At 34.9% G+C, this 285,113-nt stretch overlaps 12 protein-coding genes and 1 long non-coding RNA gene across 13 annotated transcripts; 9 read left to right on the top strand and 4 right to left on the bottom strand.

Annotated features, from left to right (window-relative positions):
• Positions 1-131: 131 nt before the first annotated feature.
• On the bottom strand, positions 132-9,027 carry LOC145312851 (Na(+)/citrate cotransporter-like; the record flags this gene model as incomplete). The annotated part of the gene is given in 12 exon segments (XM_080152085.1): positions 132-192; positions 577-719; positions 1,594-1,655; positions 2,032-2,101; positions 2,529-2,609; positions 2,885-3,034; positions 6,388-6,455; positions 7,021-7,140; positions 7,457-7,556; positions 8,158-8,198; positions 8,398-8,498; positions 8,909-9,027. Coding segments are annotated over 12 exon segments (1,092 nt in total), but the record flags the coding sequence as incomplete, so codon positions are not given.
• A 9,535-nt stretch (positions 9,028-18,562) lies between these two features.
• Achl (La ribonucleoprotein translational regulator Achilles) lies at positions 18,563-27,445 on the top strand. The gene is made up of 5 exons (XM_080151224.1): positions 18,563-18,701; positions 19,970-21,021; positions 24,262-24,446; positions 24,783-25,979; positions 26,146-27,445. Exons 2-5 carry the CDS (start codon positions 20,853-20,855, stop codon positions 26,308-26,310), a joined length of 1,716 nt encoding a protein of 571 aa, XP_080007350.1. The 5' UTR covers positions 18,563-18,701; positions 19,970-20,852; the 3' UTR covers positions 26,311-27,445.
• Positions 27,446-51,945: 24,500 nt separating this feature from the next.
• Positions 51,946-64,113, top strand: LOC145312849 (synaptosomal-associated protein 25-like). The gene is made up of 9 exons (XM_080152084.1): positions 51,946-52,003; positions 52,467-52,553; positions 53,752-53,822; positions 54,222-54,268; positions 61,887-61,951; positions 62,157-62,247; positions 62,561-62,653; positions 63,368-63,463; positions 63,896-64,113. The coding sequence occupies exons 1-9, from the start codon at positions 51,972-51,974 to the stop codon at positions 63,956-63,958; spliced, it is 645 nt and encodes a 214-aa protein (XP_080008210.1). The 5' UTR covers positions 51,946-51,971; the 3' UTR covers positions 63,959-64,113.
• A 2,092-nt stretch (positions 64,114-66,205) lies between these two features.
• LOC145312085 (uncharacterized) lies at positions 66,206-71,324 on the top strand. Its single transcript, XM_080151223.1, has 5 exons — positions 66,206-66,403; positions 67,292-67,477; positions 67,781-67,909; positions 69,901-69,992; positions 70,353-71,324. Exons 1-5 carry the CDS (start codon positions 66,242-66,244, stop codon positions 70,441-70,443), a joined length of 660 nt encoding a protein of 219 aa, XP_080007349.1. The 5' UTR covers positions 66,206-66,241; the 3' UTR covers positions 70,444-71,324.
• Positions 71,325-72,127: 803 nt separating this feature from the next.
• On the top strand, positions 72,128-82,314 carry alien (COP9 signalosome complex subunit 2 alien). Its single transcript, XM_080151222.1, has 12 exons — positions 72,128-72,998; positions 73,538-75,055; positions 75,481-75,545; positions 76,171-76,316; positions 76,710-76,922; positions 77,332-77,397; positions 77,586-77,680; positions 77,986-78,232; positions 78,658-78,835; positions 80,769-80,909; positions 81,471-81,661; positions 81,870-82,314. Exons 2-11 carry the CDS (start codon positions 74,992-74,994, stop codon positions 81,588-81,590), a joined length of 1,335 nt encoding a protein of 444 aa, XP_080007348.1. The 5' UTR covers positions 72,128-72,998; positions 73,538-74,991; the 3' UTR covers positions 81,591-81,661; positions 81,870-82,314.
• Positions 82,315-82,893: 579 nt separating this feature from the next.
• Positions 82,894-120,049, top strand: TAF1B (TATA box-binding protein-associated factor RNA polymerase I subunit B). Its single transcript, XM_080151221.1, has 23 exons — positions 82,894-83,038; positions 84,916-84,985; positions 85,266-85,381; positions 86,136-86,233; positions 86,541-86,642; positions 107,510-107,663; positions 107,995-108,049; positions 108,509-108,599; positions 109,603-109,720; positions 110,214-110,282; positions 110,952-111,037; positions 111,693-111,788; positions 112,047-112,148; positions 113,461-113,518; positions 113,858-113,952; positions 114,108-114,164; positions 114,669-114,760; positions 115,270-115,346; positions 115,863-116,005; positions 116,451-116,575; positions 118,189-118,295; positions 118,589-118,661; positions 118,906-120,049. Exons 1-23 carry the CDS (start codon positions 82,934-82,936, stop codon positions 119,178-119,180), a joined length of 2,364 nt encoding a protein of 787 aa, XP_080007347.1. The 5' UTR covers positions 82,894-82,933; the 3' UTR covers positions 119,181-120,049.
• A 622-nt stretch (positions 120,050-120,671) lies between these two features.
• Positions 120,672-134,230, top strand: LOC145312598 (uncharacterized). Its single transcript, XM_080151855.1, has 13 exons — positions 120,672-120,985; positions 121,274-121,395; positions 121,653-121,711; positions 122,103-122,318; positions 122,665-122,804; positions 123,162-123,312; positions 123,805-125,818; positions 126,138-126,293; positions 126,734-126,850; positions 128,002-128,159; positions 128,582-128,706; positions 132,576-132,667; positions 134,003-134,230. Exons 5-13 carry the CDS (start codon positions 122,666-122,668, stop codon positions 134,228-134,230), a joined length of 3,180 nt encoding a protein of 1,059 aa, XP_080007981.1. The 5' UTR covers positions 120,672-120,985; positions 121,274-121,395; positions 121,653-121,711; positions 122,103-122,318; position 122,665.
• A 346-nt stretch (positions 134,231-134,576) lies between these two features.
• LOC145312597 (uncharacterized) lies at positions 134,577-137,467 on the top strand. The gene is made up of 6 exons (XM_080151853.1): positions 134,577-134,661; positions 134,874-134,990; positions 135,292-135,397; positions 135,842-135,950; positions 136,340-136,505; positions 137,360-137,467. The coding sequence occupies exons 1-6, from the start codon at positions 134,650-134,652 to the stop codon at positions 137,465-137,467; spliced, it is 618 nt and encodes a 205-aa protein (XP_080007979.1). The 5' UTR covers positions 134,577-134,649.
• A 4,037-nt stretch (positions 137,468-141,504) lies between these two features.
• Positions 141,505-178,665, top strand: LOC145312596 (uncharacterized). Its single transcript, XM_080151852.1, has 25 exons — positions 141,505-141,663; positions 141,999-142,099; positions 142,470-142,647; positions 144,758-144,845; positions 145,178-145,272; positions 145,823-146,011; positions 146,311-146,517; positions 146,886-147,062; positions 147,656-147,799; positions 148,707-148,815; positions 149,260-149,371; positions 149,927-150,078; positions 150,817-150,893; positions 154,654-154,699; positions 155,009-155,155; positions 155,622-155,780; positions 156,138-156,336; positions 156,947-157,116; positions 168,478-168,592; positions 169,013-169,134; positions 170,307-171,190; positions 171,726-172,906; positions 173,310-173,411; positions 173,704-174,051; positions 178,562-178,665. Exons 3-25 carry the CDS (start codon positions 142,508-142,510, stop codon positions 178,663-178,665), a joined length of 5,067 nt encoding a protein of 1,688 aa, XP_080007978.1. The 5' UTR covers positions 141,505-141,663; positions 141,999-142,099; positions 142,470-142,507.
• On the bottom strand, positions 163,542-167,554 carry LOC145312333 (uncharacterized). The gene is made up of 2 exons (XM_080151576.1): positions 167,485-167,554; positions 163,542-167,408 (listed from the first exon to the last, which is right to left on the bottom strand). Exon 2 carries the CDS (start codon positions 166,587-166,589, stop codon positions 163,542-163,544), a length of 3,048 nt encoding a protein of 1,015 aa, XP_080007702.1. The 5' UTR covers positions 166,590-167,408; positions 167,485-167,554.
• Positions 167,571-168,036, bottom strand: LOC145312081 (uncharacterized). The gene is made up of 3 exons (XR_013876892.1): positions 167,931-168,036; positions 167,793-167,849; positions 167,571-167,698 (listed from the first exon to the last, which is right to left on the bottom strand). It is a non-coding gene; the product is annotated as an uncharacterized LOC145312081 (long non-coding RNA).
• Positions 178,666-179,373: 708 nt separating the features above from the next.
• LOC145312082 (uncharacterized) lies at positions 179,374-202,317 on the top strand. Its single transcript, XM_080151220.1, has 29 exons — positions 179,374-179,457; positions 179,907-180,036; positions 180,529-181,260; positions 181,765-181,884; positions 182,431-182,547; positions 183,299-183,386; positions 183,831-184,000; positions 185,294-185,554; positions 185,768-185,979; positions 186,290-186,387; positions 186,813-186,889; positions 187,067-187,197; positions 187,776-188,251; positions 188,537-188,711; positions 189,171-189,739; positions 190,040-190,309; positions 190,711-190,791; positions 191,062-191,235; positions 191,899-192,030; positions 192,560-192,624; positions 193,174-193,239; positions 196,702-197,638; positions 198,050-198,458; positions 198,931-199,110; positions 199,433-199,767; positions 200,168-200,293; positions 200,587-200,725; positions 200,981-201,102; positions 201,492-202,317. Exons 2-29 carry the CDS (start codon positions 179,915-179,917, stop codon positions 201,618-201,620), a joined length of 6,513 nt encoding a protein of 2,170 aa, XP_080007346.1. The 5' UTR covers positions 179,374-179,457; positions 179,907-179,914; the 3' UTR covers positions 201,621-202,317.
• Positions 202,318-255,901: 53,584 nt separating this feature from the next.
• On the bottom strand, positions 255,902-257,446 carry LOC145312595 (uncharacterized). The gene has a single exon (XM_080151851.1). The coding sequence runs from the start codon at positions 257,444-257,446 to the stop codon at positions 255,902-255,904; it is 1,545 nt and encodes a 514-aa protein (XP_080007977.1).
• Between the last annotated feature and the right edge of the window lie 27,667 nt (positions 257,447-285,113).

Genomic DNA, 285,113 nt, shown 5'->3' with positions numbered 1-285,113 from the left:
TAGACATATTTTAAATATAAAAAAAAAACATTTAAAGTGCCACTAGAGGCCTCTAGGGTCGTAGCCGCTAGTTATAGATATAGTAGCTACGGAAAATAAATAATAATCATAAAGATTTTAAAAAATGAAACCTTAGAACCATCAGCTAAAGCAAATCCACCTCCGAACAAAATCAATACATCCCAAGGGAACCTGAAAAAATATTCATTTTTAAAACACTTAAGAAAGGATGACACCATCCATAAGCAGCGAAGCAAAAAAATCATGCTTGGACAAACAGGACAAAGTGAGCTATAGAGCCGATGTTCACATTCAGTTGCAATAAAAAGAGAATTAAAGAGAGAAAATATGAAATAATTCACAGAAATGTTTAAATGACCTTTTTATAATTCTTGAGTATTACCGACAGGCCAACGGACAAAGTAGACATAATCTGGATGCTTATTGGTACAGGGAATATTCACAAAAATCAACTCTCTTTCTTAAATAGCAGCACGAAAAATCACATTTTGCCCATAGCATTACGGATGGACATACAAAATGAGTTATAGAGTAGTTTATCATCTTTCAATTTACCTGTTATGAATAATCCTCCAGTCAATGAGTGCTGGAGCTGGCTTGGAGTGAGCCACAGATACAAAGGGCCAGAATGTCAGCGTGCTGGGGGTGATGAATAGAAAGAACACAATCAACAGAGAGGCTGAGGCATCGTCAATCAACTAAAAATGTTTTTAAATATTTTTCATATAAGTGCCGAAGCTACTCAATAGGTGTTCATGTCTGTATGTCCTTATAAAAATGAACAAAACACATCTGTCTAAGCAAGTTAAAAAAGTTTTACTTTCTCAGAGGTTTTGTAGGATACAGGTATTTTTCTAGCATGGATTCCCTTAATGATGGGTCATTTTTGACAATGGCATTCAGACAGCTTCTACTAATAGAAATAGAAGAATAGAAGCATATTCTGAACCCTTTTTTCGTCAAATCTAAGAAGGAACATTTCTAGCAGACAAAAGTATTGTTTACTTTCGACTCAAGCTGATGTGGATTCTTAAAAAAATATAGACTCGCTACTCTAGTGAGGCAAAATTATTTTTGTGAAAAATCATCCAAAAGCACATTAAAAATCTACAAAAATTAAACAAAATCATATGTTAATAACCCTTTTAAGATTTTTTTTAATTTTTGTAAATTTTTTATTCGATTTTGGAGGATTTTTCACAAAAATAGTTTTGCCTCACCAGCGAGTAGCCAGCCTAACTTTTTTTTTAAGAATCCACCTTGTTTCGGAGCTTTCAAATTTAAACGAAATTTTTTGGCAATTAATTCTGATTCCACAAAGCTTTCTACTAAGAAAATATACTGTTTACAGCTGACTTTTATCTATGTATGAAATGAAAAAAAAATGCATTCGTAACAAGATGTGTACAAAATTTCAACCAATGAAATTAAATGTATGTACCGATGCGATTCTCCTATTGGCTCAATCAGACATTCCCTCTCTTTCTTAGAACCTTTATTCTTCTACTCTACCTTCTGTCTTCTTCATATTTTGCAATTTAAAAAAATGTTTGTAATGTCATATTAAAATACCTGATGATATTTTGTGCGTCCACACACATCTAGAACAGACTCCAAGAAGTATTCTCCCCATCCTAAAAGTCAAGGCTCGGCAACCGCGCGTCAGCCGGTGTGTGTAAGCCTCGGCGAAATCTTCATAATATAACGCTAAAATTTGTCTAAATCGGTTCCCACACAAAAAATCCATCATAATGGAATATTTTTTTTTTTTGCACACAGACGGTTTAAAGTTAAGGCTTATGCGCGGTTGCCGAGCCCTGCTGAAAGTTGATAAACCATTCTTCAATCTTACTTAGTTTTAAAGTCAATAAAAATGCTTTGCCATAAATATTTACTTAGTATTACAGGTAACAAACTATAGGATGTTTAGTTTTTTAATAATTTTTTGTTTGATCTTTTCAACTGGATAACCATGCCAGGTTTGCTGGCATCCAGTGCCTTCTATTTTACCTGGAATAAATTGAGGATCTCTGAAGAACCAAAGCAAGACGAGGATAGTAAAGTTGACCAACACAGCAGCCTTGGATTGACAACCAAATATAGGCAAATATCGCATAATATCAAATACACCTTTACTTTATTAAATAAATTAAATAAGTTTAATTTTGTAAAAATCCAAATTCTCATGATTGTACTTTTGGCAACTAAAATTTTTATTGGATTATTTGTTTTAATTTGATATTATTTTTAAGAAAAAAGTTTTTTTTTAATATTACAAAGCAAATTTAGACAAAACCCAAACTGTTTTGAGCAAGACGATTCCAGTTACGTCATATACGTTTCGGGAAAGAAAAAGGGAAAGGGGAAAGAAAATCTCTTCAAAAGAGATGGGAGAAAAGGGAAGAGATTTTCATCCCCCCTTCCCTTTTTATATGACGTCACAGGAATCGTCTTGCTCAAAACTGGGACAGTTTGGGGTTTGTCAAAATTTCTCTTTAATTTAATACCTGGTGAAAGGTCATAGGTCCAAGTCCTTCGTACTTTTCTTTTAAAACTCTTCTCAATGTTTCCTTGTTTCCAATGTCCATCTAATACAAATTAGTTAATTCTATAAAGTAGTAAGTGGTGTGTGGGTGTCTTGGAGATTTTGTAAATGACTAAACCAATTGTTCTATGGAAGTTTAATAAAGGTCTAAAGAATTTTCAGATTACATACATACATACAAAAATATGAGGGAAATCCTTTGCCCCCATTGCTTGCCAACCCAATAATGTTCCTCTTCTAATAGATTAACATTTTTTTAAAATTAAACAAAAGTGAAAAATCAGTCAGATTAATAATCATAAAAAATATTAGGCTTACCTTATTTTTTCCCCAGGGAGCTCCCATGAAGTAGTACTGGAGCCAGATCCAGGTTAGCAGCATGTTGACCAGCATGATGGGGCACGCGAATCCCATCCAGGTAGCAAAGTTGACCGGTGTCTCGCCTCCAAACAGTGTGGCCAGCATACCCTGCAATTAAATCATCTTTTTATTTTCAATATAGTATCCTTAAATAGAAGCTACAGGATGTATGATTGTGCTCCTCAACAGGATGTAAGTCTGCCTGTTCCAAAAGCTATCTCTATAATTGATACATAAGACACTGTTGGGAGGCCAGATGAAAAAAGTTTATTTTTGTGTTAGGCAAAAATGGCTTTGCAATTGTATCAGTAAGTAGGTCCAATAACACCTTTTTAAAATCCAACTAAATCTAATTTTTGAAAAATTTAAGTTTAAAAATTTCAAGTTAAAATTTCATCCCCTAAGAGCTTACACTCATCCATGATAAGGAAAACAAATATTCATACTTTTCAATTCTTTACAGCTTTGCGTTTATGAAGTCTTTCATAAAACCACTCTATATATGATTTATTTGAGACTGAATTTCCGTGACCTTGGCAAAGCAACTGATAAAAATAGCTATTGATAAACTCCCTTCAAGAGTGGTTTTATGAAGAACTTTATAAAAGCAAACTTGTTCAAATTTTTAATTTATTAATCTTTGCTTTTCTTGTCATGATTGTTCGGTAACTCCTAGGGGATGATAATTGAACTTAAAATTTTCAAATCTATTATTCTCTAAAATTAGATTTAGTTGGATTTTAAAATTAGCAAAGGGTGTTTTTAGATTTACTTACTCAAAGAGCCCCCCCCCCCTCTATCTCGGCTCCTGGTACAGATAAAGACGTAAAATTTTTTTCTGGTGGTTCATGTGTATTTTTAGAGAAAATTACTTTTTATAGTCATAGCAGTCAGACCGCTCCTTAGCCGCTTTTTAGCGGCCAGCCGCTAAATTTTAAAACAGCTGTAGAGCGGCCAACTTTGCAGCTAGGATGACCAAATTTTAGGACGAACTTTTATTTTTCATAACAAAAAAATTACTTTTTCTGATCATCGCCGAAAAACGGCAAATAACGGAAACCGCCATTTTCGGCGGTTACGGCGGTAAAACGGCGGTTGGCGGCGCAAATTATTATATTTATCTGTTTATTATTGCTCAAGGATTTACCAAAAAAATTATAGGCCTCTAGCTGTAATAGAAGCCACGATATTCATGATATATGTCTGTAGTAAAAGCCGGACAAAAATCGGTCATAAAGTCGGTCAGGGAGCGGTCAAACGGTCATAACACCACTTTTCTCAGATGGTCATTGATATCTAAGTATTCACCAAAAAAATTTTAGGTTTCTACCTTATACACAAAAGTCATAAGGCAGAAATTAAGATTTATTTAGAATTTTTTCTAATTTTTTTTGCTACCCAACCGACTGTGACCGGACACCACGACCGACACAGAGCAGATATCCAAATAAAATCAACTCTTGCCGACGTATAATTACTAAACTTAAAAAGTCATGAAGTTACAGCTCTCCATCTTACCTACAAAAAAAATGAGATTGAAAAAACTAGAGGGGGGGGCTCTTTGAGCCCCCCCCCCCCCCCCCCCGATCTGTAAGGGTTAAAAATTAGTATTAAAAATGCGCGCGAAGCGCGAAAAAATTATTTTTCCAAGAGATTTTTTATTTTGGGGGGGGTATTTACCCCCCCAAATTGTTTGGGGGGGTAAATACCCCCTCCTAAATGGTTGGGGGTGCCTACGGCACCCTCAGGGTAGGGGTAAATTTTAAATGGGGGGGGGGGGGGGGTAAAATGAAAAAAATTTTGGGGGTGCCTACGGCCCCATTACCCCCCCCCCCCCCCCCCTTGGACGTCTATGAGTTTTACATTGATAGTACATTTTAAACGTGTCAAAGTTAACAATAAGAGTAACAATATTGTATATAATGATAATTACATACTTTATACTACGTCAAAATTATTATAAAATCGAATTAAAGTGTATAAATCAAAACAATTGTCACATTTACATACAATAAGTCTACACATTACTTAAAAATAATTAATTATATAAGAGGATAATATTATGTACTAAATAAAGGGTGAGCAAAAAAAATGCGTACCTTTTTAAAATTGAAATTGCGCGGCTTGTGTTAATAGTAGAAAAATGTTATGCATATCGTTAGAACCGCTATGAACTCTATTTTTTGGAAATATAAGAACGATTCCTATGCTATGTATAGTTAGGGAGCTACGTGTTAAAATGTCCCAACTGATGTAAAACTTGACTTGCGAGTAAATTTTAAAATATAACTAAAAATTAGAGAAGATATTTTGCAAAAAGAGATGCCTACATTTTTAAATTTCAAATTGCGCAGCTTGTGTTAATAGTAGAAAAATGTTACGCATACCGTTAGAACCGTTATGAATTGTATTTTTTGGAATTATAAGAACGGTTCCTGTGCTACGCATAGTTTAGGAGCCAGATGGTAAAATGTCCTAAAATTTACTCGCAAGTCAAGTTTTAAGTCAGTTTTTATATTTCCTAAAAATAGACTTCATAGCGGTTCTAACGATATGCATAACATTTTTCTACTATTAACACAAGTCGCGCAATTTCAATTTTAAAAAGGTACGCATTTTTTTTGCTCACCCCCGGCCCTTTAAGTAAAAAAGAACTTGAAGTATTTTGTAATTGAATCAGCCAAATATATAAATTAAATTTAAGCAAATTAGAATTGTCCTATCGATTTAAAGCTTAGCATGATGATTTCAGTAAGGGTGTAGAAAGCTTAATAACTGTAAAATCATTATCAAAAAGTATGAACGTATATTTCATTCAAATTTTACATTACATAATTATGTTTAGAGCCTAAAGAATCATTGAAAACAATATTAAAGCTTATAAATCAAAGCAAATTCACATTTACATATAATAAGTCTACACACTAATTGAAACAATATAAAAGAATATTTACGGTTTTTTCATCAAAGTGCATGTTAAACACTGATTCCCTCCCCCCCCCTCCCCTCAAGTACCAAGTGCCCAAAATAACATTACCTAACCTTACTTAACCTAAATAAAGGACCATAGGAGCCATCCAAAATCCAGGTAAAGCCAACAATAGTTTTACCAACCAGATCACATTCTTTTTGCCTTTTTGGTTGCAAACACAAAGTAACATTGATAATATATCTACTAAAGATTTTAGACCTCAGAAAGGCTGTTGACAGGTATACCTGGCACCTGAAGTACCCCAAAGTTTCTCATTCGTTGGCTTAAAAGCTTTTGGCACATTTATTAAATCTTTATTGGTTGGTTCAAAGTAACAGTATCCAATAATTTAAAACCACTTTATTCATTCTTTGGGATGGACATCAATTTATCCTTCATTATCTTATCCATTTGGATTTCTTAATTAATTGTCAGAATTAAAAAGGCAAACTAAGAAGGAAGGAAGTCTTTTACAAATAAGTGATTTTACCTCAGATCTCTTATGATCATCATTAGCTTCTTCAAGTACAGCATCAAGCCCAGTTTCTGCATTGATTTCTATATAGTTAAAAACATATTTAGCTTCATTGACATGGTTATAAAAAAGTATTATAGATAGTAATAAATACATAGTTCAAATGGTTTTTAAACTCCTCATGCTTTCCTTGAGTTTTACAAATGTTTTGAACAATGTTTTATTTAATGTAAAAAACAAAGACTATCATAGAACTGAATATTAAACAACTTTCAGAAGAAACATTGTAGTTTGGATATTTCACATTGTACTATGAAAACAATAAAAATAGGATATACATAATATATAAGACAGGAAAAAATATGTCGCCAATTAAGCTTTTTAATATAGATCCATTTTTTGTCTGTTTGTTCATCCAGTAGGAGAGGAGTTGTTGGATGGAGTTAAGGTTATTTAAGCCAGCTGCGAGCATCACTTTATCACAAGAGTACAAGAAAATCTGTTGCAGGTAATAATATACCAACAATTAAAACTACGCTCATTCGTTCTCCACTATATCTTAAGGTTATTTAAGCCAGCTGCGAGCATCACTTTATCAGAGTACAAGAAAATCTGTTGCAAGTAATAATATACCCACAATTTAATTACCTGTTAGTACAGCCTCTACAATGGGGATCATCATGGCCGTGGTTGCCGTGTTAGAGATCCACATAGACAAGAACATGGTTGGCAACATGAACCCCATCATCAACAATCTTGGACTTGTACCTAGATGATTTAGTTTTGATATTTTTAATTCTATCTTATAAATTGATTTTATTTTATTTTTTTTAAGGGTAGTAGATATATTACAATAAGCCAAGGCAATGGGTTTGGGATTGACAGTGGAAAATTTGTCCTCAATTTTGCTTGCTAATATGGACCTCATTTATTTGTATTTAGGAGGTAAGGAGGTAAGGGGATGAGTTAGAGGGGGTGGATAAGTTATATTTTATCCAGCTCCGAGTATTACTTTGGCAGAGTGCATGAAAATCTAATGTAACATCCATATGATAATAGATCGATTGCCAAGGAAAAGTTTTACCTATCAAGAGGAGAACTCTGAGAGCAATCCTCTGATGAAGTCTGCAATGTTCCACAGCTATGGCAACTATCAGTCCACCGATAAACATCATGTTAGATTCCTAGAAGTAAATATATTATACTTTATATAATCCTCTGATGAAGTCTGCAATGTTCCACAGCTATGGCAACTATCAGTCCACCAATAAACATCATATTAGATTCCTAGTAGTAAATATATTATACTTTATATAATCCTCTGATGAAGTCTGCAATGTTCCACAGCTATGGCAACTATCAGCCCACCAATAAACATCATGTTAGATTCCTAGTAGTAAACATATTATACTTTATATAATCCTCTGACGGAGTCTGCAATGTTACACAGCTATGGCAACTATCAGCCAACCTATAGTATTAAATACATTATCCTTATAAGAAAGTAACAGGATGTTTGTTTGTTTGTCTGTCTGTTTTTCTGTACCGAAGGATCTTATCGCTGAAGCGATTAACAGGGTAGCTTCTCATAGGTCCCGGTAAACTTTATTACTATTTTGGGGGATGGTACCACCACCCTCCCAAGATAAATCACAAAAAAATCTAAACTTTTAAAAATATTTTTGTTTTTACGTAGACACATACAAATCAAATAAAAAAAGCATTTAAAGTGCCACTATAGGTCTCTAGGGGCGTAGCCGCTAGTATAAATAAAAGCAGATTTACCTTCATATACTTTACACATACGTCACGCGTACTCATAATACCTAAGCAATTATACAACAATTATCACTGAAAGTCCTCCCCCTTTTGTTTTTTAAACAGAAAAAAATAAGGGGGAAGGGGTTACCTATGCCTAACCTAACCAGACCTTAAGAAATAAACAATTAAACTAAAAACTAACCTCAGCCTTCTTTTTTTAAATTCATATTAAAAAGATTTTAAGTTACAAAAAATTATAATTACCTAAAACTGGGAATAGAATGATTGGAATAAGCGCTGTGATGGGTAAAGCTATAGCCTCTGTCACCCAGTATGTTGCCATCAACAGGATTACATACCCACATCTTAAAAATATTCAAAGTATGATATAAAATATTCATAAAAGAGAAGATCAAAAATCAACGGTATCGCAAACTAACATGAACACTTGTAGAGTGTTCAAACTTAAGCAGAAGTTGAAGGAAGTATTGTGGCTGCCTATTTTTCTAAGTTGATAATAGATATAAAGCTATAGAGTATTAATTTAAATTCCAGATTTACCTTGCCTCAGATGTACCAATAGTTAACAATGGAGATAGGACAATTGGAGTAAGCAGCAACACAATAGATATAAGACTATAGAGTATTAATTTAAATAACACATTTACCTTGCCTCAGATGTACCAATAGGTAACAATAGTGCTAGCACAATTGGAGTAAGCAGCACCACAATAGATATAAGACTATAGAGTATTAATTTAAATTCCATATTTACCTTGCCTCAGATGTACCAATAGTTAACAATGGAGATAGGACAATTGGAGTAAGCAGCACCACAATGCTCCTCCAGAATTGAGCAACCTTCTTCATATTGTGCAATAGTGTGCCTAACCGTCTACTAAAAAAGATTTGAAGTTTTAATTAAATTTATGTTAAGTTTTACCTAACCCATGCCAACCAAAGAAGGAAGGAAGGTGACAATGGGTTGTTTATTACATTAGTCCCCAAAGTTTTATGACTTTTTCTAATTGGTTGGTCTAACATCTTTGGGAACTTTAATTGAATTTTAATTGGTTGGATCATTAAGTTGAGTTTCCAAACATTTTAACCCATAATTACAATATACAGAAGGAGTATTTTTGGTATTATCATTCGGGATATATATCAATTTATCTTATCCCTTGCAACCAAAGGCTTGGTCAGATGCATGACATTGGATGCTAACTTGCCTTTTTATCATAACCAGACTTCAAAACAAAGATCCTGCCATCAATTTTGCTTCTTTTCAGTAAAGTAATACTTGTTCATAAATATTAAGCTATAAAAATTGGAAAGAATTTTAATGAATATAATAGATTTGAAATCTGCATAAGATTTTAAGGAATTTTTATAAAATTCGTTTTTTGTGTAATTCTTTATCTATAAGCGCAAATACAAATTAAGTTAAATAACTTTGACATCTGTGATTGGTGGATTGAAAACTATCTGCGCCCTGATTGGAGAAGCTTAAGTGACGTACATCATTCAACCAATTAGAGCGCAGGTAGTTTCCAATCCACCTACCCTATTGGTCAAAATTTTGAAAATCAGACCACATACATCAAAAATATGTATAAACCAGTTGTTAAGACAAAAGCAACTAAACCACCATAGATGTTTTATACTTAAATAAGCTCTTTATTTAAGGGAATAGCGACATGAAATTTCAGCCGTCTATCTTGAATAGGAGCCGCGAAAATCCTGTTTCAGGCAGACATTTGAATTATAGAGTAGCATCTCTACTAAAAACAAACAGGTGTTAACTGATTAAAATACAATCATCGACTGTTTTCAATTTTGTTGAGGCGATGAAAATTACAATGGAAAAAACTGGTCGTTTTCCAGTTCTTTTAATTAGGTTTATAGTAGCGAAGCTACTCTATGATTCCAAATGTCCGTCTGAAACAAATTGTGAATTAGTTGACATTAGTGAGAAAGAGGAAGGAAATAACCTGCTTAAAAAACAGGAATTATGAAAATTTACTGTCAATAAATATACTAAAATACTCGTCTATCTATTGCTACTGCTCTGAAGCATATAGAATATCATTTTCCAAGCTATTTTTAAATATAGACTGCTAAAATTTTGTTTAAAATCCATGAATTAAAAACATACTGCTCTATGTTCGTTTGTAAATATGTCTGTTGTTTATGTAAGAAGTCATCCTTGTTTACCTACTTGGATGTCTGGGTTTATTGAGTGTTATATAAATGTTTTTAAAAGCGAAGCTTCTCTATAATTAGGGTCGGTCCGTTTGTCCGACCGTACGTCCATAACGGATAGCTTTTTTCGTTAATTTAGGAATCTTAGAATTGTTCTAACGATTTCAAACTTTGCATGGTGATTCCTTTCCTTTAGTAGTTAGGTACGATTTAGAAGCCGTACCAAAATGTCCGTACGTTCATTTTAAACATGTTGATTTTTTTTACTTTTTTTAATAACAAATTTTTATGTGATCTAATCATCCGATTTATCTGAATTTTGGTATATTGATTCTAAGGACAACAAAGTATAATGTTATAAGCGAAGCAACTCTATAATCAAGTCCTGATATTGTAAGTATGTCCATAAACATTATCCTGTATCAAGCAGTTTTTCAACAAATGTACTTACAATTTTGCTTTGACTCTTATACATTTATGTTCTGATTATTCAGTTCTGACAAAATACAAGTGGTAATGTCCATTTGTCCTACCGTTTCAGTGCTTCGCTTTTATGGATGTTGTCATCCTTGTTAAATAATACTTGGTAAAAAAATCGTGTAGGCGACTAATCATTCATTTTACATAACACAAAGTAGTAAGAGTTACTTTGTTTGAAGCTTAAGGTTTTGGAAGTTTTCTAGTCATAATGGGCTGTACTTTACAGGAGAAAAAGAAATTTATGGAATGGTTTTAAGCTATTTTTCTTTGACCCTTTTCCAACTGAAATTTAAGTGAATGGTCAAATCACCCATTATTTTAAGTGCCACAAGAGGCCTCCAAAAAAAAGAAAGGTATCTGTCTGTTTTCCTTTGGAACCAATATATAAGTTCTCTGAAAAGCACAGCCCATTCGTATAACTTTGTGTGTTAAACTATGGGATGTGTGCTCGTACCATATATAGGAAACCATGTTTGTTTATGGAAGTGAAAAAGACAGAAAACTTAAACCTTCCTAAGATCTATATGATGCTTCATTAAAATGGAAAACCTATACGGTTCAGTAATTTTCCAGATGTTTTGCTGTCATAAAACATTTCTTATTTTTATTTTATAAATTTAAATGATATTTTACTAATCAGAAATATTAATTCTGATTTTTAACATACTAACAATGGATACTAGCAGCTATTTAGTAAGGTTTTTTTTTGTCTGAAGCTAAAGATCTCAGAAATAACAGTATAATTACCTGAACGCCAACTGATTGAACGTGTCTGATAACTGTCATACTAACTAGAAACTGTATGATGACGACATCTAATTGGCTTGGTGGCGCTTCTGGTTCTAGACCTCTCAACGCACTTTTGAACATACTCCACGGTGTAAAGCGTCATTTTGTCAACAGAAAACCAACCCTTTGATTGCACGACCATTGTCTACGAAATTCTAACTGTGCATGGTAATGTGTTGCGCGTACTTATAGGCAAAGGCATTCCCCCCACGATGCTGTGAGTATTGGTGCAAAAAAATGACGTAACAAAAAAAATTAGCCAATGAGAGACCGTCATTGACCAATGGTAAAATTTATAGTGGACTCTCATTAGCTAATTTTTTTGTTACGTCATATTTTTTGCACCAATACTCACAGCATCTCCCCCCACTATTCCTATTTATGTCATGCGTCTATCACAGCAGCAGTATACAATCTGACGTTTATCTATACCTTTATTCCTGATAACCCAGAAAGTACATGTATTTATTCCTGATATGTATTGTCTATCAGGGACAAAAAAACTATTTTCTAGTATGGCTTCGAAACCGATTAATATCCGCTGGATTAGAACCAGTCCTCACCCATACGGAAAAATCATGTTTAGCATCAAATTACAGACAATTTTTCACAAATATTAAAACAAAAATCATAAAATTAATACCAGTTTGTTAGTCCAGGACTTCGGCCCCTAGAGTCTAACATAACTGGTTTTAATCTTTTACTTTTTCATTTTAATATTCCCGGAAAGCTGTCTGTAATACGATGCAATAAATAACTAATACAGACCAGTTAGATCACGTTGCAAGCCGAACAGACTGGTCAAATCTTAGTGTACATATCAGAAATGCCTATCCCTACATCCCTGTTCATACCACATGATAAATTGATTTCCATCCCCAATGATGATACACAAAAGTACTCCAATTGTGATTACAATTAGTGGTTGAAACGACACCCAACTTCATGAACCAACTAATCAAGATTCAATATAAGTCCACAATGTTGTAGGCCAACGAAAAAGAAAAACGTTATTATAAAACTTTGGGGAACGTGTATTAAACAGCCCAATATCCGCACCCTCCCTGACTTTTGAGAAAGTTGATAATATATATTGAGTGGACATCTAGGGGGGTGTATAACTATAAACGCCCTGACAATAAAATTACACCCCACTAGTTGTCTGAATTACACAATTAGACCCCCATCGTTTTGGGTTGAAGGGGGGTGACGAACACTTTGCGCTCCCCCTTGGTAAAATCCTGTGCACGCCACTGACCATGTTGTATGTTGAATTGAACAAATGATTTGTGTTTCTGAGGTTAAGAATCAATAGAATTCAAATTGAATGGGTTCAATACAAACATACAAGGATAATAATTAAGGTTGGCTACAATGTTGGAATGCATTGGTCATCAAGTAGGCACATTCTATTGTCAACAACAGACTAAAAAACTTTGTCGTCACCTATGATTGCTTTTATTCTGTTTTTTTTTATACTTTACAAAAGAACCAGGGAGGGAGGGGATATTGGGCTGTTTATTACACTTGTCTCCAAAATCTTAAGTTTCCTTATTCGTTAACTTAACAACTTTGTTTTTTTTTATTGAATTTTGATTGGTTGGTTCATTAAGTCCAGACGTTTCAACGACTAATTGTAATTTACAGAAGTGGTAATATTGGTTATCATCATTGGGGATGTACATCAATTTTTCTGCCAATGTCTTATCCCTTTAGATCCCTGAAATAATGTGCAAATAGTATGCTGACATAGCAGCAGTAGGAAATGAGTGTGTATTTAATATTTATTTAAAAATATTTTTGATCAACCCTCATGTAAAACCTTGTAATAAAAGCTTAATATAATGCGTATAGAACAATTATAACAATTAACAGTCATTTAGATCGTCATGGTACCACAGCCGATAAAAAATATTAGCCGCAAACCATGTTATACACTTAAGCTGGCAATAAAAACTGCAAATTTTTCAGAAGAAAAAATCCGCAACATTTCAGCAAAAGATTTGCAATAGTCGCGGCTGTCATACCATGGCTAAACACGGTTAACGTATAATTTTTACATTCTCTACGGGTAAACAATAAATTATTGTTCTTTTACAGGGATCTAAAGTGATAAGACAATGATCGATTAATTGATTTGCATTCCCTTCAATAAATTACAATAAGTAGTTGACACTTTTGGACACCCAACTCAATGAACCAATCAGCCAAAAATTATTTAAGTCCCCAAAGTTGTTGGGTCAAACAATAAAAAAATCGTTATTATAAAACTTTGGGGACCAGTGTAATAAACAGCCCAATGTCCCCTCCCTACCTGGTTCTTTTGTAAAATATAAAAAAAAATCATAATTAAAGCAATCATAGTTGACGACAAAATTTTGATTATACTTAACTGTTTTAATTTTATTTTCTCACATCAAAAATGAACAACCTCAAAATTAAGTTTGAAAATGTTTTACTCAACAAATGTTTTATGTAATACATTAATTCGCACTTGAAATATTATGATAATAATTATAGAAAAAGAATATTCTTTTTTAAAATTTCACAAAACCTATTGATGTTAGGGCACACGAAAAGGTCTTATTTTGTTGGAAGGAAGAGGACATTAGGTTGTTTAAGGAAGATGATTAAAGTCCCTCCACAGATTATGACGTCATACGATAGAATAGCCAATGAGAGGCCGTATACATTGTAATTGACCAATGGTAAAATTTATGCTTTCTTAATCATTGGCTTAACAACTTTGGAGACTTTTATTAAATTTTTATTGGTAGATTGTCCAAACGTTTCAACCACCAACCAGTGTATCATCATTAGGGATGTACACTAATTTATCGGCCATTGTCTTATCCCTTTATATCCCTGCTTATTTTATCGAACCTGGATAACCTTCAAAGGACTGGCACAAATGAAGTTGTTATGTTGATCCTACATGAACCAGTACAGCAAAAGTTAACATTAGTTGCACCTGTTAATGCGCCATGGAATATCCACTGCCTATAGTATTTATGTCATTTGCTTGACACAGTCGCAATAAGAATAACATCAAAATACCATCTCATTTCAATGTACTAAAATATTATATTTAAAACTCAATTTTTTGGAATAATTATATGATAACCATTGTTTTTTTTAGAAACATACGGATTTTAACAATAAAATAATAAACCATTTTTTGCTGGATTTTATATGACAAAAAATGGGCCAAATCTAGTAGCGCAACTAATTCAAATATCGTATGCACCCAATAGTTATAAATAAATTGACATTTGACAGGGGAAAATTTTTCGTCAATTTAGCTTGCTAATTTGGACCTAATTTATGGATCAGTTCGTTCATCAATGGGGGGATGGGGAAGGGAGGAGGATTGAAGGTAACGTTATTTTAGCATCAATTTATCAGAGTGCATGAAAATCTAGTGCAACATCCAAATAATAATATATCGATTGCTATTAAACGTTTCTTCTGACTTTAAACTACGTCTTATTTGCTATCATGTATTATTTACGTGAACAAAGACATTTCTTCCTGCCCTTTCAAATGAAGAGGGTAAGGTATTCTGAAAATAATTGTCATAACATCATGATACACTGTAAATGCAGATTAATGAAAGTAAAAAGGATTGGTTGGTTAATTTAGTTGAGTGTTCAAACGTATCAACCTCTAGGTTTAATCTACACAAGGGATAATTTGGTGAATCATTAAAGGAAATGTACATCAATTTATTGGCCATTGTCTTATCTGACAAAAGAACATTTCTAAACCAATCAAATTTGTAGTATGACTGTTATTTCTGTCAATACAGTTTAATTTAGTAAATTGTCTTGTATACATAGATGAGCTTTGTTACTTAAGGATGCTGTCACCCTTGTTTTTGTAAACTTTTCATCTTTTACAAAGTGTTGCGAAGGTGATGAATTCCAGAATTAATAGTTATTTATCCCATCGTATTATAGACAGATTTCCGCGGATATTAAAATGAAAAAAAATAAGATTAAAATCATTTAATAATTTTGTGGTTTTTTATTTCAAAATTCGTGTAAAATTGTCGGAAATACGATGCTATACATGATTTTATGTATGACTGAGAACTGGTTCTAATTTAGGATATTAAACCATACTTTAAAATCTAGATTTCTTTTTCTGCCATGCTAATGGCATCACATTAATAATAGGCAAAACTTATTGCTTCCAAACAATAATTGCATGCAAATGGTTAGTTGTCTGTCGGGCGTTTAATTAAATTTAGCTTACTTAAGTTTATTTATTCTTCAATCTTTTTAACAGTTATCCCTCTCCCTGAATTGAACCCGGAAACTAAAGTTGATTGTTTAGGGATTTTAGATTGTTTCATTTATATATGATGATAAATAATATATTTATGTGCTTTAATATCCCTTAAATCTTTCAATTTTAATCTTAGATTAATTGTTAAAGTAAATAGTAATAATCAGGAAGTTGATTTTGTATATCTTCATTTAGAATTTCAAAGAGTAATTAAATGTAAACTAGTTTTCATTGCCAGTTTTACTTGGTGGTTTAAAGGGGGGGAGGGGGGTGAGTATTTTCTGTGCTTGAAATATATATTGTCTGTTGGGTTGATGTGTTTTTGTATGTGTACATGGTTGGTTCATATATACATGGTCCTATCACAGAATTAAGAGATGCATAATCAGGATAAAAAAGAAGCCTCCAAAAAATATCTTTTTTAAATGGCATTTTTTTGTAAAATCAATCATTAAACCTAAAATCAATTTATGCCCCAACACTCCTATTACATTAATATTATCAAAAACTACTTTTAAGCCCCTACGAGTTAAACCAGTGGGGGTATCATAATGAACCTTACTTAGCCAGAACCTAAACAAAATATTTCTTTTATTGAAAATAGTCTAGAATGGTATTTGTTTAAAAATGAGTGCTTTCACACAATTAAAGTGCTGTTTAAGCACTGATCCCCCCATAATTTTTTTTATATATGAGAGGTTAGTTACTTTGTTTTCTATGCCTGCAGGGGGAGGGGGCATACTTATATATTTCAAAATAAGGGGGGAGGGGACAGTGATCAGTGGTTTATTATTTTTAAATGTTTATTTGATTCATAGAGAAAAAAATCCTTTTTCCTTATGATTTGATTTCAAATTCCTTCATCCTTTGGTTCCTAACTCCCTGAAACTAAATTTACCTTTTTTTCAATGTCATACCATGAAAGCGCTCTCACTTTTCAACACACACACACACATGTCATACAAACACTAAATAATTTAGTGTACCAAAATCAAAGAGAATTTATTATGGAATAAAATTAAGCCACATAAAATGCTTGTTTACATTATAATTCTAAACTTATTAAAAGATAAAGTATTTTAATACTTTCAAATCAAAAACATACACACACGAACACACACACATGCACATTTAAGTGTATGTGCACACAACACTTAGGTGTTGTCTCGGTGTGCTCGCGAGCACGGCAGAGAGAGCGCAGCTGAATCCCTAGCGTGCACAAGGTCACTGTTGCTTGCCATATATACCACATACGCGCACAGAATGAGATAGTTACGTGCATAGATAGATAGTTAGGAAATAGATTGATAGAATTATATAGAGATTGAATAGAGAAGAGAAGGGGATTAACTTAGGTCTATTTATCTCTAATGTTTATGTTTTTAAAAACAGAAAATGTTTAATAGCTTCAATTTAAAAAAATAACACTTCTTTTTAGTAACATTTAATTTTCTTGAAATCAGAACGTCGGTCTCTAGTAATTTCTATAAAAGTACTGCAGTCGACTTTTTTATTCTTATATACTTTCAGTTCGTTTATTTACGTTGTTTATGGACAAAATTGCAAAATTGAAATATTCGCAAAAATGAAATTAACTAAGTGGAAATTAAACTTTGCTATACAATAATTTTTGTTGTTGTTGGAATGTAGAAGAACTTGCATATACAGGTTATTTTTCAAGGGTGAGGGGAAATAAAGCTGATAAAGGCCCGGCAGGGGTAAACAGTGAATGTGGGTTAGTGTGTGTGTGTGTGTGTGTGTGTGTGTGTGTGTGTATGTGTGTATTTATGTGTGTGTGTGTGTGTGTGTGTGTAGAGGGTACAAAGAAAATGGGAAGGGAAAGGGTAAACACATAAAATTGACGTCTCTGCATTTTGTTCAATTTTAAAAAAAAGTTATTTTGAAAAAATATAGAATAATTATGAACTATATGATTGCTTATATTCCTTTTGTATTTGTACCATTACTAAACTTCACTTATAATTGGTCGTGATAAACACACATACTTACTTACAACATGTTACTTTAACGCATAAAAAAAAACATATTTTGAAGAAAAATGTCACAAATAGAAGTTTCATTTCAATGTTCGTTTGTTATTCCAGATTTAAAAATGCACTTTTAAAGGTCAACTGTATATGTAGAATATTAGAATGCTACAATGTATAAACATACATTCTCCCTTCACTTGGTTATTTTTATATACAGCACAAGAAATATGTTCCTTTTGCAATGTTTTATTAAACAAAATATCTAGTTTTAATTTTGTGTGATAACATCTTTATGTATATTTTTCAGAACTTTTTTAATGTTAAACATGTACTAATTGGAAAAGAATAAAGATTTGCAACTTTTTACGGACACTTCATCGCTGTAATGATTCGTCCGTCGTATCTTTCTACATGTTATATGCGGTGAAGGGAAGCTGTGGTGTGCACATCACAACTGCTGTTGGGGGAAAGGGAGTGGGGGCAGGAACAACTGCTGTTGGACCATGGGGCTGTTGGGAGGTGAAAGGGGTGTGCAGCAGTGATCATGACTTATATGATTGTGGTGGTTTATCTCGCGCGCGGCAGCTATTCTCAACGTCAAGGTGTCCTAGTCCCTTCACTTAATAGAAAGAGAGATAGGAGGGGGGGGGGGGGTGCAGCTGATAGGGCAGACTAGCAGCACAGCCAGCAGTCAGTAGTGAGAGGTCTCTCGTGGAGTGAAGGGGCTTCAGTGTGTACCTGTTGTACAAGCAGATTACAGAGAGCTCAAGTAGCACGAGATTGCAAGGAAGCACACCAGCATCAGAGCATCATAAGGTCAACAAATTTTCTTATTTCCTTTTAAAAATTAAGTTTCTTATTTTCAAAATTTTTCTTTTTTTTATTTGTTTACTTTTGGTTTAAATGTGGTGAGAGATGGTTACCCTTTGTCTTCTTTGTTAACTTTTGTCAAATTTAATTTTCAAAGAAGACTTTGTGTTGGAATTCTTATAATTTTCAGTTTAAATTATAACGGTAATAGTTCAATTTTATCATTTGTTTATTTACAAATTAAACATAATGTGAGAGTTTATATGTAGCATAGATACATATGTTTGGGTAAGATTAAAGCTTATGTATGTTATATGTTGTTGTTATATGAATGCATTGAAAAATAACTGTTTCATTCAAGCATCTTATAACACAGAGTACCAGGGAGGTTTAGTCTTATAAACAAAAATAATAGCCTAAAACAGTAAATAAACTTTGGATCTAAAAACAAATTATCAAAAAAATAAATGAGTAGAATTTTTCATTGTCAATTGTCTTCTGCTTTTTAATTGACAACTCTGTTTATTGTTTGTTTATTTATTCTTGAAGCATAATTGTTTCTGTCCTTGAAATTAAGATTATCTAATAATGCACAAACATGTTAAATATTTAATATGATAGTTTAAAAGTGAAAGGAAGAGCAATTATAAAGTGAAACATTCAAACAATAATAACAGAAAGTAATTAGTACAAATTCAAATTTAAAAAAACAAAATGAAAGGTTTAAAATTATGCAATTAAAAAAAGCATCATTGAATAAATTTTTTTAAATACTAAAAAACTCAATATGTTATGTATATTAGTTTTTTTTCAAGATATTTTTTCTCAGATGATAAAAAGTAAACATTAGTGCTTTCACTTACAGTACCTGTGGAGCACTAATCCCCCCCATTTTTATTTGTCATAAATTGAAAAAAATCTTTACCCAAAGCGATAAACAAAAAATGAAAAACTGCACTCAACCTTTCTTATTTTAAATTTATTTCAATAACATCGCCAGTGGACTTTTCATATAATACAACTCCCCCCCCCCCCCATTTCAAGGATTTTTCTATCATCTGAGGAATGCAAGCACTAATGGGCTTTCTTGAACTTTGCTTAACCTAATCTAAGTTTTATGTCAAAAAGGGATTTTTGGGTGGATTAAAGGTAGAGGTGAAAGGGGGGGGGGAGACCCACTAGTTTAATGGAGATTTTGCTAGATTTCTCTTCAACATATATATAGTGACAACACTTTTTAAAATTGACCTTAACATTTATTTTTTTCTGTGTAGGTTGAGGTGACCGGAACCCGGAACCGTTGATAAGCTCGCTCCGTGTGTGGACAGAGTGTCGTGGACTAGATCAAACAACCCTGTATCCATCCATCCATCTCTGCCTGTGTGTGTTGAGGAAACAAGAACAAGCATATTCATACAACCATTGTGTGTCTAGCAAAGTTAATTTCCCCCATCCCAGGAAAGGAGAGCAAAGAATTCCCTGTGCAAGCAAGCGACAGGCTACATAGCTACGTGGCATTAATACAAGAAAACCAGCATTATTATATCTTGCTAAACCCAGCATATATATATACAACTGCACTACTATTTCTACTACCATTTGCATTCTACAAAAAAAATCTACAAAATTTCCCCTGACAGATCTGCAGTCATAAATCTAAGCTTCGCCTAACCTAACCCCTGTAGGAAGCTGTAATTGTATTTACTAGTCCTGCAGACAGTCTGTGAGTACGAAAAAAAATCCCCCAAAAAAGTTTTGCTGTACCAATTCCGCGCCTGCCCTAAACTATTCCCTGAGAAAGAATAAAAATCAGTCTCTACACAAGTGTAAAGAGGAAAATACAGCCTTCTCCCCCCAAAAAACTGCAATCAATTTTCGAAAGTATTCCTTTCCCCTTCTGCATCCTGATACATTACTGCTGTGCGTGTGTATCTGTGTTGACTCCTATTGTACCCAAGTACCTGTGATAATAATTTGTTATCATCTTTGTTATTGTTGATTCTATAGTTGTATAAAGAAAAAAAAAGTTGTTGCTGCAGCCTCGAGCAAATAATATCGAGAGGACACTGTGATATAAATATATATTGTTAATTATACCCCTAAACGTACAAGAACCCCCCACAACAAACAACCCCACCAACAGTCAACGGCCGCAAGATGACGTTCTACGGACCCCCGGCCCCGTTTCAGCTGTACGCGTACGCTCCAATGCCAATTGCCAACCATGAGATCTACGCAGTGTATCCGTCAGGTACGGGTGTCCCCGCCCCCCTGGATGGAACACAATTCTACTATGAACAAACTACTCCAAAACAGTCTTACTCAGGTAAAATTAAAATTTTATTTACAGGTAGAAATATTTTTACTTGGTATAAATCAGGAAATATTGCTAGAATTGACTATATAAATCTAATTAGTGTAGAAAGCTTTAATGAAAGATTCCATAAATTGTGAGTACTTTTTTTTCACAAATATCATAAAATGTGTTTCTTCAGTAACTTAATTTGAAATTTTAGCATTGGAATAAATTTATTGATACTCAGGTATGTCCATTCCAAGCTATTTAATTTGAGTGGGGTAAAATTAGGGATTTTAAAGTTTTCATTCTAATTCTAAAGGTTTTTAACTTGGATACAAAGAAAGGAAAAATTATGCTTAAAAAAAACAAAATATTTTTATATATGTATTCATCAATATTTTATAAACAACCCAATCCTTTTTTAAATCCATGACTTTTGCTTTTACATTTTTTACCGATGACCTAATATTTTATCTCTTTCTAAACGCTTTTTGGTTTCATTTTCTTATTCGTTGGCTTACTTAACTTTGGGGACCTAATTGAATTTTTATTGGTCGTTTCATTAAATTGAGTGTTTAAAAGTTTCAAACATTTGTTGTAATCTTTAGAAGTGGTAATTTTGTGTATCATCATTGGGGATGTACATCAATTTATCAGCCATTGTCTTATCCCTTTAGATTTCTGGTTTCATTTACTAATTGTCTTTCCCAAGTGTTATTCTATGAAAGTTTGAGAAATTTCTACACTTGAACAATTGCAGACAAGACGTGTGTAAGGGTGAAAGAAATGTTTCAGCTCATAAGGGGGGGGGGGGGTGGTATGAAGGTGAAAATTTTAAGGAATGCGATGTCAGTTTATAAATGAAAGTTGGGGAAAATTTTGCCTGATGATGAAATCCACATGGTTGGTTAAAACAAGGTTAATTTATACCAGGTTACGAAACATAAAGTTAAAAATTCAAAAAGAAACATTCAAAGAAAAAAATTCTTTTTTACTTAATCTTTTTTCAAAGTTTTTTTGAATATAAGTTGGTAGATTACCCCCCCCCCCCCCCTGTATATACTAGAGTAAACACTCCTTGCAAGGGTTGAGAGTGTGAAACGGATTCCTATTTGAATATCATTCTTTCGGCTGCAATGATTTCCTTGTAAAATCCAAATAGGGGGTCATGAAGAATGATCCTTAATTTGCAGAGATTCAAATAAATTGGGACAAGAATTTTTAATCTTTGAGTAAAACAGGGCATGTAAATATATAACTCTCATAATTCATAAAATTCAACTTTTCTACTCTCTTTTATACATCCGCAATGACTCTATAGTATGACAGGGCTGGCTTAGAAACAATTTGGGTCAGACAAAGAAATATTCGACCTTGAATGGCATTTGGCTGGTTTTTAGGGATTTATTTATCAAGGTTTCACAGTAGAGTTAATGCATATACAAGCCTGCTTCCGGGGTGTGCTACATATGTTTAAAAGTCTAAGTAAAAGTAAGTGTAATGTATAGAGGACCACCTTATTTCTTTTATGGTTATACCTTTCCTATCTTTATCTAAATATATATGCACTGACTATTTACACACACACACACACACACACACACACACACACAAGCACATACACAAGTACATAGATAGCGAAGAATATAGTCCACATATTTCAAGCATTTCATGCCTTATACCACATGTTTCAAATACCATTCACAGTACAATGGCCCGAAAATGGTCAAAAATAGATTTAGAAGATGGTATAACTCAGATAAAAAATCACCTTTAAGTTTACCAATACCTCTAAACATTTTTTTTAGCTTTAGCTTGTTTGTTAAAATCCATATTCATTGAAGTTTTAAAATTTAAGGAATGTATGCCTTGAATGAAGATATGCTGGCCTTTAAATCTGGACAATAATATTAAGAAAGTTTCTAAATCTTCAGATAAGAATCAGAGCCTGAATGTTTTTGCAATAAAAAGTAAAAGTAGATTGCACAATTTGTCAGAGTATTTAGTGCTCCCCTTTTCATTCACCCTTCACATGAAAGTACAGATTTCCCTTATCATGGTTCTATTCTGTTTTTATGTGCTTGTAAGTTGTGTGTGTGTGTGTGTGTGGGGTCCTGTGTGTAGATTGGTTTTGAATGGTTGCATGAATTTGAATGATTCCTATAATTATTTTGTTTTTGTTATCACAATAAAATATCATTCTTGTTAAGTCTGAATTTTTGTGTGATGCTGTATTCTAAAAGTCCTAAAACCACAGGGGCTATGTTAAAGTGGTGGCGCGAAGCGCAACACACACACACGCGCACATATACACAATACAGGTAGATAAACCATACATCTACTTTCATTTCTGATCTTCCTACCTGAGCTAAATACTTTATAGGACTCATCTCTGCTTGCACCATACATACAAATCTTCCCCAAGTGCCCCCCCCCCCCCCCACATGACTTACTTTATAATTTTGTAGAAAATACTCACATATGTTTTACACGTCTTATTTCTTTCCCGGCTTGGCTAGTCTAGGCGAGGCTTAAGTAGCGCAAAAAAGAAACAGTTGAATATTGGACTTGTTGATCCTAATACATATATACATACATAATTGTATTAATGAAGATTATTACATTTATGATATTAAAAGACTTTCTAAATATTAAACTGATAAGCTTTAAGGCGTGAAATTTAATAGAATTATAAGATTGAAATAAAGTGAAAGTTTGAGAACCAAATTAAATGTTGGCCATGGAGGAAGTTGACACGTTTTCATATGATTATTATCATATGAAAATTGATAATGCTCTTATTCTGGACATTTATGAAAGTTTATTCAGAGATACTTCGCCTGTAAGAGGTAGATTTTTGAAATCACATTATAAAAACAGATTAAAATGATTTTTCGTAAAAATTGTGAATAAAAAGGCATCAAATTTAGTTTTTATTTAATTTTTGCTTTGGTACTTTGAACTTTAGCTTTCTTGTAACTGTTTTTATAATATGCTATAATCAAATTACAGTTACTATTGCATATGTAAAATACATATAAAAAATAATCTTTTTTTAGAATTTAATACAGCAAAAAAATATTTGCATCTACTCTGTTATTGGGGTTTGTCCGATCGACAGTCTGTTCATTATACATACAATTAATATTCTTATCTCATCCAAAATGCAGTGGCCCTTTCATTGGAACTGTTGAAAATTATTGTTTTTTTATATGCATTTTTATGAAATTAGGAATCACTAAATTTTCATGGTTTCTTATTTTACAGGAAAGCATTCCTTCAGCAGAAAGGAGTCGACTGACTCCGGTATCTCCGGAGTGTCCAGGAAGACCTCGACCAACTCCAACATATCCATCTCGAGCATCATAGAGGAGCCCAGCGAGGAGACAATCAAGGAGGAGCCAGCCTATGTCGAGCCAGATGAGGATTTGTGCGAGAAGATTACACAACAGGTATTGTCAATAAATCGATGCGCATTAGAAGATAAATAGTGTTTCAGTATATGTACATCTTTAAGATCTTAAAATTTTCTAAAAGTAAAAAGTATTTTTTTTAGAGGGGAATTTTTTTTTTTTTTGGGGGGGGGTTGATTTCTTTTTGAGGGCGATTCTTTTTGGTCGGGTGGTGGTACTCTCCCCCAGAATAGTTATAAACCTTCCCAGGGCTTAGGACCATATCGTTTCAGTGGTTAGCGTGATCCTTCGGTACAAACAGACAAAAAGACAGATAGATAAACATCCTGTTACTTTATTTAAAAAATGATCTTTATTTAACCATTTTTTTATCAGGTTGAGTTTTACTTCTCCGATGCTAACATCACAAAGGACAAGTTCCTTCTGAAGCACGTCAAGAGGAACAAGGAGGGCTTTGTCAGCCTCAAGCTCATCTCCAGCTTCAAGCGCGTCAAGCACTTGACCAAGGACTGGAGACAGGTGGCCACCGCCATCAAGACCTGCTCCAAGAAGCTGGAGGTGAATGATCTGGAGACCAAGGTGCGCCGCCTTGAGGAGCTCCCCCCGTATGATGAGACCACTCCTTCAAGGACTGTAGTGGTCCTCAACCTGCCCATGGACAGACCCACCATTGAGGGCGTTGCTGAGATATTTAAGGTGTGCGGCGAGATTGTCTTGGTGCGTATCCTGCGCCCCGGCAATCCTATCCCCGCCGACATCAAGCAGTATGTGGCCAAGCACCCAGAGATGACTACAAAAGTCTGCGCACTTGTTGAATTTGAACGCACAGAATTTGCTCAAAAGGCGGTGAAGGAGCTGTATGAAGATAACGAGGAGGGTATGAAGGTCATGGAGTTGACCGCTACCCCACTCAAGAACGGCAACAAGAAGATTGAGGCGAAGAAGCTGGCCGAGAAGGCAGCCGCCATGGCCAAGGCCACGCCTCAGCGCAAGTACAGCCTGCAGTCCACATACAACGCGCCCACAATGTCCCAGGTCATGGGCCACAGAGCTCGCAGGATCTCGCTCATGCCCAACATGAAGTTCGGACCCATTGTGGAGGATGTTAAGGAGAATGTGCCCCGCAAGGAGTACACTCTCAACCCCAACGCTCCATCCTTCCAGATGAACTCTGACGGCACATTCCAGATGATTCCCATGATGTCGCAGCGACGCAGGACCGGCAACACTGTCCTCTACATGGACGACGGCACTCAGTACATGAGCATGCCCACCCGCCGTATTTCTGGACAGTTTGCCGCCTATAACTCCTCTGAATCAACTGCATCATCTGGAATTAAGGTTCCCGCTAATGTGGTGAGAATGCCCAAGGGCCCCGAGGGCAAGGGATTCACTAACTGGTGCAAGACAAGGATGGAGAAGCGTCCCAACAGGGCTATTCCCATTGTGGCGCCTCCCAAGTCTCCAGTCATCACCCTGTCTGAGTCCCCCGAGGAGAAGGTCCCTGTGCCTGCCCCCGTAGCCGAAGAGGAGGTTGCCCCCGCCCCAAGCACTTCTCAGGATACTTTGAAGGTATGTTTTAAAAGAAATTTTAACCAGCTTTTAATGTAAATTTAAAAATTACACCCCCAAAAAATGGTTTATAAAATCAAAAAGGAATGTTTTCCTGTTTTAATATATGTTATTACTACTACTGTTAAATATTGATTTCTTAATTTCATAACAGCATATTTTGTAGGTCCCAACCATCAACATTGAGGCCGCCTCTACCGCCTCCGAGGGCAGCGAGGACGAAGCTGTTGTCCCTGACAAGAGCGAGTCCGGCGACTCCGGCCACGAGGACAGCTGTTCAGAGCCCGACGCACATGATTTTTCAGCCATGGCTGCTGCTAGGGCTCGCTAAGAAAAAAAGATGAACGGGTTCGAATCCCGTAAATTTTGTTTTTCTTGTATGATCATTCAGTATTAAAAACGGAAGGAGTTAAAACTACTAGAGTATACCTGTACATAATATTCATTCATGCTATCTGAGTCATATGTTTATATGTAGAAAAAAAAAGATCGAAAAAAACCTTAAAGTTATTCTTATTTATATATTTATCTAGCCCAATTTATTATTATCCATTACTTTCACCAGTTTTAGTGTATAAATATGTATAAATAAAAGCTTACGGGTGTGTGGACTGGTCTGTAGGTCAGCTGATAGTAATCGGTCAACCTCCAGCTGGTGACACATCCTGCAGCGGCCTAAAAACGCACATTATACCAGCTCATTCCTGCCAAGCTTATTCATAAGCTAGAGATAATTTTTGTTCAGCGCATTTACTGTATATTTATTTCTATGTTATTATTATAATAATGATATTTATATATTATTATTATAACTATATTCTTATTAAGAAATAAACAGAGTGTCAAATTCTAGTCATATTTATTTTTTATCTATTTATTTATCTATTTTTGCTTTGGATAGACAAATTTTCTTTAGATTCTATTTTTGCTTCAATCTTTTTTCTGGCCTATATTTTCTCTAACTAATTTTCTTTTTATTTTATGCTATTTGTAAAAATTAAAGGCAATTAGCTCTGAACAATTAACAGTTTAAAAACTTTTTGTTGTAAATAGTTACGAAGTATTATACATTATTATATTGGCTAGTCAATCCTTAGTTTTTTTTAACCATGTAATTTCAGTGTTTTTTTTATGAAAATCATTTATCCTTTAATAACTGTATTAAAATTGTGTTATATCATGTTTATATATAAAAAACATCCCCCTGGTGTCCTAAATTTTATCATTTTTTTCTCCTTGGTTGGAAATTGACATTTTTGAGTGTACGAGTTCATTTTTATTTTTATTTATCATAAATTAATTTACAAAACAATATCCTAAACTGCCAAAATTTTTGTTAAAGTATTAAAGTATTTATTATAATCTATCTATCTTTCATATTCCTGTTCAAACTGTGGAAATTGTATCTCGTATATTCTTATTTTTATTGTTGTCACTGTTTTATAAAATATATCTATTTTATTATTTTTGACTTTTTTTTCATTAATATTAGAGAAGGTTCCTATAACTATAACTATATAGTCGATCTACATGAAAACAGGAATTATATGCATTTTTGCAATATCATCTCGGTTATTTTCATCCTTGTTTACAAAGAATAGTAGATATATTGGAGATAAGAAGCATATAGATTGCTTTAGATGATATTTTTCCTTGTCTAATATTTTCATTCCAAATTCCAAATATTTCTTGTCCAAAATACCTAGAAAGTTAATACATGATTCAATCAGGAATTTATAAAAAAAATTAGGACAATTAAATTATCTGATATTTATATAAAAAAAATCCGACTATATGCGACTAAATTAAATAATAGTCTACATGAAAATAACGTTCTTAGATCAATCTAATTGATATTTTTTATATCCACTCAATTTGTGTATTGATACAAAATTACTATTTATTTTTTTATTTCATGGCAATTATAAACATATTAAATACAACATCCTAATTGTTTTACCTTATATAAATCTCCCATTATTAAACACCAATTACACACACACACACACACACACACACACACATACATATTACACATAAAAATCCCACATATATATTGGTAAAGGCAATGTGGTTTAGGTTCAGTTTTAAATGTCAAAGTCCATACACATTACACATAGATGTACCATAGCAGCTAAAGGTTGCTTACACACATACACACACACACGCACACACAAACACACACATAAACACACGCACACAAAATCGCCGAGGGTGCCTTTCTATTGCTTGCATTGGCTTAGGATATGGAGTAGTCTTCTAAAAAAAAAAGAACAGTTACAAAAGTATAGAGTTACAATGTAGATTTAGGTGTTTAGTAGTAATATTCATGGCGATGATGACGATGCTAGTTTAAGAAAATAACTCCTATAACAGCATCTCAAATATTACTTCTTAATAATGCTTTTAGATTGTTTTTTAGAATATTTTCTCTTTCCTAGGCATGGCACTAGTGTGTATGTGTGTGTGTGTGTGTGTGTGTTTGTGTGAGTGTGTGTGATTGGCATGACATATTCCTAGCTGGTTTAGTTTGGCTAGGCGCACCCTAAGCGCACGTCTTTGGTTCTATTACATAAAGGATGAAAATTTTAAGTTCTATTTGGTCAAATCGTCAAAAAGCGAGGGGTTAATTACTTTAGAAAACGAATTTTTGTTATTTCAGCTATTGTCAGCAATTATAGAGGGATGTTTATGCTTGATATACTTGTCCTATTTTATTCAAATCTACAAAGAACTTGAATGAACGTCTATAGAACTATAACAACTGCCAATTTACAACATGTTTTTTAGAAATCTTTAATAATTTGTTTGTCATAATGTCATAAGCCCAACAACTATTAGATGTAATCATATATCCATTTCAATCAAACATCCTTTTTTAATGCAGGGATCTAAAGGGATAAGAAATAGACAGCAAAATTGATGAACATTTCCAATGCAATGGTGATACACAAAATAACCTTTCTTTGGTTTACAATATTGGTTGAAACGTTTTGCCACTCAACTGAATGAACCAACCAATTAAATTTATAAAAGTTCCCAAAGTTGTTCAGCCAACGAATAAAAAATCATCATAAAACTTTGGAGACTATTGTAATAAACAGCCCAATGTCCCCTCTCTTCCCGCTATTATGGTACACAAAGACCTTATTTTGAACCTTTAGTATACAATCCTTGGGCACACACAATATATGGTTTACACATAAGACATTGCCAAACAACAATTACTATAAAATATACTCACCACACACACACACACACACACACACACACACACACACACACACACAAACACACACACACACACACATGCTAAATTGTTTTTATAAGGAAGCTAATTAGTAAGGATATTAAAGCTTTAATTTACGGGGTGGGAAATATATTTAATCAAATGATTTAATTTTAGGTAATTTAAATTTTAAATTAAACAAGTAAACCTTTGTATTCAGATAAAACTAATTTAAACAATTTAGTTTTGACCAAATTATCATTTTAAGAAATTCAAAAGAAGCGCTGTAAGGACAACCTTCCAAAACTATTATTTAGTAAAATATGACAAACGTCTGGACAAGCCCAACTTGTTTTACATATTAGCTGCGCTGTATAATTTGATGAAATTAATTAAGACTTTAAGTAAACGTTTATAGCCTCCAGTCTCTAGTTTTATGTTGTATTTAATTAATAAATAAATTATAACATTTCAATCGAGGAAGAAATATTGAAGAAGTATCAAAATCAGGAAAATCAGTTGTTTCAATATGTAACGCTCGGCAGTCGCGCATCAGCTGCCTGTAAGCCTCTGGAAAATCATCCTTTTTGTATTTTTAAAAATCCGCTAAAAGTCTAAACCTGACCCAAACATGGTAATCCCTCTTTTTTTTTAAAATCAAAGCATCTAAGCGAGTTTTAATTTGAGGCTTAGTCGTGGCTGAAGCACGGCTGCCGCACAGCTGTCGAGCCCTAATGTAAAGTAACTATTATTAGATCATAGGTGGGTAATGCATGCTTTCCGAGCCAAAATTAAAATCTGTTTAATGAGGCTTCAATAAATATAAATACACATTTATTAACTCATTATCATGCATTGTAAAATTAATTTCTTAGCTAAATATAAAAAATATCATGGTTACCTATAATTTTATGTTTAATGAAAAAAACATTTTTGGTACAAAGAAGTCATCTTTTGGCTGAAACTGTCATAAAAGATGACAAAGTCACTTTTTATTCATATTTAAAGTTGGACTGAGGAGCACGACAAAAATTGTATGTAGCAAAACTTACCTTTCAAGTTACCAGTACGTCAGTCTGTCTAACTTCAAACTTAAATTTTTTAACATAAATGTACAGGATAACACCCTCTAATTTAGCTGGAATTTGTTCACCTAATGTTTTAATGTTTTATGATAGGAGTTGAAGGATTACTGCATTGCTGCGCCACTTATAAACTTTTTCTAGTATGGCTTCGAAACCGATTAGTATCCACTGGATTAGAAACGGTTCTCAACCATTCTGAAAAATCATGTATAGCATCTTTTTGACAACTTTCCAGAAATATTAAGATATAAATCATAAAATTATTTATTAGTCAGTGCCACCGGCCCCTCGGGGATAACAAAACTGGTTTTAATCATAATTTTTCATTTAATTATCCGCGAAAACCTGTCTGTAATACGATCCGATAAATAGCCATTATATGAATGACTTCTTTCTTTAAAAAGCTTCTTACTATTGTACCTAATCTTTCTAGTCCTAACAACGAGTGTGTTTTGTCCTATAACAAAGTTAAAATAGATGAGTTATTTTAAAAAAAAACATGACACTGTGAGCAGATTTTTTTTGCACATGCCATTTTTTATGTTGAGAGATGGCACTTTGTTAAATTATGCTAAAGTATATTTTTGTATTTTAGAATATTACAAGAAGTGCTGCTCCAATGGATGTATAATATACGTGGATATTATGACAATGGAAATATTGTAGTCAACTTAGGTTGCTAACAAGGACAACATTTATTGCTCAGTCCGTTCATCCAGTAGGAGAAAGTAAATGGGGTCGATTGGAGGATCTCACTTACCGCTTAACCTAAATGGTTATCATTTACAATGTAGCTTCTCATAGGTCCTGCGAATGTTTATAACTATTGTTTATGGGGGGTGGGAGTCGACTTCTCCCACCACGACCTAATGTGTAGCTACACTGCGATTATAAAATTATCATTATTTCCATTTCTCCTAAGCGTTACTGATGGATGGATGGACAGACAAAGTAAGGTAAAGTATATCTTTGCTAATCATAAGAGCGTTAAAATACACCGGAAACAAGGATGACAATATCCATAAAAGAGAAGATCTAAAACGGAAACAAGGATGACAATATCCATAAGAGCGAAGATCTAAAACGGTCGGACAAACGACGATTAACACTTGTATAGTGTCAGAACTTAATAAGAAAACATTAATTTTTATTATAAACAAAATTGTACATAAATTTGTTGCAGAGCTACTTTCATTTTTGGATTTGATTATAGAGATGCCTGGCTTTTTAAATTGTACTATATTGTCCTAGGAAATGTAAACCCAAAAATCAGATGAATAGGATAATTCAATTATTAAGTTAAAAATCAGCATGTTTTAAATGGACGTACTGCCTTTCTGGTAACGATTATAGAGTTACGGAGGGAGGGATGGACAGACCCTAATTATGGAAAAGCTTTACTTTTTAAATATAGCAATTGTGAAAGGAAGAGAAATGGAAATTAGAAAGTAATAAAAAAACATCAAATTAAAGGATACAGAGAGAGAAAATAAGAATTAAATATCAAAAGGGATGACAATTCATCCTATATGCGAAAATAAACATTGAACAAACATAAATGAATTTAGATAGACAACAATTTTAAGAAACAGAATATTACAAATAGAAGTCTGAATGGAAAATCAATTAAACATTAATGAAAAATTAAAGGACAAACGTAGAATATACGTGGATATTATGTCAGGGGGAAAATTGTCGCCAATTTAGGTTGCTAACATGGAACTCATTTATTGCTCAGTTCGTTCATCCAGTAGGGGAGGAGATGGGGTTGATTGGGTATCATTATTTTAGCCTACTGCCTATACTGTTGGCTTTCAATTCGCTTTGAACACAAATCTAATTCTTAAATTACAATAAGAGCATACGGACATGATAAATTTAAAGTGCTACTGTGGTATGCGGCAGCTCTGGACCATGCAGAAACCAAGACATTATAGTGATGCTACGCACCTAGCTAAATCCTGTTATTCTACAATTGTAAAGCCACCTGGAAATATGTCAGATAACGGTACTGATTTCATCTCTCAGTTGTCCTGCAAATGGAGGGAGGGGTGTTACCCCTCCCTCTCCCATCTTAAGCACCGGAACCTTCCCCTTCAACCACCAAGTTATCAGCACCACCTCAACCCTGAGGATAAAGGATCTAAACCTGCCCTCACCTGATAGAATCACCCCCACACAGACTGTTGTTGTCACAAGTAATCATCAAACCTTCCCTCTTTAGTACCCAGACCTACCACTCAACCCCTCGATGCTTATCTACCTATTGTGCTGCTTCATGGGCTATCCTGCCTGCCCCAGACAGGGATAGCCATCTACCTAACCATTGCAACTATCTATGTTTTACTGTATGATTTATCTTTAACTATCTTTATTCCTAATCCATATGTATTTATATTATGTTGTACAAGTTTAGTTATCCTTAGACCAGCAATAAAGAAACAACTGAATAGACTATGTTTATTATTTAGTGATTGCTAGAGAAGCGTAGCTTCTCTATAGTATAGGTGTCCACGTCTGTTCACACTGCCGTAGTCTTTATTCGAACTCTGGTGTCTGCCATTTACCCTAGACGGATACCACAACTTTTGGTGACAGCTGTGTGAGATTACGGCGAACCACAAGTGTAGAGCAGACGCGCAGCTGAGGCTAAGGTACTCCCAGCAGTGAAACTGGCAAAACTGACACAAGCAACCTGAATTACCCACCCTGGATAGCAAGGTCTAACTCTGTATCCGGCAGTTGTGGAAGCGAAACTGGCAAAACTGACACAAGCAACCTGAATTACCCACCCTGGATAGCAAGGTCTAACTCTGCATCCGGCAGTTGTGGAAGTGAAACAGCGAAACTTGACGGAGAACCGCGAGAAGCGCCGACGTCTAACGGAGAATTGAGCGCTCAAAGGGCTGAAACAGGCCTGCGGACTGGCTGAAACAAGCCAAATAAGTGCAAACGGCTGAAAATAGGCCAACATTTACTGCAAGAGATAGCAGGATCCGAACCAGCGGCGCTAGCAGGACGGGACATTCCCTGCCGCCATCAGCCGGATTTGGATAAGCGGCGCTAGCAGGACGGGACATTCCCTGCCGCCGATAGGCTGAAACACGCCACATAGCTGCAAGCGGCGCTAGCAGGACGGGACATTCCCTGCCGCCGATAGGCTGAAACACGCCACATAGCTGCGAGCTGCGAGCCAACATACGAGTGTAGTGCACCAAAGCAGAGAAAACTACGTCAACTCCAAGTATCCTGAGAGGCTACAACGCAGCCACCCATCTAGAAAAACAGATATTATATCACATTGCAGGGATTACCACCCTGGTGTGATGGTTAAACAATAGATTTATGAGCAAAGATTGGCAAACAATTTGTTGTGTTGTGATAAAACTAAAAATAGAACAGGCTTGGATTTACTGTGTATTGTGATAACAACTAAAAATAGAACAGGGTTGGTAAACAAATCTGTTATGTAATTGTGATAAGGACAAAAATAGAAGCTAGATGTAATATAACAAATGCCCTGATACACAATCTAATTACCTCAAGCCTACAGCACAACAACAATACACCCCTTATTTCAGAGGAAAGGGAGGGGCTCACTCTCCATTGAAGAGAATACAATCAAGGTGATATAAAAATAAACCTAGGATTAAGGAGAGAGGGCAGCATTACCTCATTACACAGTTACCTCAACCCACGGCATTCCCCCCCTTCCTCACAGGGGGAACGGACGGATTTACCCCGTCCCCTCACGCGCTTCCCCCCTCCTACCCACACTTGACTAAGTCCGCCCATGGTGTGGAGCTAGTGACCGGGATCACAGAGCGCCATTTACGGGTAGCGCAACGGAGTGCGGAATATCATAAAATTCAACGGACAAAGCGGACCAACGAGAGAGCGAGTTGAGGGATAAGTGCGCGTTTTACCTGTGTGCGCGGATTGACGGTGCGTAAGCGCGCTGCACGGAAAGGAGATTTCACGCGCACACACACACACACACACACACACACACAGGAGAGGGGCCACTCTATAGCATACAACAGAGATATTTTTTTAGGAGAAAACTTGCAAGCTCCTCCCTCCCTATCTACAGTGTGATAAGGAAAATTAAACCAGTTCCTTAAACCCGCTCAGACCCTCAACATCTTCCTAGCCCTGGCCAACCCTACTTCAAAGCTGAGTGGTTAGTGAAACAAATATATGTATATATATATAAATACCCAAGTGACAAATAGTGTTGTTTTTTTGTATCATGGGTGCAAGTAAGTGAATACTAACCTCACCATACAACACTGGAAACTGATATGGTAACTGAACGAAAGTACGCCCACCCTGTGGACAAAGCCTGACTTGATGCCCCACACTGGGCAGTGGTGGTGTGTACCTGGACCATCGACCTCATAGTTGTGAACTATATACAGAGGAAGCGTGATTTTTTTGGAGCAAGGAGGAAAGCTAGCTAGCTCTGGGGATATTCTTATACACGTATATATATATATGGGAGTGTAGCCATATATATATATAGTTAGCCTGCCTGTCCATATATCTACTAGCGGATACGCTCCTAGAGACATCTGTGGATACATAACATATTCCTTTTACCTTTAAGCTAAGATCCGCTGGTTATCACAGAAATCAAGAGCTATACTGGAAAGGAGAACAACTCAGGCTCAACAGTTAAACAAGACGCTGGCACCAACAGACCAACCCCCTGCTACTTATCATGGGGACGCGCCAGCCACAGAAACTCTTGAGCCAGGAGGACCGAGCCTACGGCTACGTGGACTATCACCCTAATTACACAGCTATAGTATTTATACTAGGGGTGAGCCGGCTCGAACCTCCTTGCGGCGCGGCTACTCTACTCTGCTCCTACATCTACAAGATAAGAACTTGGCAGCCCCTAGCCCGACGTGCAGAAATAGAAGACATTCATGATTGGGCATTAACTGTGTGCCTAGGCCTGCTGCTGGCACTGTGGTGGACAGAAGTCTTCATTTGGACCAGAACCACCAACATCTGTACCCCACCACTCTCTGCTTCTTCATACACGATACTGCTTCTGTTATTACTTTGGCCTACTGTGTTGAGTACAGTGAACATCAAACACATGCCAGGTCACAGACCCCTGGTCCCTGAGATGCCCTTGTCTGGAAGGGTGACTGAATGTCCGCTGCACAGCTCCTGTTCAGTTGGTGCTCAACGCACGAGAAATAGCAATACTGGACTGGGGATTGCTGAACCTGTAGGTGTCCTTCTGGGGGTGTTGAACGATGCAACTGAGCCTAATGAGGAGGTGACAAGCTTCAGAGACTTAGTGGCCAGCCCCAAGATGGACACTACTACCAGAACTGAGACTCCAAAGGGGCCCAGCCCTAGGGCCAGTACCACCTGTTTCTGGGGTGGAAAGGTCCTCCCTGGCGCTGGCCTCACCAATCTGGAGGATGGGGAGCTGTCCCAGGGGAATAGGCTCTTCCCCCAGATGCCCGACGCGTACCTGGGGGTGGGGGAGCCGCCACCCAAGCCTCCCTGGGAGCCCCCAGGCATGGAACGACTGGGGACCGGCCTAAGGATGGGGACTGGTGACCTGCTGCAGTGGAAGACTTTACCCAGCACGGAGGGAGCAGGGTTGACCAGCAGCAGTGAGGCTGTTCCCCCACACTCCAAGACCAGATGCCTCTACTCTGTTGAACCACTGCACATGTCCCAGCCAAGTTCCCCCATGCTGCTGAAGATGGAGGCCCACCAGGATGCAGAGCTCCAACTAGGGAAGTCAATAAGAAGGCCACCCCCTGCCAAAACCAGAACCACCGCAGGGGATCCCCACCAGCAGCTGACGGAGCCTGGCAGGGACGCAATACCAGCTGGCAACTCTGGCCCAACTCAGGTGGCTACCAACAGTCTGCTGACAGTCCAGAATACAGTTCAGGCTACCATCAGTATGGCATCTTCTGGGCCTTGCTGGTCCACCTGTGGGTACCTGTCCACACACTGGCCACAGGTACCCCCCAGAGATCATAGCCCCCTTTCCGACTGGCACCATCAACGGCCTTTGCTACCAACTACCTGGCATACCCAGAGGCAGGATCCCTCATGTGGAGAAGCACCTGCAGAAGCTAAGGCCGAGGCTGGCCTCGCCACCCAGGGGAGGAGAGCCGCTGTTGGATGGAAGGAACCTGTGTGTATGGGGAGGAGGCTGAATGTAACCAAGGAGCCACCACAAGCAGCCCAGCACCGCCTGACCCCTAGTAGGGGAGACCCTGTTTGTCAGCTGGTGCCCCAACTGGAGGAGGAGAGACCTGGCAGGTTGATACACCCTGGGGAAGCCGGCCTGATGGGACCCAGCTGGACGAAGGGGCGCTGCCGCTTCAACGGCCACACAGCCGCCAAGTGTAGAACCGGTTGGGACCAGGAAATGAAGAAACACCAGGCCGCCCAACAACCTGCATGCAACCAGTCTGCCACCCAGGTCCACCTGGAGGGAGATGCCCAGCCGTCACCCCAACTAGCTGCCGCCGCTGGGGCCGCGGCTACCCAGGAGTCTGTGTCTCAGATTGGGACCATAGTGGCCAGGATCAACGTGCTGGGAGGAGCGGCTGAACCCAACCGGGTTGGCCTGGACCTCAGCCTCAACCACAGGGGACCGGTGTCCGTAACCCCTGTCACCCCCAGCAAGAGCCGAGGGGCGCTACCCAGCGCCACCGTGACGGCGTACGGGGAGGCCCTGGCGGCCGCCGAGTGGGAGAGGCAAGAGGCGCTAGCCAGCGAGTCTGAGTCGATGTATGGGACGCCAACCGGCGTCGCCACCTGGAAGGAACGAGAGGTGCTTCCCTGCACCACCAAGCTGATGTCTGGGGCGACAACCGTCGCCGCCACCTGTGAAGACTGGGGGGTGCTATCCAGCGCCCCACGCTGGTGCCTGGGGCGACAACCGTCGCCGCCACCGAGAGACCTGGACCCCTGTGAAGACTGGGGGGTGCTATCCAGCGCCCCCACACTGGTGCCTGGGGCGACAACCGTCGCCGCCACCGAGATACCTGGACCCCGGAATGAGCCCGCAGCCCCAGAGGAAGGGGTGACACCCGTCACCCCCAGCCAGCCAGAGCCCCCAGCCAGCAGGGAGAGTCCAGCGGTCCCTCACCCTCAACTGCATCCAGCTGTCTACCTCCCTCAACCAAGCCAGGGTAATTGTATTGCACTGGTGTACCAGGAAGTTTGGGCTGGGCCAAACTTGCCTGCGCCCCCTGCATCTGCCCCAGGAACCAGGATATCAGCCATTACCAGCCAAACTGAAGAAGCTTTGACCGCTGCCTGGGGAGTAACTCAACCGGATGCGCCAAGTGCCGAGCCTAACCATAGAAGTAGAGGATCCCCAACAATTATGTCTACCCAAGATGGAGACGATGTGCCTGGACCCCTTCAGGCTAGGGGAGGAAATCCGGAGCCTTGTGCCTCCAGTCCACCAGCAGCAGTGGCCGTGGATGGGCCTGTCTCCCAGCCAACTAGAGCGGAGCCACCCTTGCAGATCCAAGACAGCCTCCGGCATAAGGGATGGACTGTTACCTTCCCCTACCCCGCAGGTCTGACTGCCATGCACCACCCTGCCAATGTCCAGGATGAGCCTGAGGAAGGCAACGCTCCTACAGTATGGCAACCACCACCTGCCCGCGTTGACAGAGACCCTGGAAGCCGAATGAACCTGACCAGCCCCGAGGGCGAAGAAGCTGCGCCTGCATCCAGTAGCCAGCCGGCCAGCAGCAAGGTGACCAACACGATGGAGACCACCAGCCCAGTGGAGAGACCTGAAGAGGTGTATACCAGGCGGCTGTTGGTCCAAGCCCCCTCATGTGCTGTGCCACCCCTGGAGGTTGCCAGGGTGGCCTCAGAGGTACACATCCAACGGCCAGAACATCCAACAGGACCAGCTACTCCAGCAGATATAGCAGATTCCGTTCGACCTGGGGAGGGCTGGAGTCCACCACCAGTCAGCAGCTGGTATCCTGGCGGACCCATTCCACAAGGACAACAAACTGAAGGCCGCAACCACTGTCGGAAGTCTGGCGGTGCAGACAACCCCTCCAGCCTTCCGAGGGGAGAGTTGTGGTATGCGGCAGCTCTGGACCATGCAGAAACCAAGACATTATAGTGATGCTACGCACCTAGCTAAATCCTGTTATTCTACAATTGTAAAGCCACCTGGAAATATGTCAGATAACGGTACTGATTTCATCTCTCAGTTGTCCTGCAAATGGAGGGAGGGGTGTTACCCCTCCCTCTCCCATCTTAAGCACCGGAACCTTCCCCTTCAACCACCAAGTTATCAGCACCACCTCAACCCTGAGGATAAAGGATCTAAACCTGCCCTCACCTGATAGAATCACCCCCACACAGACTGTTGTTGTCACAAGTAATCATCAAACCTTCCCTCTTTAGTACCCAGACCTACCACTCAACCCCTCGATGCTTATCTACCTATTGTGCTGCTTCATGGGCTATCCTGCCTGCCCCAGACAGGGATAGCCATCTACCTAACCATTGCAACTATCTATGTTTTACTGTATGATTTATCTTTAACTATCTTTATTCCTAATCCATATGTATTTATATTATGTTGTACAAGTTTAGTTATCCTTAGACCAGCAATAAAGAAACAACTGAATAGACTATGTTTATTATTTAGTGATTGCTAGAGAAGCGTAGCTTCTCTATAGTATAGGTGTCCACGTCTGTTCACACTGCCGTAGTCTTTATTCGAACTCTGGTGTCTGCCATTTACCCTAGGCGGATACCACACTACGCTTCCAAATAAATCATATGATAAATTATTACATATGTATGTCATAAGCTATTTTGTATTTTCTATAAAAACAATGGGGTATAGTTCCTTCCGTTGCAACGCACCTTATTTTCTTCGTATTTTTCACAGTAGCTTTTCTCCTATTTCTAGCCCCTGGTGGGGGCTCTAACCCTGTGGGGCCAATTGCCTAACCCTTTGGGGCAATCACCTAACTCAATATAACCTAACCTAACCTAAAATAACCTATAAAAAGCCATTTTAAAAATACGATGAATCGCCCCTAAAGGGGCGTTGCCACGAAAGAGACTATTCCCAAACAATGTAAAAAATGAAAGGATTATTTAAAACATTAATTAAAAATAAAGTATACTAAAATAATTAGGTCATGTATAAAATGTTTCTTAAAACAGGGATGACAACGTCCATAAAAGTGAAGCTCAGAAACAGTAGGACAAACGAACATTAACACTTGTAGAGTGTCAGAACTAAATAAACAGAATAAAAATCTATAAGTCTAAAATCTATATTGCAAAAATGCTTAAATACAGAATACTGTTTAAGGAGATAACATTTTTAGGACTTCATTATAGACATGCTTTGTTTATAAAATTATACCTTGTTGTAATAAGAATAAGTATTCTAAAATTAAGATAAATAGGATAATTATAACATACAAAAATTTGTTGCCAGAAAAGTAAAAAATCAGTATGTTTTAAATAGACGAATAGACTTTCTGGACTTTCTGATAAGAGTTTTTACGCTTCCTAAATCAAACCTAATTGTTATATGAATTACTATGCAAAGTTTTAAATCGATAGGACAATTCTTACCCGTTTAAATCAATGAAAAGAGCCAACTGTCCAGTACATTTACAGTAGCAACATTTTCCACTTAGAATTCCTGTATTTGCTTTAAAGCAGCAGCAAAACTTTAACTTTTTGTTTCCAAAAAATAAACAAATTAGTAGTACTAATAAAATCATAATATAAATCAAAATATTTAAAAACCTGTGTTTAGCAACCTTCAGTCGCTCGGCAGCGGCTATGGCCTAGGGTAAAAATTTGTAAAATAGGCAAATATTATTGTTATTAGTCAAAACCTGTATCTATATGACAGTTTTAAGTAACTTAAAAATAGAAAAAAAAAATTAAAAAAAAACAAATTTTTTTTTCTCTTTTTTTGAAAATACAGGGTGTCCAAAAAATATGAAAATATTGATCTGGTCAGAAAACACTATGGCCAAACATACTAAGACACATATTAGAGTAATTTGAAAAAAATAGCCAATTTGGACCAAGTTTTAGCTCTACAGACGCAAAAATCACATTTACAGGGTGTCCCAAAGTGAAATTTGACAACCTTATAGTCCAGGGTGGTCCGAACCGTTATATACCACATATGCACACAGATAAAACACAGGATTTAAGCAAAAAAAAAAGATTTTTTTCGGACAGGTATTTTGGGCATTACACTAGATATCCAAAATACACTTTTTGTTGGACACCCTGTAAAATTAGAGTTTTAGCCAAAATAGCATTATGTGCGCTTTTTACATGAATAAACGATCATTTTGGTGTATAAAATGTATAGGTTGGATGTAAGATTGATGAAAAAATTAATTTTTAAAATTGTGAAAAAATGGGTGTTTTATAAATTTTTGTTACCTACCTTCATAGATAGCTAGATATCTAGACATCCAGGGACTCTGAAACTTTTTTTTGGCCATCCAGCATCCTTGAATGACCCAACGGACCAAAATATAGAGTATTAACAAAATCGGAGAGGTAGTGCAGAAAAGTGGTACATTTGGCAAATAATGCACCATATTTATTTTGTTTTATTCAGACTTTAAAAACTTCTGGAAGATAGGTTTTTTTTGTGTAACTTTGTTCATCCTAAAATTCTACTTTTCAGTACGGCTTCAAAACCGATTAAACTCCGCTGGTTTAGAACCATTTCTAAGCTATACTGAAAAATCATGGATCGTATTGTATCCAGTTTTCTACAAATATAAAAATGTACAATTATACTATTAAAACCAGTTTTATTACCCCGTATCATCAGAATCTCGGGGCTAAAAAAAAAACTGGTTTTGATACTAAAATTGAACATATTTATATCCACGGAAAGCTGTTTATGATACAATGCGATAAATAACTATTAAAAACCTTTTTTACACTCTTTTGTAAACTTCGTGCACCACGACCTTTAAAGGGATAAATATTTTAAGATTTTCAGAATCCAAAAAATCTAAATTCTAAATTTCATGATAAAAATGTAATTAAATAACAGTAAATGTTCCAAAATAAAATTGTGAATAAATATAACATGAAATAAAAGAATAATAAATATATTTACTGCAATAAATGTCACTTTTGTAACGGAATGTGAAATTTTTAAAACAATGACAATAATGTCCAAAGAAGCGTAGCAACGAACACTGTTTATAAAAAGGATGTAGCATATACGTGGATAATATGACAGGGAAAAATTGTCGTAAATATAGATTGCTAACATGGACATCACGTATTGGTGAGCTTGTTCATCCAGTAGGAGGGGAGGGGATGTGGTAAAGGAGGTGGATAGATATTTTAGCAAGATACAAGTTTCACTTTCATACATGATAATCTGGTGTAAGGTCCAAGAGTAATAAATAAATTTTTATGAGTATTTTAAAGAGATGTGCTTATTCATATTCATTATATTCTTCACCCCATCATCTCCCCTACTACTGAATAAACGAATTGACCAATAAACGACAAGGGAAATGGGATACCTAAATTGACGACAATATTTCCCCTGTTATTATAACCACGTAAATTCTACATCAATTCACCCAACCTGAAGAAAAAAACTGAAAAAAGTATCACAACTTAAGTTCTAATCTATTGATGGGAGTGATGTAATTATAGCGATTAGAATGATAATCTTTATAATTACAAGCAACATATTTCATTATGCAGCGTATTTTTGAGTATGAGTAAATTGTAGAGTAGCGGTACTCCTAAAAAAAGAGTTGCACGAAAATGTCCTAGGCCTTGTAAAGAATAGGACTTTATATAACAAGGTTATGGTACTAAAATATGTGGAAATTATTTGTAAGGAAGCAATACTTCAAAAACTTATAAGTTTTTTTTTAATTGGCCGTTTTGATTACACCAATTGATTTACCACTGAACCAATTGAGTTCAATATTAATGGGAAGCTTTACACATTTTCTTGCAGTGTTTTAGATAATTTAATTTTTAAATAGAGATTTTGGGCTGGTCTTTGTCTATTTTAAATTCTTCTCTCTCCGTCTCTATTAAAATTACGAGTCCCTAATTAAATTGAAAGTAAGATCCTCTTAAAAATGTTGTGCTGTTTGACAGAAGTTTAAATCAATGTTTCTTATTGGCTAAATAAATATTTACGGGTAAACCCTATTTAATTTGTAACCAAGTTGTAATTTTATTCTCTCTCTTATCTAAGTAGGCCTTGGCATTTACAGGACAATTATTCTGAAAAATATTTTATACACAGAATTCTTATTTTAATGAAGTTCAATAATATTATAAATAGAAGAAATGGGGAGAAAGATAAATACAAATTAGGATTTACTGGTTTGTCAATTAAGTTATCGCGAACCTCTTGAATTTTCAATTTTGTAGAAACTTCACATACGACCCAGGATGGTTTATGGCTATTTTCTTAGAGTTCTTAGTTGCTAGGAGTCTAGACACTATTTTCAAATAAAGTCTTAAAACCAATCCCTGAAATACTTGAATGCAATACTTTATATTTGAAGGAGACTTGAATCAGCTTATACCAATAACAAAATTAAGTCCGAAAAAAATCACAAAACCTATACATTTCTTCAGCTGTTGTTGGGGGGCAACACAACGTAAAATTGACGACCTCTCCATTTGCCCCCAAAATATTATTTAAGATTTATTTCGCTTGTTGATTATACCTTATTCCTGGACTTGAATAAATGAAAGTGGTCAACTGAGACATGATTAAGTAAGGCCACCGAAGGAAATAGGACAAATATACTATTTTATGAAGTAGTTAGGTTTTTGTTTTTTGTTTGTGTGTTAAGATCTCGCTAACCACTTAGGAAATTAAGTTCTCCATTTAGGGAAGCTTCGCATAGGTACTTGGTGGGTTTCAGAATATTTGAACTTTTTTACAGGCATGGATTGGTTTCAGGCCAATTTTCTGCTCCTTCTCTCCTAATTTGTATGCAGGGTCCAAAAATGCTAGGGGTGCAGCCGATAGTTCTCAAAAAAGCATCTGACCAGGGTTATCCAAGCTTTGTATTTTGAAGGGGGTAAAATTTGAGGTTTCAAAGGTCAGAGGGGGGTAATATAAAGTATTTTTTTTTAATAAATAAGAAAACAGAGGTTACAATGTTTGAGGGAGGTAACTAAACACCCCCTTACCCCACATCTTGGAATTCTATGCATTTTTAAATACAAGTGTTAAAAGTTCAAATTATAATATTCTTAGTCATAAGCTTTATTTGAATTAAAAATTCTGTAACCTTGTCTTTTATCTAATATCATGTGTATTATCTCAATGGATAAATCATTACTTGGATCTTACACCAGATTTTCATGTTTACTAATAAAGTGAAATACGCAGCGGGCTAAACTAAAAATGCCCCCATCCATCCCCTTTACCTCATCCCATTCCTTCACACTGGATGCACGAATTTCCCAATAAGGGAGTTCATGTTAGCAACCTATAAAAACAATAATTTTCCCCCTGTTATAATATCCACTTATATTCTACATCCATTGTTATCTACAACTTAATTTTCTAAAGAGAGTGGGCAGTATCTTAAAATTTTCCAAGTCAAGATAATTTTTCTGGAAGCTTAAACTACACAGGCGGAATTAACTAAAAGGTCATCTATGCAATAGGAACTAAAACAAGTATCACATAATCCATGAAAGCGTGCTAAAAATGGAGGATGGGGTCCCAAATTAGGATTATAAGTCTCTCCATCCCCCTAATGTGTTTGATTTTTTGAGTTTTTTTTTAAATACATGATACATAATTACAAGTATAAAAGTCTGAAAACAAAACCCTTATAAAGAAGCTTTGCTTCTTGAAAACAATATTCTTTAAACGAGATTTCATAAATTGAAAGAAGGAAAATGAAATTTAAATTTTGAATAGAAGCCACAAGGCATAAACGTTAGAAAAGCTATAAAAATGAAGTTTAAATACTAAAGGATTACAGACACACAGACAGAAAGACAGTGTTAGGGATCCTAAGCTTATAGTGCACACTTTAGGTGTTAGAAATGACTTATACCAAACTACTGATTTTTTACATACATAAAGATATACCAATACATTTTTTATAAGTATTTGTATATTCTTATTAGATGTTTTAAGTATTATATAGTACTAACTAGCAACTGCACCCTTAGCATCTGAGAGCTCTGTATTCAAATGGATGCAAAAAATAGACTTAAACCACTCCAAATCTTGAATCTAAACAAAAAACAGCCTACCATCATCCAAGAACCTATGTAAAGCTTCCCTAAAAAGGAGTACTTATTCATTTTAACAGTTATTGAAATTTTAAGCTTCAAACAAAAACTATCTTACTACTTTATATAGTACTAGCGGTTACACCCCCTAGAAGCCTCTAGGGGCATTTAAGGTAGGAGTATAGTAGTATAGAAGTTTTAAGTAATGTAAACATAGTAGTAATTGCATTTGAAACCAGAAATAACTATCAACTTTGCATCTAGGGGAAGTAAAGAGTCGAGCTGAGAATGTTGAATTTTAACTTTACAGATTGCCTGATCTTTCATAAAGAAGTGAGGCGAGCAAATTTTAAGGGATCTATATGTAAAGGGGGGTTGTGGAAGGGTGGGAAAAGGGAGGTTTAACAACAACAACCGCATCAACAACACGGAAAGGATTGCTGCTGTGGCACAACAACTACTTCAAGGGTGAGAAAGAGTGAAAGGTGGTTGGGAAAGAATACAAAAAGGGGGTGGGGATATAACGTGAGTGAGAGGGTTGGGGTTGGGGTTGAATAGGGGATGCAACAGTATAATCAAAAAGGACTGCTCTTACCAAATTTTAAAAGAATTTTTGAAATCCTACATTTTTTTTATGTTGAACTTCCTAACCGATTATTACCTAAAAGATTGTTGATAGCAGTGTAGAGTCTTTGTAGGTCATTGGCATTAACCCTAACTATTGCAGACTACTAATCTTTGGAAGCATAAACTTTGTCTTAAAGTCCTAACTGTAAAAATTAACCAATTGCAGATGAGTTCTAGTATAAAAACAAAATATAAAACTGGCATATAGGCATGTTGATAAAAAAAATGAAATCTACGGTCCTTTCAGGGGAAGAATAGTTAAAGCATGAACATACATACATATATACATATACCAGTGGTAGCAACATTACTTCCTGGTCCAACTATCTATCTATCTATCTATACCAGGGATATAGAGATATATAAATATATAGAGTTGTAGCATAGTAACCAAGTATTTACTTCCTGGTATATCTATCTATCTATACCAGGGATATAGAGATATATAAATATATAGAGTTGTAGCATAGTAACCAAGTATTTACTTCCTAGTATATCTATCTATCTATACCAGGGATATAGAGATATATAAATATATAGAGTTGTAGCATAGTAACCAAGTATTTACTTCATAGTATATTTATCTATCTATCAGGAATATAGAGATATATAAATATATAGAGTTGTAGCATAGTAACCAAGTATTTACTTCCTAGTATATCTATCTATCTATACCAGGGATATAAAGATATATAAATATATAGAGTTGTAGCATAGTAACCAAGTATTTACTTCCTAGTATATCTATCTATCTATACCAGGGATATAGAGATATATAGATATATAGAGTTGTAGCATAGTAACCAAGTATTTATTTCCTAGTATATCTATCTATCTATACCAGGAATATAGAGATATATAAATATATAGAGTTGTAGCATAGTAACCAAGTATTTACTTCCTATTATATATATCTGTCTATACCAGGGATATAGAGATATATAAATATAGAGATGTAGCATAGTAACCAAGTATTTACTTCCTAGTATATCTATCTATCTATACCAAGGATATAGAGATATATAAATATATAGAGTTGTAGTATAGTAACCAAGTATTTACTTCATAGTATATCTATCTATCTATACCAGGGATATAGAGATATATAAATATATAGAGTTGTATAACCAAGTATTTACTTCATAGTATATCTACCAGGGATATAGAGATATATAAATATATAGAGGTGTTGCATAGTAACTAAGTATTTACTTCCTAGTATATCTATCTATCTATAGAGTCATATAAATATACATGGAAAATGTATTTTTTTCTTTGCCTAACCCCTGCGGTGCCATAAACCTGCCCTTCTGGGCTACCAAGTACTTAATTAACCTAAACAAACCTGCCCTAAAATAGTAAAAGAGCAAAAGCAACATGATGACTAACTGTGTGTGTGTCTATATGTGTGTACCCAAGTATCTTGCTAACTTCTGAACCGATATTGTTCTCTTTTACATAAACCTTCTTATAGTTCCTAGAAAGGATTACAAATATTTTTGGGGAGGGTACAACCATTAAGAATGACCCCTCCCCCCCTCAAAAAAACACAGATATTTGGGGCGTAGCCTTTCAGTGCTCAACATGCTCTTTGAGGGAATAATTCGGATTTTTAGGTGAGGATTTTTATATCTTATTTGAGACATCAAGAGATTATTTCATTTGGTGAATTTAATGATTATCCAAAAGGCTTAATCTATTCCATATCCTTTAATTCTTTACATGTATGTATGTATGTATTTTGTATATAATTTATTCAATTTACTTCTCACTTTATATGGTTTTAATCATTTTTTTATTTAATACATAATTACAATAACATTACAGCTATAAAAAATATGTTTTTGTTGTGTTACAGAATTGTTTTGGAATATCCTTAGCTTTGGTTGGAAAGAAGCATGATATACAGCTTTTCTATGCACACACACACACACACAGACACTCACACACAATTACACACACACACACACAAGCTCACACAGACACACATAAATCTCACACTGCAGTAGCAACAAACCATAATTATTTCCTAAATTTATCCTGGGTACATTTTAAATGCCAAGCCAATGGATATAAAATACGTGGATATTGTGACATGAACGTTAATTTATAGGGGGGGGGGGGTATCGTTAAATTAACCAGCTGGGAGAAACATTTGATCATGGTATGCAAAAATCTCTTACAGTATCCATTACTACGTTGAAAAAGACAACATTGTTTTTTTTAATAATTACAAAACTTTAAATAAGAAAACTTTTTTTATATGAGTAGAATTTAGAAATATACTTGAAACAAATTTTAAAATTCAAGAATAAACAAGGATATTCAGCATAAATTAAGAAATGTGGATAAACAATTTTACCCCTACCTCTAAAAAAAAGTTAATTAACTCCCCCCCCTCCCCCATAATCAAAATCCCCATAAAAATTAAAAACTTGGACGTGCTTGCCACAAATGTGTGTATGTTTATTATTAAAATTTTTTAAATCTATTAAAACTGTCTAATTCATTAAATTAGGTTAATCCTTTCGAATATATACAAAATTGAACAATTGCTAAAACTGTCATGAATTTAGAATTAATTGCAATAAATAAAATCATACATGTAGATTGTAGGTTAATTAAAATATTAGACTTGAATAATAAACATTTAATATAAAGTTTTGATTATACTCAAGGACGCCCAAGCTTTTTTTTTGGGGGGGGGGATAACACCCCTTAACCCCCCCCCCTGAATAGATTGTATATTGAGTTGTGCTAAATTTGTACGTTTTATCTTAAGGAAGGGCAGGAAGACATAGAAATACCCTTACATCATTGGATTAAGATAAGGAATATGACGATCATTGATGCATAGACATATGTATGTTCCTCTAGATTTCTCTTGTTGAGCTCGTATAGATATTGTTGTCCTTGCTTTTATTGCATTATTAGTCGCGAATTCACTTCATAACTTGTTATGTCCATTTTAAGGTAATAATTCCATGCTTCAATGAGCATCTAGTACAAAAATGTCCAATCTTTTTATTTTGAGGGGGATAGCATGATGGGCTTAAAATGTTTGAGGCGGTTAATCTAATGTATTTTTTTAAATTTTGTGTGGGGTAAAATGAGGGTTTCAAAGTTTCAGTGGGGTAATAACCCCATTTATCCCAGACCTTGAACGTCTAGTTTATGTGGTCCGTATGCCTGTCAGTCATGCCTAAAAGAGATATTTGTATGTTAATTTATCATGTTTTTATACATATTTCTCTCTTTTTCTCCCTTTTTTTAAGAACATCGGTTCTATATAATACTATCCGTTTATTAATCAAAAAATTTTCTATGCTACGCTACTTGCTGTTATCCTTATTATTGAAAACATGTAAGTTATATAAAATTATATAATGCAAGTAATGTTTTGGTTGGAAGATTTATGTTAAAGAAGTTTATTGTATATTGACCTTCATACAATTTAGAATTATATTTACTAGTGTTTTAATTAGAGCTCGGCATTCTTAGCCGCTTTTTTTTCATTTGCACTACTCGGTGGTCCAAACGTAAATAAATGCAAAGATGTCAAACCATAGGTTGATTGCAAAAGCAAATAAATGTAAGATTTATAACCCAGAAAACTTCCTGGCCTATGTGGTGGAAGGCTAGCAAATTGTTTTCTGCTCTTGGATGTGTTTATATTTTCTTCGCTATTGCCTTATATTAAAGACCCAATTGAAAGTCTGCACAATGTCCCCACCCCGTGAGTAGAGTTTGTAAAGCTTGTGAGTAGAGCTTTTGTCACCTCTATCTTTTACTTTAATATTGAGCATAATCAAAATATTCACTTATTTAGGGTCAAGCATTTTCTTTACACATTAAATGTTGAGCAATAACACTTCATTTTCCGTGAGCGTCACGTCACAAATCCTCGTATTATGATGTTGTGGTAAATATTACAGCAGAGAAGCTGAATATTTTTAGCTGGAACTTTTTTGTTATTCCATACAATCAAACAACTCTTGAAATATTATTTGACTGCAGTGATTTTTTTCTCAAGGGAGGATAGAAAAAAAGCATCATTTATAATTGTTTATTCTACACTGTCATAATAATATGACAATAGAAAAAATAAATGTACCTTATGAAAACACAAATTGCCGAGTCGAGCACAGGACTCCCCCCGCCCACTTATGCAAATTAATTGAAAATAAGAGGGGTAATTTCTTGTAAGTTTGTTTATTAATCTAGGGCAGGTTTGGTTAGGTTAAATTGGGTACTAGGTAGCACCGTAGGGTACAGCAGATATAGACCCTATAGGAATAGGCACATGACCCCCCCCCCCCACCATCTTATTTTCAATCAGTCTAAAAAATGAGGGAGGGTGGTTTTTAGTGCCTGATGTAAAGGTGGTGGAGATTAAGACTACTTTTGACGAACGGACATACACTTCTTATAAAGAGGTTTATTTTTTGCCAATTATGATTCTATTTTTAAGATATTTTTGCAGTAGAGAAGTCAATTTAGATACAATTAAGTTGCAGTATAAATATGTTAATATAATCCTTTTTTTTTGCATTGCAATCCAAGAAATTATAGGGAGTATGGATTTGTAATAAATTGTAATAAGCTATAAGCTACGCCCCTAGATGCCTCCTAGTGGCACTTAAAGTTTGGGAGGTGGGGTGGGGGAAGTCGACCTTTGACCATTTTAAATTTTTTCAAGATTTTTTTGGAAGGGGAATAATTTTTGTAGCAGCAGATTCGAACCCGACAGCAAGCAGGCGCGCTATCATATACACCAATGCTGATGGTTATTATAATTGCTGAAACTTTATATCATTTTCTTAACAATTGCTTTGTATCTACTGCTTTGCTAAAGTCCTAACTACAATTGAAACAATTTTATTATTGTTTTCTTAGTTTCTCGGTGATTTGACGATATTTTCCCTATTCAATTTAGAAATTTATCTAACCCCTTGGGCGTTCAACCCCCCCTCTCCTTCTCCCTTTAAGAATTCAAATTTAAGTAGAGATAACTGCGAATATAACAACTTTTAACTTCCTTTATACACTTGAATTAGCCACATTCGTACATACAAATTTACCCATTATACACAGTGCAGTAACTTAGGGGTGTATATTAGAATAAAGGCATAAGAATGTTAGCTTAAAAATACATTTTAAGTTATTGGACAAATTTTAAATTAATTTCCTAAATATTAAACATATTTTAGATGTTAGAATGGTTTCTCTTAAGTTAATTCTTTAAGATTCTGTGTAAATTTGAGAAAAAAAAACTCTTGGCATTTTAAAGAGAAATTTGCAAACTAAAAGTATATATTAAATTTCTCATATTATATTAAATATTATTGTTTTTTTTATTTTCTAAATAAAAATCAGAGGCCACCCTTTTTGTATGCTCATATCATAGAATATTGTAGAATGCAAAGGACAGCTGAACATGCAGGGCATTGCTGCTGCAGCCATAAGCTCAGTTTTTGATAGTTTGCATCGTAAGCTGCATCTGCCCGTGAGATAACAGCTACAGCCGAGATATGCTATTATTTGACAGCCGCAACTTAAATCAACAGTAGCGGTTTGGTATTTCAATATTAACTAGAAGCTTCTAGGGGTACTTGGGGGTGTAATTTTTATTGGAATGTCGGGAACACCCTCCCCAAAGATAGTTTAAATCCTTCCCTGGCCCTTTGAAAAGCTTTACTGCGGTTTAGCGGTTAGCGAAATCCTCCGCTAAAGATTACTTTAAAAAAACAGGAAAGTCTTCTATGAAACTTCCTTACACTTAATATATTTTGATCTTTAGGCATATTTACAGTTCAGTAACCTTTCTATAGTTTTTCTAAAACTAAAAAGTAAAAAATATTAAAGTTAATGGTTGAGGGAAAAAGTGTTGCTTATCTACCATTGAACTTAAATGTTCTTGTTAAAACTATTAGCTACCTGTTTCTCCATCTAAATGAATCTATGATGTATACATATTTATATACATGTAAGTGACAATACAAGCTTAAGAATTAAATTATTGCAGATGGTTTGTCATAGTCGCACTACAGATATTAACACAGTAACATCTAGCTAGATACAGTTATATTTAAAACAGTACCAAGAACGACTGTGTCCAAAAATGTTAATTTGTTAATATTTATTCTACAAGGATGGCAACATCCATAAAATCGAAGCTCTGAAATGGTATAAAAAACGAACATTAACACATGTAGAGTATCAGAAGTGAATAAGCAAAATATAAATGTACAAGTCTGAACAAAATTATAAGTAAATTTGTTGCAAAACTGCTTAAATATTACTGTTAAATTACAGAATTGCCTTTTTAGGACTTGATGATAAAGAAGCCATGCTTATGACATTGTACTATGTTTTCCTGGGAATTAGTATATGCACTATAAAAAGGTCCTAGGACAAACGCAGGAGTCCCAAACTCCGGAGTGGACAAACTGCAGGATTAGACACTTAACCTAACCTAACCTATTTTAAACCATATTTTGTTTATTTTTTAATGCCTTACTTCTGCGGGGGGCTTTTTTTGTAAATTCATATCTTAACCTAACCTAGAAATACTTACTTAAATTAATGTTTTAACAATCCTGCGTTTGTCCACTCGAACGTTTGGGACTCCTGCATTTGTCATGGAACCTATAAAAAGCTTCCAAAAGACCAAATATAAGTTTTTGCATAAATAAAATATATGTTCTTAAATAAATCAAATCAAACAAACATACTTTATTTAAGATATAAGAATAGAAGAATTTTAAAATGAATTGGGGAAAAGCACCAGAAAAGAAAAAGTAAATATGACTTTTGTTGTTAGAAGCGAAGCTATTCTATTATATGGGTGTAGTTTGTCCGTACATCCAGCTAGTAAAGGTGACTTTTTATGGATGGAATGCATAAACTCGCAGGGAGGAAGGGAACATTCGACTTGTCCCCAAAGTTATATAGTAACGTTTTCTTATTTGTTGGCTTAACAACTTTGGTGACTTTTATCGAATCTTTATTAGTTGGGTCATTAAGTTGAGTGTTTAAACGTTTCAATCACTAATTGTAATCAACAGAAGGAAGAGGGATTTTTGTGTATCATCACTAGGGATATATATTGATTTAAATGCCAATGTCTTATCCCTTTCGATCCCTGATAAACTCAGTTTGCTTTGTATTACTCAATTTCTGCATAAACAGACAGAAGGACAGCCATGGTCATGTAGAGCATCATATCATCGGTTTCGAAGCCACACTGAAAAAATATTTTAGAGCCCCAGTCGAGCCTAATTGCTCAGAGCGAGATGTCTTGGCCTATAATATCAATGAGGTCTCAAATGAAACTTTGGAATCAACCAGGTAAAGCTGAACAGTGAGGCTACTCTACATAACCTATAGGTTAATTGTTCATGAACTTATGAGGTGGTTCTTCTCGTTCAGTATATAAATTTTTACGTATTAAAATTGTTCTTAAAATGAAAATAGTTTGAATACTATTTTAGTCTATCATGAAAGTGTGTTCTTGTTTAATTCATTTATAAAGGTAATAGGATGTATTGAAAGATCACGCTAACCTCTGATGTGGTTCTCCTTCTTATAAGTTCAGTAAAGAAATATAACTTCTTTTTAAAAGCGAAGCTTTTCTATAATTAGGGTCGGTCCGTCCGTCCGTACGTCCGTCCGTCCGTCCGAGATAGATAGCTTTTATTCGTTAATTTAGGCATGTTAGAATTGTCCTATCGATTTCAAACTTTGCATGATGATTCCTGTTGTAGTTAGGTACGATTTAGAAAGCGTAGCAACTCTATAATCATAACCAGAATGTCCGTATGTCCATTTTAAACATGTTGATTTTTCTACTTTTTTAACAAAAAATTTTTATGTGATCTAATTATTCGTTTGATCTGATTTTTGGTATATTGATTCCTGGGACAACAAAGATCAATATTATAAGCGAAGCATTTCTATAATCAAGCCCTTAAAACGTAAGTATGTCCATAAACATTATCCTGTATCAAGCAGTTTTTCAACAAATTTACTTACAATTTTGCTTCGACTCTTATACTTTTATATTCTGATGATTCAGTTTAGACACTATACAAGTGTTAATGTTCGTTTGTCCTACCGTTTCAGTGCTTCGCTTTTATGGATGTTGCCATCCTTGTTTAATATCAGATATCGTATCAAAAAGAAAGACACACCCACCCAAATTTTTTACTTTTTCTTTTAGAATCAAAATTTCCGCCCCTAGCACTTCTCTCAAGTGCTCCTTAATCCCTGTAGGGGCGTGGACACTAGTATTCAGGGATATAGAGATGGCACATAGTTTCAAAATACTTGGCTGTCTTGGACTTTGGGTACTGTAACCACTGCAACTTTTCTTATCTTGATTAATTTTAAAGACTTTGGGGACATGTGCAATGTGCACACAATGCCGCTGAATTTGTTATGTTCCTAGCAGACTAAACCCAAAGAAAATAATCAATACCCTTCTAGCAGGCAACAAAATTCATATCCCAGGCTAGAATCACCATACAGTCAACCTTATATTGCACAGGAGAATGAGAAAGATGTGTGAGGAATCTAAAGACACGGGGATGGCAACCATGTCTGCTTTACAGAATCAAGGTTAGGTTATAAGAGGAATTTTGAAAGTTTTATGTGGTTAATGGATATATTGATAGGGGAAAATTTGTTGTCAATTTAGCTTTCTAATCATTTATTGGTCAGTTCGTTCATCCAGTGGGAGTGGAGGGGGAGGGGAGTGGTAAAGGGGGGTATTGTTTTGTTAGACAGCTGCGAGCACCACTTTATCAGATAACATGAAAATGTTGTTCAGAAGGTTCTAAACTTTAAGATAAGGCTTGAAAAACTTTATAAAAAGTATATATGTCAAAACATCTAAATGATATATAAAATCTAATTGATGCTAATTTATCAATATTTTATTGCATAAAAGACATTTTTTAATTGCTGTTATGAATAATCTCCATTTTCAAGCGAATGATTTTGAATATTTGAATTAAGGAGAAAGTATAGAGAGGTGGGAAGAGGTTGTTGATGGCATCAATGAGGTAGAATTTTTAAAGAAAGCTCTTTATAGCAACTATAATAAAATGACGTAATACAATACAATGGCCAATGATAGGTCAATACACAGACTAAATTTCCAATGGCAGGCCAGTATACATTTTAATTGACCAATGGTAGGACTACCATTTATAAGTTCTAAAAAAGCTTCTTATTAAAGTGAAGCTGTACTTTAAAAATAATTAAACAAGTTCCTTTTTTGTGCTTGTGTGGTATCCGCCGAGGATAAATGGCAGACACCGGAGTTCAATTAGATTACGGCAGTGTAACAGACGTGGACACCTTACTATAGAGAAGCTACGCTTCTCTAGCATTCACTAGATAATGATCAACATCTATTTCAGTTGTCACTTTATTGAAGGTTTAAAAGATACTGAAGCTATATACAACAAACAATAATTACATGGATAGGAATAAATAATCATAACATAAAAGCATCATAATACATATACAATGGTCAGTTTGGGCAATAATGATCCCCCATCCCTGAAAAGGGTGGGGGAGAATTAAGAATACAGTTAACCATAATAAACATGACAGATTCAATCATTAATTTTAAGCATAGGGAGGGGGTCGCTAGACCCCTTCCCCAGGACTCGGGGGAGGGCCATTGACCCTCCACCGAACCCTAGATCAGGGGTGCCATAGGCATGGCTCACGGTTGCCGAATACCACAACTCTCCCCTCGGAAGGCTGGGAGATGATTTCCCTACCAGACTTCCGACAGTGGTTGAGGCCTTCGGTCCGCTCCTTAGGGCTAAGATATATATACAACGATAATGATCCAATGGAATCCTAGTGGTGAGTGTCTTCTTAGGGTTGATGGGCTCCCAATGTGGGGTAGAAGGCAGAGGCTGGCTTGGGTTGGACACGTTGGTCAGCGCCGGCAGGTATCAGGTTTGCTGGTGGCACAGTTGTTGCTGGAACGGTCAGCAGTGGGACCTGCTGGTTGTTGTTGGCAGCGGCTGGGGCGCTGGCTGTCAGGTTAATCGTCTGAGCAGCGGCCTGTCCTCCGGAGGGGCCGCGGGGTCGGCCAGAGGGCGGTCCTGGCCTACCTGGGCGGTCATGCCCGCTGTCAGTTGATTTCATAGACACCATTTCCTCGGCTGCTTCCCTGCCGATGGGAATGGCATCCCAGTCCACTGAAAAGTCCCGGGACTTGGCATGGTTGAGCCTGGCTCTAGCCAGCGCTTTCCTATACAAAGCTGGATGGTACAGGAACACTTGTGATATCGCATTCAGGGCTGCCCGGACTCCTCCTTGTGCTGCTGCCAGGGAAATGATGGTTAGGTCCCCCAGCAGTTTGAGGATCAACAACAGCAAACACAGTATGGCTGCGCCATCTCCCCACTCGTGGATGGCTTGTCTAAATCCAGCCCAGACATCCAGGGCTGCCTCTCCTTCCTCCGCCAGTCGGTCAATGTTGTAGGACACTATCCCATGGTCTCCTGTGGCCGAACAGCTGCCTTGCTGAACGCAGGAGCCATAGGATAGGCCGGTCAGCATGGCACTCTTGTATGCTGGGAACGCCAGCAGTTGTTGCCAGTCGTTCAACTCAGCCTGCGAATACAAGCCACCTGAACTGAAGTCATCTAAGGGTTCTGTCAACAATTGCTTAGGCGTATCCAGCGGGGGTGGCCTTTTCTTGGGAGCGGGGGTCAACTCTATCCAGCCTTCCTCCGCGTGCACAGTCAGGGGGTAGGTGGAGGAGCAGGGAATCTTGGTGGCGTGTTCACTATATACCCGTGTCACAGCGTCTACAAAACCTGTGGGCTCTACTGGCACTTTGTCCCAACACTCCTTGTGTTCGCGGACAACGTATTTATGACGTTGGCAGGTCAGCTGCAGCAGGATGTCTCCCCTCAGTACCGAGAACGTGCTCCCCTGGACACGCACCGGGTGGGCCGGGTCTAGTTGCTGGAGCTTCCAGCAGTTGGCCGCTACTTCTTCTGCTGCGGTGCTTTTCATGCGCGTTTCCAGGGTAAACCCAATATAACCTGCATGTATTTGTGCTTGAAGGGGAACGTCAACATCCCTGGCCGACACTCTGGGCAGCGCAGCCACGGCTGGGTCAGCTGCCACGAACAACGCTGGATGGTTTGTGGCATGGGCCTCGAAGTCGCAGTTCACAATCAAGGTGGGGTTGGTCATGTTGATGAAAAACTGGGCCTGATGGTCAACCAGATATGCATCCATCACCAGGCTGGGCTGGAGGCTGCGGATCAGCCTCAAGGGGCAATCTCTTCCCAGGTGGTCCCACACGTAGGTTGCTTCCCCAGTGATGCAGGACAGCTCAGAATGGGGACACTCTAGGGTCAGGTGGTCAGACTGGGACTCCACCCGTCCATCCTCCACCACATAGGTCTCCTCCTTGACCAGCAGCCGTCGCTCCTGGAGCACTAATTCGTTGCGGTATAGCTGGCCCTCGAAGTGGACGTCCTCCCCTTCACAACCCACCCCCTCGGGGCTGTTGACGAGGGCGCCCACCATATCGATGGTGAAGAACAGGGGATGGTTCAGCTGGAACGTCAGTGGCTGGGTCTTGCCTGGCAACGTGTAGACTCGGTTCCTGGCCAGGTCTCGGCACGCTTCTGGGTCTATCTTGGTTGGCCTCATGAGGGTGGGGACCGAGGTCACCTTGAGGTGACCCCATACTCCACACCTGAATGTCCACTGGGACACGGTGAGCTGACAACTGTACCCGGTGGTTTCCCTCACCTTGACTTGCTGCAGGACGTGTACTTCATGGCCCAGGGGCACCTCCTGGTGTAGGGGCTCCGTGTTACACATCTTTTCTTTATTGTAGGATGTGACATGGGTGGGGTTGGCACAGTCCCATCCCACCAGGACGTAGCTGGTTGTAGGCCACACGGCTGCCAGCAGGAGGCCCCACAGGACCATCCACCAATGGGAGAGGCTTCCAGGCAACCATCTTCCTCGTACACGCGGCTGGGGATCTTCAGCTCTGGTCACGGCTGCTTCTTGGGACTGGACACGGCTGGGCTGCTCCTGGCTAGATACAAGTTTCCATTGAGCGTTATCTGTCTGCGGCCGAGACACCCCGATACCCTCCCCAATGACAGACTGGCAAGCGACTGGCACTTGCCTGGGTGTCGGCTCCCCTAGCCCCAAGTGCTCCCTTCCCTTGTCCAAAGCATGCCCAGTGGCATGGGGCTGAAGTGCATGTGGCACAGGCTCGCCCTTACTCACTTCCCTCCCCTGCCCTAGGAACTCAGGTGCATGTGGCACAGGCAAGTCCTTATTTTCCCGAATTTCAATCTCCCCAGCCTCTGGTGCAGGGGGCACAGGCAAGGCTGGGTTTTTACAATATCTTGGATACAACACATTTAACAAATTCAACTTATCCTGATGTTGAGCAGCTGGGTTCCCCTGGCTGGCAGGGGGCTCTGGATGGCATGTAGCTGGGCTCTCCCTGCAGGCTGGTGGCGCTGGCTGACTGGGGGTGACGGGTGTCACCCCTTCCTCTGGGACCGCTGGCTCGTTCCAGGACTCAGGTCTCTCGGTGGCCGCGACGGTTGTCGCCCCAGACATCAGGTTGGAGGCTGGCTCGTTCCAGGATCCAGGTATCTCGGTGGCGGCGACGGTTGTCGCCCCAGGCACCAGGTGGGAGGCGCTGGATAGCACCCCCCCATCATCCCAGGTGGCCACGCCGGGTGGCGTCCCATACATCGATGCAGAGGCGCTGGCTAGCACCTCCTGCCTCTCTCGTTCGGCGGCTGCCAGGGCCTCCCCATACACCGTCTCAGGGACGCTGGGCAGCGCCCCTCCACTCTTGCTGGGTAGGCTCAGTCGGGCAGGTTCCATCATGTTGAGACTAAAAGGCTGGGGCCTCAGCACCTCTGGCTCGGCTATGTTGTTGGATTGTATCAGCTCTGGCCCCAGACGGTTAAGACTGAAGCCTAGGCCAACCCGGTTGGGTTCAGCCGCGCCGCCCAGTACGTTGATCCTAGCTGGGACAGTCCCAAACTGCGGCATCCCATCGGCTCGGTCCGCAGCTCTGGGGGCGGCTGCTTGCTGTTGTGGTGCTGGGGGCGCGCTCCCTTCCATGTGGGCCACTCTGCTGGGCTTCCCTGGAGGGGCACCCTTATCGGCGGTGCGCCTGCGGCTGGCTACCTGGGCCCAGTCAGCTCTACAATCGGCCGCCGTGTGACCGTCATAGTGGCAACGCTCACACTTGGCAGAACGGTCACGGCGTGGCTGGGTGCGTCTCTCCTCTAGGCTAACTTCCACAGGCGTTGGGCAGTCTCGAGCTCGGTGGCCTCTCCCCTGGCAGCGGAAGCAGCGACCTGGGACCTTGTCATCTGGAGCAACCTTCCCCATCTGGTGGAGACCCGGAGCCAAGGAGCCAATCTCCATTGGCTCCGACTCGTCATATTGGGGCAACTGGATGCAAGCAGATCCAGTCAGCCCTTCGGTCGAGTCCACTAAGCACACACCTTCCTTCAGTTGCTTAGTAACCATGGTGACGGTAAACATGGCCTTACGAGTGTACTCAGGTACACTCGTAATTTCATGGTTCATCATGAGGCGTTTTACATTGGCGTTACGAATTCCACGATTTAATTCGTCCACCAACAACTCAAGATCCTCATGGTTGTAGGCGTCCCTATACAAGGCGCACTTAGTTGATATGTACGCTTGTATAGGTTCTGTCGAGTGTTGCTTGTAATCCCTAAACGCTTGTTTAAGCGTTTGGGATTCAAAAGCAGGGCGAAATAGCAATTCACACTCGGCCTTGACCTGTTCGTAGGTCAAGGCTTGGCCTGCCTCGCCAAACAGATGGGACGCCATTTCCGCCGCTTGCCCTACCAGTGACAGTAGGAGGGCGTTGCGGCGGTTGAGGGAATCATGAGGTGGCACGCGGTAAGCCGCCCATGACATCTCGAGTCTGCGGATATGTGCCGACCAGGATTGCTTGGGCGGCCCTCTATACTCCGGCAGATTGCTCAGCATCAGCTTGCGGTACTCGGCTGGGGCCGGCTGAGGGTCATCCTGGAGCCATCCTGGGGCTTGGTCACCTCCTGGGGCTTGCTGCTGGTCCATTGGGTCAACGGTTCAACGGCGGGCACAAAGTTATACAGTACTAAAATGAATGGTTTGTCACTTGAGGCTTTCTAGCCTAACAGCCAACACTGTTTGTATCACTAGGTTGGTAGTTTAGTTGCAAAGATATAACTTAGCTGTACTTATCACTAGTTAGGTGCTGAGGTTGTAGGGTAGGCTGGTAGGGGTAGATAGATGTTGAGGGTCTGAACTGCTGTCAGGAACTGATTGGGTTTTCCTTTATCACACTAGAGCTAGAAGGAGAGAAGCTTGTAATTCTTTATTTGCTAAAAATACCCCTGTTAAATGCTATGGAGTAGCTCCGCTCCGGTGTGTGTGTGTGTGTGTGCGTGTGTGTGCGTGAAATCTCCTGTCCTTGCAACGCGCGTCCGCACCGTCAAATCCGCGCACACGGGGAAAACGCGCTCTCACCCCTCAACTCGCTCTCTCATTGGTCCGCTTCGTCCGTTGAATTTATGATATTTTCCGCACTCTGTTGCGCTACCCGTGAATGGCGCTCTGTGTGTCCGATCGCTAGCCCCACACTACAGACGGACTTAGTCTAGTGTGGGTAGGAAGGGGGAAGCGCGTGAGGGGACGGGGGTAACTCCGTCCGTTTCCCCTGTGAGGGAGGGAGGTAACTGTGTGCTGGTGTAATAGTGCCTTTTCTTCTTAATCCTAGGCTTATCTATTATATCACCCTGATTGTATTTGCCTTCAATGGAGAGGGGCTCCTCCCTTTCCCTTGGAATAAGGGGTGTATTGTTGTTGTGCTGTGGGCTTGAGATGTTTTGATTGTATATCAGGGTCTTTATTATATTACATCTAGCTTCTATTTTTGTCCTTATCACAATTGCCTAACAGATTTGTTTACCAACTCTGTTCTATTTTTAGCTGTTATCACAATACACAATAAATCCAAGCCTGTTCTATTCTTAGATTTATCACAACACAACAATTTGTTTGCCAAGCTTTGCTCATAAATCTATTGTTTAGCCATCACACCAGGGTGGTAATCCCTGCAATGTAACATAATATCTGTTTTTCTAGATGGGTGGCTGCGTTGTAGCCTCTCAGGATACTTGGAGTTGACGTAGTTTTTCTCTGTTCTGGTGCACTACACTCGTATGTTAGCTCGCAGCTTGCAGCTATGTGGCATGTTTCAGCCTATCGGCGGCAGGGAATGTCCCGTCCTGCTAGCGCCGCTGATCCAAATCCGGCTGATGGCGGCAGGGAATGTCCCGTCCTGCTAGCGCCACTGGTTCGGATCCTGCTATTTCTTGCAGTAAAGTTGGCCTATTTCCAGCCGTCTACACTTATTTGGCTTGTTTCAGCCGGTCCGCAGGCCTGTTTCAGCCCTTTGAGCGCTCAATTCTCCGTTAGATATCAGCGCTGCTCGCGGTTATTCGTCAAATTTCGCTGTCTCGCTTCCACAACTGCCGGATGCAGAGTTAAACTTTGCTGTCCAGGGTGGGTAATTCAGGTTGCTTGCGTCAGTTTTGCCAGATTCACTGCTGGGAGTACTTTAGCCTCAGATGCGCGTCTGCTCTACACTTGTGGTTCGCCGTAATCTCACACAGCTGTCACCAAAGTTGTGGTATCCGCCGAGGATAAATGGCAGACACCGGAGTTCAATTAGATTACGGCAGTGTAACAGACGTGGACACCTTACTATAGAGAAGCTACGCTTCTCTAGCATTCACTAGATAATGATCAACATCTATTTCAGTTGTCACTTTATTGAAGGTTTAAAAGATACTGAAGCTATATACAACAAACAATAATTACATGGATAGGAATAAATAATCATAACATAAAAGCATCATAATACATATACAATGGTCAGTTTGGGCAATAATGATCCCCCATCCCTGAAAAGGGTGGGGGAGAATTAAGAATACAGTTAACCATAATAAACATGACAGATTCAATCATTAATTTTAAGCATAGGGAGGGGGTCGCTAGACCCCTTCCCCAGGACTCGGGGGAGGGCCATTGACCCTCCACCGAACCCTAGATCAGGGGTGCCATAGGCATGGCTCACGGTTGCCGAATACCACACTTGCCCTGAAAATGCCCCTGTTGGGCTACCCTGTAGTGTACCCAAAAAAGAACTAAACTTATCTGTCCTAAAAGGCATAACAGACAAACACGAAATTATTTTTCATTATTTTGAATAAGGGATGGGGGCCGTGATCGACTATGTATTTGATGGAACCGCTGGGCCTGGATGCAATATGCTTTTCAGTATAGCTTCGAAACTGTTTCTCTGCCATCCTAAATAATCACAGCATCGTATTACAGATAATTTTCCACAGGGCTAACAAAACAGGATTTAAGCTTAAAAATTTTTTATTTTAATATCCACGAAAAGCTGTCTATAACACTATGCAATAAATAACTAATTTGACACCAGCAATTTAATCATATATGTATTATGTATATGACTTTCTTTACCTTTGACTTGGTATTAACATTTATACTTTTAATAGATATTAAAAAGTAACCGAACTTTTTATAGATCCATTTATAATTAAGGATATGGCTTTAGCAGAAAAAGCACTGAAAGCTATGGACGCAGCCTGCTTTGGTATGATTCCCAGGTTAACAGAAAATCCAAGTTTTGAGAACTTAACCTATCCTATAATATAAAGTAGTAAGGTTTTTTGTCTAAAGTTTAAGATTTCGATGACTACTTACCCAATTGAGTTCACCAATCCAGAGAAGCTTGAATCCTAAAATACAGAGCCCCTAGATTCTAGGGGCAAAACCTCTAGTAAGCAACAAAATATTAAATTATGTATTTAGATTTTGGAAACGAGACAAAGGATTTAAGTTGGATGACGCTGTCTGGGCTGAACCAGAAATACCCAAAGCTGATTGTCTGCCAGAGGCAAAGGTGAGAAAAAATTCAGGGACCAGATCTGACGCTGATTTGTAATTTGGTGGTTGGGTGGCTTTTGAAGCCGCTCGGCTAAGAGTCATTTTTATTGGGTTTCTTATGTAGCCGCATTGCTGATAGTTGTGCAGCTGACGAGTCCTAAAAATACGGACATAATCCTGACATATTTTGATGCTTAAATTTCAAATATATCATCAGGGTCTTTGCGAAAATTTAAATTGAAAAATTATACACCATTTTTAAAGTTTTAAAAGGTTAACTTTTATATTTTCTGCTTTTTTATGACACTGAAAAAAAAGTATAATCCTAGGCTTTGAACCCGGACCATTGTTTCGTAGCTGCCCTTGGAATCCAAGGAGAGCAGGATGTCAGGGAAAAGGAAATGGAGGAGAATATGGAAGAGGTAAACTTTCTATATAGCCACAGGCGTGCAAGGCACTTTCTCTATTGAGGGGAAGTTTTGGTAAATTTCACCCACCGGGAAAGCAAAGTGCCCTTAGCGGTTTAATGTCCAAGTGCCCCGTTAAACTCTATAATAAGCGTAGCTACTCTTTGACTAGATTATGTTCATATGTCTGTTTAAAGATCTCTGTCTTAATTGCTGCTTTTGAAATCCAGAAAGGAAAATATGTTAGGTGAGAAAAAATATGAAGAAAAAAATGTAATAGATTTGTAACTATTATAAACAATGACATGTTCGTCTGTCTGTCAAAAGTCTCCGATGAATACCTACAGAATGTTAGAGAAAGGGAAATTTAAGAAAATAAAATAGAGGTAAATTTTATGAGTAACACTGCAACTCTGTAAGTTGTACGTCCGTCTTTCCGTCCATTGGCTCTATTATCCTCTTTTTCTTGGAATCAAGAGAAAATAGGATGCCAGAAAAAAAGAAAATTAAAGAACATATAAAATTGATAGATCATTATTCATTCTATGTTAAATCAAATAAATTGTACATACATCTACGCATCTATGACCGTTTTCGGTCTTATTTTATCTTAAACAGTACATTGTCAGCTTGATATCACTCCGCTTCTTATAGACAGATTTTCCTTGTTCTATTTTATTTAACACGCCTTTGTCTCTAAAATACATTTATATTTATATATTCATTAAGGTGAGTGCTATAATTGGAAACCTCAGAAATGTAGCAAATGATATCAACAATACGGTCAAGGCTCAAAATGAGTCTCTGGATAGAATTCATAAAAAGGTAAAGAATTGAGTTTTAATAATCAGGCAATTTTCTTTAAACTCCTCTTTTATATAAAAAAGTTGAAAATAAAGGCAGGTTAGGACCCACCGCAGGGGTTAAGCATAGAAAAAAAATATCCCTATCCATTTTTCTTAATTTATATTAAAAACATAAGAAGAGATAGGTTGATTTCAGTGTTCGATTGGTACTTTGACAGAAAGTACCAATTGAAAATACATTTTATCTTTTATAGTTGCAAAACCAATTTGCTTCGTAAATTTTATTAAAACAAAATGTTGGGTTTTTATGCACATCTCATATTGTACTACAGCAGTTAAGAAATGCTCTAAAAAACAAATACTTATAAAAAAGTATGATTTTTTTCTTTTAATTATTTTATTCTTTGAGTCTGGGATTTTACAGACTAAATTGACATTGTTTCTTTTTTAGGCTGATTCTGATATTCAGAGGGTGAAGTTAGCCAATGAGAAGGCTGCAGCTTTAATGAAATAAACAATCTATATCTTGAATTGGTAAAAAGGATGACAGCATCCATAAAAGCTAAGCTAAACATCTAGATAATCAAACAAACGAATATCAACACTAATAAAGTGGAAGCACTTTTTTGAAGAAGCCATTTTTTGTTGATGTAAATCTTGGGTAAATTTAATATTAATTATAGGTTTTTATTATGGGAATTTAAAGGCTTATTTATGAGGATTCTTTACTGCTTGGTAGATTAAAACTACATATCGTCCTAAAAGTAATTATTCCAAAATCAACTAAATTGGCTAATCATATAAAATTAAAAGTTGATGTCAAAAATATAAATTTAACATGTTTAATATAGATAGACATATAAGTTTTCTGGTAATGATTATAGAGTTTTTACTAAATTTTACCTATCTGTGACAGAAGTCATAACATTATATTGTCAGGTTTAAAAACCAATAAAACAATTTTAACATGCTTAAATAACGATTATTGCTCTTTGTTATGGGTGAATGAATATAAATGGTAGGAAGGATGGACTCTTAAATATAGAAAAGATTTGTTTTTAAATAAATCTTGTTCAAAGGTGTAAATATAAAAAATATTTAGGACGAAGATATACTCATCAAAATCATAAAATGAAAATTTAACCAAAAATGTATGAAAAATCTATATATTTAATGAAAAATGATACCTAATATGTATTTTTCTGTTTAGTTAAATTGAAATGTTATTTAGCAATAAATATTAAAAAATAATGTTCTTTAATTGAAATCTCGAGTTTTCTTTTGATATATGATAAATTAGTACAGAAAGATTCTTATTGTTAACACGCACAACGAGTTCATAATAGCTTTATTTCCCTGATTTATCTGTCAAATATACATTTATTTAGAAAATCTTAAATAAAGTTGTTAAATGGTACTTGCAAAGGCTTCTTAATTACAACAACTTAAAATTTAACTTTTTTTTATTTTCAACCCTCGGCCATTTTTGGTAGTGAGTAATCCAGTTTGTAATTTACTAGGTCTGTCGGTGTGTATGTGATGCTACAAAAATAAAAATATTAAAACATGTAAAAGAGTAAAAGGTTTCGTGATTTTTACAATATTTTTCTTCTTTTCTTGGTTAATGAACATTTGCTCTTTGACCATATTTACATTCATGATTTTTTTGTGTTTTTATGGGTGTTGTCATCCTTTTTTACAAATTTAATGCTTCGTTATTCTCTCATATAATTGTCGAAAGCAAATTAACCTTACATTTTGACGAAAGGTACCAGTATTATTTGTGGATATTATGAGTACAGCTACTATGAAAAAAAAATTATTTTATAATCATGAGATCCTTTATAAATAATCAATTATTTCACATTTGAGTGGATTTCATTAATGTCTTCTTTGCGCGTTATGGCCGTCTATGCTTTTATTCATATAAAAATAGAAGTTTTGTCATACATGAAGAAACATATCTAATAAATGAGGTCAAAAATAAATATTTCCTTTCCCCTTTATTTAGTTGAATTGATAAAGTTGATTAAATAACATGGAAAATATAAATGTTCCATTATTTCCTAAAATCCTTATTCCAAAAATGCCGACATCTCGATAAAAGTTGCTAACCCTGTTGCAGACAGTTAATGTTATACGCGGCATTCAAGTAAAGGGATGCGCATCCGGACAAAATTTGGAAAACATTGTGCAAAAACTTGAAAAATAACTTAATCTAAGTTACTAATGTAAAAGTATAAATTTTAACTATCTTAATATGAAAATATCTTGTACTTTAAAAGTTCAGGATGCGCATTTTAGGGGTGCCAAGTATGATTTTTACTTAAACAATTCATGATTTTAAAAATTCACAGTAATTTTGTTCCGTAATTGTTTTTAATTGTTTCGAAATGTCTACTTATCTTTTTTTAATCGTCGATTGTTTAGTCTTTATATTTTATGCTGTACATCGTTATAACCGGCTTCTATGATGCCTAGTTTTAAATATTAGTATTAAATAGGCAAATTTCCTTCTGACGATTTTACGGAACGCCTTGCCTGCTAATGAAAACATGCATGCAATTAGGACACTTCGCTAATATATGAGCGCTGGTGGATAACTTTGTGCTTTTTATTAGCTTTTATTAATTATTTGTAGGTATGTATGTTTAATATTGCGGGGTAAAGATTCGATAATTTTATATTGTCTGATTAGTAAATATTTTTTTACTTCTATCTGGTCACATACCATTTAATAATCTATACTTGTGGTTTTGCATCATAATTGTTGACTTTTCAGACTAGACTTTCTAAAATGGCCCACCCAATAGTTTTCTTCGACCTGGAAACCACCGGCCTTATCAGAGATAATGGTGAGGATATACCCAATATTATTCAAATAGGAGCTGTGGACAGTTATGGTGAAAAGGAAGCATTTATGATTCACATTGTGCCCGGTAGGGCTATCGAAGAAAAGGCATGGATATAGAGAGACATAAATTGGTTGCTCAAATAATAGTAAAGTGTGAAACCGACAATGTTTTGTTATTATGTTGGATGTTCAAAAAGGGGGAGGGGGGTAGGTTGTGCTAAAATTCCGTAAGGTATGAGTTTTAAGGCTTAAAAACAGTAGTAGAACTATAATATTCAATAAATATGCGATTCCTTATTGAAAAGAACTATGGAGAAATGTTTTTTTAAGTTAACATAAATTTTATCGTTCTGCTAATGTTTTTAAGACTTAAAACTCACACCTTTACGAAATTTCAGCACAACCTTCCTCCCCATTTTTTAAGCAGAAAAAATGAGAAGTTTTAGGCCCTTTTAAATCGTACTCGGACAGACACTATGTTTGTGACTTTATGAAATTGCATGTGTTTTAAGGAGGACTTTATCTGTTTTAGTGATCTTTAGTTGTATACAGGGAGTATAGGGAAGATTAAATATTTGTAAACATTTAATTTTTAAGTTCGATTTTATTATTATTCCCAGGGTTTCGGATCCGGATCTGGATCCGGATCCGCAAGGATCCGCATATTTTTGAGTCCAAGGATCCGGATCCGGATCCTTAGACTCCAAAAAATGCGGAAAAAATGGAAAAATCTACCTAAATTTATATAAAATCTCAGACATTCTCTTGATGAGAGCCAATCTTTAAGGTTTAGGTTTAGATTTGAAAATTAAAAGTATTTTTGACTTCGAATTAAAGAATAAATTTTTTTGAAAAATTTGGTGATTTTATTTTTATTGTCAAAGATCCGGATCCGGATCCGCACTGACCAAATTTTGAGGATCCGGATCCGGATCCGCATAAAATCAATGCGGATCCGAAACCCTGATTATTCCTATATCCATGAAATTGAAGGCTACAGAAGTGACAGGCTACTCCACTGATTCCGCATTCAGGGAGTTATATCATAAGGATCCAAAAAGAGAAATCATGCCTCTTGACCGAAAGACCGCTTTTCAGACCTTCATTGATTGGCTTGATGAAACTTTTGGAGAGTCTGTTTTACTGGTTGCTCATAATTGTTTCAACTTCGATGCTAAGGTTTGTAAATATTATTTAGTTGAAAATATTTTCCTTTATTTTTTATTGTGCTTCTACTTTATATCATGAACGACATCTTTGGTAGATATTGGTGGATTTTATTCAAAAATAGATTTTTAGCCTATTATCCTGTAGGTATAATATTTATATTTTATACAACTAACTTTATTGAAATAATATAAATGTAACATTTAATTGAGAAATTGTTCCTGGAATTAAGAATATTAAGAATAAGTTAGAGAAAAAAGACCTTACTACTTCATATAATAGGATATATAAAAAAAAAAACACCTTTATATTTAGATATTGTTGCACAACTTGAATCAATGTGACGTTGATTTTAAGAAGACAATATTTGGATTCAGTGACAGCCTTCTAGCTTGTCGTGCTATGTATGGACCTCCTAGTCACCTTGCATACATGCTTAAGATGGTAAGATATCACACAATTTTTCCTGTTTGCGTATGGTTAAACCCTTTTTTAAGAAGACGGGACCAGATAAACCCTACAATGAAATTGACATTTTTTTATACAGATTTTAAGTGATATGTTTTGTCATTAGTAATCTACCTAAATGAAAAAAAGAATTTAAGGCACCTAGGAAAAAATAGGGTAGTGCGGGGTTAATGCGGTAGGGGGGTCTAATTCCGGTCACTCGACCAACTTTTTTAAAACCGTTTTTAACGGTGTTCTAAACGTTTGCGAGAGATCTTCAGAAAAGCAAAGTTGTAGTTTTTTGCCTATACTTTCATTTCTTACTTCAGCAAATTTTTGTCAGATCACTCCTTCTATGATTTTTTTGCCCTCAAAAAGTTGCAAAAAATTTGCAAAAAAAAAATTTCAAAATAGGCCATGTTCAATCTAAAATTGTGAAAAAATGGTAAGTCCTATTGACCCCCGGGTTTTTGTAAAATGAAAGATATGGCATTTATTTATCGTTTGCAATTGGAGGCATTGTTCTAACTTGATTTTTTCATAATTTTTTTTTCGTCTCAAAAAAAGGGTCTATTCCGGTCACTTTTTTTACTTTTTTTTTATTACTGTATTTATAAATTTATAATACCCTAATTTTTTTTTCAGGTGATCTGGAAGCATAAACAACCTCAATGCATGACCTAAGCTTTAATCATTGCCTTGCCTGTTGTTAGATGTACATTATTAGTCATTTTACTGCTTGTATTACGTCATGTTTTGTTGCCTAAGCTTTTCAATTTGTAAAGACATTTAAAATTTTCAGACACATTTTTATAGTAATGGGAAGAGTATATCACCCAAAGGAACGCCTTAAATATTTGCCTGAAGATGTATCAGCTGCATTGGCTCATGTAAGAAGGGGTATGTCTATTAGAAAGACCGCTAGAAGATTTAAAATTCCATATGAAACCCTTGCATCTTTTTCGTATAAGAGGGTGTTCGCGATTTTTGCGCGGTTTGGATTTTTTATGTCAAATCGGCTAGGATTAAGCTAGAAAGGTGTTTAAGGTGTCTATAGAAAGCTCTTTGCATGTCCTAACAAAAACTCCCCAGGATATGGGTTCTATCTCCAAGATTTAGAGTACATATTCAAAATTTTGCATTTTCAAAATTCCTGTTGCATAAAATGTGTTGAAATATTAGAGTTAGACCCCATATCATTTCGAGTTAATTGTCAGGCATGTAATTTTGCATCTTTAGACACCTTAACCACCCTTGTAGGTCAATCCTAGCCAATTTGAGACAAGAAAAATTGTATAAAAAACTGCTGTCAAAACTGGCAGGATTTTTAAAATTAAAAATTTTTGGGGAAAAAATCACTTTTTTCAAGAAATTCCAAGACCTGCGAATCAGAAATTGACTCTAATTTATGTATAAAGCTTAAAAAAACCTAATCATATAATAAAAAGTATGATTTTTTAAAAAAAGTTTGCATGAAAAAAATCGATGTTTTTTTTGCGATTTTACCGACTTTTTTAAAATGGGCAAAATGTGGTCAAAAAATTTTCTGATCTGCATGCGACTAGTACCGTTAGAAAGCTAATGACCTCAGCTTTCTACTCATGGTTTAAAATGTTAAAAAAAAATATTTTAAGGGGGTGTTCCACCCCCCCAAAGTCAACTGACCGAAATAGCCCCACCGGTGGGGTTATTCCGGTATAGGCCAACCGCCGCCCTCTAAACCGATTTTTGACCGACTTCTAGTTGCGAGATCTTAATGGGACCAAGACAGGCTTCTTCGTTATTGCCATATCGTTCATTTGCACTCTTAAAAACCGGATAAAGTTTTTGGGAAGTATGTTTTTTTTTTAAGTTGAAGCAAAAAAATGACCGGAATTACCCCGCACTACCCTAGCTATTTTATTGTTAGATTTATTTATCTAAATTCAAACTATTATTTAGCTAGTGTCCTAATAAAGAAAAGGCATTCAACGTTGTTACCATTCTAGGTTGGCATCCACAAGCAGCAGGCTCATGACGCCCAAGAGGACGCAGAGGATTTACGTCGTATGGTCAAGAGAGTCGCCGCAATGAACAACAGGCAAAGAAATTAGAATCATTTTTAAAATTATGAACTGGATAATATATTATTTTTATCGACATTATTTACTATGTAAAGCGTTTTAAATCGACTTATGTGTATTGCAATTTGTATTACCAGAGCGGCCACGCCTCATTGGGCTTCTTAGTTTAAAAAAGAAAAGGAAAAAGTAATTCGGAGGGGAGGGGGGCTGGAGGGAGATAATTTCTTTTGGAGGAGATTTCTCTTTGGAGGTGGAGTAGCCTCTCCTAAAATAGACCTTACCTGGGCCTATTTAAAAGAAGCTTCACTGTAATAGAGAATTATACTTATTTTTTTCAAAAGAGTCCGTAAAAATATTTATAATTTCTTTGGTAACAGGCCGTTCAGAAGATTTGTGAGTAATCCCAGATGGTGCAAGGAGCTAGAGGATATGATCACTTATCATACCTCCCGACAACAGAGGCAGTAAACACAAACAAACCCAATTGGGAAAACAACTTATCATATGTACCTACCAAAAATATTTAAAATGTTGGGTTTAACTGCTGCTTACTTTTACAGTCTTTTAAATAGTGCCTACAGCTGTAATGTCAGGCGCGTGAAATGAAGAAGTAAGAGTTGGGAATTAAATTGGTCTTTAAACTTAGACGGATATTCAGACAACGTTCGTGCAATCAATGAATTATTTTTCGTTGTCTGTATGAAGAGTTATATCCATTTATGATAAAAGCACCTTAAGTATTTCTACTTTATTACTCAGTTCGACAAAATTCGCTATTTATGGGATTTACTTTAACCAGGAACACAATGAAACAAAATATTATTGGTACATATGAACAGTAACACAGTTTTTCCCTCTGCAGGGGTGTATATTCTGGACAAGATTTATTTTCGCCCTTCTGCAAATGTTTTTTTATTCCCTCCTGGTTTTTTCCAGCAAGGAAGGGGAAAAATGGAAAAATATTTACAGAACTCTTAAATTTATTCATATTTCCCCCCCACTTCCATATTCTTTTAGTTTTTTTTCACCAAGGAGGGGAGAAAAATATGTTTTCAGTTCTCTTAATTTTTACATATTTTCCCCCTAACCACATATTTTTTTACCCCCCCCCCCCCCCCCCTTTAGCAGGGTCAATTTTGCAGAATATATACACCCCTGTCTCTGTTTATTGTATTTGCTATTATTTATTTGCACAACCTGTTTCATATGTTTCATCTTGTTATTTATTATTATTTCATATTTGTATTATCCACAACCATTGTAAAATTACTGGCCAGTGTGAAACTTGCCAATTATTTACATTTATTTTTTTAAAAACCAGTGACGAACCTGTTGTAATGAAAGGCAAACATCCAGTGAGGTATCATTAATGTAGTATTTATTTGATAGTAAACCAAAGTTATTTTTGCATGTTTGTATGTTTTATTTTATAAACAAGTAGTTCTATCAATTTATGTTGTCAATATAAAAAGGAATAACATTCAAACCATTTTTCTAAACTTACTAGGTACCTATTGCAAAACAACTAATTTTATAAGATTGTTATTTATTTATTGGAATTTGACCTAAGCAGTTTTATTTTTACACCACGTTTTATAACTTTTATATGAGAAATTGAATGAATTTGAGTACCAACGTGCCTTCTGGTGAATGAAAGTAACTACCTATATATTTATAACCATCACAGTAATGTTTAGTCTTAATATTCTATATTTATACCAGTAAAATATTATGGTGTTAGTCCTTATTTTTATTTATCATATTTTGATAGCTAATAATACAAGAAAAAAAGCATTGTATAATATATTTTGGGGCGAATTCTTTTTATCAGGGGTGTATCACTGTATATTCTGCACAAGATTTATTTTTTTCCCCGGCTACAAAACTTTTTATTTTTTCCCCTTAGTTTTTTCTTACCAAGTAGGGGGGAAAATAGAAAAATATTTAAAGAACTCTATATTTTATTTATTTTATCCCTCCTACCACACATTTTTTTTGTTTTTTTCACTAAGGAGGAGGGGGGGGGGGGGGGGAATGGAAAAAATGTTTTCAGTTTTCATAACTTTTACATTTTTTTCCCTATAAGTATAACCACTTATTTTTTATTCCCCATCCCCCCCCCCCCCTGAGCAGGGGATCCCATGTAGTTTTTTTTATCTCTAATTTACTGTAACTTTTGTATTTATTTACTTTTATAAATTTATATAAAGCATTTTTTATACTAATTTTTTATCATTACAAAGCAAATGACATGACAGTTGTTACGCTTAAACACTGTACAAACTGCCTTATTAACCATGTTTGGTTAGATACATGAAAGGATTACTATGTATTTGATTGTTTAGTCAATGTAATTTTGTCTATTTTTAACACATAAAAATCAAGAATGTAAATGTCGTAGATAAGTAATTTTTATTTCTAAAAACATCAGATAAAAAATTAAATATCTCTAATAATAGTACACAGTAATCCATTATGCATCTTGCTAATTTTAAATATTAAAATATTGTCCATTTTATACTTTTTTACCATTAAATTGAGCAAATCCAGTGCCTTTGAAAATAAGTAAATATTATCGTTATTTAATCTTGCCGTGACAGTTCTCTCTATTTTATTATTATACAATGAATTGTCTTTATGATAGTGCCTTTAATTTATTTGTTAATATTATCTTGTATTTAATTTCAGAATTAATGTGTTTTTAAGAAGAAATGCATCCAATAGTGTATTTTGACATTGAAACCTCTCAACTTGAGAAAGGAGGAGTTGCAGATATTATTCAGTTAGGAGCGTATGTTAATGAAGATATTAACTTTGAAGCATATTGTTTACCCTCTAGAAATATTGGAAATGCTGCCCAAATTAATGGATTTCAAATGATAAATGGAAATTTATATCAAAATGGAGAATGGGTAGAGACCAATTCTATTTTCAATGGTCTGTGCAGATTTGTGAAATGGCTTGAAAAATTTGGTGAACCAGTAATTCTAGTTGCCCACAACTGTTTTCAGTTTGATGCAAAGGTAATATTTATCTCTTAATTCGCTATATCCAACCGAATCTGATTGCAGTTGTATAATATTTTTTTTTATGTCGTGCTACATATAGGCTTCTAGTACCTACCTATTAATCCAATACCTAATATAAATTTGTAATCTAATTTTGTCAGAAGCTTAAGATTTTATGAACTACAGAATTGATTGAGTTCACCTTTTTATGGAAGCTTCCCATGTTCATGGGTGGATTTAAGCTATTTTATTGTTAGCTTTAAGCCATGGGGTGGTTTTAGGCTATTTTTCTGCGCCAATCTTACACAGTTCCGCTAGGGGCGCAGCCGCTAGTTAAAATATGATTTCTTTGTCGTACCTACTGGTGGATTATGATTTACTATCTGGCGCCCATTATAGAAAATACTTAAGGGAGTTTCATAATGAGTGAGCATTTTGGGAGCTAAATTTTATCATATTAAGTGTCTTAATATTGTGAGTATAATTCTGAACATATACTTAAATGTTTATTTCTGCAATTGGAAAATATTTAATACTTTTTTTTACATTTTTAGATTTTGATACAAAGCTTTCATGAGCAAGAAATTCCTTACCAACATGTTATACATGGATTTTCTGACAGCTTATCAGCCTGCAGACATTACTACAACCCTCCGTGTGATTTAGATAGTATGATGGAACATTTCAATATAAATGAAGAAGTTAAGCATGATGCCTTTTGTGATGCTCGCATTTTGAGGATTTTAGTCTTAGAACTGGCGCAGGTCTTTAAAGAAGATGTTCTTACCTTTTTAACAAACATAAAATGGTTTAAAAGCCTAGGCGAAATAGAAAAATCCTGTGTTTTGCCAGCTGTTACTCTGGATACTAAGTTTAAACAAATTGATGTTAAAAATGTAGAAAGATATAAAAATGTCAAAGGAACTAAACAAAAATGCAATGAAGAAAAGTCTGTCAGTAAAACAGAATCATCAAAATCAACCAAAAAAGACTCCATAAAAAATAATGAATATACTTCTAAGGTTCAAACATATTCTAAACGTTCATCTCCAAGTTTACAGAAATATAAAACTATTCTATCTTTGGTTGGTGGTGTAGGACCTTTCATGTATTTTCTTTTTAGTGATTACTCATTTATTATGTTTTTTGTGCATACCTTAGCTTTCTTTGGATTTATAGAAGCTTGGGATAAAGTTGAATCTTATAAAATTTTCAATTACTGCTGTTCATATTTAGATAAAATTAAAATTCTTCTAGCTATAAATGGTATCATTGTGTTAATTCATTTCATTAGTTATACTTTATACAATAGAATAGCGGAAATATTTGATTATACAAATGTTGGTTTTGTTCTTACTTTCATTCTAGGAGCCGTTTATGCAACAGATTTAATCAAAAGAATGCTTAATTTTTTAAAAAATACTGTAATGTAACTCAAGTGATTCTGAAAATTTTTAGAATGCATTTATACATAGCTAGGTACCTCTTTTGGTAATTTTTTAGAAGTACAAAGCAATGTTATCATTTAAACAAAGTATTTTTGAATCCTTACATTTTTTTCTTGAAAGATCTGACTGTATTGAACAGTATTTTGTGTCATTTTTTATTAAATCAAATAATCATTTAAAATAAAACTTTATTTTGAACATTTAAATTTGAAATTTACACTAGTTAAAAGATATTGATTTATAACCTGGTATACCTATATGAGCTTGGATGTTAAAGTTTTGCTAAAATATTTTTTTAAAATTTTAATTTTGTTATACTAAGAATCTCTAGGTAATATATTCAAAACACCTATCTCAAATTTTCAGTGTACAAAGCATTTAATTTCATGATAACCTACCTACAAAGAAATGTACTTCCATTTTTATACAATTTTTTTATTTACATTATTAGAATTGTTACCTAACATATTTTTTTACTGAGGTAAAAATTCCTACCAAAAGTTCTGTATTTGGTAGGTATAAGATTGGGATGAAAATTAAAAATTATATTTTCAGACAAAATGTCAGATTACGATGATGATTTTATGGGAGGAGATGATGAAGATTATGATCTTGAATATTCAGGGATGGATATAACACCCTTTATTAACCCCCCCCCCCCAAAAAAAAAAAATGCCTCAATCATTTTTGCAACAATTCTGACTTATACCTATTGTTTCTCTCCTTGTCAATGCTATTATTGTCGCTATTAAAGTATAGGACATAAAATTATGTAAAGCATCTGATAAGGTATAGGATATAAAATTCTGTAAGGCATCTAAATGTGTTTTATTATGATCTGGTAAAGTTATGAACCGATTGGTCAAGTATTTTTATAGAAGCTTAGTTTAGGCCTTAAGGTTACTGAATACATAAACAAAAATTTAAATAAAGGGGAACGAACGCCTTACTCATTTTACTTATTGCATTTTGTAAGAATTTTAGTCCGTCAGAAAAGTAAGTTGGAGGAAAATGTTTATTTCGGGTGCTATATCCCTTTTGATATTCAGAGGAATCCAACTCTGAACCTGATGTTGATCTGGAAAATCAATATTACAACAGCAAAGCTTTAAAGGTAAATACTCTACGAAGACTTTTATGAAAATTGTGTTAACTTATTCGCGTATAGTAGAGTTGGTTATTTTCAGCTCAGTTACAGGAGCAATCCACGTCATACATAAAGACACTTGCATTTAAATACAATCTCTTTTCACTTGGTTTGTCCGCAGGTCTGTCAGTCTAACTCTTCAGCGTTAGTGCTATTTTCTTGGCTTCTATTTAAAATAAACCGCTGGTTTTTTTTTGTGAAGATACGTTAAAAATCCATTAAACAACATGCTACATAGTGCAAAACTATTTCTATCTAAAAGTTTTTTTTATCTCTGTCTTTTGTTATTATTATACCCACTGAACAGATGCTTTATTGCTTACTTTGTCTGTTTGTCCATTTTGTGCCTTGTTTATTATGGATTAGGATATTGTCATCCTTCTTTAAAAAGCAAATAGAACCTCATGACAAAGGTTGTGCAATCAAACTGTTCGTTGTCATGCTCTTCATTAAACCTCAGTTGTAACAAAACAATAGTATCCCAATATACTCAAAATACTTTAATGCTGAATTAAATGGTCAATTTCAATTTTAAACTATTGTGGACATGTAATTTTGATTAAACTTTCTACAGGAAAACTAATCCTTTCAGGAACAAGGTGCTCAGCTGGCTTTGGACAGTTTCCAGAAAGTTCTAGACCTGGAGAATGGAGAGAAGGGGGAGTGGGGCTTCAAAGCTCTTAAACAAATGATTAAGATAAATTTCAAATTGGAAAATTATGAAGAAATGATGATAAGGTAGGCAGAATACAGATTTTATTATTTTAATCCACATTTTCATTAATTTTAGTTAATTTTTTTTCTTTTTTACTTGCTTTCTCTTTTTTGTCGTATCCTATTTTAGACCTGTTTACTTAATGGGTAGATCATTTTGTAGCACAGCCACTATGTATTATGTAATATCAGTATTTTTCACTTGCTTAAGTCAAATGTTATTAGTTAGGTATATACATACTTTTTAGTGCGTATATATTCCACCTAACAATGGGGCATGTTAGGGCTTAAAACAACTTTCGACAGTGAACTTTTCCTTAGCTAGATTATATCTACTTATTTAATAAGGGTACTGATTTTCAAAAATTTCTCAGCTGCTGTTAAGGATACCTAGTCAAATTTTCGTTTATTTTTCAGATACAAGCAACTTTTAACCTACATAAAGTCTGCCGTGACAAAAAATCACGCGGAGAAATCCATCAACTCAATCCTAGATTATATTTCAACCAGCAAACAGATGGAGCTTTTGCAGAACTTTTACGAGACAACCCTGGAGGCCCTGCGGGACGCCAAGAACGAGCGGCTGTGGTTCAAGACAATGACAAAGTTGGGCAAACTTTACTATGACAGGAACTTTACATGCATTAGACTTATCCGACTATTTAATTTTTTTAATCCTGTCATATAATTTTTTTCTGGAGCGGACGATAATGGAAACTTCTGATTTGAATTGATTATTCGTTTTAGGGAAATTCTTTGGGATGTTTAGGCTTTTTTCGTTTTTCGTTACATTTTGAACACAGGTCTCACTTGTGACATGCTAAGTGACAGGTAGCTAAATGGCACCAGAATATCGTGCACTCTAATAAAGTGAAACTTGATCTGGCTAAAATAACGACCTCCCTTCCACAAACCCTTTACCCCATCCCCATCTAAATGATGTCCATATTAGCAAGCTAAATTGACGACAATTTTTCCCTTGTCGTGATATCCACGTGTATTCTTTATCCAATAGCTTAATGCATGTTTTGTTTTTCAGAGAGGAATTTAACAGACTGTCTCGGGTGCTAAAACAACTTAGACAGAGTTGTCAAACCGATGAAGGAAAGAGTCTTGTATTTTTGAGCATATAAAATAATTGAAAATAAAACTCGTTTTAAATGAAATATTCGAACTTCTAAGCTAAAACGTAATGCGATAATTGACGATACTTTTTATAAGTAGATTTTTTTTAGGACACTACTTTTTTATTTCATAAATATTCTTTAATAAAAGACTTTTAAATTGAATAGGGGAGGACGATTTAAAGAAAGGTACTCAGTTGCTCGAGGTTTATGCTTTGGAGATTCAAATGTATACAGCACAGAAAAACAATAAGAAACTCAAGGGACATTGTTCATCATTTAATTTCAGATGTAGCCGCAGGGAGGAAGGGGACATTGGGCTGTTATTACACCAGTCCCCAAAGGTTTATAACAACGTTTTCTTATTATCTCAATAACTTTGGGGACTTTTGTTTAAATTGGATTGGATGGTGTTTTAAGTTAAGTATCTTAACGTTTTAACCACTATACTAGTAACATACAGAAGGGTAATATTGTGTATCACCATTGGGGACATTAATGCATACGCCTTTATCTTATCACTTTAGATCCCTGGGTAGTCGCCATTAAAATGAACATGTCTTCTCAGGCGTTGTACGACCAGTCACTGCACATCAAGTCTGCCATACCTCATCCCCTTATTCTCGGGGTCATCCGCGAGTGCGGGGGCAAGATGCACCTGCGCGAGGGAGAGTTCGAGAAGGCGCACACAGACTTCTTCGAGGCCTTTAAGAATTACGATGAGAGCGGGTCCCCGCGTCGCACTACCTGTCTCAAATACCTGGTGTTGGCTAACATGCTCATGAAGTCGGGCATTAATCCTTTTGATTCACAGGAACGGAAAATAAACGCGGATGAATTAAAACTAAAAGATTACCTATTAGACTATTTTTCTTCATATTTTTCTTGAACAAATCTTACTTAAATTCTGAGTTATATTAGATATTATTATTTCTTTATTTTGCATACCTAGGTATATAATCAATAATCATTCACTGCATATATTCACCATTGAAAAAATTATACTAGTAATCAACATTATTATTTATATCAATAAACTTAAAAAACAAAACCTAATAAAATCTTAGGTATTAATTTAAATATGGTATAATTAGGTATAATTGAGGTGTTAATGTAACTGTTGCTAATTAAATATTATACAATTTTTAACTTTATTTTCATAACCACGATTTATAAGATAAAAAAGCTGATCATACTAGCACAGCAACTCTATTATAATCATATTTTCTTGGACCGTAGGAGGCGAAGCCGTACAAGAACGACCCTGAGATATTGGCCATGACCAACCTTGTGAACGCATACCAGAATAATGACATCAATGATTTTGAGAAGATTTTGAAGCAGCACAGACAAACTATCATGGAGGACACATTTATTCGGGAACACATTGAGGATCTTTTAAAGAATATTAGAACACAGGTGAAGATTTAAAGTAACGTAGCTGACAAACATTTGGATATATAAATTTTAATGTTAGGTGTATTTATGTCAGTCAATTTAAGAATCAACAGGGTTGTCATTTTGGGCGGGCGCTTTTGGGCGGGCAGTTTTGTGCGGGCGGTTTTGGGCCGCCCAATATAAAGTCCTTTTGGGCAGTTAGGGGGGGGGGGGTGAAACATGAGGGGGGGGGGCCTATTTTTTGGGTGATATTAACTATTATATAAATTAGTAAGCTTTTTTTTGTATCTAGAGAAGGATTTCGCTAACCGTTGAACCGATGGTTTTAGGCTATTTTATTTCTAATAATAAGTCCAAGTATGGTTTTAGGCTATTTTATATCCTTTTTATATGCTTTTTACGACATTTGCCCAAATAGGGTGCCCAAAACAAATTTTGGGCTCAAAACCCTTTTGGGCAATTGGGCCGCCCAATATAAAAAAAAGGGCCCAATATTACAACCCTAATCAAGTATGTCTGTTTTTTAATTTTTGGCACGGATTTTTTTTACATTTTGATAAAAAAACATCCAGCTTTAATTTTGCACTTTGTAGGTATAAACTATAAATTCCTTTTACCCCCAAAAAAGTCCTAGTTCACTAAATAGACATTCCATTGCAAAAAACGCGATATTCAGTTTGTTTAAATATTCAATTAATTAGGTTTTTTCAAGAATGTCAAGCGTGGGAAAATTTTTAGAATGTGGGAACCATTTAATTTTCATTTAAATGGTACATATGTTTTTCATTTAATTTCATTTTTAGGACCCGTGAGAAAATTTTTTTAACGTGAGAACCATTTAATTTTCATTGAATTTCATTTTTTGCAAGTGTGGGAAAAAACGGGAGAAAAAATATGTTTTAGTATAAAGAAATGTTCTATCAGTTTCAAACCTTTTTCATTCGATAGATCATACTGACTTTGGAAAAACTGTCAGACCGATTTTTGAAATTCAATCTGTGAAAAAAGATATTCAAGTTTTAATTTTTTGTTTTGAAAATATTATTTTCATGTATTGACGCCATCTTGGATTATGATAATTTTTTTTTGTTAGAAGATTTTTTTTCTAAAATATTTTACAAAAATTAACTTTTTACAATAAAAAAAAATCTTTGAACTTAAATTGACCAATAATTCAAAGATTTTTTCTCTTTGATTTGGAAGATTTTTTATGATTTTTATTTTTAATGTCAAATGAAAACACAACAGTGAAAAAAATGAAAATTAAATGAAAAAACGTTTTATGATTTTATTCAAGAAATTATTTGCTAACATCACCTTTTTCTTGCAATAGAATGTTATTTAAGCAAACAAAATTTAGCATAAATGTATATTTAATTCCCTCGGTATTAAATGATGAGCTAACGCTCGATCATTTAATACCTTGGGATTTAAATATACATTTATGCTAAATTTTGTTTGCTTAAATAACTCATTGTCTTTCGTGTTTATTAACTAAACCTTTTCAGGGTTGTATATTCTACATGGGATCCCCTGCTCAGGAGGGGGGGAAAAAATAAAAAATGAGTGGTTGGAGGGAAAAAAAATGTAAAAATTAAGAAAACTGAAAACATTTTTTCCATTTCCCCCCCCCCTCCTTGGTGAAAAAAAATTTTAAAAATGTGTGGTAGGAGGGATAAAATAAATAAAATGTTCTTTAAATATTTTTCCATTTTCCCCCTACTTGGTGAGAAAAAACTAGGGGGGGGGGGGGAAGAAAAATAAAAAAAATTTGTAGCAGGGGAAAAAAAATAAATCTTGTGCAGAATATACACCCCTGAACCTTTCTCTAACAAAGGTAAATGAAACTGTAAAAAAGAGATATTAATAGGTATTGAATTGAAGCTTCTTAATCTCATTATTGCTCGAAGGATGGACATAAAATTGTCACTTAACAACAATTCTAAATATCTAGGTATTGATTAAACTAATCCGGCCCTACACTCGTATTCAGCTGTCCTTCATCTCCGGCGAGTTGAACATCGAGTTGGCCGACGTGGAGAGCTTGCTGGTCTCATGCATCCTGGATGATACCATCTGTGGACGGATAGATCAGGTTCATTTATAAAGTTCTTATGTGTTTCGTGATAAAAGGTGGGGGAAGGGGGGTAATTCCTAAGTATCCGTAAAGTTATGTGTTCTAAAATAAGGATTAGGACGCTAAAATTAGGCTTTTCAGTTGGTTTATCGATATACTATGTGGATCTGTGAAGAAACGGTGGTAGAATTCCTGCTCCAGCCAAAAGCAACAGAATATTTTCTTTTACAAATAATCATCAATCTTTTATTATAAGAACAAAATTGGTTATTTCAATAGATTTCTTATTACTTTGATCTTACACCACATTATCATGACTAAATTAAAACTTGTAGCTGGCTAAAATAAGATTTCCTCATCCAACTCCTTTACCAAAACCCCTCCCCTCCAACTGGATGAACGAACCGAACAGTAGCTGATGTCCATGTTAGTAACCTAACTATACGACAATTTTTCCCCTGTCGTAATATCCACTTATATTCTGTATTCATTGTTATTTCTTCCTGTCTGAAATTAGCCTAAATCAACCTAGTCTCCTGTCTTAGCTTTAATTATGATAGTAAAAATATGTTCTTTCAGGTCGGAGGAGTTTTAGAATTAAGCCAGACCTCGAAGGGGACCGACCGATTTACAGCCCTTGACAAATGGAGCAACCAACTGAATAATTTACAGAGGCTGGTTATCAACAAAATGATGTGATCAAACTATTACCTACCAGTTCAGAAACAAGATTTAACGCAGTTAGATACTCGAATTGATTTCTCTATTTTGTAAGAATTAATGAAACTTGATTGTTTTAGATCAAAGTTTTGTATAGAATACAACTTTTTATGCCTTATTGAAATAAGAATATTTACAACTCTTCTTTTTTACAAATAAGATTTGATCTCCTTGGTACTTATTGATGAAAAAAGAATCTTGTTTTACGAAACTGAGATCTATAAAAGTTAATGTTACATTTTCTCTTCCAAATCATAGAGATTCATTTGTTTATCTACCTGTATAAATAACAATAGAATTCATATTTATGTAATGGTTAATTATCAGTTTTAGTTGTCTTGTAAAAAGATATATTAATATTCTTTTTTTGTTGTTTTGAGATTATTTGAATTATTATCACTGTTCTTTTAAAATATACTTAGGATTTATCAATAATTAATAAGAAAAAAGTTAAATTGTAATTTTCTTGGATTTTAACTAAAATGCTATTTTTTGTAATATTTTAAAATGCCTAAACCAACTACATTACACCTGGTTTTATAAACTTTACACTATAAAAAATTCATATTTAAAACCTTTAGATTTTTTTTACAGTGTAGATGTTATATGATATAAAAGATGTGATTTACTAAGTCAAATCAGTAATTTTTATGTTTTCCAGTTTTTCACATGATGAAAATTGAAATAAAACTATGAATACCTACCTATCTACCTATTTACTATTTTAATATCATGTTTTTAATCTTATAATATTGGTGAAAATGGTGTCTAATTATTAAAACTCCCATAGGAATTTTCTAAATTGATTTTTCTGCTATAAAAGCTTGAAAAAGGTTACTGCTATTTATTTTTGTTGTATAATACAGTTCAAAGCCAGGATTTAAGATATAATCTGAAGGAAAACTTTTGCCTTTATATTAATGGAACCGGGGTGTATATTCTGCAAATTTGACCCTGCTAAGGGGGGGGGGGGTGGGAGGGAGGATAATATGGATAAAATAAAGAGTTTTGAAAATAATTTTCTATTTTATCCCCTTCCTTGCTGGAAAAAACTAGGAAGGGGAAAAAATAAATCTTTGCAGAATATACATTATACACTCCTTTATTATCATTAGGCCAAAATGATTTTTATTTTGAAAATATTTTTTATTTTCAATGATTCCAAATATAAGAATGTATCAAATATATTTTCTTCAGATAAATATCCCACCCTGACTTGTAGCAATTTTTAATCTGGAAAAGGGTGTTAAAAACAAAGCTACTAAGATTATATAAAGATTAATTTGCTTATGGTTACAGATTAGTATTGACCCCCAATCAAAATGGATACTGGGGGTACCAACCCGCCATGTGAGCTGTGTGAGGGCACAGATTTTGTGCAAAGAGATGGATTTTTCTATTGCATCTGGTGCGAGACACAATCTCAGGTTTGTTGAAGGATCTAAAGGGATAAGTCAATGGCTGATTAATTAATGTACATTCTCAATATTGAAACACAAAATTAGTTTTTTGTAGTGGTTGAAACGTTTGGACACTCAACTTTATAAAACAAACAATAAAAAGTCTCCAAAGTTTTATAGCCAACGAATAAGAAAACAGTCCATTGTCCCCTCTCTCTCTGGGTTTGTTAAAGGATCTCATGGAATAAGATGTAAATGGTAGTTTCAAACAAAGCGCCTGTCGAGTACTACCTACCCCTCCCCCCTTTTACAAAAGATCTAATTTACTAAAGGCCTATTGCTACATAAGGTCTAATGTTACATAAGGTCTAATGTTACAAAAGATCTAATACTGCGAAAGGTCGAAATTACTAAAGACCTAACTTAAAAAATAATATACATTATACGAACATATACAGTTGGGTTAGGTTATATGGCTAGGGGGCCGAGCGCTGCGGCTAGGCATAAATTATCCTTTTATATCTGCGAAGCCGAAGCGCTCGGAACCCTGGGATTAGGTCTTTTGTAGGATTAGGTATTTTGTATAGTTAGATCTTTTGTAGCAATGCCGATTCCTACTACCTTTGTGAAATGAATCTTATACATTTTCTGAGATTCCGTTAGGTTGTAGTGAGACAAAAAACTATTCAGTTATAAATCTTTCTCAACCCAATTTAAAAGGAAAAAAGTCTACTTCATCATTCCGAAATATATTTCAAGTAAAAAATACTCATTATCAATCGCATCTGGAAAAAAAAACAACAAAATAAGTATATGATAAAACATTCTTTAAGGGTAAAACATTTAAACTTAACTTTAATAACAAAAAAATATGATAAAAATCATTATTTAGGTACTAACAATTCACTAAGAAAAAATATGTATGACTTTACTATAAGATGGTTGTACAAAAAATGAAGGGGAAGCGGTCAAAATAATGTGAATTGAGAGGGGAAGGGGGAAGGTTGAGTTTTGTGGGGTGTCTATAGTAGCACAGCTGCTCTATAACTGGTGATTTTTTAAAAAAAAATTGCAACTGCATTTTTAATAACAAATTTACATTCTGCGATTTAACAAAGGTTCAAGTTTTCTAATATAAAATTTTTCTCTGGCTAATCTTACCCAAGGATTATTGCTTTTAATTTGTTCAAAAGGAATAAATTGTAAATGACTGAAATTATGGCCACTTTCTGAAAAATGTTGGCCAACTGCTGTGATTGCATTAGGTGAAATTGAATTTTTATGCTCAGAAAATCTTTTGACTGCTTTGCGGCCAGTCTGTCCAATATATTGTGGGTGTGTTTTACAGTTTCCATTGTCTTTGGTACATGTTATACAGTAAATTACATTCTCTGAGTCACAAGTCAAATAAGATAAAATTGGAATAGTTTCATGTGTTAACAGATGATACAATATTATTAACAAATTTAGGCGAAAATTTACATAACATACAATTAAAACCACATTGTTTAAACCCTAGTTTATTTCTGGAAGGTCTATTGTCTTTAGGCAATTGTGCTCGAATCAAAAATTCTCTTAAATTTTTTGGCCTAGACCAGCACACCATCGGCGGTTCTGGGAAAACTTTTTTCATTTGGGGATTTTGTATCATAACCTTCCAGAATCGAAATAAAATATTTGAAATATGGGGAAGGCGGGGATCATATTGTAAACTTAAAATTGGCCTGTTTACAACTTTTATTGGGAAGTATGGGACACCTGTTGTTTAGTTGTTCATGGTGACCATTTTGGATGTGGCACATGTGGATGGGGTCGGGGCTGGAGGAGGATGAATATGATATCTTGTGCTAAAATAATTTACAACAAAACTAGTTATCTAATAAATAATTATCATTATTGACTAGGAAATGGGACAAGTCAAAGAGGTGGCTGAAGAAATCTTTGAATCAAATGTTTGTTCGACCATAAAAGCAGGTAGTTTGCCCTTATTTATTATGTAAAGGTAATAAGTATTGCTTAAAAGTGGAATGGGTACCCAGTAATCACTGAAAGTGAAGCCAACAAATCTTAGAGGACAATAAAAAATAAGTGTCTACGTCTTTAATTTAGTCAAGTATAACAGCGAAGGTATCTAATTGTTATTCCAATTATTAAATCAAATAAACTTACAAAATTTTCCATTTTAATTGTAAGCTTTGCTTCTTATTAACATAGGTAGTTGCTACATCTTACTAATATAACGTTAATATTACAGAAGAAGAAAAAAAACAAGCCACGCTTACAGACGAGGAAAAGTTCAAGCTTACTCCTCCAGTGCGGTGGCATATGGCAGATGGGTACGCTCTTATTCTCAATGACTGGTGCAAACAGGAAAATATTATTGCCTTTTTTATATTAGCTGCGACAACCTTCTAATAAATTCCCTTACACTCAACCCGAATATACTCTATAATTGACGTTGATTGTCCGCCTGTCCGTGACGCAATGCAGGAAACGGGAATTACTCAACTGGTATGAAAGCTGAAAATCTCTGATTTTTCATGTCAACATTCCAATCAATATGGATCGCATTGCAGCATAAAACATCCATGGTGGTCCTTCAAAAGTATTGAAAATTACAGTTTAATTAAGATTCAAATTATCACACATTTGAAATGCAGCTGTTTGAAAACTCGATCTGTCGACTCCAGCACATTAACTAATTCCCCGTTTAACTGTCAAAAGTAAAAAGAATCTCCATGCCTTTTTTACTTTAAGGCCTTCTAGATAATGCTCGAGCAATCCCAAGTTGAATTGTTAGGTTACAACAATGGTTATATTATTACTTGGATGATACACAAGATTTTCATGTTCTAAATGAAACTCGTAGCGGGCTAAAATAACGATACTTCTCCCCCATCTAACACCTTTACTCCATCCCCATAAGGAAATAATTTCTTCAAGTAACAAGTAACCCTTACTACTGGATAAACGAACTGATCAGTACCATGTTAGCAGCCTAAATTGACGACAATTTTTTCCCTGTCATAATATCCACGTAAAAATAGCTGTAAGTATCCATTGTTACAATTTACTAATTAATGTGGATGCTACTAAATTTTTATTAAAGGCAATTATAATTCAGTTGGAAAAACTTGGAGTAACTGGTATAAGAGAAAACGTCCTTGAAATTTATGCATTGTATTTACAAAAACTTCAAGTCTGCTTTACAAAGACTGTAGAGTAAGTTTTTTATTCACATAATGATTTATCTTTATATTTAAAAAGTATATGATATTACTAATAAGACAATAGCTGATAAATTGATGTACATCCCCAATTAAGATACATCAAATTACCCCTCTCATGATAACAATTAGTGAATGAAACGTTCGGACGCTCAACTAAATGAACCAACCAATTATACTTCAATAAAAGTCCCCAAAGTTGTTAAAACAACGAATAAGTTATTGAATTAAGAAAACTTTTGAGACTAGTGTACTGTATAATCTCGACGTTGAGCATCTTTAAAGAATTTTTTTTGATTCAGTGATGACCCTGATTTGCCGGAGGACCAGAGAGAATTACCGACCATGCACTACAGAGACAGATGGTATGCCAAAGGAGGACCTGACAAGGTTTCTAGTAACGCGTAAGTTTTTTAATGCACGACCTTTGTCTTATAGTCCTACCGGCATCAAAGAAGATAAAGTATAGAATAGAATCCAGGTAGAAGATTCTGCCTGGCTAGCCTGAAGTAAAATTGGAACATTTGAAAGACCAAAACGGCTATAAGGCTGTTAGTAAATAATATGATTTCAGTAAATATTATGAAAAAATATTCAAATTAAATTCCTTTTGCAATAATTTACAAAAAGCCATGTAGCCAAGCTTCCAGCTTTCTCTTCCCTATTCACAATGGATTAAAAATGAATTTGATGTGCATTTTAAGCCTTAAAAAAATTAATTATGTAAAAAATTTACAAAAAATATTGGTCTCAGTATTTATATTATAAAACTAAGTTGTGCTCTTATGTATGTTTTTTAACAGCTGATTTATACATGATATCAACTACATCCATTAGGGTGGGTTCATATTGGAATTAGACAAAGCGGGGATATGCAACAGATAAAATTAACCTTAAAAACATTTCTGACCGAAAAAGAATTTTCAAAAATTGAGTTTTAGAACACGACCACTTAAAAATATAATTCATTACTTATTAGTATGCAAAGACGACATTCAAAAATTTTTTTGAATCAGAACTATGGCTTCATGGTGCTCCCTGGAAAGGCCTTGAGGAGCTGAATCAGGAACTTTTGTCCGTTTCAAAATATCTCGTTCCTAGCCTTAGAAATCACTAAAAAACCAAAATTTTTGGGTATAGTCCTTTCCATGACATCGCTCCATATGGGGCGATGATTTTCTATAGCTCCTTCAAGGAGCTATAGCATAGCCTCTTATCATATGGAGCGATGTGATAGCCCCTTTTAAGGAGCGTTCATATCGCCCCTTATGATAAGAGGCTATGCTATAGCTCCTTCATGGCCTCTTAATAGCTCCTTTAAAGGGGCGTTCATATCGCCTCTTATGATAAGAGGCTATGCTATAGCCCCATGATGGCTCCTTTATAGCCTCTCCATCGCCCCTCCGTAGTCCCTTACCTTAATTTATATAACAACCCACTTGATGGCCCCTACATCGCTCCTCCATCGCCCCTTCTCCAAATTTATATTACATTGTACTTTGATGGCCCCTACATCGCTCCTACATCGCCCCTTCATCGCTCCTACATCGCTCCTTCATCGCTCCTTCTCCAAATTTATATTAAATTGTACTGTGATGGCCCCTACATCGCTCCTACATCGCTCCTTCTCCAAATTTATATTAAATTGTACTGTGATGGCCCCTACATCGCTCCTACATCGCTCCTTCATCGCTCCTACATCGCCCCTTCATCGCTCCTTCTCCAAATTTATATTACATTGCAACTTGATGGCCCCTACATCGCTGCTACATCGCTCCTTCATCGCTCCTACATCGCCCCTCCATCGCTCCTCCATCGCTCCTTCTCCAAATTTATATTAAATTGTACTGTGATGGCCCCTACATCGCTCCTACATCGCTCCTTCATCGCTCCTACATCGCCCCTTCATCGCTCCTTCTCCAAATTTATATTACATTGTACTTTGATGGCCCCTACATCGCCCCTCCATTGCCCCTCCATCGCTCCTACATCGCCCCTCCATTGCTCCTTCATAGCTCCTTCTCCAAATTTATATTACATTGTACTTTGATGGCTCCTACATCGCCCCTCCATCGCTCCTACATCGCCCCTCCATCGCTCCTACATCGCTCCTTCTCCAAATTTATATTAAATTGTACTGTGATGGCCCCTACATCGCTCCTACATCACTCCTACATCGCTCCTACATCGCTCCTTCATCGCTCCTACATCGCCCCTTCATCGCTCCTTCTCCAAATTTATATTACATTGTACTTTGATGGCCCCTACATCGCCCCTCCATCGCTCCTACATCGCTCCTTCATCGCTCCTTCTCCAAATTTATATTAAATTGTACTGTGATGGCCCCTACATCGCTCCTACATCGCTCCTTCATTGCTCCTACATCGCCCCTTCATCGCTCCTTCTCCAAATTTATATTACATTGCAACTTGATGGCCCCTACATCGCTCCTACATAGCTCCTCCATCGCTCCTCCATCGCTCCTTCATCGCTCCTACATCGCCCCTTCATCGCTCCTTCTCCAAATTTATATTACATTGCAACTTGATGGCCCCTACATCGCTCCTCCATCGCCCCTTAATAGCCCCTTACCTTAATTTATATAACAAAGCTCCTATATGGCCTCTCTATCGCCCCTTAATAGCCACTTAATTTAATTATATAACATTGCCCCTACATAGCCTCTCCATCGCCCCTTAATAGCCCCTTACCTAAATTTATATAACAAAGCTCCTATATAGCCTCTCCATCGCCCCTTAATAGCCCCTTACCTTAATTATGTAACATAGCCCCTACATAGCCTCTCAATCGCCCCTTAATAGCCTCTTACCTTAATTTATATAACATAGCCCCTACATAGCCTCTCCATCGCCCCTTAATAGCCCCTTACCTTAATTTATATAACATAGCCCTACATAGCCTCTCCATCGCCCCTTAATAGCCCCTTACCTTAATTTATATAGCATAGCCCCTACATAGCCTCTCCATCGCCCCTTAATAGCCTCTTACCTTAATTTATATAATCCTTACCTTAATATATATAACATAGCCCCTACATAGCCTCTCCATCGCCCCTAAATAGCCCCTTACCCTAATTTATATAACATAGCCCCTACATAGCCTCTCCATCGCCCCTTAATAGCCCCTTACCTTAATTTATATAACATAGCCTCTACATAGCCTCTCCATCGCCCCTTAATAGCCCCTTACCTTAATTTATATAACATAGCCCTACATAGCCTCTCCATCGCCCCTTAATAGCCCCTTACCTTAATTTATATAGCATAGCCCCTACATAGCCTCTCCATCGCCCCTTAATAGCCTCTTACCTTAATTTATATAATCCTTACCTTAATATATATAACATAGCCCCTACATAGCCTCTCCATCGCCCCTTAATAGCTCCTTACCTTAATTTATATAACATTGCCCCTACATAGCCTCTCCATCGCCCCTTAATAGCCCCTTACCTAAATTTATATAACAAAGCTCCTATATAGCCTCTCCATCGCCCCTTAATAGCCCCTTACCTTAATTATGTAACATAGCCCCTACATAGCCTCTCAATCGCCCCTTAATAGCCTCTTACCTTAATTTATATAACATAGCCCCTACATAGCCTCTCCATCGCCCCTTAATAGCCCCTTACCTTAATTTATATAACATAGCCCTACATAGCCTCTCCATCGCCCCTTAATAGCCCCTTACCTTAATTTATATAGCATAGCCCCTACATAGCCTCTCCATCGCCCCTTAATAGCCTCTTACCTTAATTTATATAATCCTTACCTTAATATATATAACATAGCCCCTACATAGCCTCTCCATCGCCCCTAAATAGCCCCTTACCCTAATTTATATAACATAGCCCCTACATAGCCTCTCCATCGCCCCTTAATAGCCCCTTACCTTAATTTATATAACATAGCCTCTACATAGCCTCTCCATCGCCCCTTAATAGCCCCTTACCTTAATTTATATAACATAGCCCTACATAGCCTCTCCATCGCCCCTTAATAGCCCCTTACCTTAATTTATATAGCATAGCCCCTACATAGCCTCTCCATCGCCCCTTAATAGCCTCTTACCTTAATTTATATAATCCTTACCTTAATATATATAACATAGCCCCTACATAGCCTCTCCATCGCCCCTAAATAGCCCCTTACCCTAATTTATATAACATAGCCCCTACATAGCCTCTCCATCGCCCCTTAATAGCCCCTTACCTTAATTTATATAACATAGCCTCTACATAGCCTCTCCATCGCCCCTTAATAGCCCCTTACCTTAATTTATATAACATAGCCTCTACATAGCCTCTCCATCGCCCCTTAATAGCCCCTTACCTTAATTTATATAACATAGCCCTACATAGCCTCTCCATCGCCCCTTAATAGCCCCTTACCTTAATTTATATAGCATAGCCCCTACATAGCCTCTCCATCGCCCCTTAATAGCCTCTTACCTTAATTTATATAATCCTTACCTTAATATATATAACATAGCCCCTACATAGCCTCTCCATCGCCCCTTAATAGCTCCTTACCTTAATTTATATAACATTGCCCCTACATAGCCTCTCCATCGCCCCTTAATAGCCCCTTACCTAAATTTATATAACAAAGCTCCTATATAGCCTCTCCATCGCCCCTTAATAGCCCCTTACCTTAATTATGTAACATAGCCCCTACATAGCCTCTCAATCGCCCCTTAATAGCCTCTTACCTTAATTTATATAACATAGCCCCTACATAGCCTCTCCATCGCCCCTTAATAGCCCCTTACCTTAATTTATATAACATAGCCTCTACATAGCCTCTCCATCGCCCCTTAATAGCCCCTTACCTTAATTTATATAACATAGCCCTACATAGCCTCTCCATCGCCCCTTAATAGCCCCTTACCTTAATTTATATAGCATAGCCCCTACATAGCCTCTCCATCGCCCCTTAATAGCCTCTTACCTTAATTTATATAATCCTTACCTTAATATATATAACATAGCCCCTACATAGCCTCTCCATCGCCCCTAAATAGCCCCTTACCCTAATTTATATAACATAGCCCCTACATAGCCTCTCCATCGCCCCTTAATAGCTCCTTACCTTAATTTATATAACATAGCCCCTACATAGCCTCTCCATCGCCCCTTAATAGCCCCTTACCTTAATTTATATAACATAGCCCTACATAGCCTCTCCATCGCCCCTTAATAGCCCCTTACCTTAATTTATATAGCATAGCCCCTACATAGCCTCTCCATCGCCCCTTAATAGCCTCTTACCTTAATTTATATAATCCTTACCTTAATATATATAACATAGCCCCTACATAGCCTCTCCATCGCCCCTAAATAGCCCCTTACCCTAATTTATATAACAAAGCTCCTATATGGCCTCTCTATCGCCCCTTAATAGCCACTTAATTTAATTATATAACATTGCCCCTACATAGCCTCTCCATCGCCCCTTAATAGCCCCTTACCTAAATTTATATAACAAAGCTCCTATATAGCCTCTCCATCGCCCCTTAATAGCCCCTTACCTTAATTATGTAACATAGCCCCTACATAGCCTCTCAATCGCCCCTTAATAGCCTCTTACCTTAATTTATATAACATAGCCCCTACATAGCCTCTCCATCGCCCCTTAATAGCCCCTTACCTTAATTTATATAACATAGCCCTACATAGCCTCTCCATCGCCCCTTAATAGCCCCTTACCTTAATTTATATAGCATAGCCCCTACATAGCCTCTCCATCGCCCCTTAATAGCCTCTTACCTTAATTTATATAATCCTTACCTTAATATATATAACATAGCCCCTACATAGCCTCTCCATCGCCCCTAAATAGCCCCTTACCCTAATTTATATAACATAGCCCCTACATAGCCTCTCCATCGCCCCTTAATAGCCCCTTACCTTAATTTATATAGCATAGCCCCTACATAGCCTCTCCATCGCCCCTTAATAGCCTCTTACCTTAATTTATATAATCCTTACCTTAATATATATAACATAGCCCCTACATAGCCTCTCCATCGCCCCTAAATAGCCCCTTACCCTAATTTATATAACAAAGCTCCTATATGGCCTCTCTATCGCCCCTTAATAGCCACTTAATTTAATTATATAACATTGCCCCTACATAGCCTCTCCATCGCCCCTTAATAGCCCCTTACCTAAATTTATATAACAAAGCTCCTATATAGCCTCTCCATCGCCCCTTAATAGCCCCTTACCTTAATTATGTAACATAGCCCCTACATAGCCTCTCAATCGCCCCTTAATAGCCTCTTACCTTAATTTATATAACATAGCCGCTACATAGCCTCTCCATCGCCCCTTAATAGCTCCTTACCTTAATTTATATAACATAGCCTCTCCATCGCCCCTTAATAGCCCTCCATCGCCACTTAAAAGCCCCTTACCTTAATTTATATAACATAGCCTCTACATAGCCTCTCCATCGCCCCTTAATAGCCCCTTATATCCTCCTTCAAAACAGTTATACACCTTCCCAGGATCTATTGGAAGCTACCCTATAAAGGAGAACCATATTGGTTCTGCAGTTAGCGATCTTCTTTGATACATACAGACAATGATCCTGTTACTTTTTATAAGGATTAAAAATAAAATGGCCTAAAGCCATCTCATTACCCATAGGAAGCTTCACTGTAAAGGAGAACCATGTCGGTTTAGTGGTTAGCAAGGTACAGACAGACATACATACAGACAAAGATCCTGTTACTTTATTATAAGGATTAAAATAAAATAGTTATTAACCTCCCCAGGACCTATGAGAAGCTACCCTATTAAGGAGAACGATCTCAGGACCTATAGGAATCTTCACTGTAAAGGAGAACCATATTGGTTCAGCGGTTAGCAAGATCCTTCGGTACAGACAGACATTCATACATACAGACAAAGATTCTGTTAATTTATTTTAAGAAATACAGATAAAATTGTTATAAACCTTTCCAGGCCTAAAACCATCTCAGGACCTAATTTCTGCCGTTGACAACTCGAGTTAAGTTACTATATTATTTTTACAATGTTTAACTTATCTGTTATTATTGGCTGACGAAAAGTTTGGGCAAAAAAAAAATTTATTCTTCAATGAAATATCTCTCCAGTATAATTTTGCCAAGTGCTAATTTATTAAGAATAAAGTTTGCCACAAATTTACCAAAAAATCTCATTGTCATTTCGCCAGGGAGGATTAGGATAGTTCCCAAAGTGTTATAAGTTGGCTTATCCAAGAGTGCTGTCTAGTCTCCAAAGTTTTATAATACCGTTTTCTTATTCGTTAGATTAACAACCTTGGGGACTTTTTATTGTTTTGTGATTGTTTAGTTCATTAAGTTGAGTGTCTAAATGTTTCAACCACTAATTCTAAACTAAAGAAGGGGTAATTTTGTGAATCATCAATGGGAATAATTAATATATAAACATACATATATATACAGTGTTTTTTTTTATGAGAGCATTTTTGAAAGCAATTTTATCAGAATTTAATGATTAATGGCTTATTCTCTTCGTTTTTTATAACCATTAACAGAAAAGCAAAAAAATATTTCAGTTTTTATTTAAAAAGTACAGTAAATTCAAAATTTCAAAACATGGGTGTCAACATCTAAAATAGTTATTTCTCGCATCGTATTATAAACGGCTTTCCGCGGATATAGAAAGTACAATTATGAGATTAAAACTAGTTTTTTTAGCCCCGAGGTGCAGAAGGCACCGGCTAAAAAAACTGGGTTTAATCTTATGATTGTACATATCTATATTCGTAGAAAGCTGGATATAATACGATGCTAGACATAGTTTTTTCGTATGGACGAGAACCGGTTCCTATCCACCGGATTCAAATGAATACGAGAAATGGTTTTAGCGCATTTTTCTTATGCTCAAATCTTCTACCCTTTCCAAGAATGGAGGGAGTACATTGGGGGGCCAGTATTCCCTCCCTGGTTGAGATATGGCCTTCAAATTTCAAAATGTTCTAGTACATGTCACAAGTAGTATCTATATAAATTTTTAGCTCAATATCTCAACTTTGAAGCGTTTTGCAGCCATTCTTGCAAAGGTAGATTATAAGAAAAATGCACTAAAACCATTTTTAGATGTTGACACCTAAGTTTTAAATTTTTTAATTTACTGTACTTTTTGAATAAAAACTGAAATATTTTTTGCTTTTCTATTAAAGGTTATAAAAAAGAAGAGAATAAGCCATTAATCATTAAATTCTAATAACTATAAGTAAGGTAAAATTGCTTTCAAAAAAGTTCTCATAAAAAAACACACTGTATATATGTATATATATCATTTTATCGACAATCGTCTTATCCCTGTAGATCTCTGATTATCAGAGCATTTTTGAAATATTTGCTGCTTATTTTTTGGCTGCCTTTGGCAAAATAATTTTTTTTCATAAAAAATGTATACAAAATTATCGTATTAATTTGGTAAATATATCATTGCACTTGAATTATTTTTAAGTCACTAACGGCTAATCCCATAGATGACCCTAGGAGTACTTTAATGAATAGATGTGGTGGAGAGGGGGGGGGAGGGGGAAGGTTAAGAATTTAAGGGAAGTGATACCTTCCGGGGGCTGAAAGTGTTAGTCCCCTCCCCAAAATGAAAACTTTTCCTGCGAGTAAAATAAGCTTCAATGTAAAGGAGAAGCATATCGGTTCAGTTGATACTGATAAACATCCTGTTACTTTAATGTAAATATTAGTTTAAGGATAGTCTGTATAATCTCAGGGATAAAGGAAACATTAGGCAATTTTTACAATAGTCTCCAAAGTTTTATAATGAAGTTTTCTTATTCGTTGGCTCAAAACTTTGGGGACTTTTGTCATATTTTGGTTGTAGTGTTGCAATTTTGTGTATCGTTATTAGGGATGGATAAAAATTTATCGGCCATTGTCTTATTCCTTTAGATCCTTGGTATAATCAACTGAATAACAGTTCCAACAACAAAAATTAAGATATTGCTTCGCTTTTTATGGACAAATATCCTGTTATTTTATTATAAGGAAAAAAAATAAACTATCTTAAATCATCTCAGTACTCAGCGGTTAGCAAGATCCTACGGTATAGACAGACAGACATACATCATATCATATCAAATGGGGGGGGATTTTTTTGTTTTTGGGGGGGTTGGGGGTATCCCACCCCCCAAGACAATAGCCTAAAACCACCACAGGACCAGTAGGTATATTCCCTGAATAGTAGAATATAATCGGTCCAGTGGTTACCGAGATCTTAAGGGACTGACAGACGGACAGACAGACGGACAGACAGACGGACAGACAGACAGACGGATGGACAGACATCATTCTACTTTGTATTATAGATTTACGCTAATTTTAACAAAATTTATGTTTGACCTCCTGATTTTAGAGCTTTGCTTTTGTGAATGTTGTTATCCTTGTTATCTTGCTTTTTTTTCCTTTTTCATAACCTATTATATAAAGTAGTAATCTTTTTTTTGTCTGTAGAAAAGCTAACCGCTGAACCTATATGGTTCTCCTTTACAGTGAAGCTTCTTTTAAGTTCATAGAGGGTTTATAATTATTTCGAGGGAGGGTATCTCCACCCTCCCAGAAAATTCACCCCAAGAAAAATATTACCCCATCCCCACAAAAAATCTTTTTAACTTTTTAAAAGCAAAGCTTTTCTATATTAAGGATCAGTCCGTACGTCCGTAACGGTTAGCTATTTTCGTTAATTTAGGCATGTGATTCCTGTAGTAGAAAGGTACGATTTAGAAAGTCTATAATCATTATCAGAATATCCATACGTCCATTTTAAGCATACTAATTATTAACTTACAACAAATTTTTATGTATCAAAATTATCCGATTAATCTGATTTCTGGGATACTGATTCCTAGGACAACAAAATAGAATGTTATAAGCGAATCATATCTATAATCAAGTCCAAAAAATGTGAGTACGTCCTTAAGCATTTTCCTGCATGTAAGCAATTTCTCAATAAATTTACTTACAATTTTGTTTCGAATTTTAAATTTATGTTCTGACTATTCAGTTCTGACACTCTACATTATTAATGTTCATTAAAGGACGCCTGCAAGAAATAACACGCTTTAACTGCTAAAAGACTGCCACAAGAAGACCCAATACCCCAAATTATAAGCCTTCAGCTTCAATAACAAAAAAGTTCTAGGCATTTCAAAATAGCATTTTATGTACAATGGAATTTTTGAAAGATTTCCAATGCTCATAAAAGAAAAAACAATATTAAATTACTTGCCTAGACATAAAATTATAACCTTATCTTTGTCAGAAACTTAGATTGCCTGTAACTGATTACATTTTTACAATAAAAACACCACATTTCATAGTCAAAATCTATGAAAAAAAATCGATTTAAATTGCATTTTTAAACAAAAATCATAGCGGAAACAAAGGGGTAAACTAATACAAGCTTAGCTGTGATTGGTTGTTAAGCTGATTCAGCCTTCTGATTGGCTACAGTACATTCGGTACAACGCAAGTAAAACTTATTTTTTTTTTAATGATTTTGACTATAAAAATGGGTACTTTTATTGTAAAAATATAATTAGTTACTGGAAACCTAAATTTATGACAAAAAAATAAGCTTATAATTTTGTTTCTAGGCCACGTAGTTTAATTTTAAAGTTTTCAACATGAGCATTGCAATTCTTTCAAAATTTCCATTGTACATAAAATGTCATTTTAAAATGCCTAGAACTTTTTTGTTATAGAAGCTGAAGGCTTCAAATTTGGGGTATTTGGTCTACTTGTGGCAGTCTTTCAGCAGTTAAAGCGTGGTATTTCTTGCAGGCTTCCTTTAAACTTTTTTCTACCGTTTCAGAGCTTTGCTTTTATAAATGTTGTCATCCTTGTCATCCTTTTAAAACTTAAATTTAAAACTGTAGAGGGTCACATTCCTTCCTTACCTTAATGCCCTACCTTCTATAATGAAGGGGCAATACAATTACAGAGGCTGTACAGGAGCCATAAAGGGCCTATGTTATATAAATTAAGGTAAGGGGCGATGAAGAGGCTATGAAGGGGCTATGTTATATAAATTAAGGTAAGAGGCTATTAAGGGGCGATGGAGAGGCTATGTAGGGGCTATGTTATATAATTAAGGTAAGGGGCTATTAAGGGGCGATGGAGATGCTTTGTAGGGCCTATGTTATATAAATTAAGGTAAGAGGCTATTAAGGGGCGATGGAGAGGCTATGTAGGGGCTATGTTATATAAATTAGGGTAAGGGGCTATTTAGGGGCGATGGAGAGGCTATGTAGGGGCTATGTTATATATATTAAGGTAAGGATTATATAAATTAAGGTAAGAGGCTATTAAGGGGCGATGGAGAGGCTATGTAGGGGCTATGCTATATAAATTAAGGTAAGGGGCTATTAAGGGGCGATGGAGAGGCTATGTAGGGCTATGTTATATAAATTAAGGTAAGGGGCTATTAAGGGGCGATGGAGAGGCTATGTAGAGGCTATGTTATATAAATTAAGGTAAGGGGCTATTAAGGGGCGATGGAGAGGCTATGTAGGGGCTATGTTATATAAATTAAGGTAAGGAGCTATTAAGGGGCGATGGAGAGGCTATGTAGGGGCTATGTTATATAAATTAGGGTAAGGGGCTATTCAGGGGCGATGGAGAGGCTATGTAGGGGCTATGTTATATATATTAAGGTAAGGATTATATAAATTAAGGTAAGAGGCTATTAAGGGGCGATGGAGAGGCTATGTAGGGGCTATGCTATATAAATTAAGGTAAGGGGCTATTAAGGGGCGATGGAGAGGCTATGTAGGGCTATGTTATATAAATTAAGGTAAGGGGCTATTAAGGGGCGATGGAGAGGCTATGTAGAGGCTATGTTATATAAATTAAGGTAAGGGGCTATTAAGGGGCGATGGAGAGGCTATGTAGGGGCTATGTTATATAAATTAGGGTAAGGGGCTATTTAGGGGCGATGGAGAGGCTATGTAGGGGCTATGTTATATATATTAAGGTAAGGATTATATAAATTAAGGTAAGAGGCTATTAAGGGGCGATGGAGAGGCTATGTAGGGGCTATGCTATATAAATTAAGGTAAGGGGCTATTAAGGGGCGATGGAGAGGCTATGTAGGGCTATGTTATATAAATTAAGGTAAGGGGCTATTAAGGGGCGATGGAGAGGCTATGTAGGGGCTATGTTATATAAATTTAGGTAAGGAGCTATTAAGGGGCGATGGAGAGGCTATGTAGGGGCTATGTTATATAAATTAGGGTAAGGGGCTATTTAGGGGCGATGGAGAGGCTATGTAGGGGCTATGTTATATATATTAAGGTAAGGATTATATAAATTAAGGTAAGAGGCTATTAAGGGGCGATGGAGAGGCTATGTAGGGGCTATGCTATATAAATTAAGGTAAGGGGCTATTAAGGGGCGATGGAGAGGCTATGTAGGGCTATGTTATATAAATTAAGGTAAGGGGCTATTAAGGGGCGATGGAGAGGCTATGTAGAGGCTATGTTATATAAATTAAGGTAAGGGGCTATTAATGGGGCGATGGAGAGGCTATGTAGGGGCTATGTTATATAAATTAAGGTAAGGAGCTATTAAGGGGCGATGGAGAGGCTATGTAGGGGCTATGTTATATAAATTAGGGTAAGGGGCTATTCAGGGGCGATGGAGAGGCTATGTAGGGGCTATGTTATATATATTAAGGTAAGGATTATATAAATTAAGGTAAGAGGCTATTAAGGGGCGATGGAGAGGCTATGTAGGGGCTATGCTATATAAATTAAGGTAAGGGGCTATTAAGGGGCGATGGAGAGGCTATGTAGGGCTATGTTATATAAATTAAGGTAAGGGGCTATTAAGGGGCGATGGAGAGGCTATGTAGAGGCTATGTTATATAAATTAAGGTAAGGGGCTATTAAGGGGCGATGGAGAGGCTATGTAGGGGCTATGTTATATAAATTAGGGTAAGGGGCTATTTAGGGGCGATGGAGAGGCTATGTAGGGGCTATGTTATATATATTAAGGTAAGGATTATATAAATTAAGGTAAGAGGCTATTAAGGGGCGATGGAGAGGCTATGTAGGGGCTATGCTATATAAATTAAGGTAAGGGGCTATTAAGGGGCGATGGAGAGGCTATGTAGGGCTATGTTATATAAATTAAGGTAAGGGGCTATTAAGGGGCGATGGAGAGGCTATGTAGGGGCTATGTTATATAAATTAGGGTAAGGGGCTATTCAGGGGCGATGGAGAGGCTATGTAGGGGCTATGTTATATATATTAAGGTAAGGATTATATAAATTAAGGTAAGAGGCTATTAAGGGGCGATGGAGAGGCTATGTAGGGGCTATGCTATATAAATTAAGGTAAGGGGCTATTAAGGGGCGATGGAGAGGCTATGTAGGGCTATGTTATATAAATTAAGGTAAGGGGCTATTAAGGGGCGATGGAGAGGCTATGTAGGGGCTATGTTATATAAATTAAGGTAAGGAGCTATTAAGGGGCGATGGAGAGGCTATGTAGGGGCTATGTTATATAAATTAGGGTAAGGGGCTATTCAGGGGCGATGGAGAGGCTATGTAGGGGCTATGTTATATATATTAAGGTAAGGATTATATAAATTAAGGTAAGAGGCTATTAAGGGGCGATGGAGAGGCTATGTAGGGGCTATGCTATATAAATTAAGGTAAGGGGCTATTAAGGGGCGATGGAGAGGCTATGTAGGGCTATGTTATATAAATTAAGGTAAGGGGCTATTAAGGGGCGATGGAGAGGCTATGTAGAGGCTATGTTATATAAATTAAGGTAAGGGGCTATTAAGGGGCGATGGAGAGGCTATGTAGGGGCTATGTTATATAAATTAGGGTAAGGGGCTATTTAGGGGCGATGGAGAGGCTATGTAGGGGCTATGTTATATATATTAAGGTAAGGATTATATAAATTAAGGTAAGAGGCTATTAAGGGGCGATGGAGAGGCTATGTAGGGGCTATGCTATATAAATTAAGGTAAGGGGCTATTAAGGGGCGATGGAGAGGCTATGTAGGGCTATGTTATATAAATTAAGGTAAGGGGCTATTAAGGGGCGATGGAGAGGCTATGTAGGGGCTATGTTATATAAATTAAGGTAAGGAGCTATTAAGGGGCGATGGAGAGGCTATGTAGGGGCTATGTTATATAAATTAGGGTAAGGGGCTATTTAGGGGCGATGGAGAGGCTATGTAGGGGCTATGTTATATATATTAAGGTAAGGATTATATAAATTAAGGTAAGAGGCTATTAAGGGGCGATGGAGAGGCTATGTAGGGGCTATGCTATATAAATTAAGGTAAGGGGCTATTAAGGGGCGATGGAGAGGCTATGTAGGGCTATGTTATATAAATTAAGGTAAGGGGCTATTAAGGGGCGATGGAGAGGCTATGTAGAGGCTATGTTATATAAATTAAGGTAAGGGGCTATTAAGGGGCGATGGAGAGGCTATGTAGGGGCTATGTTATATAAATTAAGGTAAGGAGCTATTAAGGGGCGATGGAGAGGCTATGTAGGGGCTATGTTATATAAATTAGGGTAAGGGGCTATTCAGGGGCGATGGAGAGGCTATGTAGGGGCTATGTTATATATATTAAGGTAAGGATTATATAAATTAAGGTAAGAGGCTATTAAGGGGCGATGGAGAGGCTATGTAGGGGCTATGCTATATAAATTAAGGTAAGGGGCTATTAAGGGGCGATGGAGAGGCTATGTAGGGCTATGTTATATAAATTAAGGTAAGGGGCTATTAAGGGGCGATGGAGAGGCTATGTAGAGGCTATGTTATATAAATTAAGGTAAGGGGCTATTAAGGGGCGATGGAGAGGCTATGTAGGGGCTATGTTATATAAATTAGGGTAAGGGGCTATTTAGGGGCGATGGAGAGGCTATGTAGGGGCTATGTTATATATATTAAGGTAAGGATTATATAAATTAAGGTAAGAGGCTATTAAGGGGCGATGGAGAGGCTATGTAGGGGCTATGCTATATAAATTAAGGTAAGGGGCTATTAAGGGGCGATGGAGAGGCTATGTAGGGCTATGTTATATAAATTAAGGTAAGGGGCTATTAAGGGGCGATGGAGAGGCTATGTAGGGGCTATGTTATATAAATTAAGGTAAGGAGCTATTAAGGGGCGATGGAGAGGCTATGTAGGGGCTATGTTATATAAATTAGGGTAAGGGGCTATTTAGGGGCGATGGAGAGGCTATGTAGGGGCTATGTTATATATATTAAGGTAAGGATTATATAAATTAAGGTAAGAGGCTATTAAGGGGCGATGGAGAGGCTATGTAGGGGCTATGCTATATAAATTAAGGTAAGGGGCTATTAAGGGGCGATGGAGAGGCTATGTAGGGCTATGTTATATAAATTAAGGTAAGGGGCTATTAAGGGGCGATGGAGAGGCTATGTTATATAAATTAAGGTAAGGGGCTATTAAGGGGCGATGGAGAGGCTATGTAGGGGCTATGTTATATAAATTAAGGTAAGGAGCTATTAAGGGGCGATGGAGAGGCTATGTAGGGGCTATGTTATATAAATTAGGGTAAGGGGCTATTCAGGGGCGATTGAGAGGCTATATAGGGGCTATGTTATATATATTAAGGTAAGGATTATATAAATTAAGGTAAGAGGCTATTAAGGGGCGATGGAGAGGCTATGTAGGGGCTATGCTATATAAATTAAGGTAAGGGGCTATTAAGGGGCGATGGAGAGGCTATGTAGGGCTATGTTATATAAATTAAGGTAAGGGGCTATTAAGGGGCGATGGAGAGGCTATGTAGAGGCTATGTTATATAAATTAAGGTAAGGGGCTATTAAGGGGCGATGGAGAGGCTATGTAGGGGCTATGTTATATAAATTAGGGTAAGGGGCTATTTAGGGGCGATGGAGAGGCTATGTAGGGGCTATGTTATATATATTAAGGTAAGGATTATATAAATTAAGGTAAGAGGCTATTAAGGGGCGATGGAGAGGCTATGTAGGGGCTATGCTATATAAATTAAGGTAAGGGGCTATTAAGGGGCGATGGAGAGGCTATGTAGGGCTATGTTATATAAATTAAGGTAAGGGGCTATTAAGGGGCGATGGAGAGGCTATGTAGGGGCTATGTTATATAAATTAAGGTAAGGAGCTATTAAGGGGCGATGGAGAGGCTATGTAGGGGCTATGTTATATAAATTAGGGTAAGGGGCTATTTAGGGGCGATGGAGAGGCTATGTAGGGGCTATGTTATATATATTAAGGTAAGGATTATATAAATTAAGGTAAGAGGCTATTAAGGGGCGATGGAGAGGCTATGTAGGGGCTATGCTATATAAATTAAGGTAAGGGGCTATTAAGGGGCGATGGAGAGGCTATGTAGGGCTATGTTATATAAATTAAGGTAAGGGGCTATTAAGGGGCGATGGAGAGGCTATGTAGAGGCTATGTTATATAAATTAAGGTAAGGGGCTATTAAGGGGCGATGGAGAGGCTATGTAGGGGCTATGTTATATAAATTAAGGTAAGGAGCTATTAAGGGGCGATGGAGAGGCTATGTAGGGGCTATGTTATATAAATTAGGGTAAGGGGCTATTCAGGGGCGATGGAGAGGCTATGTAGGGGCTATGTTATATATATTAAGGTAAGGATTATATAAATTAAGGTAAGTGGCTATTAAGGGGCGATGGAGAGGCTATGTAGGGGCTATGCTATATAAATTAAGGTAAGGGGCTATTAAGGGGCGATGGAGAGGCTATGTAGGGCTATGTTATATAAATTAAGGTAAGGGGCTATTAAGGGGCGATGGAGAGGCTATGTAGAGGCTATGTTATATAAATTAAGGTAAGGGGCTATTAAGGGGCGATGGAGAGGCTATGTAGGGGCTATGTTATATAAATTAGGGTAAGGGGCTATTTAGGGGCGATGGAGAGGCTATGTAGGGGCTATGTTATATATATTAAGGTAAGGATTATATAAATTAAGGTAAGAGGCTATTAAGGGGCGATGGAGAGGCTATGTAGGGGCTATGCTATATAAATTAAGGTAAGGGGCTATTAAGGGGCGATGGAGAGGCTATGTAGGGCTATGTTATATAAATTAAGGTAAGGGGCTATTAAGGGGCGATGGAGAGGCTATGTAGGGGCTATGTTATATAAATTAAGGTAAGGAGCTATTAAGGGGCGATGGAGAGGCTATGTAGGGGCTATGTTATATAAATTAGGGTAAGGGGCTATTTAGGGGCGATGGAGAGGCTATGTAGGGGCTATGTTATATATATTAAGGTAAGGATTATATAAATTAAGGTAAGAGGCTATTAAGGGGCGATGGAGAGGCTATGTAGGGGCTATGCTATATAAATTAAGGTAAGGGGCTATTAAGGGGCGATGGAGAGGCTATGTAGGGCTATGTTATATAAATTAAGGTAAGGGGCTATTAAGGGGCGATGGAGAGGCTATGTAGAGGCTATGTTATATAAATTAAGGTAAGGGGCTATTAAGGGGCGATGGAGAGGCTATGTAGGGGCTATGTTATATAAATTAAGGTAAGGAGCTATTAAGGGGCGATGGAGAGGCTATGTAGGGGCTATGTTATATAAATTAAGGTAAGGGGCGATGGAGAGGCTATGTAGGGGCTATGTTATATAAATTAAGGTAATGGGCTTTTAAGGGGCGATGGAGAGGCTATGTAGGAGCTATGTTATATAAATTAAGGTAAGGGACTATTAAGGGGCAATGGAGAGGCTATGTAGGAGCTTTGTTATATAAATAAAGGTAAGGGGCTATTAGGGGCGATGGAGAGGCTATGTAGGGGCTTTGTTATATAAATTAAGATAAGGGGCTATTAAGGGGCGATGGAGAGGCTATGTAGGGGCTATGTTATAAAAATTAAGGTAAGGAGCTATTAAGGGGCGATGGAGAGGCTATGTAGGGGCTTTTTTATATAAATTAAGGTAAGGGGCTATTAAGGGGCGATGGGGCGATGGAGGAGCGATGGAGGAGAGATGTAGGGGCCATCAAAGTACAATGTAATATAAATTTGTGGAAGGAGCGATGAAGGGGCGATGTAGGAGCGATGGAGGAGCGATGGAGGAGCGATGTAGCAGCGATGTAGGGGCCATCAAGTTGCAATGTTATATAAATTTGGAGAAGGAGCGATGAAGGGGCGATGGAGGAGCGATGTAGGAGCGATGTAGGGGCCATCAAGTTGCAATGTAATATAAATTTGGAGAAGGAGCGATGAAGGGGCGATGTAGGAGCGATGAAGGAGCGATGTAGGAGCGATGTAGGGGCCATCACAGTACAATGTAATATAAATTTGAAGAAGGAGCGATGAAGGGGCGATGTAGGAGCGATGGAGGGGCGATGTAGGGGCCATCAAAGTACAATGTAATATAAATTTGAAGAAGGAGCGATGAAGGGGTGATGTAGGAGCGATGGAGGGGCGATGTAGGGGCCATCAAAGTACAATGTAATATAAATTTGGAGAAGGAGCGATGGAGGAGCGATGAAGGGGCGATGTAGGAGCGATGTAGGGGCCATCAAGGGACTAAGATATATATAATAGTGAAGGGGCCATGAAGAGGCGATATTTAATTAAATAGCCCCTTGGGATAAGAGGACATATCATCTCCTCTTTAGAAGGGGCGATAAAGGAGCGATAAAGGATCATTTAATCGCCTCTTAGGGCAAGGGGCTATGAAATCGCTCCTTTCAAGGAGTCATAACATCGCCTCTTGTTATAAGGGGCTATTAAATCGCTCCTTTCAAGGAGCCAATACATCGCCCCTTGTCATAAGAGGCGATCAATTAAAATCATCGCCCCATATGGAGCGATGTCATGGAAAGGACTATACCCAAATTTTTTTAGGTTTATTGAGAATTGTCCAATTTGTAGAGGCTTTTAAAATTTTCTCAGGCTAGGAACGAGATTTTTTGAAACGGACAAAAGTTCCTGACTCAGCTCCTCAAGGCATTTCCAGGGAGCACCATGAAGCCATAGTTCTGATTCAATAAATTTTTGACTCCCATTTACAAATAGCTATACAATTGAATGTCTGGTCGTCAGCGGTTTTAAGACTTAGGATAAATTTTAAATCATCTAGAGGTGTATTATATCTATATAAATTGAGTGCAGATCCCCGCTTTGGCCTCAGAAAAAAAATGTCCAAAATCGACCCACCCTAACATCCATACATTAAGTGGTAGGGAGGGAGGGGGGGAGGAAGGGGCTGTACCCATTTAACTGACCCTTGAAAATTACAAATGTGGTCTATTGTACTTACAACAATTAAAACAACATCATGTTAAGTGACTTTTCATCTTTGTCTAAAACGACCAAGCAGCTAATGCTGTCTTCACTTCATTAAGAGGTGTGTGTTAGAGATGTAAGTCTCAATCAGATACTTATGTTTATGGGTAAATATTTACCTTCTGATTACAGAGAATTATTCTAAATTGTTCTAAAGTCAAGCGTGTTACACTGCAATACTTAATTTTAAATCATGAAGATCAAAAAAAGGGGGGGGGGGGGGAATGTGGTGACTCGTGCCACGACATACCAGCAATTTTATTTTGGATGCTACTCCCTTAGTTTTAGAGATAATTGGATGAAATCTTTTGGGCTGGGTCAGATTTACCCCAACTATTGGTATCTTTCAAAAAAAAACGGCGGCGGGACCGCCGCTCCCGCCGCCCGCCGCCGTTTTCCGCCGCCACCAAAAAAAAATTTTTTTTGCATTTCTCGCCGAATTAGGCAATTTGAAATCATTTGATACCATGTTATTTTTTTCAAAAATTTTTCCCCTTACAAGCAACCCTGCAAATTCTCGTATATCAAGGTATATCTTAAATACAGTACTTCTCCTTTGATTTTGAAGATATTGAAACAAAATCTTTTTAGGTTGGTAAGTAAAAAATATTTGAATTAAGAAAACGGCGGCGGGAATTTAGGCAATTTGGAATCATTTGAGACCATGTTATTTTTTTCAAAAATTTTTCCCTCTACAAGCAGCCCTGCAGTCATTTTTTTCAAATTCTCATATATCAAGCGGTGGTACCGCCGCCGTTTTTTATTCAAATATTTTTTACTTACCAACCTAAAAAGATTTTGTTTCAATATCTTCAAAATCACAGGAGAAGTACTGTATTTAAGATATACCTTGATATACGAGAATTTGAAAAAAAAGTCCCCCCGCAGGGTTGCTTGTAAGGGGAAAATTTTTTGAAAAAAATAACATGGTCTCAAATGATTCCAAATTGCCTAATTCGGCGAGAAATGCAAAAAAAAAAAAAATTTTTGGTGGCGGCAAAAACGGCGGCGGGCGGCGGGAGCGGCGGTCCCGCCGCCGTTTTTTTTAAAAGATACCAATAGTTGGGGTAATTACTGACCCAGCCCAAAAGATTTCATCCAATTATCTCTAAAACTAAGGGAGTAGCACCCAAAATAAAATTGCTGGTATGTCGTGGCACGAGTCACCACATCCCCCCCCCCCCCCCCTTTAAACAGTATATATAAGATTTTAATACAAATTAAATTTTTCTAATTTTGTCCTACTAGTCATTGTGATTTGTACTTTAGCATTATTGTCTTTACTGCGCAAGTCAAAGATTCCTTCTAATTTCCCAGAATTTTTTAGGGTTTTCACTTCTATTCCTCCTTATTCTATGACCGGCATCATTATGTAGTATTACATCAAATTGAACCGGAAACCCCTAGTTTTTTTCCCCCAGGAGGAGGAAAAATTGTAAAGTTTTCAGTACTCTATTTAATTTTTTACCTCTACCACTTATTGTTCTATCCCCCCCCCCCCCCCCCCCGTCAAGGAAAGGAAAATGGCATAAATGTTTTCGTTACTCTTTTTTTTCTCCCCCTACCACATATTCCCCCCCACCCCCTTTAGAAACGCAATCCATGCAGTAACTATAAAACTTGTGAAAAATCTACACAAAATCGGAATTTGGATTTTTCTGTGCTTCTTGAAACTGTACAACATACTTGCTCAATTAATTTTGCTATGTAAACTTATGAGATATTATTTTTTATAATTAGTTTAGTTTATACCTAACCTAAAATACCTAGGTATAAAAGCGTATCTTTTCATTGTTGTATAAATAACAAAAATATTCCGCAATATACAAATACACATAAACTTCTTTAAAGTGACAAAATATACAATGGTGGCCCTTTTGCCAGTTGTAGAATTGGCAGTGACCCACTTATTTTTTAGATTCCTGGGTTCTTGGATTGCAGGCAGAGTAACTCAATTAAAGAAACTGGAGGAAAAGGCTCGACAAGCTGAAAGAATGATGACCTATGACGGTTTGGAAGCGGAATTAGAAAATCAGAAAAAAATGAAAAAATCGAAAAGAAAATATTTAAAGGTAGGTATAAACTTACGACTATTTTTTTTATTAATATAGGTTATTTATAAGCCATACTTGTCTGTCAGGATTTAATTCCTAACAACGTGATTTTATGTATTTTCTTCTTTTTCTTCTCTATATATAATATATATCCTAGGTTTTTTTTCCAAATCAATATTTTCATTTAATCGAACTCAAAAGAAAAAAAACTTTTCTTTTATTCACCTTTTAAAGTCAAACAAGAACGTCAATATTTTTAGAATTTAGAATATGCTTTTATTTAAACTTAGTATTTTGTAAAAAAATTACCTACTATTTTTACCTTGTCATTTTTTATTGTTTATTTCAGACGTTATCCCAATCATTAAATAAAAAAGAAATCGACGAAACTGAATCGAAAGAAGGTGACTAATTTGCCTTTATAAATTGTTAAAGGCGAAGCTTTTTTATAATTACGGTCGGTCTGTACGTCCGTAACGGTTAGATTCTTTCGTTAATTTAGACATGTTAGAATTGTCCTATCAAACTTTGCATGATGATTCCGGCAGTAGTTAGGTACGATTTAGAAAACGTAGCAACTCTATTATCGTTATCAGAATGTCCTTACGTATATTTTAAACATTTTAATTTTTAACTTATGTTTTTACGTACAATTTTGACAAAACTTAAGTACATATTTATAATTTGCATATTCAGTTCTGACATTCTACTAGAGTTAAAGTTCGTCTGTCATACCGTTTCAGAGCTTCGCTTTTTTGGATGTTGTCATCCTTATTTATATTTATTCTATAAAAGTTTGCTACCTAAGTATTTAGCCTTGTTGTTAAATTCATCATAAAATCTAATCTTGTTGTTTTATGTAGACAAGTTTGGAAATGCTGCAGAGACTCTACAAGAATTTGCAAATACATTAAAAAGAACAGGAAAGGAGGAAAGACATAAATTCTATCTGAGGTGAAGTTTCTACTAATGTAATCCTATTATATAAACGAATTAAAGTTTTTTACCTTTAGCTTAATATATTAATAACTACAGAAACGATTGGAATACATATTTAAGGTAAGCTTCACATAGGTCCTGTGATGGTATTGGGCTATTGTATTGTTAGATTTAGGTATTTGGATGGTTTTAAGATATTTTTCTAGCCCCTCTTCCCCTTTGAATACAGAGCCCCCTGATAGTAGGGGCATAGCCCCGAGTTTGTATAAGAAAGTAGGATGACATTATCGATGATAGCGAAGCTCAAAATAGTAAAAAGTGAGACAAACAAACATCAACCAATGTTCCATACCATAATTGCTGAAATTCAGGATGCTAACATGGACATACTTACATTTAGAACTTGATCATTCTAACTTCGTGCATGACATTATTATTTATTGATTTAGAAATCCATATTTATTACAAAAAATCAAGAGAATTGGACAATTTTTATTTTAAAGTGTTCGCCCCAGAAATGAACCAAATAAAAAGATTTACAGCAAGAGTGTCGTAGCTCATTGGTAACGCACTGAGTTACTGTGATGAGAGTTCGAGTTCTAGTCCCCATGTGGCAACTGCAATTTCTCAGTTGAATTCATTTACACTACTTCCCCTAATTGTGTAAGAAGGGGATTATTGAGTAAGTTTGGATACACAATAGTCACGTACATAATATCAGTACTACCCTTATCCCAAGCCCCTCTGTGGTTAGCGTCATTCATTACGGTGACTTAATTTGGGACACCTGCCATACTCAGGGAGGGTGAGGTAATAATTAGTAGCTCTCATGAGAATGAGATAGCGGGTCAAGTCATAATTTGCTTGAACGTGGAGCTTGATAGCCCTAGTGGCTATACAAAAGATCTCAGCCTACTCCATGACTACTTAGGTCTAAACCCTAAGAGACTATGGCTAATAGTAATCAATCAATCAATTTACAGCACAGGGAGGGTATCATACTTCTTTTTCCATCTAGGAATATTCGAGGAGTATTTGTGTTGGCTGTGACGGGGATGCCAAACTCAATTGTTACAACCAGCGATTTGGCACACCTGTTTTCTTCAGAGTATCTCCCGTGGGCAACCTCTATCAAGGAATAATCATTTTCTATTGCTAATGGAAATATTCAAATTAAACCTTTAAGATGAACCAGCAAAGTTTTTTTCCAGTATGGCTTTGAAACCGATTAATATCTTACAGACAATTTTCCATGAATAATATAATTAATACCAGTATTGGTAGCCCGGGCCTTCACTTTAATATCCACGAAAATCTGTCTATAATACGATGCGTTAAATAACTAATAAAGTATCGATTGAAAATTTTTTTGCCGATAAATTAATGTACATCCCCAATGATGATGCATAAAAATACCCCTCCTGTAGATTACAATTAGTGGTTAAAATGTTTGGAAAATTCAATAAAAGTTCTAAGGTTTAACAACGATTGAGATAACGTTTTTAGAAAACTTTGGGTACGGGTGTTATAAACTCCCCCATGTCCCCTCCCTCCCTGCGTTCATCTATTCTTTTAAAACTAAATAACTACATTGGATTAAGATTAGTTTGAAATGATTATCTTTTATAGATAATACCGAAGAGTTTCAAACCATGTAAAGAAGATATATTTGCTTTAACCGGCAACTTCCATATAGAGGTAAGATTTTTTAAAAAGAATATAAAGGGATATCGAGTTTGGGTTCTACTAGGAGTAGTGAACCTTTAAATGTATTTGTAGAATATGATAAATGTAGGTTAGCCATGAAGATAATCGTAAGGAGATAAATTTTTACTTGGTCTTTTCTGTTTTACATCTAAAAATGTCTAATTTGTGATGATACAAGTCACTTTTTCAGAAAAGAGATTGCAAGCATAAGTTACACGAATACTGTAAAAGATATAAAATATTGTATTACAAGAAATAAGATTAGACACCACTAAAATAGTCGTTAAGTTGTTTGTATCAAAACATAACAGACATTTAAGTTGCATATATCACAAGAATATGATTTTCTAGGTAGTCTTGATATTTTAAAACTACATGGCAAAAAATTAAAATTCTTTCAAATATATGCACTATAAAAAAATACTGATTAGGGAAAAATTCAAGTTTAAATGCATTTCATGCAACTATTTCTTTTGAAGCATTGAATTATAAAAAAATCTTGCATTAACCCTATAGAGCCCTTACAATAATCTTAACCATTAATCAGAGTAACATTTGTAAGACAATTAACTCCTTAATTACATTACCTTTGTCTGGAAGTCCTTCCTGTGCAATAAAATGAGCTGGACCTATTCTGCAGTCTTCAAATATATTGTTCAGGGTTTGCAAATAGTGAAAGAATTTACATTACGCGAGGAAGCTATGGAGATTGCTCAACTTATACAAATACAGGATCCTCCTATAAGGTATTCTATGTACATCCCTACCTCCCCTCAAAATTATCATTATTGCTACATTGTTTTTTATTTTGCATACAATGTGTATACGTAATTTAATAATATAATTTAATTGTTGTAAAAAAATATATAAACTTTTTTTTTTTAAATTACTTTTTGGAACAAAATAGCTTAAAGATTTAAGACTCTAGGGGGCTAGGTGTCGCTTCGGGTACTAGACCTCTCTCCACGCACCTTGCAACATACATACAATACTGTGCATGGTAGCGAGTTGCGCCTGTTTTGGGCCAAGGCATTCCCCCCATTCTAACTATTTACGTCGCGCATCTGACATAGTAGCAGTGGGAACCATTTTAACGTCTTTAGTTATGACGCGGTGTCGGACTGAGATTCAAACCTATCACCTTCCCAACGACGAGCGGATGCGCTACGTGTTGAGCCACGGTCGCGGGTAAAAAGAATAGCTTAAAACACTGCAGGACCTGTATCTATATTCCCTGAATAGTTAAACCCAATCGGTTTAGTGGTTACTAAGATGATGATCTTAAGCTTCAGACAGACGGACGAACGGACAGACATTATTGTACTTTGTATTATAGATGACTTCAATTTCTTTCTGGTTTGCTAATTTAGTTATGGACCTAATTGAACTTGTTTGTTTAAGGTTAACAGTGTGCACGCCTGTATCATTTAATGTTATCCTTGAACGATACATCAAGGATCTATGCCTGCCCCGTTGCTTGGTTAAAGATATTATGAGGTAATTTAAATATTTTTATTTACCTAGTCATGATTCCCTTATAATTCATCATATTTTTGAATTATTTTTGAAGAAATAATAATGTAAATACGCCATCCAAAAATCTGTTTAATGTTCTTTTTGCTTTTTTAATTCTAAGGCTTCACATTTACTCGGGATGGTTTAAGCTATTTTTATGTTCCTTCCTCCCTTTTGAATACACAGCATCTAGATGCCAGAGGCGCAGTTCTTTGTCATTAAAGATAATTTAATATTTAGAACTTTTTCTGGAATTAATTTGATGACTTTGGTAGCCAAACAATCAATGAAGTGTTCATTGAGGGACTCCTGGGTTTTAGATTATCCAATTGTTTCTGTCAGGTAAAAGTGTTTTGTCAATTAAGATCTTAGAAAAAGCTAATCTATAGATTTGAGCAACTTAATTAAATTAAAAGTAAAATTGATAAAGGGAGAAGTAGGTTGCGCTAAAAATCTGTAAAGGTTGTGAGTTTTAAGTTAAAAACAGTTACTAGAACGATTGTGAGTCTCAAGTTAAAAACAGTTAGTAGAACGATAAAAAATTATGTTAACTTAAAAAAAATTGTCTATGTATAGTTGGTAATACGTCAAACAGTAGATGCGACAAACGCTAGACAGACAAACAGTAGAGAGACAATCCTAGACACGACATACGCTAGATACGACGAACGCTAGAATGCGTCAAACGCCCAAACCCCCCCAAAAATGAAAAATACCCCCCCCCAAAAAAAAAAAAAAAAACTTTTGGTACTTAAATGAATTTTGATTGACTGGTTTAAATGTTTCAAACGTTTAAACCATTAATTTCACGCTATAGGGGATGTACATAGATTTTTCGGCCATCATCTTATCCCTTTAGATCCCTGCATCGATCGATAGTAATATAAATTTAGTATTTAAGAACGAAAAAATCTATGAATATTTTTTTAGTTTAAATTCTAGCGTATGTCGCTTCTAGTGTTCGTCGCACTTTAAAAATTCTACTGTTTGTCGCGAAATTGAAAATTCTACTGTTTGTCGTAGTCTAGTGTTTGACGCATCTATTGTTTGTCTGTCTAGCGTTTGACGCATCTACTGTTTGTCTGTCTAGCGTTTGTCGCATCTACTGCTTGACGTAGTACCGTATAGTTCTTTTCAACAAGAAATACACATATTTAGTGAATATTATTGTTCTACTACTATTTTAAGCCTTAAAACTTACACTTATGGATTTTTAGCGCAACCTACTCCTCCTTTATTTTTTAGTAGCTATGTCATTTTCATGAAACTTTCTTCAACGCCCCCCCCCCCCCCTCCCAACTTTTAATCTTTATCTTTTTTTTTCTTCTTTAAATAGGTAATTTGCTCTTCTTAAACATCTCTTTTTTATTTTGTGCATTATTGAAAGTTTAAAAGGGGGGGGGGGATGTGACACTTTTTAAAACCAAAACTGAAAGTTAAAGAAACCGTTTCTTCGCAGTTCACATTGTACATGTTTAAAGCTACCGCCATACCAAATTTCAGTGCTGTAAATATTTTAGTAGAGGTCCCTTGACTTGTAATTTTGGTTTCAACAAGTGTCACCTCCTTCCTTTTTATTATTTGTTTTTACCTTTACAATTTTCCACTTTGATCTTTTTTAATTCCAAACGTAATTGCCCTTTTTTGCTTTCAGAGTTCTAGGATTATTACTAGTTGCCATGAAATATCACTTTGGTCTTGATGATATGCAGGTATCATTTTTTATCTAGGAGCTTTGTTTTTAAAGTGAACAGAAAAATAGCATAAAACCATCTCACAACTTTATTTTATTTTAAATGGTCTGAAACCATTCCGGGACTTAGGTGAAGAAGATTCTCTATATATAATGAAGAACCCATTCGATTAATTGGCTATTGAGATCTTAACGGGCAGATTGAAAACCTTACTACTTTAAATAATAGGATGACAAATATAACATAGTTTGTACAATGAAGAACAAAACAATTTGTTTCAATAATCACGATTTTGTTTTGCGGAAAAGTTGAAGTCAAAATAGTTTGTCTGTCGGTGATGTATATATTTATTTTCAGGAGTATAAACTGAGAAATTCTCTTAACCTTGTCAAAGACGAAGATAATAGTTTTCAGTTTGATTTTATTGAGTGGATCAGACTTTCAAAACTACGGTAAACATTTTTTAAAGTTTAAAAATATAGGTAATTTAGATAATATTGTGGAGATACACAGAGACAGATAGACATCATGTTACTATAGTATATTGGATATACATAATTGTAACTGTAAACATTGGTTATGAAATAATTTCTGACTATTTTTTCAGGCTTGATTATCTGATCTCAAGTGACTACACTATTCGGCAACAATTCAACAGATTTAGGTCAGTAAATACACTCTGGGATGAGTCAATGGCTGATAAATTGATGTACAACACTAATGAGGATACACAAAATTACGTAGATTAATATTAGTGGTTTACTTTATGAAACAACTAATCAAAATTTGATAAAAGTCCTCACAGTTGTTAAGTAGCGAATAAGAAAACGTTATTATATAACTTTGGGAACGAGTGTTATAAACAGCCCAATCTTCGCTCCCTCCCTGATAAACAATGCATTTATTAATTCTATTGTGATATTTATAAATAGCGCTGACACTTCAAACAGTGCTCATCCAAACCACTGTACGTCATAAATTTAGGAAGGGATTATGAAATTAAATGGGGAGGAGAGAGGAACGAATATGAGAATTTTTAATACTAAGAATCTAATTCAAGCAATAAGAAAAATTAATATTTACTTTGAATAAAAGGCATTTTAAATTAAATTTTGAATGTAATTGTCTGGGTTTTACATCTATCTATACTTATACATTTATTATTCAGACATGTCGGAACACCTCCTGTTACTTTGGAATCAATTAATGAAGTTAGACAAATTGCAGAACAGAAAAGATTTATACCTTATCACTCAACAGGTATGCAACATCTAAACAAAAAAATTATGCTCTCCTTGAATCTTTGGGCCTGACGAGCATGATCCAAAATTAAAACTGATGCCATAACCCGCGACTGTGGCGTAACACGCAGCGCATCCACTCCTTTTCGGGAAGGTTATAGGTTCGAATCTCGGCCCAACACCACGTCATAACCATAAAAAATTTAAAGTGGTTCTTACTGCTGCTACATCAGGTGCGCGACTTAGGGATTTGCCTTGGCCCAAAACAGGCGTAACTCTTTACCATGCACGATTAGGACTTCCAGACAAAGGGTGTACCATCAGAGGGTTGGTTGTGGGGGCCATACACCGCATTTAAGCAATGTTTGGTTCAGAGATCTCTGGGTGAATCCCGTCCTCTGGCTAAGGTGATGTCATATATTATATAGGTAGATGCTATTTGCTTCAAAATAACTATATCCTATGTATAACCCGCGCAGTTTTTCTCATTTTCTTTGTAAGAAATGTTAAAAGTTTCATTTATTTAAGAATACTTGGATCAGTTGGGAAAGAACATGAAGTCTTTGGCGGAAGAAAAATTTACCTCCCAGCGAACTAGTATTCAGGTATAACTAGGGAGGCTTCTGTCCCCCACCCTCATTAGATCTTGCATGTATGAAATGAAATTTTTTATGAAGAATTATATATGTTAGGTACAAAAAAATCTCCTAAAACTTTTTGAAATAATCATCCAATTTGTTTTGTAAAAATCATTAGTATCTTTCTGAAAATTGCGAAAGCATGAAACTTCACGTAAAAACCTGTTTTTTTACTATATAGAGTTATACCTACTTTATATATGTTTGATTTCTAAATATAAATGTATGTTATAAGGGCAGAAATACTACAAAACGGTATTAATCCTATAATTTTGTCATTTTACTATTTGTGGAATGTTGTCTATAATACGATTATATACCTGATTTTTCAGTACACCTCAGAACCGGACCTAATCTAGCGGGTATTAATTGGTTTTGAAGCCATGCTGGAATCTTTTTATTGATAAAACTTACCTGCATATTATACAAAAAATGACACGTTTTACTAGGCTTAACCCTCAAATCAACCTAATCTAATTTCAGTCATTGAGAATTCTTGAGGAAAAAACGTGCATGTTTCTGGACGAGAACAAGAAAAAGCCAGGAGCAGATGTAGTTAGCAAGAAGTTGAAAAAGCTTATGGACATGAAATATCATAAAATGAATTCTTACAAAGAAATTTACAGGTTACTATTTGTATTAAAAATATTACCTAAGGACAGTTAAAGGTAGCACAGCAACAATGAACTACCTTTTAAATGAAAGAAATTGAACAACAAATTGTTATACACAAACAAAGCCCTTCTTTGAAAGTGACAGAAAATCCATTTAAACAAAATATACTTTGACATCAGATTTAGATTAATATGGGCCATGTGGAATAAAACACATAAATCGTATTCAAAACGGTAATGAAAATATTACTGTATTTAAAAATCAATAACCAAATAAAAGATTCAATATTTTTAATTTTGAATAAATTTCATGGGAACACTCCTGTTGAAATAAAAAAAAATCTTAACTAAACCAATATGAAAATTCCTTGACTGAAAATTAATCAACTTCGTTCCATCCTTTTGCGATACCTTTTAAGGCCGTTAAATGTCAACCAGTACAAGAAAAATTGTTCAGGGGGTTTGAAAACGAAGATGACATGTGTGGCAACCTTGTGAAAGTGACGGAACCGATCAAGGCCAACAAAATGCGCGGATGTCCAACTGTTCCCAGCCACGGTGTCCCTCAAGTTGACATTACAGGTACAATGCTATTTTTTGGGAAGCTGATCTCTCCATCTCTCTCTTGATATTTCTTTCTTTCTCCCACTCTCTCTTAATCTTTCTTTCTCTCATTAACTCGCGCTTTCTCTCTCTTTCTCTCTCTCTCTCAATGTCTCTATCTCTCTCTTTCTTTCTCTCCCTTTCTCTTTATCTCTTACTTTGTCTCCATTTCCAGCGTGGCCATATTCTTCAGTATACTGAAAATCTTCAGTATTCTTCAGTATTTGGAAATTGGGGCTTCAGTATTTTCAGTAAATACTGAATATTCAGTATTTGAAAATTTTATTCAGTATTTTTCAGTTTTTGGAAATTTTCATGATTCAGTATTTTCATTATTTCTTAAATTCCAAAAAAATTTGCTTAAATAAGATGTTGATTTAAGTAGTTGATGTCAGATTTTTTTCGGCGCTTCGCGCCTCACTTTACTTTCCTTTGAATTACCCTATAACTTTGTACATTAATTTTTTTTTTTTATGGTAATAAACATTTTTTTTTCAATTTCATCTCAAATATAAATTTTTTAGATATTTGAGATGCTTTTATACAGTATTTTTTTTGTCTATTAATAGAATGAATAATTTAAGGTGAGTACTTTGCATGATTATTAAAGGTAAAGTTTTTTAGCATGCTCTTAATCATAGACGTCCAAGGGGGGGGGGGGTAAAGTGGCGATTACCCCCCCCCCCCATTCATAATTTACCCCTACCCTGAGGGGTGCCTACGGCACCCCAAACCATTTAGGAGGGGGTATTTACATCCCCCTAAACAATTTTGAGGGGGTAAATACCCCCCCCCCAAAAAAAATCTCTTAACAAAGAAAATTTTTGCGCACTTCGCGCGCATTTTTAATACTAAATATTTAATAAAATTTAAATTACCCCTCCAAAAATTTTACCCCGGGGGTAAATTTTAGGGGGGGGGGGTAAACAAAATTTACCACTGCCAACAGATTTCATGGGGGGTAATTACCCCCCCCCCCTTCCCAAACAAATTTTACCCCCGGGGTAAAAATTTTGTGGAGGGTAAAAAAAAATTTGCGGTGCGCTTCGCGCGCCATTTTACCCCCTCCAAAAGCGAATTATCCCCCCGTTAAAAAAATTCCCCCCCCCCAAAAAAAAAGGTTGGACGTCTATGCTCTTAACTCAACTAAAAAGTATTTAAGTTTTGTAATCATTTAAAATATTTATCAGTCATTTTCTGCTTAATTGGTGCAAGAAAATCTAAGAGGCAAAATTAAAAGATCTTTAAAATATCCCACTAATAACAAAGCTATGATGATATGAAATTTTGAAATGAGGAATCATATAAAAAAAATACTTATTCAGTATTTGTATTTTTTTGTTCAGTATTTCAGTATTTTTTCTTATTTTAGGATTCAGTATTTTCAGTATTTCCTTTTTTTTCTTCAGTATCAGTATTTTTTTGGTTGTGGCCACACTGCATTTCTCTTCCTCCCTCTTTCTCTTTTTTTCTCTCCCTCTCTCTATTTTCTCTTTTTAAAATGAATACTGAAGTCTTCACCATAATTAAAGGTTGTTGCAACACAGGAAAAACTGAACCATACTGACAGTACTGTCACATTTTTGTTTCAGAAACTAGTGTAGCCAACTTTAAGAAAGTTGTAAAGAAGTACTGGTTTTCTCCCCTTTCTATCAACTTAGGGAAGGATTGCGAGGAAGATTATTGGGGGTTTCTTCAGGTATTAATAGTTTGGAAACATTCCCATAAACAACCCATTTGTTTGATTAATGATTAGTTTTACCCCAGTGCAGTGAGGGAGGGGAATTTGGGCTGTTTATTACACCAGTACCCAAAGTTTAACGTTTTCTCATTCGTAGGTTTCACAATTTTGGTGGCATTTTTTGAAATTTGATTGGTTGGTTCATTAGGTTGAGCGTCCAAACGATTCATCCACGAATTTTAATCTACAGTATTCTATTGGCTTATCACTTAAGATCCATTGTAAAATACCTAATGTTTTATTTTATCTAGATCTTACCAGACAACTACTTATGGGTGCTGAATTATTTTTCCTGCTATGCCATGGTTCCTTTACATAAACTAGGAAAATAGGAATTTATACTCTTTTTTTTTTTTTTTTTTTAACCTCACCACCAGCCTTTAAGGGAGTGAGTGGGGGGTCGGGATAAAAAGCCTTAGATCATGCCAAAGATTTATAAAACAAAAGAAAATTTTATTATTTGTTAATTGACAATGTCAGACAAAGTATAAACACATCTAGTAATCTAGAAGCAGTGCTTGTAATAAAAATTTTCGTAAAAAATATAAATTCTATTTAAAAATATCAGAAACTGAAGTAGAGCAGCTAGAACTTTACATAAGAAGATTGGACAAATCATTCTTTGGCGATGGTAAAGCAGGTGTTGTTGATGCAGGTTTGCCCGGGGACTTCTCCATCTCCCCGGATAGGACCACTAAGGAAAAGCTTGCATCTTCGGTCCCAGTCGATGGACAAAAGTTAAGCAAGACCAAATATAAATCAAAACCTACTTTTCAATATTGTGACTGTGAAAAATGTGAGGAGGTAAATGTGAAATATCCCAAGCAGAATTGTAATTTATAAAACAATTGTTTGTTTATATATTCCTGCAATTTTTGTATCATAGATTTAGACCTATTATTTCATACATAAATCAAGTATATATGTATAACCCAGACAACCACCTGGCCCAAGTAGTGGATACCTTTTTTTGTTTGCAAGCAAATTGCTTTCTGCTCTTTAGTAGCGACTTGGCTGTGTTTATATTTCTGACGCTATTGAATGATATTCAATTAAAAGTCTGCACAGGATCCCCACCCCGTGGGTACTAGCGTATATTTACATACAGCCAGTGCCTCCTCTATTCTTTTATTTAAAATTTTTATATGAAAATGTAAGTTGGAATCTTGTAACTAATATATTGTTAACTAGACTTTTGGATTAATGAATTCAAAGAAAAATTATTTTCCCTTAAACTTTTGTATCAAACAGAATAAGTTTATTTTGAATATTAATTGAAAATTTAGCATGCTATTGTACAATATTGTAAAATGCATTAACAAAAATTTGTCTTTGGACCAGGGGTGTATATTCTGCATGGGATCCCCTGCCAAAAGGGGGGGGGGTGAATCAAAGATATGTGGGAGGGAAAAAAATGAAAAATAAAAAGTTCTGCAAACATTTTTTCCACTTTTTTCCTTCGTTGGGGGAAAAACTCGAAAAACATGTGGGAGTGGTAAAAACATTTTAGAAATACAGAGTAATATATTTTTTCTCCATTTTTCCTTCCTTAGGGTTAAAACTAGGGGGGGGGGAGGGAAGGGGGGAATAAATGAAATATTTTGCAGCCGGGGAAAAAAGGAATTTTGTGCAGAATATACACCTCTGACTGAAACGGCTGTGATGAAACCCAAGTACCTTCTATTTTTTCCCCTATATAACATTTTTTCAGATATCAATGATGTTTAGGAAAAGAAAATCTTTATCATGATATGATTTGCCTAAAAATTGTGTAAAAATGTCGGATAGTGATATAGACGAACTACTTGACTCTGATGCCGAGAATGAAAAGGCTGCTGCTTCTGATAACACTAATCTTGACACTGGACAACCAGCCAATAAAAACTTTAAAGGAATAAAAATGATTTTTTAAAGTTTTTAAAATTGTATTTTGTTGTTGTTTCACGTTAGTTTTCTTTTGATTGAATTTTTTTTAACGATATTAGCTCTACCTTCTGAAATCTAATCACTTTTGTAAGGTTCAACATCAATTTAAGACTTAACCCTTGTATGGGTACGTCAGGTATCCTACTAACCGTACTATTGTAATTAACAGTCCCTTCCTCTCTGTCTTTCTGTGAGATGTAGAATGGTGTGTCAAAAAATGTTTTTTTTTTCTTCAACTTTTTTGTGGTTAGAGTTACATATAGCTCGTGCCCCCTCTATTCTTTTACTTTAATATTTCGATATGAATTTACTTGATTTTCATTTCAATAGCATTTTTATAAACTGGTCGATATTCATCTTGCCTCTAAAATAATGAAAGCTTGTTAGTACTACATAGGTATAAAATAGTCCATATTTATTTCTAATCGTGAATGTCTCTAAAGCATTATCGATATTTAAAAATCATTTTCAATGAACTATAGATGAGGTCGTTTATTTTGAAGTAGACGGAAAGCGAGAGGTGTTCAGCGTGGCAACAGGGGAGTTATTAGAAGACTTTACAACAGAAAATGAGCCAGAAAGCATCGGAATTGATTCAGCAGATGATGTTTTTAGTGCTGAACAGCCCGACGGGTCTAATGATGACCAACCTACGAGTAGCTCAGCTAAGGTTACTCCTAAGCGAAGGTCGAGTAGAAGAAAAAGTAAAGATTCAGTAGGAGGTATTCTTTTTACAGATAATTACATTCGGTACTTATTCTGTGTATCCGTTTCTTGTTTGTTTGTCTGTACCCAAAGATCTCGTTGACTAATATTTATGTTTATATATTGTATTGTATTCATTTTTATTTTCTTATTTTTCCCCTAAAACTCTCAATGGTTTAATGTTATCGGCCTTGTTTAAACAGATGAAGTATTACATAGTTGTAAATAATACAATATGAATTTTTTTAATGATCGCATTTTACAAAAACCTACACCTATTAGGTATATATTTTATTTTTATTTAGAATCACCAGTAAAAGGTTCTCAAAATACTCCTAAGAAAGAAACCAAGAACGAAAAATGTTCAAAAGAAAGGATAAAACAATCATACAAACCTCGTCCAATATCGAGAAGAAATAGGAGCAAGGTAGTAGATTTACTTGTCAATATAATAGATTTAGGATTATAGACATATACATCAGACAACTACCTTTTTGATTCTTCATTGGCCCCTAATTTTGCAACAACAAAAAAAATTGTATCAAGATATTTCTGCTGTCTTTTTAAGCGTTACAAGCATAGGTACAATTTTCGTAAAATTGTTATAAAGCTGTTGTATGTTAACTATTTACGTAGTTTGGACTTAAACAAAGCGTTTGATACCATCTGTTATTTTAATTTTAGAGCGACGATTCTGAAATAGAGGTGCTTCAAGTCATTGAAACTCACCATGATTTTGCAAGGTAGTATCAATTTGCTCATGCATTTGACAGATTATTTTTTTCCACGGCTGATAAAAATATTTCCTCCCCCCCTAGTTTTTTATTTATAAAAGTTTAAACATCAAAATACTTGATTTTATATCCTTACTTGGATGTTATTACTTCGATGTCCTCTAATAAAGTGAAACTCGCAGCGGACTAAAATAACACACACATCCTCCCCTCCTTCTGGCTGAATGAACTGACCAATAAATGAGTTTCATGTTAGCAACCTCAATTTACGACATTTTTTCTTTCTTTCATAATATCTACATATATTTTATATCTATTTATAGAACTTATGATTTTAATTGACTAAACCTAGGTAAAAATATGTGTAATATTTAATTTGGATGAAATGATTTTATTTTAGGCGAGATTCAACTAATTCAAGCAGAAGAAGAAGTAGTGTGGATAAACCTGCCTCTAATTATGATACCGACGATGACAGCATCAAATTTGAATATGAAAATATTGTGACCAGTTATGACCAAGTGGACAAGGATACCTACTGTTTGTTTTGTAACAAAAGTTTAAACTCTGTGGATGAGTTTAACCGGCATGTTGTGGATAATCATATTTGGAGAAGGTTAGTTTATTTTAACTATTGTTTCTACTTAAATGTTCCTTTTTGACTAAAAGATTTAGTTGTGACGGACCGGACGTAGACCCTTATTATAGAAAACCTTTACTTTTAGTTTTAAAAACAATATGTACTAAAATCCTTTTTTTAAAAAAAGCTTCATTAGGTAGGTATTTTTTTTATTGGCAAAATCTCCATTAACCATCTTAAAACAAACAGTCACATCGCGTAATTTTTAAATGTACAAAAAAAATAGGTCAAAACTGTTAAAGGTAACTGAAAAGCTGCGCCATATAAGTAAAATTAGAAAGAAAAGTAAAAGAAAGATATTTTATTGAAATAAAATATCTAGAATGGAGGATGACTTGGAACGGACAGGCTGGCAGGCCGGCCAGGAGAACTGTCCTGTTTGCGGTCAAACTGACATGCAGATGCCCCTACATTGGGGAGTTCATCATGGAGGCATTCAGAGGTCACTGGCTAAAATTACAGGTTAGGATTAGCTTACATTTGAAACACAGTTAATCTATTTTAATTGTATTTTGACTTTTAGGTGATCTTACTATTAAACTTACAGAGACCCTTTTTACAATCTCAGAAAAAACATTGATTCGCAACGAAGCTACTCTATATCTTGCTTTAAATGTACTGTTCATCCTGTGGACAAACTTTAATTCTGATAGTCCTAACTACAGTAACAATATTTCGTTTTGTAAATGTCCTAATGAAAGATTCGTAATTTTATAGGTATCTTACTTATTAAGAATAAGAATCGATACAAAAAAGTAGATCAACGCTATTTCGTAAAACTAAAACATGGTAGGCATTATTTTAATTTTGATATTTTAGGAGACGGTACCCATTATGTGGCAATGAAATCAGCTGAGCAAGGGGTGACCAGATATTTGCGGCGCAGTATTGCCGCACCCTTTGTTCACATCATCAATTCTGCACAGGCTATAGAAATGTCTAAGCCTATTAAGGAGGAAAGCATACGAGGGTAAGTTAACAATTGTTTTAAGTCACATAGTTTTTACATATTTAGTCGTAGATTACCTACAATATTCCAATTGAATAAACTAAATTATTGTTCAAGTTTCATGTAAACTATAAATTGTTATGTTGATAATCTCCTTTTACCCTTTTTTATTGTTACACATTTGAAGAATTATATTTTTTTCTTAAAATGCATAGAAAGCTGATTTTTAGCTACGAAGCTTCTTTACTAGTGGCCGTGTCTGTACTATTGTCGGTAATGCTATTCTGTATTCGGTCCTCTTTCTTGTAAGTTGTTTAAATACTGTGTCAAATCCGTTCACTCACAGGGAGGTAGGTAGGGGACATTGGACTGTTTTTTACTCTATTACACAATTTAAAGTTTTTTTATAAATTATTTTTCTTATTTTTTTGGCTTTCTAACTTTTGGTACTATATTGGTAATTTTGGTTCTGTTAAATGTTTAATAGTTTTAACCAAATGCATATAATTTTAGAAGTATAGAAGCATTGGATTTGGACATGGAAGTTACTGAAGACCGTGACTATGACTACTTATCTCAGTACAATCAATCTAATCAAGAGGATAAAGTTTTATTTGGTGCCAAAACAATTGAGAAAAGCCAAGAAATTTTATCAGTTGATGATGATACAACTGAAGAAGTTGATTCTATATCTGATAGTGCTATAATTAATGATGAACCACAGGATGAAAATATTATTGATTCTGAAAAAGAAAAGAATGAAGATGGAACTGGTTCTAATTCAGATTCAAGTGATAGTGAAGCTGACAGCGAGAAAGCTACACAGGAAAATAAAGTCGAGGATAAAAGAGTTATTACCCAAAGTCTTGCAGGGGGAATTCTCATGTCTTTTATTCCACACCAGGAGACATCAAATGATGAAAATGACTCCATTTCTGACAAAGAAAAACCTAAATTTTCTCCCAGAAAAGTTGATGTTAATGAAAAACCTATAGAACCTCTAAACAGAGTTGAGACTGAAACAAAGAAAAGTGCTGATAATACAAATACTGATTGTGTAATAGATACACAAGAATTTAGTGAAGTTCTTACCAAAAATGAAGTACTAACAAAATTGGATATTAACAGTGAAAATTTACTAAAAGAGCCGACAGAAAATACCAGTGATATTAAAACACCACTTGATGAAAACACCTCAAAAGTTCATATTTCAAATTCAGAACTTATGCAAGATGTTGCTAAAATAAAAGATCCTAAAGCAAAACATTCATCTCAAGCTGCTAAAAGTGATTTTGACACTTGTTCAACTAAAAATGATGGAGTTGTTATTAAAACAAGTGAACTAAAAACTACAGTCAAAGAAGTAAGTAGCTTAGATCAGCAAATAGACGACATTGAAAAAGCATGCAATGCTTTCAAAGTGGATAATGTTGATAGAAATACTGAATATAGTTCAGCTGATCCAGAAAATGAATCTGATAATTATAAACTCTCATCAAATACAGAAACAATAGTTGCAGAACCTAGTGAAGAAAACATTGAGGCAAAAGCAAGCATGGAACAACAATCGCAAATTTCAGAATTTAAAGAAAAAGAACCTAACAATGAAAAACTTGAGAAACAGGATACTTTTGAATCACAGAGGATTGAAGAAGCATCTGAACACCAAGAAATGTCTTCAAATATACAAAACGAAGACAATGAAAACAGTAATAACATTTGCAGTTCACCTGAGAAGGAGAATATTGAAGAAAGTATTGCTGAAATTTCCAATTTTATCAATGCAAACCCATCAACAATAACTTCAAAAGAACCTGATTACCAAGTTAAAGCCGAGCCAATAGAAGAATCCCCAATAAAACTTCCTAAAACAGTACCATCGAGAAATAACACTCTAAATGAACAAAAACCAATTGAAATGAAAAGTGAGCCAGGTACAGAAAATCTTACTGCTAATACATTAATAAAACAAAAATCAATATTTGACTTAAGCACCAGCAATGAATCACTGCCAGAACATCTAGTCACTCCCCAGGCAACAGCTAAACCATCACAGCTGTCAGTGGCAGTTGAACATCAACAGCCGCCGACTGTGGCAGCCACTTCCCGGACAGTCCAATCTGTCGTTGAGCTTTCATCAAGCAAAGATGATACTGATGACGAAATTGAAGTTCTTTTTGAGCAAAAACCTACCACTGTCAATGATAAAAGTAAATCTATATCACCAACAGACAATAAGGGGTCAGGCAGCACTTTTAAATCCCGTATGGGAAAGTATCATATACCTAAAAAGCGTCCAGGTTCAAGTTCTAGCCAGGAAAGTGATATTCAGGTGGAACAGCCAAGAAGATCAGTGATTTTAAAGAAGGAGCCGGCTTTGGGAGATGTCAAGCTGTTATCTAGAACATCTTCTGATGCTAAACCTTTGTCCACAAGTCCTGCGAAGAAAGAGAAGTGTGCTTTGTGTTCTCAAGAGTTTGTTTCAGTTGAACAGCTGTATTTACATCTGGGTAGAGAACATTTTAAGGTAATTATATTATTTTATTTTAAGCAAAAAGATTACCTAAAGTTTAAACAGTTTTTGATTCTATCTTATTTTAATATTACATGGTACAAGATAGGTGAAATAGTTACTGACTGAAGTAAAACTATTTTGCCTAAGAATTTTCAAAATTAAAATAATTTTTTAAAATAAACATAGGTATTATATAATGTTAAAAAGAAAATGGAATTTGACTTACAGAAAGGTTAGAAGAAAAAAAGATTAACTTTACATCAAATATACCCCTTTATTCAATTTTTACTCTATCTGAATAATATAAATAACTTTATTTTATTACTTACAGGATGCTTTATGGAAGCGATATAGACAGCAGCGGTCTGACAGCCAGCCCCCAGATGGGGGTGAGTGGCGCTGCCCCAACTGTAAATGTTTCTGTGTTAGTGATGACATTGCCTTTATTGATCATTATGGAACCATATGTGCTCCACATCCGGTTAAGGTATAGTTTTTTTAGTAGCGTAGCTAATCTATAATTAATGCCTACTTAAATAATATTTTACAAAATCAAATGGTTTTCTGTTTGCTTAAAACTTTAAGAATAACATTAAATTGATTCAAAAGTTGTGAGAATCTTCACCTGTTTTCAATCTAATAAAATAATAAGTTTGTCTTAAATGATTCAAAATTATATAATTTAGCGAGAAAAAAAAACACACAAAAATCGGCGGGTTCAGTGGTTTTCGGCGACGGCGGTTTCGTCGCTGTTTTTTATTGTAACGTATTAGAGCAACTGCCATGCCAAATTTCAGCGTTTTACTCCTATTCTAAAGTCATGGAACACATACGTTTATGGCAACCAGCAAGAAAAATGTAACCTTTTCTCGTTCTTTATCTTATCCTTAAAGAACCATGATTTAATTTATTCTTTCTTGAATTTAGAGTTTATACCAAGAGCATATGATGAAAAGAAAGCCAGATAACTCTTGTGTATTTTGTGATCAAACTATTCAACCACACTTACTCCTGCAACACTTGAAAGAAAAACACATTGAACAGGCAACATATTTTTAGATCTAGCAAGGATGACAACATCCATAAGGAGCGAAGTATAAATGAAAAATCATGAATAAGCAATTATGAACATACAAAGTGATTTAAAAAAGAGATGTTTATTTGTATTAAACCAAGAATATATTTTTATTTTTTTAGACACGAAACCTTAATTATTTTTGCATAAATATATTATTTACTGGACGTAATTAGTAGGTATTGGGAATTTTCATAAAAAATAGCAGTATATCGTAATTACCAGCCGCGAAAATCACACTTCCTTCACAGCGTTACAGATTGACGGACGAACTTACAAAGTGAACTAATAATGTTTTAAAATTGAACGCGACCAAACTTGTCTTTTGGACAATTTTTCTATGATCATAAAATAAACTCAAGCCGTATAACGCCATGTTAGCGCTTCTTGTAAATTAATATTAAGACATTGGGGACACTAATATGTGCAATAGAGTAATGGATATAGAAATTATACGTGGATATATTGACAGGGAAAATTCGTCGTCAATTCAGGTTGCTAACATAGACCTTATTTATTGGTAAGTTCGTTCATACAGTAGGAAGGGAAGGGATGGGGTAATTGGGGTGGATGGAGGGTATTGTTATTTTAGCCAGCTGTAAGATACTTTATTAGAAGTACATGAAAATCTGTTGCAACATCCAAGTAATAATATATCTTTAATACCATAATAGAATCACAATATACAAAAAAAATAATTTTATCATCTATAATACAAAGTAGCTTGATGTCTGTCCGTCTGTCCCTTAAGATCTCGGTAACCACTGAACCGATCGGATTCTACTCTTCAGGGAATATACCTACTGGTCCTGTGGTGGTTTTAGGCTATTTTTTGGGGCGTGGGACACCCCCAACCCCCCCAAAAAAAATTCCTAATCATTTTTTTGATGATGCAGATGATGAAGATCCTCATTTTTTTTTTTTTGATGAAGCAGATGATGAAGATCCACCACATGTACTACATTTTTTAAATTACCTCTTGGGGCAAAGCGCCTAGAGGCTAGGGGCGAATCCGCTAGTAATCTTATATTTATATAAATAATCTTGACTTGAACTTAAATCTCAATAAAAATGTTATGCCTCTGTTTACCCAATGGTAATAACCATCCTTGTTGTTTAGGTGCAATACGACCTCGGCCTGGTATGGTGTCTGCGTGTGGCTGGCCGCACAGAGCGCACCTGCCCGCTATGCAACCAAATATTTGACTATGCTAGTACCAGCGCTATGCACCACATCATGTTTCAGCATAAACGAGAATTTCTTAATTCTTTGGACAGGTAAAGCATTAAAGGGATTGTATAGCATTATTGATTTTGTAAAGAATAACCATCATTAGATTTGAAAGGAAAAATTATATTTTGATATGAAAGCATAATATGTTAGCCTTGACTGGCATACAAGTTTGATGAAGATTTTATTCCCTCTCTGAAATAATTAAAAAATATAGGTATTGGTATGTTATTTGAAAAGTTTAAATTCTGCAATATTAGCAGGGGTGTAAACATGTATAATTTTTCCCCATACCTCTCTCTATTTACTACCCTTAATTGATATAGTAAAAATATGTGAATATCGTTAATTTCGGGGGTTGGTGGGGATTATGAAAAATCTCTTAAATGTTTACTTTGTACATACATATTGTATTCATTAGTTATAAATGTATTGAAAAAAATCTGACTATGAATATTTAACTGTCAAGGTATAAGCTGGCTCAGAGAGAGAGTAGCCTAGTAGAATGTATAATCTGTCAGATTAGCTTCAACTCAGCACTGGAATGTATAGATCATTTGACACTGGGACATTTCAAAGATGACATACTATCAGGTATTATTCTTGTTTCATTGTATAACAAAAAATCAACTCACTCTGTCATTATAAAAATTGTTCTGAAAGTATCATTATATGTATTTGAGATATTCATAATACATCAGTTTATACATGCAATAGACAAATAAAAGAAATAAGCGCCATCCGTATAAGTTGGTTTTGTGTGTCTCTTATTTTTAGATAGGCTTTGTGATTCTTTGTAAAGGTTTCGTGGCATTATATTATCAATTTATTGTTACTTTGACTTTCTCGGGGCCTTTGATATCCAATTGATGGCTCATGTTGGTTATCTAAACAAGAGTTTTACTAATTAGCGCAGTAATGCAGTACATTTATAAACATTAGATCTTTTCATGAAAATACCCTTTCTCGAATTTCATTCTTCTGCTAACCTTAAAAGTTACTTTAGGGGCATAGAAATACATGTACAAAATTTCAGCTCTCTATCTCTACTGGCGACCTAGCGCCAGGCATGTAAAATATCAACATATAACGGCAGCACGGCGGTTTTAATAATATCTCAGTAATGTGCAGGTTTTAAGCTCTTCTGCATATTTCAATTTAAACACATAGGGCCAAAGATATTATATCCAAAAAAATCTTTTGTCAAAGTCTACTCTACACCTAGCGCCAGTCAGTTTTCTAAAATCATGCATTTTATACCTGTGAAAAATGAAATCGCCAGCGCTAGGTGTAGAGTAGACTTTGACAAAAGATTTTTGGGATATCATATCTTAGGCCTTATGTGTTTAAGTTGAAATATGCAGAACACCTAAATTCACCTTACAAGCCATTCTCTAAGCATTTTAATTTTTTTTATGAAATAACGGGATTTCAAAACTGCCTTTTGAAAAGGCCTAAAAAATATCTACTCTGTTATTTTTATTCTCTTTACTTTCATATTAATTTTGTTTTATTTTTCTCTAAATTCCTTCATATATTTTTTTTTTCATTTTTCTTATTATTTACTGATTTCTCTAACATAATATAAATGTTTATTTGTGTTTTTTTTTTTACTTTTTTTACCATCCTCACAACTCAATTTAACTAAATTAAAGTTTCAATTTTCCCTTTCACATTTAATTTGTTTTATATTCTTTTTTTTCTTTTCGTCTTCTTTAAAAAGGGGCTTCAGGAATCAAATACACTATCCCCATTTTGGTCAAGATAGTACTCCTGTAGCTCCTGGTGCATATCCTGAAAATTTTACTTCTTTTCCACCAATTTATATTTAGTTAATAATTAATCTCTTAGTATATATTATTTTATTTTGTATGAGACTAAACATCATAATGTAAACTCTAAATTGTCGATAGATAGCAGCAATTTAGAGTATTGTATGTGCTATCTCCTAAGCTAGGGGGTACCTGGCAGCACCAAATAAACATTATTATTATTATTATCTTTTTTGTCCCTTTTTTCACTGTTTATAGTTACAACTTATTAAGATATTATTCTCAGTTAAAAAAAAATAAAAGACTTCATACAAAAATTGGCTGATTAAGGTCTGGAAAGGGGCAACACAGTTAATTGTTGAAACTAATGTAATAGATTTTTATTTTAGTCAGATGCCAGACGCAGACAATTAAAAAAATTAACATTTAGAAATATTATCAATTTGTCTACAAAGGGTTAAAAACAAAATCAAAATATACAAATCTAATTATTAAAAACATCAAGATGATCTTTTCCATCCTATTACATATTATCTTTCTTTTTTTCCTTTTCAAATGCAAGATGTATTTTAAAAATTTAGCTGTTGATAGAAAGATTCTGGATCATGGAAAGAAAACGAAGTTGCCGGTGATTCTTATGTGCTAGTATGCATAAAATGACTTTAGAAATGTCTTCTGATTTTTGTTGAAAGGTGGATACAATAAGTGAAGGACCTATTTTTTTAGTATTTAACAAAAAAAAGTGTATAATCAGTGATAGTGAGAAAATTGTGTCTATGGTTGTCTTTATATAAACTTTTGTAAAATATTTAATATTGATATTATATAGTGTAAAAAAAAATTATTATTACCATTCTCCCCTTCAATGTGTTTATTAGGTGGGGGGAGGATATTTTCATTTAGGGGGGGATAACAGGATGTCTGTTTTTATGTCTCTCTGTTTGTACTGAAGGATCTCACTAACTGCTGAACTGATATGGTTCCCCATAACAGGGTAGCTTCTCTTAGCGCCACCAACCGTTTTACCGCCGAAATTGGCAGTTTCCGTTATTTGTCGTTTTTGACGATGGTCAGAAAAAGTATTTTTTTTGTTATGAAAAATAATAGCTCGTCATAAAATTTGGTTTTCCTTAGCTTTAGAATTGGCCGCTCTACAGCTTTTTTAATATTTAGCGGCTGGCTGCTAAAAAGCGGATAAGGAGCAGTCTGACCAGCTATGACTAGAAAAAGTAATTTTCTCTAAAAATACACATGAACCAACAGAAAAAAGTTTTACGTCTCTATCTGTAACAGGAGCCGAGATAGAGGGGGGGTCTGTTAGGGGGTTAAGTAGGGGTACAGAAGTTTAACTGCCTGTTTTTGCTGGTTTCGGTGCTGGAGGCGCCAATTTTTTTTTAACTGAGAATAATATCTTAATAAGTTGTAACTATTAACAGTGAAAAAAGGGACAAAAAAGATATTTTTTAGGCCTTTTCAAAAGGCAGTTTTGAAATCCCGTTATTTGTCGTTTTTTGGCGATGGTCAGAAAAGGTATTTTATTTGTTTTAAAAAATAATAGTTCGTCTTAAAATTTGGTTTTCTTAGCTTTAAAATTGGCCGCTCTACAGCTGTTTAAATATTTAGCGGCTGGCCACTAAAAAGCGGATAAGGAGCGGTCTGACTGCTATGACTAGAAAAAGTAATTTTCTCTAAAAATACACATGAACCACCAGAAATAAGTTTTACGTCTCTATCTGTAACAGGAGTCGAGATAGAGGGGGGGTCTGTTAGGGGGTTAAGTAGGGGTACAGAAGTTTAACTGCCTGTTTTTGCCGGTTTTGGTGCTTGAAGCGCCAATTTTTTTTTTAACTGAGAATAATATCTTAATAAGTTGTAACTATAAACAGATAATAATATTATTCAGCGCCGCCAACCTCTGTTTTACCGCCAAAATTGGCGGTTTCTGTTATTTTTTGTTTTTCGGCGATGGTCAGAAAAGGTATTTTTTTGTTATAAAAAATAATAGTTAGTCATAAAATTTGGTTTTCTTATCTTTAAAATTGGCTGCTCTACAGCAGTTTTAATATTTAGCGGCTGGCTGAAAAAAAAAGCAGATAAGGAGCAGTCTGACTGCTATGACTAGAAAAAGTAATTTTCTCTAATTACATGAACCACCAGAAAAAAGTTTTACGTCTCTATCTGTAACAGGAGCCAAGATAGAGGGGGGGTCTGTTAGGGGGTTAAGTAGGGGTACAGAAGTTCAACTGCCTGTTTTTGCCGGTTTTGGTGCTGGAAGCGCCAATTTTTTTTTAACTGAGAATAATATCTTTATAAGTTGTAACTATAAACTGAAAACTGACTGGCGCTAGGTGTAGAGTAGACTTTGACAAAAGATTTTTAGGATATATAATATCTTTGGCCTTATGTGTTTAAATTGAAATATGCAGAAGAGCTTAAAACCTGCACATTACTGAGATATTATTAAAACCGCCGTGCTACCGTTATCTGTTGATATTTTACATGCCTGGCACTAGGTCGCCAGTAGAGATAAAGAGCTGAAATTTTGTACATGTATTTCTATGCCCCTAAAGTAACTTTTTAGGTTAGCAGAAGAATGAAATTTGAGAAAGGGTATTTTCATGAAAAGATCTAATAAACATCCTAGATTGCTCAAATATATTTTACATCCATTTTCACATAAATTTTGTTTAGAATGTTTGAAGAACGACTCCCTGTACGCTTGCAGTAACTGTAATTATAAACACAGCAATGAACATGAGATGATCAAACATGTTGCTATACAGGTATAAATATATTCAATGGTAGCGCAACGTTAAAGGTTTGTCCGTCCGAATACTTACAAAATTATTAACACAGCAATTAACAAGAATTGATGAAACATGTGGCTGTACAGGAAATATTCGTATTTTCTGTACTGCAATAGAATGTGTCCGTTTATTCTATTGAGATCAAACTGAATAATAGTAACTGGAAAGAATGTATGTAGTATTGTTTCATAAGCAATAAGCATACATAGCTTAAAGCCCTATTTATTTAACATAAAATGCAATATTTTTCGATTTAGGTAGAGATATCATGCCTTTAAAAAGAGGTACATTTTTTCGCGTAATTTAAGTTGTCTGTTGGAGTCTGTAAAATGCGCTTAATATGTCAAACTGTTCTTATTTATGAATGTTTCCTTTATATACATTAGGTCAAAATTAAGAACAGTTTGACCTAATAAGCGCGTTTGACTAAACGCTAAAACACAGCTTTATCGAAAATATGCAAAAATAATTTCACTCTTTGTTTTTTATAAGTCACTAGCGGTTTCGCCCTTAGCCTCTTGGGGCTTTGCCCTAAGAGGTGATAAAAAAAATGGGGGGGGATTTTGTTTTTTTTTTGGGGGGGGTTGGCCGTTGGGGGTGTCCCATCCCCCAAGAAAATAGCCTAAAACCACCACAGGACCAGTAGGTATATTCCCTGAAGAGTAGAATCCGATCGGTTCAGGGGTTACCGAGATCTTAAGGGACGGAGGGGCAACGTAGCTCAGTGTTAACGCACTGAGTTACGGTGATGAGAGTTCGAATTTTAGTCCCCATGTGGCAACTCGAATTTCTCAGTTGAATACATTCACACAACTTAGAGTTCGAATTTTAGTCCCCATGTGGCAACTCGAATTTCTCAGTTGAATACATTCACACAACTTCCCCTGGTTGTGTAAGAAGGGGATTATTGAGTAAGTTTGGATACTTAATAGTCAAGTACATAATATCAGTACTACCCTTATCCCAAGCTCCTCTGAGGAGAGCGTCATTCATTACGGTGACTTAATTTGAGACACCTGCCATACTCGGCGAGGGTTAGGTAATAATGAGTAGCTCTCATAAGATAGCGGGTCAAGTCATAATGTGCTTGAACGTGGAGCTTGATAGCCCTAGTGGCTATACAAAAGTGTCTCAGCCTACTCCATGACTACTTAGGTCCAAACCCTAAGAGACTATGGCTAATCAATCAAAAAATCTTAAGGGACGGACAGACAGACGGACAGACATACATCATTCTACTTTGTATTATAAATAAAATTTTCAGCTCTTAATTGCACTGTTTTTATTAATAAAAGATTTTTTTTATTTTAGCACCAGCGTCTGAACTTTTACCTGACAGACCGTGTGCTGAGCCTGCAGGCCAAGAAGGAGGTCACTCTGAATAAGATGGACATGAGGAAGGTCAAGATTATGGAGAAAGACATGACGAGATTTGTCCTCTATTCCTCCAATAAATCTGGGGTGGAAAGAGAAGTGGCGACAAAAGATTTTCTGCTGAAGAATAATAGCTACAATCCAGGAATGTTTGTGTTGTGGTGATCCAAAAAAAGAAAATAAAAAGTTAAGGTTAATAATTCCTAACATTAATTAGGATAAAGCTTTGCATGTGGAAATTTTAATGTCCAAATTAAATAATCCTATTATATAAAATAGTACGGTTTACGAAGAAATTTGCTAACCACTGGACCGATATGGTTTTTCTTTATGATGCAAGGTTTACCTATAATTATTAATAATGAAGATTTTTTTTATTTGAAATTTTTATTCATAATGCAGTAGTAGTTACTAATTTACATGTTTTTTTTAGATGGATTTTAATTTATAGCATTTAAAATTGCAGTTCTTTTTAATTTTTTTCAACACAACATAAAAAATTTTTAGTTTATAAAAAATGTTCCAAAAAAATAAAGAAGAATTTTACAAATGGAGAATTTTCTTGTCCATTCCAATTTTGTGACATGAAATTTCAGGTAATATTTATTATATTGTAAAATATGTCTACTTCAGAACAGGGGAGTTATTTTCATAGAGAAATTACAGATAAGAATGACATATTTTTAAGTATATGGAGAGGGGGGGGGGGGTAGGGGTTGAATGAAATTAAACTACTGGAGGCTGGCAATTGATATAAGAAATTTATTTACTTTGACATTATTTAATTTATCGTGGTTTTTTTTGTTAGAATGAGAACATGATGTTTTGTCATGTTGCGATGCGGCCACACTTTCTGGCCATTGACTTTGCAAAGCTGGAGATTGTGGACAGAAATAGAAGACTCCACTGCAAACTATGTTCAAAGGTATTAAATTTTAAATGGATATGGAACCTGAATAAAAAGTTCAAAGGCTGCAAAATGTATAACCAAGACAAATACCTGGCCTAAGTGGTGGGGACCCTTTTCGTCTGCTAACAAATTACTTTTTGATTTTGTAGCGCTATTGGCTGATATTCAAAGACCAAATTAAAAGACGGAACAGGGTCTCCACCCCTTGGGTAGAGTTACATATTTTTTTCAGAAATTAAAGAAAATTTAGATAAAAACTCATGCCTACACAAACTATTAAATTATTAATTCAACATTTTTATTTCTTTTTTTCCAGCAATGCATGACCACAAAAGATTTTGAAAGTCACTTGGCCGATGTTCATTTTATGGATGATATTCTTCTGGAAACACAACCTGAAAACAACCATAATGACACTCCAGGTAGTGGTTATAATTATTTCATGGATGATATTCTTCTGGAAACACAACCTGAGAACAACCATAATGACACTCCAGGTAGTGGTCATAATTATCTTGAGCCATTAAGATTTAAGAAGGAATCTAAGTAGTATTTGTATGTGTCTTTATGTATCAAGGTAAGAAAGAAACCCCTGCCTTTGAATTTATTATACTAATATTTTCAATTGGCTAAACTATGGTACAGCAGTTTGATTCTGCTAAAAACTTAAATATTCAGCCAGAGCAACCTTAATTTTGAGACCCAACCTTTCAATCAAATGAAACAGCTGTAATTTTTCCATTGTCCCTGATTAAATTTGGTAGATTGTGGAAAAATATCTCAATATTTGGGTTTGTGGGTGGTAAAAGAAATTGGTAGTTTTTCTGTCAAATTTTTTGTGATAAGAAATATTACATGTTTTTTAGGAGGTGGCAAATTTCTGTGTGTTGAATGTCCTAGCATAGGCTATTTGACAAATGTTGAAATGGTTGTCCACAGAAACAAAGAGCACAATGCCGCACAAAAGTTTTATGAGTAAGTTATATTATTTCATTTTATGCCTTTTCACTTTTTAGAGGCAATATAATTTCTATATGTTTACGTTTTGTATGTATTTACACGAAAGAACAGTACCTAATCTTTTTTTTCATTTCAAGAAGACATCAGTTTTAATGAAAGACTTTAAAAAAAATAACAGTGTTAGGCATTGCCGTTTTTTATTTCCCTATAATAATTCGTTTGTGACACCTTTTGTACGATTTTCCTTGGAGAAGGTTGAATTCTATTTATTTACCTAGTTATCCATTTACTCAAAAATAAGTTAATTTACCTGAAAACCAAAAAATATATGATAAACATTTACACTACAATATTAACAATAAGAAAAAATCAGAGGTCTCTACTAAAATCAATTTAAAAACTAGGCGGACACAGTTAACCCTGCGGGACCTGAAGTGTAAACTCTGCAACGAAACCATGGCCAACCTAGCTCAATTCAAGCACCACTTGGGGGAGAAACACTTTAAAGGCGAGATCAATCTGGCCACCAGGATTGTTGGACAGAACAGGATCTGCAGGATTTGTCATCAGGTTGGTTGCTTTTAAAAATTATTTAAAAGGGGGAGGCGGATGTGCCACTTTTTGAAACCAAAACCAAAAGTCAACAAAGGAACTCATCTAAAAACAGAGTTACAGGTCTGAGATTTTGCATGGCCGTTGCTTTATAGGGGTACAATATGGAACTGTGAAGAAACGGCGGCGCAACCGCCGAAAACCGGCGTTTCCCGCCGAATTTTTTTTGCCTTCTCTCGGCGGTTTTCGGCGGTTGCGCCGCCGTTTCTTCACAGTTCCATATTGTACCCCTAATAAGCAACTGCCATGCAAAATCTCCGACCTGTAACTCTTTTTTTAGTTGAGTTCCTTTGACTTTTAGTTTTGGTTTCAAAAAGTGGCACATCCGCCTCCCCCCTTTAGTATAGAGATTTTCCGGTATGGCTTCGAAACCGACTAATATTTACTGGATTAGAACCGGTTCACAGTCATAATGAAAAATTATGTATAGCATTGCAGTGCAAGCAATTTCCACGAATACCTACTAAAATAAAAAAACATGAAATTAATACCTACCAGTTTTGTTGGCCCCTAGGGTTTTAATCTTATTATTTTTCTTTTTAATATCCACGGAAAGCTGTCTATAATACGATGCGATAAACAACTTATTTATAGAACTCTAAGCTAGATCCCTAACTCTAAACTCGTGTGGAATATTACTTTTGGACCGTAGTATTAATATCTCCTAAACCATTCATTTTGCCTTAATAATGATTTTCTATTGTGAATAAGTTTTAGTGATATAGTTTTTATTCATATGAAATATCCCCCCCCCCCCCCTATAAAAAATCAACTGTTATCTTTTGTAATGTTCAAAATATTCATTTCCTTAGACAATTTGTAATGTTGGTGGTCAGCAGCATCGCCCAGGTGAACATGTTCAAGTGGAATATGATCTTGCTCGTCATGTAGCTGTCAGGGAAATATATATTACTTTATAATTTTATAAATTGTGTCTTTTTGTCTTAAATTTTAACTCATTAAACATTTTACCTATAGGCTATCTAAACTACTGACTAAAACGTTTGTTTTTTTATGTGTTAAAACCAGGGTTGCGGAGCCGTGGAGCCGGAGCCGTAATTTTCGTTAAAAACGGCTCCGGACTAGATAAATAAAGAGTTTTTTTATAAGTTATAATTTGGTAACTCTGTTTTGTCATGTGCAAATGCCCTTTTTAAGTTTTTCATGGCCATTTTTATCAAAAATTTAACTTTTAAAACCTTCAAAAGTCAAAAATAAAAAAAAATATTTTTTTTTATGGGGGAAAAAATATGTCGAGTTTTTCTTGATTTAGGTCGGAGCCGGAGCCGTATTTCCAGATACGGCTCCGCCACGCTGGTTAAAACCAGAAGGATTAAAAATACTTCAAATTTATTTTAGATATTTTATAATCTTAAAATTTGGCCGCGTGGTTGGATCAGAACACTGTGGACTACAATTGAATCAAGACAAAAGTAAGTGCCGAGCCCTGGGACCTATGTAGGGTGAAAATAGACATAAATCCTTGATGATTCCAGGGGGAGACAAAATATTTTAGCGGGGTCTTTTGGTTTTTTTTTAAATTTAAAGTTCTGAAAAAAAATTGAAAAAAATATGAAAATCTTTCATAAAAAACAAACAAAAAATAATTTTCAATATTTTTTTTTACTAAAAGATACAAACAACTTATATAAATACTATAAGCTTTAAAAAAATCACAATTTTCAAATTTAGACTTTCAATATAAAGATTTGTAGAAAATACCTAACAACAAATTCTAACATATTTCTGATCAACATAGCAATAAAACGTCTTTTGCAAAATCTTTATAATCAAAAATAAATAGCACTTACTAAAGACTTTTATTCATTTAAACTTATACTTTTCACATTATTTAACTTTAAAGATTGATTTTTTCTAAAAGAAAGGTTGCGTGATTTTTTTATGCATAATTAATTGCCTAATTTTGAGATTCAGATAAAAAACTACTTTATATCACTGGATAATCTTCTAGCAGCGGCTACGCCTCTAGAGGCATATGAGGCCCTTGGGTTGGGGGGGAAGTCGAACCCCCCTTACAATTACAGTTTTTTTTTAATGAATAACTCAAAAACATTTATTTTGGAGAGTTAATTCTCTTGGGATAGTGGTGGTACCCTTTCCTAAAATAGTTATAAAACTTACCAGGACATATGAAAAGCTACCATGTAAAGGAGAACCATAGTTCACAAAGACTCACATAGAACCTGTTACTTTATTATAAAGATACATATATTCACAGAAACTCTACAATCAGATTATGTCTGTTTGTTCATCCGTCTGTATAAAAACAATACAGAACATATTTATTTTGCTATAGCGGCTACGCCCTTAGAGGCCTTTAGGGGCACTTAAGAGGTGAAGAAGGGGTTGAATTTAACAACTATATTTTTATTTTAGGCTTAAAAAGAAAAAGGTTTTTTTGTGTGTTGTGGTCCTTTTTTAAGGGGCGATTTCTTTTCTCTTTCGCAAAAGAAGTTATAAACCTTCCAAGGACCAATGAGAAGCTACATAGTAAAGTAAAAAAAGAACCATATCAGTTCTTAAGCATCAGAAAGATGGACAAACAGACATCAATCTATTTTGTATCATAAATAGTGCTTTAAAGCAGGGAGAGAAATATCATCTGGAAAAAAAATTTTTTCCTATGGTTTAAAAGTTATATCCCTGTATAAAAAGATAGGATGTCCGTGTGTTTTTTCTGTCTGTGCCTAAAGTTCTTGCTAACCGCTGGACCAATTTGGTTCTTCTTTATTGACCTATCTTTTAGACTGATAATAGGATCAACATATTAAGGAGTAGTTTAGTGTCTATTAATCCTTTTATAAAAGTAACTGTTTCTGTGTCTGTCTGTTTGTGTGTGTGTGTGTGTGTGTGAGGGTGTCTGTCGGTACCGAAGATTCTTTGTAACCGCTTAACTGATATAGTTCTTCTTGGTTCAAGTTTTTCATGGTCCTGAGAAGTTTTGAGTTTAGAAAAAATTAGTTCCTATCCAACATTTTAAAAAAACTTTTTCTTTTACATACTAAAACTGAAAGTAGCGAAGGGGTCAACTTCCCCCCCACTTGTCAAGGGCCCCTAGATGCCTCTAGGGGCAAAACCGCTAATGATAAAATAATTTTTATCTTGAATTATAATTAAATTGTTCTTTTTCCATTTAATAAAATATAATTGTAATTATCAACCTCAAAGAATATCCAGAATTAGGTAATTGGATTTAACAAGGGAAAAAGACAACATCCATAATTAGTGAAGCTCTTAAGTTTAAAAGAATACAAATAAAGAAAATAGCAAGTGTAACATACAGATACAAAAATATATTAATCAGAGCGAGGTGGGACAATGGGCTGTTTATTAGACTAGTCCCCATAGTTTAATATAGGAATTTGTTATTCATTGGCTTAACTACTTAGGGGACCTGTTGCGATTTTTGTTTGGTTGGATTATTAAATTAATTGCCCAACATTTCAACCATTAACTGAAACATACAGAAGGGTTATCCATGTATCATATTTGGGAATGTGAATCAATTTAGCGGTCATTGTCTTATCCCTTTAGATCCCTGAATAGTAATTAAAAATGATCAATGGTTCTTTTTTTCTATGTAGCTTCTCATTGGTTCTTGGGAGGTTTATAACTTATTTTGGGAGGGTACCTACACCATCCTAGGAGAAATCAACCCCTAAAAAAGGACCCCATTTCACACACAAAAAATAACTTTTTCTTTTTAAGTCTAAAATAAAAATCTAGTTGTAGAATTCAACCACTTCTTCCCCTCTCAAGTGCCCCTAAAGGCCTCTAGGGGGCGTAGCCGCTAGTACCAAATAAATATATTCTGTAATGTTTTCATACAGACAGATGAACAAACAGACATACTCTGATTGTAGAGTTTCTGTGTATATATGCATCTTTATAATAAAGTAACACGTTCTATGTGAGTCTTTGTGCACCAAGGGATCTCACTAACCACTGAACCAATATGGTTCTCCTTTACATGGTAGCTTCTTATATGTCCTGGTAAGGTTTATAACTATTTTGGGGAAGGGTACCATCACTATCCCAAGAGAATTAACTCTCCAAAATAAATGTTTTTAACTTTTTCATTAAAAAAAACTGTAATTGTAAGGGGGGGTTCGTCTTCCCCCCCAACCTAAGGGTCCCTATATGCCTCTAGAGGCGTAGCCGCTGTAGTAGAGTATTCAATGATATAAAGCAGTAAGGTTTTTTATCTGAATCTCAAAATTAGGCAATTAATTATGAATAAAAAAATCACGCAACCTTTCTTTAAGAAAAAATCAATCTTTAAAGTTAATTAATGTGAAAAGTATAAGTTAAAATGAAAAAAAAGTCTTTAGTAAGTGCTGTTTATTTTTGATTATAAAGATTTTGCAAAAGACGTTTTATTGCTATGTTGATCAGAAATATGTTAGAATTTGTTGTTAGGTTTTTTCTACAAATCTTTATATTGAAAGTCTAAATTTGAAAATTGTGATTTTTTTAAAGCTTATAGTATTTATATAAATTGTTTGTATCTTTTAGTAAAAAAAAATATTGAAAATTATTTTTTGTTTGTTTTTTATTAAAGATTTTCATATTTTTTTCAATTTTTTTTCAGAACTTTAAATTGAAAAAAAAAACAAAAGACCCCGCTAAAATATTTTGTCTCCACCTGGAATCATCAAGGATTTATGTATATTTTCACCCTACATAGGTCCCAGGGCTCGGCACTTACTTTTGTCTTGATTCAATTGTAGCCCACAGTGAGAAATAACTTGTATATGACCAAAAATCTGATTTCTAGCAATCTGCATTTTCGGAATAAAAAAAACACTAAATAGATTTGATGCATCTTTGATAGGTAGGTATAGAAAAAGGACCTGTTATTTTTTTTTTGAATATCTTTTATAAAAACCTAAAAATTATATTAAACTTTAAAGTAATGCATTAATTATAACAGACATAACTACATTGAAAAAGTGTATGAAGAGGAGCTACTAAATCGTCAAGAAGGGGGATTCACAGCTGCTGCATCATATTCTAGCAGCGGCTCACAGACAACATTCTATTGTGAGCTGTGTCCACCCCTACCTGGCAGCAATCTATCTGGACAATTTCAGGAAAATACTTTAAAAGAAAAACTTAAATTGAAAATGGGGTTGTCGAATTCAATTTAGCATTTTACAATCGACTATTAAAGACACCTTGAACTCAACAAAATGTTTGATATGATTTCAACTAAAATGCTGGATAGTTTTAACTTTTTTTCAACTTAAGGTGGTGACATATTTTTTGTTTGTTAAAAAAGCAATGAACTAGTAAATTCTGAAAGAAAATAATTAGGTTCATGACTGGAAGGTACTAAAAATCACTTGCTCTCGTTCAGGCATAGTTCCTTTTGCCTTTTAATTACCTACTTTGTACACTATTATTAAAATTTAAGTATTGGTCTCAGGATATTGACAAGTTTTTGATTCATTTAACTGAGAAGCATTACGGCAATGCTGTTTATGAACAAATCAAAAATATAACCGGAATCAGCTGTCAAACTTGCAGGAATTTGTTAAGCATTTTATTATCATAAGTTTGTTGAAGGCTGTGTAAAAATGCACACTTTTTTAAAACAGTAATTGTACGGCTTGTGTTAATCAAGAAAGCGTAATAACTCCATGTTAATTATCATTGCTGAAAATATAACTGTTCTGTAATTATCTAGTTTACATTTAGGCTCAGTACTATATCAATGCGAATCGTCAAGTAAATATTCAGCAATTCTTTAATATTTCGGCCACTGTAGGTATATTTCTTAATGTTCGCTTGTCCTACTGTCTGATTTTTAGAGCTTTGCTAATAAGGATATTAATATCCGTGTTTATTTTTCTGTTTTCTCAATATTTAATTTAAATCATGCTTAAACTTCAACCAGGAGACTATTCAGCCCGACAGAGCTGATTAATCACACAGGAATGACAATGTACAAGGGCATGCATACTTTCAACTGCAACCAGTCAATGTATTGGTATCTCTGTCAGCTGCATCAGTTGAATAAAATATCTGCCTTAGCTCCTCCCAGCCAGTCGGCTAAGTACTACTATGATGCTTTGATGTAAGTATACCATTATTTTTTACAAGCAAAACTGCTCTAGATTTAAGTTTTGTTGTTTAGTCGGTATGTGAAGTTAAATGATAAATACTTTGACTTGCAGAACCCTTTTAATCTGCTGAAATATATTACTTTTAAGTAGGGTTGGGCCGGATATCCGGTGTGGCCGGATATCCGGCAATTTCAATATCCGGCCGGATACCGGATAATGAAACTATCCGGCCGGATATCCGGCTCCATAATTTTTTATACTTTACACCAAAAATCTCTGCTTTTTAAAATCTTAAATGGCTATAATTTTCTTATTATTGAAGCCAGAAGAACACTTTTTTGAATAAGTTTAACTTTATGTAAATTTATATAAGATTTCTGAAGAAATTTTTTTTACTACTTTAATATCTGGTAATTTGGCCGGTTATCCGGCCGGATATCCGGTAATTTGGCCGGATAACCGGATATTTGCCGGATATCCGGCGTTGGCCGGATATTCGACCGGTTACTGGATATCCGGCATTTGAAATCAGCCGGATATCCGGTATCCGGTATCCGGCCAAAAAAGTATCCGGCCCAACCCTACTTTTAAGTTTTAATTCACTTATTTAAAAATAATAACTTACTTTCCTCCTTCAGTGGTAATTTCTTCGCATTATTTCGTAAAATTGTGTGCAAGCTTCTGGTCAAATACGCTTTTTAGGTCAAACTACTTTTAATTATGCGTTTAATCAAAATTAAGTACAGTTTGACCAAGTAAGCGCATTTGACTGAAAGCTTGCACCCACTTGTATGGAATATGCTAAAGAAAATGACGCTCTTTACTCTTAATATATAAACCACTGCTCTGAACCGATTTTGTTTTTCATTTTTGGAAGGTTAAACAGGGTCAAGCGGGGCATTAACGGGTAAGGGGCTAAACCGGTATTTTTTTACCAACCTTCATAAAATAACCTTCATCTCCATGTTCCTTTCAAATTACAGAAAAAAAAACATAAAAGCAAATTTGTTCCTTATTAAATTGCCTACAAAAAAAGTTTAAATGAAAATTTTGTGAGATGAATTTTAAGGGTACTTTTTGGGTCTCAAAGTCGGACGAAAAATTTTTTTTTCCAAAAATTTTTTCACCTAGGTGTGTAAAGATTGACCTACACAAAAATTGGTAAGACCTAGAACTGATCCGTAAAAACCTTTTGAACTAAGAATTGCCCGCTAGTTCCAAATCCGTTGAGAGCTTAAATGTAGAGTTAATATTTTTTTTCTAAAATGACCAAAGTTCGCGCGGGGCTTTTTTCGGTAATGTCGATAAAAATTCAAATTCGATTTTTAAGATCAATTTTCAGGTTTTTTTGAAAAATCTAAAATTCAATATGGGCTTTTTGAGAATTAGGCCAAAAAGTGAAAAGAACAAGTTTTTTTTATAAAAAAATTTGAATTTTATTTTTAAAGAAAATTTTTGTGAGAAAAAAATCAAAATTTACCGTCCTTAAAAAAATGATTTTTGACATAGAAAGAATAGTCCGATCCTTATAAAAAAATTTGTGGATATTCCCTATAACCTATACTTTTTATGATTATTTATGTTTGACTGGCCGTTTGGCCGTTTTTTTTATCGATTTTTGGGTTGAAAAGACGTTACCGGATTAGCCCCACCGTGGGGTAAAAGTCGGTAATTTCTTTGGGTCCAATTATGACAAACTTATAAAAGTCCTAGGATAACGTCCTTTTAGGACCTGATAGTCTTTTCCGTAAGCTTTCTAATGGTCTTGGTTTCATTTGAAAATATTAATATTTACCCCATTTTTTTCTCAAAAAACCGAAAAAAATACCGGTTTAGCCCCGCCTCACCCCATACTTTCCGGGATTATTTTAGACTATTTTGTTTTTAAAATTAACTTTGGGTGGTTTTAAACTTTTTAACTGCACACCTTTCAATAGATACTAGTTGTACACTGTGTACAGTATATTATCTTAAATAAGAACCTGCAAAGGAGATTTCTTTAAACTTGCTAAAGCACCTATACTGTTACAGGGCATAATATTAGCTGCATTATAAAGCAAACAATTTAAATTATTTTTATAAAAAGTAGTATTAGCTGTAGTGGAAATATTTTTTGTTTAGAAAAAGAGCACGAGAATTGAGCATGGCTGCTGCACCAAAACGCAGAGAAGTTTCGCTGAAATACTATCCTTCAACTTGTCTCAAACAGGTCAATTTATGTATATATAACAGATAGTTCTCATCGTGAAACAACATCATATAATCATAACCGAAAACTTCCATTTGTCCATTTTAATCATAGCGCTTTTTACCTATTTTGGCAACAATGTTTGATTTTGTTGTACTGATTTCTAGGTCGATTAGACACATTGTCATAAAGCGAAGCATATCTATAAAAAAAGTTTTAAAATGCAAGTATGTCCATAACAATCATTCTATTTATAAGAACATTTAGGATAAATTCGGAAGATTTGGTAAACCATCGGAACCATTCCCAAAATTTTTAGTTCATTGAAAGATGATGTAATATTTATTTTACAGGTGAATGCTGATTTCATAGAAGATCCCATGTCCTGTCCATTGATTTTTGATATTGATTTACATGACAATTATGTCACTGTACAATTTAAGAACAGGTAAATATATACCTAATTCAAATAATATATTTTCCTTTTTGACTATGATACAGAAGTCTAATCTGCCTTATATTTTTTTTCATTTAAATTTTTTCTCAAAATTTTTATACTTTGTTAGAAAAGCGTTTCTTGCATATAATACCTAAAATACTAGTGGCTAGTATGTGTGTGTGTTTGGGGGGGGGGGGGGGGTGAAGGCTTCAAGGAGGCAGGGTAAGGCCGTTTATGAGACTTGACATACAGATAGAATGTTACTTCGTGGTAAAGAATACAAGAAGGAATGATAATTTATTTTTAAAATTTAGACAATAAATGTAAAAGTATAGATGTATAACCCAGACAACTACCCGACCCAAGTGGTAGGGATCTGTACTGTTGCTATCAAATTGAATTCTGTTTTTTTTTAGCGATTTTGCTGTGTTAATATTTCTGTCGCCTTTGGCTGATATCTGATATTCAAAGACCCAAAGTCGGCACAGGGTCCCCACCCCGTGGGTAGAGTTACAGATAGCTCATGCCCCCTCTATTCTTTACTTTAATATAAATTTAGACTGCCACTGAAAAGTTTCAAAGCTCCGTGGAACTTTGACAACTTTACCGGGCCGCTCAGCTGTTCCCTATGCCCGCTTTACCGTGACCGCTGGGAACCACCTCCTGGTAATGACCGTGAGATGAAGGACGCCTTCCTAATCCACTTGGCCAACAAACATTTCAAACTTGAGCTTGAAAAGATGTTCAGGAACACATTTTTCGTCAGATTGATATTTTTATGTTTTTGGTTTAATAATATCAAATTAAATATTTGTTCACTTTAATAGAATTAGAAAAAAGAAACTTTATGAAAGGGGGGGGGGGGGTAGTATTTGTTAAATGGGAAACTAGATATTTATTTTTGTGCTTCTCCCTAACTAAGTTTTAATAATGTTTAAGAAAAATCTTTTTAATGAGTTAGTTATTAGTATCACCCAAAGTATGCTTACAAGATCCAAAACTGGAGGGAAAATTAAATGCATGGGGAAGAAAATGTGTATTATATAGTTCACCTGGCTCTAGAGAGGATTATACTTGCTGCAGTAACAGCTTCAACTACCAGAACCTTATCTCTCACTTGAAAGAGAATCACACCCTTATCCAAAACATGTACAGGGCCGTCTGCGCCAAAGAGATTGTACTCCCCCGGGATGAGGGAGCCCCAGGGCCGACAGAGAGGCAGTATGTGGGCTATCTGATGCCTTGGCTACCTGGGTAAGTTTAGTTTATGTACAGCAGCTAATACGTTCAAGATTTATGCCTGTTTTTTTTGTTAGCTTAATTTCTATTAATATATATTATATATAGTATAATAAATAAAGTATAGGCAGACTGTAGTATTTTAAGTATTTTTATTGTAAAAAATAGGTAGTAATAACTATATTTTTGATTCTGTTAGTCTTATCTTAAAATTTAAATTGTGTGTTTTTTTAGATAAAAATAAATATTTTTTAATGCAGAACACTTTTATGCTGAAATTGGAACTGATTTTATCTAGCGAAATAATTTTTCTTTCATTTTAATTTATCTTGACTGAATTCAGCATTGAATAAATAAAACTTTATTTCTATTTTTGTTTCTAGTGACCCAATTGAGATCAAACGAACCGGTTCCAAGACAGGCACAGCTTTCCAGTGCAAAGTGTGCAACCAGCGAATACCTGGAGCCAGCAGGGAGCTGTACACCCACTATGTGTCCGCGCATTTCCTTCAGGATATGGAGAGAAAGTTTTGTCACTTGTTACAAACTGCACCATATAGGTAAGTTTCTTAAATGATTAAGCCTTTGCAATAAGATATATTTTTAACCTTTTCCAAAATTCAAAAAATTATCATGGTCTATTAGGTATTATTCTTTAATTTATGTACCTAATCATAAATGTAGAATGTAGATATGCCATAGGTTGAAATATCAAAAACCTCATTTTTAAAATGTTTTGTCTGTTTGTATGTAATGACTTGCTTGTCTTGTCCAAATGTATAGTTAACCCAAAGCTCATCCTTACTTATATAAATGGCTAATTGGAAGAATACCTATTTTATTAGGTCAACCAATCTTAGTAGATTGGCTTACCTAATAAACTTCTTTTCACTTCCCTTAATGTCCTATTTATTTCCATTATTTCTAATAATAAATGGATGTTGAATATACGTGGATATAATGAGAGGGGAAAATTGTCAAGTTAGGATGCTATTTCCCTACTAATTCATTGGTCAGTTTATTCATCCATTAGGAGTGGATGAGATGGAGGAGATCGTTATTTTAGCCAGCTACAATTTTCACTGTATTAGAGAACATGAAAGATCCAAGTAATATATAATCCTTTTAATTATAATACCAAATTCTACACAAGGTGTGACAATCATGGATGCAGGTTTGAGACCCAGTTTCGTGAGGAGTTGTTGAAGCACATAGGGGCAGACCATCCAGCTGTGGTGGATAGAATCCTGGCAACCTGGACCAGCTCAAGGCATGAGGCTCCAGGCCTAGTTAGTAGGTAGGTTATTTCGCTTAGATTTTTTAGTTCTCTATTTGATAAATGTTTTTAAAACATATCATGGAAAAAGAGGAAAGTTTATTTCACTAGTACCCAAAGTTTTATAATAAAGTTTTCTTATTTGTTGGCTTAACAACTTTGGGAACTTAAATGATTTTTTTTTTGGTTGCTGAATTAAGTTGAGTGTTCAAACGTTTCTACCACTAATTGTAATCTACAGAAGGGGTAATTTTCTGTATCATTATTGGGGATTCAATTTGTTCGGCAATTGTCTTACCCCTTTAGAACCCTGAAAACATATACTATTTGTGTACAGGGCCAGGTTATAAGGATAGGACAATAGATCTATAATTCATTCTCTTGGTTGTCTTGAATTTTGAGTACCATAACTAAAACAACTTTGCTTATTTTGGCTCATTTTGAAGATTTTGTCACCGCTGAATTTGTTATGCGCCTTGCAGGCCAAACGCAATAAAGATAATCAACATAAATACAAGCAGACAATAAAGCTTATAACCAACAACATTATTTTTTGTCGTTCCAAAATCAATTTTTCCGACCACAAAATTGTATTTATAAAATGTGGGAAATTTTGGGTCAACTTCCTGTTCTTCAGATGGAACACCCGTTAATGTGATTCTGAACAGGGAGGGAGGGGACTTGGGGCTGTTTAATACACTAGTCCCCAACAATTTTTATTGATGTTTTCACATTCGTTTGCTTAACAACTTTGGTGACTTTTATTGAATTGGTTGTATGTCCAAACCACTAATTGTAATCTAAAGAAGGGGTAATTTTGTGTATCATCATTGGAAATGTACATTAATTTATCGGCCATTGTCTTATCCCTTTAGGTCCCTGGATTCGGAATGAATATAAAATTAAAAATGATTGACTTCTCTTGCAGGTATACACCAACAGTTACAGTTAAGGAAGAAAAGTCTGCAGTTATCTTGAAACTTTCCAGTAATACTTTTGTTAGTCCTTCTCCCTTCCAGTGCCTTCAATGTCACGAGGTAATTCTTAGCAGTTTTTAATAAACATATTGTAATAGTTTATATATATGTGAGTTATATTATTGACTTTTTGAGATTTTAAATACCTAAGATTTTTCAACAAAATAAAATGTTTTATGTAAACTTAAAATCAATATATGTATACATATATACTGTATATGATTGTATAGGTCAAATAAAGTTTTTCTTGTAAAAAAATAGTTTTCTTAACTAAATAATAAATCTGCCCTCCCCCTTTTTTCATAGGATTTTCAAATTTTTGTAGTGTTTTATTTTTCAGTCATATTGTATTCATGTTAGTATTGAAGAGACAGGTTATCCTACTATATAAAACAGTAAGGTTTTTTTTGTCTGTAGCGAGGATCTCGATAAAACGATATATGGTTCTCCCTTACTATAAAGCTTTTCATAGATAAAATAATCATATTTTTACTTTGTTTTTAGGTTTGTAACAACATAATGAGTCTTTGCTATCACATGTCTCAGACTAAACACGTCAACTTGAGCTGGGCATTTCAGACAAATCATCTCAAGAAAGAGGACAAACAGAAAAAAGGTATAGCTAAAAATCTTTGGCTCAATGATGACGCTAGTAAAGGGGGAGTGGAGGAGAGTAATGGTAATGCAACCATCTCGTAATCAGTGCACAAATCGCACTTAGAATATAAATTATGTTTGTCCAAAACTGTGAAAACAAATAACCTACTTTGTATATTTTATTTTGATTTCTTTTACATGATATTAGTATATCTTCTTTCTTTCTAGATAGTTTAAGTGACTTTCACAAATCATTAAATATTTGCATTTTGCATAAATGAATAAATACCACCACCCTCCCAAGAAATAACCTGAATAAGAAACAACTGATCGTAACATAGACAAATTAGATATTTTGAAAGAAACATTTAAAACATAGGTGCTAGTTACTGCGTCATGGAATGCAATCCGAATCTGAATTAATCCGCTAATTATTGGCCAAATAATCAGAGAAAAAATTATTTTTTTTGGATTCAGGACTCATACTGATTACAACTTTTTACCTCCACTCGTTAAAACGACATCTAAGCGCGGAGTTTAACAAATATATGAAAATTAAAGTTTATTTCATCAGGATATCTTGGACGCTGGTTCATGCAGTTGGATTTACAGCTGAGATGTGGTCAATGTGTCAAGACTGCCAAATACGGACAATCTGTTCCGACATTCTTCAACCTTCCAGAACTGTTTCAACATATTTGCTATATTCACAAAGATTATTTTAAGGTAAAGCAACTTATATTTTAATACAGATGTTTTTATGGATTTTTTTTTATCTGAACAATATCTATTCTGCTTTTAATTTTAAGGAGGCAAATTTGATTTTTTTAAAAAATGTATATAATTTACTAACTTTCTTTTCTACCTAGTCTTATCAGACATTTAAGAAGGAATCAGAGTTTCGCATCCGGATCCGCAAGGATCCTTGGACTCAAAAAAATGCGGAAAAAATGGAAAAATCTACCTAAATATATATAAAATCTCAGACATTCTCTTGATGAGAGCCAATCTTTAAGGTTTAGGTTCAGACTTGAAAATTAAAAGTATTTTTGACTTCGAATTAAAGAATAAAATTTTTTTGAAAAATTTGGAGATTTTATTTTTATTGTCAAGGATCCGGATCCGCACTGACCAAATTTTGAGGATCCGGATCCGCATACAATCAATGCGGATCCGAAACTCTGAAGGAATAATAGGAAGGATAAAATTTTCGTCCAGAGTTCTATCCCAAAATCCATACTTACATAATACATATATTATATTTCCCTCTTATAATTTGTGCACTTTTAACTTTGACAAAGTGTTTGACATTTTGAGTAAAATTGTCATTATATTCATCTCCTACACTTGTTTGTACTCTTCAATAATTTGTTTTACCTCCCCCCCCCCTGTCCCCTTCCCCCTTAAAGGCCTATGGGAGTCCCTGGTATACATATGAAGAAATAAAACATTTTTTTTATTTAGGAGGAGTATGGAAGAACAATAACGAGCTTTTGTATTTGTAGAATCTGTAATTCTTTTCTCAACCTACATCCACAGGAAAGGACTTTAAAATTAAATAACATTGAAAATATTTGTTAAAGCTGAACTACTTTTCCTGTGTGATTGATTGATTGTCTTGTAGTTGTTATTTACAACTGTAGCATAATACGTATCTATCGCATCTTTTCATATATATACAGGGTGACCACTGTGTACTATATGTACTTTATGTACTATATAGTCAAAATTTTGTACTATATGGTACTATATGACAAACTAGGTACTATATGTACTATATGAGTTAAAATTTTGGTACTATATGAAATTTTTTAAATATTATTTAAAACTTATTACCAACCAAAGTATTATAATATTGTTTGTAATATTACAATGTACTTTCTGATAAACACGTATATCTAGGCCTTTGGTCAGGTCAATATGAGTTGTAAGGATTAAGTCTATGACGTAACAAACGTTCCTAAATATAGGCTTATTATTGGAAGTATCAAGCCTATAACACCACGACCGTACCTATGTAAAGGTTATGTCAAGCACAAGTCTTTTACCCATTCTTTGCATACTGAAATAATCGTAAGAATAAATCAAAACCTTAATATCTAAGAAACATCTGTAATAATCATAATTGAAATACACATTTAAAACAAGTCTTTTATTAAGACATAAACATTTAATAACACATATATATTAAAATAAGTACTAACATATTATTTTCATATATAAAACGATTGTAGGTGGTTCGTAGCGTTCTGTAGAGGATCCGGGTTTGCTTTCCTGTAATATAAACATAAATTGTGACACTTTCAGCTCTAATACATACTAATATAGAGAGTAGTGATTTGGGTATGTAAAGTAAAATTATAAGCTTTGAAATATGCAATGACTCTTAAAATCACCTTGATCATATATTTTTTTGCTTCAATCATTTTTATTATTTCTTATAAGATATAAAACTCTTTTTGTTCTTCACATTTTTATGATTGCTGAAGCGGCTAAATACATAGGCAAAATTTTTAATTAGTGCTTTTCCTGTATATTGCTAGATGACCAAGTTAGTTTAAGTAAAGAATGCCCTGCTGGGTTAGGGTAGGACCTTGGAGATGTATGTATAGTAGACCGACTCAAAATGCAAAAAAAATTGGCGCACTATTTTAACCCATTTTATGATATAATGACAATTGACACCAAAACAAGTGTTCTGGTAGCTTTTTTCAGCAATATGTCAATTTGATTTTCATAAAAAAAAAGAATTTTTGTTATGGCTTTATACACCTTCCTGAATTTGCTTTGAAGAGTAGGATCTACTGCAGTTCACGGTAAAATATTGCTGGTAAGCAATATTTCCAAAAATCTATGAATTTAAAAAGCTGCTAGCTGCCAAACGGCTGAATGTTCAGATCATATCCTCACACCATTTTAAGCGGCCTACGAAGGCCTACAAATAATCTGGAATAGCTAAGATCCAATTATGCACAGGGAAAGCTTCACTGAAGAAAAAAAGCGTAAAATAGGTCTTTTTCGCGCATTTCTCAGCACTGCGAGATAATTATGCATTATTGATTTATGGCTATTCCAGATTATTTGTAGGCCTTCTTATGCCGCTTAAAACAGTGTGCGGGCATAATCTGTACGTTCAGCCGTTTGGCAGCTAGCAGCCTTTAAAATTTATAGATTTTTGGAAATATTGCTTACCAGCAATATTTTACCGTGAACTGCAGTAGATCCGAAGAGTATATTAAAGAATTAAATTTAAAGATTTTGATCATAGAAAGGGCTATCCTCAAAAGACTGACAATTTTGGATGTTTTATCAAAATCAGCAGATTTTGAGTTATTTAAGGATAACTTTTCAAGGGTCAATATTTTTATAAACCATTTTTTGATTCTTAATCTGCTCTTCAGGAAGGTAAATAAAGCCATACTTTGAAAGAAGAAAAAAATTTTCTCCACCAGAGGGAACCCTTCCCTTTTTTATAAAAATCAAAACTGACATATTGCTGAACAAAAGCAACCAGAACACTTTTTTGAGTATCAATAGTCATTATATCATGAAAGGAACTGGTTGGAACAGCACGCCCATTGAATTATAAAAAAAATTGGTAATTCTGAGTCGGTGAAATGTATAGGTTTAGATCCTCACTGTAAATTTTAATTAATACCTTTATGTGCAACATCTTTAAAGGGAGTGTGGACATAAAAATTTCCCATCTGATTATCAAATCTTAACATTTTCTAAGCACATTTCACTACACTGATCAACCAAAAACGTCCTATTAACACTCACTGTCTTCAAAGGGTTGAATCTCAGAGGTTATTTAAAATAATAATATCCTTTTTTATTGTGTTGGACAATAAATAACCCACTTTGGAGAATTAGTTTACACTTTTATCAGACTGTTTATAAATAAATATTGCACCTTTATTATTTACAAATTTTTTAATAAAGGTGAGCCATCTAAAGTTACTTGGATATTAATAAAAAAAACCTGTTTCTAGCTATGTTATTGTATTTGGTATTCAATAAAAAATATTGCTTATTTTATCAATTTCTAAGTAACCATACATTGGTTTAAAGCAAGGATTGTGTTAAAAGTCAGCTTAACTGTTGTGAAAAATAGAGAACTATGTCAAAAGTTTAGTGTTAGCTATAGAAGGAAAAAAAGACAAGTAACCGCACATTTATATAGTCCGGAAATTTTTCCCCAATCTTGGACATAATTTGATAATCTGATGAGAAATTTTCTCGTTCACAGTCCCTTTAATTACGCAATAAATGTCCATTTTTAGGACTTATTTGAAAAAAAGTCTTCTAGTGTTCGGTTCTTCCACCAATTAAAAAAATTGTTTAATGCTCCCTCATCATTTCACAAAAACCTTATTATTTCATTTTAAAAAGTCCTCAGTTTTAAGGAAAACTATTTTTGTTTAAAATTACTAGGAATATCCCATTTTTTAGGTGAAATTTCTTTTTTTTTTCCTATCCCTTTTATTTGTTTTTTTTTCTCTGCGGCTTCGCCCCACACTGTGCTTAAAACCACCACATGAACAGTACAAATATTCTCTGAAGAGTAGAGCCCAATTGGTTCAGCAATTACTTTTTACTTACAAGAAAAAAATTTAGTGGGGGATATCATTTTCTTTTTTTTTGAGGGGGTTAGGATTTACCAACCCCACAAAAATTGCTTAAATCCACTATATGACCAGTATGTATATTCCCTGGAGAGTAGTGCCCATTCAGTTCAGCAGTTACCAAATTCTTAATCTTCAGACGGACAGACATCAAGCTTCTTTGTATTATAGACTAGCAGCTAAGTACCTAGATTCTAGGACATCCCAGGACATAATTCTGAAAATTAAATAGCCCAAAACCTACATACGACCTCAGTAAAGCTTACCTAAAATTGCTAACCCAATTGTTTAGTAGTCAATGAGATCTTAAGCTTCAGACATAAAACCCTTACTACTTTATTTAATAAGATATATAGGTACTATTTTTTAATATTTGATACTATATGGTATTACTACATAATTAGTTAAAATTTTGGTACTATATGGTACTATATTAGTTTAAATTTTGTGTACTATATGGCACTATATGAAAAATTTTATGTACTATAAATGTACTATATATTTGTAAATTTTGAGTGGTCACTCTGTATATATATACCTACATTTTGTCAAAAAAAAAATAAAAAAAATTGACTTAATAAACGCATTTGACTAATCGCTAACACACAGCATTATGGAAGTAGCGAAAATAAGTAATTATAAGTTTGATTTAAATGTCTCTGTCTGTGAAGGATAATGATGAGGATCTCATAGAAACAAACAGAAGAATTGAACTAGGAATGATTCCATTTGATATTATATCCAATAATTTATATAGATAAATTAGTCTTATTTATTACAGAAAGAGAGAGATAAATAAAAGCTAAATTATCTCACTGTTAATATAGCGAGTTTCAGCGGGTTCCCTCAAAAAGGCAAGTCGAGCACTTTCTCCTCTCCCACGCGTACCTTTATTTTGAAACAAATCAAAATTAAGGGTAATATTTTTGTTAGTTTGTTTATTCTATAAATACCTTATGGGGAGGGGGCGATTATTTCATAACTGAAATACTTTAAATAGCAGTACAAATTATATCATTACAACAGGACACTACCTCACGCACGGGCACATATTCTTGTTGAACATGGGGATAATGCAGCGCAATGTTGACGCCTTTATCTGCACCCTGTGCCACAGCAGCTTCAAGAGTGAGGACACATACAATAATCATCTATATGCCTCTCATATAGTTCAGGTCACATATTTTTTTTATAAAAGCTACTCTATAATTCCAAATTTGCGTTTGTATGTCCGTCTGGAACGTTTAGGGGGTAAAGTGATTTTCTTGGCTCCTTTTCAAGTAAAACGGATGAATTTTCATGTCAATATTTGCTTTATTATGGAGCATCTTTAAATATGAAACATTCTTGGCGGTCGGACTGCTTTTAAACAGCTTTTTAGCAGCTTTTGTCTTCAAAACTCACATATATTTGGTATTTGTATACTGATTTTCAAAATGTTTGTGGGTAATATTATTTCATTAAATTGCCAGTAGTTTTTAGGGATTTTTGTTTAACTTAACGTTTTAAAACTTATTCTTTTTATAAATAAAATTTAAAGTTGAGGGTAGACGTCTACACGTCCTTTCTCCAGTGGCCCTAGAGGTCTATAGGGGCGTATCTGCCAATACTTAAAAAAGAATTATAAAAAACTTGTTTTAGGTCATAAATAGTTTCCGAGATTTTGATTTGGAAAGTAACCTGAGAAAATCCGCAAATCAAGAAACTGGGAGGTGTTGTCTTTGCAAGGAGAAAGACCCTAGTCCAAACCATCTGGCTTCCCATAGCAAGAAGCTTCTACAAAGCATGGGCCTGTTACAGGTGACAAATATTCAAAAAGTTCGATTTCTGAGTGATTTTGTCAATTAAAACTTATAATAAACCTAGTCCTAGTATGTTGCTTCTTATTGCACAAAAATTCTTTAAAAGAATTGAATAAATTGAAAAATTAATATGATAATAAGGAGGGGGGGGGGGGCGGGTGGTTTTTGTTAATTTGTATAGGACAGGTTTAGGCCCAGTATGGTTAGAGCCTCCCCCCCTCCCGCAGGAGTAAGGCATAAGCAACCCCCCCCCTCTCCCCCCAGTCCTAATATTTTCAATTTATTTCAAAAATTAATCCCTAAAGTGTGTTAGCTAGTGTATAAACATTTGTATTAGACTTGATATTATTTTCAGGAAAGTTACAAGGACGACAAGTTCTCACGGACCACGTGCACCGCCTGCGGATACGTCGACAAGGATAGCTTCAAGGTCATCAACCACTTCGCCCAATGCCATGATCAGCTGTTTAAGTTTGTTGTTATGAAAGTGGAAGAATTGGACTACTACTCAGAGAACGAAGTGTGGCGAGAGAGGAATGTTGGAGCCAAGACAGGTGAACAAAAGTATTGGGTAATTTCCCTCAACGTGCCTAGTCGAGCACAGAAACCACCACCCCCTTATTTTGAAATAATCTGAAAATAAGTGGTTTTTAGTTACCTTATGTTAGTAGGTTAGTATATTGGTAGTGGGTTACGTAAGAGGTATGAATAGGAAACAAATACAAGCCCGCCCCCCTTCCCACCATCCCTAATTTAATATAAATAAGACAAAAACTCAACTCACCCGGTCATTATAAAAAGCTTGTTCTGAAATCAGCAACATATTTGAGATCTCCATAGTACATCCATTATACATCCAAGAGTCAAATAAGAGAAATAAGCGCCATCCTGATATGTAGGTATTGTGTGCTTCTTATTTAGAGATAGGCTTTGTGAGTCTTTGCAAAGGTTCTGTGTCTTATTATTTTATTATCCATTTATTGTTTGATTGACTTTCTCGAGGCCCTTGATAGTTAGTTGATGGTTCTTCTTGGTTATTTAAAATAAGAGAGCATTACTGATTAGCGTAATTTTTTTTTTATCATTTTTGTAACTGTTGTAAAAATTAGTGGAAAACATATTTTTCTTTGTATGAAATATCACCTACTCCATTTTACATTTTAGGTGGCAAAGTATCTACCTATGGTGGCCAGCATACCGCAGTGGGCTCCAAAACCCTGCTCAAGTCATCCTCAAGTTCCATGAAGCACTATGCCTGTCCTCCCTGTAATAAGTCATTTGAAGATAATCTGTCAAACCTGAAGAAACATTTGATCAAGAAACATCATTATGGGGTAAGTTTATTTTTTTTCTTTTAAACCTGGGAAAATACTTTTGAATGATGTTATATATAATGGTAAATGCTTGAAGGCACAAAACAGAAAGAAATATGGATGAAATGTACAACCTGTGATTTCTGGAGGGTTGTATCAGCCTTACTGCCGGTTGGTGGTCAGCAAGCAGCTCCAGGTGTAGGACGTCACCAGGCAGATTTCCCCATATTTAGTGGACAGCTTGACATTTTTCAACTTTGAAATAAAAATGTTCTTCGTGAACTTTCACAAAACTAAAATAAAAGGGGAATATTTTAGGTTTAGAAATATAAATTAAAAAAATGTATAAAACAAGCATGACTGGATTCATTACATAAATTTCTCGGAGCTTATAAATAACATTATTACAATAAACATGATTTACCTCTGGGGTATATTATAGAGCCTGGGGTGGTAATTTGGACTCAAACTCTCACTGCGCTCGATTTATGACTAAAATGAAATCACTTTTGCATTTTGATTTTTTGGAAAAAATAAAATTTCTTTTTCTTTTAAAAAAAATCATTACCAGAAAAGGTATTAAAGGCTGCTAGGCCAACAATATTCAGGATAAAATCAGAATAACAGCACAATCTAAAATTTAAATAATTTTTTACTTTGTTATAATGCTTATTAATATAATATTTCAAAAACATATTGAATTTTGGTTTCTTTTTACCTTGTTAACAACACAAAGTTCTTAGTGTTCCAACAATCTATCACAGCAACAGTAGGTACAATTTCTAAATATAATACTTTATTGCTGAGGGCTTATTTTTTCTTCACTATTTTTTAACAATTCCTTTTTTAATAAATGTCTGCTTTACAAAAGTATACCTATTAATTATTAGGGCTTTGATCACTTTGAGCAGCTTAACAGTTTATACAATCATTCTAAAAAAATAAATATTTTTTACATGTGAAGGATTGAATTAAAAATTAAGTTTTAAATGGATTTTTGTAACAAAATCTTACTTTGCTTTGAATTCTCCTTGTTTAGCCAGCTGTTTAGAAACGAGGTGGCTCGGAGCTTAAAAAGTCTTGATGTTTTGTTAAATCTTTCTGAAATGGATTTAATCTTTTTTTATAAAAATTTAAAAAAAATCTTTTCAAAATTAAAATAATTTTACATGAGTGATGATTGGCTTCTTGATATTACAGAACATTTAACCAGGGGGAATGAACGTTTTCTTTCTTGTTGAATTCTAAAATAGGGAACATGAATGCTTGTGGCGAAGCCAGCACACTGCCCGGGCGAAAAATAGAAAACGGATCATTTCCCCATCGATAGCTCCAAGAATATACTACTACATATATAAATATAAAATCTTTATTTATAAATAAAATCTTTAAAAGAGGTAGTAAAATATTTGGCTTTAGCTTTAAAGGTTTTGAGTTGCATTATAAAATTTGCACTTTAGTTTCACTTTTTAAAAAAAAGTTTTGAAGTGGGTATAATCCCATTATAAATTTGTACTTTGATTCGACTATTAAAACATTAAATTGAATAGTTTTAAAAAGCATTGGATAAAATTATCACACAAAAAAAGTTGTTTAAGATCATTGTTTTATTTAATCTACTAGCGTGGCGAATAAAATACGATGTATTACGTAATAAAAAAAACGCAAATAATTGTTGTATCACTATTAAAATATAGAGCTCTTTCCTTCACTGATGACAATAGCAGACAGAAAGAAAATCTTTGTTTTTGTTGTCGGCGCGGCATTCTCGCGCGAACCGTAGACGAATTATCACATAGATTTTTGACTATTTTCCATAGACGAATTATCACATATTTTTATCTTTCCTTATAGAAAATTTACGTAGATTTATTTATGCCGTAGACGAAATATCACTTATTTTTGTATGGACGAAAATATTTTAGTTATTTTAACTTTTTCATTTTTTTTTTTTTTTTTTTTTTTTTTGGATACTTTCCATTTAACTTTGAAAAGTATTATTTTTGTTATTTTCACTTTATTTTTGATTTATTTATTGTTTTTATAAGGTTCGCTTCGCAATTTCTAGTTGAAATACAGGGAAATTTGAGAGACGACATATTTAAAGTGTTTAGGAACCCTTTATAGGTTAAAGTGTTTAGGAATCCTTTACAGGTTTGTCACTTTTTTGAGAATATTTTAAAAATCATATCTGCTGTTTGTTTCTGCACGGAATTTTTAATTTTCAATGGCGGAAAACTTTAAGCATTCCAAGGTTAACCTACAGGGGGCGGATTTTTGATTAAAGACAGTATTTAACTTGTCACTGAATGTTTTAATTATTCAAATCATTAACCCATGAGTGTTTATTTTTGTACAGAATTTTTTAAGTTTTCTTAGACAAATATACTTACCCAGGTAAGATAAGAGGGGCAGATAGATGATTTTTGGACAATTTTTTAAAATTTTGTCACAGATTCTCAGGGCTTTTTATTTCCCTTTTGAACGCTTAACATAACAGATTAAAGTTTATTTATTAACAAACAAATACTATGTTACTGACAAACCTTGGATTTTTAGTGTCCTGGCCATGCAGATTTTTTGTTTCACTGGTTTCCGCATGTGTCCACCACTTCTTGATAATGTAGGTCTGAAACTAGCTTGCTGGGCTGTGCTCTGTTGGACTTGTATATGAACATGGCATCAGCCTTGGCAGCTGCTGCCTCCATTATCTCTGTCAACATCAATTCATCCTCCGGATATATTACTGCTATGTGTTTGGAGGCTCTCCTGGTTGTCCTGGTTACTTCCTCTGTAGAATTTCTGTAGGTGACCTCTACAGCTCTTACATGTCCGTCCTTAGACGGAAACACCTCAGATATGATACCCAGCTTGAAAGTACGGTTGTTGGCAAACTTTTCACCTTCAGTCTTGGTGAAAATGATGACGTCACCTTTTACTGGTTGTCTTACCGTTTTTCCGTGGTTTCGGCCTCTGGGCACATAGTCTGCAAGCCGTTGGCTGTACCAGATTTTCCACCAGCCGTTGTACACTGCTTCAAGCTGTTGCAGAACGCGAGTTGGCTTGGCAATAGTACAAGGCATCAAAAGTGTTCTGTTACTGGCTCTACCGTGCATCAATCGGGCCGGCGTTATCAGGTCCACGCCGTCCAAAGATTCTGCCCTTCCAGCTAGTGACAGCGGCATATTGTTCAGCTCACTGCACACATATGAAAAGGCGGTTTCATAGTTGAGTATGTCAAGCTTCAAGCCATCAAATGCATGATGGAACAGCCGTTTAATTTCACCTATGCTTCGCTCCACACATCCCTGGTAGTGATGGGCGCCAACAGGTGCTATTTCATGCTTAATGCCAATTTGATATTTGCCATTAAGGGTCTTGGTTATGTCTGCTATACTTAGCTCCATCTCTTTGCAGCCCTTTTTCAGTTGGCTACCTGCATCAATAAAAACTTTGTCAGGAACACAGTGCAGGTAACAGAATCTCATGAAGGCTGTGATAAATGCATCAGTGTCATATTTTGTCATCACATGGGCGGCTACGGCTGAAGTGGCAGGATCTTTAAACACAAGACACCAGACTTTTACTGTTGCCCGGTGGTTGTGCTCACATTGGGCATTGAAAGGCCCACAAATGTCAACTTGGACATTGTAAAAAGCAGGGGCAACTGTGACACGGTTCTCATGAATCCGTCCCAACTCTACCTGAACTTTTTTAGCTGCTTTACGCCGGCAAGTCATACACTTTTCTCGTATCTCCTTGGACAAGTCGCGCCCCTTTAGGATGTACGCTACAGTCCTGCTGTGCAGCAGTGTCTGGTTCACATTCCGGTGGTGTACTTCCCGTTGGTGAACATGTGTCATGATGGCGTAGGAAACGGGTGAATACCTGTCCAAGATAGGTTTACAGAATGACACAGGGCTTAAATCCGCAAACACATTTCCAGGATCATGAATGTCTTCACTGTCTATTAGCCTGCCAACATAGTGGAGGATCCCATTAACTTCTTGCGCACCTTCATAATCCTTGGCTTTAGCAAACTGCTTTACTTCAGCTGTGCCTAGCCTAAAGTAGTAGTTTTCAGCAGCAGCTATTTCATCTCTGGTCAGGTGGTCCTTGATTGAATCAATAACAGGCAGGTAATGTGACACAGGTTTGCCGGATTTTTTCAAGGCTAACCATACTCCAAACCTGTATAAATTAGCCAAAATCCTAACAGATTTCCGCCAGCCGTATTTAGCTGGATCAAGTACATACTTTGACAGACTGTACCTGGCTGCCAAGCTGTCTTCAAGGGCCAACACCGTTGCAACAGCTTTTATCTCAGCCTTGGCTACAGCTTTCTCATCACCAGAAAGTTTTACTTCAGCAATACTTTTGGCAGGCCATTCAGATTTAGGGAGGTACATCCATTTCATACCTGTTTGCCAGCTTGACTGGCCATCTATGTCCTGTAGAGTTGTGCCAGGTCTTGTCCCAATATCCGCAAGGTTATTTGCTGACTCAACATGTCTCCATTGGTGTTTCTCAGAAAATCTCAGAATTTCAATTACATTGTTTCTGACACCTATGCTCATTGGCCGTGTATCTGTGTTCAACCAGAACAGAACAATAGTTGAATCTGAGAAAAAATAAACATTTTCCACCTTGTCCTTGAAGTTGTTGAGAACTGCTCTGCTAAGTGTTACTCCAAGAACAGCTGCACGGAGCTCAGCTCGGGGGATTGTTAGTCCGGTCACAATCTTGGATTTGGCTGCCACCAACCTTACCTGGGTTGATCCATCAGGCGCAGTGTAACGTGTGTGTACGCATGCTATGGCAAGGTCTTTGCTGGCATCTGTACAGACAAGTAGGTCAACTTTGCCTGCACCAGCAGCCGCACGCTGGAACTTGACATTTGGCAGCTCTTGCATAATTTCCAGGTGACTTACCCAGGTGTCCAGGTGTGTCGCGGGCAGACCATCATCCCAATCGGTTCCTAGCGATACAACTGTGCCGTAATCCCGCTTAAACTGGGCCGTGATGGGCGTAGCTAGCCCCAGTGGGTCCCAGTTGCTGGCGACTTTGCTCAAGAGGGTTCGTTTGGTGAAGTTTATAGACAGAGCCTCCTTGATGTCACCTGTCACAGGTTCAGGTCGCTTACCTCGGCGGGTCTTGCCAAAGTACAGTGGTTTTGGCTCCAGGGTCAACTTGTCCTCTTCTGGCAGCCATCTGTATCCAAGCAGCCCAACAGACTGACCGTCCGCAGATACTGCTTCATCAGGCTTTTTACCAGATAGAACAAATGCCTTGACCTCCATTTTTGCAAGGCCTAAGGCAAAGTTAAGGCCACTGATCTGAGTGGTCCTCTCTTCTGTAGAGTCTGATGATTCACTTGTGTCGTCGACATAGGTATGAGTCCGCAGGACATCAGCTCCATCCTTGTGTTCTGGATACTTTTCTATACAGTGTTCAGCAACTTGTTGGATAGCTTCAGTAGTCTGGTTTCCGCTGCTTATTACACCATATATCAAGGTCAACATAATCCTCTCCTCCACTTCCAGGTTTGGATCACAGTTTGGGTACCACAGGTAACGATGCCATTTGTAGTTCTGTGGTGTTAGTGACACATTGTTGTATGCCATTTTAATGTCAGTGGCAAAAGCATGAGGTCCTGCTCTAAAGTTAATCAGTAGGTGGAGCAATTTCTCAAGCCTGTTGCTGCCCTTGGCCAATGTGTCATTGAGAGACTTACCCGTCCTGGTGCCGCTGCTGGCATCAAAGACACACCTAGTGGGCGTGCTCAGAGAACCTTCTTTAGTAACAGTCCTCCATGGCAGATAGTAATAGGTCTGGCTGGATTCTATCTCCATTCTGATATCCAGGGGCAGGTCAGTAAGTCTGCAGCTGTAACCATTGTCTGCTAGCTTGTTGTGACTCTTCAGGACTTCAGCTAGCTGGTCAGGTTGTTGCTGGAGCTTCCTCATCTGACTGTGCAGGATTGCCATAGCTATGTGTCGGTTCTGGCCCAGTGATTCTTCAGGGTCAATGACAAAGGGTAGATCAGCCTCTACTCGTTGTTGGTCAGGTAAGAAACGGACAGATTGCTGTATAACCTGATCCTACCGTTCCTCCTTCAAGCTCTGGTGCTCCAGGATGGCTCCTTTTTTGCAGGTAGGACACCCACGGCAGTTTATACATCTATATGGAGCCTCTGAGCCAATATTTTCAAGTTCAAAGTATCTCCTTTTATCAGCTTTGGCTTGCAGGGCAGTGTGTTTGTCTCCTTGGAATGGGCAGGTGTCTATTCTGTCATCCTCCAGGAGACCTCTATCAACTGTCCAACCCTCAAACCTCCTAATATCAGTGAAGGCCTGATACACCTTAGCCTCAGCACATAAATAGGCAAAGGCTCCCAGCTGCTGAATGGCAGTATTTGCATGTTGCCAAGCTTCATGGGGGCCGCCTCACACACCCCTGTGGCCGCCAACACCAGCAAACATACTTTTGTACAGGCTCAAGCCACTGGGCAGGGTTGCAATCAGCTTTGGGTACAGCCAGGAATACTTAGAGCCTAACAGGATGTCCACTGTTTTACCACCAATACGTTTAGGTACAGTTGGCAGCTTTTCTCGTCCAGTGTAACTGTTGGCAACATCCATGTATGGTTCCTCTAGATCCCAGGTAGGAAACTCTGTTGTGACCTGGGACATCATCATACCTGTTACAGCAGCTCTGTTGTACTGCTTACTGTGTTGCTCAGCAAGTTTCAGGTACACCATAACATCTCCATGATCAAGCTTAACAGTCTGGCCGCCGGCAACATTCAGGTAAGTTGGGCCGGCACGGACTTCTGTCCCATCCAGCTCCAGCGCAGCTCTGGTGCTGATACAAGCACTAGAACATCCTGAATCATAAAATAGCAGTAGTGGCTCTCCACCCTTTGGTGCTTCCAACTCTTGCATCATAAATATGGCAGGTGGGTTAACATCAGGGTGTACATCAGCTGGGATATCTGCAGCATCACCTACCAGTGTTGAGTCTATGGTAGCATGTGCCATGTTGTAGAGCAGGTTCCCAGCAGGCAGCATCTCTCCCACAGCCTTTCTGAAGCTGTCCAAACGCTTCTTATTGTCATCAATGTGTAGAGGACAGCACAGGATGTGTCTTTGGGACCTGTGGCGCCCCCTAGTGCACTTTTCAACATTACAGAAGTGCTCTGTCCTGCAGTTGTTGGAGTGACGTGTCCACCAAGCGTCCATATCAGAGCTGTCAAAGTCTGCATCCAGTCTTAGGCACCTCATACAGCCCTTTGTTACAGTCGCAGCTTTCATCCGTTCCTTGACAGTGGATTTAATAAACTTTGGACACATGTAAAGATGGGTGTGTCTGCCAGAACAAAGTACACAGTCACGTGTTGCAGGTGTTGTACCTGAGCCAGTCTGTTCCAGTGGCTTGGTGACCGGTCTTGTGTCATTGCGTTTGGCTGAAGTCTTGTCTCTACTTCCACCTCTGTCAGCAGCTAACACAACCTCCTTCTCCTTACTCTTATCCTTGTCTTGGTCCTTTCCTCCACGTCGTTGTTGGCGGTCCGGCTTCGCAGCTCCGCTGGGTTTATCACGGTTGTCGTTGTTAGATGCATTATATTTACTAACTTCAAATGCCTTGAGGCTGATTTCTTCCTCCAAGAAATCAAGTAGGAGGCCAAAACATTTTTTACCATCTTGGATTCCTACAGAATTAGCATTGATGATATATCTTTTCAACAATTCATCAGCCTTGGACTTCAAACATAGGCTCTTGACAGTCCTATGTATATTCAATCTGTAAAGTTCACTCTCTGCTCCCCAGTCTGGGTCCATTTCCAGGGCAAACTTTTGCATTTTAAGCAGTACAGCCTGCATCTTGTACAGCCAATCAAGATGGAGAGAAGGTGCTGCTGTTAACCAGGGTTGTCTCCCAATTTCATTCAGCTCCTTCAGAAACTTGTTGTAAATATCTGGAACACTACCATAACGGGTCAAGAGTTTTTTCCAGCAGCTGTCAACAGATGCTTCTTGACAGCATATTGTTTGTGGGGTGCCACTGAGACATTGTTTCAGCAATATGTTCAGCCGTTCAGTATCAGTGAGCCCAGGTATGCTGCCCACATAAGCCATAAATTCACGTTTGAATGTGAACATGTCCAGGCCATTCACACCATCAAACACTGGCTTTGAAACACTCTTGGCTCTATGCTCGCTTGTACTACACATAGCCTTGAATCCGTAGCGCAGCTGTTGCAATTCTACCTGGTTCTTGGCAGCCTCAAGCTCTTTCTCCAGGTTAGTCTGGGCTTCGTGCAGTCTTGTGGCCTCATCATCTTTATCAAGGTCTGTAGCATCCTTGATAGCATTGTCCAGCTTCTTTAGTAGTTCACTGGCGCGGGTTGTGGACTCCTTCAGTTGGTTCATAAAGTCAGCCAGCTGTGAATCTGACCTGAGCTCTGTGTCTGTAATCCTAAACAGCTCTGACTCAAGCTCAACTGCCCTGGGAATAAGTGTTGCAATGGCATTGTCTACACATCTTGTTTTAGCATTGATTTGTGCATTATTCAGCCTAGGCACATTAACATTTCCACCAGCTGCGGCTGGCTGTAATGCGCGGATTCCAGGTAACTGTTCATTTCTGCGGGTAGCAAGATGTGCACTTAAACCTGTTATCATTGTGCGGACAGTCTGATGGGCTTCCCTTGCCTCCTCTTTCTTGATGTTGATGGATGGATCATTCCCTTCATATACATCAAAAACAGATCTTGCGGTTCGGAGTGTGGCGGCGGCGGCATCTAGCTGCTTCAATATTACCTCTAGATGATCAACAGAGCTTGCACCAGGTGCACTAACTGCCTGTTCAAAGTCCTCAATCATGTACCTCACCTCAATGGTGTTCTTTTTGGCATCTTGTATGTCCTGTGCCATGTTGTCTGTGTTGTTGTTGTGGCCAAGTACTGAAACTGTGTGTGTCTGTGCTGTGGTTGAGTTAGGTTGGTAGAAGTGTGCTAACTCTTCATGAATCTCTTCACAAGTTCTTGTAAATGGCGTTGTTGAAATGTCTAATCGCCGTATTGATGGCGACTTTGGTGTCTGCGGCCCGGCTTCACTGCTGGTTGACGGCTGCCTGTCCTTGGGGACAGACTCTATGTTAGCCTGCGACGGTGATGCTTCGTTTAAGTTTGCAAAGCTTACTCTACGGGTCGGTGTAGATTCAGTGTCAGACGGGTCGGGCTGCAAGTGTAATGCAGGCGCAGATCGCGGCCCAGATGGCGGCTGGGCTTCTGTAGAATATCCCCTTGTTCTAGAGAGGGGAGGGGTTCTAGGTATACGGCTCCCCCCTGGAAAATTTTGAGTCGGTGGGGGGTCGTCGATATTGGCCGCCGGAAAACGTCTTGGAATCGTGTACGGAAGATTAGGACGGCGGCGGGGCGGCAAGTCTTCAACAGGACCAAGATCTTGCAGCTCCTTTGTAGTAATTTTCATTGGCTGTTTTTCAAACGCTTACTCAACTGGGCTGTAGGCAATTTATTTCGAAGCACCAGTAGCGGGAAAAATGTGTTGGTCTTACGACAGCCTGTTTTAATTAAGTGGCATGACGTTAGCACTGCCAAAAAACACAGCCAGCACCTCTTTTGGGTGGTGGCGACGCATACGGGGTGGCGCTTTTACGGCCCTGTCTGTCTAGCCTCCCGCCAAGGCTGCGTCTATCCTTATCTGTCAATAAAAACGAGCATGTATTAAATACAATTATAAGCAGTGATAATTACAATGAATTAATGAGTTTGAGTCGGGGCCAGCCGCGAAGCTGAATCCCCTCTGCGGCAGAGTTCCTCGCGGATGCTCCACCAGCTAGGGCTTACCAAACCCTTTTAAGCAGCTTGTTGTCCTGCTGCTTGACGTCCAGTAGTTGTCTTGGGACGTTCTCAGTTTTGTGAATGTACAACCTGTGATTTCTGGAGGGTTGTATCAGCCTTACTGCCGGTTGGTGGTCAGCAAGCAGCTCCAGGTGTAGGACGTCACCAGGCAGATTTCCCCATATTTAGTGGACAGCTTGACATTTTTCAACTTTGAAATAAAAATGTTCTTCGTGAACTTTCACAAAACTAAAATAAAAGGGGAATATTTTAGGTTTAGAAATATAAATTAAAAAAATGTATAAAACAAGCATGACTGGATTCATTACATAAATTTCTCGGAGCTTATAAATAACATTATTACAATAAACATGATTTACCTCTGGGGTATATTATAGAGCCTGGGGTGGTAATTTGGACTCAAACTCTCACTGCGCTCGATTTATGACTAAAATGAAATCACTTTTGCATTTTGATTTTTTGGAAAAAATAAAATTTCTTTTTCTTTTAAAAAAAATCATTACCAGAAAAGGTATTAAAGGCTGCTAGGCCAACAATATTCAGGATAAAATCAGAATAACAGCACAATCTAAAATTTAAATAATTTTTTACTTTGTTATAAAGCTTATTAATATAATATTTCAAAAACATATTGAATTTTGGTTTCTTTTTACCTTGTTAACAACACAAAGTTCTTAGTGTTCCAACAATCTATCACAGCAACAGTAGGTACAATTTCTAAATATAATACTTTATTGCTGAGGGCTTATTTTTTCTTCACTATTTTTTAACAATTCCTTTTTTAATAAATGTCTGCTTTACAAAAGTATACCTATTAATTATTAGGGCTTTGATCACTTTGAGCAGCTTAACAGTTTATACAATCATTCTAAAAAAATAAATATTTTTTACATGTGAAGGATTGAATTAAAAATTAAGTTTTAAATGGATTTTTGTAACAAAATCTTACTTTGCTTTGAATTCTCCTTGTTTAGCCAGCTGTTTAGAAACGAGGTGGCTCGGAGCTTAAAAAGTCTTGATGTTTTGTTAAATCTTTCTGAAATGGATTTAATCTTTTTTTATAAAAATTTTAAAAAATCTTTTCAAAATTAAAATAATTTTACATGAGTGATGATTGGCTTCTTGATATTACAGAACATTTAACCAGGGGGAATGAACGTTTTCTTTCTTGTTGAATTCTAAAATAGGGAACATGAATGCTTGTGGCGAAGCCAGCACATGAAATAAGAAGAGGTCGCTGAAATTTTAATACCATTTATGATTAAATGTAAAGAAATATAGGATCTCGCAAACGACTGAACTGATATGGTTCTTCTTTCCACCGTAGCTTCTCATCGGACCTTGGAAGGTTTTGAACATTTTAAGGAAGGGTAACACACCAAAAGTATTTTTTTATATTTTACCTATATTGTAAAACTAAAATTAAAAATAGGGAGGCCCGATTTAAGCCCTTCCCCTCAAAAATTGACCCCCTTCATTTTTATTGTATAATTTAGGAGATCCTTGACCACGTGTACGACGTAGTGAGGCACCGGAACTTGTGTCCAGAGTGCGGGGCCGTGGATAAAACACCGGAAGTACATTACTGGATCAAACATATTGTAGAAACAGGTAGGCTTTTTAACGGGGGGAGAGGGGGGGGGGGGTAGGGCAGAAAAGTCATCGTTTATAAACAGCTTGTAAACAGGTTTGAAATTCAATGTAAGAATGGATGTAGATTACACGTGGTTTTTATGACAGAGAATAGTCGTCATTTTAATTAGATTGCTAACATGGACATTATTTATTGGTCAGTTCGTTCATCCAGTAGTTAAGAGGGTTTGGATAAAGGGGGTGGATTGGAGGATCGCTATTTTAGCCAGCTACAAGTTTTACTCTATTAGAGTACATGATAATCTGGTTTAAGATCCAAGTAATAATAAGTATATTAATGTAACTAAGCTTTAAAAAAAAGGTTACGCTGGCTATATTAGAGTGATTATTTATACTTTCTATTGCATTGCATCTATTTTTAATTATTGTTATGTTTAGGTAAAGAAACAGTAATGAAACCTGGTTATGATGAAAAGTTAAGAAGGTTTATCTGTGAGCTCTGCGGTCAACCTTCTAAAGATAACTACAGCTACTACACTCATGTCTTCTGGAATCATAAGGTTAGTGTAGTTGTAATTAGGAATGGTAATCCGTCTAACTTTTGGACCGGATTCGGATTTTTACAAGAATCCGTCCAAAAAAGGCGGATTTCGGATTCTAGCAATATTTTAAAGGCTTTTTTTAAATTAAAAAAATTAAGTGCTAGCCTACATATGTCCTAAAAATTAATGTTCTTGGTGTTCTCTATAATTCACTTCCGAGAATCGAACCAGATGATTTTAAAAGAAATTATATATAATGATGATAATCTTTGCCTTCAAAAAGGCGTAGTTGAAGGAAAAACTCAAGACGCTAATTTTAGCCTACCTATTAAGAATCCGAATCTGCTATTTAAAACGGATTCCGGATTCGGATTCTAAAATTGGCTAAAAATTTGGCGGATTCCAGATTCGACCCTATACTAGTTGTAACACACAGTTCATGTTGTATAAAGCTTTGCTTCCTTCACTCTGTTTATAAGTAATGACAACTTTTTGGAACACCTCTACTGTTTTTGGATTAAATATAAATTTTATCTGTTGGCTCTGCTGCCAACTTTATGAACAGAATTTGTATTTTTAAAGTTGATGTTGCGTTGCTTTAGTTTTTATTTATATTTATAAAAGTAAGACACTGCACGTGCGCTGTGATGATACAAAATGTAAAGATTGCTTACCTATTGATTTTTTTTTAAATAAAATCTTTTAAGATTACATGAACTTTTCTTTTTAAATCTTTTGATTTGACTACTCTACAAAACATACTTATTTTCCCTTTACATCATCAATTTTGCTAAAATCAAATTATTAATATTGTTTCCTATTATATAAAGTTCTAAGCTATTTTTGTCTGTAGAAAAGTAACTTGCTAACTGCTGAACAGGTATGGTTCTCCTGTACAGGGTAGCATCTTAAAGGTTCTAAGAAAAAAGGTTTATAACTATTTTGGGGGAGGGAACCACAACCTCCCAAGAGAAATCGCCTCTAATAAAAAATAACCCCCCCCCCCCCCTCTAACTTTTGTTTACTTTTTTTTCAAATCTATATTTAAGAATTGGGTTATTTAATCCAACTCCCCCATCCTCAAGTGCCCTAGAGGCCTTTCTAGGGGCGTAGCCGACTGTATTTTATAAAACAAGAATAAAATCAGAATTTTTTCACTGTTCATTAATTTTATTCCTGTTTAATTTTAGGATCAAGCCACAATTGACACACTAAAGCAGACTCTCCAGCTTGAGAAACAAAAACACCTGTATGCCTTTTGTCCATTTAAAAACTGCAAGACTCGGAACAGCTCAGAACAGGACCTGATTATGCACTATGCCATCGACCATGACTACCTGGAAACTCTTCTGCACTCACAGAGTAAGATAAATCTTCTGGAGATGACCGGCAAGTTTGCTCAACTGTCAGCGCCAATAATCAAATCTGAACCAAAAGAGCAGCAGCCTCAAGCGAAGAATGACTTGAGACTCCCCGACAAAGATCAGGAGTTTGCTGGCACTAACTCAATGACTTGTTCCAGCTGTCCTGTTTGTAATGAGTCATTTGGCAACAAGGGTAAATTTGATCGAAGCTGCCATTATCTGAAACATTTTAGAAGTGAAATAGCGAATTATGTCAATTACAAGTTTAAAAGAGGACTGGATAACTGTTGTGGAATAAAGTTTTTTGATGAAAACACACTGTACAATCATTTTGGCACCCAACATAACATGTTTGATAGAAACATTGCCAAATTCCAACAGCGACAGAATGCTAGCAGCGAAGGTCCAAGTGGCCACCAGAATGTACCTGGAACAGTTAAATCTGCATCGAGTTATTCCAATGAGTTTGAGAAATATCTGCTTGATAAGAGACCTACACTGGTTGCAAGTCCACCAAAGGCTGCTGAAGACAAGTCAATCAAAAGATTCCAGCACTACCTTCAAGAGTTCAGTAAAGTTTTGTATCTAAAATATCCGTATTCCTTCAATGGAAAAGTGCCTCTGGTATGCCAGAAATGCCAACATACCACAGCAGGTGTCAGAGGAAGGTTGCAAGAACATCAAAAGTCTATGCTTGAGCATATTGCAAGGTATTTTTTTTTTAATTTTAAAGTGCGAAGCTTTTCTATAATTAGGGTCGGTCCGTCCACTAACAGTTAGCACTTTTCGTTCCAATTTATTCATATAACAGTTAGGTACGATTTAGGAAGCATACCAACTCTATAATCGTTATCAGAAAGTCCTTAACCATCTCCATAATCAAGTTCTAAAAATGTGAATATGCCCTTAAACACTATACTTTATTCAAGCAGTTATGCAACAAATTTACTTAGTTTGTTTTTCATTTCTGTCACTCAACTAGTGTTAATTGGTGTTTGTCCTACGATTTAAGAGCTTCGTTTTTATGGATGTTGTTATCCTTGTTTTGTTAAAAAGACGGACTAAACTATGCAATTGACAGTGTATTTCTTTAATCTGGTGGTCTTGACGTTTTAGAGATCTTTAATAACACACAAATTGATTTATTTTGACACAAAATTATACCCAGCTTCTATACCTAGTATGAATTAGAAGAAGGTTTCTGCGATAACATATGATATTCAATACTAATATTTTATTTTACAGGTGCAAAGGAGAACTTGAAGAGCTAATACAGAATTCCAAATCATCATCAAAACATACAACTGCACCAGAAATAATAAATATTGACACAGAGAACCATGACAAGGAATCTACGTCTCCCAAAGTTATTGATATTATAGATAGTGACGGCAAATGCTTTGTTTGTGGTCATTCATCCAGTGATTTAAGAACTCATTACGTGAATCATTTCATGTCAGATCTGGAGATTATCTGTAAGCCTATCCTGGACGAGAGCAACCTGGAGGAACAAATAACTTGTCCTTTCAACACCTGTAGAGTTCAAATTCAACGTGACTGCGATTTGGAAGATTTTCTGTTTAAATTTTTCCGCCATATTGGATTTAGTTCACATGACATGATACTCAAGCTCTTCATAAATCAACCAGAATTGGATCTAAAACCAATAACCGAGCAGCAATTTTTGAAAAGTTTGAGTTTATGTCTCTGGGCCTTGAAGGCTGGAAATTGCTTAGTCTGTCAGAAGGATCTTACTCCAAGTGTCCCAAATAAGCGTGTGGAACATTATCGAGACCATGTCAAAGATTTTTTCAAGTCTCATAATCTACAATCAGCAAATTGTTTAATCAGCGGATGCAATGTTCAAATTAAGGATAGAAAAGCATATCTAAATCATTTGCTGTACAAACATTTCAATGTGAATGTAAAGAAACACCTGAAATTGAACAGCAAAGGAAATTTCTGCTGCCTCCATTGTCCAACAAACCATGCTAATCTCGACTATATGACAACACATATTATTAATGATGAAAAAGTTTTGATGGTTGAATTAATGGCGTCCGTTTTTAATAGTTTGAAACAGGAAGCTGAAAAAGAAATCATTGAAAATGACTTCCGCGAATGTGCAATTTGTTCCAAAATTTTCCAAAATTCAAAATTTGAAACTCATTTGTACAATGCACATTTTAAGGAACTTTTTCAAGAACATGGGAAAGTATTTTTTGGTGATTTTTCACCAGAAGACAAGGAAGTGCCGGTCTGTTATGTCTGCAATGTTTCTGTTGAGGTTACCAAAAAAGATTTTCACCTGCGCACAGTGCATGATACCACTATGAAGTTGTACAAGGAGCTTCTGAAAAGAGATTCCAAGTCGAGATTTGAGGATGAAGATAATAATGAGCTTACAACACTCAGTGGTAAGACAGGTAATGAAATCTTTATATTTGTTATTAATTTGAAAAAAACTTTAAAATTAAACAGAATGGCTAAATTAAGAAAGGGAAAAAACGCTAAATGGAAGGGGGGAGGATTTAAAGTTTCGGAATATGAAATAACTATTAAAGGTTACCTACTTGAAGTCTAAAATGAAATCTTTCACCGCATGTTCCAAGGTTACTAATTAAATATTTTTGACTATCTAATTCTATCTTGCACTCTATGTTGGCGCTAGATCCTGCCTCTAGCAACATATTTCTTGTGTTAATTAGTTATTATCAATGCTTTAATTAAAACTTTGTTTAATGTAAATAATCATAATCTGTCATTATCACTGTATTTTAATATGTTGACAGAAATGAATATTTGATGTTAAGCTAGAATGTTTATTAGGTGATTATGCTGCTATTGAAAGAAACCTGACTACATCCCTTCTCGAGATGAAGCAAACTAACGAAGTATTCGTCCAGAGTGCACCTTGTTACATGTTTTCAGGTTTGTTTTCATATTTAGCGCATATGCCAATGAATGTATGAGTTTAGATGTATAACTCAGACAACAATCTGGCCCAAGTGTTGGTTAATGTCGTCTGCTAGCAAATTGCTTTTCGCCTGTCTCTTATGGTCTGGTTCAGATGGTATAACCCCATTTTTCAGCTCTTAATAAAGATTGGTGTCTGTCTAATTTCTTGTGAAGATTTTGATTACAAACAAGCTTTTTATTTTGTAATTTCATAGCTATTTTTTATTTAAATCATTTCCATAAAAATCTTGATTTTGTGTTTTAGGTCAAATAGCCCCATGTCATGAGTGTAAAAAAATTCAAATGGGGGCGAACTACGCTGCAAGTGGAACCTGCTGCTGCTTCGAGGGTTTCAGAAAACTAAGATTTATACACAGTGACAAGATCATTGTTGCTGGCTATCTCGATACCAAGTTTGATCCAAGATGTTCAGATATCCTGCTGTGGACTCCCAGTTCTGATATACCTGACGAGAGCCCTACTATAGAGGAAGCTTTTCTTATTCTTGATAAAGTTGCGGATCTCCTGTGTGAAATATTAGTGGATGAACAGAGGGTGAAGAAGGTGTATCAGGAGATGGGATGGAGTGTGGTTTGGAAACGGACACATCAGGAATAGCACATTTTAATAACATTATATTATGACAAAACTCACTCACCTTTTCATTATAAAAAGCCTATTTTCTGAAAGCAATGATTTAAATTAAGATCTCTGATACATCCATTGGAACATTTGACATAGACAAATAGACATTATAGTGTGCATTATGAAGTCCTTTATTATGTAGATTATCTGTAATCTTCGATGATGTTCAGTTTCACCTAAACATTGACATTTTTAATGATTAACGATAGAAAGCCATTAATAGTTATTTATCATATTTTCGTAATATTGTGAATGCTAGAAAGGATATTAAAATTATTTCAACAATTTTGGTCATGTGATCAAAATTTGAATTTTCCTTCTACTATTGCCCCCTCTGGGGGCGAAGTAGGTGGAAATTTAAATTTTTGTCACTTGACCTTAATATTGGTGAAATAATTTTGAATGACCTTTCTTGTATAAGCAATATTAATAAAATATGATACTTGGTTTTGTCTCATTCTCTATCTTTTTCTTATATTCAAAAAAGTCTATCAAAAAATTTACATCATCTAAGGGTGAACAATAAATATCTCTGTCTATTTTTCTCTATATTTCTTCCCCCTCCCCCCTCCCTCACTTTTCTGTCTATTTCCTTCTCTCTCTCCTCCTCTTTTGTACGTTCATTTATACAATAGAGATAACCTAGAGACAGCACAAGGGAATTTTGTTTACATTATGTATCAGCTATAAATTGTTGAATATTTTAGGTTAAAGCTTTCCTTGGGTGAAATATTTGAAGAAAATATTTCTTCCATCATATAATGTGAAGCGTATGACACAACCTATAATAAGTTAGTTATAAATAATTTAATTTCTTATAATAAAGTTATCTTTCTAAAAATTATATCATTGCAAAATTTAGTTGCAAATAATGTTGCCTATAGGGCTTTATTTCATATACAACAAAAAGTGAACAAAGGTTTCTTTTTAAGAAAAAAATGGGGTCAGATTGACCATCTATGTCTAATGTTTATACCCACATCAAATATTAAATTATAACAATGTACAGTAGAGTGGATCAATTTTGGACATTGAATTTGTAATCAACATCTACAGTTTAAACGTCATATAAGAAACCTAAATATAAAAAATTGATTTTGTCCTTGAGGGGAAATGGGGGGAAGGTGTTTCCATGCATTAAAAATTTTAGAAGTTTATTCTGGAGGTGCAACTTTTTTTCTTTCAAAGTATTGCTTCATGCATCTTTTTGAATTTGTCTTGTTGATTAATATAAGAATATCAAATTGGTTTTAAAAAATATTCATCCAAGCATGAAAAATCTTAAATTAAATGTAAAATCTCTTGGTTTTTAAATTTATTTATGGATTTTTCTTGCTAGGATCAATAGTTTTAAAAACAGATTTTTTATTCTTATTCTACTCTTCAAGACAAAATTGGGAAGGTGCATAAAGCTATACTTTGAAAGAAAAATAATTGCCCCCCCCCAAAAAAAAAAAAAAAAAATTCTCCCCACAAGTGTCTTTCTAAAAGTTTACATGCATCAGCGAGCCTCCCCATTATTCAAAATATTTTCTTTTCATTTTTTGGTCTCTTATATTGTGGTATGCGGCAACTCTGGGCCATGCAGAAACCAAGACATTATAGTGATGCTACGCACCCAGCTAAATCCTGTTATTCTACAATTGTAAAGCCACCTGAAAATATGTCAGATAACGGTATTGATTTCATCTCTCAGTTGTCCTGCAAATGGAGGGAGGGGTGTTACCCCTCCCTCTCCCTTCTTAAGCACCGGAACCTTCCCCTTCAACCACCAAGTTATCAGCACCACCTCAGCCCTGAGGATAAAGGATCTAAGCCTTCCCTCACCTGATAGAATCACCCCCACACAGACTGTTGTTGTCACAGTAATCATCAAACCTTCCCTTTTAGTACCCAGACCTACCACTCAACCCCTCTATGCTTATCTACCTATTGTGCTGTTCCATGGGCTATCCTGCCTCCCCCGGACAGGGATAGCCATCTACCTAACCATTGCAACTATCTATGTTTTACTTGTATGGTTTACCTTTAACTATCTTTATTCCTAATCCATATGTATTTATATTATGTTGTACAACTTTAGTAATCCTTAGACCTTCAATAAAGGAACAACTGAATAGACTCTGTTTATTATTTAGTGATTGCTAGAGAAGCGTAGCTTCTCTATAGTATAGGTGTCCACGTCTGTTCACACTGCCGTAGTCATTTGAACTCTGGTGTCTGCCATTTATCCTAGGCGGATACCACAATATGATGTTCAGACAGAAAGTTTATGTAGCACATTTAAAATTAGAAAATCATTGAAAATCAAGCCACTCTAATGTACAGCATTTATTTCTTTAATTCCACAGTACAAAATTATTCCTGTATTTAAATTTAACATATCATTTAGGAAAAAATATTCTTGTATTTAAAATTAAAAATCATGTTGGAATTTTTTTTACAATTTTTTAATTTTTTAATAATGTACAGCAAATTATTTCCTTTTTATCTCATGTTTTAAAATTTATAAGATAGTTAGAATAAATTACAGAAATAATGAAAGATTTAAAGAAGAGAGCGTCAGGGGGGGGGGTCGAGGGGGGTTTCCCCCCTCAGGAGAGGGGGGTTTGAGGGGGGTCTCCCCCCTCAGAAAAAGCTTGGGCTTAAATCTTCAACAAATAAAGAAAACAAAATTATTTTAAAAATTTCTTTTTTATGTTAAATATTATTATTTTTGTGACACTTGATTTTGAATGACAAAAAATGTTGAAATAAATATTACCCACTGTATGAAATGTTAAATTAGAAATCAATAATGATGTTGGAAAATTTATTCTCATTTTATACTCTGAAAAAAGGAATTGACAAAAAATAATAATTTTTATTCCAAACTTTTAAAACAGCATGCCTATTTCTTATTGGTTGACACTCGAATTAAAATAAAATAATGAATATTATTTCAAGACCAGAAATAAATTTGAAATAAATAATTTTCTTTCCCCTATATTTTTTATTCCAAAATGCCAAGAATTAATTTTGAAATAAAATAATTTTCTTTCCAATATTTTTATTCCTTTTTCTTATTGGACGTCATTTTGTGTCCAATGAGAGACTAGTGTTTAAATATTTTAAAGCTTATTACAGCATTTATTTTGAATATGATAATAGCAACATTCTCACATTAAATGTGATAAATAGAATTATATCCTATTAGTCGTTGGGCTTCGTTTTATGTCTGAATATCACCTCTGCTTCCCTTTACAAGAAAGGAAATTATTTCGTATTTTACTTTCATTTTTGGCATTTGGATTGAAACTACCTACCTAACGACAGAGATAAGGGATAGGAAACGTAGGAAAATATTATTTCAGGCCTATTTCAAGCCTAGGCCTAAAAAACTAGTTTTGGGATGGCGCAGTAGTTTGTTATAAACGTTAATGAAGCTTATTACAGCATTTATTTTGAATATGATAATAGCAACATTCTCACATTAAATGTGATAAATAGAATTATATCCTATTAGTCGTTGGGCTTCGTTTTATGTCTGAATATCACCTCTGCTTCCCTTTACAAGAAAGGAAATTATTTCGTATTTTACTTTCATTTTTGGCATTTGGATTGAAACTACCTACCTAACGACAGAGATAAGGGATAGGAAACGTAGGAAAATATTATTTCAGGCCTATTTCAAGCCTAGGCCTAAAAAACTAGTTTTGGGATGGCGCAGTAGTTTGTTATAAACGTTAATGAAATAGCTGTGTGTGTGTGTGTAGATAAAGTATAGAATAAAATTCAGGTAGCTAGTCTATATATTAATGGCTTTTGTTAAAATCACGATATGATGTTTTTTTGTCTCTTGCATTTTTATTAAAGAGTAAAAATTTTATTTAAAAATATTATTTTATCATTTCTTATTAAAATTCCAAATAAAAAAATAAATTTAGTACAATAAGTAAATAAGTACTTGGGTAACCTTCTATCAATAATCTTGTTCTATGTTAGTAGAATAATATTTTTGTACTTTTTAGCATTTAATAGTACATTAGTTGTTTCATTCAATTCTGTATAAAGTTTTAAAATTTAAAGTACAACATTTCATTTATAAACTATTTATAGCTACTTGGGAGCGTCCGCCAGTTTGGTAGGAATTTGTAAAAGTTGCAATATCCCTTTAGAATCTAGGCCGGGACCTAATTAATGGCCAGGTTTCCTATCCCTTATCCCTGCCTAACGATTTTTTAGCTTAAATGAAATATTTATAAAGTTATTGTAACTTTTAAAATTAAAATCCTTCAATTTTGTATAAACTTTATCTACGGATGGCATTATTCCAGTAGAAAAAAATAACTAGTATTTTGTAACATCTTGTAAAGAAAAGAAAATAGAGTTATAATAAAAAATCTAAAATAATCACCCAAAAATGAATTTGTTTTAATTTCTGCAAATTCAAAACCTTTTACTTTACACTTGTTGTAATTCTAAATGTGTTGTATAGGGAGTTAGAGAGATGTGTGATGTATGCAGCACCTCGATATTTAATCTTCACTTCACCTGTTCTACCTGTGGAATACTTGTGTGTGTGGATTGTCTCAGGGACTAGTTCTTATTCATCAGTGGATACGTCCTCTAGGCCTCTAGAGACATTTGAGTGAGGGGGGGGGGGGTAGTATACCCTCCACTTAACCCGCGACCGTGGCTCAAAACGTAGCGCATCCGCTCGTCGTCGGGAAGGTGATAGGTTCGAATCTCGGGCCGACACCGCGTCATAACTAAAGACGTTAAAAATGGCTCCTACTGCTGCTATGTCAGATGGGCGACATAAATAGTTAGAGTAGGGGGAATGCCTTGGCCCAAAACAGGCGCAATTTGTTACCATGCACAGTTGGGACTTCTCAGACAAAGGTCGTGCATCACAGAGAGTTGGTTGTCTGTTGGATGTTACTTAACCTAATATCCTTGGGTGTTTGGACAGAGATGGGTGCGTACCAGTCATCCTTAGTTCTCCTGGATTGCTGGACCAGGACCTAGACAGTACACCAAGTCGAAAAGGTCCTGGATTGTAATCCCGCCCGTACGAGGTAATCTAGGTAATACCCTCCACTTAAAATCTCTTGGTTGGATTTTAAGGGTTGAGGGACAATCCCAAAAAAAGTTTATAATCTTCCCATGGCTCATAGAAGCTTCACTGTAAAGGAGACCCATATCGGTTTAGTTGTTAGCGAGATCCTTCTGTACATGAAGACCGACACAGTGGTAGTTTCTCAGAACATTGATTTATAGGCATTCAATATTATAAGAACTAATTTTGTCAGGGCAAGAAAACAAGGAACCAAATACAAAAGTATCACAGCTCTCACTAGACAAACACAGACAAAGAGAAGATTTAAACAGGAATAATATCTTTAAGTGGTGCCTTGGTCTCCCTCTCACATTCTCCCCACCACCCCTTCAAAAAAAATATATATCTCTTTTTTTATCTTTTCAATAAGTAAGGATCTAGCAATAAATCTAGAATTAAAAAAAAATAATGAAATATTAAATGGTAATGGAGATTGAATTATTGGCAAAATTATTAATCTTTCTTTTTTATTAACCCACCCACATTTATTTCATTTTGTAAATATTTTTTTTGGGAGGGGGAGATGACACATTCCCCTTGCCCATTAGTCCAAAATGTATCCTGGACCAAAGTCCATTTTCCCTTGAAAATTGTGATCTGTCCAGCCGTTACCTGATCTATTTGATAGATAGACACCCTGTAACTTTCGTATATATAGATAGAAGTTATGTGCAGGAATTATTGTTCCACCCATCGTTTAAGAGATATTAAACCTTCTCAGGGCCTGGACATGAACCTGTGGCCGCTGTGCATGAACAGCCAGATCCATGACCTGGACAAGCTCATCATGACTCAGATGTCACCTGGAAACGTCACAGATGTTCTCCTGCAAGAAATTCATGACATAAGGAAAATTAACATAATTTTATTTTAATGTTCAGTTATTGTTTTGTTTGAATGACATACAAAATTATTAAAATCATGTATTTTTTTATCCCGAATTTCCACTGAGCTACATGATATGCTAACTTTTGAATAAATAGCAATTTTGATGAATCATGATGAAAAATCATATTAGGTTAGATAAGGGTAAAATCTTAAGTTGTGGCCTCGCCAAGGATTACTTTCTTCAGGGGCTAAAAAACGTTTCCATTATGGCCTCAATAGCTATTAATATCCGCTGGATTAGAACCGGTTCTCAGACATACTGAAATAATAATGTATCGTATTAAAAACATTTTTCTACGAATAATGAAATGAATTTTATAAAACTAATTAAGTTTTAATCGTATTATTTTTCATTTTAATATCAGCGGAAGGCTGTCTAATAGTCTATAATACGACGCAATAAACAAATATTTTTTCTTTAAACAATAGTGTTAATTTGTTGCGAAAAACTAGGAAGTATTATCAGCTGGAGGCAAAATGTATCTGTTGTCACAGTGACCAACAACAGGACTCAATTGTCCACCGAGGCAACCTCGAAATTCTACAACAATTTGATGTTTCCGTCCTCCACCCTTGTCCTGAATGCGGAGCATGTTTGGAACAATTTTCCCTTGAATTGAGAAAAATTCATCTGATTAGTCATATCAAACCAGCCAATGTGTTGTCAAGCAACGGCAATACATGTCCTGACTGTAAGGTTGATGTTTGTAACGCCAGAAATATGCTCATACACAGAGCACTATGCCATGATGATATTAACAAATATTACAAACCTACATTTGACAAACTTGAACAGGACATACAAGCAAAAACGACACTTCAAGTTGATTCTCATAAAAGTTGTAAGATTTGCCAGGTATCCTTTAAGGAAATGAGTGTTACCAGCCTACGACAACATTACCTTAATCACGTGTCGGCATTAGTGTATGCCAACACACGCGCGGCTCCGCCCTTTCAATGTGACGAGTGTAAGTATGTGGAGTATACCCGCAACCGGCTTATGCTCCACCGTAGTATAGTTCACGGACACCTGGACGCTGCTCTGAACAGCTACATAACTAACACCAATGTAGAGGCTAACAAAGCTGTCAAGAGTTGGCTTGATATTGCTCTATGTGTGTATTGTAACGAGAAGCTGTCTGACAAAGCAGAGACGGGAAAGCGTAGCCATTACTGTAGTCATCTAAGGCACAGCACATTTAAAATTATATTTATTTTAACATTAACTTTACAAAAACAACTCCACACTATTAATGAGAGAAATTACACTATTTGAGATCGCGTTTGTTTCTTCGTTGGGTCTTCTGTTCTGTAATCCAATTATAATTATCTCTAATCGTTCTTTAATTCCCTCTAGCTCTCCTTCTAACCTCCCTTATTCTTTCTATCTCTATAGGCCCTTATGTTCAGATTAACATTTTACAAAAAAAAACTTCCCCCTTACGTAATAGTATATGTTTCTTGTTATTTAATCAACATTTTTGCCTTTACATACTAGTTTTGCTGAAAATGACTTGAAACATGTTTTATTATTACTAATAATAATCACATTTAGAGTAAAGTTTAATAAAAATGTAAAAATGCATCAAATTCATTACCTAAATGATTACTTTGACAATGAACTCATGTGAAATATTTTTAAAAAATCGTCTAAAACTAAATTTAATGGGGAAAATGTGTTGCTTTACTTAGGCCCCAGCTTGAGAAGAATATAAATGCAAAGTATGATAAGATCCTGAATAAGAATCCTCCCTATAGATGTAGAGAGGTGGGGTGTAACTTCATTGTGGAAGGAAACACTGCTACCAACAAGTAAGTGTTTGTAACTAAGAGAAGTGCAGCTATTCTTTAGTTAGAAACTCAACTGTCCGTTTGTCCTGGTTAGGAATATTAATATTAATGAAAAGCTTGTTATGTTTTTGAATAAAAATAAAAATAAAATCTCTGTGAAATTGTACAAGGTATATTATGTAGCCTAGTGTTTTCTAGCTATCCATGCAGAAAATAGTACTTTTCAATTGAGAAAATATTTTATGTCGTGTCATTGGATAAATAGTGTAAAGAAGTGAATGAAAAGGCGTTATCTTATTATTTTGAGATATTACTGAAATTATCTAACTTTTTCACCAATTCAAAAAAGATTGTAATGCTTTCTCGTTATGACCTGACCATGAGGACCTTAAGAACAATGTTCTAAAATAGTGTGTTTCAGTGTCACACTTTTTAAAAACATGAATATCTTTATTGATGTCCATAGAATGTACCTACGTTTTATGGAATTTGTATTCACAAAAAAAAATATTTTAAAAGACTTCAGTTTTCATAAAAACTAACCTTGTTAAAGAAATTATTGTTTAGGTTTATTCGCCATTTTGCTGTGACCCACAAGCTGGTTGACCCCTTGATTCAGGAGATTACTAGGAGTATGGTTAGCACTGAGAACAAGGAGGACATGTTGGATCTTTTCTCCACAAGGTTAGGATGTATTTTCATATTAACGGTAAAAAAAATATTTCTCTAAACATGTAAACATGTTGTTTTTTGCTAAAAAATATAGGAATTTAGCTTTGTTTGAATAAAATATAGATATATGAAGAAACCACCAAAAATCACCATTTCATGCTGAATTATTTTGTCATTAGATTTAGAGCTCGTCATGTAATAAGCTGTTTAAACAAACGCTGCTCAACTACTTAGCTCAAATACTAATTAACTATGCATTATTCTATAAGATGTAGGGTTGGCAATCCGTATCCGGAATCCCCCCAATTATTGGCCAATTTTGGAATCCGAATCCGAATCCGGAATCCGTTTTTTAATAGCGGATTCCGGATTCTTATTTGGTAGGCTAAAGTTATCGTCTTGAGTTTTTTCTTTCAACTCCTCCTCTTTGAAGGCAAAGATTTTCATCATTATATATAATATCTTTTAAAATCTGGTTCGATTCTCAGAAGTGAATTATAGATAACACCAAGAACATTGATTTTTAGGACATACTTAGCACTCAATTTTTTTTAAAAATTTAAAAATCCTTTTAAAATATTGCTAGAATCCGGAATCCGAATTTGGAATCAGCTAAAAATAAGAATCCGGAATCCGCATGGAATCCGCCACTTTTTTTGACGGATTCTTCAAGAATCCGGAATCCGAATCCGGCCAAAAATACACTAATAAGATGTATATCCAACCCCTACTCAACAATAACCTAACCTGTTGTTCTGTTCAGATGTCATATTTGTGACCATGAGTTTGACCAGCTCGAGTCCCAGGATGGTTTCAAGGCGGCAAAACTACACTACAATATTCATTTTAAGGTCAGTCAAGTAAATTTTGAGTTCATGGTTTGTGTTCAACAAAAACAATATTTCAATATTAAATTTCTATTATGCAAATTAGTAAGTTTTTTTGTCTGAAGTTTAAGATCTCAATAACTACTGAACTGATTTGGTTGACACACATAGGTCCCCTGGGTGTTTTAGGCTATTTCATTTTCAGACCTAAATCTTGGGTTGGGATTAAGCTATTTTCTTAGCCTTTCTTTTTGCCTCTAGAGCAGCCACTAGTCCCAACACAAAAGTTATTGGAACTCTACCTACCGGGTGGGGAGTGAACAGTGTGCAGACTTTTGATTGAGTCTTTGAATATCAGCCAATTTAAACACAGCCAAGTCGGTTCCAATGTACAGTTGTCTGGATTATGCATCTATACCTTTACATTTATTTGTTAATCTAACTAAATTTATTTAAATGTTATTGTAGAATTCCATAGAGGAGAAGTACAAGGACTTAATGGACGAACATAAAATGCCCCTGTACTGTCCCTTCGAGGGGTGCCAGTTCAACACTGAAGAAATACAGACTGAACAATTTGGACATCATAAACGGAAGCTCATCAGTCATCTGGGAACTTTCCATGATCTGTTCAGGAATATTATAGCATTAATATTTAGATTCGATTTTTTATATTTGCTACTGTTGGGTTCTGTTTAATTTGATTTACAGGAAGAAATTCACTGAAAAAATACAGAAATAGTTTTTGTTAATGTTTGAATCTTTTTCATTACAAAGTAGAAATATATAATTTGGTATGACTTAGTGCTGAATCTGCAGTCAAAAAACTATTTGACAAAATTGAAAATGGGGGTTGGACCCAGGGAGTAAGGGAGGGGACAATGGGCAATTAATTCAATTTAAGAGTTTTTGAAGATAGGCCATGAAAACCAGAATAATCCCGAAAATATGGTGGAAATTGTAAAGTGATTGTTGATTAAATCTAGAAAACCATAAACTATGAAAAAAGTTCCAAGAAAAAAAGCAAACATTTGAAAATAAGATTACCAGTATTACAGACTGACATAACCATTCTGTAATTAATTACTAGAAATATCTCCCTGGATCTCTTCAGATGACAGGGAAAGAGAAAAGAGATTTGGGGGCAAGTGATGTGAACACGGAAAGAAGGGGCAGGCAGGCGTGTAGCTGGATGGGCAAGTATATGACCCGCACGCCTTCCTGCCCCTTTTTATCCTGTTTATTTCCCCCACCTCCCTTCTCCATTTCCCTTTCTCGTCTACTTTTAAAAAGGAGGTGGGGATGAAGGGAGTGAAATATGTATGGGAGGGGGGCCGTGTATTTATATTTGAACTACTCTTTGTCTGCAAAACTATATATATTCAAAACTAACATAGCGAGTAACGGCATTTCTTGCGCAAGTCCCCAAACTCAGTCAGAAACTGCTAAATTCTTGCACATTCCCTTTAAGCCAGTCCCCAAAGTCTGAGACTCCTAAAGATTGAATATTCGATCCATTGTCCCCTCCCTTACTCCCTGGGTTGGACCTCCATTCCTCTATTCCTTTCGATTAAATACCTCTTGTTGTATACCTTAGCTGCTAGTGTAGTATTATTAAAAATAAAATCCGTCTTAATATCTATTGTTCATAAACTTTTTTCCCGAATGGCTTGGAAACCTATTATTATCTGCTGGATTAAACCGGTTCTCAGCTATACTGAAAAATCATAAGATTAGCACAAGATTTGTTCACATGGACCTTCGACTGTTTTTTTTTATCATCTGTCATTTTAATATCCCCAGAAAGCTGTCTATAATACGATGCGATAAATATCTAAATTACTAATCCTTTGAAGTATTGTATCATTAAAAGGACCTTTTTTTGTAAAGTAAGTATTGTTTCTCTATTTTAATGCAAAAATATGAAGGAAATTTATCACTGATACAACGACTTTATCCAGCCGCAAGTATGAAGCTTCGGAAAAGTTCCTGGCAGATTCCAACTGTGCCGTGTGTCTGTCGGAATTATCCACTCACAGAGACGCCAAGATGAACCACTATTACAATCACTTCAACACGGAGCTGAGGAAAGAATTTGAGAAGGAGATTGCCAATGCATCGGCTGATGATCAGTTGTCATGTCCGTTCTGTGATACCAAGTCAAAGAGGGCTAATGTTGATGAAGGCTTTAAGTGAGATATTTATTTTATTTTTGTAAGCCCTGGGGCTATTTAAAAATTTCGGCAAAAACTTTTATGATTAAAAAAATTGCCATTAAAAAAAATCATGATATAAATCCCTGATAGCGACGCTACCTTTGTATAATCCGTTAATATCTGTATTTATTAACTTAACAAACATTTTGCTCAAGTTATATTTGCATCAAATAAATCATAATTATTTAGGCGAATCCTTCTTCACATGGGTGTAGAACACGGACTGTTTGACCGGAAGATACGCGAGTACACCAGAAATCTAAACTACGACAAAGAAACCAGATGTCGTGTTTGCAATGCAGATTTCAAAACTGGTTTGGCAAAGGCTACAGCTATCAAGAAGCACTATGCATCCCACTTCTCTAAAGTTATGCATCAAGATATCCAGGGCTGGAATCAAGGTAACAATTTATCCTTACGCTTATCTAAAGAAACATACTTAAACCCTGCCGAGAGCTTATTTATACCACATTATTGTTTTTATTTTTTGATCTAGATACTAAATGGATATTAGATCTTACACTAGATTTTCATGTTCTCTAAAAAGTGGACCACTCAGTAGGTTAAAAAAAGATATCCTTCTTCCAACCCCATTACCCTACCCTTCAATCGGGTGAACGAACTAACTAATAAATAAGTTCTATGTTAGCAAGATGAATTGAGGACAATTTTTCTCCTTTTATCATTCATTTTGATACTATTAAACATTAGGAGAGTGCCCCTTCTGTAAGCAGAGACTTCAGTCCGACGAGGCCATGGTCATACACATGGGAACTATACATGGATACTTCTGTAGATATATCGAACAGGTATATTTTGAATAAATAGTCTAAAACCATAACTATGTGAGATTAGTTAATTTTTAGACCTTAAGCTTTCAAACTTTGTATTACCTATAGACTTTTCTCTCCTTTTTCTAACCAAAAGTGTTATCTTGTAGTTACTGCCAGGGATCTAAAGTGATAAGACAGTGGCTGATAAATTTATGTCATACCCAATGATAAATATAATACACAAAATATCTCCTAATGATTACAATTGGTTGTTAAACTTTTAGACACTCTACTTAACGAACCAATCAATCAAAATTCAAAGTTCCCAAGGTTGTTAAGTCAACGAATAAGAAAACTTTATTATTAAAACTTTGGGACTAGTCACGTGTCATAAACAACCCAATATTCCACCCCTCCTTGAGTTACTGCGCTACTTAAAAGTTAAATTACTTGCTTTCCAGACGCACTGGGAACACCAGGTGGATGAAGAAGGGGATGTAGATTTGGATGAGAGACAAACACGTCAACATGTTAAAAGGTAAAGTACCTTTTCAATATCTATTATAACCGGTTCTTAGCCATACTGAAAAATCGTGTATTGTTTCGTATTATATCCAGTTTTCAACGAATATAAAAATAAACAATCATAAGATTAAAACCAGCTGTATATCCGAGGAAAGCTGTTTATAATACGATACGATAAATAACTTTTCAGATGTTATTGTCTGTTGTGTGGTATATCTCTGGAGGCACCAGTACCTGAAGGACGTCCTGGTGGGGAACAGAACATCCTTCAGAATTTTATTTCAACTCATCTGATCTCACATGTTAAAGAAGCTTGCCCAGGTACATTTTCTCATATTAGATTGCATCAACGCCATTTGATTAAGTTTCTTTTGAGTTTGGTTACAAAAAGTACCAAATCCCTGGCATCTACAGGGTTTGGACAATGGCCGATAAATTGATGTACATCACCAATGATAATACACAAAATTACTCTTTTGTAGATTACAATTAGTAGTTGAAACGTTTGGAAACTAAACTTAATGAACCGACCAATTAAAGGGGTAGTTTCACGAAATGCATTTGAACTTAATTTTGCGAACCGCATATTTTTTGCTAGTTAAAGGGTTAAACCATTTTTATGTGACATGTATTTGAAAGAATTTCAATTTTCTACCACGTAGTTTTGAAAATATCAAGACTTGAAATTCGGTTTTTTTGTGATATACCTATGCAATTTAAAAAGACGATTTTCAAGTCTTGATATTTCTAAAACTACGTGGCAGAAAATTAAATTCTTTCAAATGTATGCCATATAAATGTAGTTTAACCAATTAACCAGGAAAAAAAATATGCGTTTCACTAAATTAAGTTCAAATGCATTTCGTGAAACTACCCCTTTATATAAGGACATATTACAGGTTTTTCCAAACTTGAATGTACCGAATGCAGTCAGATATTTAGCAACGAACAAGAATGGATTAATCATATAGCTCAGCATCCATCTTATACAAACAAACTCCTTCAACTATTTCCCCAATCTGCTCACAAGGATGTATACAGTAATGAAGATGCTGAAACTAATGATGGCATTTATGGAAAACTAAATCATCTAGTCCACCCGCATGATGAAGATTTTACACAATGTTACTCTGGATTATTACAAGATGAGGAAAGTTACAGGTTCCTACACACCAAAGTGAGCAAGTGTCCCAAATGCGATGCCGTTTTTAACAACGTGGACAATTTGACAGTTTCGCTGCATCTGTTTCGCCACTATGCCGGTCAGCTCATCAATATGGTTAAGTTTGGAGAGGATAATTTTTGTGAGGAGTGTGGGATGACTTTGGCGAGTAGACAGTCATTCTTCTTACACTCTGCCATCGCTCATAATCAGGTACAAATTTCAAGGTTATGGATGAGTTTTTAAAAAGTAATAGGGGGGTAAGGAAAGGACTTTTTTGTGATAAAAACCAATGTTTGGTGCATGAAATGTTAAAAATTTCTTCTGGTTGCCTCACTAAATCGGGGGGAGGTCAGCAATATAGACTAAAACCACCCTAAGACATGTATAAAGCTTCTCTGAAATGTACAACTAATTATAGCAAATATTTTCCAAGATATTTAGCTACAGACAACAAACCTTACTACATTACATTATAGTATTAAATATTTCTTTCAGGTAAACAAGTTCATACCTGCAGAGAGCATCCAGCCCGTGGAAGCTGCCAGGACCCTGAAGTGTGACATCACTAGGTGGACACTTCCAAAGAATGGGAAGAGGTACAAGACAATGTGTTTGATTTGTGGGTCTGATGATGTACGCCTTGCTTCCAGAGATAAAGTTCTACTTCAGGAATATAATTTGTGTCTTTTCTGTCTATTCAAGATTAAAATTTTTGGCAGTGTTAAAACCCGCCAAATTTAGTAGTATATTTTCTTTTCAAGATTTTAAGGTACCCTTTCTTTAATTTTATTTTATGGTTGTTTATACCTACAGAAATGTATCTTTTTTTTAAAAATTGGTGGGTGGGTGGTACCCTTCAGCAAAATAGTTACAGTAGATTGTTTTTTCCTCAATACGTTATTATTTCTTTGATAACTAAAATACAAGAGGTAATGTTGATTTTAGTAAGTATGATATAAAATAGAATATTTTCAGAGATCCTTCAATTTTACTAACAGCTTGAACTACTATTATAGTTTTCAATTTTCCATAATTTAGTACAGGCCAGCTAGCCCATATCTTCTAACCGTATTTCTATCTTGTCTTTGTTGTCTTTGATATAAATAAAACATGAATTATTATAAACAGGCTGACCAAACCAAATGCTTGGAAGAGGGTATGGGACTACATTTGATAAAACATCATCTTTTCCATGAGTCTAATCTTGACAACACTTCAACTTGCACATTCTGTCATCACGCGCCTGACAATGCAGACGCTTTGGTAGAGCACATCATCCAAGAACATGCTGCGAATGTTACCAAATGGTTGATTAACATATTTGGCCTGGCAAATGAGAGCATCAAAGTGAGATTTTCAGATTTCTTCATCGGACTGGATACACCTGGCTATATTGATTTTAAAACAATCAATATTGACAAACTTGTTAATCCAACAACCAAACCAGAAACCAAAGAACCCCCCAAAGTTCATAAGTCTGTTATTGAAGCCAATACCAAACGCACCTCAGAACAAGCTGACCTTCCGAACTTGACACCAAAGAAGATAAAGAAAGAGAATGTGGCAAAGTCTGTAAAATGTGACGTCTGCCTGTTTCATTTCTCTAAAGAAACCATTTACAGCCATTATGTGCAGCATACCTTTACTGAGCTCAGAGATTATCTGGGATCCAGGGATGCCTGCCCAGAATGCCATAAGGTAATTTTAAAATCATTTAGGTAATATTTTGACTGTTTATACTTCAATATTCTTGACTTTGTCTAGCGAAAAAATTTCCCTTTCATAAAATCTAAAACAAAATGTTTTTATATGTAGGTAGATGATTTTAAATAAAAAGAAAACGCGAAATCAAAAATTTAATTCCTTTTTTTAAATAAAAGCTTATTTTATCATTTACTTATGTACCTTAATCATATTTCTTATAAAATAATTAAATTTTGGCCATTTATATGAATTGAAGTACCAAGGGTAGTTTGATTTGCATCATACTTTTTTAAGGTATTCAACAACCATAACCATCTGATAGAACACTACGGAGTAGCCCACAAAATGTCGTATGAAATATTCAAAACTTTTGACCAAAGCAAGATCAACGAGCGCGACAAAGAGTTTAAGGAAAATTTGAACGCGGCAACTCCCACCGAATGCGAGTTTTGTGGTGTTACATTTGTGCACAATGGCAGGACGTTATTCAACAACATGTGGATGCACTACATAGAGTCACACAAGGATATATTTACCTTTGTAGCCGAGGAGATATGTTCTAGGGTATACAATCAATTCTGCTCATGTTTCTATCTTTTATGGAAGCCAAAAACGCCCCCAAAGTGTTAAGTGTTTTAAATAGGTTTTCTAACATTGTGGCCAACAAACTTTGAGACTAATTAATTCGTGATTGGGTTGTTCAAACATGTAAAGTTTGGAGACTTTTATTATATCTGGTCAAAACATCAGTATCCAAAATTTTCTACTAGGTAATTATTTTAATCTACACAAGGAGTAATTTTATATTTAGTAATTTAGGGGGTTCACAATGTATATCAAAATACCCCGAAGATTCCTAGATCCAGATAATTAACGATCGATTAGTTTGGTGTGATTTAATAATTCGTCTGTTGATTTGAAGAATAAGTCATTTAGTTGAATTGATTGTATACAATGATTACTAGTGTAATATTCGTGTGAAGAGTCACTCACCTGCCATGGCGCAAATGGCTCATCATATGCTGGATCATAAACAATATCTTCAGGTAGGAATGCTGAATAGTATCGTGATCTGGAAGTGATTGAAGGATAAATATTGTACTTGAATAAGAATTAAAGTAAAAGAAGAGAGGGCACAAGATAAATGTAACTTTACCCACGGGGTGGGGACTCTGTACCTTCTTTCAATTGGGTCTTTGAATATCAATAATAGCGTGGAAAATATTACCACAGCCGAGTCGCTTCAAAAGAACTAAAATCAATTTGCTGCAGACGAAAAAGGTATCCACCACTTGCTTTAAAAATGTTATTTTTAGGATCTAATATCCAAGTATCATGCGACAGAATGGCTGAGTCTTGGCTCCAGCCTCTGCGAACTCTGTGAACTGACCTGTCCGGGATCCACGAAATTCACAACAGCCATACAGAAACGGGATCATCTGCTGGAACATTTTAAGGATGCACTTCTCAAGAAGTTGAATGTCAATCAGGTCAGCATTTTAATAGTATTTCACGGTTTGCAACAAAAGAAAACTCTTATTAAGAACTATGATAACGTTTTCTGATATTTGTAATAAAAGTCTTGCTTTGTTTATGTCATTTATTGGTCAGTTTTTTTTATCCAGTAGGAGGGGAGTGGATGAGGAAAAGGAGTGGGGGGGGGATAGAAACGTTATTTTAGCTTGCTACATGTTTCACTGTATTAGAGAACACGAAAAACTGGTGTAAGATCCAAGTAATAATAAATCATTGTCTACTATAACATATATCGGTAATAGTCCCTTTCGTAACATCGCACCTTATGGGGCGATTCTTCGTATATTTTACAGTAGCTTTTCTCCTATTTCTAGCCACTGCGGGGGGCTCTAACCCTGCGGGGCCAATCACATAACCAAAATTACCTAACCTAATCTAAAATAACCAATAAAAAGCCATTTTAAAAACACGACGAATCGCCCCATATGGTGCGATGTTACGAAAAGGAATATTCCCCATATATATTTTAGATAAGTGGGGATTCACACTCCCCCCCCCCCCCCAAATACGGTATGGAGTTCACAGAAATAAGTCCAAATTCCAAATATTCCACGTAAAATAACTAATATTTGTTCCTATTTTAAAATGTAAAACAAAGTAACCCCACACTCATTAAGGATGGTGTGTACCTGTGCCCCTTGCGCAAGCAGTGCAACTTCTCCTCTAAAGATGAATCTCTGGTAGTACGACACCTTGCTATTGACCACAAAGCTGTCGATCATTATCTTCCAAAACAGCTTCTTCTTAAGGTAAGTTAAGTCACTGAACATTTTTAGCGCATTATTTTTTTTATTATTATGAAAGGGGTAGTTGCACGAAATGTATTTAAACTTGAATTTAGTGAACTGCATATTTTTTCCTGGTCAAGTTTAAACCACATTTATAGGGCCTATACTTGAAAGAATTTTCTACCATGTAGTTTTAAAATATAAAGACTTGAAAATTGTGTATTCTTATGACATATGCAACTTATATAGCTGGCTTATTGTCACAAAAACAGCATGACGACTAATTTAGTGATGTCTAATTGTTCGTTATTTATTGTAAATCAATATTAATATATTGATGGTAGACTTGTAACTTATGCTTAAAATTATTCTTCTAAAATGCACTTCATGCAACTATCCCAATTTTTGATTTTATAGCAACTTTATTTGGTGAAATTATAAGGAATAGAATAAAAATACACACAGATATAACATGATAAAAATAGCTTGAATATTGTTCTTAGGAACTAAAACTGACCATTTCTGAAAATGAAACTATTTTTATTTTTAGACAAGAAAGAGCCTTGAGCCTGGATTATTTTGCAGTATTTGTAAACAACCTGAATGTATTAAGGAATAGTCAATGTTTATTTATACAAATTATACCTACAGTTTATCCAATTATTACTTAAAAGTAACAGGATGTCTGTCTGTCTCTTGCAGGACCGATATGGTTCTCTTTTACAGTGAAGCTTCTCATAGGTGCAGAGAAAGTTTTTATCTATTATTGGGTAGGGTACCACTACCCTTCCAAGAGAAATTGCCCCTAGCAAACAATTCATCTACCCCTACAAAATAAATACGGCGTTTCGTCGTAGATTTTCTCCTATTTCTAGCCCCTGCGGGCTGGCGGCTCTAACCCTGTAGGGCAATCACCTAACATAAGCTATTGTGAAAATACGACGAAACGTCCCTTAAAAGGCGTTGTTACGAAAGTGACTGTACCTACCCAATCTTCTTTTTAAAACTAAAAGTTTTGGGTCGCCTCCCAAGTAGCCGCTAGTACTTAACAAAGATCTTAGTTTTCTAGATATTACATCTGATAGGTACAGCTTGACCTTTATCTTTGATAAATATCTGAAACTACAGGAATTCTATAATTCAACATTGACTACAATTAAAGGATATTGTGAACCACCTTCTGAATCATTTCTATACAAGCTACATGTTTGACAAGATATCATTCACAAGGCACCATTCCTTAACTAGCTAGAAATTCTCTGGATGTGAATAGTTATTTATCGTATTATAGACAGCTTTCTGCGGATATCAAATGATTTCTATTTAAATATTTGTGGGAAATGGCCTGCTTTACATGATTTTTCAGTTTGGCTGAGAACCAGATCTAATCTGTGATCGGTTCCATACTGAAAATATATTACTATTTAGGAAAATCTTATATTCTTACATTTCTTAATATCTATGGTATTCACGACCTATTAAAAAAATAGTCGATCAAAAGGTATATTCATTAGGCACAATCATTTTAATTTGATGAGTTTTGTATCCTTTAAAGATTAGACCTTCTAGAGGAGAAAGGAAATAATGTCAGTTAGTGGATGCTTTATTCTTATAGAAAACTTAAGTTGTTTGGATTTTAGTTGCAGGGTGACCACTGTGTACTATATGTACTTTATGTACTATATAGTCAAAAATTTTTACTATATGGTACTATATGACAAACTAGGTACTATATGTACTATATGAGTTAAAATTTTGGTACTATATGAAATTTTTTTTAATATTATTTTAAAACTTATTACCAACCAAAGTATTATAATATTGTTTGTAATATTACAATGTACTTTCAGTTCTAATAATACTAATATAGAGAGTAGTGATTTGGGTATGTAAAGTAAAATTATAAGCTTTGAAATATGCAATGACTCTTAAAAATCACCTTGATCATATATTTTTTGCTTCAATGATTTTTATTATTTCTTATAAGATATAAAACTCTTTTTGTTCTTCATATTTTTATGATTGCTGAAGCGGCTGAATACATAGACTAAATTTTTAATTAGTGCTTTTCCTGTATATTGCTAGATGACCAAGTTAGGTTAAATAAAGAATGCCCTGCTGGGTTAGGGTAGGGCCTTGGAGGTGTATGTATAGTAGACCGACTCAAAATGCCAAAAAAATTGGCGCACTATTTTAACCCATTTCTTTTATGATATAATGACAATTTACACCAAAACAAGTGTTCTGGTAGCTTTTTTCAGCAATATGTCAATTTGATTTTCATAAAAAAAAAAAATTTTGTTATGGCTTTATACACCTTTCTGAATTTGCTTTGAAGAGTAGGATCTACTGCAGTTCAAGGTAAAATATTGCTGGTAAGCAATATTTCCAAAAATCTATGAATTTAAAAGCTGCAAGCTGCCAAACGGCTGAATGTTCAGATCATATCCGCACACCATTTTAAGCGGCCTACGAAGGCCTACAAATAATCTGGAATAGCCAAGATCCAGTTATGCACAGGGAAAGCTTCACTGAAGAAAAAACGCTTAAAATAGGTCTTTTTCGCGCATTTCTCAGCACTGCGAGATAATTATGCATTATTGATTTATGGCTATTCCAGATTATTTGTAGGCCTTCTTATGCCGCTTAAAACAGTGTGCGGGCATGATCTGTACGTTCAGCCGTTTGGCAGCTAGCAGCCTTTAAAATTTATAGATTTTTGGAAATATTGCTTACCAGCAATATTTTACTGTGAACTGCAGTAGATCCGAAGAGTATATTGAAGAATTTAAAAAAATGATTTTTAAAGATTTTTATCATAGAAAGGGCTATCCTCAAAAGACTGACAATTTTGGATGTTTTAGCAAAATCAGCAGATTTTAGTTATTTAAGGATAACTTTTCAAGGGTCAATATTTTTATAAACCATTTTTTGATTCTTAATCTTCTCTTCAAGAAGGTAAATAAAGCCATACTTTGAAAGAAGAAAAAATTTTCTCCTCCAGAGGGAACCCTTCCCTTTTTTATGAAAATCAAAACTGACATATTGCTGAACAAAAGCAACCAGAACACTTTTTTGAGTATCAATAGTCATTATATCATGAAAGGAACTGGTTGGAACAGCACGCCCATTGAATTATAAAAAAAATGGTAATTCTGAGTCGGTGAAATGTATACTGTATAGGTTTAGATCCTCACTGTAAATTTTAAGTAATACCTTTATGTGCGACATCTTTAAAGGGAGTGTGGACATAAAAATTTCTCATCTGATTATCAAATCTTAACATTTTCTAAGCACATTTCACTACACTGATCAACCAAAAACGTCCTATTAACACTCACTGTCTACAAAGGGTTGAAACTCAGAGGTTATTTAAAATAATAATATCCTTTATTATTGTGTTGGACAATAAATAACCCACTTTGGAGAATTAGTTTACACTCTTATCAGACTGTTTATAAATAAATATTGCACCTTTATTTTTTACAAATTTTTAATTAAAGGTGGGCCATCTAAAGTTACTTGGATACTAATAAAAGAACCTGTTTCTAGCTTTGTTATTGTATTTGGCATTCCATAAAAATTATTGCTTATTTTATCAATTTCTAAGTAACTATACATTTGGTTTAAAGCAAGGATTGTATTAAAAGTCAGCTTAACTGTTGTGAAAAATAGAGAACTATGTCAAAAGTTTAGTGTTAGCTATAGAAGGAAAAAAGACAAGTAACCGCACATTTATATAGTCCGGAAATTTTTCCCCAATCTTGGACATACTTTGATAATCTGATGAGAAATTTTCTCAATCACAGTCCCTTAAATTACGCAATAAATGCCCATTTTTAGGACTTTTTGAAAAAAAGGTCTTCTAGTGTTCGGTTCTTCCACCAATTAAAAAAATTGTTTAATGCTCCCTCATCATTTCACAAAAACCTTATTATTTCATTGATTTTAAAAAGTTGTTAAGGGGGATTTCCTATCCCCTTTATTTGTTTTTTTTTCTCTGCGGCTTTGCCCCACACTGTGCTTAAAACCACCACATGAACAGTACAAATATTCTCTGAAGAGTAGAGCCCAATTGGTTCAGCAATTACTTTTTACTTACAAGAAAAAATTTAGTGGGGGATATCATTTTTTTTTTTTTTGAGGGGGTTAGGATTTACTAACCCCACAAAAATTGCTTAAAACCACTATATGACCAGTATGTATATTCCCTGGAGAGTAGTGCCCCTTCAGTTCAGCAGTTACCAAATTCTTAATCTTTAGACGGACAGACATCAAGCTTCTTTGTATTATAGACTAGCAGCTAAGTACCTAGATTCTAGGACATCCCAGGACATAATTCTGAAAATTAAATAGCCCAAAACCTACATACGACCTCAGTGAAGCTTACCTAAAATTGCTAACCCAATTGTTCAGTAGTTAATGAGATCTTAAGCTTCAGACATAAAACCCTTACTACTTTATTTAATAAGATATATAGGTACTATTTTTTAATATTTGGTACTATATGGTATTACTACATAATTAGTTAAAATTTTGGTACTTTATGGTACTATATTAGTTTAAATTTTGTGTACTATATGGTACTATATGAAAATTTTTATGTACTATAAATGTACTATATATTTGTAAATTTTGAGTGGTCACTCTGTAGTTGTAAAAGAGTTCAAGCTTATTTAAGGAATTCCCTAGATGTGACGAATGCAACGAGGAGTGTGAGCTAGTCCCCAACAACCCCTACGGGGCCTGTCTACACCACGAGGGCTTAAAACATCCTGAACAAGCCATAGAAAACTTTTTCGAAAAGAATCTCATCTCAGAAATGTTGGGTGGTAGCCCTATAATTTTGTACGAGCTCAAATACAAAATGGCTGCCTTGCTGTTGGGCCACTATTGTATTTTTTGCCTGGATACCATACCTGAAGGCGAAACTCCAGCAAATCATTTGAAGCAGCACGTAGCAACAGATCTTAATACAGCACTTGCAGCAACTGATGATTATTATTGTGATACATGCGACGGATTCCCTGAATTCAATTCTTTGGATGAATGTGTTACACACTTCATGGGAGATATTCATTATCCAAAATCTTTGGCTTCTCTGTTTTCCCAACCAGACAAGCCAGTGCTTATTCAACAAAAAGAAAAACAAACCCAAAAAGATTCGTTGTTAGGTAAACGCAAACATAGCACTGAAGATCTGGAGTTGTGTGTCAAAGAATCCTGTAACATTTCATTTGGTCCTTCAGAATATTATTCTCATTACAGTAATCATTTCGCTCCTCAAATCATTTCTGCCCTATCCAAACAAAGTAAAGGTTTGAATACAATCTTAAACTGTCCAATATGTGATGTTAAATGCGCTAAGTTCGAATCTTTACTCGAACATTATGGACACACTCACGGCATTGTAGATGACCTTATAAATCTTGTTGATAAAGAAGAAGACTCCAGCCATGTACCATCATTCTTAATTCAGCAGGATCAATGTTTTGTTTGTTGTGTCAGTCTTGTCGGCAATGATCTTGCTGGTGTGCTTGCACCGCCAGGTACACAAGATGGAGCCTGTGCATTGTGTACCTTCATGTATGCAAGCCAGCTTAAGTTTATGAAGAAGCTTTATTTGAAGGTAACTTAACTATATTGTTTATATTTGATTTTTAAGATTATGACATTGGTTAAATATCTTGAACAAAAGAATGGGATGCAGGCCAATGTTTCTTTATAAATGTCATGTTTCAATTTTCTATTGGGAAATTAACAATGGAGTGGCACTAAAGATTTGTTAGGAGAAGCATACTTTTTTTAGTGATATCAACAAGGCATTCCAAATTTATGGCATCAAATACAATAAACCTTATAAATGCACGACCTTTTGTACAGAGATTTAACATTTAATTTATGCGGCCGCTTGGTTAATTGTCAATGTATTCCACCTATAACATAATTTTTATCATTTTAGCACTTTTTTAGCGGAAACTTATAAAAGTAGAAACTTAATTAAACTGTTCCAAGTTAATTGATGATTTCTTTTTTTCAGTCAACCTACAGAAAATTTGAGCATCAAGCCCAAACTAGTCAACTATTACCAGTAAAGCAATCAAGCAACACATCATTGCTTAAAGACATCCTCGAACCTGATAACCAAAGCTCAGAATCTGAATCTGAACACATCATACCAAGTTTCAAATCAATGTTGGCCAGTCATAAAAAGGAGGCGGACAAAGTATCCCAACCTGTGGCGAAATTGGAATGTATAAATGAACCGGGCCTTAAGTCACTGTCCAGCAGGCGTATCTTGACCCAGGAGACAACTAGTCTGCTGGAGGTGCGGCCAGCTCATTCCTGGCTGTGTGACGGCCGGCTGCTGCATCTGCATGATGCCATTTGTCCGGATAACCTGGAGTTGTTCAAGCAACAATGGTCAAGGGGTCAACCTGTGATCATTGGTAAGTATTTAAAATCTTTTTTAAAAGCAAAGATTACCTATTTATTTAAAATTTTGAACAACTTTGCTTTTATAAAGTTCTTCATAAAACCACTCCTGAAATGAGTTAATTAATGGCCATTTTTATCAATTGCTTTGCTAAGGTCACGGAAATTCAGCCTTAAATAAATCATATATAGAGAGGTTTTATGACTGACTTTATAAAAGCAAACTTGTTCAAAATTTTAAATAAATAATCTTTGCTTTTCTTGTCATGATTATGCGGTAACTCCTAGTGGGTGAAAATTGAACTTGAAATTTTTAAATCTAATTTTCTCAAAAACCGCTGCATTTTAGATTTTATTGAAAAGTGAAATGAAGTTACCTAACCTAGGGTAATGAAATGCACTATGTCCCAATTTAGGTTCTGACACTAAAGTCAAAGCACCTTCGAAGGCACTGTGATCCAAGTTCAACAAATTTTATTTTGTCAGGCAAAAGCGATCAGTACCTAAACAAGCGTCTCTGGACCCCGAAAGCCTTCATGAAAGACTTTAAGAACAGCAGTGCCGACCTAGTGAACACATTGACCGGCAGGACTGTACCTAACCAGCCGTTGGAATGGTTCTGGAGAGGTTTCTCAAGTGTGACCCAGCGTCTAGTCGACTCTCAGGAATTAATCCTCAATAAAATAAACATTCCTCTCATCATTAGATGTAGAATATATCCAAGAAATAATATATCCACTCTCTCATCACATTTTCTAATTAACATCTTATTATATTTCATTGTAGATTTTTCCTTTCATGGAATGATGTCGACTAAAGCAATATACTAACATTTGTTTCAATTTGTCATTTTTTTCAATAATAATACATGCGTAGCAACTTGAACTTTAGAATCGGTCTATCCCAAAAGTGACCTTTCTATCATAAGAAACTAAAATACACCAATTTAAAAATCGAAGAATTTATAGTTAAGGATTAATCTGTTAGGGAACCCCTATGTTGTTAAAGCTAAAGGATTGGCCTCCAGATGGAGATATCGCCGAACATCTTCCCAAACGTTACAACGATCTAATCAACGATTTCCCTATAAAAAGTTACACCCTGCGCGAGGGAAATCTGAATCTAGCCTCCTACATGCCCAACTACTTTCTCAAACCAGAGTTGGGACCTAAAATGTATATAGCATATGGTAATGCTCTGTACAATGAGCGGGCGAGTACAAATTTACATCTGGATATGAGTGATGCAGTCAATTTGTTGGTTTATGTCGGGCTGCCGGATGATTGTGATCCTCAGGAGAATATTAGATGCGTTCTGGACCAGGTAATTTCAGGAAGAAGGGAGGGGACATTGAATTGTAAATTACACTTATAAGTTGTACCCAAAGTTTTAGAACCACATTTTCTTATTTGTTGGCTCCATAGCTTTGGTTACTGTTATTTAATTTTAATTAGTTCGGTATCAAACTTTAGAACCCAAAAGAAGGGGTAATTTTGGTTGCTATTTTAAAGTATTTTTAGTCTTTAATAGCGAAGATACTCTATAATTCAAAATGCTTCGCCAATATTTGATGTTATCATCCTTTTTTTACTGAAGGTAACAGAAACTAATTTTAAGAAATAGTAGGGTATCTATTTGTTTCTGACTTTGATGCATGAAAGGACACGTATCTCTTTTTTTATTTTAAAAAGCAAAAGTTTTAATTGAAACTTATCTTATTAAGATTGACGAAGCCGGTTGTGATATAATAATGAGGCGAAGAGTGAGAGAGGAAGGTCTTCTACCTGGAGCTATCTGGCATGTATTCCATCCTGCGGATACTAATAAGATCAGAGATTTTCTACTCAAGGTAAACAGTTACTTCTGGCTTCCCCATCAAATGTTTTATACAACTTAATGTTTGGGTATATCTTATTACCTATATACCTACATAAAGTTAAAGCAGCAATGATTTTTTTTCTGATAACTATTGAACCCAAAAGTAGTTACAAATCTTCCCAGACCTATGAGAAGCTACATTGTAAAGGAGAACCATATCGGTTCAACGAGCGAGATCTTTCGGTACAGACAGAAAGATAGACGCAACAGATCCTGTAACTTTTATATAAGAATAAAAGATGAACATAATTTTCCTTGTTTAAGGTTGCTGTGGAGAATGGTAAAAAGTTGGATCCGCACGATGATCCTATCCATGACCAGAGCACCTACCTGGATTCCAGGCTCAGGCAGAGGCTATACACAGAGTATGGGGTCCATGGATATACCATCATTCAATGTGCAGGTTAGGTTACAGACCTTCCATGCTTACTAACTCGTTCTGCCATTTGTTGGCTTTAAAGCTTTGGTAGATTAGTTTGATTTATGATTTCTCTGTACAAATTAATTGTGTCCTAACTTTTTTACCAACTATTTTGATCTATAAATGGGATAATTTTGTAATCATAATTGGGGGTTGTATTGTGTTATTGAAAACATTTATATAAAAAATAATTTTGCAATAGAAACAGATTATTGATAAAGCTTTCTTTGTTTTTAGGAGACACTGTTTTCATCCCCGCTGGTGCTTGTCATCAGGTTCGAAACCTTCATAATTGCATTAAGATTGCTGAAGATTTTGTATCACCAGAATTGGCATCCAACTGTTTGCATTTAACACAGGTATAAACTACCCTGTTTCCTTATAATAAAGTAACAGGATGTCATGTCTATCTGTCTGTCTGTTTGTACTGAAGGATCTCGCTAACTCCTGAACCGATATGGTTCACCTTTACAGGGTAGCTTCACATTGGTCCTGGGAAGGTTTATAACTATTTTGAGGGAAAGCTACCACCACCCTCCAAGAGAAAGCAACCCTAGAACCCTCCCCCCCCCCCAATTTTTTTTTTAACCTAAGTTGAAAATGGAGGGGAAATGTTCGACGACCCCCCCCCCCCCACCCCTCAAAAAAAATCATCCACTGGATGAACGAACTGAGCAAGCTAATTTTCAACATTTTTTTTCTGTCAATTTATCCACTTATATCCTTTGACGCTGCCTTTAACTTTCAGGAATTCCGTCATTTAACGGAGCACCATACTAACCACGAGGACAAGCTCCAGATCAAGAATATTATCTACCACAGCGTCAAGACCGCTGTCGCAAGGCTTAAGAAGGAGATCAAGGGAGCCAACGAATAATTTGTTTTTTGCCTGAATTATTTCTCAGTTGTAGGTCACTCTAGTTTTAAGAAATAGATAACGTTTTTTTGTTGCTTAAATTATATAGTCAATTATGCATAATACCCATCAGCAACATAATGTAAAAGTTAAATATTCGTAGTTATTAACAATAATGCATAGTATGTGATCATTCCTGCTATCCAAAACGTTATTTGTAAGTTATTTCCATTATACTTTTTTGCGCTTAAATTGAGTCATTATTCAGTCATTACATAACAAAAAGAATCGAAAATTTCAAGGTGTCTCATATATTTTATTCTGATTTAAAAGCTTGTATTTTTAAAACTAAAATATGTTTTTTTTTAATTTCGTCTAAAAAATTTTATTTATAAGAACAATATTGGTAATATTGATTGATTATAAAAAGTAAAACTAAATCTTCCATGAAAAACTATGTAAATTAAACACCTCAAGTAATAGTTGTGCTTTCGCTTCCGTATGTTTTAACACCCGCAAATTTACATTTCGAATGTGATACAATAGCTAAATATCTTGAAGCAAATTTAACTTTCTTTTTTATGTAAAATATATTTTTTTGACAAAGTGACACATTTGCGGAAGTGATTTCACACCCAGTATAATATTGTAATGTGATAAATATAAAAAATACGTTTATTTTTTTTTTAATATGTAATAAAAATATACCAAAAAGTTATCCTTTTTTTTGTTAGAATATAGAACTAACTACGTATACAGAATGTTTTAACAGACAGGAAAGTGTAAAGGTAAATTTGAATGAGTTGGAAACGTCAGTGATATGGAATATACGTGGCAAAGCTTAGATACTAGGAAGGAGAAAAAATTCGTCAATTAAGGTTGTTATTTCCCCTGTCATTTATTGGCAAGTTATTTCATCCAATAGAAAGGGATGAGGTAAAGGGATTATTTTAGCCTGCTGCGTCAAATAGTGTTAGAGTTTATTTCGAAGTTAAAGAATCCACATGCACCTGCATGAGAAATACTAAGAATCGGTTTAAATTCTTTCACAAAATGCCTATCTAATGAAAATTCTTTGTTTTTCCATACTCTTCGGTGTAAATCTAAAAATCACTTATTCTTCACATAAACATAACAGAAATGAAACTACTCAAAATATTTAAAAATCCATCTTTCTGTGAATTTTAATTGGTGAGCTTGTTACATGTTAATTGTATCTTTCTTACATATGCACATGTCAGAGAAAATGAGACAAATAAATAAATTAAAAAACATGGCATTAACACGAACAATTACGTCTAAAGTAGTGAAACTTTACAAATTAAAAGGCATACCCGTCCGAAATTTTAGGAATCTTCACTCCAAGAGAACCGAGCAATTAGCGAGCTCTTTCGGCACAGACATACTGTCACCTTTTTGTAAGTATATACTTTCGGGCTAAAGTTCTCAACAAAAAGAATAACAGAGTATACAGGCTACTAACAAAAACCTTTATTTGGGAAATAAATTTGAATTACCGCGCATCCATGGAAATGATTTCTCCTTGTTATTGACCTGATGAAAATTTGCGGAGAAAATGTTCTTGTAAAAAAATTAATTTTTCTGCATGACACACAAATTTTTTCTGCCTGTCATCAATCATCTAGGTGATGATTAAAAACACATAATCAAGAGTTGAATATCAAGTGATTTTTTAAGAGATTAATTCTTGGATTTAAGTTAAAAGTTGAAAAGTAAATCTTTATAGGTGAAAGAAATCTTTAAAAGTAATTTTAGACATTTATCTTTGATATTAGTCAATAATCCTATTATTTTGTACTGACGAAGATCCAGAACTATATAGAATCTTTCTTCTCAATCCCTTAACTGAGTTTAAATTTCTCACTTTAACTTTTAGGTTAATTACTATGCAATCAAAATTAAAAATAATTGGTTATTCCGTAAAATGTGATGGTTAAAAAAAATGCAAAGCATTATTTCACGAATATTAAAATAAAAATGATAAAATTTATACTCCTTTTGACTTTGTTTTAATCTTAGAATTTTGCATTTTAATATTCGCAGAAAGCTGTCTATACGATGAGATAAATAACTATTACTATAGCAGTTTTATAGGTGATATAATACCTATTCTTTTTGATTGGGTACTCCTTGTTATGGGTCACAGTGCGTTCGAAAGTGCTTTGACTTTTGTGTCAGAACCTAAATTGGGACATAGTGCATTTCATACCCTAGGTTAGGTAACTTCATTTCACTTTTCAATTAAATCATATATAGAGAGGTTTTATGAAAGACTCCATTAAAGCAAAGTTGTTCAAAATTTTAAATAAATAATCTTTGCTTTTCTTGTCATGATTAGGCGGTAACTCCTAGGGGATGAAAATTGAACTTGAAATTTTCAAATCTAATTTTCTCAAAAACGGCTGCATTTTAGATTCTATTGAAAAGTGAAATGAATTTGCATAAACTAGGGTAATGAAATGCACTATGCCCCAATTTAGGTTCTGACACAAAGCACCTTCAAACGCACTGTGGGGTAGGAAACGATTCTTACCCTCTAAAAAAATAGTCATAGGTTAGACTAAAATGTTGGTGGGTGGATTGAAAGGAAAAGTAAAATTTTCGAATTTTTGCCTCAAATAATTTTGATTTATGAAAGAAGTATTTTTGAAGGTTAGAATGGAGTAGTGGGTGATGATTTATGATCATTTTCCTATCCCTGGTTCTGTGACATTCTTAATTTGTCAGGAAATGCTTAATAACCTGAATGCAGGGCTCGGCAGCTTCTTGCAAGCCTCAGGGAAATCAACCTTAAAGAATTTAAATCACATCTCTAAGTCTAATATGGGTTTTCCTCAAAATCAAAGCTTCCAAATGGGTTGAAATTTAAGGCGTGGTCGCGGTTGCCGAGCCCTGCTCGTACGCTTTATAAATTCAATTAATTCGTTAAAAATACATACGAAAATGAAAGTCTAAATTCAATTGATGTCATTTAGACTTCAAAAAAATGGGATGACCCCATATTAGTATTTTTAAACGTATTGAATATAAAAGGAATGCTAGATTTAATTTATTGGCAGAACGCACAAAAATTATTGCTGGAACAAGGGATTATTAATGACACTTAATTGTTAATAGGTATTTATCGCATCTTATTATAGACAGCTTTCCGCGGATATTAAAATGGAAATTATAAGATTAAAAATGGCATTTTTAGGAATTTCTGTTTGTAATACATTCTTGGTAAAAAAGATAGTAACATCAAATTGGTTCATAGATATTTGACAACAAAACAGGTCGTAGAAAAAGAATTTTTTCTAGTTAAAATATAGTTAAATATTTCAATCACAAACATTCAAAAATGAAATATGCACACAAAAAAGTGGTTATAGATTTTTTCTGAACATCTTTGCTATTAATAACCTTAACATTGCCATAAATTTCAAAGTTTAAAAATATTTCATATTTTGGCGAAGCATTTTTACTACTAAATATTAATACTCTAGGGGCGTAGCCGCTAGTATTTCATAAATTATCCTTAATCCCTGAATCATATAGCGCACTTCGAATTTAAATAAGTTGAATTCAATACAGCGCGCATATATGTATGTATTCAAAATCAGGGAGGAAGGGGACGCTAGACATTAAATAACTAGTGACTGTGCTCCTAAAATATAGGGGCTCTATATTCGAAGGGATCTTGAAGGGCAGAAAAATAGCCTAAAACCATACCAAGACTTATCTATAAAAAAAACAGCCTAGAACCATCTCAGGACCTATTAAAAGCATTATTGTAAAGGAGAACCATATTAGTTCAGCGGTTATCGAAATCCTTCGCTACAGACAAAAAACCTTACTACTTTAAATAATAGGGTAACAGTCGTCACTAAAGATTTATATACAGACAACCCCTCATTCGTTTGGCCTAAAAACTTTGCGAACTTTATAGAATTGGAATGTAACTTTAAACTTTCAGAGTCCAAACTTTTTTACCAATAATTTCATTTAATAATCTGTGCTCGCAACAGAACAAAAAAAGATTATTATTTATAAAAGATTTTTAATATTTGATCCTTAAATGAAATGTATGATTTGTGTTTCATATTTGATTTGATAAAAAATGGCACGTATATCAGATTGCAATTTTTTTTGCAAATTTTATCATTATTGGTGTAATTTACTGCAGAATTTATATTGAATACTAATTTACTTATCATTTTATTATTTTTAATTGAATAACCAATAAATGAGTGTACGAATGTTTTAAATATGCTTAATTAAAGATTTTTTTAAAAATATTTTATATTGAAACAATTTGTTTCAACAAAAAACACACTGTATTTATAAAATTGAAACTACTCTCTTTTTAGTCGAAAAAATTGCAATATTTAACAGAATATTTGCAGCAAAAAGTTTTGTTTAAAAATTTCAAAATAAAATTTTAGTAGGTATTATATTTGAGTTTATAGTAAAAATTGTGTTTTTGAGGCTAGAAATTAAAACTGCACAAGAATCAAAACTAAGTCTAGGTGACCGATTAAAGTTAAACATAAGGTGCTTTCCCACAAATTGCATGTCGAGCACTGAAACCCGATCCCCCTTATTTATGAAATAAATGGAAAATTGTGTTGGAGGGACTTTTCAGTTTTTTTCTTCTCCGATGCCTATCCCCTTGGAGTGGCCTAACAACCCTGCGGGGCTAATCAGTGACCAATATAACCTAACCTAAAGTAGTAAACAAACAAACGAAAAACTACCTCTCCATACATACTTTTATTTTATCTCAAAAATAAGGGGTTAAGGATTTGTGTTTAACTAGGTGTTTGAGGGAAAACGCCTGACATACATATGACAATTATAACCATCACGTTTCTCCAATTCATTTCTTTATCTAATTTCTGGTAATCTGTTTTGCAAGCAGAATTATGTGCAAAAACTTGTGCAAAATTATCTATTTCTTTTAAATAATAGGATTTGGATTCAGGGTAGAGGGATTTATAGTGGCCCTTTTTTGTCGCTTTGATGCCATATTATATTTTCTAGGTGTGATTTAACCATAATAGTTATAATCTTCTATTGACCTTCACTGTAAAGGAGAACCTTAACGGGTCAGCGGTTAGCAAGATCCTATTTTATAAAGCCCATTTTATAAAGAAGTAAGCTTTTTGTCGGTAGCGAAGGATCTTGCTAACCGCTGAACCGATATGAGTCTCCTTTACAGTGAAGCTTCTAATAGGTTTAGAACTATTTTGGTGTAAGGTATAAGTGATAATATCTGAGTTTGGGATAAATTTATTAGAGGGGGGGGGGGGGGATAATGTAATTTTTAATGAGGTTTTCCCCAATTCCACCTTTCCCTCCTTGAGACAAAAGATTCAGAAATGCCTTTGTTGGACTTAATGTTCAAATAGGCATAAGAAAAATTAACTCTTATTGTAGTATTTCGTTATTATGTCAGTTATGGCCTCACGTGTTAAAAGATATTAAAATTGACATAAACAATTAAAATTACATGAAAAACAAGAATAAATATTTAATATGTATAGAATAGATTTATAACTGTTACAAATATTACTCGTCATTTGTCCATTACTCCTGATTTTAAACAGATCATGATTCACATATCCTACAGATTAAAATTATATAGCTAGCAAGATATATCCTTATATAAAAGTAATAGGATGTCTGTCTATGTATCAGATCTATAGTATAGATGTATATACAGACAACTACCTCCCTTCATTTATCAAAGACTTCTTTCGTCTGCTTCTAAATTATTTTCTGCTGTGTTAATATAAGCGACACCATTGGTTTATTTTCAATGACCCAATAGGAAGGTTGCACCACAAGACGGTTGGGGAGATACAGTAATTTAACCCTTTCTCCTTCTAGTGTTTTACTCTAATATCTATGTATACCAAAGGATCTTGCTAACTGCTAGGCTATGTGCTTCTTATAGGTACAGGGAAGGTTTATGACTTTTTGGGAGAAATAACCCCAGAAAAATTGTTTTTATAAATTTTTCTTTTAAAACTAGCATTAAATATGGATTTACAATGTTTTCCTCTACCGCCTCAAGTGCCCCTTGAGGCCTGTAGGGATACCTTTTTTTAATCCAATTCGTAGAATAGTGCAATCCTTAAATACCACAATTACGAATATTAACAACCCTTGATATGAATTGAGGCGCAGCTGCCGACCCCTGGATAAAATATTTATCTAAATTAAGCGTAATGGCAAATTATAGATAACAAAAATCATAAATGCAAAATTATCGATATTAAACAAGAACAATTACGTCCATGGGAAGCGAAGAACAAAAAGATCATGAATGGACAAACGGACAAAGTAAGTTATAGAGCACTTATTCAGTGGTGATAAATAATAAATAAAATTAAGATATTCACGAAACCTATATAGATATAAATAGATCAACAAACAAACGGCAAATGAAAAATTATATATAATAGATATCATTATTACAGAAATTCTTATTTTAAAATAGCCGTCCATGTATCTTAAATAGCAATAGAGAAATGCATGTGTTTGTGGGGGATTATCAAACTGCCATAATCCTATTATGTAAAGTAGTAACGTTTTTTGTCTGTGATGTAAGATTTTGATATCTACTGGACTGGTTGAGTTCTTCTATACAGTGAAGCTTATTATATGTTCTGAAGTGATTTTAGTCTATTTTATCTTTAAGTCTGGGTATAGTTTTAGGCTATTTTCTACCCTTCCATATCCCTTCGAATAAAGAGCCCCTAGATGTATAAGTATGAAGTGGCTACACTGATAATAATATTTTTATGCATTTAATTAATCAATCTCTGATTATCGTTAATTAGCGTATAAATATGCAACTATTTGTATCTAAATATTATTCGCTATTAATGATACTTTGCGGATTATTGATGGTAATGCAGCAAAAAAACTCAGCGTTCCCAAAAAATTGCTGACAAAACTAACAACCTTTTTAGCTATGATTTTTAACTGTATTTTGTGTTGAACATTTAGTCATTTTGCTTTTACTTTTTACATATTTACGATCTTTCTCTTAATCTTTTAAAGGTAAACATCTATCTAAAGGGATAAGGCAATGTTCATCCCAAACGATGATACACAAAATTACCCCTTCTGTAGATTAAAATTAGTCGTTGAAACGTTTAGACACTCAACTCAGAGAACCAACCAATAAAAATTTATTAAAGTCTTAAAGGTTAATAAGCCGACGAATAAGAAAACGTTATTATAAGACTTTGGGGACTAGTGTAATAATCAGCCTTATGTCCCCTCCCTCCCAGTAACGTTTCCCTTTGGGAATCCATGCAATTGCCTATAATGTACCAATAAATTGATTGTTGCTGTTTCCAAGAAACACCAACTTCTTAGTTGATGAAGCCACCTATTTTGCATACTAAATAACAACTATTAGTCTTTTTAGAAAAGCAAAGCTTCTCTGTATTTTTTTCACTTGCGAATACGCCTTTAGGAGCACTTGGGGTGTGTGTGTGGGGTGGGGGGGGGGGGGGGGGGAGTCGATCACTGTTCATTTTCAATTTAGGCTTACAAATTTTTTTTTTGGAAGGGTTCATGTTTTTTATACAGACACACAGAGAGAAACCCTGTCACTTTTATATAAGGATATGTGTTAATTTACTAGTCAAAATCGTAGCAACTCAATAATCATTACCAAAATGTTTCTCTTATTTTAAAGCTTTGCCTTTATGGATGTTGTCATCCTTGTTGTAGTTGCAAATGCATAAATAGACCTTTTTAAACCCATATTTTAGTGGCTTTATGTTCTTAATTAGTTATAAAATGCAAGGATCTTTTATAATTAACCTTTTGATAGATTATTTGTAGCGAAGGTGTTCAACAAATCTTATGTTTCGGTTTGTTTGTCATTCCAATGGAATTCCTATTTCTTTGTTTGTTATTATTAATTGGAGGTTTTGTTGGGAGTCAACATTGGTAAAAAAAAGCACGACTTTTGTCTATCTACTAAGTGAGTAAGGTTTCTTGTTTGTTTTTTCATTAAGATCTTGCAAATATTTGCAAATGGATTTATTACTGTTTGGATCTTACACAAGATTATCATGAGCTCTAATAAAGTGAAACTCTTAACTTCTTAATCCTTATAATAAAGTAACAGGATTTGTGTTTGTCTGTGTGTCTGCCTGTCTGTTAGTTGGTACCGAAGGATCTTGCTAACCGATGAACGGATCGTTTTCTCCTTAACAGGGTAGCTTCTCATAGGTCCCGGGAAGGTTTATAACTTTTTTGGGAAGGGTAACACCACTTTCCCCAGAGAAATCGATAAAATTGCGATTAGCTAAAAACATAAGAAACACCATCTATCGGCGAAAAAAATATGTTTGGTAAATAGATTAAAAAGAAACAATTTTACGTGTCCCTAAAGGCCTCTAGGGGCGTAGCCGCTAGTAAATTAATAAAAAGACAAAGAAAATAATGTAATACTGTAAAATCAATTTTGTTAAAGCTGTTTAAATGAATATTAATGAGAAGTCATTTGTAAAAATAATATTCACACTGCTTTATTACCCAGAGATCTAAAGGGATAAGAAAATGACCTATAAATTGATGTACATCCCCAATGATGAAACACCAAATTACCCCTTCTGTATAAATTACTTAATGAACCAACCAATCAAATTTCATTAAACTTCGCTAAAAAAAATTAAGCCAACGAATATGATTATAACATTATTATAAAACTTTGGGGACTAGTGTAATAAACAGACAATTTTCCCCTTCATTCCTGACAAAATATAGATATAAATACGTGTTACCACGTTTTGGCTAGTTTTGAGTACAGCAAACACTAAAAACAAGTTTTTAGATTAAATGATAATCTGTCTTTGGAAACTTGTTTATTATTAATAGTGGGAGGGAAAGGATTTATTCAAATATACATTACATGTATTGTATTAATTGTCCTCTCACCCATAAAATAATCTCCTTATACGAAAGATATATATCCAGGGATCTAAAAGGATAAGACAAAGGCTGTTAATTGATTTACATCCCCAATTATGTAACTAAAAATTATCCCTTCTGTGGATTACAATTAGCGGTAAACGTTTAGAAACTTAATGAACTTAACCAATTAAAATTAGTATTGACCCCCAAAGTTGTTAAGCCAACTAATAAGAAAACGTTATTATAAAACTTTGGGGACTAGTGCAATAAACAGCCAATGTCCCCTCTCTCCTCGGATATATCCCTCTTGAGCAATAATGATTAATTAATTATATCTCTCATTATTAGCACAAATGTATGAACACTAACTTTAGATATTAAAGTGTCTGAAGTCTAATCCTATATATGTATGCTTAGACAAAGTTACAAAATCAGAGCCTTTTGGGTAATTTGAGTGCATTTTGGGCCTGTTTCTTGTTCAAGGCATAACCCTTCCTAAATTTATTCACGTTTGTTGTGACAATAAAATCATATGAAAGTGTCGATGCTGTGAGTATTGGTGCAAAAAATATGACGTAACAAAAAAAATTAGCCAATGAGAGGCCGTTATTGACCAATGGTAAAATTTATAGTGGTCTCTCATTGGCTAATTTTTTTTGTTACGTCATATTTTTTGCACCAATACTCACAGCATCGAAAGTGTCTTATAAATAAAGCTTTCTATAGTGCCTATAAAAATGACGTCTTTTTTATAGGCATTATAAAGAGCTTCCTTAGATATGCAAACTTCAAAAAAAAGCCTACTTTGCCCCAACCCAGCAGCAATAGGAACAATTTTTGCAATAGAAAAAAAGCTTATTAACAGGGGTAACAGGCTAAATTATTAGTTTTGTGGCTTAAGCTGATACAACTGGCAGATAAAAGGCCTATTAGTCAGGTTGTAGTTTGACTGATGATATCAAATATATTTTGATTGCAGCTTACCAAACTTAGCATTGATATCATTGTCTATAATGAGGCTTGGCTAGAGTAGGATACAAGACTCAGTATGTCCATATTTACAAAGCTTTCACATACAAAAACAGTTATTTACCGTTCGTATTATAGACAGCTTTCCGCGGACAATGAAATGAAAAATTAGAAGATTAAAGCCAGTTTTGTTTTCCCGGTCCAGTCTAACAAAATTTGTATTCCATTCTATTTGATTTAACATAACTTAAGTTAGATTAAAATGTCCGATTTCCAATAATACTATTAGATATATATTCAGAAAAATAGAAAACGTATGATAGAATATAGTGTTAGAGTAGCTTCGATCCTAAAATGAAAGAGAGACAAAATTTGCACATTGAATAATAGACTTATAAATTATTCTTCAAATTCTTATTAGATTGTAATATTCTCTAGTAGACTTATTAATAGTAGATTATAATATTCTGTTAAGTATACCTGTTATTATATTATCGACGCTAATCTATAACTCGAAATGTCCGCCCGTCTGTTAGAAACTCTTAGGGGGAAACGGGAAGTTCTTAGCTGCAGTTTAAGATAGGTGACTGAATTTTTTTTAAAAGAGGCTCAATACAGTTGAGCATCCAGTATATAATTTACTTGATTCGTAGGTCTATCGGTAATGCTCTGACGTTCAATTGACTTATTATGATATATATTTGTATATTATAGGATGAGTACTAGCAGAGAACAAGTACTTATCATTTGCATTGAGTTTTCTAATATTAAAGTTTCTAGTAATAATAACTCTAATAATGAATAATTGCAGCATCATACCAGTAATCTAGGAACTCTAGCATTAATAACTCTAATAATGAATAATTGCAGCATCATACCAGTAATCTCGGAATTCTAGTATTAATAACTCTATTAATGAATAATTGCAGCATCATACCAGTAATCTAGGAACTCTAGTATTCATAACTCTATTAATGAATAATTGCAGCATCATACCAGTAATCTAGGAACTCTAGTATTAATAACTCTATTAATGAATAATTGCAGCATCATACCAGTAATCTAGGAACGGTACTTCAATGTAACACTTTTCAGTCAGGGAGGGCGGGCACATTGTGGGCTGTTTATTAAAAAGTCCCCAAAGTTTTATAATTACGTTTTCTTATTCGGTAGCCTAACAAAGTTTGGATCTTTTATTGATTTTTGATTGGTTGTTTCCTTGAGTTGAGTGTCCAAACGTTTCAACCATTAATTGTAATATATAGAATTTTGTGTATCATCATTGGGGAATTACTTTAATTTATCGCCCACTGTCTTATCCCTTCAGATCCCTGCTTTTCAATAGTGTAGCTACTCAATAACTTATATATCAATCCGTCTGTTCATTATTACGACAGAGTAATTTACAAATGAACTTGTAATTCCAAATATTGTCAACCAAGAGATATTTAAATATTTATTAACATTAACCAATATCTACCTCTACATCACCTCATAACCGTATAAACGTTTCCCGGCAGACCAGAATTGAATCAAGACAAAAGTAAGTGCCGAGCTCTGGGACCTATGTATGGTGAAATTAGACATAAAACCATAATGATTCCAGGTAAAACCAAAATATTTCAGCGGGATCTTTTTGAGAAAATTAGATTTGAAATTTTCACCCTCTAGGAGTTGCCGCATAATCATGACAAGAAAAGCAAAGATTATTTATTTAAAATTTTAAACAACTTTGCTTTTATAAAGTTCTTCATAAAACCTCTCCTGAAGGGAGTTAATAAATGGCCATTTTTATCACTTGCTTTGCAAAGGTCACGAAAATTCAGCCTAAAATAAATCATACATAGAGAGGTTTTAAGAAGGACTTCATAAGAGCAAAGTTGTTCAAAATTTTAAATAAATAATCTTTGCTTTTCTTGTCATGATTATACGACAACTCCTAGGGGGTGAAAATTGCACCTGAAATTTTGAAATCTAATTTTCTCAAAAAGATCCCGCTGAAATATTTTGATTTTACCTGGAATCATCATGGTTTTATGTATAATTTCACCATACATAGGTCCCTGAGCTCGGCACTTACTTTTGTCTTGATTCAATTGTAGCCTGGCGTGGTTTATAATAAATCGTACAGCTGCAATGTCGCAAGTAAAACGATGTATAGCAGGGAAATGCCTTGGCCCATAACATGCTCAATCCAATATCTAGCACATTTAGGGGTTCCAGGCAAAGGTGACGCAATCAAAGAATTGGTTGTCTTTATGATGTTTGGCCTTGTAATTACTTTATTACAGGTATAAAGTAAAACAACAATTGAAATAAATCTAAGAAGTAGAGGTCGTCAATTTAACGATGTGTTGCCCCCCAACGACAGCTGAAAACCACGTATAGGTTTCGTGATTTTAATGGTGTATCCCGTCGTCATTAAGAGTCTATCCAGGTCAAGTATACATGTAATTATTTAGGTTAAAATTTACAATTCAATTAAAGAAGTTTTGCACATTTTCTATCTTGCAAAGATGATTTGGTATTTTGGTTCTTGTAATTTGAATAAGATTTTTACTTTCAATTCATTAAAATCATGGAGGGGTTCAAGTATTCAGCGATTTGGGAATAGTCCCTTTCGTGACAACACCCCTTATGGAGCGATTCCTTGTATCTTTAAATGGCTTTTGATTGCCCCACAGGGTTAGTCAATTGGCCCCGAAGGGTTAGAGCCCCCTGCAGGGGCTAGAAATAGGAGAAAAGCTACTGTGAAAAATAACGAAGAAACGCCCCTTAAGGAGCGTTGCCATGAAAGGGACTATACCCAGTATTTTTTTCAACATTGAACAGGAAAATAATCTGGCACCCAAAGTTTTAAAACATTTGTTAGCAAAATAATTTTGGTTTTTCCTATCAAATCTCAAACTAGCAGTGAACAAACCTTTTAACAAATATTTTTATAATCTACAGAAGTTGTTCATCATCATTCGCGATGTGCAATTATTTATCGTTAATTGTGATTAATGGTGTTTAAATGTAAGAAAATATGTCCCTGTCCTTCATTGATAAGATATCAAGTACCGATACATTTTGTCTTTAAACAAATATATGTATGCATTTTAAATATTCCTAAAGTGCCCCGTTTAAAAATAAACAAGGATGATATATACATGGGAAGTAGGGAAACCATAGACGTCTAAGGTGAGAGGGGAAGGGGTATTTACCCCTCTGAAACTTTGAAAACCCTCCTTTTATATATCTCTAAAGAAGTTGTATCAACTTTTTTGCTTTTTATTTAAGATAGCTAGCCGGTTCTTTCAGTAAGTAGTAGATGTAAAATTTTTCATAGAATTCAGATATGCAATCGGTTTTTTTGTAGACCTCTTATTTTTTAAGTAATTTAAGTTTTTTAAAAAAATAATTAAGTCGGTTTTAAGGTACTAAAACGCAACAAAATAAAAGAAGAAAATAGCCAGTATGAACAAAAATAGTAAGATCTTTAATTTGACACCTTACTTTTAAAATTCTGTTGAGTAATTGTTGAAAAAATCTATTTTTTTAACCTCGGTTTAATCAAAACATTAAACCTAAATATTTTCTCATACAGACATAAAAATATGGGTTCATATATACCATTAGAATGAGAAAAATAATATGAATTCATTCTAAGCAAAATTGAAAAAGTTTAAAAAAATTGTAATAAAAAATAGAAAAAATAAAAAGTTTCTTTTAAGAATTGTAACTACTAAACTAGCCAATCACAAATCGCAAAAATTGACGAATCGGGAAGCTTAACCAATAAAATTAACCTATAGAATTGCCAGAAAAAAAGGAGAACGTTCATACAATATATACAATAGATACTACAATGAATATAGTGATATTAAAGAACATGTAAAGAATGAAAAATTATGAACAAATATGCATCAGTCTGTTTATAAACTTCAAAACAATGTAGTTAAAAATACATTATTGTTTCTTGTGTTTAAAAAATATCTGCTACATTGCATTGTCTTTTGTTTAGGTTTTGTTCAGGTTTGGTTCAAGCTAACCCCTTAAAGCCGAAAATTATGATTCTTAAAATAAACTTATTTTTTTTATTATAGTTTTATAAAACTTTTTCAATTTTGCTTAGAATAGATTCGTTATATTTTTCTGATTCTAAAGGTATATATGAACCCATGTTTTTATGTCTGTTTGAGAAAATATTTAGGTCTAAAGTTTTTATTAAACCGGGGTTAAAAAAATAGATTTTTTCAATAATTACTCAACAGAATTTTAAAAGTAAGGTGTCAAATTAAAGATCTTACTATTTTTGTTCATACTGGCCATTTTCTTTTTTTATTTTGTTGCGTTTTATAACATTAAAACCGACTTAATTATTTTTTTAAAAAACTTAAATTACTTAAAAAATAAGAGGTCTACAAAAAAAACGATTGCATATCTGAATTCCATGAAAAATTTTACATCTACTACTTACTGAAAGAACCGGCTAGCTATCTTAAATAAAAAGCAAAAAAGTTGATACAACTTCTTTTTAAAAAGAATACATTAGGTTATCCTATTAATTTCCACTGGTTTAAACCTGTTATTAGCTTTACTGAAAAATCATGTATAGCATCGTAGTACAGAAATTTTACACGAATATCAAAAATCATGAAATAGTTAAATCCATCTTGTGTTGTGGATGGAAAGATAAGCTAAGTTAGTATCAAAATTTAAAGGAATATTCATACAAAATTCAGAAAATGCTGAAGATCCTGGAAAAAAATTAGACGCTTATTTAGAAATAGCAGACGAGAAAATCAAGTTTTTACCAAATCGTAAAATTTTTCTTTTTTAAAGAAGTTGTATCAACTTTTTTGCTTTTTATTTAAGATAGCTAGCCGGTTCTTTCAGTAACTAGTAGATGTAAAATTTTTCATAGAATTCAGATATGCAATCAGTTTTTTTGTAGACCTCTTATTTTTTAAGTAATTTAAGTTTTTTTAAAAAATAATTAAGTCGGTTTTAAGGTACTAAAACGCAACAAAATAAAAGAAGGAAATAGCTAGTATGAACAAAAATAGTAAGATCTTTAATTTGACACCTTACTTTTAAAATTCTGTTGAGTAATTGTTGAAAAAATCTATTTTTTTAACGTCGGTTTAATCAAAACATTAAACCTAAATATTTTCTCATACAGATATAAAAATATGGGTTCATATATACCATTAGAATGAGAAAAATAATATGAATTCATTCTAAGCAAAATTGAAAAAGTTTAAAAAAATTGTAATAAAAAATAGAAAAAATAAAAAGTTTATTTTAAGAATTGTAACTACTAAACTAGCCAATCACAAATCGCAAAAATTGACGAATCGGGAAACTTAACCTATAAAATCAACCTATAGAATTGCCAGAAAAAAAGGAGAACGTTCATACAATATATACAATAGATACTACTGTGGTATTCACCATCCAAGTTTATGCATCTCCATCCCTGTCCACATTCCTATACTTCTCTGGCTGAGTCAGACCTCCACTTGTAACCGCCACTATACTCCATCCTGCTGTGTTGAGGGGCTAGTTGATTTTATGCAGGCCTTGTGAGAACATCTCTCCATCAGCTTGCACTTGGTAGACTGTATACCTATATGCTAGGTTGTCGACAGTCTTAGTCCCATATTCCTGTGCACGTGGTTTTCTGTTCTGTACAGAAAACGAGACGTCCAAGCCTTTAATTGATATCATATTAAATATATCCTATAATAATAATCCCATTAATCTGCCTATTCTAACCAGTTTAATTGCTTAATAAATATTGTATTTTTTAAAAATACCTTTGTTATATTATTGATATTTAATTGTATCGAAGCTACTCTATACTCGTATTCCGGTCTGTCTGTACATCCCCTCATACGTCATTTTGGCGCAGTCTTGTCTACCACTCAATTTTTGAGGGGGGAAGGTATAGATAATTATTAACGTACAGACAAAATTAAACTGTAAAGTAGCTTCGATTGCAAAGTGAAATTAATATTTTCCTGATAACTAAGTTTATTCACGGAAACAGTTTATAGTAACAATTTGTTACAGAATATTTCTAATAATTATTTCGTGGCAAACTGCCAAATAAAGATAAAAAGGAACCCGCCTTTTATTTTCACACTAGTATTTAATTTCACACATTTCCATATTTTCTCCCTAAAACAGGAAGAAAGGGATACTCCCAAGTTCTTAAAAAAGTTCGTGGTAGACAAAGCAGTGTTAACGAACACTACACTCCAGCACCATGACCGATAATGCCAAGAAGGGGGATGATAAAACCAAAACTCCGCCGGCTCCGCCGACTCCGGCAGTCCCTGGTACCTCGCAGCCGCAGTCAGACCCGCTTTCCCCTGAAAAAATCAAAGAACTCATAACGGAAGCGTTAAATGTTAAGTTAAACGAATACTCGTCACATTATAGAGATATAATAAAACAAGAATCCGAGATTATGAAGCTCGAAATAGAAACAAAATGGGCAGGGTTTAAGGACACGGAATCACATCGCAGATTATTAGCCGATACCGACATCTTAGACCTAAAACGTAGAGTATCAAAATCCCAGCGGACGGAAATCTTGGCCCATTGTTTGCGGAAAAAACGTTAAACGAAAGTCTTAACACGACTCATTTTAACACCATAGGTGATGATTCAATTAATGCCACTTTTTATGACCGGCTATCGGTCCAACAAAGGATAAACGTGACCGAATGGGTCGCCAAGGATAGAATTACAGCCCCAGGTTGTATGGCCTATTCAATTGTAGGCTTTGTAGGTCCGGCGGATAATGACAATTGGATGAATGTAAGAGAAACTTCTCTAACGGAATACGAAAAAACCTTATTAGAAAGGTTTCCCTTTATCCCTGATAGGATTAAGTCGTTAGAGCCCCTCCGTAGACCTACACGGTCTGCACCCAATGTAGCAACAAGACCCTCTACAAGAAACACACCAGGCACAGGCACATCCGCGACGGCAACAACTAGCGCCGCCGACGATGATTTTATTAAAGAATGCTTTATTAAGGGACAAAAATGGGATTCCGATTTTGCGAGGGATGCCCCTAGGTGGGACGGCAGGGCCGACTTTGATAATTTCTTTTCTAATTTGTGGAGGGTTGCAAAGACATACAGAATCTGTGACCCAATCCTCTTTAAGGATATTTTATACCAGCGAATTTATGACTCTAGAGGGGAACGATTAGGAGACCTAATTACGCCTGAAAGAAATCAGGCCTTATCTGCCTTAAGTTATTACCTGATGATTAGGAGGCTGGTTACTCCTTTCTCGGATCCAGAAGTAGCCTCGCAGTACTTCTACAACCTAAAACAGGAGACTAATCAACCCCTTGACACCTATTTTGAAAACAAACTTAGGGTGTTCAAACTCATGAATCCTGGCCTCATACCTAAAAAGAAGTGGAAAGAATTCTATCTTAACGTTAGCAAAAATCTGCTGTATACCAACCTTGCCATGGACATGGCCAATTACGTTGAGAGTATGCAATTTTTGGACGATTACAACGCTTACTTAAATAAACTTATTAACCTCGGACAAAGATACGTTAATTGGGATGGGTCTGGCCATATTAGCAAGGAAAACCTTTCGGCTTGCTATTCCCAAGCCATGGAAATGTTCCTACCTAAAAATTCTGCGGAAACGAAAAAACAACCCATAATCAGCATTATTGAAGATAATACCCCCACTAACACGGCAGTGTATAAGGAAAACTTAACCGAAGAACCTGACGAGGTTCCCTCTTGGGTAGATCATGAGGATGATCCTATTGCTTGGGATCAAATCGAGGGCGTGATAGGAGCCTTTAATGGGAGGAGTAAAAATATTAAATGCTGGCATTGTAATATCCCTGGCCATGTAGTGCAGAATTGCAACAAAAAGAAAGCTGGGGAGCCCCCACATCCTGAGTCCCGCTTTGGTAAAACACGGAGTAAATTCACCCCACCTAGAAAAGCTCCAGGTAATAGTAATAAAATACCTGAGCAGTATGCGCGTAAAACTATCAACCAAATGGATCAGGAAGCCAGCGATGAATCTGAAATAGATAAACATGTACAAGCGATTGTTAAAAATCACGTCCATTATATGTAAAAAATAAGTGGATATATGCGATATTAATTGTCCCTATCCCAGAAAATAAAAATTTGCTGAATGAATTTCATATTTTGATATGAAAGATAAACAAAATATCCCATGTCAAGCTAAACTTGCAAATTCCTTAATATCAAATATCCCTTGCCAGGCAATGCTTTGGCGCGAAAAAATAAAACAAATTGTTATTATTAAGTCTGACTAAGCAACACAAAATAAACTCCTTCCCCTCCTTTCCCTATCCAAATGTAGCTGATACAGGAAATTGGGGGAAATAGGGAGGTAACCTGAGGAGCATTTCACATGCACTTAATATTTCCATTTTTTTAAATCTAATAGTCTTTATAAAGAAGCCAACAAGTGAATACCTATTTTCTATTTAGTAGTATTTATTTTTAATATCGCATGATCTATCTAAAATGTAAATATCGTATATTTTGAGTGTATATATATAAGAATCTAAAACATTCTAGTTCAATTTTTAACCGCTAGGGGACCTTAAGCGAATTATCTGTATATAAACAATGATTTTTGAGTTAAATCCTCAGTATCAATTTTATCTGAGAGTTGCACACTTTTAGTCTCTGATTTTTGTAGCTGAAATACTTCAGCAATTATGTATAATAACTTATTCATATGGGTAAATATTATTGCATTTTGTACAGTGACAATAATAGAACTATATTTAATTTATTATGTATCCGAAAGATGTCGCCTAGAATGCTATCGCGGTCCATATAAGTAAATAATAAGAAGGGGGGGGGTCTACTGGAAAATCTGTATAAATACGAGCGAATATCCAAATCTAATTCAGTTGTTCAGGAAGATTTTTAATTATCTTTTCCTCTCTGATTTTTTGAGCTGCAATCAAGCAGCAGTTAAAAATTAAAAACTTAAATCACTTAAAACGTGATTAATAAAATCTTAAACATTTTGATTAAATTATTTTCCGCTAGGATTACTAGCAGAATAAAATTAACTTAGTTCTATTAGCTTCCGCTAGGATTACCAGCGGAATAAAAGGCCACTATATAAAAGTAAATGTATATTATTAATCAAGGCCAGTTACTATCAAAGCAGTTACTACAAACCACTTCTTATTTTTGAAGCTGACTTCAGCATTAATTATATTTTAGTAAATACATAAACTCGTTCTACCCCATAGGTGGAAAAATTAAGTATAAATACTAACAATATCAGAATAATAAATCAGTCATGGTTGATCCTCTTTATTATATTAGTCATATCTAATATTTTTTGAGCTGTAATTCAGCGCTAACTTTATATTATTTAATATTGTGAATCAAATACTAACTAGTAAAACTATATGTTGTATAAATACAGACAGAAGTCAAAAAATAAGTCAGTCTGTTTTTAATGTCTTGTTAGTTACAAGCTGAACACTTATTTTTAAGCTACTTTGTAGCCTTTCAATCTTTCGAAAACTTTTTAGTTCAATTTTACTCCGATAGGTTTTTATCATATATCCAAATATATAAATAAAGACCCGTATTAAAGTTTAGTAGTTTCTTTAGAACTATCAACATTCTCATGCTTATTAAGAAATTTCTGGAGCTGAAAAGCGCTTAATAAAAACTTAATGAAACCCAGAAAGTTACATAAAATTATTTTAACAATTAACCATATTGTTAAAACATTTCATTATTTAAAAAGATTCGACAGACAACTATACCTGGAACACAGGAAATCTCTGTGTGAGGATTACCATCGTCTAACCGCTGAGGTGGGAATCTTGGAAAATATGCATCTTAGGCTTCGACTAAAAATATAATTTATTTTATAATGCCTATCTGTGCAATACTAAAAGTTCTTAATCCCGTGGGGGGGGAATTCCTGCAACACGCTTTAGTGGATACAGGAAACAACTTTAGGTCCCTTATTTCTAAAGAAATCTTAGATGATAATAAAATCACATTCACCCCTGCCAATCTTAGCGCTCTGTCTGTAGATTTAAAACCAGTAAATATCATAGGACACGTAAGTTTAAAATTCAGCTTTAATGGGTCAGATAAAATATTCGAAGAAACATTTTACATCCCTGAAACGACGTCTAAAATTATAAATCTAGGATATGAATTTCTCAAAGTTAATCGAATTAATTTGTTACTAGATAAGTTTTCATTCGAGCTCCCCACTGGCGAGCAAATTCCAATAGAAAATTCAACAATTAACATAGTTGAAGAGAGTAAAAACATACCCTTAATTCCTACAAACAATGTTCATACGGAACAAAACTCCCTTATCCCAGGTATAAATTGGAGTAACCAGGGGGGGACTGGGACATTAAAACAAAATAAAACATGCGTAAAATTAGCAAAGAAAACAACATTCTTGCCGGGGGGGAATACAACGGTAATAACAATACCTATCCAAAAAAATAGGAAGCTGTATATATCCCCAAACAATTCTAAAATGACCAGCCATAACGGTTTGATGCTTATGGAGGGTATTTATAATGTAAATGAGAAGGGAGAATGTTGGGTAAATTTTGTTAATTTAGCAGGAAAAAATATTACCTTATTGAATAATGTTAAAGTTGGATATTGCTTTGAATTCGAATCGGATTCCCCAAATTCCTGCAATAAAAATATTAATCAAATAAATGAATTGTCAGGAACTACACTTCTTAAAAGAATTAAATTCATTAAAGAAAAATTAAACTTAGAAAATAGCGATCTTATCAAAAATAACCCAGGGATGAAGGAAAAGGTAGTAAAATTATGCCTTGATCATTTCGATATATTTTCGGTTGACGATGCCGATATCGGTAACTGCGATCTCTTACAGTATAAAATAGACTTGATCCCCGGGGCTAAACCTACTAAGGCTAGGAACATTCAATTAAACCCATTGTACGAAGCCAAATTAAAAGAACAAATTGAAAACTGGTTAAGGGGGGGCGTCATTGAGGAGGGCTACAGCGAGTGGTCCTCCCCGATCTTTGCGGTAAAGAAAAAACCAACGGCTGGGGGGGAAGGTAAACTTAGGTTCGTAATCGACTTTCGTGCGCTTAATAGTGTAACACGAAAAATTAACTGGCCCCTTCCCTTGATTTCTAGTAATTTAGAAAAATTAGGCACTGGCAACGTATTTACCACCCTCGACTTGACTAGCGCCTTCCATGCGCTAGCCATTTCGGAGGAAAGTAAACACTTGACAGCGTTCACAGCCCTTAACCGGCAGTATCTTTTCAAGAAACTGCCGTTCGGACTGTGTAACGCGCCAAGTGTTTTCTGCCATTTGATGGACAGAGTCCTAACCCTTATCCCTGGCTTGTACGAATTTATAATTTCTTACCTTGATGATCTTATTATATTCTCAAAGAATGTTGAGGAACATCTGAAGCATCTCAGAAAACTCTTCGGAGTCCTAAAAATAGCAAAACTTAAGTTAAATCTAGCCAAATGTAAATTTTTTACATCCGAATGTACATATTTAGGTCATATAGTCAGTTCCCAAGGACTTAAAATGAACCCCGCATATTTAGAACAAATTAAAAATTGGAGCAGGCCCAGGACAGGCAAGGAACTCCAGCGTTTCCTGGGCTTCTCCAATTATTATAGGGCCTATTTCCCATCCTATGCAAAAAACTCTTGTACCCTAGATGAACACAGAAACGATAAAATTATCGAATGGACCGATTCCCTATCAAAAGATTGGGAAAATTTCATAAATATGTTCTCAAATTCTATAAGTAAAGGCTATCCCCAGTGGGATAACCCAAACCCCTTTATAGTAGATGTAGATTTTTCTACAAATTATTTCGCTGGAATTCTCAGCCAAAAACAGGGGGGGGAAGAAAGAATTATTGGAATATGTTCCAAAAAATGTAACGGGGCAGAGAAAAATTATCCAAGTTATAAAGGCGAATTAGCATGCCTAGTATTTGTTCTTAAAACCTTTCTTCATTATTTAAGATTTAGAAACTTTATTGTACGTACAGATTCGATTTCCTTAGTTTATTACAAAAAATGGCAAAAAGGAACAATAAATGGTGTAACTCTGAGATGGATTTTCTTTATCCAAAGTTTTGACTTTACAGTAATTCATAGGAAGGGTAGGGACCATTGCAATGCCGACAATCTATCTAGAGGGCAATTTTTATGCAAAGAACATAAGGAAACAGATTGTGAAAAATGTACTAGCTCATTTACCTTGGATCCTTATGAACAGGATTGCCCCTACCAAGACCAGATTTTTGAGTTACATGCGGCTTCGGAAGTCGGTGTGCACAATGCCTGGCAATCTGAAACACAAAAAGATCAAGTATTATCTGACATTCGTAGGTGGATATTCGAAAAAAAGAAGTTGTCGAGTTTTGAAAGAGCTGAACTAACCGGCCGGAAAGAGGTCCTTTTTAAATTAATAGAACATTTATACGTTATGGAAGGACTTCTAATATTTAGACAACCTCTTAGCAATGGAACATTCATTGAAAGACCCGTCGTACCCATTGGATTATATAATAAAGTTTTTGAATTAGCACATAATAATATTATAGGTCACAAGGGGGTTAACGAAACAATACGCAAGATAAATGAAAGATTCTTCCTTATAGGAATTAATAAGTTTGTTGAATCACGCATTAAAAATTGTATCACCTGCCTAAGAAAAATAGGACAGGTACCTAAACATAAACAACCCATCACCCATTCAGCCATTAGTCACGAGATTTTTGGCCAGGTATCAGTAGACCTTATCGGTCCTTTAACCCCTAACTACTTCCAAGGACAACATGTCCGCTACATATTTATCCTAGTCGACCTATTCTCTAGGTACATAATCGCCCACCCCATCAAGGACGCCACCGTGGAAAGCACGGTGAAAGTTATCCTTGAACAGGTGGTACCCACCTACGGCTTATTTCGGTCATTGAGGAGTGACAGGGGAACAAATTTTACTGGGGAAGTTTTCAAAAAAGTTATGGATGAATTAGGTATCGAAACTAAACTTATTCCCCCAAGAAACCCTAATAGTAACCCATGTGAAAGGCATAATCAAAGCATTTATGCAGGTCTAAGATCTGATGACCGATTCGAAAGTAAAGACTGGGCAAGAAAATTAGCTTTGACCACTTTTGTAATTAACTCTAGTACGTCTAGAAGAACGGGGTATACGCCATATTACCTTATGTTCGGCAGACAACCAACTCTCAATCTCGATTTCTTTTCTCCAATCCTGCAGAAAAGGCAAGACATTGATTGCAGGTCTTACTTAAACTACCTAAAAAATTTGGAAGAAATTATTGCACAGGTTTCCAAAAAATCTAAAATCTATTTAGAGTTTCAAAATAAATCTAGAAAGGCTTCATCTCCCCTTTTCGTTAACGACGTATGCTTTGCTTTTTTTAACCTAGTCAAGATAGGGGTCAGTAAAAAATTGCAATCTTTCTATGGGGGTCCTTTTATTGTAACAAAAAAATTCTCAGAGGCCCTTTTTGAACTCAGTCCCTTTGTATCAAATCCAATAAAAACTAACCAAGTTGTTAGTAGAGATAAAATACGAAAAATAGATTCTAAAGTAGAATTATTGGGGGAAACACTTTCCTTTAACGTCTTTCCAATTGAGGAAATTGTCCCGTCTGAGGAAATAACATTGACCATAGATAATACCGGACAAACCGAAATAAACGATAATAAAGGTATGGAAAACGACGATTTTACCTACCTAGATAACGATAGTGACGATTTTGTAGAAGAAAACCCTGAAATTAGTCAGGACTTACCCCAGGGGGAGGTGGATTGTGATGGGGGAGGGGATATAATGGAAAAAAACTCACCATTTGAGCCACAGCCCAAAGACCAAGAACCCCCTGGCGCAGATCGGTCATCCGGTCCTAACATCCACGTCGAAAATAGTTTCTTGGAAGAAACCGTCCCGTCCGAGGCTTCTTTCTTCGCACAACGACCCAAACAATCCAGCCCTGAAAAGGTTATTAATGTTAACAAACAAAGCATAGTACCTAAATATATATTAGAAGAAGAAAGAAAAACTAGGTCACAAGGGGGGGATAACCGCATACATGTCCAAATCGGACTGCATAACCCAATTAAAAGGAAGAAATAAAATGTATATAAAATGTATAATTATATAAAACCAAGGTGGCAAATGTATATAGCTTAATCTACGTATGTATAATAACGAAAATAAACAAAAAAAAAATATATATGTTAAAACTAACTAATTAACATATTTCAGAGAAAAACAAGAAGCATAAAAATAAAATGCAGCATCATTTGGCAAAGGCACCAGGAGCTCGAGGTAAATTTATTTTGGGATTCTTGGGGCTTTTTATTATTTTGGCAAAATCAAATGCGTCCGAAATAATACAAATAGATGCGACTCAATGTGCAGCAAACGAAAACCCGCGTTTGAAAATCTCTGAATGCGCTGCGTTTCTTAATATTACCAATATTGAACAAAAACAATTTCACCTACTTCAAAAGGTTGAAAGAAAAATTATACCTGGAATTCGTTGCCATCTCCGAACCAGTACTCATTACTGGTATTGTGGCAGATATAGTCACATCCACCTCGCTGCTCCAGCACGTGTGGAGATACCGAGCCTCGTAACTTATGAAGACTGTTACACCATGTCCAAAACTAAAATATTTAACTTTGAAGGAAAATCAGTCTCAGTGTATGAACACCAGATGTCATACACGCGTTTCCTGGTAAACGGGACGCTTACTTACCCTAACGACCTCCTTAACGGCATCGACCCCGCCTGCGAGGGACACGGCGTAACCATTAACGGCATTTTTATCCCTGGGACATTTGAGGAAAAACAAATAGGGGTCCAGGCTGAGCCTGTTGAATTATTACAAACAAAAGCGGGCTGTTACCTGGGCAGTCACTGGGTGGGAAACAATTGTCTAGATCACAATCTTAGAATAGGCTACGATAGAATTATCTCGGATGATAAATCTGATAACGCACAAAAATTCACTTCTCCTTGGCGAACGGTAGACATCTTTAATATTTCATTGTTTACATTTGAAGGAGAACAGGGTGACCAAAAATATCTAGTGATCGATCCCCAAATTACGCTAGCGTTGGAACTTAAAGATAAAAAACATTTTGAAAATCTAATTCCCGAATTATCTTATTACAAAACTAATATTGATAACTTAATGGTATGGTTCACAAACTCTGTAAAACCATATTTCCCACTTTTAAACGCTAAGGAAAAAGATGACATGTTACCACTAGAGATTTTCTATTCCTACCAACAATATAGTAAATTAATTGTCCCCGAAACTCGCTGTTTACAGAACCACTTTCTGTCTAAAAGTAGTATTCAGACCCATCGTAAAAAACTAGTTAGGGCGCTCGGTGAACTGGATCTGGTAATACAGTGCGATAACCTTAAAATCAATGTTTCTTTGGGAGAAAATTTACCCTGTTTTGTGGATCATTTCTCGGTTTCAATCAATAATAAGACTATGGGGATATCACCATTTTCACGCAGATTGGTTAACACCACCCATTTAACTCCGACTAAATGTTCCGAAAATCCAATTTTCTTACATTTGTACCAAGGAAAATTCCTTGGGAATCAAGGGCAGGGTATGCAAATATTAAATGTAAACCAATATCTTATGGATAAACCGATTAGCCTATTTCTTTATCATTCTTGGCAAAGCCTAGAAAAAACTAATTTCTCAGAAAGTGCCAAGGAATTATACCTCAGCCAACTTGCCGCAGACTCCAATAATTTTGAAGTAAAAATAACCGACTCCTGGTTTATTCAAACGTATCATAAGGTGGTTGATTTTCTATCTAGTACTTGGTATCATATAGTGCTTGTAGTAGCAGCCATCCTTACAGGAATAGGGTCGCTATTATGCGTCGCTTTTATCATCTATATATTAGCCTGCACCAAAATTCACGCGTACAAAGCAGGAGGTACGAGTGAAACACATGAATTACGGGATTTTACAAATAATGGGGAAAACTAATCTCCAAAAAACGGACGACCTGTAAACAGACATATATACCTATAAGATTGTCGTCCCTAAAGGTCGTCTTTGTAAAAATATTTCCTTATTCGGTATAAGGAATTAATGACCCTTAATTTTAAGTTTATTATTTTTATTTTAGGATATCCCAGGCGGAATTTTTCAAGGGGTTTCCACCACTCCCATGGGGCCGGTCACTCTTCATACCGTCGAGGATATGAAGAGGCACCCTTCTACAATGAAGAGGACTATTATTACGACAGCAATCATGGCTATCCCCAGGGCGGCCCTGAGGAAGCCTACTATGAACCTGACGAGAACAGGTATCAGCCTCGAGTAAAACCGCCACGCAACCCTGAAAACCTCAGTGAACTTCAATGTGTCTCAAAATCGATCCATGTCTACCGCACCGCGGGAAAAGATGTTCGAAAGGAACTCCTTGAATTGCAAGAAAAATTGCGGCAGGCTAAAAATTTAGAGGCCAACGAATATCCCGATAAAGCCAGGCCTAGGGCCAGGCCTCTAATGGAACAAAATAGGGGAGGGGAACCGCAAAAAAATCGGGTGGAATCGCCACCAAAACGTAGTGCCTCACCTGAACTAGAGGTAGTCGCCGTAAAATCAGCCCCAAAAGTGGTAGAAAAACGTCCGCCAACACCAACAGGCAGCGGCGGCCCAGCAGCCAAGAAGGCTAAGGTGGAAACTCAACCGCCTCCATTACCCCCTAAAAAGAAAGAGACATTAGCAGAAAGCAAAATTGAGCCTAAAGCTTTTTGGGTGACTGCTGAGGAATGGAAAAAAGTCCTATCCTCCACCGTAAAAGAAGCAATGGAGGAAGCTCTTCTCCCCTTCCAGAGAAGCCTGGAATCTAAAATTGCTAGCAATGCTTCATTCGTTGAGAAAGCATATATACAACATGGCAAGCGCCTTATTGAAATTTCCACAGAATTACTGCGGAACCGCAAAACGTTGCGCGAAAAAATTCGCACTGTCTCTGAGGACTCGACCGTTGAGTTAAAATCACGAATGACCACTGTTATTGAGGCCACTAGTCGATTGTTGGACCAAAACTCTGACAGGGTAATTAAATATATTAATACTCGTTGTAATATTATGAATGTACCTGGGCAGAATGTGGCAACCATAGAGGCATCCCTTCCCGCTGAGGACGTATCCCGGCCAGATGATGATGGAGTTGAGCTGGTTTCCCACTATGGCGGTTCTGAGTGCTCTGATGAGTACAGGCCCACCGATAGAGAAGGCAATCCCGAGGTCCTGGATCCTGCAGAGGAAAACAGTGACACAGAGCTCGATGCTCAAATCAGTGAGCTCTTTCCATCTGGAATTGATCTGCCTGTTAATCCGCAGGCTGGCGCTGTCTCTGAAGATCCAGTGGCCATGGCTCCCTGCGAGGGCGTGTTGGCCCTCCAGAATGCTGTTGCTCCAGAGCTTCCAGCGGCTCCAGAAGATCCTACTTCCTCAGAACCCAATCCTGTTGATATCGTAAAAAGGGCTATGGCCGCAATCGAAGAACCTGCGAGTACAACAGCAACCCGCAGAAGCAGGCGTGCAGGTCAACTGTGAGGGAATATTTCATATTCCCTCAGAAGGAGGCGAGTGTGGTATTCACCATCCAAGTTTATGCATCTCCATCCCTGTCCACATTCCTATACTTCTCTGGCTGAGTCAGACCTCCACTTGTAACCGCCACTATACTCCATCCTGCTGTGTTGAGGGGCTAGTTGATTTTATGCAGGCCTTGTGAGAACATCTCTCCATCAGCTTGCACTTGGTAGACTGTATACCTATATGCTAGGTTGTCGACAGTCTTAGTCCCATATTCCTGTGCACGTGGTTTTCTGTTCTGTACAGAAAACGAGACGTCCAAGCCTTTAATTGATATCATATTAAATATATCCTATAATAATAATCCCATTAATCTGCCTATTCTAACCAGTTTAATTGCTTAATAAATATTGTATTTTTTAAAAATACCTTTGTTATATTATTGATATTTAATTGTATCGAAGCTACTCTATACTCGTATTCCGGTCTGTCTGTACATCCCCTCATACGTCACTACAATAAATATAGTGATATTAAAGAACATGTAAAGAATGAAAAATTATGAACAAATATGCATCAGTCTGTTTATAAACTTCAAAACAATGCAGTTAAAAATACATTATTGTTTCTTGTGTTTAAAAAATATCTGCTACATTGCATTGTCTTTTGTTTAGGTTTTGTTCAGGTTTGGTTTAAGCTAACCCTTTAAAGCCGAAAATTATGATTCTTAAAATAAACTTATTTTTTTATTTTAGTTTTATAAAACTTTTTCAATTTTGCTTAGAATAGATTCGTAATATTTTTCTGATTCTAAAGGTATATATGAACCCATGTTTTTTATGCCTGTTTGAGAAAATATTTAGGTCTAAAGTTTTTATTAAACCGCGGTTAAAAAAATAGATTTTTTCAATAATTACTCAACAGAATTTTAAAAGTAAGGTGTCAAATTAAAGATCTTACTATTTTTGTTCATACTGGCCATTTTCTTCTTTTATTTTGTTGCGTTTATGTACCTTAAAACTGACTTAATTATTTTTTTAAAAAACTTAAATTACTTAAAAAATAAGAGGTCTACAAAAAAAAACCGATTGCATATCTGAATTCTATGAAAAATTTTACATCTACTACTTACTGAAAGAACCGGCTAGCTATCTTAAATAAAAAGCAAAAAAGTTGATACAACTTCTTTAGCTTTAGTATAATTTTCATTATCTTTATTCGCTGAGAATTATTTGGGACAAACCTAAATGGATTTTAAAGAATTTAAAATATAAGCAGAAATTTATTTATGCTACTAAATAAAGTAGAAAGCTTTTTGTTTGTCCGTAATAATTTCGCTTACCATTGAACCGATTGAGTTCTCCATTTTAGGGAAGCCTATAATTAGTCATTGGAGAATTTAAAAATTATTCATTTTTTTAAAATTAATTTTTTTGGATTATTTAGGATAGTTACTGTTCTCCCTTACAAAATGTTGTGGCGCAACCACTACTAATAAATAAAACGCTCAATAACCTGACTAATTGTTGTGTTCAAATATATTCCAGTAGTGAATTTCATATTCTTAATTGTACCTACCCATAAATGGATAAGGAGTATATACTGATAAAGATGGAATGCAAAATCATATCCTTAATTGTTCTTCAGACATATTTGTTTAGATGGGACTTTGAAATTTGGCTGAGTTTTTTTTAAACAAACCAAATGTATTTCCTTTATTTTAAAACTAGAAGAAATTTTCTCTACATTTCTCTATAAAAAGTACAAGCTAAACAAGGATGACAACATCCATAATTAGCAAAGAACAAAAATTTAAGTGTACAAACAGGCAAAGTGAGTTATAGAGCATTTGTTCAGTTCTCATATCATAGAAAAATAAAAAAGAGAAAATGCAAAATCTTAAAGAAAATTACAAAACCTTTAAAAAAAACGTTTACATCTTATAAAGCATGACCGAAAGACAGAAAGACAAAACAATATATAGATTATATGTGCATATATCATAGGAGTATTTACTAAAAATTCAGCTGTATATCTTTAATAGCACTCAGGAAAATTTCATTTCCCTAATAGCGTTACAGACGAACAGAGAAAGTGAATTATAGGGTAGCTTCGCTTCTACAAAGTTAGAATACACTTTTATAATGTAGTACTTTAAGTTACATGATAACTACATAATTTTAAAGCTAAACATGTAACTACAATCTACTACACATGCTACTATTACATATTTAACTTTCATAAAAAGTATGATGTATGTATAATTTAGAACATGTATATATAATTTAAGTGTAATCTTAAGATTTCACCGCTATGAAAACCCTATTATCAACAACAAGGATGATAAAAACCATATTGCAGCGAAGCTTCAAATTTCTTGATAAGAATGCAAAAGAACATATTATATTGGCACCAGAAAAATTTAAATCTTAATTAATTAAAAGTGATCATTGATGAAATATCATAGCATCTTATCTCACGTCATTATGCTGTAAATTGTTATGTCCTAAAGTAATGCTAAATAACTTACTAAAAACTGAAATATCTTTCTTGTCTTTGATGTACAAACGAACATACCCCAGTTATAGAAAAGCTACGCTGCTTAAAAAGTGAGTGTAGAGCCCCAAGAGAGAAGGTATAAAAATGCCTTGTTTACATTTTTGCATTTAAAGTGTAAAGTCAGGGGAAAGAGGATAGCAACCTATTCCATAAAATTGTTAAAATTTTTATAATGAAATGGTTGTAAATTTTCATGACTTATGGACTTTATTATTTCTTCCAGGGAAGGCGGAAGGAGGGGCCAAAACTGGTTCCCCCTGAATGGATGGGGGGAGGGGGTTGGAGGAGTATGTTTCACATTTTTGTGTAACTTACGAATCAAGAAATTTGAACAAGTGAGGGGGGGGGGGTTGTACTCCTTTGAGCTATTTTTTGAAGGTTGGTTTTACGTTTTGTTATTTCTTGGATAGGCTTTAGGGAAGGATGGGGAGGGGGTAGGGTTTGTGGGAGGATCATTCATTCCTTTCAGCACTTCAAAATAAAAACGTTTCTTAAAATTTTTTGTTGAAAATTCTTGACTTTTGAAATCAATAATTCACCGACAGTCCGAAGGACGGACCAATCAGCTGAACAAACTATTTACTTTTAAAAACTTCAATTTAAACCTTAATTTTATATTAGGTAACAACAAATTTTAGTTATCATTTAATTCCTGATAAAATGTTGGTTGCAAAGGATTAGAATTAGTAAGTGAAAGTGGTTTTCAGTTGGATAACATTATTATTTTCAAGCTATGAGGAACATATGGTTACTCTATAGGGACAAATAATATACTAGAGTCATATTTGTGGTATTACTTGTTAGAGAACGAACTTCTGGACTTATTTTATGAAAATTGAAAATAAGCACAATAATTTATACGATTTGTCCCCTAAAATAAATGCTGATGAGATTGTGAATTTTCCATTTTAACAGCGAAGCAGCTCATAAATTTCAAATATACGTCCGATTCCTATGTCCGTAAGAAAGAAATAACTACTTTATTTCTGTATTTTCATTATGTATTCTCTTGGAAGGGTGGTTGTACCCTCCCCTAAAATAGGTATAAACCTTCCCAGGATTTATGAGAACCATATCGGTTCATCGGTTAGCGAGATCCTTTGGTACAGGCAGAGAGACAGACAGACAGAGATCCTGTTACTTTATTACAAGGTTGTAAATTGTAAATAAATATGCATAACAACAACCTCATGGATATTTTAATTCTTGTTAATTAATTTCTTGGATATAAACATTATCTATGTATTAAAACATTGCCAACAATTTACTCAAAATCATTGAAAATAATTACATGCAACTATTGTGTAATAATTTCTCTTATAACATTTTCTAATGGTAAGCTGGTAAGTTTATATCAAAATTGTGCTATAAATATGAAAGGAGGGAGGGGACATAAGGCAATTTATTACACTAGTCCTCAAAGTTTTATAACGATTTCTTATTCGTCAGCTTGACAATTTGGGGACCTTTATTGCATTTTGATTGATTGATTTAATACGTTGAGTGTCCAAACGTTTCAACCACTAATTGATATCTAAAGAAGGGTTAATTTTGTTTGTCATCATTGGGGATGTACATATATTTATCGGCTATTGTCTTATCTCTTTAGATCCCTGATAAATATGTTAGTTATATTTTTCTTAATAATGTATTAATAGCTTGAAAAATGCGCAAATGTCACTCTAGCTCTCATAACTCTTAAAATTAAGATAATGTCTGTATTACAAATGGGCACCGTATGTTAAATTTTTTACACAAATATTCGCATAATTTGCAAACAATTTCAACTACTATTACATTCTAGATTAAATCTAGATGAAAGTTGATGGTAAAATAATTTTAACTTTCTAAAATTAACTCATATACTTTTATTCCTTTTAATAAAAAAATGTTTATGTTTAAAATAGATAATTAAGATATTTAGACATCCAGGGACTATAAAAATTTGTTTCAACACTTTTCGAGGCAAGAACCACCCTACGGACCAAAATATTGAGTATCACCAAAATGGGAGAGGTAGTGCAGAAATCTGGTCCTCTCTTGGCAAATAATACACCATAAGTAAATATTTTGAAGTAAAGGGTTTGTGTCGTAACTCTATTTGTAGCAGCGTTCCTTGGACAAACAAAAGGCAGGAACTTTACACTAGTCCTCAAACTTTTATAATAATATTTTCTTATTCGTTGGTTTCATAACTTTGGGAATTTCTGTAGAAATTTTATTGTTTGGTTCATTAAGTTGAGTGTTCTTTTCGTTTCAACCACTAATTGTTAAGAAAGGAACGTTTTAAATTCATTATTGGGAAATTACATCAATTTATCGGCCATTGTCTTATCCCTTTAGATCTCTGCAAAAACCCTCTCTATTAAAATGAAAGTAAATATTTTAAAATTTACCCAAGTAAAATCTTTTATTTATTATTAACATAAAATATTTTTGTCGACAATATATGTACAAAAAGTAATAATATAACAACTTCACAGAAAGCATGTAACTCTGGAGTAAAATTTGTGTTGATATAATAGCAGGATCTTAGTTTAACATTGAAATCTGTTAAAATGAAAGTAAATATTTCAAGTTCCATATCCCATCTTGGAGCTAAATACAAATTGCGAAGCTACCATTAGATGGCATTTTTATTCAGAAGGGTAAATCAAACAAATATTGCAAATTTTTCACATCGGGCAAATTATTTTCCAGTATGGCTTTTAATCTCATAAGTTTCCGCTGGATTAGAACCGGTTCTCAGCCATACTTAAAGATCACAGTTTTTAATAGCTGAATTGTGTGTCAACCAGGAAGTAATGGAAATAACCTGTAAATCCCACTGCTAATCTAAGTTTATAGACTCATCTGCCATTGGTCGATTTTAAATCTTTAGATATTTATACTAGATATGTGTCCTTACTTTTCTACTTATGTTTATCATAATTTTGGGTTATATACATAAATTTATCATCTATTGTCACATACCTTAGGATCTATGATGTAAACACAATGTTAATTTGTTTAAATTGGCTATTGGTTTTAGGAAGACACCTTTGAAGGTAGCTTCCGAATTGCACATTATGAAATAAAGATATGCTTTATTATTGTTGTTTGTGTGTATGAGTGTGTGTGTGTAAGTGTGTGCATGTGTGTGTATATATATATGTGAGTGTAAGTTTTTTTTTGTGTGTGAGTGTGTGTGGGGTTGTGTGTGGTCTTACACATGTGCCTAAATAATAATAATGAGGTTATGCTTTATTTAGTTTTATATCAGGGACAAGGGACAATTACAGTGGGGTTCAAAAAATCCCAATTGCGTAAATAAAATATGATCTTTGTTCAGACAAAATGTGCCGCATTTTTATAACAGACTGTAACTGTTATAAAAGTTACATGTATTTTTCTCTCTGTAGTGAAGGGCATTAATAACCACTGAACTTATATGGTTTTCCTTCCCATTGGTCCAGGGATGGTCTATACCTATTTTGGGGAGGGTACCCCTTCAAATCCTACAAAAGGCCAAATCCAAAGAAAAATGGAGAACCATTGTGCGTGGCCAACCGGCGATGACTGATGACCCCTTTAAATTAAGAAAAATCACCCCAAGAAAAATAAATGCACAAAAAATATTTTTTATTGTGCCACTGAAGGTTTCAGGGGTGGGTCCTCTAGTTTTCAAGAAAAAGGTGATGTTTGGAACATGGTGAAAAACTTAGAAGCAAACTCTTTTTAGCATATGCCATATGCCTGAAAGAATGCCAGGGTTATTTTCACTTGAACATGCAATGTCATGGAAATAAATGTTTTTGTATACAAATTTTCAATAAGTTTCTTTTAAAGAGCGAAGAGTTTCGATATTTAGGGTCAGCCCGTCCGTAGATCCGCAACAGATAGTTCTAGTTCTAAATCCCATCGTTTTAAAACTTTTAACGACGACTCCTCACAATAAGATATTTTAGATGCAATACTTAGATATTTTAATACAAACTGTCTACATGATCTGCTTTCATAATGGTGATTCATAAGCGATTAGGCATGATTTTCAATGATGTTGTCTTCCTTGTTCATGATAATATGTTGATTAATTCAAATATTTTGTATAATTTTAATTTTGTTATATTATTTAGGTTTCTTGTAAAATTATAGCTACTCTATAGTGACTTGTCAAAATACAAATTGACAAATTACTTGTTATAGAGTGATTAAAATTATATAAACTTTGACAAGATAAAAAAAATAGTAAATAGTCGATGGGAAATCTAATTTTGATAATATTGCCCACTTTAAAAAACTCGGAGCCAACGTTACCCACTCTTTGCATATAACTTGATTAATTTAGGGATTGGCAGTAATTTGTTAAAATGGAAGATTGCCTCCATACTTCATGACTTTGTTACAGAAATTTGTTTTAAATTTACACATTAATTTTATTCTAATCTAAATTTAAATATACATAAAAGAGAATCAATGCAACTTTGATTTGCAAATCGATATATTACATATTACTTGGATGTTGCACCAGATTTTCATAATAAAATGAAACTTGTAGCTGGCTCTAATAACGACACACCTTATTCTTTCCTTTGCCGCATCCCCTCCCCTCCTATCGAAAGAACTAACTGACCAATAAATGATGTCCATGTTTGCAACATAAAGCGACGTCATTTTTCCCCTGTCATAATATCCACGTATATTCTATATCCATTTGTTTATCATTTTACAGATTGTGCAAATAGTCATAAGTATATAGTTATTTATCGCATTGTATTGTAGACAGTTTTCCTTGGCAATTAAAATATAAAAAAAATAAAGATTTTAACCCTGAGGGGCCTACAGCCCAGGATAAGAAAAATGGTGTTAATTTAAAGATTTTTATTTTAATATTCGTGGAAAATTCTCTGTAATACAATGTTATACATGATTTTTCAGTATGACTGAAAACCATTTCTAATCCAGATGATATTAATCGGTTTCGAAGCCATACTAGAAAATTTATGATAACCTAATAAATTCGCTGTCTATGCATATTTCTTAAAGGTGATTGCAAATTTCATATTTGGGTTTCGGTGGCTACTTTCTTAAATATGCATTATTTAGATTGAAAACTCTTTGAAAGGTATGTACTTTTGTTGAGCTAATAATTCTTGTTAAAAAAGATAAAAAGGGTGCAGAAAGAAGTCTAAAACCTCCCTGGAACCTGAAATGTATATGAAGACTCTTTATAAAGTAGAATTAAATTAAATAAAGTTCTTTCGTTATTTAAAACTAAGCTTAAAAAAAACGTACTACTTTATAAAAAAGGATATTAATATTTGTTGCATTAATTTATTTAAACACATAATTAATTATTCACAAAAATTGCTTGATAATTTTCTACCTTTAAAGGGCATGTAAAAAATAAAGCTATGCAAATTTTTCAAGAAAGCGATCACAGGCGTTATGTTGGGTCAAAGGTGCAGCCCCAAAGTAAATTTGGATCAAGTCTCTCCTCCCCCCCCCCCACAGTGGGTTTTTTGGCTGTTTTGGGGATTTTTTAACTTTATGAGTCACAAATACCAACAAAAGCTTATTTCATCTAAAAATAAAGTTAAAACCTTTCATATACAGGTTATAGCTTATGTAATATAACATATTATATACATATTATTGTGATTTTATATAAGAAAAATGTCCCTAGAACTAATCTACTCATATAGTTAAAAGTTCGAAATTTCTGAAATTATTCATATTAAAAAAAAATTATTTTAACATCGACTGAGACCTCAATTAAAACTTTTGGAGAGTTTTTAAGGTGTATATGATTAATATACATAATATATTATTCTAAGTTATCAATAAATAGTAAACAGGGCTCGGCAGCTGCGCATTAGCTGTGACTAAGCCGTAAATTAAAACCTATTTTGATGCTTTAAAAGATTTTTGATAAGAGGGATTGTTATACTTGGGTCAGGTTCAAACTTTCAGTTGATATTTAAAATTGTAAATGGTTTCCCTGAGGTATACAGGCTGCCGAGCCCTGCAAACATACACCATACAAAATAGGAAAAAAATGTGATGTTCAAGATTTTATATGCATTCTCAATTCGATACTGATTTTAAGTAATGATGTTTATAGTAAAAATATTCTTCTATTCTTCTGGAGTCCAGGGGCCTTTTATTAGGGACAGCGAAGCGCTAGAAAAATAGCCAAAATCCATCCCAAGTCTTAAATTTGAGAATAAATTAGCATAAAACCAACACAGGATTAATTTAGAGAATACAATCGGTTCAGTATTCACTGAAATCTTAATCTTTGGACAAAAAAATCTTACTACTTTATATTATAGAATATCTAAGAGTTTTTTTTAATGTATCGTGGTATTACTTATACAAAAGTTTTTTTTTTAACTTCCTTGTTGATCGTTTTCTTTTAATATCTGCTATTACTTATCAAATATGACTTTTTAAACATTAAAAAAAATATAACATATGATATCAGTCTGTAACGCTATGGGGAAAATGTAATTTTCACAGCTAAAATATATGTGCATCTAATCTATACATTATCTTGTCCGTTTATCTGTCATGCTTCAAAAGAGTTTTTGCATATTATCTCTCTCTTTTTATGTCTTTATAACTCAAGTTGCCTTTTTGTTTATGCCAAGTTTTTTGGTGCTTTATTACTTATGGATGTTGTCATCCTTATTATATTGTAAAATCTTTTTTAAAAGTGAAGCTTTTCTATAATTAGGGTCCGTCCGTACGTCTGTCAATCTGTTTGGAACGGATAACTTTTTTTCGTTAATATAGGCATGTTAGAAATGTCTTATCAAACTTATCATACTTTGCATGGTGATTCCTGTAGTAGTTACGTACGATTTAGAATGTGTAGCAACTCTATAATCATAACCAGAATGTCCACTTTTAACATGGGAATTTTTAACTGTTTTGTAATTATCCTGTAATTATTAAGTTTTTCAACAAATTTACTTACATTTCTGTTCAACTTTTATACATTTATGCTCTGATTATTTATGACAATCTATATATAAGTGGTAATGTTCGTTTGTCCCACCATTTCAGAGCTTTGCTTTGATGGATGTTGTCATCCTTATTATTTTAAAATTTTAATAGTTGGATGGAAAATTTTAGTAATACAGTAAATGAAAGTGGATTTAGGAACTACTATAAATTTAGAAACCAAGGCCATTGAAAGGAAAGAACAATATAAATTAAGTATTTCAAACAAAGTTAAAGGACAGACAGAAAAAAATAGTGGCTTATAAATCAAATTTAATTTAAATGTTTCAGAAATACAGAAAGGAAGACATACGCACATTTATAAAAATTGAGCAGCTTTGTTACTAAAACTATTTCATAATAATCATTGTACAGGGTGCACCACATAAATCCAGACTTTTTCTTATTTTTAAACAAATAAACATAAAATCGTCAATTTAAAAGATTTTATTGAATTTTATAAAACTGGGAAGCAACCTAGGTATATGACTATTAGATTATTTAATAAAATCGCCGCCAGTCTCAATCACCGCCTCTACCCGCCCCCTGAACCGCCCGCCGACCTTGTTCACCATGTCCCTGTTCAAGCCGGCAAAGTTCTCCATGATAAGAGCAATGAGAGAGGTCTTTTTGATATGGGCGTGTCTATTGGTTCAAGCTTTAATGGCGCTCCAGGCCCAAAAGTCTATTGGATTAAGATTGGGGCTGCTGGGAGGCCACATCTCCATAAGGACTTGAGTAACCGAAGGATCCATATTAACCATCTTTAAAGCTACCCTTTGACACGGCGGCTCTCATTTGGGCCACAGAAAAGCTATAACAACGTTTTATACCTTTTTAAAAATGGCATGAAGATTAAGATAGGGTTATCAGCGCAATATATAGTCTAAAACGAGTTTTAAGGTTCTATATGGGCCCCTGAAGTCAAGAACCGAGAAATTTTCAAGATTTTTGACGTTTTTGACATCTTAAAATCTACCATGATCCACTTTGTCGGAGTACCTCAGCCAAGTCAGCTGGGATAGAGAGCCCTAGTCTTTTCTAGTGTTTTCACTAGGTATCTGATAGTATCTCCAGCAAGTTTCATTAGTCCATCTCACCTACAGATGGGCTGAGGTCAGATTTAGTAGGCCCAAGTCATAAATACACGGTAAACTATCTGCACAATTCGAATATGCCTTGTTGAACATATGCGCGGCCAGCTCGGCGTACACGTCCTCCATCGTCCAAAGATTTTCATGGGCAAAAAGGTCATTACCTAAGCTTTTTATAGTGGGGTCAAACATCCTGATTGGTCAAGTAGTTTTGGCGCTATGGTCGTTTAAAAAAAGTCCGGATTTATGTGGCGCACCCTGTATATATGTTTTCAGTATATCCTATAATATAAGGTACTAAGCTTTTTTGTGTGTAGCGAAGGATCTCACTCACCACTGAACCGATATGGTTCTTCTTTAGAGGGAAGCTTCTTATAGGATGGTTTTAGGCTATTTAATTTTTATAAATAAGCCTGGGTATTGTTTTAAGCTATTTTTCTGCCCTTCTATATCCCTTCGAATACCCTAAATGCTAGGGGCGCAGACGTTAGTTACGCAGACGTTAGTTGGGGAGGTAAATCTTTACCCCCCCCCCAAAAAAAAGCTGTCTATCTAAAATTACAGCGATGCTTTTCTATAATTAGGGTCAGTCCGTACGTCCCTGCGTCCGTAACGTTAGCTTTTCGTTAACTTAGGCATGTTAGAATTGTTCTATTGATTCCTGTATTAGTTCTGTAAAGCGTATCAACCCTATAATCATTACCAGAATGTCCATACGTTTATGTTGATTTTTAAATTATATTATAAGTACAATATTATAAGCGAAGCATCTCTATAATCAATTCCTAACAATGTCCGTATACCCTTAAACAGTATTTTATATTTAAGAACTTTTGCAACAAATTTAGGCAAAATTTTGATAAGACTTATTTATATATATTTTACATATTCACGCTCCACAAGAGTTAATGTTTGTCTGTCACCCCGTTTCAGAGCTTTGCTTTTATGAATGTTGTCATCCTTGTTCAAATATAAATCAACTGGTTGTCAGACCATTACCGATAGACTGAAGGACTTAGTAAATTATAATCTGGATGCTTCTTAGTATGGTAATAAAGTCTTTTAAATAGCAGCCGAGAAATTCACGTTTTCCCTAATAATGTTTCTAACGGACATATGTACCGACAGACGGACGTATCATTTACAGAATAGCTTCGCTATTAAAAACGGAAAGGTAACCTTTAAAGATTAAATATGTGTGTTATTAAATTATATGAATTTTTAGTAGTTTGACCTCATAATGGTATTTAATTTATATTAATACAACTTCACAGTATCTATTTTCTAAGCTGGATTTCTCATTTGGGGCTACGAGGTGCCAAGAGTTAAGAACTAATCTTGAATTATGAATACTTGAATTTAATCAGGGCCTAAATAACTTTTGGCACCTCGTAGCCCCAAGTGAGAAAAACCTTTAAACGTAAAAAATACATGTTATTTTAAGATGCAATATTAGGTGTTCTTGGATTTTAAATTACAGATTTATGACAACTTTTCTTATTTTTCTTTGCATTTTAAAGTAGAAACATCTGTATATATCAATGAAATATTGTTACATATCATTTAATCAGATTTTTACACCAATTTATTCTAGGAAAAAGTAGGAAAAGCAATGTATGATGATTTTAATGAAAAAATTCACTTTTTAAAAATATTCCTTTGACCACGTTCAGCAAAACGGCTGTATTTTGCCTAATTTTGTAGTATATAAAAATATCTGTTGCATGGAAACTTTTGAATGGTAATACTAGCCCCTGGGACATTTAACTCAAAATTGAGGAAATTTAAAAAATGACCAAAAATCCCACTGTGCCCCCCCTTCAATATATTCCATGGGTGACACCCCCTCCCCCCAAGTTGGCAAGATTATTCCATAATGCCTGTAATTAATCATAATTATGGCTTAATAGCCGCATAAAATATATAACTCATGATTCAATCTTTTTCTTGCCATATTCAGATTTATCTTACACACAGTTCACAATGGTCTAAAACTTTAAAGTAATGGACAACATTTTTGCTTTTCCTTTTTTAATGTACAGTTAAATTAAAATATTAATATTCTAGTAAGTAAAGATACTTTATCTTTATGTAATATGATGGTTTTCTATTAATTCATAATTGATTTTAAATATTCTTTTTGTCCCGATAGCAACCAACTCTTATATTAAGAAAATCGCGAATATTTAAGAGAAAACTTATTTTAAAGGAATGCATTTTATGGTAAGTATATACAATGCAATGCAAAAAATTTTCTAGGAAGTTTTACTTTTTTAGACCACCTGATCGTTAATCCTTATAATAAGGTAACAGGATGTCTGTTTGTTTGTCCGTAGGATCACGCTAACCGCTGAACCGAAATGGTTCTACTTTACAGAAAAGCTTCTCATAGGCCAAGGGAAGGTTTTTATCTATTTTTAAGAGGATACATCCACCCTCAAATTAAAAATTGCCCCCCTCCCCCTGAATACTCTTTTAACCACTCCCCCTCAAGTGCCCCTAGAGGCTTTTAGTTTATTGATAAAGTATTATATACAAGCAATTCTAATTTCTGTTTTACATATATTTAAAAAAGGCAGCTTGCTATGGTCTCATTAAAATATCCAAGGGAGGGACGGCTGTGGTCCAATTGCATAATGAAAGATCCTTCTATGCAATTTTGTCCAAATTAATATGATGAGATGGGATTTCTTAATGAAAATAGCTTTCACCTTCTACCTAGTCTCAATGAGAATTCATTTTCATTAAAACTAATATCTTGATAAATAGGTCATACCACAGAGTAGGGAGATACAGGGTAGATTATTAAAACTAATATCTTGATAATTAGTTCATACCACAGAGTAGGGAGATACAGGGTAGATTATTAAAACTAATATCTAGATAATTAGTTCATACCACAGAGTAGGGAGATACAGGGTAGATTATTAAAACTAATATCTACATAATTAGTTCATACCACAGAGTAGGGAGATACAGGGTAGATTATTAAAACTAATATCTACATAATTAGTTCATACCACAGAGTAGGGAGATACAGGGTTGATTATTAAAACTAATATCTAGATAATTAGTTCATACCTTAGAGCAGGGAGATACAGGGTAGATTATTAAAACTAATATCTTGATAATTAGTTCATACCACAGAGTAGGGAGATACAGGGTAGATTATTAAAACTAATATCTAGATAATTAGTTCATACCACAGAGTAGGGAGATACAGGGTAGATTATTAAAACTAATATCTAGATAATTAGTTCATACCACAGAGTAGGGAGATACAGGGTAGATTATTAAAACTAATATCTTAATAATTAGTTCATACCACAGAGTAGGGAGATACAGGGTAGATTATTAAAACTAATATCTACATAATTAGTTCATACCACAGAGTAGGGAGATACAGGGTTGATTATTAAAACTAATATCTAGATAATTAGTTCATACCTTAGAGCAGGGAGATACAGGGTAGATTATTAAAACTAATATCTTGATAATTAGTTCATACCACAGAGTAGGGAGATACAGGGTAGATTATTAAAACTAATATCTAGATAATTAGTTCATACCACAGAGTAGGGAGATACAGGGTAGATTATTAAAACTAATATCTTAATAATTAGTTCATACCACAGAGTAGGGAGATACAGGGTAGATTATTAAAACTAATATCTACATAATTAGTTCATACCACAGAGTAGGGAGATACAGGGTTGATTATTAAAACTAATATCTAGATAATTAGTTCATACCTTAGAGCAGGGAGATACAGGGTAGATTATTAAAACTAATATCTTGATAATTAGTTCATACCACAGAGTTGGGAGATACAGGGTAGATTATTAAAACTAATATCTTGATGATTAGTTCATACCACAGAGTAGGGAGATACAGGGTTGATTATTAAAACTAATATCTAGATAATTAGTTCATACCACAGAGTAGGGAGATACAGGGTAGATTATTAAAACTAATATCTTGATGATTAGTTCATACCACAGAGTAGAGAGATACAGGGTAGATTATTAAAACTAATATCTTTATAATTAGTTCATACCACTGAGTAGGGAGATACAGGGTAGATTATGAAAACTCTAATATCTTTATAATTAGTTCATACCACAGAGTAGGGAGATACAGGGTAGATTATTAAAACTATTATCTTGATAATTAGTTCATACCACAGAGTTGTGAGATACAGGGTAGATTTTTGAAATACATTAGTTTTAAAAATATGAATTAATGTTTTTTGTGTAAGGTTTTATTTTTTTAAAGGGCGATTTTTTTAGGGGGGAGGAAGTATAACTCCCCAAAAAATGTTGAAACCGTCCCTGGACCTAAAAGAAGCTTCACTGTAAAGGAATTAGCGAAATCCTTAACTAAACACAGATAGACATAGACATCATTTTACTTTTTTATGTACAATGAATGCATTCTATAACTAATTAATTTTAAAGAATATGCATATGTTTCCAAATATGTATAATATATTTGAAAAAGACTAATGGCTTTATTAGCACGTACACCAAATTTAGCCTATCTATTTTACATCTCTCTGTAATTGAAAACATATTTTATGGATGCAGAAACAAACCAATAATGGGCAAATTCCCTTTAATCGCAACTGAACCTCCTCTCACTCATGCTTTGGATAGAGGATTCTGAATACCGGGAATAAAGTATAACCAACAAGCGAAATAAATCTAAAATAATATTTGGGAAGCAAACGGAGAGGTCGTCAATTTTACAATGTGTTGCAACCCAACGACAGCTGAAAAAACACTTATAGGTTTCATGACTTTTTCCTAATTAATTTCATTGTTAGTATAAGATTCTTCAATACCTACTTTAAGTTTGCTTTTTCTTCTTTACAATTTAAATGATTTTTTCCCCTTGTATAATAGTTTCTGTTTATCCATTTTATTAATAAATTGTCAGTTTTTATTGCTTTGCTCTGACTGTTGGTCTGTCCTTCTTTTGACTGTTTTTTTATAACTATTATTTATATTATAGGTACATATTATATAATGTATTTATATGAACGATTTGTGCGAGAATACCATCTGATGTTGTAACTCAGGTGCTAGAAGGTGTAAAAATGTGGTAGAGTACCACTAATCGGTGTATGGGATGCTACCAACCAATATTCAAATAAGTAGGTTCTAATTATTATTAGAGTGTTGCTTTGCAAGGAAGATTGAAGTTAGTCATGGGGGATATTATTCAATATGAACGTCAAATTTTGAGTAAATTAATAAAATTTTAAATCGCAAACAAGAAGCAAAGTTATTCATTAAACACTTCATAAATCTTTAAAAAATTATGTTTTAAAACATTCTAAATTGGCGAATAAACAAGAAAGATATTGTTCATTTCCTTAACACAGATGGATTGAAGATAATAATCAAGAACATATTCAAATCATAGATATAGGTAAAACAAACGACTTCATGTGTCAGTCTTGGAGGTTAATTCAATTTCAAACCTATAAGATAAATTAACAATCTGATTTTTTGTCTGCTAAAAACTCAAAAATAGCTATTTTCTTAAATATTCCCTTTTTGCAAAGTGGTGGAATAACAATGAAATTCAGCGCAAAATAGGCCTCTAGGCCCACTGGCTATGTTTGTCCTCTAGATACCTTAATACATCTAATTTATTTTTGTTTTCTCTATGGTTCGACAAATTTCAATGGTTGTTTTTCGGCCAAGTGCATGTTTTATGCTAGCATTTAGATAAAGATACTTTTCAACTGAAAAATATACACCACACTGTAAAAATGTTGGATTGTTGGATGCTAGGGACACGACAGTCCTGCAGGGTTAGGGCCAACCGCAGGATTTAGAACCCAAACTACCCCCTCAATTATTTTCAACCTGTTTACAAAAATAAGAGGAGGGAGGTTGATTTTTCCTATTTTTCTAAATGAAATAATTTATATTGAAGGTGTTGCCTCCATGTTGAACTGTGTTGAGGCTGGTGCTGACGTTGTCGATGTGGCTGTCGACAGTATGAGTGGTATGACTTCATAGCCTAGCATGGGAGCTTTTGTTGCTTCTCTACAGGTATCATAAGTATTTTCTCTAAAACAGGTATAAATATTGTTACTGTGCACAGTAATTATTATTACTGTAGACAGTATGAGCGGTATGACTTCACTAAAAAAAACACCTAAAAACTTTCTATTTTCAAATTTTTATCATCGATCTAAAAAACTAGATTTGGAATTATGAGATAAAAATTTAATTCATGTTTTTCTAGGAGCAAAGCAACTTTACAATATAGTCATATAGACGTGTCAGTCACTTGTTTTGTTGGTAATTTCGCAATTTTATTTTCTATTTTATTTTTTATGTTAATTTCTAAATGAGATTATTCATCTTGTAGATCAATAAAAATCAGTTCTTATATCTTTTGCTGTACTGTAAGACATTTTGGTCCTTTTTTTACGGGGGCGGGGGGAGGGATAGGGCGTTATTATATTTATAACTAGCGGCTTGGCCAATATAGAACTCAATGGGGGGTTCATTTCTAATTTTAAGCTACCCTGTAAAGGAGAACCATATGGGTTCAGCAACTAGCGATATTTTTCGGTACACACACAGAGACTTTTTTATAAGGATTGACATTGAAAATTAGTAATGATTCAAAGTTTTATAAATGTTGAGCTAATTATTTTGCGAATTTTTGCCCATGAAAAAAACATCTTCTCTTAAATTTAAAAGCATCTTTTTATAATTAGATTTGGATATTATTATCCTTGTTATCAAGACGAGGGGGGTGGGGAGTAGGGAGATATTTATATTTCTAATTGGCATCCATAATTAGTAATGATTCCAAGTTTGATAAATTCACCAAATATGATGTTTCCTGAGACTGATAAATATCAACAATTTAATTCTGCCCAGGGCCACATTTTGATACGGCGTTCATTCTTTTTGGCAAAAGATTTTTATTTGGTATTCTCTCTTTTTTTTACAAACTAGCGGCTACGCCCATAGCGTCTAGGGACTCTGAAGGACAAAGAGGGGCTGGAGAAATAGCCTAAAACTATCACATAACCTATACGAAGCTTACCTAAACCAGAGAACCCAATCGATTCAGTAGTTATTGAGATATTAAGCTTCAGACAAAAAATCTTTACTACATTATATAATTGGAAAAAGCTGCGGGTTGCTGAGGCTGACAGTGAGGCTTATTGGGTAGCTGAGAAAGCCGCGCGCGGCTGACGGATGGCTGAATTGAAGTTTGCTGATTGTTGCTTATAAGGTGGCTTCAAAAGTCACACGCTGATTTATGAGGCTTCTACATATAAGCCGCGGCTGAAGATGGCTGTGGCTCGGGAACCTTAGTTTTTTCCTCCATGCATTTGACATGTGTAGATTTTTATATCATTACTAAATTACACTTTACCTTTTTGATGTAAATTATTGTTATTTTGCTGCGCATCTAGTTCCTAATGTTCGTGTTTAAAGGGTAGAGAGGGGTTAAAAAACTCTAAAACAAGCACAAGTTAAAATAAGTTAAAAAAGTTTCAAAATGAAACATTCTAAAACCTTCCCTTGCCCCATGTGGAACTTCCCAAAAATGGAGAATTCAATCAAATTAGTACTTTGTGAGATCTCAAAGTACAAACAACAAACCTTACTATTTTAAATAATGTGATTCAAAACTTTGCTAATGTGATGATTTGAATTCTTAGTTGATTTAATTAAACACCTTATAATATTGCTGGTTTATATTGACTAAGCCCAACTTTAATTGGGATTTGTTTGAATGCAGGAATATCTTAAGTGGCAAAACTATTTTACAAGAATGAAATGTTGGTATGTTGATAAGGATAGCGGTCTGTAGTACACTGAGTTCGCCCTTTCTTCTTTATTGCTTAAATAACTTTAAAGCACTGGAAAGCGTCATGTGTGACGTCATGAAAATACGTCTATAAATGAGGGATGAGATTAGAAGTAAGAAAGGAAAATCCCAAAAAAAGAAATGGATTTCGACGTATTTTTATGACGTCACACATGACACTTTCCAGCGCTTCACAACCTTTTTCTAGCAAGGCCAATCAACAAGTATTTAACTCTATAAGTTTTCATTTTCGTATTCGGGGTCTATAGAATTCTTGAGAAATATATACTTTTCTTTAAAATGAGTGTTGGGGGTTCTTTGTATATAACAAGTGGCTGCGCCTTACTTATTTATATGATAAGATAAAACCAAAAAGCTATAATACCATATTTTCAGAAAGTTTTGCTTATTGTGAACGTATTGATCCTTGTTATAATTATAATGCAGTGCGTGGTTGAAAAAAAGGGTTTTTATTTATGTGTGATTTCCGTAAGTGCTTATTATTTTAGATATAAAAATTTGATAACGTTTAATTGTAATATAATTATGGCTTTTGGGAACTTTAATAGGACACTTTAGTTTTTTTTTCAGGCGTTTGTAGCAATTATAATCTTATTAAACTGAAAAAATATCTAAAAGCTTAAAATCCCTTTGGCTATTTTATTTAATGTTTATTATTTTTATAATGAGTTGAATTAGTTTTATTTTTCTAAATGCAAAGATATTCTATATTTTGTATGACAAGCAATTTTTTTGGTTAATATGACTTTTCTTCCTATTATATAAAATTGTAAAGTTTTTTGTCTGAATCTCAATAACTACTGAAATGATTGGTTTCTTTATTTTAGATAACCTTCAAATATGTCCCGTAATGGTTTTAGGCTATTTCATTTCCAGATTTAAGTCTTCGGATAGTTTTGAGCTATTTTTTAGACTCTTTCTGACCCTTTGAATACAGAGCTTCTAAATAATAGGAGCGCAGCCGCTAGTTAGTAATATTTTACTAACCACTGATCTGATTGAGTTGTCCATTTTAACAGAGAAGCTTTTCATAGGTTAAAGGATGGTTTTAGGCTATATTATTCTAAAAATTTTAATGCACCCTCCAAATAAACACTTGGGGCGCATCCTATATTTTACTGTATAGGTTGAGACATATAAATGATTCAATTATTTTCTAAGCTGTTTAGACAATTGGATATTCTATCAATTTCGCAGAGGGTTCAAAAGCAACAGTTTGAAATATTAACAATCAGGGTTCAAAGGGATAAGACAATGGCCGATAAATTGATGTACATCCGCAATGATTATACACAAAATTACCCCATTTGAAACGTTTGCACACCCAACACCCAGAAATTTTAAAGGCTCTAGTATAAAATTGTCAAATAATCAAGTATTCCTGAAGTACTGCTGATTAATTCTTTGCGTAATTGGTTGAACACCGGCAATTGTTTCATTATAGTTTCTTTGTATGTGGTCCAAATTGGAATACTCCCTTCGACCCTATTTAGATAGGGTTAAAGGTATAGGTCAAAGGGAATTGAAATAATCCACTAGTATTTAAGAAAATAACTTAAAATCATCACAGGACCAGGATGTATAATCCTTGAAGCAGGGCCTACTTCGTTTAGTGGTTACCGTGATCTTAAGCTTCAGACGGACAGACAGACGGTAAGACGAAAAGCAACAGACAACGTTCTCTTTGTATAGATTTAATTCGTTGGTAAGAATAGCTAAAAGTCAGTTTGAAGTATTTTGCACATTTTATTTTGAGATGATTAATTAATCTCCTATTGACCCATTCTTTGATCCCTGATGCTTTTTTCTATCAACATGAGTAATGTACAGTTATTTATGTTGTATGGGGCTACTCAATAAATAACTTTAGCGTTCAAAGAACATTCTAATTATTTTCGAAATTGGAATAATCGAAGCATGCTTCAATTTTTGAGGTCTTCTTCTAAATTTCTACAATAATTCTTACCTCCCTATCAAAGCTGTTAGCATTGTATTGATAAGGATGTTCTAGAATATGGTAAAGAAGTGACCCCCCCCCCCCCGAAACAAAAATTAGATTTTGCTAAATGACCCTCTCCCCCCAAAAAAATCTTGGACGAACTTGTCGGTCGATTTGTAATTTGAATGGTTAATGTCGATTTAAAGTTTTCAAAATTAGGTTCATCTTTTAAGCAATAGACAGAAACTTAGATATCCTACCTCTTTCATGTAAGGAAACTACGTGAACATTTACAATCCGCTATTAAAAATGTTTAATCTTGTTTGTTTATTATGAAGTTGTATGTAATTAAGCATGATTATTTAATGGATAAAATTCAGTTAGGTTAATAGTGTTGTGGGGATTGGTTAATGGCAGTCAAATTTAAGTTCTATGCTATTAAATTGACAATTCTAGTCTACTGGAAGGGGAAGGGGGTTGACTGGACCCCTCACCACCTTATAGACGAAGCTTCTAGAGGCTCTATCCTTTCAAAAATTCGTTTTGCCAAACAAAATAATGTTATTCAATTGACTATTATACCGACAAGGACAGTTATGTCCAAAGGTCAGGCAACAATAACAAGCTAATTCATAAAATAAACTTTTATAAACTTAGAGAATATTAGGCAATATTTAGATTTGAGATGTTACCCTTTAAATAATTGAGATAAATTGTAGAGTAGCAACACTTAAAAAATATAAAAATCTATGTATTTTTGGACTAAACAAACCGTCAATAAATATTCACTAAAAATCACGAAACCTTGTAAGCTAAAATACCTTTTCGTTGTGAGATATGGATGGACGGACATACCCAGGTTATAAGGTAGCTGCCCTTCTAAAAAAGTCATGGAAACCAAGTGGATTTATTTATACTTGAATATTACACCAGATTATCATGTACTATAATAAAGTGAAACTTATAGCTAGCTAACATAACGAACCCTCCCCCCTCCCCAATGTACCCCCTTTACCCAATCCCCTACTCACCTACTTGATGAACGAACTGACCAATAAATGATGTCCATGTTAGCAACCTAAATTGACGACAATTTTTTCCCTTGTCATAATATCCACGTATATTCTATATCCATTGGAGGGCCGTATAGAAGCACATCTAATGAGATATTTACGTGTAAAACACGATTATTCAGACCAAAATTTAAATCTACATTCGTAATGGATATACAATACGTGGATATATTGACAGGGAAAATTTTTCATAAATTTAGGTTGCTAATGTGGACCTCATTTATTGGTCAGTTTCTTTATCAAGTATGAGGGGAGGGAATGGGAAAAGGGGTGGATGGAGGGTATTGTTTTTTTTTAGCCAACTGAGAGAATCACTTTATTAAGGTATATAAAAATTTGATGCAACATCCAAGTGATTACATATCGATTACCAGGTATCCCTGAAAATTAACCAGTAAAATGATGACAAAATATATAGCAGCTACGCTGATAAACAAAATCTTAAATTAAGGAATAAAATATAATAAATTTTTAGTTCAGCCCACCATATCCTACTTAACAATTGAAATTTACACAGTTGCATGTAAATTATATGAATTAAAAGAATTATATGCCATTTTACAGCATGAAGATAATTTGTTTAGGCAGTTACACAGACACACAACACTCTTTTCAACAATTAAAGCACAAATAACAAAATGGGTGTAGTATGTACGTGGATATTATGACAGGGGAGAAATTGTCGTTAATTTAGCTTGCTATCATGGAAATCATTTATTGGTCAGTTTGTGCATACAGTACGAGGGAAAGTGATGGGGTAGAAGGAGTGGATCGTTATTTCAGCCCGCTGCGATTTTCCCTTAATTAGAAAACATGAATATCTGTTGTAACATCCAAGTAATAATATCCACTTGAATGTTGCTTTTTACGGCGGGGGGGGGGGGGGAGGGGAGGGATCAAGAGGTAGAAATCACGAATAAAGGAATAATAGTAAAAGGCAAGGATGTAGATAATGATAATTTGATGTATCTATCACGTAAGATAAATTAAATTACATCATATAGGAATCAAAATTATTTGTGGAATTTTTTAAATATTGATACTTTGTACTACCTAATCAAGACAAAAACTATAGGGAACAGTATAATTTATTTTTTTCTTTCCTGATAAAGCGTGGCACATAAGAGAGTAGAAGAGGGGTGTGGGAAAATACTGCCTTCCCATCAACCCCCCCCCCCCTCCCCAGTGCACGCCAGTTGGACTATATTCAATAAAAAAAAACTCAAAAATGTATGACTATAAAAACTTTTATTCCCAAACAACTTAAAGTTAATTTTGGACTCTCTTGCCTATCCTTTGATCACCTCTCATAATTGTCTGGTCATGTGTTGCTGTGTATACACTTTTTAATGTAATTACGAATGTAAGAGTGACCATTAAAAGTTTTTTTTAAGTATCATAACTTTCAAGTATTTGAATTCAGGGATCTAAAGGGATAAGATAAGTGCCGATAAATTGATATACTATAAATCCCTAATAATGATACCCAACATTTCCTCTTCTTTAGAATACAATTAGTGGTTAAAATGTTGGGACACTCAACTAAATTAACCAACTAATCAAAATTCAATAAAAGTCCCCAAAGTTGTTAAACCAACGAACAAGAATAGTTATTTCTCGCATCGTATTATAAACAGCTTTCTGCGGATATAGAATGTACAATTATAAGATTAAAACCAGTTTTTTTAGCCCGTGCCTTCGGCTCTTTTGATTATACATTTCTATATTCGTAGAAAGCTGGATATAATACGATGCTAGACATAGTTTTTTCGTATGAATGAGAACCGGTTCCTATCCACCGGATTCGAATTATAAAACTTTGTGGACAAGTCGGTATAATGTCAACCATTATCACATTTAATAAATGTCATTTTGTCAGGAATCTAAAGGGAATAAGAGAATGGCCGATACATTTATAAACTTTCCCAATGATGATTAACAAAATTACCCCTTCTGAAGATTACAAAGTCCTAAAGTTTGGTAAGCCAACGAATAAGGAAACGTTATTATAAAACTTTGTAGACTAGTGTAATTAACTTAAAATTATTAAATATTTCTTTAGAACTCACCCTGTATGACTTACCCGCATATTTTTACACATATCCCATTATAAAATACATACACTTTCAAGTTTAAGCATGTTATTAAAGTTTTTCCCCGCTTTAAAATTTTAGAATGACTTTAAATTGGTTCTTAACTTTTTTGGATGCTTAAAATATTACAAAGATTATAATGATGTATTTTTAAGAATTTTTAAAGCAGCATAATTTGGTGACTGTTATTATTTAATTACAGAATTTGATGTTTGAAATAATTCTCATAAATTTTAAATGGACCCTTTTTTTAGAACAACGTAATAATTTTGTTTAAAAGTCTACATATGTAACTATGTTTTGAATAAGATTAAATGCATTTTGTTTTATATAGACGTAGCTAAAATAAGCCGCCTATTAGTCCTGGGAATAGCCATTCTAAAAATATAGTAAATAGGAAAGAAATAGCTAAAAATATAGGGCGCTAGTTGTTATCTTACACAATAGAACTTAACTGTTACAGGAAAAATCATGTAAAGTTTTAAATCAAATGGATGATTCTGACATGCTTAAAATAAGAGCTCCCTGTCGCGGAGCTATGTATCATGTAGGTGGGCAATGGATATAAATATACGAGGATAAAATGACAGGTGATAATTTTTCGTCAATTGAGCTTGCTGATATGACCCTCATTATTTGTTCAGTTTGTTCATCCAGTAGGAGGGGAGGGGATTGAGGTATATCAGGTGAATGGAGGGAATCATTATTTTAGCCAGCTACGTGTATTACTTTATCAGAGTACATGAAAATCTGGTGTAACATCCAAGTAATAATATATCGATTAGGTGGGGATTGGGCGTATGCAAACCATCGCAAAATTTATAGGAAACTGTGCAATTTGTTGTAAATACGGAAGCTGGTAAAAAGTTGCAGCAAAACAATTATTGAATTTTACAAAAACGTGATTCAATTTTTGGAAGGTTGTAAAAAGCTTACTGTTAATTATATTTCAATCTCTCCTTTCTTAACAGTGCAGCTACTCTATGAATAAAATATGTACATTCTTCCATCAATTCATCCAGTAATCAAAACAAAATAAATTAATCTCAAAATTTTCCTTTTTTCTCTCAATATAATGGACTAAATAAATGGATATACAATATGTAGGGATATTATGACAGAGGAAAATTTACATCAATTTAGTTTGCTCACATGGGCATCACATTGGTCAGTTCCATACAGTAGGAGGGGATGGGATGGGGTAAAGGGTGGTTTAGCTAGCTACAAGTTTTACTTTATGAGAGTACATGACAAACTGGTGTAAGATTCAAATAATAATAAATTCATAATAAACAAAACTGTTTTTTAAAAAAATGTACATATATTCCACTTTTTAAAAAAAGTTAGTTTATTCTTAGCTTTTTCATATAAAATTTTGTTACCTCTTCGCTGTTTATGGAAGTGATTATTCTTGTATTTTTCTTGTTAATAAGCTAATTTGTTTTTCAATTACCTGTTATACAATATGTGTCACAAAAAAAGAGTTAATATTTTAAAATGAATGAAATTTTTAGTTTGAATTTTAGTTGGGGGGGGGGGGTGGAGGGGCATTGGACTGTAAACTACTCCAGTGCCCAAAGTTTTATAATAATGTTGCTTTATTCATTTGCTTAAAATCTTTATGTACTTTTATTAAATATTGACTAGTTAGTCCAAACTTACAGTATCTTAACTTACAAACTATAATGCTAATCTACAGAATTTAGCTGTAATAATTGGGTATTGCATTAATTTATCGTCCATTGTCTATCCCCTAAGATCTCAGAAAAATAAAGCAATGAACGATAAATTGTTGAACACACTCCCAATTAATGTAAACAAAATTTCTGTAGTTTTATATTATCACACAAAAAATTATCAAAGCTTGATTTTGAAAACGAAATTTCTTACAGTATTACTCCTTGAATCAAAATTAATTACCTACCTACTAAAACTAAAAGAAAAAAACCAAAATATTTTTTTAAAATTATATTTATTTACAATTAATGACAAATATAAAAACTTTATCATAAAACTTCTCAGGTCTCCAACCTAAATAATCTAGTAGGATAAAAGGAAGTCTATGTCTCTACCCAACATAGAATAAAGACTATAGAACAAGGGTTGCAAAAATAAATTTAAAAATAAATATTTGGCAAAATTTTAACAGATTTAAAATTCTGCCAAACCAAACCTGAAATCTTTAATTTCAGAATAATGAATTGTCTTATAAACTTTAATTTATTTTTTTAAGACATTAAAATTAAGAGGTTTAAAATGATTGAAACATGAAAACAACCCCTCCATCTCATAAATTCTTGTAATTATTCCTAAAAGAAAGGGATGGGTGGGCTGGGAAAGCAAAATCTATAGAACCTTATACGTTTGTGGTAAAATTGAAACTAACGTAGTGTAAGTGTACAGCAAACCCGATATGCATCATAGACAAATTAGATCACGTAATTGCTTCTTGAAAATAAAAATCAGTAGTATATTTTTTTTCCCTAAATAGCATATTTAATTTATTGAAAATTAATATTATGTAACAAAATAAAGAATCAAATTATTTAATACAAAAATTTATCTATGAAACATAGAATCAGAATCTAGAAACTAAATGGGTACTTTTAGCTTAGTTATAGGAGTAATTTTTTTTGACTCACTTAATTTAATCATTTTAAAAAGGCAAGCTTTAAAAAGCCTAAATTTCAATGAATCAAAATTAATTACCTACCTACTAAAACTAAAAGAAAAAAACCAAAATATTTTTTTAAAATTATATTTATTTACAATTAATGACAAATATAAAAACTTTATCATAAAACTTCTCAGGTCTCCAACCTAAATAATCTAGTAGGATAAAAGGAAGTCTATGTCTCTACCCAACATAGAATAAAGACTATAGAACAAGGGTTGCAAAAATAAATTTAAAAATAAATATTTGGCAAAATTTTAACAGATTTAAAATTCTGCCAAACCAAACCTGAAATCTTTAATTTCAGAATAATGAATTGTCTTATAAACTTTAATTTATTTTTTTAAGACATTAAAATTAAGAGGTTTAAAATGATTGAAACATGAAAACAACCCCAAAATGACGAAGCCGAGTCCAAATTATCCCTACTATCCTAGCAGTTGTAGCTGAGAACATCAGTGTGATCAGCCAACTCCAGCAATATCTTGTGACCAAGTAAGTCATCCTCGCATGGGTTAGACAGCCAAACTTTAACAGCTTTAGGAACTATAGCCATGTCTACTGGAATATTTGCCTTTTGAGCTTTAGCCAATTGATAAAATTTAAGAAATTGGCCCTTGGATAAGAAATCTGCCATCACTGCATACTCATTTGAACATCTAGTTATCTTCTGAATCTCTATTCTACAATTTATACCAGCAGCCACTGTAGATATTGCTTTGACAATGGTAGAAGACAACCTACATGATGAACTATATCCTTTGTTAAAGATACACACAGAAGCACTGTTGTCAACCCACACTCTAACACAACTGTTTCTGCACCATCTATAGCCAGCTGCCACAACCAACAATGGTCCTACAAGTTCCAAAGCTGACATTACCCTATTCAGCCGTCTGCCATTGCCAGCATCTCTTCCCAGGTTTATAGCTTTAGACCAAGGAATATAAGACCACCAAAAACTAGTTACAGCACCAACCCCATGCCAGTTGTTTTGAGATGAACCACCAGCTGCATCAGTATAAACATTAAATGTCCAAGGAGGAAGACATCTATCAGGATCTGGAATTGCTACTCTACCAGAGCAGACTGGCAAAATATGATACCAAAAACATAACTGTTTCCTCAAGCATGGTGTTATGTAAACTTTATCAGTGCCAACTGTTGAGTGTCCCATTGCTCTAATGATATGGTCTACATGAAACTTTCCACCAGGTATCAAGGGCTTCACATTAATTATTTTACCTGCTATTGACCACATGTCTCTCTGCAACACAAACTCAGAATCAAAAGCATCTAAAAGACATTTCTGCAACCTGACCAATTTCTCAGCTGGAAGACCCCATGTCCAGGCTACTGTGTCATATTCTACTCCAAGTACAACTCCCTTGGTACATGGTCCAAAAGACTTAGTTGGATCATCTCTGGGAGCTAACTTCACACCAAGCAAGGCAGCAATCTCAAAAAATTTGTCATCAAACTTATGAAGCAGATTTGAATTTTCAGAAGCAGCAGCACAAATGTCATCTAGATGCTGAATACATTGGTCAGGAAAGAAGTTAGCCTTTTTAATGACTATAAAAAGGATGATCTTGGCTACAGCATCAAATATACCAGCACTGCTAACAGCTCCAAAAATTAGACATAGTTCTTTGAATGCTTTCCCTAACCATCGAAACCACTGTAGATCTGTATCATCCTTAGCTACAGATATATGCTTATAAGCATCAGAAAAATCTGTTTTGCTGATATAACATCTTAAGCCGACTTTATTTAAAACTCTCAGCCAATCTGTAGTAGAAGACATAAACGCTGGATATTCATCATTATCAATGCCATCATTAACAGAGCTACCAGATGGAGCACTAAGGTTTAGAATAATCCTGACAGCACCATTAGGCTTAGGTCTAGTCATGAGACCAGAAAACTTAGCATTATTTGGAACAAGTTGTTGATCTACTGGACCATGGATCAACATTTCGCCCTCTTAGTCATTTTACAACATACAGAAAATTGTAGAGTAGCCTCGCAAGGGAGAAAAGTAGATCCTAATTTAACTTCTATATTATTTTTCAAAGAAACATCAAATAAATAGATAATCCAGATAAATCTAGTTATGTTTAAAATGAATTATAATTATGTGCCTATAACTTTTCCACCAATAGAATATGCGTATTATTTTGCCTTCTTATTTATGATGAAATTATATTTAGAACAAAAAATAATTCTCTCAAAAATAAAGATTTATAAAAACATCTGGTTAAGTACGAATTCAATAAGCTGAAAGGCACCATAAGAGTTTTCCACGAGTTAACACATGAAAAAATAAGCCTTCCCCCATGTCATAATTTTACCCACATATGTGCAAATTAATACTTCCCTTTAAAGATCTCTCCTTTATGCATTTAGTCGTTGAATCAAAACTTAATCCTTTTTATGGTAATTCATACAAAACCACGAAAATAGTTAAATCAATAGTCAAATATTTTCTAGTATAACAATAACAATGGTGTGGATTTTCTGGTTTCAGAGAGTTTCTGCTTGTGATCTTATATAAGTTTAATAGCTCTTTAAGACCACGAGAACAGTTGTTGGCTTAAATCTCTCAAGCATAGGACTCGTTGAAATCACTGATTCCATACCTTCAATTTTTAACATGTGCAGAAATACAATGTGATCACTTTACAATTTTAATTTGTTATCTTATCACTTTGTATAAACACTCAATGATTTTTCAAATGTCTCAAAGAGAAGTTAAAAGAGAAGCATTTGGTGATACTCTGCTTGGATAGTAGGCTCTGCCCAGTTAGCTGGGAAGTCAGGCCTATAAAATGTGGCCCATTCGGGCTATAGAGTCAGTTGTGATATAGCAAGACAAATCACCAGTCAAATTTCTTAAGGGATAAGTCGGGTTAAATCTTTGACTAGAACTTAGCTTGAGTAAAACTTCTCTCTGAGATCTTTGGCCATAACATACCTAAAATAAAATAGATTTTGTTAAATAAAATTATTCAATTTCCTTAAAAATAAAGATCTGAGATATTACCAAACTTTGTTTATGTTTTAGGTATAGGGGGGAAATAATAGGGTTTAAGCCCCTATGGGCTAATATTAATAGGTAGTTATTAAGATTAAGTACAAAGAATAATATTTGTTCGGACCTTAAGATATCACAATAGATTCCATATTCCGGAATCGCCTGATGAATCTGAGACTCTGACAGGTTTTATTTCTTTAGCAGTATAATTCCTATACCATAGGATAACACCAAAGGCTAACATATAGTTGTCTAAAGGCTGGTTAGTGAACCCGAGCGGGGATCTTACTCTGAGGTTGGACGGAATTTTATTTCTCAATAATTTGTATTAAGTTTCTGACATAACACCAGAGACGACCTGACGTTATCTCACGGTTGGTTAGCTGGTCTGTTAGCTCAGATCTGGCTTATTCGACGAACCTTAGTATAAAATATTAGGGAACTTTGTATATTTGACGCCAAGACTTTAAGATAACACCGTAAGCCGGCTACCTTATCGTGGTCGCAGGTTGGTTAGTGGATCCGCCCCAATATTGTGTAAGTCGGTAAGAACTTAATCTATAGATCTTGGCCTAAAATATTTAATTAAAATTTTATATAGGGCATCAATAACCTAAAAGTTTGATTTCCAATAGACGTATGATCGTTGATATACATTCCTGAAACCGTTAATAACACGCTATTTTCGGAATAGGGTTTTTAGACAAATTATATATCTACTGCTTAGTAATCTATTATCTAGTGATTTGGTTTTTGAGTATAAATAGTCATTTCATTGGATGGTATTTCTAATCAGACAGATATTAGTGTTTCACTGAATCGAGCTTGGACCGGGAGAGGAGGTGAGAGCGCAGCGCCTTGGCCATAGTAGTGTGACTGAAGGACGCGACTGTTCCGGGAACCGGGTAGTGAAGCATAATAATTGGTTCCGTTACCTACGGATTAACCCAGGTAAGATTTAAATTTTTTTCTTTTAGGGGAGAAAATGGCTTAACGCCACTAAAATCTTATCAGTAAAAACATCCATAAAAAGCGAAATATAGTAAAACTAAAGTTTGTCTACCAAAAATAGAGGCAACAAAAGTAAATTTATGTTCCATTACTTTTTTAGGTTGATAATAAACATCTTTGAATTAATTATTATTAAATTTTATATAAGAAAGAAAACTCTAAATCAACCAATAGATCAAAATAATACTCTTTATGTTTATGAAGCAAATTTCTCAATTAAATTCGGGGAAAATACAAAATTTCTATATCAAGCAGTTAAAAGATTAATCCGAAATAGATATAATTTAATAAGACAAGACAATACAACTATAGGAGATAGAGATACAAATAGAAATCTTGATAATAATTCACCATATGATAATCAAGAAGTAAATCCAGAAATAGCTGGCCCATATGCCTTTAGTCATTTTGGAATTAATAGAACTCTAGAAAGATATCCTGAGTTTAGAGATTATTTTAGAAATTATATAGGTGGATCAATAATAGTTGGAGGTAGTCCACCTGATAACATCTATCATTCTGACTCAGAATAAAGTATAAAAAGTCAAATAAAAAATATACAAAAAATAAAAAGTTGAGAAATTTTAACTACCTAACATCTTAAAAATTGTTTTAAATATCGAACACAAAAACTCAACAATAAGCTAAGATGGAAGATAATATTATCGATCAGATAGATGATGAAATATTAAATCCACCACCCTATAATCCAGACTATCAACCTGGACTAAATAATGCAGTAAACCACTATTTAAGACTTGATGAAATAGAAGACGAAATCGAGGAAATACCTCGAGTACATGTTAGGCCAGAAATTAGGGCAGCAACAACAATGCTTGTACTAAACAATAGGCCGCGGCGACATAATAATCGCATAATAACAAGGCCACAAATTCATGTACAAAATACTTCTCCAATACTTGGAGAAGAACAAAATATCCAAACAATAAAGCAAGAACACAATACTAATAAACCCAAAAAAAGAGTAAAACCATCATCTGATTTTTCGGGTTATGAATCAGACTCTAGCTATAACAGTGAATATTCTGACAAAAAGAAAGATAAAAAACATTCTGAAAGGCCTGATAGAATGTATGATCCCCTTAATCCTCATGGTCATGAAGATCATGAACGCCATGACCAACATCATGATAGACATGGCAGTCGTTATAAACACGAAAAGGACAAGTCAAAGTCAAGACATAATAAGGATAAAGACAATAGTCACAAGGATAGACAAAGCTTCTCCATGCCAAGAAGAATGAATAGACACGACGACAGTAGTGGTCCTAGTTCTAGTACAAGTTCGTCAGACACAGAATCAGATAGAAGGATTCCAAGAACAAATAGAGATAATAGACATAGAGAGACATCTCAAGACAATAACTTACTTGGAAATATGTTCTCCCAGTCTCAAATACACATCCTCCAGACACTGTTACAGCAGAATGCTACAGCCACAGACCTAAATATTGCAAAAATATTAAAATTAATACCAAATAACTTAATTTGGGGAAGTTGTCAACATGATCGCATCTTCAAGCAGATAAAAGTGCTAGGTAAAATACCCAATAGCTACGGGGAAAGCACCAACCCGTATACTTTTTTTAGCACTTTTAAATACTTGGAAGAATACGAAGACCCCTTCACCCATAGTTCATATAATAATATTCTTATTCACTACTTTAATACAGAATCAAGGAATAAACTAGATATGCTAGAAATAGATCCTAATGCCCTTAGTGCTCAAGACTTCGTAAAATCAATCTTAACTACCATAGGTGCCGAATTGCTTAATCCTCAGGACTACGAACGGAAATTCCATACCTATAGAATTTCCCCTGAGGACGAAGACAGACCTAACAGGACAGTAATAAACTTGGCAGCCATGTTGCAAAAAACAGGCAACAGTCAAGAAAATCAAATGGCAAAACTTAGGGAAAAAATATGTACCTATTTAGTACCACCATTATTGCAATCTGCATTTTTGTCTAGTACAAACGTACCTAACTGCTCGAAAGAGACAATCTTGAGCTGGTTTAGTAATAATAGAAGCTTTTACACCTCAGCAATTGAAAGAAAAAGAAAGATGGACAGACAAAGAAATGCAAATGTAAACCAAGTAGGAAAAGAGGACAAACCAAAAAATGACAAACCAAAAATTGAACAAAACAAAGCCAATAATAATAATAATAAAGGGGGAAATTCTAAAAAGGACCAAAACCCCACACAGGAAATATCAACCAAACCAAAGCCTACTTGCGAACATTGTAAAAAGCCTCACTGGAGCAAACATTGTCTTAGGCATCCAGATCCAGAAATAAGAAAGGCAAATGCAGAATGGTGGGATAAAAAGACCAAAGAAAAGGCATTGAACAACAGGATTGTATGCCTTTTGTGCAATTCTGACACCCATGGTAGCGCTGATTGTCCTACGTATCCTAACACAACACCGGCGCAAGAACAATGCCCACGTTGTATGCATTATGGCATTACAAGACGACATCATCCTTTGTCGTCTTGCAAGCTTCCTGCGCCGGCGGAAAAAAACGGCTAAGGCCGCCGAGTATATCTCAAGAAATCAAAAACATACAACTTATAGAACAGTTACCGTATATTGCGAATTCTTGGGACATACCCGGCACCCCTGTTCAAGGGAATAACTTACCTAATATAGACGGAGCCAAGTTAACCATTCCATTCTCAATCTCATTAAGCCTAAACACAAATAATAATAATGTAGATAAAGAAACAAAAAATACTGAAAATTCAGATATTAAAGGTCTTTTAATTAATAATATAGATAAAGAAATAAAAAGTGCTGAAAATATAGATGGTTCCACGAATAAAGGTCTTGTAAATAATAAAATTAATTTTGTAAATAATATTATAGAAAAAGAAAGTGGAACAAATAATACTCAAACAATAGAAGGCCCGTCTATAGAAAGTAATAATATTAAGGAAACAAAATCAGAAAGCATAATATTAAGCTCTGATAAAAAATTAGCATATCAAGATGAAAAATTAACTATAAGCAAAGTAGATACTGAAAACCAAAATAAAGAAAAAACTGAAATCCAAAATAATGAAAATATTACCTGTCCAAAAACTGAGATCCATGACTTACAGACCGGTCAATCTCTCCAGGATAATTCTGAAGAAAAAAGTAAATTAAATATTAATACTAGCTCCACGGATTCATTATACCCAAAAGTCTGTGTTAATGAAATAAAAAATGTGACTGAAACGCTTCCATTAGACGATAATGATTTAAGTAATCTTTTTAACGAAAATCCTTTAATGGAAGATACCCCTGAATACGATATAAATGAAACGGACTTATTAACCGAAATTACAGGTTTAAGTAGGGAAGAAATAAAAGCTGAAATTGACAGAATAGATCTAAGTAGTGATACAGACTCAGATACAGACATGAGTGACTTAGATAGTGGCGATTTAAGCTTAAATGAGGATGAAGCCAAGCCTCCCTCAATATCAGTATCAGGGTTAGATAAGATTTTTGAAGGTTTTGAATATAATGGCAATAAAACCGTAGAAGAACATTTAAACAGTTTAAATCAAACCATAGCAAAAATCGATTTGGACTTAAAACAAAATACAGGTGAAAAAACAGAGGTCCAAACTATCTATACAGGAAGTATTTACCTGGAAACGTTAGAAGACCAAGACAGGATAAACAATGGGCCACATGAATCCGATGAAACGTCGCGGTCATTATCTGATTTCGATAAGTCTGAAAGCAGTATAAAAATTAAGTCACATTATAAAAATGCTCTAAACTGTGAAAGTCGCGCAAAAATAGCTAAAGCAGTGTCCTTTATTAGCTATCTGCACGACTTTCCTTCTCAAAATAAGTTCATGGCAATATTGCTGGTCCTGATGACAACGCTTATACTGGGTCATTCTCTCGCGCCGATTGGTCTGTTGGCATTAATACTATTTTATGTCAACATACCAAACGGGAGACAATTTCTTCTGTATTTAGCGGAGCGCAGGACCGACATTATTGATATGGACAAACTTGAGGAACCAATCACTATAAAGACAATAAAATCAAATCTTGGCGTCCTTGACAAGATCCAAATTCCCATGGCAATAAATGGCAACAAGATTATTTTTGAATTGGATACCGGAGCATCCGTCAACTGCGTCTCCGAAAATTTATTACTAAAAGTGTTGCCAAATTACCATGAGATGGAACTTTGTTCGGCTTATAGGCTTTCCTCCGTCGAAGGAAAGCCTATAAACGTCATAGATGCAAGGCGCCTGGGGTGTGAGTTCGAAGGTGTGGGAAAAGTGTTCTTAGATTTTCATATACTAAAAGAGAAAAATATATGCCTATTAGGACGCCCTTTCCTTGTCACATGCAATATCAGTATGCAAGTGAAAGGCGAGCGAGTTTTTATAGAGTTAAACCCAAATAGAAGACAAATAAAAAACCCCTATGCAGTTAATTTACACAAACTAGATATAGCCCAAGGGGAAACAAAATTAGTTGAAATGGAAGTCAAAAATAAAAATAGTAATGAACACTTTATACCACACCTATCGAATCACAACCATCAAATTAAGCTTAAGTATAGGGTCTACAATATTAGACGGGAAGGGAAGGATCAACTCGCTGTGTATGTAGAAAATATCAGCAGCAAACCACTGGTTCTTCATGAAGGAGGATTCGTGATATCTCTAATCCCTTTCCAACCTGAAAATAAAACACAAATTAAAATTAAAGGCTTTGAAGCTCCAAAAATGGGTTCAATAAAATCAATTGCAATAGTAGGAAAAAATACTGGAATTAAAGAGCAGCTTAATAAAATAAATAAAAATTCTAGCATATTTTCCAGGCTCGGCAAGTATTTTATTAAACCCATCCTAAATAAAATAAAAAATACATTTAGATATATTAAAAAATATAGTATGAATATAGTAAAATATATAGTAGATAAAATACCATTCAAGATTGTTAGAAAAAACTGACGAGGCCCCACTCTAAGATCTTCAAAAAAGATCAAACTCATGTTAAAATAAATAATGTAATTTCTAAAGTAAAAATAAACAATGTAAACTCTAATGTTAATAGCTCTAATAATGAAAATATAAATGAACTCAGTCTAGAAGAAATAGCGGATATTTTTGGGGATAATAAAGAAGGGATAGAATTGACTGCGCCCCTACCCCCACCTCCACTAAGTCTAGAACAAATATTAGAAAAGTTAAAATACATAGAGGACCAAGATGTAAAACTTAGAGTAGCTAAGCTCTTATTAAAGTTTGAGAGCGGAGCTTCTCATAACTTTGATATCGGGGAAAGTATAGAAGAAATGGACTTTCCATGCCCCGAAAATTATGACAAAAATACAAAAATTTATAATTTGTCACTGACGGATACTTTGCATTTAAGATATTTTATAGATCTTTGTTTAAAATTAGACATAATAGAATGTTCCCCTCCTAGCCAACAATTTGGATCGCCTGTTTTCCTTACCAGTAGGAAGGATAAACAGGCCCCTCCCCGAATAATAATTGACTCCCGGGGGGTTAATGCAAGTATACCTTATAGCGTGTCATCGATCACAATGGATCCGATGAACAGGCTAAAAAATCTACTGCCTAAAGTAAGATATGGAACTTTTGTAGATATAAAAAATGCCTTTTATAACTTAAAATTATCTCAGAAAGTATTGGACAGCGGTGTGTCCTGCATAGTTACCAGCTTCGGCTGCTTCCGTTTCAAAAGGGCAATAACGGGCTATGCAGGAACACCTAGTTTATTATTGCACTACATATTGTCCAATATTCATCTTAACAAGATGAAAATAAATGAGATAATAGAACTATTGCTAGTTTGGTTCGATGACCTCTCAATCTTCTCATGGCTTAAAGAAGACATCGAGGAACACCTTGCCAAACTAGAAATATTTCTAGAAAGACTAAATAGGCTCAACTTAAAACTAAATCTAGATAAATGCACTTTTTGTACAGATTTAACTAAAGATAAAGTAATAGTACTAGGGTACTAAATTGGCCAGGGGCGTATTACAATGCCCGATAAAAAGGTCAAATATATCATGCAGCTAAAAGCACCAAAGAACTTAAAGGAACTCCAATCATTTATTGGTAACCTGCAATATTATCGCAGTTTATTACCCCTACCTATCCATGGCCATATGAATGCTTTATTTAAACAGGTTAGAAACTTTGATTGGGACCCCGAGGCAGAGGGCCATTTTAATGCCATTAAGGAATTACTCGCCTCGGGTGACCTATTCAATGAATCTACCAGGAATGTAGATCTTCAACTGTTATACACGGATGCCAGCAAGCATGCCATAGGGGCAAGCTTGCTGGGCTTCGAATTAAAGGATCTTTTTGAACAGGAGATTCCTACATTCCAAGAAATGCCAATAGAATTAAATGAATACTTTGGCAACCATGAACAGATAGGGGTATTGTTCAAAGACGCAAATTATTTAAATTTATTATATCAAATAACTATCTTTTTGAAGCTAGATTTATCTAGTTCATTCGAAGGATGGTATAAAATATTTTCAAACCATTTTACAATGTATAGTCATTTAAGCTACCTTTTAGAAGTTACCTCCGACGGAATAGAGAGGACTAAAAAGGAGTTAAATAAATTGTATATAGAAAAGATCAACCATCTTAGAGCTGGGGCGCTTGAATTAAATGATCCGTACGTACAGACATTCCTGTTACTTTCGTACTCTGTGTTTACAAAACACCGATTAAGATTAATTTACCTGTCAAGTAAAGATGGTTCAGTTCTCGAGTCCTTTGTTAGCCAGCGGTTCTCGGAGACCTCGAGCTCTGAAATAATAATTTTTATTAATAAAGAATATTATTATTATCTTGGAGTACGAGAAAGTTTTGAAAATAAACAGACCACTTATAAAAAGACAGTAAAAAACTTAGATGTCTCGGACAGAGAAGTCTATACTTTATTAGAAAAAAGTATGAAAAATAATTTAAATGATATTGGCTTAAGAGGAAAAATCTTAGGTTTCTTTTCAAAAACAGTGGCCCCCAAAGTTATGGAGACCACTGGTATAGTGTACTTGGAAATTTTAGCCATCTACGAAGGACTTACGTTCTTCGAGGTGGAAATAAAACAAACAAGAACACTAATATTAACAGATAACGTAGCATGCTTCAAAATTCTCAGAAATAAAAAGATAGAAAATCGCAAATCCAAGTTGGATTATTTGAGCCAAAAAATATTGTATTGGTTCGGTAAGGCTGTTTCTTTCCTTAGTATTCGAACAGATGAACAATTAGCCGATTTTATTAGTAGATTAATGCCCCATGCTTCTGAAAGGCTAGACCTTCAGGTGGAGGAAATAAAACCAGTCTATCAAGGGGAAAATTTTGCAATATATGACGCAAACCCCATTACTCGAGATAAGGAAAGTTTCATAAATAAGGAAGTTAAAATTTTGGCGGTAACAAGAGGTAAAGCTGAAGAAGTATTAAAAAGATATGAAGAAATGACTAAAACAGCTAAAAATAGGAGAAATAAAAAAGATAAAAAACTTGTTAAAAAACAAGAGGAAACAGTTAAATCCAAATCATTGCCTCAGCAATTAATGGATCAACTGTTACCTAAAGCTCCTACAGTAAATAAAAGCAATAAAAATACCGAGCAAAATAACATAGTTAACTCGGATAAAAATAAAACTATCCCTGTTCCTGAAATGTCAGAAAATAAAATGAATGATTCAAATAGTGTGAACACACAAAATAGGGACACACTTATCTTAACAAATAAAATGAATGATTCAAATAGTGTGAACACACAAAATAGGGACACACTTATCTTAACAAATAAAATGAATGATTCAAACAGTGTGAATACACAAAACAGAGATACACTAATATTAACAAATCCACAAACAAGGGATATTTCCATAAAAGATAAAAATGAAATAGTTTCATCACAAAAGTCAGAACCAAATATAGTGATAAATTCCCCAATTATCCCTGAAAGAAATACAGTTCCCATAAATAATCCTATAAATATTTTGCCAGAAAATGATCAATTTTTAGAAAATAATCCTGTACCTACCCTCCCTGAAATCTCTGAGAAAAATACAAAATCAACATTTGAAAATTCAAAAAGTACAAATAAAGACATAAATACAGATAGCATAAAATCTTTTTCTGAAGGGCTGTTAAATACTCAAGATCATAGTACAGTGGGACATAGCTCAAACAAGGCCATGAAAGATCCAAAAATGGGAAAATTTGAGCAAATGTTAAATAAAAAACCTGACAGGGAAGAAAGGGAACAAATGAGACAAGATGTAATAAATAACTTTTTAAACCAACCCCATGATAATGAACAAAACTTATCTAATACAACTTTAAGCTCCTCTAAAGATAATGAAAGTGAAATATTGTTACCAAATGCCAATGCAACTTTTGAAAGATTGAGAATATTTGAAAGATCTACTTTTATTCAATTACAAATAAGAGAAAACTTATCAAATGACCTGAATCCAGCCACACTTAAGTACAAGAATAACTTATTAATCCTTCCCTACCCACTATATGGGTTTTTAGTAGCCACTATGCACAGGGATATGGTACATGCTGGAGAATCAAGGGTATATAAGAATATAATATCCACTTTTTATGTACAGTATAAAATGAAATTATTTAAAATAGTAAAAGCCATAGTTAGCCTATGTTATACATGTATAAAGAGTAAATCTAATCACTTAAGGTTAAAAAGAATGACCTCTATAAATAGAAATAATCAATTTAGAAATAATGTTGTGGCTATGGACATTCTGGAATTTTCAAAACTGTCTGACATAGACGGAATAAGCGGAATTTTGGTTTTTATGGACGTGTGTACCCAATATATTACACTACATTTCTTGCCCAAACTAAATTATGCTGATATTGAAAATGGTATTGCCCAATATATGTTATTACATGGTCACGTTAAATATTTTTGGAGCGATAATGCTGTAAATATTAAAAATAGTAAAAGTAGAGAATTTTTAATGAATATTGGGTCAAGATTTTTAGACAGTGCTGCTTATAAAAGTGCCTCAAGGGGCAATATAGAGAATAGGATAAAAATTATCCAAAACTTAGTAAGAATTGCTAGAGCACATTCAGATAAAATTAAAATAAAAACAGCCCTATGTACAGTCATTCATATTGTAAATACAATTAAACTTATTGGCACCAAGCTAAGCCCTTATAATTTGCACTTTCTCTCCCTCTATGGCTTTGAGGGAGGAATAGTGCAGAATGATAATCTATTTAGGCCTAATTTCCTATTTGATGTAAATTCGATGTCAGACAGATTTGAAAATGCCCAGACCCCTTTTCTAAAACTACACAAAGAAACACAAGATTTTATATATGCTAGACAAGAAAAAATAATAAAAAGATTAAACAAGAATAGGCATGATCATAATTATAAAGTGGGCCAGTTTTGCGTACTAAGGCGTGATAACCTAAAAAAGGTTTACTACGCAAAAAATAAGCCCCTATTTAATCTAATAGTTTATGTAATATTACATATAGGAAGACCATTAGTTACCATAAAGAACATATGGTCAACCGAAATAAGAAAGGTAAACCCTACCCAAATAAAGATAATAAAAGAGGACCTTATAGGGGATTACCAATTACCCGGTAAAATGGCTAGGTATTTTAGGCTAATAACCATCCGGGACATTAAAAAATTCAATAAAATAAATAAAGCCAATAGAATATTAAGAAGCATATCAGACAACATATCTAGTTCTAGAGTAGATTCACTATCAAGTATTTAATAGTAGCTAAATTAAAGAACGATGTCCTCTGGAAATAGAGTAGCTTTGCTCCTTTAAAATAATGAATAAACCCTACCTTCCAGCAGCAGTATCAAAAGTAGCAACTTCACAACTCTCTGGAACAGGTGGTAGCTCGCGTTGTACCTCCCGCCTCCTGCTGGCAACCTCGTACACTTCAGCATAAACAGCGTCATAACCCAAGTCATCCAGAGGAATTGCCGGCTCACTCGTGGTTTGACACAAGGGTCCCAAGGGATACAATGTGGGAAGGGACTTGGATGTGGGGTTGCGCAAGCTAGATGGAAATCGCTCCAACTGGGCGCTAGCCGCCAGAAATCGGCTGTGATATTCAACCCAACCAGCCTTTAAATTCATGCATTCATTGAACAGACGCTTTTTATCCTCACAAACGGTTTTGTTTTTCTTCAGCAGAATGTCGTTTTCCTCTTTAGATTGCGAAATCTTCCTTTTTAGGCTCCTCACTTCACAGGCGAGCCAAAGCACATTTCCAAGACAAGAAACCTGAAATAAAATAAAAAGAATTACTAAAGTAGGTAAGATTAATTTTAGCTGGTTTAGTGAAACACTAATAAAATTAATAAAATAAAATAATCAGACAATAAAAAACCTAAAATAAAATGTGTAACCTAAAGTCACGAGAAGTAATTGAAATAAAACAGAACCTATCATTAGAATTGAATGTTATATATATGGAGCTACTTCAAATTTACAGACAGTTAGAGCTTATGCTTGAAATACTACAAAACAGTACTCCTAGTTCAAAAGCCTACACTGACCCACTAGTAGAACATTGGAAAAAATCCTTCCAATCAGCGGTAATTACCTAAAAGAAAGTTCCAGAAAAGCAACAAGACCAATATTGCTAAAAGTACTTCTTCACCTCGCCAAAAGATTTTCAAACAGACTACAACACCCGTTTTTTGAAAGGAGACTTCCATAATATTCCAATTCAGTTATACGCATATATAAATAAATTAAAACAACTACAATAAGTGAAAATATACGCAATTGCAGAATAGTTAAAATGTACGGTGACCCAATCCCCAGGTTGCGTATGCATTACGCAAGGATATCCCTGGCCCGCAGCATCAACCACAACCTCACAGCATATGATGCCAACAAAATAGCGCTGGAGTATATGAGTTTCCTGGAACAGATGTACCGTGATTATACAATAGTCTTGCATCACAGTCCCGACGAAGATCTGAAGAGCCAAGTGGCGCACAGGCTATATAAAACGGGCCAGTGGCGGGCTTTCGTCAAGAACCTCGTCTACTGGTACCGTGAAAGCCCCAACAGCCAGCGACTACCACAGGTTTTATATCAACACCCATCACAATTGGATCATGAAATGGCAACCTTCAAACGCATATGCCTGCAATATGAAAGAGACTTGTGGGATCTGCCAGAAAGGAGAAGACCTAGATTTTACATCAGAAGATCAGACCAATACCACTACCTACCACACTGGGACGGCCGCAGACATACCATCTCCAGAGACGACAGGCCATGACCCATTGGCAGCATGAATAGGCATCAATAAAACAACTGCAACTGCATAATATAGTCTTAGTATAGCAATAGATAAAATATTTATCCAACATTTAATCTTATTTAACCTATATTGTAACCAATATTTAATCATATTTAATCAATGTTATTAATGTCATATTTAATCAAATATATTAATTGCAAATTGTAACAAACTATTATTTATTCGAATACGATTAAAATAAACAAGAGTAGCATCGCTCCTATATATATAAAATAAAACTCTGTATAAATAGATAGGAATGTAAGAATTAAAAAACATGTGTTAATATTCAAACTTCTCATAAAAATAAGATTTTCTGTATCTCTAAAAAACTCCAACGCATAAAAAATGCATTATCAACAATCTTTTTATAAAAAAGTAAATAATGTATGAAACCGAATAAAATGTTAATTCTATCTATCTTTCACTCGACTTTTAGACTATATCACTTTCGCTCACTCTAATTCTAACTCTATTAGTCAAAAGGCCAAAATGTCTATCTTCTCAAAATACTCTAAAGAAAGAAAGAAAATAAACTTTTAATACGTTTTATGCAAAAATATTTTCCATAGGTAAATACGCAAAATAGCGAAAAATAATAGAACTAAAAAATTCTAAGGATAGGTACCTAGTTAAAAAAGCAGCTATTTCAAAAATAGTCTAAATTTAATTTAAATAACAAAAAAGGTAGGCCATATAGGCCTAAATAGATAATTCAAATAAAAAACAGCTATCAACAGCTTAATGAAAGGGAAAAATCTTAGGCTACCTAGCAAGGAAAGCAAAATCACAGCATTTTGATTGCGCCAACACGGGCCGGATAGAAAAATCTACACAAAACCTTTTCCGTGTAATCAACGAAGTCGCAGCTTAACAATTACGCGATCATTTACGCAAAATGAAAATGAAAGTACGGCAGCAGCTGACAGCTTGCAATAATAACCAACTTGCAATTCTTTCAAAAACAAGGAAGCAACAATGCAATTTTTTCGCAAATAACAAACAATTAATAATTATTTTAGCATCTTTATTACAAATACAAATTAATCATCATAATCTAAAATCTCTACATTTATAATTTCGCCTTCGTAAATTATATCAGCCCCACACTTTTCTTGGATTTCCTGGATGAACAGTTTTAGCTGCAGACAAACATCATACAACTTTCTTTTTATTAAAGCCAAATCTTCCCCCACAATAGGACGGGCTAATGCCAATAAACTGGAAATTTCAACACTTCTATTCCTCAAAACTTCCAAATCGTCAGCGCTAAGATTCCTCGTCTCAATATGTCTATTAAGGAAATCCAAAGTTTCCCCAAATTTTCCCCAAAAAGCCACACAATCAGCGAAGGTTTCCATTACTTCTTTACACAACCAATATAAACAACAAACTAGAACTACATTAAATTAATTATTTACAGGTAGGATTAATTTCCCGCCAACAAATATCATGACAAAATAATATAATTTACAATAGGGTATCCAACTTTAAAGAACTTTCCACAAATTAATCATCTCCAGTGAGCTGGGTGCGGATTGATACATCCAACCTGGCCAAATCACGATATAAATCCCATTTCTTCAAAATATCCTTTTTAGTATCAGTTTCCATAGGTCTGGACAACATCAGCTTGTTCAGGATAATGTCCAATTCAGCCTTAAAATAACGCGCTTGACATAAAATGTCAGCAACGTGCTCCTCATGGGGCTCGGGACAATATTTCTCAGGATGGTCCAAAACATCAATAACTTTAGCATTCCTAAATCTCCACATTTCCCGCATGGAATGCCAATAATCCATCAGCACATCAAAAGATTCAGAACCAATCATGATTTAATACACTAATAAACTAAATATTTTTCTAACCCTTCAATGAATTTAAACTAGTAAAACACGCCAAAATCAGATAAACAATCACGAGCAAAAAGAAACTCAAACCTGTACATCAAACCTGAACCAATGGATACCCCCCCCTCACAAAAAAGGGGGAACTTTGTTATAACAACAGAGACAATAGATAAGAATAAAAATAAAATAAAATAGCGGGAATTAGGCCAACTTCAAAATAATTTTTTCCCTAAAAATATAAATTTTAGCAACATAAAACATTAACCGGTTTTCCGGAAAACAATTTAAACAAAAACTTTCCTTCGAATACTCTCTTTATAAACCTAGATAAGAAAATAACAAAATCCTTTTTAAACAAACATCCTACTACTTCAATGTTTTTAACCTCTAAATAAATTAAATAAACAAAATCCTAAAAAGATTAAAATATTAACAAAGCAAACTTCATTTTAGACAAACATCCTACTACCTTACTTTTCAAAATTTTAATATAAAGTGAGTAATCAAACAAATAAAAATAAAAAAGGACTACAAATTTTTATTAATGCATAAAGTAACAACATAACGAAAATATTGACTACAAATAATACAAATTACTATACTTTTTCTAATATTACTCTAAAAGTAATTAAGTCCTTAAAATCATCATACATAGCACTAATATCATCTATAATAGGATCCAATTTTACTCTAGTATCTTCAAAGACATCACCATATTCTGGTCTAGCAAGGCTGAGACAATTGAACAACACCTCTAACTTAATCGAATAACTCTTTGCACAATCTCTAACAAACTCCTTGGGACCACATTCAGGAGGGTCGTGAATATGCGTAGATAAAAAACTTCTAAAATGATCAAATAATTCACGAACATCTTCCCACAACTGATAAGATATCTCAAAATGCTTGTCTACATTAAATTCCGACATTTTCCATACTAAAAAGCAAATGAAAACACTATAAAAATAATAAATATAAAAAACAGATAAAATAAAACAAGTTTAAAATATGCGCGCAAAATCAAGTGCTCATAATAAGTAGGACAAATAAAATGCTGCAAAATAAAAAACATAAATCACACCCCTCCTAAAAATAAATAAGACAAATAAATAATCATTCCTCAAATTAGGATGAATCCATATGAATACCGCGAGCTACATGACAGATGGGACGCCCTCATGGTTAGGATGTTGAGACTCTTCTCCAAGTTAAACATTCGAGTTCAAGAAGAATCCTGTGGCATTGATGACAGTGCTGAAGTAGTAAAATTGTTATACCATCACGGCTGGGTAGAAACACTTTTAAAGAAGAATGAACCTATGCCAGAGAATCTCTACGAGAACGAGAGGCCCCGCCTGGATGATACCGAGAGACGTGTCATTGACCATGAAGCCGACTGTGCACCTTTCCTCACCAACGTCAGCCCTTTTTTCTAATTAAAACCCATAAGGGCTAAGACAAGAGGTATTATACAGAAAAACTTGCATAGTTTAGCAACCAAAACTTGTAAAACTACAAAATTTCCAAAAAACACAATACTCTTAAACATAAATAAACAATAAAAACAAAACAAAAAATATGTGCTCAAAAACTTTATTTAACACAAAATTAATAATAACAATTATCTCTTTTTAATTTTACTCTTCTCATACTCTATAGTCAATTTATCATACTCCTCAAACACAGGCATGAAGCATTTAAAAAAGGTATCATAACTTTCTCCATATACTAGACGTGATAGCATAAGATGGTTAAAACAAACATCAACACGCCTGGAAAATTCAGCCAAAAAGCCTGGCACCACACGTCTAGGAACTTCAGGATTAACATTATCCACGTACGCTTCATGTTCTTTCTCCTCTTCAATTTTTTCACGCAACCAGTCAACACAACTCCTTATACCCTCCCATTTTTCACCAGCTTTGTTGTAATCTCTAACCAGAGCAGACATTTCAACTCAAGAATCAGCCAGACAATGATAAAACATAGAGAAAATGAAAATTATTTATACTCCTTAACACATAAGTAAAACAATAATGCTCAAACCTGTACTTCAACCCCACACCCCACTCAAAATAAACAAAACACATCACATAAAATTTTTATTGGTCACAATACCAAAAACCAAATAAAACAACCAAAATAAAATAAAGTTAAACTAACAATAAATACAAAAACACAAAACTAATACCAGCTAAAATCAAATCTCAAAACCATTAATTAAAAACCGAACCAAAAGATATATCACAACAACTCTCTTTCTTTCCGTCAGTCTCTACAAATATATACCAACAGTCTGTCCGAATTTATGTGCACCCAAATTAGTCTATAATAAAAACACTAACTAGAAAGAGAGAAAAATGATATATAATCATATAAAGAGGATAAAAGACGAAAAGGCTAAAACTTATACCCCACCCAACCACAAACCCTAATATAAATATATATGGAACAAAGCTACACAACATAAATGTCTCTATAAAAATCCAAAACTCCTAGAAAGACAAAGATCTTTTGCTTAGGGGGGAAAGTATTTGCATAAAAGCAAATAACATTAAATCTTTCTGTTAAAATAATATATAATAATCGTATTCAAAGTTTCGAGTAAAATAAAAACGTTGTGCATGCATACTTTATTTCCCCACAAATAGATAAAAGGTAAATCTATAGGGGTCTTTTCTATATTATATAAAAAGCTCTAAAAAGTTTTATAAAGGAATAAAACTGAGCAAAGATGGTTCTTAAAGCAAAGGATCACAAATAAAGAAACTTAAAATATGAAAATAGTACTCACCAAGAAAATAAACAGGACACAGGCGAGGCCGCCAGTCACAAGCAAGTATGCCGGACAGAAGGCGGCCAACTGCCCGGACTCAACCGCCCGGACAACCGGAGCGGGAGTACTAACAACCTCGACAGCTCCCAAACCAGAAGCGCTGGAAATCACGCCAGGTTTTGTAGTTGTAAACACGTCGCTTCGTGCCTGATGGTAGCGGCTAAAAACAGAAAGAATAATTAATAACAAAAAATAAAATAAAATAAAACTGAAAAAAGAAAATTGCACCTATTAAAGTTTAAAACTAAAATGTTATATTACCTACAAATTACGTCTACTATTTTGGGATCTAAACAGTGGAGAAAATCCCCGTGATAATCTAACCGACCATCACGGGGATCTTCCTCATATTCCTCACTGTCCTCGATATATAGATCTTCATAAAGGGGATCCATAACTTTTAACTAAAGATCAAACTTATTCTAAAGAAAGTGTTTAATTACACTGACTATTAAAAACTAATTAAAATAAGATATTATTACCTCAAAGTTGCTAAATAGCAAATCACACCAAATCAAGGGTGGAACAAGAAAAAGTCAAATCTGAAAATAATTAAAGAATTAAAAGGACATAAAAATAAAGGACTTAACTACCTAAAGAAGGACTCATACAATTAACCAAAAAACCATAAGAAAGTTTATAATCAAAAAACAAAAACTTAGACACAATTTTTGAGGTTTTGAATAAATACTACTTAAAACTTAATATTAAAATAAGTCCAATACTTAAAAATACTCACCACATAATAGAACAATAAGAGGTGTTGGGAGGAGCATTCTCTCCATCCCCACCAACAGAAGCAACAGTTAACTCCGGGGGTGACAAAGGGACAGGGTCATCTGAAGGTCCCCTCTCCAGATCTTGAAGGGGGAGGACGGCAGGTGTCTCACGGACCCGTGCCCGCAGGGAAAAGCGACGCCCAAAGCCAGCGGACAATCGCCGAGAAAGCTTGACGACATCTTCGCGGTTTAAAACTGAAAAAATAAAAAACAAGTTAGAATACTTTAAAAAAACAAATTAAAATCAAACTTTTAAAGATCGGACTGATACTCATAAATCTATTAGCTAAGAGATTTAAAAAGCAATTATTTCTATTTCAGCACAATCAATTAAATTGGATGAATAAAAGATGGATAAAGAGTTATCAAGAAGAAAGATACTATGCATTCAAAAGAGTGCAGTCCGAACTTGAAAAGATTGGGTATCGCTATATCTTTTTAACAAATGTGCAACTTCTGTTTGCAGAAGACCTTCCCCCCAGGAAAAGAGAAATTAAGAGAAATTTTTTCAACAACCTCAGAAACGAACTAGACGAAAATACTATAATATTATTGAATTTAACAGGGAATTCACTTTTTCTAAATAGATGTAGGCAGAATCACCACAATCCGGAAAGTAGGTTATGTTTTGATAATCAAAAAATGGAATCTTATCTAAGCAATATGACCAGTTTAATAAGATTCATGCTAGCAGGACTTAAAGGAAAAGGCTTAAGTTGGGAGGAACTTAAAGAAAGAGTGGTGATTTTGCCCACATCTCCACGTTTTATATTTAAGTGTTGCAACAACACACAACACCATGTTCAGGATATGAAAACCATCCATGATACAATAACAGAACTACAAAAACAATTGAAAGATCACTTTGTTACCAGAAATATACCAATGGTAAAAGTAATTCCTTTGCGACATTGGATGAACTTCATCTTGTTGAATGTGGGAATATACAAAATCTTTGGAAATGATATGACTATATTAAAAAACTTAAGCAAGAAAAAATTCCAGTTCTCATTCAAGAAACTAGGTGCACATAAAAGCGCACAAAAAATAATATTATACCACATCATGGACATGGAAAGAGATAACGGCCTACATATACGGCCAGAATATAATGAACTTTGGATTAATTATCTACATAACCTAAAAGATCCTGATTTCTCTCCATATAGCAGAACTTATAAGAAATTGAGTATTTACTATGAAGAAATAAAAATGTATTACTAAAAAAGATAGGGCTTACAGTGGATGATAAAACTTTAATCTTTATTTTTAGGCCATGATTTTGCTTATCCTAATCCTCCTAATGGGTGAAAGTAGTGGTGTTTTACAGAGGGAACAACTTAGTTTTCTAGGTGAGTCCCATTATCTTCCCGTGGAAAAATACCCCTCATATTATCAAGATGTAGTAAAATTCAAAATTCAAATACTAGGAGAAAAAGAGTTCAGAACTATCTTTAGGGAACACTTAGAATATGGATTGTGGCATGCAATTAGATTTATGGCAAGGGGATTAATCCTTAATGATAAAATTAACCACATAGGAGTTGGGCTTTTAAATTTGAAAGAAAGTTTAAGCAGAATCAAAAATGGCACAATAACTTGTCAAATCTCAAATGTAGAAGACCTAATAATTGAATTGCACGATATGATAAAAACAGTAAAAGTACATCCACTGATAGCCCTACTAGAAAAAAGCGCCAAGCTCCAAAAAGGCCTCATCCAGATCCTCCACCAAGTAATATACCCGATAAAAGGGACCGACAGGCTTATCCAGTATACAAAATGAGACAAATCATGGAAACAATATTTGACAATGGATTAGAAAATCCGCCTACTCTTTATAACGACAGATCAAGAACAGAGCAATTAAAATTAAGTATATCAGTATATATGGGAATAAAGAAGTTAAAACGAGAACAATTATTTAGAATAGGGAAAGTAGGAAAACTAGAATTGAAAAAATATAGAAACAAAGTCTTAAACAAAAAAGTAAGACAAGGGATAGCGAGACTACTGGGAATGGAAGGTATGCCAGACAGTACTTATGACAGATACATTGATCAATCCTCTATAGGGTTAGCAAATTTCATGGATGGAAGTAACCTCCGATTACCTAGTGGAAATACCGTTAATCCCTCTACTTCAGACGATGATAATGATAATAATGATGGATTAATGGGCATAGACAATCTAGAGGACGAGTCAGACTCAAATATATCAGAAGGTGAGGAAGAATTCGACTATTCTGACTATGACAATGAACTGGATGATCCCACTTATCAACCTAATCTAGACCCAGACATTGACATGGACTCAAGCGTTGATTCCGAATTTGACGAAGACTCCTCAGACAATGAAAACGACACCGAAGATCAAGAAAGAAATCCGACACCGGACAATGATAGAGATCATACTAATCCTACTCCTGTCACAAATCCTACTACTGAAACTACTGTTTCTAATGTTAATCCCAACACTCCTAACACTCCTGTATCTGATGCTATACATATTACAAATCCTATTCCTGATACAACAGCTTCCAAAATTACACCAACACAAACACCACCACAAACACCACCACAAACACCACCCACACAAACACCACCACAAACACCACCCACACAAACAGCTACACAAACACCACCCACTCAAACAGCTACACAAACATCACCCACACAAACACCACCACAAACACCACCACAAACACCACCACAAACACCACCCACACAAACACCACCACAAACACCACCCACACAAACAGCTACACAAACACCACCCACTCAAACAGCTACACAAACATCACCCACACAAACACCACCATAAACACCACCACAAACACCACCACAAACACTACCCACACAAACACCACCTACACAAGCACCTATAAATACAGCACCGACACAGACACCACAAACACCAACACCTCCTACTCAAACCCCTCCAAATACACCGCTTACCCAAACACCACCTACTCAGACACCTCCTACTCAAACCCCTCCAAATACACCGCTTACCCAAACACCACCTACTCAGACACCTCCTACTCAAACACCTTTAACACGAAATCCTAAAAATACTCCACCTACCCAAAACCCTGGAGATGTGTCTCCTTCACCACAATCGGAAAATTTAACACCTATGTCAAAATTGGAAAAATCAAGCCCAACCTCCGATAACTTCACTCCTCCTCCTAATACAGAGGATACTCCAATACCATCAAACTTGGACGTCAAGCCAGAAACACATGAGACTAAAACACCACCTCCACCAATCAATATACCAAAGGTAGAAAAACAAGAAGAAAATCAACCACCACCAATAACAGGCAAACCAGAAAATCCAGATGACTCTGAAAATATACTGGTGAAACCTGACATTGATTTCTTTCTGCCAGAAGAAAAAGGAATAGATCCCCTGGCTCCTGAAAATATACCTAATCCAGAGGAATCCGGAAACTATGAAGAAAATCCCGATCCTGTTAACAACCCACCTAAAAAGGAAGAAAGTGGAGAAAATAACCATCAAACCTTACGGTGTGTGCATATTGACAGACTCACGAGTGAAATAATGGAGGTAGATCTCACTCTTTGTGATGATCCTAACCACGTAGACTTACCAAAAACAATACTGGACTTGAGGCAACAAGTCCTATCATTATCAAATGAATTAGAAAATAAAATTAAAGAAATAAAAGAATTAAAATTAAGTATTATAAACATAGAAGGATCCATAGAAAACGAAAAACAAGAAAGGATTAGGCTAGAAAACTTACAAAAAGAATGTGTGGAAAAATTAGCTACGTTAACCAACCAATTCCAGGAATTAAGTGAATTATATAATCAACTAGGCACACAATATCAAAGCCTACATGAAGAAAAATTAACATTAGAAAGTAGGGTGTCAGCAGAACAAATTAAACATAAAACTGCTGAAGAAAAATGGACTGAATTAAATAATAAATATTTACAATTGTCCGCAGACAAACTGGCTACAGAATTAAGTTTGAATGACTTAAAAAGTAAAGTAACATCGTTAACAATTGCCAACACCCAAATAAAAGAAGAGAAAGAGCTTATAGAAGCAAAATTAGATAGCAGGGAAAAAAGGATAATCACTCTCGAAAATAATGAAAAGGAACTAAATAATGATATTTTAAATCTTAAAAAGATGATTAATAAACTGGAATTAGCTAAAGAAAAAGCCATAAACGAAAAATCCTCTCTGCAAAACCAGTTGGATGCCGCCATCCACACCAAAGATAGATTTAAAGATGATAAAGTGGAATGGCTAAATAAGGAAATAAGAGAAATAGAAATAAAAAGGGCACTTTTAGAGGGAAAATTAGCAGAATGTAATAAAGCAAAGAGGGATCTAGAATTAGAACAGGATAATGCACAAAAACAATATGGCAGTAATATAAGAACAATGAAAAAAGAATTAGAAGATAAAATTTTCAAGTTACAGAACCAGCTTCAATCTGCGACTTTAAACATAAATAAAGGGATAGAAACTGTTCAAAACTTGGAAAATGAAAAGGCTAAAGCAGAAAATAGGGAATTAACGTTAATTGCTCAAAAAATAGAGTTAGAATCTAACATAAAAACACTTAACAAAACACTAGCATCAAAATTATTAAAAAATCGATTTTTAAGAACTCTATACACAAAAACCAATAGACACAACATAAAATTAATGAAAGAAAATAGGATACTAAAAAAGAGACAAGTACTAGACAATAGCAACCTTCCGCTTCAATCTGACAATACACCAAAAACAGAAGACGATGCCCCAGAACAAAACTCCGGTACTCCAGAAACACCAGCTCTACCTAAAAGTGATCCAGCAGGATCAGTGACAGTACCATCAGACTCATCTAAACCTCCAGGTACACCCAATCCTCCCACTGGAGACAATAATCCGCCGAATTCCTCAACTGAAAATCCTAATGAAGAACAAGAGGAAGACAGCAGTGATTCATCAAAAGAAGAAAATAATCAAGATGAGCTTGATTTTTCGGGATTGAGAACATACGAAGCAATATCAGGACAAATAGCAACAAACCTAGAAGAGATAAAAACATTAAAAAATCTAGTTACACAAGATACTGAGACAAAAGATAGACTAATAAGACTAGAACATAAAAACAATATACTTGAGGAACTTCTAAATAAAATGACAACTGATAATGAAAAAACACATGATATAATAGATTCACTGCCAAACAGTGGATTTACACCTCTCTTTTCAAAGATAAATTTTAGGCACACACTAAAACTCCAACCATTCGAACTAAAAGACAAAATGCAAGATATTTATGACGTCCTAAGAGGCTCAAAATCAGTACTGCAGAAAAGAATTTATGAAAGAATAATGGCTGAACTAGACCTACTATCTAACTACCTTATCAATATCATACCACTAGGAGATGGAACTATGGTAATCGATCCCTCCTTATTGAGGGAATGTGTGGACCTAGTGGCAACAGAAAAACCAATAGCTAGCATGTTGTACCATAATGATTATCTTTGGGCCTTTAATACGGATAAACATTATGGATACAAATACAGAGCTATGTGGTTCGGGGGAGTGCCACAGTGGAGCCTGAGGGAAAGGACGATTTACTCGTCTACCTTTCCCCCAGAACTCCTCTGTGACAAAACCCTCGTCCATCATAGCTCTGTTTACTGCTTAAGTCAACATACTAGAGCATCAGACTACAGCTGCATTAAAGATGTGGAAAAGGCCTGTAATTATACCTATTCATTCTCAGCTGACCCTCACATGGACTTAATAGAAGACCTGGTTTATGCCTGTAGCGCCAGCTGTGAAATTTATCTACACAAAGGAACACCTATCGCAGAGTTCATCATGACTCCAGATATTGTGGCGAAATATTTCGGAAAAACTGGATCCGCAAACGATATCCTGGGGGTTATGTATGATTTCTTAATGCACCATTGGTGGTCAATTTTTGTATGGCTCAGCTTCGGGGGCTTCAACGTCCTAATTGTTATCCTGACCTGTTTCAGCAACTATTTCATCAGCAACCAAGGAGAATTTAGATGGGTTCCATGCAATAAAACGGATATGAAAAATCTGGCAAAATGCTGTTGTTGTAAACCTCAGGATATCAGAAGCTCAGAATATGAACTGGTCCCCATACAAAGACCAACAGACCAAACTTCCTAGAATGATAGACCATAATACCCTGATCCTCAGAACTACAAATGACAAACGAACAAATAGACATCATATTACTTTACTGAGTCTAGTGACTTGTGGACGGTGAAAATGACCTAGGATCCTAAAAAGATTTTTAAGAAAGAAGACTGGCTTGTCAAGGAATATCTGGAAATTAATTCATTTAGGCAATAAAAATCAATAAAATATCCTATCCTCTAACTAAAAAATACGGAATTCATTTTTTTTTACCACCTTATTGGACAAAAAGACCATTTGTTGACAAAGACTCTACTACCAAACCTTAAAAAACAATGTAATAATTTTTATTAATAACTAATTCTCAACAGTGACAATCCAAGACGACATTTAAAGTACTTTTCTTTGACTTTTAAGGACATCAAAATAGAAATCAAATTATATCCACTTTTTACACCAATAATAATATGAACCAATTTTTAGATCAAGAACCAGCAGAACTAGTGAGTAAACTAGTATAGATAGACTGACACCTTAGGACAGCTGCCAGCTACAGAGTTGAAACTACTTATACCTGCCCCTCTTGGGTTCTATTGCTCGTATAAGACCAGTAAGTAAACTCTCTTTCTTCTTAAAAAGAAGACTCTCGAGCCATACCTGTCACTCTTGTGCTTAGCTACTCGTTGGCCGAGAGCGCTGCCTGCCCCGCCCATTTTCGTGAGCGTATAAGTGGGTTGGAATAAACAGCTGAAACCATCACCATGTCAGACTTGTCATCACTAGATGTTTTAACAAACCAACTAATAGTAGCGGACGGTCCTTTCAACATTGGAAAGTACCAAAATGTTTTGGCGGATGCACTGAATAACCTAGTCCTAATGCCAAATAACACTGATTTTACACCACCAGAGTGGAGAGACTTAATCGACAAAAACCAAACTATATTTACACCTAGACATGAACTTCCGATTACACCTTCAGATATGATCACCCTGTATCCCAACAAATGGATTTCAGGAGAAATTATATTTGCATACTTAATGGAGGAGCTAGGATATATAGAAGGGCTATCAATTTTTGATACCTATTTTGGGGATATGTTACATAAATACGAAAAAGAAGTACTAACCCAGATGCTCCAAGATAAAGCCAGATATTTACTGAGTAAAGAAGTTTTTATTATACCCTTACACATAAGAGGAAACCACTGGGCTTTTGTAATTGTTCACAAGTCATGTGACATGATTGAGTATTATGATTCTCTACTACAATGGGATATAACAGAACACCGAGTCTACATAACTAACCTTCTCAGAAAACTACATGATTTTCTGATCTTCGAAAAAATCTTAACAAGCCCTGTCACCACTAAAATAGTGACAGATACCCCACAACAACCCAACTTAACAGACTGTGGACTGTTTGTGTGCCGCACGGCAGTGGCAGTGCTAAGAAATTATCCTCTGGATTTCAATCTACAAGACTTGGGATTTTTTCGAAGAATCATAGCAGACAAACTACTTGGACGTGACACTGCAAAATTACTGTTACTACAACCACAGCTACTTAAAGAATCCTATGACAAACAATCAAACAATCAAGCAGATAATACTACACCAGTAAACAACATACCACCCCATCAACAAATAGAGAACAGAAATTGCAGTACTGCGGAAAAATTGTTCAAGAAAAGATATGAAGAGCTACTTGAACATCTAAGTATGACCGACCTACCTTACCTGGATTATAACAGCAAAGGAAAACTCGTCACACAGAACTTCACAGGAAATTATAAAGATTGCAGAAAGATGAGTGAAGTAATTCATGTTCTGCGAAAAAAGACAAAGAAGAATGCAACTGAAATATGGAAATACTTGGCAGAAGAAGTTAAAAAAGATGACCGGTTCTTAATTGAATGGGTCTCAAAAATAAGTGACACAATAACACCGCTTAGTTTCTTACCTGGATCCAGAGGAAACAGCCAAAGGCTAAGAAGACTTATGAAGCTAGGAAATATAACCCATCTAAACCGACCACCATATACTGAAAACAAACACAAAAACAAGCGGAAAAAATCATCCAAGAAGAAAAATAAGTTCCAAGTATCTGACCTCAACAAATAATCAACTATCCTACCCTATGGACTACCAGACAACTATGAAGACAACACCTCAGGAAATATAAAAACTATACTAAAAAACTTAGACTATCGTAAAATAATATACTTTATGTCCTTAAACACTTATTTATACTAATTAATTTATGTCACGAGTAAAATAATGAAATTTTTACTATTTTAATTCAGATTTAGCACGAGTAGAATTAAAAAACTCTTTATAATAAATAAATAAAACACGTCCTAGCATAAAAATCTTGTGTAAAGTAAAAAGTCCACAGCAAATTTAAAAACAAAATTGTAGAATAAGCCACGCTAATGCTATGTTGTAAAATATTAAAAAATAAAAAGACCAAAACTACTCTATAACTTAGATTTAAGGTTTTTAATCAAGTATAATATAATTAAAAAAAAGGTTGCCTAGCCCATAACGTTATATCAAAAATCTAATGAATAGCTGCTCTTATC

This window comes from Acartia tonsa, chromosome 2 (genome assembly GCF_053477335.1).
Source record: "Acartia tonsa isolate MP-2025a chromosome 2, ASM5347733v1, whole genome shotgun sequence".
Taxonomy (NCBI): domain Eukaryota; kingdom Metazoa; phylum Arthropoda; class Copepoda; order Calanoida; family Acartiidae; genus Acartia; species Acartia tonsa.
This window is presented reverse-complemented; position numbering and strand designations above follow the sequence as displayed.

What these genes read in the sequence shown, in the direction of transcription:
- alien (XM_080151222.1), top strand. Translation starts at nt 74,992, where the DNA reads ATGTCAGATTACGATGATGATTTTATGGGAGGAGATGATGAAGATTAT. An exon ending in TATGAAGAAATGATGATAAG is followed by an intron (nt 76,317 to 76,709) that starts GTAGGCAGAATA and finishes TTTATTTTTCAG; the next exon opens with ATACAAGCAACTTTTAACCT. An exon ending in TAAAGAATATTAGAACACAG is followed by an intron (nt 78,836 to 80,768) that starts GTGAAGATTTAA and finishes CTAAATATCTAG; the next exon opens with GTATTGATTAAACTAATCCG.
- LOC145312598 (XM_080151855.1), top strand. Translation starts at nt 122,666, where the DNA reads ATGGAGGATGACTTGGAACGGACAGGCTGGCAGGCCGGCCAGGAGAAC. An exon ending in GTCACTGGCTAAAATTACAG is followed by an intron (nt 122,805 to 123,161) that starts GTTAGGATTAGC and finishes TTGATATTTTAG; the next exon opens with GAGACGGTACCCATTATGTG. An exon ending in AAGAAAAACACATTGAACAG is followed by an intron (nt 126,851 to 128,001) that starts GCAACATATTTT and finishes CTTGTTGTTTAG; the next exon opens with GTGCAATACGACCTCGGCCT.
- LOC145312082 (XM_080151220.1), top strand. Translation starts at nt 179,915, where the DNA reads ATGAACCTGTGGCCGCTGTGCATGAACAGCCAGATCCATGACCTGGAC. An exon ending in ATCATAAACAATATCTTCAG is followed by an intron (nt 190,792 to 191,061) that starts GTAGGAATGCTG and finishes TGTTATTTTTAG; the next exon opens with GATCTAATATCCAAGTATCA. An exon ending in TCAGAGATTTTCTACTCAAG is followed by an intron (nt 200,294 to 200,586) that starts GTAAACAGTTAC and finishes TCCTTGTTTAAG; the next exon opens with GTTGCTGTGGAGAATGGTAA.
- Achl (XM_080151224.1), top strand. Translation starts at nt 20,853, where the DNA reads ATGACGTTCTACGGACCCCCGGCCCCGTTTCAGCTGTACGCGTACGCT. An exon ending in TCCAAAACAGTCTTACTCAG is followed by an intron (nt 21,022 to 24,261) that starts GTAAAATTAAAA and finishes CTTATTTTACAG; the next exon opens with GAAAGCATTCCTTCAGCAGA. An exon ending in CTTCTCAGGATACTTTGAAG is followed by an intron (nt 25,980 to 26,145) that starts GTATGTTTTAAA and finishes CATATTTTGTAG; the next exon opens with GTCCCAACCATCAACATTGA.
- LOC145312595 (XM_080151851.1), bottom strand. Translation starts at nt 257,446, where the DNA reads ATGTTGATCCATGGTCCAGTAGATCAACAACTTGTTCCAAATAATGCT.
- TAF1B (XM_080151221.1), top strand. Translation starts at nt 82,934, where the DNA reads ATGGATACTGGGGGTACCAACCCGCCATGTGAGCTGTGTGAGGGCACA. An exon ending in TCAATGACTGGTGCAAACAG is followed by an intron (nt 85,382 to 86,135) that starts GAAAATATTATT and finishes ATTATAATTCAG; the next exon opens with TTGGAAAAACTTGGAGTAAC. An exon ending in CCCTCAAGTTGACATTACAG is followed by an intron (nt 116,576 to 118,188) that starts GTACAATGCTAT and finishes TTTTTGTTTCAG; the next exon opens with AAACTAGTGTAGCCAACTTT.
- LOC145312597 (XM_080151853.1), top strand. An exon ending in CAACCATAATGACACTCCAG is followed by an intron (nt 135,398 to 135,841) that starts GTAGTGGTTATA and finishes CATGTTTTTTAG; the next exon opens with GAGGTGGCAAATTTCTGTGT. An exon ending in TCTGCAGGATTTGTCATCAG is followed by an intron (nt 136,506 to 137,359) that starts GTTGGTTGCTTT and finishes TCATTTCCTTAG; the next exon opens with ACAATTTGTAATGTTGGTGG.
- LOC145312849 (XM_080152084.1), top strand. Translation starts at nt 51,972, where the DNA reads ATGAATTGGGGAAAAGCACCAGAAAAGAAAAA. An exon ending in TGCTTTGGTATGATTCCCAG is followed by an intron (nt 61,952 to 62,156) that starts GTTAACAGAAAA and finishes TTATGTATTTAG; the next exon opens with ATTTTGGAAACGAGACAAAG. An exon ending in ATTGTCTGCCAGAGGCAAAG is followed by an intron (nt 62,248 to 62,560) that starts GTGAGAAAAAAT and finishes GTATAATCCTAG; the next exon opens with GCTTTGAACCCGGACCATTG.
- LOC145312085 (XM_080151223.1), top strand. Translation starts at nt 66,242, where the DNA reads ATGGCCCACCCAATAGTTTTCTTCGACCTGGAAACCACCGGCCTTATC. An exon ending in GTAGGGCTATCGAAGAAAAG is followed by an intron (nt 66,404 to 67,291) that starts GCATGGATATAG and finishes ATGAAATTGAAG; the next exon opens with GCTACAGAAGTGACAGGCTA. An exon ending in TTGCATACATGCTTAAGATG is followed by an intron (nt 67,910 to 69,900) that starts GTAAGATATCAC and finishes TTACCATTCTAG; the next exon opens with GTTGGCATCCACAAGCAGCA.
- LOC145312596 (XM_080151852.1), top strand. Translation starts at nt 142,508, where the DNA reads ATGACAATGTACAAGGGCATGCATACTTTCAACTGCAACCAGTCAATG. An exon ending in ATGCTTGAGCATATTGCAAG is followed by an intron (nt 171,191 to 171,725) that starts GTATTTTTTTTT and finishes TTTATTTTACAG; the next exon opens with GTGCAAAGGAGAACTTGAAG. An exon ending in AACACTCAGTGGTAAGACAG is followed by an intron (nt 172,907 to 173,309) that starts GTAATGAAATCT and finishes AATGTTTATTAG; the next exon opens with GTGATTATGCTGCTATTGAA.
- LOC145312333 (XM_080151576.1), bottom strand. Translation starts at nt 166,589, where the DNA reads ATGAAAATTACTACAAAGGAGCTGCAAGATCTTGGTCCTGTTGAAGAC.